This window comes from Lepidochelys kempii, chromosome 1 (genome assembly GCF_965140265.1).
Source record: "Lepidochelys kempii isolate rLepKem1 chromosome 1, rLepKem1.hap2, whole genome shotgun sequence".
NCBI classification, from domain to species: Eukaryota; Metazoa; Chordata; order Testudines; family Cheloniidae; genus Lepidochelys; species Lepidochelys kempii.
In genome coordinates this window covers 278,357,447-278,609,949 of record NC_133256.1, presented here as the reverse complement: position 1 = coordinate 278,609,949, position 252,503 = coordinate 278,357,447, and the positions used below count along the sequence as shown (strand labels likewise).

The 252,503-nt window shown below is 41.7% G+C and overlaps 2 protein-coding genes, 2 long non-coding RNA genes and 1 pseudogene across 6 annotated transcripts; 4 read left to right on the top strand and 1 right to left on the bottom strand.

Moving 5' to 3' along the window:
• The first annotated feature begins 12,243 nt into the window (after positions 1-12,243).
• Positions 12,244-12,747, top strand: LOC140906728 (small ribosomal subunit protein uS19 pseudogene; annotated as a pseudogene).
• A 46,034-nt stretch (positions 12,748-58,781) lies between these two features.
• LOC140905072 (uncharacterized) lies at positions 58,782-71,457 on the top strand. Of its 2 annotated transcripts, XR_012156735.1 has the most exons (3): positions 58,782-59,684; positions 69,165-69,428; positions 70,081-71,457. It is a non-coding gene; the product is annotated as an uncharacterized lncRNA (long non-coding RNA). The 2 variants fall into 2 exon arrangements; XR_012156734.1 differs by lacking the exon at positions 58,782-59,684 and having other exon boundaries at positions 68,772-69,428.
• A 30,819-nt stretch (positions 71,458-102,276) lies between these two features.
• LOC140905070 (uncharacterized) lies at positions 102,277-108,374 on the bottom strand. Its single transcript, XR_012156733.1, has 3 exons — positions 107,898-108,374; positions 104,094-104,183; positions 102,277-102,773 (listed from the first exon to the last, which is right to left on the bottom strand). It is a non-coding gene; the product is annotated as an uncharacterized lncRNA (long non-coding RNA).
• Positions 108,375-108,430: 56 nt separating this feature from the next.
• RPS16 (ribosomal protein S16) lies at positions 108,431-112,047 on the top strand. Of its 2 annotated transcripts, XM_073327671.1 has the most exons (6): positions 108,431-108,520; positions 108,606-108,661; positions 109,549-109,650; positions 110,765-110,861; positions 111,657-111,704; positions 111,836-112,047. In XM_073327671.1, the coding sequence occupies exons 2-6, from the start codon at positions 108,614-108,616 to the stop codon at positions 111,979-111,981; spliced, it is 441 nt and encodes a 146-aa protein (XP_073183772.1). In that variant the 5' UTR covers positions 108,431-108,520; positions 108,606-108,613; the 3' UTR covers positions 111,982-112,047. The 2 variants fall into 2 exon arrangements, with proteins under 2 accessions (XP_073183772.1, XP_073183771.1); XM_073327670.1 differs by lacking the exon at positions 108,431-108,520 and having other exon boundaries at positions 108,539-108,661.
• Positions 112,048-120,252: 8,205 nt separating this feature from the next.
• OTOGL (otogelin like) lies at positions 120,253-249,436 on the top strand. Its single transcript, XM_073338544.1, has 57 exons — positions 120,253-120,331; positions 121,460-121,499; positions 122,636-122,684; positions 123,720-123,786; positions 125,601-125,699; positions 126,999-127,153; positions 128,615-128,736; positions 130,637-130,842; positions 134,509-134,636; positions 136,595-136,701; positions 138,934-139,040; positions 141,077-141,202; positions 143,331-143,439; positions 143,706-143,752; positions 145,274-145,419; positions 146,108-146,231; positions 148,688-148,865; positions 153,078-153,202; positions 154,944-155,153; positions 155,741-155,906; positions 157,363-157,437; positions 158,508-158,557; positions 159,308-159,470; positions 163,720-163,827; positions 165,464-165,602; positions 179,820-179,968; positions 180,471-180,606; positions 183,098-183,217; positions 184,762-184,878; positions 187,201-187,357; positions 189,228-189,254; positions 194,550-194,717; positions 196,546-196,824; positions 199,083-199,200; positions 199,656-199,735; positions 201,960-204,982; positions 206,452-206,629; positions 207,934-208,076; positions 211,729-211,752; positions 211,877-211,969; positions 213,014-213,203; positions 217,662-217,876; positions 222,288-222,429; positions 222,811-222,996; positions 225,223-225,435; positions 227,384-227,488; positions 227,834-227,941; positions 228,786-228,887; positions 229,602-229,706; positions 229,793-229,833; positions 231,436-231,499; positions 233,586-233,764; positions 237,085-237,189; positions 239,442-239,561; positions 241,527-241,576; positions 245,366-245,441; positions 249,150-249,436. The coding sequence occupies exons 1-57, from the start codon at positions 120,253-120,255 to the stop codon at positions 249,348-249,350; spliced, it is 9,939 nt and encodes a 3,312-aa protein (XP_073194645.1). The 3' UTR covers positions 249,351-249,436.
• The last annotated feature ends 3,067 nt before the right edge of the window (positions 249,437-252,503 follow it).

Genomic DNA, 252,503 nt, shown 5'->3' with positions numbered 1-252,503 from the left:
TTCTGGCTCAGTACAGAGAGGTCTGGCAGCAAAAGTAGGTGTTAATTGCTACAGTGAAAGAATAACGTAAAGGGATGATTTAAACTGGTTACTAATAAAAGTGATTTTTACCACAACTACTTGACCTACACATTTGTAAATTAATTTAATTCAGATAATAGCACATGTGGAGTCTTCATATCATTTTACAAATATGAACTAAAACTAACAAGTCCCTTAACATGTGTCTATAGCAGTGGTTCCCAAACTAGGGGCACCACTTGTTCAGGGAAAGCCCCTAGCAGGCCAGCCTGTTTGTTTAGCTGCTGCATCTGCAGGTTCAGCTGATCGCAGCTCCCAGTGGCCGTGGTTTGCCGTTCTCAGCCAACGGGGGCTGCGGGAAGTGGCATGGGCCGAGGGATGTGCTGGCCGCCCTTCCTGCAGCCCCCACTGGCCTGGTGCGGCGGACCCCGGCCAGTGGGAGCCACGATCAGCCAAACCTGCAGATGTGGCAGGTAAACAAACCTGCCTGGCCCGCCAGGGGCTTTCACTGAACAAGCAGCACCCCTAGTTTGGGAACCACTGGTTTATACGGAAGCTGGGAGTGTGCTTCCCAGCCATCTAGACAGACGTGCTAGCTCTGCTTTAGCTAGTCTGCTAAAAATAGGAGTGTGGATGTTGCAGCACTGGCAGCGGCTCAGACGAGTAAACAAGCTCAGATACAGGGTGGGCTTGTTCTTGGGTGGCTAGCCTGAGCTGCCACCTATACCACAATATCTAGATTGCTGTGTTCAGTGTCCAAGCTTGAGCAGAGCTAGCACGTGTCTGTACCCGGGCTGGGAGGCATGGTCCCAGCTGCAGTGTGTGCATACCTTTATTTTCCCAGTAAGGGCCCAGCAAACTCAGCTTAGAAAGTATATTAACTTAATTGGTTGTACTTGCTTAGACAGACTCCTACAGAAGAGCACTCAAGACAAAACAAAAGCTATAATAAAATAAGAGCTAATCTTGAAATCATTTTAAATAGCAGTATGGGGCACATAAAATCCAAGAGGCCACATAAACCAGCTGGGAACCAAGCTGACCGATTCTTGGCAAAGCTCAGCTTAGTGCATAAGGACGAGGAAGGAACTGCATTTGCTTGATGGGTGAAAATAGGGCAACTGCTTGGAAGAGTGGGGAAATCCTGTAAATTAACTCTTTCCCCCCATGCCTACCTTAAATGACCCAATGCATAGCCCTGACCTCCTCTCTAAAGGTGGGGCTGCAGCATCTGTGTTAGGACTTACAACCTTAAGGTTACAGTGATTCTGGCAGGAGAGACAGACCATTTGGGCAAGTGGTTCTTGCTGTTTTATTTTACAACTGAAGTCCAAATTGCATGTGTGTGAGATAGAGATGCTTGATCACTGGAGAAATGTGTGTTTTTTCTCCCCAGGCAATTGGCAGGGTGGTATCTTTAGTACAATAGGGTCTTTCACCTCTCCAAAGATGAGCTTCATTTCCGAGCTATCAGTCAAGGAGAGGTCTGTCTGTCAGACGGTTTGTCTAGGGAAGAGACCACCACTGTAGGAAGGCTGGGAGGCAATGAACATGATACTGGTGTTATCTCCATGGACTCAACTGTCATATGGCAGCACTAGGTGTAGTCTGAGGGCAAAAGCTTAACTCCATTTAAGTCAAAGGCTAAATGTCACTGACTTCAGTGGAGTCAGGGTTTCACCTTGATTGCTCTGGGAAGGATTAGACCTTGGGTCGCCATGTAAAATTGTATGTGTTGGTCTCTGGTGAGACAGGATGGATTCATCAACCTGTCAAATTAATAACCAGCTTCAGAGCTCAGAGACACTTCTAGGCACTGAATCGAGGATAGAGTTGCGCTCAGGAGGGCCATAGTGGATTCTCTAATACTGCAAAGGAAGACAAATTCTGCAGTAACCAAATCATGGAAAAGTGGGGATTATGTCTGCAATGTCAGTTGCAGGATTAATAGTGAGATGAGGAATCAATTTTGTTCTCAAGTGGGTCTCTTTTACACGTTACCAATACAAAACTGGAGTTGTTGTTAAGAGCAGGTTCCACAGTAGCAGCCATGTTAGTCTGTATCCACAAAAAGAAAAGGAGTACTTGTGGCACCTTAGAAACTAACAAATTTATTTGAGCATAGGCATGCATCCGATGAAGTGAGCTGTAGCTCACGAAAGCTTATGCTCAAAGAAATTTGTTAGACTCTAAGGTGCCACTAGTACTCCTTTTCTTTTTATTGTTAAGAGCCTAATCTTACTCCCTTTGAAGTAAATTAAATGCCCAAAAACTTCATTAACACAGAGTAAAGGTTGCCAAATGGTGCTTCATGCTCTTTCAGAATATTGAGTTCAGTTACACTCAAACCAAGAGAAACCAGAAAATGAAGAATTAAGGTAACAGAAACTTACATTTCTGAGAGCCAGGAAATAGAGTTAAGGTACATCCCATCCCCACAACGCAACCTTCCCTCTAGCCTCTGGAGCATGCAATGGCCATTGGGAATGGTTCAGTACAGGCAGTGCCATAAGTACACAGAGAATGACTAAAAAAAAATGGGCCATTGTTTGTATTGTGTTTCATCGATTTGAATCGCAACATTTATCTGCATGCACTCCAGCTGTGTTCATTGTGTTAAGTGTAGCTGTATTGAATAAGAGGGATTAGTTGCAGAACGTTGTCACAATTGCAACTCGGCTGTGAAGAGAGGTGCCTGTAGCTGGAAGAATCAAGAATACCTCATTTCAGCACTGGATTCAGTATGTTGTGTCAGTAGCAGTGTCTGGGGATCTTCTTGTCATGGGGTGGCATACATGACTATGGTCTACAGGGCTTAGTGAGGAGTAAATGAAGGAAATGGCTCAGAGGGACTCCTCAGGATGGTAACATTTTGCATGTCTGAGATGGTTGGTGTGGTGTAGCCTCAGTGTCTGAGTGCAGGCAAATGCTGTTAGCTATTCATTCCCAAAAACTGAAATTTTCATTAGCAAAGAGAAGGTGTTAGATTGTGATGTTTTGGGCCTCAACCAGACCACTAACAGGTTTGGTCACCCCTTGCCCTGTAACTTTGGGTGCTTTTATGCTGTGCAGCTTTGGTTCAGAGCCAGTAGCCTCCCCACAAGCACAAGATCTCACCTTGGCTTTCACCATCCTAGTTACAACAACCCTTCCAGTTCTGAGTCTCCCTAAATCTGTCCTCCCCAAATTCTTAAGTACCAGACACTCAGACTGATCTCTTCTTGTTTGTCACCCCCAAAGGCATGAACCAGGCCCCCTCCCCCCAGACACAAGCTTAATCTGGCGCACACACGACACAGTTTGCAAACCGGAGCGTTACATGGGATAGAAATAAACAAAAGGTTTATTTAATAGAGAAATCCAATTGTGAGATGAAGTCATAAGGGAGATCAAATACATACCAGTTACACAGAAAACAAACAAAAATGCAACCTCAAGACTTTACACTTTCAAATGAGAGAAACTCCCTTTTCTAATACAAGTTACCTATTATCTCTGAACAGCTTCTCAGCGTACCACCTGCTGCACAGCAGTTCCAGTGTTTCATGGACAGCACTTGCCAAGTGACTGTCCCTCAGGTTTTGGTTGAAGACCAAAGGAGTCTTAAAGGGGCTTTTTCCTTCTCTCTCCTGGCGTAGTGACTCGTGGTTATTCAGGGTGTAGCCAGGATTGCTCAACATCTTCCCATTAACACTAATTGACCATCATTTTCCTGGATTGTTCAATGTTAGGTGCTTGGAGCTAGTCTCCTGCAGCTGGCAAGGCAGCCCCTCCCTTCCTGTTTGCACCCTTCCCCACTCCTGGGGAGGAAGCATGGGGAGGGTGAAGTTCCTTCCCCTGATCAGGGAGCAGTGGAGGGAAAGGGAGCCCTGAAGCGCACTCCTTTGGACTGGTTGAGCAACGAGGGGGAAGAATTGTGGGAGATGGGGGCTAGTTGTAGGGGAAAGGCCTAGAGGCACCACTTCCTTTCCCCCTTAGTATGTCACTGGAGGTGAGGTGCCCAACTTTCCCCTCTTATGGGTCAGTTGTCAGTACTTTTGAGATCCCAGAGAGCAGAAGTCTCTTTTTGAGGACAATTCCTTATTTGCTGAGGGGTCATAGAAATACTACTCTTTTGGAAACCGAGTTCTTCGTCAAATCGCTAGTCAAACTGGATTTTCAAAAACATAGTTTGAATAATCCCTTAAACAAAGGCCTGTTCTACGCTTAAAATTTAGGTTGTCATAGCTATGGTATTCAGGGGTGTGAAAAATCCAAACCCATGAGTACCACAGCTATGCTGACCTAACCACCAGTGTAGCCACAGCTAGGTTGATACTTGGGGAGGTGGAGTTCCTGCAGCAATGAAAAAACCCTTTTGTCACTGTAAACTGCATCTACACTATGAGGTTATGTCAGCATAGATATGGCACTGTAGTGTTCGTAGTGTAGATGTGACCTAAGAAGCTTCGTTGCCTAGGCTAGTGCTGGCTCCTTAGGGTGTGCTCTGGCATAGTTACGAAAGGGTATAAATTGGCCAAGGTACAGAGGCCCCCACGCTGCACTCTCCCAACCCCCACACTGCTCCGACATCCCCCAGTTCCCTCTTCCTGCTCTGACCTTCCCACCCCACATATTCCCTAGCTCTGCACCAAAAAAAGTTATCAGAATCTGAAAAATTTATGAGCAGCTCATTAGGAGGCTGTGTATCAAGAACCCCTAGACTAGGTGACTCAGTGACTTGCTTTCCTTTGGATGACATTCAGTACTGTTGTTCAGGAGCATGACTGCATTATTCTAGGTGCTTATTAGAGTCTTTTGTTTTCCCATTTAATTAATGATAATTTCCTTGACAGTACTCCTACAGTAAAATCAGAGTCTGCATGTGGATTTTAGAGTACTTTAAAATATTGCTCCTAAACCAGAAATTTTAGTCTCAGGGCAACACTCCCACAAGGAGCCCTGAAGGAAGAGACCAAGCAACATTCACAGTACATATTCTCTGAAAACGTAAGCTGAAGCTCCCAATGCATGCTTATAAGTCAGGTTCACTTGAGCCACTCAGCTTCTGTGACAACAGACTGCCTGCAAACTTTCTGGCTTCAGTAGAGCCCTAGTCATGTTACAAATGCACATTTCACTCTCTTTGGACCAGCAGTTTGGGTTGACCCATGCTGGACTAGTAAACTTTACCCTCAGTATTGCTTCCCTAAAGGAGTAATGGGTGCTATGCACTAAGTAAGATAAACCCTGAGTGACTGAGATAAGTTTGGGGAGGATTACAATTTTAGTTTGAGCCGCAGCTATGTGCAAAAAAATGTTAGAACTGGGTGATTTTGTAAATGCGTGATTTTTAAGTGTGTGGGTGTATCTTTGAAAACTTTTGCTCAAATGAATTCACATTTGGACCACTAATCCTAACCCACACCCACATGAGGCTCAGAAAATTTCAAGACAATCTGAGACAGCTTTTTAAACAGTAAGTGACTCTCAATCTTAGCCATAGCAGAATGACATCTCTGCTGTAATATTAACTCTCCCTTGACTTCAAAGGGAGCAAGATCAGGCTACAGTTGTCTTGAAGAAAACAAACTGTTGAAAAGTACCTAAATGTATCATTTACAAGTAGCAGTGAAAATATGTTAGTAATTCACCATAACCTTTGGAAAATATTAAAATACCAAAAGTATTTTATAATATTTGTTCTGAAACTAAGCAAAGTCTATTACTTTTAACTAACACCAAAAATGCCTATTTTCTGGAGAGCTGTTGACTGTAGAGACAAATATGGCAGCCATTATGCACTCAGCATTGGTCACACACTTTAATACTTGTTTTGCTAAGAGAGCAAATGCTGCCCAAGACACCAGAGTTATTCCCCTATTCATTTCAAAATATACCATGGAATCTTTAACTTCCAGAGACCTTGGGTCAACAGCTCATTTAAGGGATGTAATCACTAATTGTGTAGCTTCCCCTCTTCTCTGCAGCATCAGGGAATATAAAATCGAGTTCTGCTAAGAGATTTAAACTCATGACCTTTCAGCCCAGAGCAAGAAATCTGCCAACTCAGTCACACTGATACTTCTCATTATGTATCATGATGGTTGTTTTTCGTTTTGTTTTTTTTTACCAGCTAACATTCTTTCATTCTTTAGAGTGCAGTAGTGTGATCTTCAAAATACTGTGATGCACTAATTACCACAATCCTCTATGGGCTAGATCCCCCACTCTTTGTGTATCAGGATATGAACTGGTTTGAAGGGCTAATCGCTGTTAAGAGCCACTGAAACTAATTAATTAATAACCATATATAGTTAATCAATGCCAAGAAGTCTTTATTGTAACAGGTATAATAGCAAAATAAATTGTTGCTATTACACACAATCTGTCCCATAAACTAGAAACAGTTTTTCTTCTTTTGCTGCCTTCTCCACCCCCAACCAGTTCAAATGAAGCTTTATTAAAGTAATGACAAACTTCCAGAAATGCAGGTGTACTGCTTAATCATGCTGGGTGGGTGACTAAAGGCATTTGTCACCCACATTACATCCAGGGCACCAGAGATTTTTGGCATAACATATGTTGTAATTGGTAATTACTGCTATAGTTAAGGTTGTGAACAGTTTTCATCCTAACCCTCTGTTTTCATGTACTCATAGTTTTCCAGAACATTTACCTGTTTGGGCTGAAATCTTCCACACTTGGTTTTGGGAAATTTTTAGGAAAATCCCTGCATCTAGTTTGATACAATAAGTGTATGAAAAAATACATTTTTCCCATAAACAAATTACAATCAGCTCTTTTTTCCCCCCAGGTGGAAAACTCAAAAACAAAAGAAACTGCAAACTTAGAATGTAAATAGACCTTAGCAAGCAGCAAGTGTTTTGATAGGCTTGAAGAAAGAAAATGTGTATAAAAACAAAGTTAGGAATGTTTGAAAATGTGAGACTGAACGTCCACAGCAGAAAACCCCATTAAGCTATTAGCTTTGAATTTAGGGGCAAATGCTCGCTGCAGAGTGCAGTCTGAGTAAACTGGAGGTCTGCAGGTATCAGCATGGGGATGCAATAATCCCTCAGAGCTGTAGTGTAGCTATTCAATAGACATGGTTACACTCTCAGGACTCTCAGGGGAGGTAAAAAAAAAATTTCTGTCAAAATAGTTTTTTTAACAAACAACTTTTTGTTGAAATTTTCAAGTTTTTGTAAAAATAAAATACTGAAAGGTTTAGTGTTTTGGCAAACTCTCAAGAAGTTGAAAGCTATCCAAGATAAATATTGTTTTAATCAAAAATCATTTCCTGACCAGCTCCCCTTGGCCCTTAGTCACCTTCACATTTGCTGCACGCTGCCTACACAGGGAAGAATGATGTGTAGCTCAGCCATAGTCCTGGAACTAGTTACCTCACACTGACCCTGTTCCCAACACCCAACTCCAGCACTATCAGTGGAGCTGTGTTTCATGGTGGATTAGGCTGTGGTTCCCAATGGGAAGTCTTTTTGTCCATTTTCTGGTTGTCAGTGAGGAGCTGATTGGTCACATGATGCGGGCTCCCCCTCTTTGTTCCACCTGCAAAGTTGCATTAAATCTCTCTTCATATTTCCCTTGTATGCAAATAACAGGATTGCTACAGAGCACTGCGGTAATGGGAAGGGGGACTGAAATTGGGAAGGGGTCTGGCCCACACTATAAGGTCCTTGGTCCTCTGCTATGCATCTGACTTAGTGTGCAGCCTTCCTCTCTGGACTACAAGTGGTGCAGAGATCCCTCCTGTACATCCACTCCAGCTGTGACCCACTTTCCCCCCAAGGGTACTTGTTGGCCCTTCACCACCGGGTAAAGCCAATGTGGGGGAGAGAAGTACATTGGGGAAGCTATGTTCTTATATAAAAAGAGGTAGCCTGTAACAAATTAAAATGTTCTGAAAAGGTTTTTATGGCAGTTGCAATGCCAGATTCTGGTCTCCCTAAGATGAGCATAAATCAAGAGTAGCCCTGTTAAAGTCCAGGGAACTTCTCTGGATTTATGCTGGTGGAACGGACAGCAGTATCTGCCCCATTTTTAAAAAATTACATTTCTAACAAATATACATGCACCAAGATATTTCACCACAAAAATGAAATGCAATAATAAAATACTCCCATAGCCCTTCCTTCATGAGCCTGCACAGAAGCTTGTTACATATGCAACAAAATGTACTCTTTAGGTTTTGCCACCCTGTTCACTATATTGTAGACCATCCCGGAGCAAGGTCTGAACTACAGTTACTCATTAGTATGATTTGTTTAGAAAAGTGTCATTTAAAATATTCAAATGTACCAGGTCCTGTGTGTTTAATTTCATTGTTTAATCGGCACATAGTTTCCCAACGATGTAGGTGCTGGCACAAAGTAGTGGGCTGCAGAGTATTTATGTGCTGCTACTTTCCAGAGCATTTCAGCGCTTGCCAGGCACTTCAATTATGTGTTATTCTTTTCTTGCTGTTGAAGATGTACGTCAAAATACATAGGATACCAGAAAACCCTCCTTGTATGGCACATAGTAACAAAGAAGAACCCACTCTCCAAAGTACATGTGGTACTTCATTTCTAGGAATCACAGCTTTTACAGACAGCAACTAGGAAAATGGTTTCAACGCCCTATGTAGGGAATCAGGCATACAATATATGTATCCTACAGATAATAAGAATTGCATACCTACAGTTTCTCGGCACCTTGCTTCAAATGTTCTCTGAGGAATCTAAGTAATGTTCATCAGTTCACAGTTACTGTATAAGATATGGAGTAGGCTACAGCAAAAATTCAAAGTTGGTGCCCCAGCTGTCTCTCCATCAGACACACTAATCAATGTTTATAGCAGTGGCTCCCAAACTTTATTGGTTCATGTACCACCTTCTTTAAAAATTGCCAAGACGTGAATAGATGGAATGTCAAGCTCATGTACCGCAGTTTGGGAACCCCAGCTTTACAGCACTACATTCCTTTTTACAAAACGGGCATTCTCCGAAAAGGAATGTCGTTGTCTGATAAAGTTTCTGACCATGTTGCTGTCCAGTATAAATGCACATACTATTAACCAACTGTTATAAAAATGGAGAAAAATAGATCTGTGTACTTACTGCTAAGCACTGAGATCATAATAAAGCAATGTCACACATGTGCTTATGATATTTAGAGAATGAAAATAATTCTTTATAAAGAAATCATTAAGTTGGAGGATAGTGAGGGGAGGGCCAAAGATATGGGAGTTAAGGGGGAAAACACCACATGATAGGAGACACAGAAAGGGATGGAGAGATGGACAAAAGTCATAGGGGAAAATGCTGAAAGGCATTGAGGATAGGCACCCACTTGAAAACTTACACCCAGCAATAGGGGTTTGGGATGGTTTCCCCAATTTTGGTTGTCCCTAAAATCCAGTGAGAGACTGGTCTGCAGGCCTTCTCCCACAGAAGCTGTGGTAGATGGGTGTGGGATAAGGATGTGGTGTCAGTCAATGCGATGTGCATATTTTTGCGTGAGTCTCACCTGACCTGGTATGGCCTCTAGGCACAGCTCACTTTCCTTCAATGCAGATGGCCCTTGCTTCTCGGAGAAATAAACTCAGACTATAAGGCCAGAAGGGACCATTATGATCATCTAGTCTAACCTCCTGCACATTGCAGAACCTCACCCACCTACTCCTGGGATAGATAGACCCATAACCTCTGGCTGAGTTACTGAAGTCAGAGGGACTGTGCTTTGGATGGCTGCTGGTCAGAATACAGGTGCACACTGACTCTGCTTTTGCAGTGTTTGGATGTGCTTATTTTTCAGGTTTTTGACTAATAAAGTGGGAGGGTATCTTGGAAACTACTCAGTTAAAAATGTGTTCTCAAAAAGGTACCTACATTGATGCTGTAATTCCATCTCAGAGGTTCTTTATGTCAGTACAAGAGCCCCTAGATGGAACTGAAACCTTCTTATGTACAGTTCACATAAGGACAAGTCCTGTTCTCCCTTCCTTCCCAGAGAAGCCCCGATTGCAGTAGAACTGATGCAGTTTGCTGCACAGCTTTGCGGAACCTCCCTGGACACAAGCACAGAGTTGGGTAGGGTCAGGGCTTGCCTACATGCAACTTGTGGTTTAGCTAAATTGATAGAAGCCAGATTTCAATTGCTTTAATAGTGCCCATGGAGGAGTCATCACAGGTTTAATTAGATTGATTAAAAAACCCATTATAGTGAAACTGGTGCAAGTTTGTGTGTAGACAGGCCCTCCCCAGGCTCAAAACCCAACACTCTGCATGTGTGCAAGGAGAATCTTAGCAAAGCTGTGCAGACAGACATCTCCCCACTCATCATCTTCAACAGTGTGGACACTCTTACACTGATTTAAATGGGACTTATAGTTATTACATTGATTAATATTTGGTGTCACATGGATGCAGTGATGCGATTGTGACATGTGTCTTTCATACATGTAATTACTAACAACCTTCTACAGATTCCATTTGTAACTAATACACCTTGTGATCCAGCATTAAGCCTCTTTTCTGTCAAAGGGGAAAACATCAGAGGAAAAACAAAAGTTAAAAAGACAACAGAAGCATAAGATAAGAGAAAAAAATGCACTCCTCTCTCCTGAAGTCAGTAATGATTGTTGCATTAATATAAATGTCTTTTCCCCCCCGCTTGAAAAATTAATAAAGAAATACTTTAAAAAAACCCAAACTCAGTGGCAGCTCGTGGCATAGCAACTCCCTAGATCTTTTAAAGAATTGTCCCTTGAAACATTTTTTCAAATGCTGGCAATTCTGATTTAGGTTATATTGCCCAGACCTGGAGTCAATACAATACAAGCGGTATTGAAAACAATTAATAAAATTTGTGCTTATTAGTAACTGTGATTTTATTTAGACAACTGGCCCTCAAATACCTTATATTCACTTGAAAGAGGGAATATATTTTGCTTTCCTTAATATTATTTACTATCCTAGTGCTTTAAAAAGGATTGGAAACCAAATCAAAACTAATAAGTTGTCTAGCAACAAAGAAACAAACATTTCACTGTGTTTCTTCTGTTACAAATTTCTTCCTTCAGGTAAATGAAGCCAGACTAAAAGAACAAGCAAGATATAACCAGTTAGCTGATCAACCTCTCCACCCCAAAGCACCTACTTTATAGTTGGGTTCTGGGTCAGATCCATATAATTTAATTTTTTCTTTTCCAAAAGCATCCGAGACTCATTATATTAGATTTCTTGGAATATGTTTGACTCGGTAATTCCATCTTTTTAATGAAATAATTAACTTACAATGTAGGCTACTATTCTTATCCCCTTTGACTAATTTTTGCTGCTGAACAAACATACTTTTAGCTTTTCAATATGATGTAAACGGCAGAAGGCAGAAATGCAAATCTCATCAGTAGAGGCATCCCAGTAACTTGTTTTATTCAAGCACATAATATTTTTTGTGGGTTTTGTATTATATATATATATATCAGTGATATGCTACCTTGCATAATGAAGCAGCAAAGAAATTATTATTTTTTTATTTTTTTTTTAATGCTAGAGTAAATGTTATCTAACATAAGCAGGTGAGCTCTACTGATTTCAAAGGGGACGGATGGTTTATGGTTAGAGAAGGAAAAGAGATGATACCTTTTTTGACACGCACAAGAACCAATCCAGCTCCACTGAAGTTGATAGAAAAACGCCTATGGATTTCAGTGGGAGTGGGGCTGTGTCCATAGGTTGGAAGTGGTAGCTGTCATTCATGGTTTTCTCTATGTGGTGCCAGCAGGAATGCATACTCGGAAGGTCCTAGTACTGTAGCACATTTCCTCTTTATATATAATACAGGCACATTCAGCTTGGATTTGATGTTAGAAGTCAAAGTTGCAACCTTTTCATTTTAGTTCATCATAAATGTTCATACTTCCCCACCTCCCTTTATATATTTCCATGATGTCCATCATACCAACATACTGCCATAGCCTACAGGTCTGAAATCAAACTGAGTTTCAATCTTAAGCATAATTAAAAATATAAAATCATACAAGACCCTAATATGGGATCAATCATCACAGATTCTTCCCGTTACTAAACCCCAGTAAGAAACTCCTACTACTGGATAGTTACATCTGATGTAACTATCCATCTAAAAACTCCTGAGAAAACCAGCATAGTAACAGTATATTGGCCAAGTCTTCCAATCTGAAAAACAAACCACCACCACCAAAGTGATTCTATTAAGATGGCGGAAGTCAAACAGAAGAAGAAACAGACCTTTAGGAAATTCACCTACAGAGGTGTTGATCTGGATCAGCTCCTCGATATGTCTTACGAGCAGCTGATGCAGCTGTACAGTGCTCGCCATTGCAGGCGTCTGAACTGTATCCTGTGTCGTAAGCAGAATTCCCTCCTGAAGCGCCTTTGCAAGGCCACGATGGAGGCCCCTCCCCCATGGAGAAGCCAGAGGTAGTCAAAACTCACCTGCACGACATGATCATCCTCCCCAAGATGGTGGGCAGCCTGGTTGGCATATACAACGGCAAAACCTTCAACCAGGTGGAAATCAAGCCTGAGATGATTAGCCACTACCTGGGCAAGTTTTCCATCACTTACAAGCCAGTGAAGCATAGCGGACCTGGTATCAGTGCCACCCACTCATCTAGGTTCATTCCTCTGAAGTAAATGATGCTTCGGGAAAATGTTTTCTATATGTAAATAAAGAAAATGCTCCTGCCCACAGAAAAAACACAAATGATCTGCTTTCTCTTATTCCTCTGCTAAACAATTTGAACAATCTCAAGTCTTTCTGTAGGTATAAGAAGAATCAAGGAAGTCACAAAAGTTTTACACACAGAGAAATTTACCACAACAAGACGACTTTCTTTTGTAATCTTTGCCACAAACTTCTCTCATCCATTTCTAGAGACTCCATAAAACCCGATAATGGCTCAATGGCTGAGTTGGAAAGTTAGAGCAAGAGTACAGTTACTGAAGCTGTCAAAGATCGAGTAGCTTCATAAAGTCAGACCCAATAAGAACTCTGAGGATGTCAGTCCAATCCCCTGTTAATTAATTTTTCAGGGCTTGAGGGGCAGAAGGACCCATGGAAATTTTGACTGCATCTGGCCCACTGAGTCCAGTAAGAGAGGAAGACATAGTGAAGGAAGCACAACTTAATTTAGAACCTATGTCTGAGGAGTCTGTGGCTTTGAAGACTGGCAAGATGCAATCCATACCAAGAAGCATATGTGAAAACACACACACACACACGCACGCAGAAAGGAAAGCAAATTCATAGAAGGTGTAGCAATGGAGAAAGGCTCCGTTGTGTCATGAAGGCACCAGCCAGAACTTAGGAGTGGGCTGGAGCTCCCACAACAGGGGCACTGGGCGGCAGTCTTATTGTGTACAATGCCTTTTGGGCCTCCCGAGCACATAGCGGGAGCAAGCCTCTTGCTACATACTTCACCAGGGTGCCGAAAGTTCCCTCCTAAGTGACTGGCCAATGTCACTGGCTCCACCTCCTACTTGGTAACACAATTTCTGAAGAAGATCATATCTAATTTGAATTGCAGCGGAATGCTCTCCTAGGCTAAATGCAATTAGCCAAGTTACAGGGGCCAACCCTTCATCTTTTGCAAAAAAAAAGAGTGTCATGGGGTCTTTAATGACTTATATTAATTATTTCTATTGTAGTAGCTCTTAGGAGCCCCCATCATAGAATATCAGGGTTGGAAGGGACCTCAGGAGGTCATCTAGTCCAACCCCCTGCTCAAAGCAGGACCAACCCCCAACTAAATCATCCCAGCCAGAGCTTTGTCAAGCCTGACCTTAAAAATATCTAAGGAAGGAGATTCCACCCTAGGTAACGCATTCCAGTGTTTCACCACCCTTCTAGTGAAAAAGTTTTTCCTAATATCCAACCTAAACCTCCCCCACTGCAATTTGAGACCATTACTCTTTGTTCTGTCATCAGCTACCGCTGAGAACAGTCTAGATCCGTCCTCTTTGGAACCCCCTTTCAGGCAGTTGAAAGCAGCTATCAAATCCCTCCTCATTCTCCTCTTCTGCAGACTAAACAATCCCAGTTCCCTCAGCCTCTCCTCATAAGTCATGTGTTCCAGTCCCTCATTTTTGTTGCCCTTCGCTGGACTCTTTCCAATTTTTCATAGTCATAGGCCACCCCCCACTGTGCTGCGTGCTGAACACACACAGAACAAAGAGATGGTCCCTGCCCCAGAGAGCTTACACTGGAAAAAAATGTGGGTTTCTGAGATATCACCTTCAGCAGCACTGTACCCCTAAGAAGCAGACTTTGGTATTGGATAATTTTTTTATTCAGATTGCTGAGTACCAGCTACACCCCTTCTTGTAGTATCCTAGGTGTTCTCTGGAGGTCTCCCATCCATGTACTCACCTAGTGCAAACCTGCTTTATTTATGAGCTTTTACATTACCACAGTCCATGGTGGAATTGCTGTTGACAAACACTTCTTGTTAGGAATAGGTTATCTACACAGAACTTCATTATTTCTATAAACAAATTTTCACCCTTTGCTGTCACGCTATAGGCCTGTAGCCCAAGGCCTGGTGAAAATGTGATTCTGAATGGTATAACTGCAATTATCTATTAGTTTATAAAGTTCATTTTAAATATATTTAGGTATTTTTATGCCAGTAGATTCAGCAATTTAAGCAGGTTTTGAAAATGTATTACATACAATAATGAAGTGTCATTGGCCACAGCTCCTTTAAAATTCTGTGTCAATCAAAGGCATCTTTATCTGTTATACAGTCACCATAAGAAAAGACTAAATCCGGCAAGCCCCTACCAGATTTAAATCTATAGCAGCAATAACAGATGGTGAAAAAGGTGTTATAGTTATCAAAATGGCAGAAATTAACAGGATTTTGAAGACTTTGATTGAGTAATTCACTCAGGCTGTGAAGGAGGTTGTGCTGCATCTTCTGTTCCCTCAGGAGTGTTTCTGCACTAAGCAAGAAGACTGCATCGGGATTATTAATTACACAAAATAGCGCGTTGCATCTTTTGCATGTCCACACAGCAACGTTGAACAGCACCTTAGAAGACTGGGACTGCAGAACTACTTGCCCAGTGCATTCTGAGACTCCTGAAGTACTTATTCCATAATGCCTAGCACTGTTGCTGGGAGCAGTAATTGTTGGGTCAGATCCACTGAATTCTAGGATGGAGTTAGGAGGACTGGTTGTACCAGTTGTAGACTGCTCTAGTTCACCAGGATCTGAGCTAAAGATCTCTTCCCTAACATTGCAACCAACTGGTGTAACATTTGTAAGGTACCTGAGATAGCTATTGTGCATGGACACAAGGTGCTATATGTGTTTTGCCACACTCGTGTTACAATCAGTGCTTTTTTTACGATACCTTTTTGCTCAGAACAAACAGAATCCTAAAGCTTTAAAATAAATTAGGCCTGGTCTACACTGGCAAGTTTTTCTGCCAAAAGGCAACTTTTGGCGACGAAACAGGAGAGGTGTACACACTGCAAAGCCACTTTTTGTGCTGAAACGCCTCAGTTGCAGCGCTGTAATAAAACTACTCCGACAAGAGTCATAAGACCTTTTGTGCTGAGGCTTTAGCGCCGTAGTGCCAGTGTAGACACTGTGCTTGATTTTAGTGCTGTCATTGGCCTCCGGAAGGTTTTTTCCCCATAGATTCATAGATACTAAGGTCAGAAGGGACCATTATGATCATCTAGTCTGACCTCCTGTACAATGCAGGCCACAGAATCTCACCTACCCTTTCCTGCGAAAAACCTCTCACCTATGTCTGAGCTATTGAAGTCCTCAAATCGTAGTTTAAAAAGACTTCAAGGAGCAGAGAATCCTCCAGCAAGTGACCCATGCCCCATGCTACAGAGGAAGGCGAAAAACCTCCAGGGCCTCTTCCAATCTGCCCTGCAGGAAAATTCCTTCCCGACCGCAAATATGGCGATCAGCTAAACCCTGAGCATATGGGCAAGATTCACCAGCCAGATACCCAGGAAAGAATTTTCTGTTGTATCTCAGATCCCACCCCATCTAACATCCCATCACAGGCCATTGGGCCTATTTACCATGCATATTTAAAGATCAATTAATTACCAAAATCATGTTATCCCATCATACCATCTCCTCCATAAACTTATCCACAATTCCCATCCTGACCACTCTGGTCAGCATTTTTAACTCTGCTGCCCTGACGCCAGGTAAATCACCTTCCACACCTCCCCGTTTAAAGCCCCAGGAATTTTGAAATTTCCTTCCTGTTTGCTCGGTATGCAGAGCTCAAATCACATCTTCCCAGCAGACTATGGCTGTTTCACACAGCAAAGGATGTCCTGCTTGGACCACTGCATAGCTACTGGATCTGATAAGTGTTTGGGGAGAGGAGGCTGTCTAGTCCCAGGAATTTCAATACCTACGGCCAGATTGTGCGCAGCCTGCATGAAAAGGGATATGACCGGGACACGCTGCAGTGCAAAGCAAAGGTGAAGGAGCTGAAGAACGCCTACCACAAGGCGAGAGAGACAAACCGTCGCTCCAAGGCTGTGTCCCACACCTGCCATTTTTATAAGGAGTTGGACGCTATGCTAGGTGGTGACCCAACCTCCACTGCAAAGAGCACCGTGGATACTTCGGCAGGTCTGGAGCCACTGGAAAGTGGATCTAACCCAGAGGAGGAAGTCATTGATGAAGAGGTAGAGGCTGAAGAAGCTGTGGAGCCCTGTGATGCATCTAGTCAGGAGCTGTTCTCCACTCCAGAGGTGTCCAGCCAGTCTCTGCACTCGCTCTCTGGTGAGCCACAAGCAGGAGAGGAAACCCCTGGCAAGTGGTTTTAGTGTGTGACTTTCTGAAGCATGTTGAGGGTAGAGAAATGTAGAAGGCTGGCTTTGTTTCTGTGTGCTGGGCATTTCCTCACACAGCTAGGCAGTATGGCAGAACAGGGAGTTGATGCACTCTGAGATTTCACAGGAATCCTCCATACTGCTCTCTAGGAAACTTTCCTGAAGGTATTCAGCAATCAGCTGCCAAAGGTTCCTTGGCCGGGCTGCTTTGTTCCTTGCCCCATTGAGAGACACTTTCCCATGCCACTCTGCAATCACTTGGGCAGGGACCAAAGCTGCACACAGACGAGCAGCATAGGGACCGGGGTGGAAGCTGCAAGTGTGTAGCAGATGCACCCTTGATTCCCTCCTTACCCTCAGAAGTGAGATATCTCCCATAGTGGCCACCGCCTGTGGAAAAGGGTAGAGCAGTGGTGCCCAAACTTGTTCCACCACTTGTGCGGGGAAAGCCTCCGGTGGGCCGGTTCGTTTACCTACCGCGTCCGCAGGTTCGGCCGATCGTGGCTCCCAGTGGCCGCGGTTTGCTACTCCAGGCCAATGGGAGCTGCTGGAAGTGGTGCAAGCCGAGAGACTTACTGGCTGCCACTTCCAGTAGCTCCCATTGGCCTGGAGCCGCGATCGACCGAACCTGCGGAGGCGGCAGGTAAACAAACCAGCCTGGCCTGCCAGGGGCTTTCCCCGCACAAGTGGCGGAACAAGTTTGGGAAGCGCTGGTTTAGAGTGTTACCCCCCATAAGTGCCCCATGCCCTTTTCAGATTCCTTTTCTGCAATACACAAGGTCCCTGCCCCTGGCTTCACTCACCATTCTTGGGGTCTTTTGCCTTATGTGTGCTTTCCTAGGTTTACTGAGGAAGTGACAGGTATATTACCAGCAGTGTATTAATGTTACTGTTTCAATGCTCTGCATGTAGTTTGACAATAGCACTTCTGTTTATTGTTAATTATGTCTCTCCAGGCTTGACCTTGAGAACCAAGCCTCCAACAGCAGCAGAGTGCAAGATAAGAAAATGGCTGAGATGATAAGGGAAGATATTTTCAGGGTGGCGCTGCAGTAGTTAGATGCAGAAAGCACTGAACCTAAGAAGTGGAGGGAAAGTGAAAAGCAGGAAAAAGAATAGAACAGGGATGCTGCAGGGAGGCTGATTAAAGTTCTGGAGCATCAAACCGACATGCTCCAGACTCTCGTAGCCCTGCAGACCCATGCCGGCCCACACTCCCCTTCAGAACTCTTTCCCATGAACTCCGCAAACTCCCCCTGCACATTCCTTTCCACCTTCTTGCACTTCGTGCTTTCCACTCCACCCCCCGCAAGCAGCTTTTCAAATGAAAGCTGGACCTATACTCAGCTATGAAATTCAGCCCCCACCCGGTACCTTCTCCCCCACCAACACTGTGTGCGTGTGTGTCCATCCGTGTGGTCTATTTGTCAATAAAAGCGAACAATTTTGAATCATAAGCAGTCTTTATTTGTTTAGTCGCAAGGTATGATACCTCATGGCATCTACAATCAACAGGCATTTTATTTAGTTCCTTTCATTAGATCCTAGGCCTTATCAATCACAACTGCTTCCTAGCCTATAAAATGTAATTAACCATGGCAGTCCCAATTATAGCAGCAAATGTTACTATTTTTCCTCTTCAAAGCGTTGTCTCAAGGCATCCCTGATTCTTATAGCCCATGTTACACCCCCTCTAATAGCCTTGGTGTCTGGCTGCTCAAAATCAGCAGCCAGGCCTTGTGCCTTGGCAGTCCACCCCTGAGTAAACCTTTCGCCCTTCCCTTCACAAATATTATGCAGCGTACAATATGCGGCTATAAGCATGGGTATATTTTCCTCATTCCAGTCTAGCCTGCCATATAGACATCGCCAGCATGCCTTTAATTGGCCAAACACACATTCAACTGCCATTCTGCACTTGCTCAGCCTGTTGTTGAACTACTCCCTACTGCTGCCTAGGTTTCCTGTGTACGGCTTCATGAGCCATGGCATTAAGGGGGTACGCTGGTTCTCCCAGGATCACAATGGTCATTTTGACTTCCCCTATGGTGATCTTCTGGTCTGGAAAGAAAGTCCCTGCTTGCAGCTTTCTGTACAGGCCAGTGTTCCTAAAGATACATGTGTCATGCACCTTTCCAGATCACCCTGTGTTAATGCCAGTGAAAAGCCCGTGGTGATCCACAAGCGCCTGCAAAACCATGGAGAAGTACCCCTTCCAATTGATGTACTCGGTCGCAAGGTGATCTGGCACATGTGCCATTTAAGTAGGGCAGAGGGAGGCTGAAACCCCTCCCCCAAGTTTCATACCATGATGCTACTTCCTCCTCAGCCTCCTCCCCTCACCAGTTGGGAGCGAGAGAGTGACACAGGCTGCTTGCATTGCTTACTCCTCTCCCACCCATCCCCTCACCAGCCAGGAGCAACGTAGCTCGTTATTCTCCCATCCCTCCCCGGGATGGCTACTCTTTGCTCAGCCAGTAGGAATGCACAAGTGTATCTGGCAGATCCAATACCAGGGATGCGAGCTTCTGCAGCACTTTTTTCAAAATAATTTTCCTGAAACAAACAGCTTGTCTGAAACACGCTTAGGGAAAGGAAGCTCTGGGCTTAAGTCAGAAGATGCTTGCTGCAAATTTCATCATGATCGGCCATTCACCTTCACATGTTGACATGTTACAAAGGCAGGAACAAACCCCTTGCGACACCAGTAGACACACAACTGCTGAGGAGGGGGAGGTGGCTGCTGCCCCAGGCACAGAGGATAATTATCCCCACAGACAGCCCAGCTTTGGACATTTCAGGCTGCAAGAGCAGTGCTCAAGTATGATTACCTGGCATCTTTCCTTGCTGTCAAGAAACAAATGTGCTGATGTAACCTTTGGGTGGGCTAGAGTTCACTTCATTTCTCATCTCCAGTGCCTTAAACAAACAAACGAACAACTCCCACAGAAAGTAGCTGGAGACCCAAAGTCCAGTCTCGAAGGATTTTCAGCAAGGATTGCACAGGGTCAACCTCCCCACAACCAAATCCCAAAAGAAACTAAAGAATTTAAATTTAATTAAATACCTTTATAAAATCTTATGATACAGAAACAAATCTAATTTTATAGCATAACATGGCTATTTTATAATCCAGAGACATTACCTTCACAATAAAGCATAAATATAAATAAAGAAAACAAATTAAAATCTGAACAGTTCAGTCCCCGCAGAAATACAGTGAGACGAAACTGAAAGTTCCCAAATCTTAGGTTTTGTTCACCTAAGTCTCAGTTAGAGTCTTTGATCACCAAGTCTTATAGTCTGCTGAGTCTAAAACAACATCTTCCCTCCACTTGCTTGTAGGAATCTTCAGTTGGAATCCATGCAGACTCTTCCTTGGCTGAAATCACTGCTAGCCAGTCCGCTAACTGATTCACCAATCACTTAGTTAAGTGTATAGATTGAAAGAAAACCGCATTACAAGAAAATACAAAACCGAGAACAGCAAAATAGGAATGACTCTTTCCGCATTACTACCTTTAAAGAAAAAGTTGGTAAATCCAACTAGTTGAGATAATTTAACTAGAACAGTTTGGGTAAAATCAAAACATTCAAAGCATACAATTAAAATAGAAGTTATTTTTCCCTCCCACTTTCCCCTTACTATAATTAGTGTAACCCTTCTGCCCGTCAGAGTTGGCAGCAACAAGGGCCGGGTTCAATATCTAGGGGTTCCATTCCAATAACACAATGCAAACCGGCTCGAGCCCCCACCCAGTGACCTGGGACAAATATATACCACCCCCGCTGGGCGCCTCCAAGAGGCAATACTTCCCCTCTCGCAAGCACATAGTCTGAGTGTAGCAAAAGTCTTTTAATAACAGAGAGAAACAATGTGGCATTATGTTGGGGAAACACCACCAACCGGATTCATAACACAACCCATGAGCAAAAACAACCCCACCCCAGGCAAATTGGGGCATGCCCTTTTCCCTTTGGTTCTTGAGTCCAGCAACCCCAAAAGTCCAATGCCCCAAAAGTCTCTGTCCCTGGTCAGGGCAGCCCCAGAGTTCGAAAGTTTATCTGCGGAGCTTTACCTCCCAACCTGGGTGGAAATGGGACGGGGGTAAGAGGCACCTTACGTGATCTGAAGCTGACCGCCCCATAGCTCCATAGCGGCGCTCCGCTCCGCCAGCCGCCCCACAAAACTCCTTCGCTCAGCTGCACTCCGCTCCACCAGCCGCCCCACGAACTCCTTCGCTCAGCTGCGCTCCGCTCCACCAGCCGCCCCACGAACTCCTTCGCTCAGCTGCGCTCCGCTCCGCCAGCCGCCCCACGAACTCCTTCACTCAGCTCCACGGCCCACAAGCAGCTCCTGCCATCCACACACTGCTCCGCGTCAAACTGCTCCACAATATATCTTCAGGCTCCCCCACTACTTAACACAACACTCAGTGATTTCAGCTCTTAGGTGAATTCAGCTTGTAGTAGGGGAGCCCCAGTGCTGGTGCACTGTCAGCCCAAAGTGAGCTCAGCAGCCTATAACTAGACTTCTAATGAAATCAAAATTAGCTCTGATATTCCACAGTGGAGAGAGGAGGAAGTGCAATCAGCATGTAAGGCCCTCACCAAGGGGCCCATGCCACCAAGTACTAATACTTGTCCCCAGCCTCTCTCCATTCACACAGTTTTGGAACCCATGACCCTTGCCTAGCAAGTGCTACTTAGTTGATGGTGAATCCCTCCATCATAACAAAAGGCCACGTACAGTTCCAAGCACAGTTCCCATAATCAGGGTAATAACAATTTATTCTTCCTGCCCCAATAACAGAGACACTGGGGATCCCACAGCAGCCAAAGTGACCATTTGGGCAGCTATGGTCTCATTCTAGGCGTGGTGGATGTGCCTATGCAAATGAGATCAGCCCCTGAAGTTCTTTTCCACAACTTGCCACACCTCACCACCAGATGTCAGGGTGGAGTTCATCCTGACACTGCTTACATTAGCATTTCCCATGCTTCCTTGTTGAAGGGTTAACAAGATCACTGACCTGCTGCAAAATGCTTCAGAGTTAGGGACAACAGCCTGCTTCCTGCTCCTGGCCTCAGCTTCTCCCAACTCACACTTGACACCTGCTCTTCTGCAAAGCAGCTGTCCTAACTGCTTGTCTTCATGGAGTCTGCCTCCAGCTACAGGAAACCTACTGGAGCAGACCCAAAACTACCACACCCAATTCCAGAAGCTTCTGGATGTGGAGTGCTTAATCTGCCTAGCAACAATGACCCAGACACAACTCACTCCTACCTCCCTCCAATGTGCCTCTTAAAGAGATATCTCCCTATTAGGCACATGGGTTACACTGTCACATCACAAATATTGTTTAAATAACACTTAAAACTTTCCCTTAATGGCAATACCCCAGTGTGGCCATTTATGTGTGTGTGTGTGTCTTTCCTGTGCCTACAATGGGTTTTGGGTCAGGATACTAGGTAGGGCCATATAGGCTGTTACACACAAATGCAGATTCCTCTGTGAATGCCTTGACCTTACCAAATCTCCCCAGGGTTGCATTTTTCTAGGACCGTTTTCCCAGAACACCTTTTGAGGAGCTGCTGCTCCTTTACATGTGCAGATACAAGCAACTACTACCCTTAAGCAGCCATTTTATAGCTGAGTGTCTGCTGTGCTTTATCTCCTTCTCATCCAACTGGTAAGTAATCTTAGCTCCTGTTTACTTACTCTTTAATATTTCTGAGGGTGGCAGAGTCTCACAAAATTGAGTACTATGCATGAATTTCATTGAAGTGATGTTTAGTGTCTCAAATCCTTCCAACTTAATCCTTTGTATTTATCAAAACTATTTGTAAAAACCCTACAGTGCACATAAGCCCAAACCAATCTGAACAATTAGCAATCCAAAATTTATTATAGATCCAAGCTGCTAACATCCTTCATTGAATTACACTCTATATATTGACTTTAAGAGATTTTTTTTAAAGTTTGGTAGCTCATCTACTTTTGAGCCATCATTAATTTGATCGTCCCTTCATTTGTTAATTAATGCACATACTTTCTCTGTAATACTACTTTCCCTTTTGACAAACTTTAAATGTTCATCTTAACCCCTGCAGTTTAGCATCAGCTCATTTATGCCAATGGTGAAAGATCAAGTTACAACACAATCAGAAAATCTTTCATGATGAATTAGAAAGATCTCCAAAAACATAATGCCCAAGAATAATCTAGAGATCATGCAACCAGTGTAATGGCACTGTATTTGATGGAAACCAGTTCAAGCCAGAGGGTGCTGCACCCTCAGCACCCCTAGTTCCAGCATCTATATCTTATTATAAAAACCAGCTGTTATAAAACCCTAGACTACAAAAAAGGTTCTGTATCTGACTGAAAATAGTTCTTAGACCAAGATTACCAGGCAGTGTTTGAAACCCAAACATTGGAGCACTAGGTCATTGAATGTAAAATGAATTAAAAGTTGTAGAACTGATTTTTTTCATTGTCTACACTTAGAGAAATGGAGAAAGCAAAGCACAGCCAGGCTGCAAGAGCAGTGCTGCAGAATAGAAAAACCTTTCCCTGCTGTGAAGAAACAGGCATAAACTGCACCACCACCACAAATATTGTTTAAATTACACTTAAAACTTCCTATTTTTTCCAACTCTCTAATTTTGTAGTGAATCGCAGTATCCCAATGTGGCCATTTTTTCTGCCATTTAATCCCACTTGTCTGTGGGAGTCTTTCCTTTGCCAACAATAGACTTTGGGTCAGGTCCATAGGCTGTGACACGGAAACACCGATTCCTCTGTGAATGCCTGGATTTTACCAAATCTCCCCAGAGTGGGGCTGCACTTTTCTAGGACCTTTTTCCCAGATACCTTTTGAGGAGCGGCTGCCTCTTGACTGCTATCCTCAAGCAGCCATTTTGCAGATTTCTGCTGAATCTCCTCTTCCATCTGGAAAATATTCTTATCTCCTGTTGTACTTACTCTTTAACATTTCTGAGGGTGGCAGAGTCTCACAGTCTTGAGTACAATCAGTGAATTTCATGGACGTGATGTTTACTCTATCAGAGCCTTATAGTAACACACCAGAAACCTCCTTCCAACTTAATCCTTTGTATTTATCATAACTATATGTATAATCTCTTCAGTGAACATAAACCTAAGCCAATATGAACAATTTGTAAGATTTAGCTGCCAAAATTTGTTTGTTATAGATCTGCGCTGCTAACATCCATAATTTAATTATACTGTAGATGGTGATTCTTTTTAAAGGTATAGACAGTTAATAAAAAAAATTAAATAAATAGATTGGGCTATTTTGGGGCTAGTTTTTAAGTGACTGTGGACTATTGATTCAGTAGACAATAGCCCCGGGAATCATGGTTAAAGTTGCTCCCCCCATCAAAATCTGAAATGGTGCGCCTGTGGTCCGGTGCCAGAATTGGAATGTGTGCGCAGTTTATCGCCTCCTCCACAGTTAGGGAAACCCATTTCTGCAAAGCCATCTACAATTTCACGCACACATTGCCAAGAGTCACGGTCTTTCGCAGCAGGATGCAATTAATGGCCTTACACACTTGCGTTAACGCAGCCCCAACAATCAACTTCCCCACTGTTTGGCGATCAACCGGTAGCAGTTTGGAGTTGCCAGCTTCCATACTGCGATTGCCCTGCGCTTCTCCACTGAGAGAGCAACTCTCATTTGGGTCTCCTGGTGCTGCAGGGCTGGGGCGAGCTCAGCATACAGTTCCAGGAAGGTGGCTTTCTTCATCCAAAAGTTCTTCAGCCACTGCTTGTCATCCCAGACTTGCATAACGATGCAATCCCACCACTCTGTGTTACTTTCCCGAGCCCAAAAACAACATTCCACTGTGTTCAGCCCCTCCATGAATGCCAAAAGCAATCTAATATTACTGCTTTCCATGTTGGACATCATGTCAGGCAACTGTGCCTGCCATTGCCTTTGTAACTTCAAGAATAATTCCACTGCCACTCGTGATGTGCTACAGAGAGCTAGCAGAGCAGTGGAGAGCAGTGCAGGATCCATTCCTGCATATAGATGTGGCAGGGAAAGCAGAAAACAAGGGACTTTGAAAAATGCCATGAACTGAAGACGGAAGCATATGGAATGGTGGGACAGAAAGCAGTGCATCACAGGGCATTGAGCCCGGACCCATGATGTGCTGTGATCCCCTCCATCTTCCCACAAGTCCTAGAGGAAGAGGGGGGAGAGCTGCACTGTGGGATAGCTACCCACAGTGTACTATTCTCATTGGCGATGCAAGTGCCATAAGTGTGAACACACTATGTCGCCAATGGAAGACAATATGAACACACAACAGCGGTTTTCTTTAAGTGCTTTTTTATCAGTGACAAAGCCCTTGGCGGAAAAACTTCCAGTGTAGACATACCCTTAAAATGCTACGTTTTGCTCTATATATCAAGAAGTTAGTTGACATGATCAAAGAACTGCAAGCTGGCAAGGTGTAATAAAGCGGCCTTTGGCGGGACACTACTGAAAGTATTAATTCAGGACAAATTACTTAGAGCAGGGCTGTCACAGCCTAAGACTGGGGTTTCTTCACTACTAAGGCACACCAAACCAGCCAAACAGAGAGGACTTCAGTTTCACCCCACTGGCTAACCAGAGGTCATACAAGCAATTCCCTCAGACACTCCAGTTTCACAGTATCACCACCAGCGCCACTCCTTATGTGAATGAATGGTTATGAAAACCAATACCCCAGTAAAAGAAAAGAAGTTCTCCTGATCCCAAAGGACTGAACCCCAGACCCAGGTCAATATACCAGTTAGATCTTACCCAGAAATCACGCTGTTGCCAATCGTTTAGAACCTAAAATCTAAAGGTTTATTCGTAAAAAGAAAGAAATATAGATGAAAGTTAAAATTGGTTAAATGGGATTAATTATATACAGTAATGGCAAAGTTCTTCGTTCAGGCTTGTAGCAATGATGGAATAAACTGCTGGCTTAAGTAAGTCTCTGAAATACATCCACAGCCTGGATGCGTCATTCAGTCCATCGTTCAGAGATTTAGTTTATAGCAAAGTTCCTCCAGAGGTAAGAAGCAGGATTGAAGACAAGATGGAGAAGATGCAGCTGCCTTTTATAGTCTCTTGCCATGCGGCCTGTGCTTCCTTTGTTTCAAACACAAGCTGCACACCACATGGCTTGAAAGTCTTTAGGGTTCTCTCCATAGGCATGTCTCTGCATGCCTTGCTGAGTCATAAAGTGTATCTGCCTTCTCTTAAGGGGTCAGTTGTATAGCTGATGGTCCTTAATGGGCCATCAAGCAGGCTAGGCAGTGCTGATGCCAAACTGTCTGGGGTGTCACCCAGAAGCACAGCACAAGTTTGAAATACAGACAGTATAGAGCCAATACTTATAACTTTAAATACAAAAATGTTACACACATACAAACAGCATAATCATAACCAACAAATTACAACCTTTTCATAGACACCTTACTTGACCTCCCTTGTACAAGATTTGGTGAAACTATAGGACCTTGGGTGCAACAATGATTTATACAGTCACAGTTCATGTCAGTAATGTCATACAAGGTCCCATGCCCAGATGGCTCATGGGAAACTTCTATAAGCATTTTCTTCTTGCTTCTGTGAACTGATGCTTAGTATATGCAATGTTGCTAGAACAGTGAATTCAGCAATGTCAAATGACAGTGACAACGAACCAGTGAATTCCTCCTTCCGATAATTAACATGTAAAGGTACTGTTTATGCTGATGGCCAGTCATCTTTATTTAGGTCCCAAAACTAAACTGCATGCCATCCTTGCAAGGTAGGCAATTTAACCATGTTTCAGTTCTGTACCCCAATTGTATTAAGGTCTCAGATGTCCTATCTGAATTTAGCAATAGTTGGGGCCAGCTAGAAGTATGCATCTGTTACCTGCATTTGTGATTTTGAGCCTAGGATGTACATGATTTTAACTTTATTTCCATTGTAGTCCTAGAAGCTGAGCAATAATTATTAAAAAGGGAAAGAAGAATGTTATTTTTATCCTGATAATATTATAGAAGAATGGAGAAATTAGGGAAGTGTAAAATACTCTATATTACTATATGCCACATATCCAAAGTTGGATTTGGTTATGCCATTGAAAGGCACAACAGAATGCCCGAGTTTTGAAAAATCCAAAGCTGAGCTATCTCAGTCCATCTCTGTGTATATGCTCAGCAAGGCAAAAATACAGCCCACATGCGCTTCCTGTGTAAGAAGAACAGAACTGTTTATAGTAAGGCCTTGAATATATAGCCAAATCATCGTCAGCAGAACATGGCCAATGCTCAAATAGCGTCTGAGTTAACTACTGTAAAACTCAGCAAAGGAAGAAGAAAAGGAAATGAGATCTTCAACCATGTCAGACTTTTAAAAAAATTGTAAAGTAAAAATAGATCTGAAAAGGAAGGCTTATGTCTCTCAGCTTAAAAAGGAGGTGATCTCATTAGACGAATGAGTGACTGATCAGGAGGTGGGCCAGAATGACACTGCCATGAAGAAGGATGAGAGAAAAGAAAAAAATTAAATGGAAACTTGACAGACTCAAAAACTGGGAGAAATGTCAAGGAGACTGGAATGCTGAATGGAGCACATACATTCAAGAAACACCCTGGAAAATGAGCCGTGACTATAGTTTGTCTTCCTAGAAAATAGATTGGCCTAGTGTATACGTTCCAGTGAACATGGAATTCTTCAAAGAGATTTTAAAAAATTGAAATTGAAACTAAGCAGACTAAGGCCCCCAGATCTAGCACCAACTGAGGTCAGGCTGAGAAACTGCAGGTGCATTTATTTGTAGGAAAAAGCAGGATCTGTAGTCTTCATAGGCTGTTTTTGCATATTAAATAGGAGGGTGATTATTTTAGAATTGCTTTTGGCCCAGAAGTCACATTTTGTGCACTTCTATACTTCAGAATAGTTCCAGAGGAAGATGCCCTTGTTTGTTTAATGAAAGTCATTCTGTGATTGGACAGCGGTTAGGGGAGAAGTTGTAAATTGTTTTTAATGCATTGAATTTTCTTGGTATAAATAGCTCCAGGAAGCGTATGCAGCCAAAACTTTGCTTTGCTATTGCATATTTCTTACGTGAGATGATAACCCATCATTATGTCACATTTATCATCATTGGATTAAACAAGGAAATTAAAGTTTTATTTTCTCTCTCTGATCATGAAATCTTAGAAAACAATACAAGTCCTTACAAGCACGTTTTATTCTCCTTGTCCCCTTTTCTCTTTTTAAATGGGTTCCATAATGGCACCTGCTGGTAATTACTAGATTTCAACATTGCTTCAAACTTCACAGTAGAATCAGCCCACTCGGAGTAAGATCTCATTGTTGTAAACTGATTCCGTAGTACAAAGATCATGTCAAGTTGTGTCCTTTTGTTTTTAATTCCCCCCCCCGGGGGGGCAATTTGTTCCAATTAGTGTCTCAGAAAGCAATTATTGCTGTACACTACTCTCATTGTTATTCCAGTCTGGACTAGTTGACTCAAAATCACAGAATCCCGTGTGTAATGGAACATACATGCTAGTCCAGCGCATTTTCTGTAAAGAATATCTATTGTTAGGGTTCATTTTCCTCTGTTTTTTTAATAAAGTCTTTCTTTGCTCTCAGATTCCTCTTATCTACGGTGTAGAGGAAGTTATTTTAAAAGCTAGCCTTTCCCTGTGAAATTGTGTAGGTACCTAATGTATAGGAGCAAAAATACTCAAAATAATGTATTTGGATGATTTATCTTTCTTTGTTCTCTCTGGGCCAGATTCTACTCGCTTACTAACATTGATGAACACCTCATTCCGCAAGTGGGCCCACTGACTTCAGTTGGACTACTCTTGGAGTACTGTATTCTTTAAACATACTCCAGTTGGGTTTTGTCCCCATTTTCTTGAGTAAAGAACACTCCATCACAGGAACTGTCCATATGTCAAATTTTCTCTAGCAATGTAAAAAATGAGAGAAGAATTATGAACTTAGCTGATTCTGTGTCACAACTTTAAAAATCAAGATGTAACATTGAAGAGAGGTTAGCTACTCTGCAAAAAACAGCTTCTGAATGGAAAACCTTAATGATGTTGTTGAGAACAAAAATAATCTCTCTGGAACTTTATTTTTGACGTTTAACTTTGCTGACCATGAACAACTTCTTTCAAGACAGAGGCTGTATATTTTAATGCAGAGCTAATGATGGTTAAGAGACTTATGCCTGTTTTCCATATAAATGATTATGAAAAATATGATTGCAGAAATACAGCTGCTTATCTATTATCTGAAACTGTGTAATACTGCAGATTTTAATTGCCTGAAGTTGCATTTGCCCATAATTTCTTTGGCTGATAACAACGTTTAAAGTTATTTTGTACATATCAAGTAATGAGAATTCCACTAACTGAACTACAGTTTATTCATATTGGACCCTTTCCCATAAATACTTACCAGGAAAGATTACTAAAGAAACCACAAACGATGGCATTTCAGAGCAGTCATTTATGAAAAGGTAAACAATATGCATCTAATGTTCTGTGCATTTTATACCAGTCTGGAGGACCTGGTGTCCTTTCATCAGCAGCTGGGACAGAACCATATTCCCTTTCATTTTCTTTTTCCATTGAAGCTGGAATCTTTCTGTGGAATATTTTCCTTAAATGCAGATTTTAAGTGAGTCATCGGGTTGTCAAACATGCTGCTTCCAGCAGCTTTATTAGTGAAAGGGGTTCCAAACACAGAATGTGATCCAAAATTCATTGAGATCAATGGAAAGATTCGCCTTGACTGCAAAGGGCTTTGGATCAGGCCAATAGTGAGTTAGTAGAAAGGACAATTACATGAAACAAAGAGTGTGGTCTTCTGAACAGAGCCAGATTTTGTATATTGACTCCAGAGGAAGAGATTTGGATTCATCAGAGAAGATGTTTCACCTGAGTCATGGATCAAAAATTCATAGGTTCCAAATGTCACAAATGGCATCTGGCAACCCAAAAGTTAACCTCAACAAGGGATTTGGTGATTTATTATTAGGGGACTAATGTGCCCATTATAAGAACATAAGAATGCCCATACTGTGTCAGACCAATGGTCCAGTATCCTGTCTTCCGACAGTGGCCAATGCCAGGTGCTTCAGAGGGAATGAACAAAACAGGTAATCATCAAGTGGTCCATCCCCTTTCGCCCATTCCCAGCTTCTGGCAAACAGAGGCTAGGGACACTTCAGAGCATGGTTTTGCATCCCTGCCCATTCTGGCTAATAGCCATTGATGGACCTATCCTCCATGAACTTATCTAGTTCTTTTTTGAACCTTGTCATAGTCTTGGCCTTCACAACTTCCTCTGGCAAAGAGTTCCACAGGTCGATTGTGCATTGTGTGAAGAAATACTTCCTTTTGTTTGTTTTAAACGTGCTGCCTATCAATTTCATTTGGCGACCTCTAATTCTTGTGTTATGAGAAGGAGTAAATAACACTTCCTTATTTACTTTCTCCACACCAGTCATGATTTTATAGACCTCTATTTTATCCCCCCTTAGTCGTCTCTTTTCCAAGCTGAAAAATCCCAGTCTCATTAATCTCTCCTCATATGGCAGCCATTCTATACGCCTAATAATTTTTGTCACCCTTTTCTGAACCTTTTCCGATTCCAATATATCTTTTTTTGAGATGGGGTGACCACATCTGCATGCAGCATTCAAGATGTGGGCATACCATGGCTTTATATAAAGGCAATATGATATTTTCTATCTTATTATCTCTCTCTTTCCTAATGATTCCCAACACTGTTAGCTTTTTTGACTGCTGCTGCACATTGTGTGGATGTTTTTACAGAACTATCCACAATGATTCCAAGATCTCTTCCTTGAGTGGTAATGGCTAATTTAGACCCTATTGTTTCATATGTACAGTTGGGATTATGTTTTCCAATGTGCATTACTTTGCATTTATCTACATTTAATTTCATCTGCCATTTTGTTGCCCAGTCACCCAGTTTGTGTGTGAACTCTTCACAGTCTGTTTTTGACCTTAACTATCTTGAGAAGTTTTGTATCATCTGCAAATTTAGCTACTTCACTGTTTAACCCTTTTTCCAGATAATTTATGAATATATTGAACAGTACTGGTCCCAGTACATACCCTTGGGGGACACTACTATTTAATGTGTCTGATAATTCTGTTCTTTAGTATAGTTTCAACCAATTTACCTGGTACTAAAGTTAGGCTTACTGGCCTGTAACTGCCGGGATCGCTTCTGGAGTTTTTTTTTAAAAATCAGCATCACCATGGGTGGTGGGTATCTTGGGCAGGGAAAGTCTGAGCCTCCCCAAACAGCCTGGGGTGGCCCTGCCCACGCTCCACCACCAGACCCCCTCCTGCCGACTGCTGTTCTCTTTGTGGCTTAGAGGCTGAGGCAGGCAGGCTGGATGCCGCAGTGCGCACAAGACCCCCAGGCTGGGGCCACGCCGTGCTGCACTGCCCAACATCCTGGCACTGAGACTGCACTGGCCACCTAGTGCTCCGAGGCTGAGGGTGCTCCAGCCACGCCGCCTCCCTGCCCAGTGCTATGGTTGCGGGCTCCCTGACCATGCCGCCTGCCTGTCCACCCAGTGCTGGGGCTAGGGGCCCATGGAGGTGTGTGGGGGCAGAAGGGGTGGGGCTGGGGCCTAGCCTCTCCCAAGGGCGCATTCACCTGCTGCCCATGGGTGTCACATTAGCTATCCTCCAGTCATCTGGTACAGAAGCGGATTTAAATGATAGGTTACATACCACAGTTATCAGAGTAGCAGCCGTGTTAGTCTGTATTCTCAAAAAGAAAAGGAGTACTTGCGGCACCTTAGGGACTAACAAATTTATTTGAGCATAAGCTTTCGTAAGCTACAGCTCACTTCATCGGATGCATCTGGTCCTGGTGACTTACTGCTGTTTAATTTATCAATTTGTTTCAAAATTTCCTCTATTGACACCTCAATCTGGAACAATTCCTCAGATTTATAACTTAAAAAGAATGGCTCAGATTTGGGAATCTTACTCACACCCTCAGCTATGAAGACTCAGGCAAATAATTCATTTAGTTTCTCCACAATGGCCTTATCCTTTAGCATCTCAGTTGTCCAGTGGTCCTACTAGTTGTTTTGCAGGCTTCCTGCTTCTGATGTAGTTAACAATTTTTTTTCTGTTACTTTTTGAGTCTTTGGCTAGCTGTTCTTCTAATTCTTTTGGCCGTCCTAATTATATTTTTACACTTCACTTGCCAGAGGTTGTGCTCCTTTCTATTTTTCTTAATAGGATTGAACTTCCTTTTTAAAGGATGCCCTTTTGCCTGTACCTGCTTCTTTTACTTTGTTGTTTAGCCATAGTGGCACTTTTTTGGTTTTCTTACTATGTTTTTTAATTTGGGGTATGCAGTAACTCCTCACTTAAAGTTGTCCTGGTTAACGTTGTTATGTTGCTGATCAATTAGGGAACATGCTCGTTTAAAGTTGCAAAATGTTCCCTTATAACGTTGTTTGGCAGCCGCCTGCTTTGTGCACTGCTTGCAGAAAGAGCAGCCGGTTGGAGCTAGCTGGTAGCGAACCAGGGTGGACCGGCAGCTCCCCACTCCCCTAAGTTCCCTGTGTGGCAGCTGCCCAGCAGGTTATCAATTGCTGGCAGGTCAGCTGTCCCTCCCACCACTGCTGTTTACTGCTCCTGCCCTCTGTCTTGGAGCTGCTCCCGGGAGCCTCCTGCTTGCTGGGCGGGGGAAGAGGGGTGCTAATGTCAGGGCGTCCCCCTCCCTATCCCCCTGCACCTTATCCCCACAGAGCAGGGGGAGACATGACAGGATTCAGGACGGAGGGAGCTTGCTGGCAGCAGCTGCTGTCTCAACATGCTGCTCTACTTAAAAAGGCAATGTACTTACAGTGGGGTCAGGGTACTTAAAGGGGCAATGCTTGTCACACACAAACACACACACACACACAGTGTCTCTGTCGCTCTCTGCCATGCTGTCTCCCCTCCCTCCATTCGTGCTGCCTTATAGAGTGTGAGGCTACATTAACAATAACATGTTAACCCTTGACGAGTTACTAAACATTAAATTATGGTGTCTTTAAAAAGTTTTCATACAACTTGCAGGGATTTCATTTTTGACACTGTATCTTTTAATTTCTGTTTAACCAACTTCCTCATTTTTGTGTAGTTCCCCTTTCTGAAATTAAATGCTACCATAATGGGCTGCTTTGATGTTCTCCCCCATAGAGGGATGTTAAATTTTACTATGTTATGGTCACTATTACCAGCTATATTCACCTCTTAGACCAGATCCTGTGCTCCACTTAGGCCTAAATCAAGAATTGCCTCTCCTCTTGTGGGTTCAGGACTAGCTGCACCAAGAAGCAGTCATTTAAGGTGTCAAGAAACTTTATCTCTGCATCCCATCCTGAGGTGACTTGTCAATATGGGGGTAGTTGAAATCCCGTATTATTACTGAGTTTTTTATTTTTATAGCCTCTCTAATCTCCCTGAGCATTTCAGTCACTATCACCATCCTGGTCAGGTGGTCAGTAATGTATCCCTACTGCTATATTCTTATTATTCGAGCATGGAATTACTATCCATAGAGATTCTATGGTACAGTTTGGTTTATTTAAGATTTTTACTTCATTTGACACTATGCTTTTTCATATATAGTGCCACTCCCCCACCAGTAAGACCTATTCTGTCCTTCCAATATATTTTGTACCCTGATATTACTGTGAACTATCTAAACTGTGCAATATATCAACTATGGTAACGTATACCTTCAAGGAAGCAGAATGAAAGGTTCTGTGGGTGTCAGGCTCTGGGTTCTAGGTGGTCAGTCTGGCAGTTGGAGCGGTGGCTGAGGCCAGACAGAGTCAGGACCAAGCTGAGCACAGTGCTGAAACCAGGGTCTGGAGACAAGATGTGAGTCAGAACCCTGGTCAGAGTCCATAGACAAGCCAAATCAGGATTATAGTCAAGAGTCTGGATGCAGGCTGAAAGTTGAAGCCAGGTTGGAGTTGGTCCAAGGGTCTGGAGGGTCAAGAAAGAGGTGCAGGACTGGAACTAGTCACAAATAGGGTGGGAGTAGGGTCAGAACAGGGTACAGAGGAGGCTGAAGCAGGTTGGAACAAGACTCAGCCAGGGTTGGGGTAGAAACAGGGACAGGATCAAGGGCAGACTGGAAGTCTAGGGAATCTGGAACACCGTGAGGTAGCAGGAGGGTTCCTAGCTGAGTGGAGCTGTTTCACAGACTAACTTGTGGCTCTGGTGGTTAGAGTGAAATATCTGTGCCCTGGGTCATCTGACTCAGGCTTTGACCTGAGTAGCATGCAGCATGCCTGAGGGTTGAGTCACTGCAGGTTTTGCTGGAGGGGTGAGTCACTGTAGCTCAGTGAGCAGCCCTGGTCCATCTGCGGGCTTGCTTCACCATAGGAACCTTGTCTGAGTTTCCTTACTTTTGAGCAATTATCTCAAGTGTACTTGGAGGTAACAATTTTTGTATATAATTATTGCATTGCACACATGGGTTATGATAAGGTGCATGGGATTCATAGCAATTACAATTAGATGGGATAAGGCTGTCTAATCCAAAACATTCTCAGGGTGGTTATAGCTGTGCTTATTATCACTTAAGGATTAATTATATTTAAAGCTACAGGTTAGTTTTTTAAATTTTAAAAAGTAAATTTTCTAATGAGGAATCACCTCACCCAACACTTAAATTGAACTGTCTCTGGGGTAGAATGTGGCAGCTGTCTAACAGTGTGTACTAAGAATACACAACAGATCAGATCAAGAAATGAATACTGTATCCATTTGAAAAGACAGCATCTTGAATAGTGCAGTGCTTCCTAGCAACCTGCTGGAGGATTTGTCTGATGACTCATAGGGAAGAGTGCAACCTATTGAGTCACCAACGCCACTCTCTGCAGCCCTCTGTTTTCCTTGGAGGGTTCCCAACTAAGTACTGAGCAGGCTCAACCCCGCTTATTTTAGAAGATCTGATAAGTTCGTAGGCCAATGTGGTATGGATTTAGAATACATTTCTGAAAATATGCTATCTTTATGTCCTATTTATCCTCAGTCAAATAGCTGCACTGCAAACACTGACGTTCTTTATTATTGCCTAGACTAGAGCCAGGGATTAACAGACAGAAAATATTCTCAGCATTTTAACCTGGTACTGTGGGTGGGTTATGGGAGATGATTAAAGGGCAGTAAAAGAATTGAAACCAAATAGCAGTTTGGAAAAAACAAAGATTTCTAGAACTTGATCACTGAAAGCTGCCCAAATTTTGCTTCTGCAAATTAAAAATTTGAAAGATCTCATCAAGAAAGGAAAATTTTCAGTGATCTTAGTACACAACAGTTACAGAATTAAAGTGGTTTTGTTTTTTATTCACTTGCCCCTAGATTTCCACCAAGTGCTTGTATCGGGAATCCGATTTATGCATCACTAGAATTTTACATTATGTGTTATACTCATGACAGTGTTTTCATATGGGGTGGTTTGATTAGCAGCTTTTTCTATTATATTAATAAAGTACAGAAGTAAATATTTTCCTGTACATTGTTAAAAGTTTGGAGACATCAATCCACTGTATGGAACAGGAATTGTCTAGTGTATTGCTGTCACATTTACCTTTGTGTTTTCTCTTTAGACCTAAATCCAAACATCTTAATGGGACTACTGATGGAGTAACACACTTTTCATAGTGAAGAGAGGTGGCAGAGTCTGCTTTGTATTAACCATAAACAAGCCAACAAGTCAAAAGAAAAGGAACCTAATACAACGACCCTCCCATCTTTTTTTCCTTCCCCACAGAAATGACACAGTTACCATAGTATCGGATGCCATAAGAGGCACCAATTAAACCACTGTCTCATAAGAAGTTAAATGATTATCAGATAGCCAGTTTGTTGCAGCAAGCAAGGAGACATGTTCCCCTAGAAGAGTAATAAGGCTTTGAAATTATCTGGTATAAAATGCTGTTGACTTACATAATGCTGGGAATGTGGGAAGTCATAGATTCAGTTGGAGAAAAGTTGGTGAGATAGGAGCCGAGTTTAATTATCTGAAGATGTAATACATTAATTGGGCTCTGTGGCCTTACAATTAATTATACTTGTATAATGTGTGCTTGGAATGATTAAAAACAATGTTGTTATACACACATATACGGGGATGTTGCAGACTGCAGGGAACAACAGTGTTTGAATATTTCAATGCCTAAAAGATAATACTGTCTTTGATGCTGAAAATATTTACCAGTAAATACATTAAAAAATGTTAAGCTTTCCTGACCAACACATCACTGCGGACCTTGGACAACTCTGCCAGCGCACACCCTAGCTGCCTTGCTTTTCTGGAATGTTTCAGCTGCGTTTCTTTTAAGATATAACAATTTTTGCTTGCAAATGGTATTTTCCTAACTTGGTCAGTCTACATACACTGGCTACATCACAAGAGGAAACTTCTCTAGCTTGAATACTGACTTTCCCCTTACAGTCACTGCCATGGAGAAAAATATTTAAGCAATAGAAGGTGAGAGATGCATATGAAACAAAATATCATGCCTAGAAAGAATAAATAAAAGGAAAAGGACCAGACTTGTCAGATCCATTGCAAGATACCCCCATCTGGATACCAGGGAGAGGCAAACTAATAGAAGGTGACACTACTCACTAGTAAACAACATGCTTCATCAACCTACCTACTAGATCAGGGGTGGGCAACTTTTTTGCCCGAGGGCTACATCTGGGTATGGAAATTGTATGGGGGCCATGAATGCTCATGAAACTGGGGGTTGGGATGCAGGAGGGGGTGAGAGCTCTGGCAGGGGGTTGGGGTGTGGGTGGGTGTGTATGTGAGGTCTCCGGCTGGGGGTGCAAGCTCTGGGGTAGGGATCAGGGGTTGGGGGTGCACAAGGGTACTCCAGGCTGGGCCCAAAGGGTTCAAAGGGCAGGAGGGGGATTAGGACTGCGGCAGGGGTGCAGGAGGGGCTCAGGGGTGCAGGTTCCAGGCGGCACTTTCCACAAGCAGCTCCAGGAAGCAGCAGCATGTCCCCCCTTCATCTCCTCCATGGAGGCGTGGCCAGGCAGCTATATGCCCTGCCCCATCCGCAGGCGCCACTCCTGCAGCTCTCATTGGCCATGGTTCCTGGCCAGTGGGAGCTGCAGGGGTGGTACTTGGGGCAGGGGCAGCGTACAGCGCCCCCTGGCTGCCCCTATGTGTAGGAGCCAGAGGGAGAACATGCCGCTGCTTCCAGGAGCCATGCAGAGCCATAGCATACACAGAGCAGGTCAAGCCCCCAACCCCGCTCCCCAGCTGAAGCACTGGAGCAGGGAAAGCCCCGGATTCTGCTTCCTGGCAGGAGCTCGAGGGCCAGATTAAAACAACTGAAGGGCTGGATGCAGCCCCCAGGCTGTAGTTTGCACACCCCTGTACTAGATGGTTTAAACTTCTTGCTAAAGTCAGGCAAGTCTAAGGACAAGTAGCTATTTTTCCACTCACAGAAACAGGAGACTGAAGTCTGTGACTCTTGAGGCCCCATGCTGTGTCTGTTCAGAGAAAGGTACTACACCTGAATTGTCTGCATGAGGTTGGTAGTCATTATTTGCAGCCACCATATGTCTGACATACTTTAGAGCTTAGAAAACAGCTTCCCCTAATAGTGGTACTGTGAGCGACGAGCATTGCAGGGTGACCAGATGTCCCGTTTTTAAAAGGGACAGTCCCGTTTTTGAGGACTTTTTCTTATATAGCACCTATTACCTCTCACCCCCTGTCCCGTTTTTTCACAGTTGCTATCTGGTAATCCTAGAGCACTGTCAAGTACAGCTCAGAGCTCAAAATAAATTCAGTGAATGATCCTGATGCAGGACACCAGGCCTGGATCTACAAAAGTGTTTAGTGAAATAAATGGGTGTTAGGTACCTAATCCCTTTTGGAGATTTGGACCCAGAAGGCTAAAGAGGGGAAGCAATGCTCGGACAAGAAGTCTTTGACTTTTGTGGTCCTCTTGGCCAAGAAAAAGTTGTGTTTGGTCTGGCAATGCTCTCTAAGATTGAGACTCCGAGTCAGCGTCACAAGTCTAATTGCTGGAACAATTTGCTGGGGTTTTGCCACAGCCAGCTGCCCTTTCAGAGGAAGGAGCCCTAGTGGTTCAAGAGAGGAATTGCTGCCACTCCTCATTCCTCAAGTGGGCAGCCACCACCAACATTAATTTTGTGAAGATCCTGGTGGGGGTCAAAGTTAATCAAAGAGACGGGCACGTTACAGTAGGTGTAGATTCCTGAGGCAAAACTTGAGGAATTTTTGGTGCTGATACATTATTAAAATAGTCAGATCTGCTAAGACTAGATAAATCCCCCAGGCTGACAAAGGTGCTAATTGCATCTTGGAATGCATGAAGACAATTTACTAGTTTAACCATTTCAGGACCAGAAGGGTGGAGTATCATCCTGCCTCTTATGGTCAATGGAATAAGGGTCTGAGAATCTCTAATCGGAGAGGACATCAGTTATAGCATATTAGTGTTTCTTAGGTGACTGGCAGTCTCTGTGGGTTTTTTTTCCAGAACATCCTGAGAATGGAGAGAGGTCAATCTGAGGCAGAAAATATTCACAGAACTTGATTAAGTCTCTGGGAAATTGCTGGTTGCCTGCAGCGGCCTCCTGTGCTTTGGCTCTTCCACTCTCTGGATTGAGCAGGTCCACCTCGATAACTCCGCCCATACCCAAATCTTGTGTTAATTAGCAAAAGGACGAGCTAAAGCAAAAATGAGACCTATACGTGGAAGTAAAATGTCTAGGGATTTTTTATTTCTTTTTTTTTTTTGGAAAGCTGGTATAATTGTGTTCTCAGCTAAGGACTAGTCTGAATCAGCCCATTGGAAAGGGTTAATATAGAAAGGGACAGAAACAAAAGGTTTTTAAAGACAGTGATTGGCATTAAACCCAAGAAGGACTTTATCATTATAACAATGTATTTTAAAAATGGTTCCTTTTGGGCATTCACTAACTCTTTTAAAGCTGAAATACTACTTAAAAGCTTTTTAAAATTAAACTAAATGATATATACTCAGTTTTCTGAACACTGTTAAAAATCAAAATGCATGGCACTGTTCTTAAAATATTCAGCAAGGATTACAGCACCATTTTAGCTGTCTGTATTAAGTATGATATCAATCACTCAACTCTTTGGTCTTACTTAATTGTGTTGTGCAGCTTATGGCAGTACAGCAAAAGCACTAAATAAAAAGGGCCTTAAGTAGTCAATTATACGGAGCATTAAAATCAAATGTATACAGAACATAAAAACTTTAAACAAATATAATAATCTCTCAAATGCAACAAACAATAGCTAGGACAGGAGGTTCAGGCTACATTATTTGGCTCAATTAGATTATATACTATAGCAATTTTATATATCTTAAAATTAATTACAAAGGCAATAATATTATGTGCTGGCTTTGCTGCTATCTCGGTTTATTTTTGTAGGCTTACTTTTATTTTGCTTTATCAACACGAATTAAGCTGAAACAAGTAATTTCTGCATACAAATACAGCGTGTAGAAGAAAAAGTGATCAAAATTCAAAGTTCATGGTAAAGTTACATTAATTATTAATATTCACCAGCATTTATGTTTGTTTTCCTGGTGTCAAACTGTATGCAACAAATAAAAGATAAGTGTTATTATGAAAAGTTAGAAACCTTTTATTATTTAATAATAAACTAGATCTTAAATAGTTTTGGCAGGAGAGGTAACCTCCTGTTCAATGGAAAGGACACTATTTGTGATTATTTTCTTCTATAATACTATTATAAAATAATTTAGATTTTTGGTTTGTCAGTGTGAATAAAATACAGTGTGACAAAAATACTTGCTAAGAAAAGTGCAGACTCATCAGCAAATAACAGTTACTGTTAAAACCTGACTGCTTCATAGATACCAGTCCTTACAATGCTGGCCATCCCTTTCCAGCTTCACACTGGGCGGTACAACATGTGTTGGTAAATGCCAAAGGGTGCACGTACACTGGAGCTTCAGGTGTGATTCTCAGCTCAGGTAGACATACCTGGGGTAGCTCGGATTGAGCTTGTGTTCTAAAAATACAAGTTTTGCCATGGTGATGCTGTGGGGCTAGCAGCTCTGAGTATGATCCTGTCTAAAATCCTAGCTATGTACTAATCTAAACAGAAAAAACCCACAAAAGCCTTGAATTGTCTGGAAACAAAGGTTGTCTGTTGGAAAAGCTGCACTGGTTTAACTAAAATAATTTAAAATCAATCTTGTTAAACTGGTGCAAATGCCTAATGTAGATGCACTTAGTTATTTAAATTTTTCTTAAATTTGTTTAGCTTGCATTGGTAAATTACCATGTTAAATTAAACTGATTATGTGCAGATTAAACTGGTTTAAATGCATCTAAATTTTTTTTATTGTGCTTGTGCCTACGAGCCCCAGTCATAGAACAAGCCCCCATTGTGAAAGATGCTGTACAATCACAGACTAAAAGACGCTCCTACATTAGGAATTTGCACTGGTTTAGATCTGTTTAAATCGGTTTAGTTAAACAGTCAACTTTTCTCATGTAGACAAGGCCTAAATGGCAAAAAACTATACGTCCTAAAAAAATAATGCTAACCAGTCATGTCCCTTTCAGGAATTAAAATGTAAACAGTGTAATTCATTGGATAAACCATGGGACCAAGCTGAAAAGGTCAGATCCAGCTCCACATTCAAGTTTCTCAAGTTCAGCTGTGTTTGGATCCAGGGTTTGCTTTGGCCCTTTATAAACGTAAAGGCTGGCTGCAAAGTTCAGGTCTGGATATGTGCTTTCTAAAATTTGGGGGTGTCTTTATCTGCAATTTGGTTCAGGCCCCCACTTCTATCTAAGATCACGCAAGGAATACTCTGTTAAATGGAAAAGTGAAACACTCTTCTTAGTTGGGCAAGATACAGTTAGGAAGCAATCCAGATGCACACACATGGGGTAAACTTCTGTAAACATGATTTGCACTCCAGCAAAGAAGTAAATGTCAAGGTAAGATTGGCAAGCAACAAGTAAGGATGAGTCATATTCCTCCAATGTAATTTCAAAGATGCTACCTTTTACCCTCCTCAGTACTGTGGTCACAAGACTGACACTGCTTCTGCTCCTTTTTGGGAAACAGGATTCAAACACTCCAGAGAAATGGTTTACAGGAGCCCAAAGTCATTTTTCGCCTATACTTAGTTTTCATTACCAAAATCTGGATGGAGTAAGTTTCCATATGAAGCAATCGATGTAAAATTGTCTAGCCAAAATGTTACACATGGGTATGTGAAAAACAAACAACTTCCCTCCCACCATTCTCAGCCAATATACAGTATTTAAATTAAAATATATAAAGTTAAACAGTTTTGTAAGACACCCTCTTGTTCAGCACTTATGGGCATCTACAACAACCTAAGGGCCAAATTCAGTGCTGTTGATTTGGAGGTAGGGAAATATTATCTCCATTTTGTAAAGGGGCTGAGGCTGTAAGGCCAAGGTTTTCATAAATGACCACTGATTTTAGGTGACTTAATTTTTGGGTAGGCAAAATGAGATATCTTGAAAACTGACTTTCAGAAATACTGGGTACCTGCAGCTCTGATTGAAATTCTTGGGTGCTGTGGGTGCCCAGCACCCCTGAAAATCAAGCTGTGCACCCATTCTCAGGCAAGCGCCCAGAAATTGTCAGAAATTGACATCCCACATGATGTCTCCAACAGAGCCAAGAATAAAATCCAGGTCTTCTGGCTCCCATTCCTGTTCTTTTACTATGTAATTATCATTCCTCCCTGATGCTAGCAATTAGTGAGTATTTTCCTGCCACCTACAGGTAAAAGGTGTGTAACATATTTTTGTTGTCCAGCTCCTCCCTACTTCCTTCTTGATTGCTAATTTGACTGTAACCTTATTTTATATTTTTCAGGCATGACTAGTTGTTCTACACTGATATGAAGTCCATATATGACAGAGGTGGGCAAACTACGGCCCGCGAGACCGTCCTGCCCGGCCCCATAGCTCCTGGCCTGGGAAGCTAGCCCCCGGCCTCTCCCCCATTGTCCCCTCTCCCCCGCAGCCTCAGCACGCTGCGCCGCCAAAACTCTGGTCCGCCGCTCCTGCCAGACAGCGTGGCAGCATGGCTGGCTCCGACACGGTAAGGGGGCGGGGGTCCTGGGGGGCAATCGGAACAGGGAGCAGGGGGCGGTTGGATGGGGTGGAGATTCTATGGGGGCGGTCAGGGAACGGGGGGGCTGGATAGGTGTGGGAGTCCTGGGGGGCATGTTAGGGGGCAGGGGTGTGGATAGGGGTCAGGGCAGTCAGGGGACAGGTGGTTGGATAGGTGTGGGAGTCCCAGGGGGCCTGTCAAGGGGCAGGGGTGTGGATAGGGGTCGGGGCAGTCAGGGGACAGGGAGAAGGGGCGGTTGGGTAGGGTCCCGGGGGGCGGTTAGGAGTGGTCAGAGGACAAGGACCAGGGAGGGTTGGATGGGTCGGGGGTTCTGAGGGGGGCAGTCAGGGGGTTGGAAGTGGGAGGGGGCAGATAGGGCCAGGGGCCAGACTGTTTGGGGAGGCACAGCCTTCCCTTCCCGGCCCTCCATATAGTTTTTCAACCCCAATGTGGCCCTCGGGCCAAAAAGTTTGCCCACCCCTATTATATGATGTGCTCAAGAGGGCAGAACAATAATTCTAATAGTTTACAAATGTTTCAGATGAGTCCATCAATGGTTTATGTAACTTGAATCACCATAATTGAGAGGTAGGGTGATGGTTTCCTTTTGTCTAATTAACAGACTCTGCACTTTCTGTTTCTGAATGAAATATTAGAAAGGACCAAAGATGCAGTGCATTTAAAAGTACAAAAAGAAAAGGAGGACTTGTGGCACCTTAGAGACTAACCAATGTCTCTAAGGTGCCACAAGTCCTCCTTTTCTTTTTGCGAATACAGACTAACACGGCTGTTACTCTGAAACCTGTCATTTTAAAAGTACAGTAAGCAATTCAGTTGCAAGTTTACACTCCTAATTTATCAGGCTCGTAGAACTTTTCTACTTTTCATTTAGGATTTTTATGGAGATGGGTTTCAGTCTGGTAGATACTAAATTAATTTTATGCTCTTGGCCTGATTGTGCAACCCTTACTCATGCATCTGCAAACATCTGTGAACTCAGTGCAACCGCTTCTATGATTAAGTGCTGTCCTGAATGAGTAAGCACTGCAGAATCTCTGTGTGTGTGTTGTTGTTTTCCTTTTATGTAGAAAGTTTCTACCTATTCCACATGATATACTCTATATTATGAGACCATTTGCTGTCTGTAGGACTCATCATTAACCTGAGGATTTTTAAAGCATCCCAGCTACAGACAATAGAAGTATGAATAAAACTGATTACTTATATAAAGGGACATATTCCAGCTAGCTCTTGATTATTTATTTATATATTACCATTGTTGTGCATGGTAGTACAGATAGGTCACTTATTTCACTTATTGTCCGCAAAATACCAGGCCTGTTTTGAATAGAAAAATCACTGCCTTTTCATTCTGTTCTACAGCCTGCCATACTTAAATACAAGAAAGATTTACACAGAACACCCCCATTTTGAAACCTTACGACAACAACCTTTAAACTAGTGATGGGAACGTTTCAGATATGCATCTCAGTGTCGGCTACCTTACTGTTTTGGAAATCTCTCCAGGTCAGGTTTGTTTGTTTCTTTGTTTGTTTTGAGAGATTTCTGGTGCCTGTTGGTTTTGAAGGAACCAGAAATAATCTTAGAACATTGATTCTTGGAGGATTTCAGTTCTCCGACCTGCAGGCAAAACCAGAAGGTGCAAAGGCTGGAAAATAATATTCAAAGCAAGAGAGATTCAGGTTTGGTTATATTCTCCAATTTGGTTCACTCATCTTCACTTTAAAAACCCTAAGCCAAATTGTGCCCTCAGTTAGTCTTGTGCAATGTCACTAAAGTCACTGGGGTTCTATGGGTGTAACTCAGTAGAATATGGCTCATGGTGTGAAGAGCAACATCAGTAGATATCTTTGGTAGTAGTAGGAAAGGCTGCATTGCAGAAGATGCTCTTCAGAAAAACACGGTTGCTTTGCCAGTGTCCACTTTCCACAGACCTGTTGCCTGCACTGACTTTTCTCAGATTTTTAAAAACATAATTGTACTTTTAAGATGTATGGCTGCTCTATATCCTTCCAGCTCTTCCTGCTCTAGCACTTCCCACCAAGTCTTACTCTGAAAAGCAAGTCTCCAAGGGGCATTGGCATTTTCACCCTCCTACAGTTTTCGATACTATTGACTACAAATGGAATAGCTTGAATAGGAGAGACTGGGAGAGCGAGCCCCACATCAGAATATCTCATAGCTCAGAACACTCTCCTAAGAGGAGAGAGAAACCTGTTCAAATCCTTTCTTCCAATCAAGCAGAGGAGTGAGCGGAACCTGGCTCACCCAGCTGCCAGGAGAGAACTCTAATCACTGGACTAGAAGTTAAAAGGTCACCACTACCAATGGCTGTTTTGTGTGGAGTCAGGCAGGTGCTTCGCTCCAGGAAAAATGTTCCTGGCTCTTGATTGCCAGTAGAACTAGGTGCCAATCTCTATGGGAGAGGTGGGACTTAGGTCACACCCCACACATTGTCCTCTCCCATTGGCTAGCTTACCCAAATCCTAGCATGCTGCCTTTTGTGGATCGCATTCTTAGGCGCCTATTTCTCCCCATTCATTCTATAGGGAGTCGAAGTTCCCAGCACAGGCTTTCTTGATTGCAGTGCTGTTCCAGTGACTTGTCTATGCCCCTAAAAGTTAGATGCTGTGAAGCAGAGCACTGCAATGCTTAAATCCTATTGCAGAGCTAGGCCTCAGTGTCTGAGGAGAGTAAATATGGGAACGTGGGGTTTTCTTGACTTTTTGGCTATCTGGATTTAGCCGGTTGTTGCTGGGATACAATGGAGTTGGCAGCTGGATTTGTGTCTTATATTACAATTTGTCTTTTAAAAAAATGTCAAAGTTGTTGAGAGCCAGGACTCCACTACAGTCGCCATGGACCAAACATGAGTGTATATGTGGGGGGGAACCTCTCTACAAGCAACTTACCCTCTCAGCCAGATGTACAAGAGAGACAGAGACAGTGCCCAGGAACAGCAGGGACTTCCCCAGTAACAAAGAGCGGAGGCAACAGCAGGAGGGCAGGGGGTGAGGCCCTTCAATGTAACAGAGAAAGGTATAACGCGATCCACTGGCTGGGAGCTGAAACGAGATAAATTCAGAATGGTAATAAGGTGTAAATTTTTAACAGTGAGAGTAATTAATCATTGGAACAATTTATCAAAGGCCGTGGCGGATTCTCCATCACTGACATCTTTTAATTCAAGATTCAATGTTTTTCTAAAAGATATGAATTATTTTGGGGAATTGCAGTGGCCTGTGTTATACAGGCAGTCAGACTAGATGATCACAATGGTCCCTTCTGGCCTTGGACTCTATGAACCTGTGAGGTACCTTCAGGACCCAAGGCCATCCTGTTGTCAGAAGACTACATTCTAAAAACTGTACTGTGGACATATTTTTTCCTCTCTGCTGCTTGAACTTTGTTTAACTTTCTTCTGCCCTTTTTCCTCATGCTCCTCCTTTGCTGATCTAAACCCCCTACCCTCCATGTTCCTCTTAATCTGCAAGATAAAATCATTTACCTTCAGAATTGACTGACATAGCTATTTTAGAATACTTATCCAAAGTGGACTAAGCTAACTCAGAAGAAGGTACTCTATTCTTCTTCCTCTCAGTGCCCAACTTCTGTTTCCTTTTTGTGCTCTCATGCTATTAGCTCATTGCCTCCCTCCATTCCCCCACTTGCCATCTCTTCTCTCATTTTTAAATGTAACAGGAAAAAAGGTAGAAACACCAAGTTATGTGCATAACTACCCTCTAACCATGTGATCGGATTACTATTAACTGTGTGTGTGTGCGCGTTCGTTCGTTCATTCTTTCTTTCTCTCTCTCTCTCCACCTTGTCTCCTACTGTTTATTACTCCCATTTGTAATGTCTTGTCTTTAATTAAACTTGTCTTTAATTAAAGCAATCTGGGTGGGGGCTGTTGTTTACTCTGTGTTCACACAGCACCTGACAAAATGGGACTTCAATCCTTGGGGAACTAATGCAATATAATTAATGCTCCTTATAAAGCCAATGCAATACTTGCATAATAATCATAAATGAATAATTTACAACTTTGATTTCCTAGTTTTATAAGGGTGTTTTTTCACTCCCTGTCACAGTAGCTCCTCCCTCCTCTAATCTCTTTGTACTCTTCCTTGTCTTATTTTCTGAAATTGTTAGTTTCCCCATCCTTCCAAATGCACTAGTTCTTAGTGAGATCAGGTGGGTGCAGTAATATCTTTTATTGGACCAACTTCTGTTGGTGAAAGAGACAAGCTTTTGAGCTAATACAGAGCTCTTCTTCTGGTCTGAGAAAGGTACTCAGAGTGTCACAGCTAAATAGAAGGTGAAACAAGTTAAGCATAAAGAGTTAACACATCTTGCAAGAGACCATTCAAGGTGAAGAGGCCAGTTAACGTCTCTGCCACCATAGGACAAAGGAGCGGCGTCCACCGACTCCCTTGACGCCTTTGCGGAGCAGTGGGCGCTGTCCGGGGTTCTCTGCTCGGTGTCCCCGTCCAGTTCCCTTCGTTTGACCCTTTGACCGCACTCCCGTCCCTGTTTTTCATTAGTTGTCCCCCGTAATTAGTTGGTTCTCCAGGCCCTGTGGATCTCCCCCTTAGGCTGTGGGGGGATCCTTTTGTAGTGGACGAGCTCTGCCCGCCCACGTCCTGGATTCCCAATAGGACCATAGGACAAAGGAGGGTTAGTGGGTTACATATTGTTGTAATGAGCCATAAATCCAGTGTATCTTTTGAGTCCATGATTTTGAGTGTCTAGCAAAGTGATGAATTTAAGCATCCAGGCTTGTCTTTTGAAGGTGTTATGCATGTTTCCTTTGAAAATGAGGACTAAAAGATTAGATATGGAGTGATCATTTTGTGAAAAGTATTCACCCAGGGGTGATATACTAATTTTTGTCTTTTATCATTTTTCTGTGTGAGTTCATTTGAGAGTATAGTGATTGATTTGTTTCACCCACATAGTTGCTCTGGAGCATTTAGTGCACTGATGAAGTATACCACATATTATGATAGACATATGTAGAACCGCTGGATCTTGAAAGGTGTGTTGGGGGTGAGGTATTGATCATTGTAGCAGTAGAGATATGTCTGTAGGTTTTGCATCTATTGTAATGGTGGGTCTCATGTTGCTTTGAGTTGTTTTGAGTTTTGGTCTGTGTGGACCTTGCTTTGATGATGAGCTTGGCAAGGTTGGGGGTTATTTGAAGGCCAGAAGAGAGGGTTGGGGAAAGATTTCTTTCAGGAGGTGGTCCCCATTGAGTATGGGTTGTAATTGTTTGATGATACCATGTATGGATTCCAAGGTGGGGTGGCAGGTGACAAGAAGGGGTGTGTGGTTGGTGGGTTTTTTTCCCCTGTATTGAAGCAGGTTTTCTCAAGGTATTTGGATATCGTGTTCCATGATGCAAGCTACTTCTCTGGTGGACTCTGCTTGTTTGGTAAAGGTGGTTTTAAGAGCATATTCTGTGTTATCTGAGGGTGTGGCTGTGGTTAACAGATTTCTTGGTGTGTTTGGGATGTTTACTGTATCTGTGAATATAAGTGTGGTATTTTATTTCCTGTAAATAGTTGTCTGTAGGGTTCCATTTTTCTTAATATCACTTATCTTGTCTCATTCATTCTACAGCTCTTCATCAAGCCTGGTCTCAAACCAATTCTAGTTAATTCTAATTATTCCTGTTGTCCTGGCCAAAAAGAACTGATCTTTCTCTCTATTAAGGTGCTCACACTGCAGTTGGGATGCAGCTATTTCTTTCTGTACTCTTCTCTCTCTTTTTCTCTGGCTCTGTGCTTTTTCTTGGTTATGACAGGCATGCAGCTTTTAAAGGTATATTAGGCCCTAAGCAGCACTGTATGTCTTTGCAGCTAGAAAGAGTCATAGAAGTTAAATAATACAAGACATGCATCCGACAAAGTGAGTATTCACCCACGAAAGCTTACGCTCCAATACGTCTGTTAGTCTATAAGGTGCAACAGGACTTTTTGCCACTTTTACAGATCCAGACTAACACAGCTACCCCTCTGATACTTAATACAAGACAGATTGTCATCTAGGCCAGTCAGCTGTTAGAACAGGTTATTTCCTACAGTATATACCAAAAGGGGGGCTATTTGGCACTGGAATCCATATAAAATTCAGCTTTCTCCATCCTCTTGCTCCTAGAGGTGCCTTCCAATGACTTTTTCTACCCATCATTTACTTCAGATGAGTGATTTTTAACAGTAACCTTACCAGCTAGTAGATTGATTCATCCACAAACTACTCTACTATTGCTCTCTTCTCACAAAGACTTTAGATGGTCACTTGTAAAAGTTATTTGCACTACTGAGGGACAGGATGCCTCAGGGCATTGCTGACAGGCTACAGAGCCTTTGCCCTCTAGGTCATAAGTTTGAATACAGCCCACCTCAGCAGTGATTAAAAGTTGATCCCCCTCTATAGGATGTTTGGTAGCTTCTCTATGAGAAAACTTGTGGGGGAGGGAGTTCCATTTCTGGCTCCCACAAACTCACGACTCTGCTTTGCTGTAAGCTGTTCAGTGTAGGGACTCCCTCTGACTCTGTGTTTGTACAATGGGGCCCTGATCCTGGTTGAGTCCTCTAAAAAGAGGGACCAAAATCATGTTATGATCAATTTGAGAGAGCCAGCACCATTTAAATTGTCACATGCACAGTAGGAGTAGGCAGGTGGCAAAATTAGACGAAACCACAAACATCAAATCATCATCTTTTTAAAATACATTTTATGATTTGTCAGACAGGCTCGTGGCATTATTGAATAAGTATGTAAATACTGGAAGAATTGCTGTCTGGGCAGCTGGCCTCTAAGCCAGAGCTACACATGCTCTATATAGAACTAATCTTTATTTAAAAAAAAAAAATCAAGAACAGACATTCCCACATTAATCAGACCTAGTATGACAAACTGTTTTTACTTGAGATGTGGCTTGTAGGCTTAGCTATTACAGCTGTTCAGTTTTCATCGGGTCTCTAAACACTGTAAAGATTTGGGGCATGGTCCTGCAAGCAGCAGGTGAGTAACCTCCTTTGTGTGTGGAATCCCACTGAGATAAATGGGTAATAGTGTGCATAAGATCAAGCCCTAAATCATAATTTTCTCCATCGTGTCATTCAAGCACAATAGATTGGCATCCAGGTAATACGTTTTTGTTTCAATAGAAAAACACCTTGTATGTGTAAATCTCTGACCAGGAAACCCACAGGTTACCTTTAAATTAATAAGTGGTTCAGGTTGTTTTCTTAAGAGCTATAATATTTTCCATCATCCCTCCCTCTTTGATTAGACAATGGCAAGTAGGTATTATTCACATATTTTGTTTTTTGGCATGCAGATGAGTCATGAAGTGCACATTACCATGATAAATATTTCATCTCTGTTTCCTTTTACTGTTAACTTAGCTGTATGATTCATGCCATAACACTATTTTACTTGTTCCATTCTATGATTATGTCAAATCTTGACTTTATGAACATTAATAAGGTTGCTGCAATCACCTGTTCTTACTTAACTTCATGCTGACTTTTATCTGCTTTACATAATATTATAAATTCAACCTGGTGTAATTCTTCATGCCATGAAGTCAGTTACTCACATGTAACCAAGAATAATGTTGTATTATGAGCTGCAGAAACAAAAGGGGTTTTCTGCATGATTCTGTCATTGATCTATTGGAATATTTTAAAAGGATTTTTACCAGTCTTTTTATTTTTTTAAGGTAATGCTGTTGCAGGGCACGATTTCAGGCTCTGCAGTGGCCCCTTACAATGTCACTGTAATGGAGCCTGTTATGGCCACACTCACCATTAGAAGTGCTGCCTTATGCCTGCAGGCAGCATTGTAGGAATCTGTCTCTTGCATGTTTCTTTGGCTGCTTCATCCACTTTGTGATGGCCTGTCTCTGTCTCCCTGGGTACACCTACACTGCCATAAAAGACTGGTAGCACGGCCATGGCTTGCCTGGGTCAGCTGACTTCAGTTCATGGGGCTCAGGCTGCGGGGCTATAAAATTGCACTGTAGATGTTGAGGACCGGGCTGGAGCTCAGGATCAGAGACCCTCATCCCTCAGAGGGTCTCAGAGCCTACACTCCAGCCTGGGTGAACATCTACACTGCAATTTTATAGCCCTGCAGACCTGAGCCCTGAGCCGAATTCTGTTCAGTCAGTTTTCAGTTTAAGACTTCTATGGCAGAAGTCCACGGATCACAGGTTGAATTTCCAAAGCTCCATTCAAAAATTTTTAGGAGTCTGCAAATGGAAAAAAAAAGGTTGAAAACCACTGACTTACCTGGATAACTGCAGTCATCAGCCCAGAATCATATGGTATGTACTTTGATTCTCTGGTTTTATGTTCATAGAACATGTGCTGTCATATTTTATGCCAGCCTAATATTTGATGGTCCTGACTGAATGCATCCATACTTTTCCATATAGGGCTGGTGTGGATGTGGAGCTGCTGTGTAATAATGTAAGAATACCCAATATGAAATAATTTTATGAGTACTGTTTGTGAGCTGGTCAGTGAGGTGAAGTTACTATATATGTGTTACTAGACTTTCCTGTATGAATGAGTCGGTCTTGCTTAATGTAGAGCTGTTGGGAAAACAAGCAGGAAAACACATGGTTATAGGTTAATAGTTTCCCAATAAATATTTGTGGGGCAATTACAAGACCATGGTCTACTGTCAAGGCTGGGAGCCTAGGCATCAAAGGGATAGTAAACACTTACAAGTACTGTCTGGAGAGGGGGTGGAGTTGTTCCTGGAGAGTACAGACCCACAAGGAACCCATACACAAGTCATGTAGGAGTGTCTGAAAATACTTAGGGCATTTCCCAGCTTCCAGGGAATGGTGAGCCTTAGTGAAAGACAGGCATACACATAGACTATTTATTGTTTCATACTGTTTTCTCTGAAATCTTTTGGTTCTAAATAAAATTAATCCTTTGCTTTAAGAAGGCTGTCTGGGTTCTGGATTCCACTGTCATAGCTCATGGAGGGAACAAAACCTAAGTCAGACCTACTGAGGGAATCCCAGTGAGCACCTGGAGATTGTAGGCCAAAACCTGGTCTGAGAGTGGGCGAATCACGATTTCACTCTGACATAGATAATGGCCCAAGGCCTGAGAGCTGAGGGGGTGTCTCTGAGAGATCAGGAGGGGTCAGAGGTCCCTGATTATCAGAGGTGCTGAACGTGTACTGCTCCCATTGAAGTCAGTGGGAGCTGCAGGTGCTCAGCCCCTCTGAAAGACAGGATCAAAATCTATAGAGTAGAGTATGGATGAAATCCTAGCCCCATTGAAATCAACTGGAATTTTGCCCCTGACTTCAGCTGGGATCAGGATTTCATCCTATGCATATTGCATAAGGCAGCCTATATGAAATATCATTTATATTCATTCATGTAGCCATATATCTGAATACCCTCAATGTTCTTTTCTATCCTTATAGACCAAACCACTAAATAGGATAAAACCTCAGGTTTCTACTTTCACTCAAGGACACCACTTTCTCTTTCTGAGTAATGACTAACTCGACCAATTTATGGCATAATTCAGATTTTTTCTATGTGTAATTGTGATCAATTTTAAAAACATAAGCAAATTTCATAACACTTGAAAAGTTCCCTCTTAAAAATATAGTAGTATTTTTAAAAGGCGAATGGATTATCTAATAGCGTGCTATATTTTAGTATTGTCAATCAGCTGGGAACTAGTATAAGAGTATTGCTACATGGTTAATTGTACTAGGGTAGCTTTAATGCTGGGCCTTTGTTCCACCTTTAACCATGACCACTTAATAACCAATCTATTCACTTTTCCCTCAGCGTGGTATTGAATGTAGCATGAGTATGTGCCATGGTTACAGAGAAAATGCACATTTGACCCCTCTTCAGTCTCTCCTGAGTGCATCTTTTCCAGTGCCAGGCCCTGAGCCTTCACTCCTTTCTGGAGCAAATCCCATGTTTCTCCCACTCATAGACTAGGTCCCTGGGCTGCAGCACCTCTGATTATCATGTTTGTTCAACAGATCCAGCTGGGTTTGGCCCTTGCAAGAGACTTCCTTTCAGGAGCTGTGACCAGTAGGTTATGCAGTGACTCAGAACAGCTTCTTCAAAACAAAAGTATATATTTATCCATGGAATATAACAATCAGAGAAAAGGGGTAAAAACACAGAAACCTACACACATCTTAGTCTTACCTAAAGCTTAAATCATCCCAGATGCCATGATGTCTGGGGACTGGGAGTCAGTGATTGCCTGCAGACACTATCCCTGTGTCTTTTGTCTTCCTTGGACTTCAGGGGATGTGTCTTTTTAAAACCAGATAGGCCTGTTTGCTCGCTGTGTCCATAAGCTGGACTTTACCATACTTGGCTAGTGTTTCATGCACCACATGTTGAGTTATAACACAAGAGGATTCCAAGTTTCAGAACTAAACTGGATCTCTAGTAAGAGAACAATTTAAAGAGGTGCTGCAGCCACAGCTAGCATTCTAGCCGTGTACGCACAGACTAACTTCCTGGTGTTTTCTCTAAACTCTTCTTTCCTACATATATGGGCTACTAGGTTTATCCCAAGGACAGGAAGATGTTTACTTTAAAAGCTAGGGGGCCAAAGGACTGCTGACCGTTGAAGACTTTGTTCCCAAGACATAACACTACTGAAATTTGAACACCTCAGAATTAAATTTAATCTACCTTCTTCTTGGGATTTCTATATAAACTTATAGTTTAGAAACTACCTAGATCTGGTTACTTAAGGAGAAATTCTACAATTGTGAAATAATAGATTAGAACTAGAAGAAATGCTCATATGAAACAAAACCCAAATAAGCTCCTCCTTTTACTATACAACAAATTCATTGAGAAAACACATCTACATAAATTTAAAAATATATATGCCCACAAATTTCTAAACTGTCATACACACCCACACTTATACCCTCATACTTGATTATTTTTAAAGAAGAAAGGCCTCAACACTTCAGGTATTGCATCTCCGAAGACAAAGTTTTAGGCATAAAATTAGAACCCCTGCAATAGCTCAAAGCAAAACCGGAATTAAGAGGAAACAGGAAGCATACCAGGTCAATCAAACAACTCTAATTTAACAGTGAATGACAAAAAAAGGTTGCAGCAACACACTGAACTTTTACACTTTTATTTATTCAAATTGTTATGAGATTGTGCAGGGAAAGTCAGCTAATCTGGTACAGCTGCACTGCATGGACTGCCCATGCACGGCACAGAAACAATTCATTGGAGCCTGAATCATTCCAGGCTGGTTATAAGACTTGCTCTGAATTCATACAATCACTTAATAGTCAAAAATATTATCATCACTTTTGTGTGTGAATATGAAGTGTTTTGAAAATGTTTCCAGTGCTTGAAATGGTTCTGTAAATGCCAAAGATCTCTACTGCAGATGGGGTTTTTGAGGATTCAGGCCTGAATTCTCAATCACACTAAGAGCCTTTACACCACTCTAGCAGTGTACAGGAGTCTTAGTATAACTGAGAATTCAGGTCAGTGTCTTTGCCTCTCCCTGCTGCAGAGAACACAGAAGGATCAGGTCCAGAGGGGTGGTTCTCCTCTTGCCCCAGAAGGCCACAAGAGGAGTTAGCAGGGAGTTCTCCCCACTTCTTTATTGCTACTATGCATTTCCTTTCTTCTTGAAGTCTATTTTCCCTAACGCTATTAACAGGTAATTATGCTCTACCTCATTTCCAGTGCACATAACATATAGCAAGCTAGAATGATCTACAGAAATAAACCGTTATTTATGCATTTATTCATTCTATATGTAAGCAGACATCTAGTGATGAGCTGTGGAAGAGAACTTCAGGAGCTGATCTCATTTGCATGAGTACTCCACCCTGCCTAGGTGCTCAGCATGATGGGATTGCTCGCTCAAATGGTCACTTTTGGATGATGTGGGATCCCCAGTCACCTTGTTATTGGGGCAGGAGTAATAAAGAGTTGTTATCTTTGTTGTGTAAATCAAGGGCAGCAGAACTGTACTTGGTATTTCCCGATTGAGGGACGCACCCTCAACTAAACGGCACTCGCTAGGCAGGGGACATGGGTTCCAAATCCCAGTGAGTTGAGAGAGTGTGAGGATCGGTATGTGTATCTTGTGGTGTAGGCCCTGTGTAAGGATTTCAGACACCATTTGACTCTTCCTCTCTTCATTGTGTAATAACAGAACTAATTTGGACTCAACTGAGAGTCTTGTTACATACCGCAGTGCTAAAATCACTGATAACTAGATCTAAGTATTAGACCTGCTTTGGGACAGTGTCTCTGATGCAAGAAACTGCTCTGTGTGCACTAGCAGTGGGGCTCCCCCATTAACAGCTGAAATCACAGAGCTGTTGTCATAAATATAAAGGGAAGGGTAAACCCCTTTAAAATCCCTCCTGGCCAGAGGAAAACTTCTCTCACCTGTAAAGGGTTAAGAAGCTAAAGGTAACCTCGCTGGCACCTGACCAAAATGACCAATGAGGAGACAAGATACTTTCAAAAGCTGGGAGGAGGGAGAGAAACAAAGGGTCTGTGGGTCTGTCTATATTCTGTCTTTGCCGGGGATAGACCAGGAATGGAGTCTTAGAACTTTTAGTAAGTAATCTAGCTAGGTACGTGTTAGATTATGATTTCTTTAAATGGCTGAGAAAAGAATTGTGCTGAATAGAATAACTATTTCTGTCTGTGTATCTTTTTTGTAACTTAAGGTTTTGCCTAGAGGGATTCTCTATGTTTTGAATCTAATTACCCTGTAAGGTATCTACTATCCTGATTTTACAGAGGGGATTTCTTTACTTCTATTTACTTCTATTTCTATTAAAAGTCTTCTTGTAAGAAAACTGAATGCTTTTTCATTGTTCTCAGATCCAAGGGTTTGGGTCTGTGGTCACCTGTGCAAATTGGTGAGGCTTTTTATCCAACATGTCCCAGGAAAGGGGGGGGGTGCAAGTGTTGAGAGGATTGTTCTTAAGATCCAAGGGTCTGGGTCTGTAGTCACCTAGGCAAATTGGTGAGGCTTTTTACCAAACCTTGTCCAGGAAGTGGGGTGCAAGGTTTTGGGAAGTATTTGGGGGGAAAGACGTTTCCAAACAGCTCTTCCCCAGTAACCAGTATTTGTTTGGTGGTGGTAGCGGCCAGTCCAAGGACAAAGGGTGGAATATTTTGTACCTTGGGGAACTTTTTGACCTAAGCTGGTAAAGATAAACTTAGGAGGTTTTCATGCACGTTCCCCACATCTGTACCCTAGCGTTCAGAGTGGGGGAGGAACCTTGACAGCTGTGTTAAGTGATGGGCTCTGAGGATAGCTTGGTGAGCGGCCAGCAGGGTGGTTGGCGGAGAGGTGTGGCCAGCAGGGCAGCTGGCGGAGAGGGCCCAAGCAAAGCTACATAGAGACAGGTGGAGAGTGAGTGTCTGAGCAGTGGAGCGAGTAAGGTGCCTCCTTACCTTCCCCATCAACCCAGTGTGGGAGGTGAACTCTGTAGATGCACCTCTGAACTCTGGGTCTGCACTGTCCCAAGGACAGCAACTATGAGTGGGGTGCGGAGAAGGGACGGGCTCATTAAAGGGACCTTTGGGTTGCTGGACTTAAGAACTTGAGGGGAAAAGGACACTGCACAACTTACTTGGGAGTGGGTCTTTTGCTCATGGTTTATGTTTATGAGCCCTGTTTTCAGTGTTTCCCCAAATTAATGCCAAGTTACTTCCCTCCTTTTATTAAAAGTTTTTTGCTACACTCAGACTCTGTGCTTGCGAGAGGGGAAGTATTGCCTTTTAAAGGCCCAGGAGGTGGTGTGTAATTGTCTCCAGTCACTGGGTGGGGGCTTGAGCCAGTTTTGTGTTGTATTGTTGAAAAGGACCCCCTAGATACTGAACCCGGCCCTTGTTGCTGCCAACTCTGACTGGCAGAAGGGTTACATATATATAAATGGATATATTGATCAGACTCTAGACTTGATTTTTAGTATCCATAGAAACTGAAGAAGGCTAAAAATGACATCACATTTCCTTCCCTTTTGCTGATCTTGAGAAGGATTTCTTAAGCTGTAATGCTACTTGTAAAGCTGTAATGCTACTTGATATTTAATGAACTTTTTAATATACCTTTTATTCAAACTAGTGAATTTTCTTTTTTTAAAAAATTAGCTAATATTTTAAATTTTGCATGAGAATTTGGGAGCTGGTTACCTCTGGGACTATACCTTTTATCAGCTTTTATGAAATAAAAGCTATCTTCTCTTGGTCATTCTGTTCATCTCATGACTGGGATGCTTTCACATACTGTGCTCTGACTTTCTAGCCTTCCGGTTTCTTCACAGCTTACCACAGCTTCTCCCTTCTTGAGAGCTGCTGAAAATGTAAGTACTGATATTACAAAGCAATTTGGCACCTAGAAGTTGTTCCTATGACAACAGAGGTAGAGAGTCATGTGTGAATCCTTCCAGACTTCAGGTGCTGTAGCTTTGTAAACACAGAATAGCAATAAAAATACACTTTACCACTATTATCACTACACATATGAATATATATTCAGTGATGTTATCTGTCATGAAAAACTAAATGTTTTCCCTTTGACACTCTGACAGGATAACATCCCACTTCACTCTGTTGATACAGACTTAGAGACCTTCAGTTGTTAGACACCTTAGTGCAGTTTACTTATATTTGCTCTTCCCATCATCTTACTTTACCATATTATTTAGTTTCAGTTTCTCCTCAATTCTCTGACGAGGGGACAGGGCTCATTCTGGTCAGAAATCATTGGCTCTTTCTCCCTTCCTGCATAACTTTCCTGTGCCCCCTTAGCCTCCTGTGTTACTGGATCAGTTTGCTCATTAATGCTCACCCAACCCATTCTGAGCCACCTATTAGGCCCTATCAGGCCTACCTTGGGGGGAATTAATTGGTGTTTACCTGACCAAAGTGCTGGTTTAGCAGTTGATTCCCAGTGCTATGTCACTGATACGTTTGGCTGACTCATGACTTAGGCCTGGTTTACACTTGCAAGTTTTTTTGCCAAAAGGCAGCTTTTGATGACGAAACAGCAGAGGTGTACACACTGCAAAGCCACTTTTTGTCCCGAAACTCCTCAGTTGCAACACTGTATTAAAACCACCCTGATAAGAGTCATAAGGCTTTTTGTGCCAAGGTTTTAGCACTGTAGTACCAGTGTAGACACCGTGTTTGATTTTTAGTGCTGTTATTGGCTTCTGGATGGTGTCCCCACAATGCCCATCCTGATCACTCTGGCCAGCATTTTCAACTCTGCTGCCCTGACGCCAGGTAAACCACTTTCCACACCTCCTCCTTTAAAGCCCCAGGAATTTTGAAATCCCCCTTCCTGTTTGCTCAGTGTGCTGAGCTCACATTGCATATTCCCAGCTGACCATGGTGGCTCCATGCAGCAAATGATCTCCTGCTTGGACCACTGTGGAGCTACTGAATCTGATAAGTGTTTGGGGAGAGGAAACGCTTATCAGTCCCAGCTGCACTCCAGCCGTAGGAATTTTGATACCTATGGCCAGATTGCGTGCAGCTTGCATGAAAAGGGATATAATCAGGACATGCTGCAATACAGAGCAAAGGTGAAGGAGCTGAGGAGCGCATACCACAGTGTGAGGGAGGCAAACTGTTGCTCTACGGCTGTGCCCCACATCTGCCATTTTTATAAGGAGTTGGACACTATTCTAGGTGGTGACCCAACCTCCACTGCAAAGAGCACCGTGGATACTTCAGCAGATCTGGAGCCAGTAGAAAGTGGGCCTAACCCAGAGGAGGAAGTAATTTATGAAGAGGTGGAGGCTTAAGAAGATGTGGAGTCCCATGATGCATCTACTCAGGAGCTGTTCTCCACTCCAGAGGTGTCCAGCCAATCTCTGCAGTCACTCTCTGGCAAGCCAGAAGCAGGAGAGTAGACTCCTAGCAAGTGGTTTTGCTCTGTGAAGTTTTGAAGCAGGTTAGGGGCAGAGAAATGTAATAGGCTGGCTTTGTTCTGTGTGTTGGGCATTTTCCCGTACAGCTAGGCAGCATGGCGAAACAGGGAGTTGATGCACTCTAAGATTTCTCAGGAATCCTCCATGCTGCTCTCTAGGAAGCTTTCCTGGAGGTATTCAGCAATCCTCTGCCGAATGTTCCTTGGCAGGGCTGTTTTGTTCCTTGCCTCACTGAAGAGTGGCATAGGAAAATGTCTCTCAATCATTTGGGCAGGAACCAAAGCTGCACGCAGGCGAACAACATAGGGACCAGGGCGGAAGCTGCAAGTGTGTAGCAGATGCACCCTTGCTTCCCTGCTTATGCTCAGAAGTGAGATATCTTCCACAGTGACCACCGCCTATGGAAAAAGGTGGGAAAGTTTAGAGTGTTGCCCCCCATAAGTGCCCTGCAACTTTTTCCGATTGCTTTTCTGTAGTAAACAAGGCCCTGCCCCTGGGTTCACTCGCCATTCTTGGGATCTTCTGCCTCATGGGTGGTTGCCTAGGGTCACCAAGAAAGTGATAGGTATGTTACCAGCAGTGTATTAATGTTACTTCTTCAATGCTCTCTGTGTAGTTGGCAACAGCACTTCTGTTTATTGTTAATTATCCGTCTCCAGACTTGACCTTGAGAACCAACCCCCCAACAGCCGCAGAGTGCCTGCGCAAGATAAGAAAATGGCCGAGACAGATGAAGGAAGATATGTTCTGGGTGGTGCTGCTGCAGAGGAGAAAACACTGAACGCAAGAAGTGGAGGGAAAGCAAAAAGCAGGAAAGACAAGAGAAGGATTCTTACAACAGGGATGCCACAGGGAGGCTGATTAAAGTTCTGGAGCATCAAACCGACATGCTCCAGACTCTTGTAACACTGCAGACTGAGCAGATGCCGGCCCGCCCTCCCCTTCAGCACATTCAGAACTCTTTCCCATGCACTCCCCAAACTCCCCCTGCACTTTCCTTTCCACCTTCTGGCACTTTGTGGTTTCCTCTGCACTCCGCCCCTGCAGACAGCTTTTCAAATGAAAGCTGGACCTATACTCAGCTATGAAAATTAGTCCCCACCCGGGACCTTCTCCCCCCCCCCCCAACAGTGTGTGTGTCTGTAGAGTCTGGGCTCCACTGACTCGCAATCATTCACCCTGAAGACTAACCTCCTTCTCAGGCTGTGACAGGGGAGGCTGAACCAACAGAGCAAGGAGGTCTGAGAATCCGTGCTGCCTCGGCCATGCTGGGGTGATCAGGAGGAGTCTGGTTCAGTCTGCCTTGAGCTTGGCAATGACCTGGGGAAGGACTAGGATAGGAGGGAGTGTGTACAGAAGAGTTGACTGCCGACTGCAGTGGAAAGCATAGGAGAGGGAGCACGGCTGAGCCCACCCTGAGAGCAGAATAGGCAACACTTCCTGTTTTTCGTGGTTGCAAAGAGGTTGATCATGGGGATGCCCCATGCTATGAACACCATCTGTAGGATCTCTATCTTCAGGGACTGCTTGTGGAGAAAACCCTGCTGAAATGATCTATGAGATGGTTCTGGACCCCTGGTAAGTGGTAGGATGATATCCTCTTCAATTCTGAACTGCCACAGGTTGATTGCCTCCAGGCACAGTGATCTGAAGTGAACTCCCCCTTGTTTGTTCACATTCTACATCACGGTGGTATTGTCTGTTAGTATGTGAACCAGATACCTGATGTGGCCCTGGAAGGTGTAACATGTATTGAGGATGGCCCAAAGCTCCAGCACGTTGATGTGGAGCAGGGCCTCCTGTTCTGACCACAGGCCTACATCCTTAATGAGTCCAGATGCGCTCTCCAACCCAGAAGGGATGTGTTGGTAATCACTACTTCTTTTTGTATGGCTGGTGTAGAGCAACAACTACAATTTTAGTAACACTGACTTGGTTGGAGAGGGCAGAGTGAAGGGTACCCCTTGACACACATTGTGTGGGGACTCCCACCAGCGCAAGGACTCCAGGACTGATAGAGAAAGATGAACTAACCTGGCTAGAGAATGCAGGTCAATAAACCATCCTGAGCCACATCTGAAGAAGGCAAAGGCACAACTTGGAGAGTTGGGCCACATATCCACTTGCACCTAGGTGGTCCAATAAGCTCAGGTGCACACGAACTGTCATGGATGGTTGTGACTGCAAATGGAGGCACAGCTGTCAAATTGCTTGGAAGCAGTTGGTCTGCAAGAATGCCCTTGATTTTATGGAATCTAACAAGGCCCCAATGAACTCTGTTTGTTGAGTAGGGGCCAAGGTCGATTTCATGGTGTTTAGAATGAATCTCAAATGGTAGATTTCAGAGTAGGAGCCGTGTTAGTCTGTATCCACAAAAAGAAAAGGAGTACTTGTGGCACCTTAGAGACTAACAAATTTATTAGAGCATAAGCTTTTGAGCTACAGCTCACTTCATTGGATGCATTCAGTGGAAATGCATTTCTAATAAATCTTTTAGTCTCTAAGGTGCCACAAGTCCTCCTTTTCTTCAAATGGTAGAGTAAGCGTAGTGTGGTGTTGACATGGGCAAGAACCTCCTCTCTGGAGCCACCCTTCAGTAACCATTGAGATAGGGGAAGATATGGGTTCCCTTTCTCCTGAGATACACTATGAATCCCACCATGCATTTTGTGAAGACTTGGGGTGCAAAAGAAAGGCAGAATGAAAGTGTTGGTCTCCTACCAGGAACTGAAGATACTTCCTGTGACTTGGTAGAATGGCTACATGGAAGTAAGCGTCTTGAAGGACCAGAGCAGTGAACCAGTCATTCTGAGACAAAGCAGGGAGAATAGCTGATAAAGTGACGATGCAGAATGTCATGGATTTGATGAAAATGTTGAGTCTGTGAAGGTCAAGGATGGGCCTCATCCAGCCCTTGGCTTTTGATATCAGGAAATATTGGGAGTAGAACCTGTGACCTCCGTGTTCTCATGGAATCTCCTCCAGCACTGCTAAGTGCCAGCAGAGAGCTGACCTGCTCAAATAGCAGTGTCTCATGAGTTGGGTCCCTGAAGAGGGATGGGGGGGGTGGGTGGGAAGGGGGCGTGGAGAGGAACTAAAAGGCATAGCCCAATCTGACAGTGTCCAGGACCCACCTGTTGGATGTTATCAAGACCCAGGCATTGTAAAAGCGGGCCAGCCTGTCCCCAAAAGAATGAGGATGAAAAGGGAAGAAGAAAAACAAGTGGAACAGTGCTCTGGGCCAATGAGTCAAAATCGATGTTTAGCAGGCACTGAAGGAGGGTGCAAAGAGCAGCCGCGCCCTGAGCTCAAATGCTTCCTCTTGTGAGACCTATCCCTCTTCCTGGAGTAGTCTCATCCTCTTGGGGGAGAGCGCTGCACAAAGATGTGCTGTGACCTGTATAGCTGCTGTTGCAGTGCCCCTTACTGGCATCTCTGTGTGGGTGTGTGACGGGGTGTGCATACCCCACATCAGGCAGGAAAGGGTTAATCCCACACTATGGGCAGAGGAAGTCCCACCCCTCTCAGACCCTGCTGGGCATGCTCCAACTGCTGTCCTAGTATAAAGGAGAGCAGCTCAGCTCAGTCTGGGCTGACTGCCAAGGAGGAAGGGTGCTTGGTGGAGGCCCAAGCTCAGAAGCTGTTACAGCCCTTCCCTGTGGGAGCCAGAGATCCCAAGACTCAGACTGGAGACATGTCGCTTACAGCTGACCGGCAGGAGTTGGAGTCCCAGCGAGTTACCTGCACTGAGGAGCCTGGAGACCCCAATGTCATAGGAACTACAATGTCAGGAAGTATGGTAGGAAGTGGCCCCCGGAGGTGGCATGAGTGGTATCTCCCACCCATATAAGGTCAGCATGTTGTGACTGGATTCCCCACTGATGGACCACTCCTCCACTGTTAGGGCATTGTGTTGGGACCCTGTGGAGTCGGGTGGCCGTGGGTCCCCATACCCAGCCACCACCTCCATTTTGGTGGTGGCCCCTGGATCTGGCCACTAGGCCATGCAGCCCAGCACTGGAGGGCCACTGTCTTGACTCTGGCCACTAGGCCGTGCAGCCTGGTACAGGAGGGCCACAGTATTGACTCTGACCACTGAGCTGTACTGTCCAGAGTCCCAGGAGTCTTTGGTATTGTCTTGAGTCCCCAAAGGGTGACGAGGGTGTGTATGCACTGCCACAGGTAGCTGATGAATCCTTGAAGGAATGGAGGCAAAAGTCTCCAGCTCTAGTGCACGGGGCACGCACCCACCTACTTGGGATACACATCTGCATCTACTCGAAGAAAAAGGTACTCGGTTCTAATCCCACCAGATTCCTGGCTAGGGGAGCAAAACTTCTAGCTAAGCACTGGAATAGGCTTCCAAGGAAGGCTATGGAATCCCTGGCAGGTTCCCCCCAGTAGAGGTTCCCAAGAACAGATTAGACAAACACCTATCCAGGATGGTATAGATCAGTGGTTCTCAAACTGTGGGTTGGGACCCCCAAAGTGGGTCGTGATCCCCATTTTAATGGGGTTGCCAGTGCTGGCTTAGACTTGCTCGGGATCAGGGCTGAAGCCTGAGCCCCACAGTTCTGGGCAGTGGATCTCAGGTTACAGGCCCCCCGGCTGGGGCTGAAGCCCTTGGGCTTGGGCTTTGACCCCATCCCCGCCAGGGGCAGTGAGGCTCAGGCTTTGGCCCCCCACCCAGGGCGGTGGGACTCGGGCAGACTCAGGCTTCCCACCTCCTGGGGTCATGTAGAAATGTTTGTTGTCAGAAGGGGATTGCAGTGCAATGAAGTTTGAGAACCCCTGGTCTAGATATACTTAATCCTGCCTGAGAGTGAGGGGAATGACTAGATCTCTCAAGGTCCCTTCCAGACTTATATTTCTAGGCTAGATGAAATGTCACTTGACTACATACCGCTTCTAAAAATATTAATTGTATTGCCAAATATATGTACTGCCTGAGTGTTTCCATAGTGTGTTTTATAGTTTAATATGTGAAATATTGTACAACCATCCATTAATTTTGCTATTGACAATGATTTTTGGGATAGAACTACAATATAGTTAGAATATGTTGGGATGGCAAACCTCTAGAGGTTTGCTGTATTCCTATGCCCTACCAGTTGGGTTTGAATGGGAGAATTCCTAGAGGGCCATTGTATTGAACTGCTCGACACATATGCTATTCTTCTGTAGTTGTTAGTGAGCCGGATAGATGGAGACTTGACCTCTTTTTAAGGTAAACATATGAATCTAATCTGGGAGAACATGGGCAGGGAGGAAGGGAGGCAGAGAACGTTTCAGATATAATCAGTATCAAGGAAGCAAAACAATGCCTTTCCCAAGTACCTTATATGGCTACAGCCAGCCTTAGTTACCTCTTGGCAATTCTTGTTTCCTTTGTGTTGGTGCTACAGTAACCCCTCTCCTTTTATTTCTGGCATGGAGAGGAGATCTCCAAGAATGAACTCCTTGACCTTCCCAGGTGCCACTCGTTTGGAGTTCAGAAGATCGTTTCTTTTCATAGGTAGTAAATTAAGTTGGGATTTTCTTTTATTTAATAAATATACTGCTCAGCAGCTACTACCACCTTTCTGGCAGTTTTTAATGTTTAAGGATTTTAATATTCTATCTAAATACAGTTACGATCTTATGTAGGGTATAATTTTAATTAATAAAACTTTCAAACAATTGCTGAGGCATAGCAGCCATTTTCTCCAATTCCTGCTATCTGATGTTGTGCAGAGAGTATTACTGAGTAGAATAGCAAAATGATGTCTAAAAGTGGCAGGTTTGTTTTTCATGGAAATTAGTTTCCTACTGTAGAAATAATCTGAACATCCGTAGTGAAGTGAATCATTATATAGCCACTGAATTGCTATTGATTTAGTGTATTCGCTGATATAGCAAGTATTGTCAAGTTTAAAGCACTCAGGGAATTTACAGTGCAATCTGAGCAATTTTGCTGCTGTTAAAGAATCAACTGTCTCTCACTTCATGTATTAATATAGCACTAATTGAAGCATAACAGAGTGACAAACTCTAGGACCCTAGACAGACATGCAGGCTCCATGGTTAAGGCAAACACTCTATGAAGGTGCAGCTGAATGCGTCAAAATAGCGGGAGTGTCTACCCTAGGAAATAGCATTGATTCAGCAACTGGTTGTCAGTAATCACTTGAGCTGAACTGGTATTTGATTTAGCTGTAAGTGAAGGCAAGGAGAAACTGTGGTCAACACAATTAACCCAAGAGTCAGAGCAGCACTGACCATGGTTTGTCCTAGTTTACATTATAGTTAAACTGTGGTCAGCACTAATTCAGATGAATGGACCATATACCAGTTCAGAAATGTCCTCCAGAATCCGCAGACAACTTGAAATGCTAGCTCCTAGAGGTATGATCTGTTCCCATTCTTACAGGTGGGTATTGACTTGGAAACCTAATGACAATTTAAAAATGTGAGGATTAACTATTTTACTGCTGATCATTCAGCAGAAACATCCTTCCACGAGTGGATATTAGGCCAAAGGTTGTGGATGGATATACTCCTGGGTTTGCTGGAGTGGGGAAGTAGGAGTTCAGCAAAACGCCCAGCCTTCTAAGGCAGTAAACAATTTCAAGTCATATTTCTCCCTGTCCACAAGAGACAGAAATAACACCTCCTACGTTTTCCTGTCTATCAAAAGCTCCAGTTCTCGAGTCATCTCCTAAAACTTTGAACTGGGAAACTGTCAATACAGAACTCTGCTGCGTGATGAAATAGAATGATTTGAGGACAACATTAGATAAAGTGAATTTAATATAATAATATACTAGGAAATGTGGAATATCAAGGTGATTATTATTAATTTTTTAATTCAATAAAGTCCTCCCTTTTTTTAAAATTTACACCCAGCTGGCTGCAGGATTTCTAGTTTGCTGAGTCAGAGAAATCTGAGGTCTGATTCAGGTCCAGCTTGCAGCAGAATACACAGCACTGTGGTCACGGTAAATAAAATTCTCTCTTTAAAACTAAAACTAAATTCTGTAAACTTTGTCAAACCCCATGTTGAACTTAGATAAACAGCAGGATAACAATAAAAATGTCATGTCACCCAAGCACTATTTCAGGAAATGGTGCAAACAATGTACCCAGCAACAGCACAAGTATTTTTTCACCTAGAACATTGCAATTTCTTTTAACAAGCAATGAAGTTCTACCTAACAACTTCCAACACCAGCTAATCACACCACATGTAACTTCACTGAATACTCAAAAACCTTGCACTCAGTGGCTCGCTTATGTCAGCACAGTGAGTTTACAGTGTATGGGCCTGATCCACAGCCCACTGAAGTCAATAGAAAGGCTAACCTGTGCAAGACCTATTCATGTTATTGGATTTTATTTATTTTTACACTATCATAAGAATTTAAGAATGGCCATTCTGTGTCAGACCAAAGGTCCATTTAGCCCAGTATCTTCCGACAGTGGCCAATGCTAGGTGCCCCAGAGGGAATGAACACAACAGGTAATCATCAAGTGATCCATCCCTGTCACTGATTCCCAGCTTCTGGCAAACAGAGGCTAGGGACACCATCCCTGCCCATCCTGGCTCATAGCCATTGATGGACCTATCCTCCATGAATTTATCTAGTTCTTTTTTTAACTCTCTTATAGTCTTGGCCTTCACAACATCCTCTGGCAAAGAGTTCCACAGGTTGACTGTGCGTTGTGTGAAGAAATACTTCCTTTTGTTTGTTTTTAAGCTTGCTGCCTATTAATTTCATTTGCTGACCTCTAGTGCTTGTGTTCTGAGAAGGAGTAAATAACACTTCCTTATTTACTTTCTCCACATCAGTCATGATTTTATAGACCTTGTGATAAAAGAAGGTGAGGGGGGGCTCCTTTTTGGACACCAGGCCAGCCGGTTAGCTGTAAGCAGAAATGCTGTGTAAGGCTTAAGCCAGAAAATTCATCAGATCAGACCTAAAATTACTTATTTGAAACTCCCCAAATATGTAAGTAAATTAGGAATGTTTAACTATATGTGATCAGGTTTATTTTTTTATTTGGCTTGTGGATCTCCTCTGTTATAACCCCAGATGCTTTTGTTTGCTTGTAAGTTTTAAGCTGAACCCCCAAGAGAGCTATTTGGGTGCTTAATTTTTGTAATTGCGCTTTTAAAATCTAGCAAAAGCCTGAATTCCAGATTTATTTTTCCCTTTTTGTTTTTAATAAAATTAACCTTTTTTAAGAACAGGATTGGATTTTTGGTGTCCTAAGAGATTTGTGCATGTTGTTGGATTAGATGGTAACAGCTAATTTCCTTTGTTTTCTTTCTCAGCTATTGTGTGTGTGTGTGTGTGTAAGGGCTTGAGGGTACCCCTCAGGGAGGAATTCCCAAGTGCTCCGTCCTGGGTCCAAAGGGTTTTTTTTTGCATTTGGGTGGTGGCAGCGCCTACCAAGCCAAGGTCAGAGGAAAAGCTGTAACCTTGGGAGTTTAATAGAACCTGGAGTGGCAACTATTAATTTTTAAAATCCTTGCGGGCTCCCACCTTCTGTCCTCAAAGTGACAGAGTGGGGATTCAGCCTTGACAGAGCTCAATCATATCCCCCCCTTAATCATCTCTTTTCCAAGCTGAAAAGTCCAAGTCTTATTAATCTCTCCTCATACAGAAGCCGTTCCATACCCCTCATCATTTTTGTTGCCCTTTTCTGAACCTTTTCCAATTCCAATATATCTTTTTGGAGATGGGGCAACCACACCTGCATGCAGTATTCAAGATGTGGGCATACCATGGATTTATATAGAGGCAATATGATATTTTCTGTCTTATTATCTGTCCCTTTCTTAATGATTCCCAATATTCTGTTTGCTTTTTTGACTACCGTTGCACGTTGTGTGGATGTTTTCACAGAACTATCCACAATGATTCCAAGATCTTTCTTGAGTGGTAATGGCTAATTTAGATGCCATTATTTCATATGTACAGTTGGAATTATGTTTTCCAATATGCATTACTTTGCATTTATCAACATTTAATTTCATCTGCCATTTTGTTGCCCAATCATCCAGTTTTGAGAGATCCTTTTGTACCTCTTCGCAGTCTGCCTGGGCCTTAACTATCTTGAGTTGTTTTGTATCATCTGCAAATTTTTGCCAACTAACCGTTTACCCCCTTTTCCAGATCATTAATGAATATGTTGAATAGGACTGGGCCCAATACAGACCCCTGGGGGACACCACTATTTACCTCTCTCCATTCTGAAAACTGACCATTTATTCCTAACCTTTGTTTCTTATCTTTTAATCAGTTACCAATCCATAAGAGAACCTTCCCTCTTATTCAATGACTGCTTACTTTGCTTAAGAGCCTTTGGTGAGAGATCTTGTCAAAGGCTTTCTGAAAATCTAAGTACACTATATCCACTGGATCCCCCTTGTCCATATGCTTGTTGACACCCTCAAAGAATTCTAGCAGATTGGTGAGGCAGGATTTCCCTTTACAAAAACCATGTTGATGCTTCCCAACAAATTATGTTCATCTATGTGTCTGACAATTTTGTTCTTGACTATAGTTTCAACCAGTACTGAAGTCAGGCTTACCGGCCTGTAGTTGCCAAGATCACCTCTGGAGCCCTTTTTTTAAAATTGGTATCACGTTAGTTATCCTCCAGTTATTTGGTACAGAAGCTGATTTAAATGATAGGTTACAGACTACAGTTAATAGTTCTGCAATTTCACATTTGAGTTCTTTTAGAACTCTTTGGTGAACACCATCTGGTGCTGGTGGCTTATTACTGTTTAGTTTATCAATTTGTTCCAAAACCACCTCTGTCACCTCAATCTGGGACTGGAGGATAGATAATGTCACACCAACTTTTAAAAATGGTTCCAGAGGTGATCCTGGTAATTACAGGCCGGTAAACCTAACTTCAATACCTGGCAAACTTGTTGAAACTATAGTAAAGAACAGAATTATCAGACACATAGATGAACATGATTTGTTGGGGAAGAGTCAACATGGCTTTTGTAAAGGGACATCACGTCTCACCAATCTATTAGAATTCTTTGAGGTGGTCAACAGACGTGCACAAGAGTGATCCCGTGGATATAGTGTATTTGGACTTTCAGAAAGCCTTTGACAAGGTCCCTCACCAAAGGCTCTAAAGCAAAGTAAGCAGTGATGGGATAAGAGAGAAGGTCCTCTCATGGATTGGTAACTGGTTAAAAGATAGGAAACAAAGGGTAGGAATAAATGGTCAGTTTTTAGAATGGAGAGAGCTAAACACTGGTGTCCCAAGGGATCTTTACTGGGACCAGTGCTGTTCAACATATTTATAAATGATCTGGAAAAAGTGGTAACCAGGTGGCAAAATTTGCAGATGATACAAAATTACTCAAGATAGTTAAGTCCAAAGTAGAGTGCAAAGAGTTACAAGGGGATCTCACAGAATAGGTGATTGGACAACAAAATGGCAGATGAAATTCAGTTTTGATAAATGCAAAGTAATGCATCTTGGAAAACAATAATCCCAACTGTACATTCAAAATTATGGGATCTAGTAATTAGCTCTTACCACACCAGAAAGAAGTCTTGGAATCACTGTGCATAGTTCTCTGAAAACATCCACTCAATGTGCAGCAGCAGTCAGAAAAGCTAATAGAATTTTAGGAACTATGAGGAAAGAGATAATAAGGCAGAAAATATCATAGTGCTACTATATAAATCAATGGTATGCCCACACTTTGGATACTGCTTGCAGTTCTGATCTCCCCATGTCAAAAAAGATATTAGATTTGGAAAAGGTACAGAGATGAGCAACAAAAATAATTAAGGAGGAAAGATTCCTTTTTAATTTGATAATTACTCCAAGAAGAATGTCATAGGAAGAGTCCCATTTAACATGCTTCATAAAGTTGATACTAAATTTTCTATGCATGTTTGCATAAATATATATTATTTAACTGACCGTTTAATGGCTGCTTCAGAGCTGTTACAGTTGGCCATGTACACAGGCAAGTTGGAAACTGTTAAAAAGCAGATAGTGCCCATGATAGTTAACTATTTCTTTTCCTGCTTTCAGAATATTTGTTGGTGTTTTTCAGTTTCATTGTCCCTGAGAGACCACAGCTTCCCATCACCACTTCAGAAACAGCTCACCTGCCAATGCTTTCTGACTTGCTGACTGGAGACAGTGGCAGGAAGCCACAATTGCTCAGTAAATTGATCTCTCCACATCTCACAACTCTGACAATGCAAGACTATTTGGATAGAAGGAAGCTGCAGTGACTGCAAGCAACCACAAAATGCTAAAAGGGACCTTTCCCAGTTATTTACAATACTCAGAGTAAGAGCAAAACAAGAGCTTTTTTTTTTTTTCTTTTAAACAAAACAAGTGTTTTTTAACTCTAACATAAACACAGAAGAACAGTAGTTTGGGAGCAGGTGCCCTATTTTGCTCTAAAACAAAATCCATACATTGCAGATTCAAAAATTCACCCCTCCCTGGGGTCTGGTTTTGTTAAAGAAATTAACAAAAACATAAACTGTGTGGAGATTCTGGTTGTGCTTTTATCTTGAACCTTTTCTTCAGCGTGGTGGCTCCTACAGTGCCTACCTCAGAACTGCTCAGCCCAGAACCTAGATCCCTTCTGTCTCTAGAAAACAGCTCTCACTTCCTTTTGCAGTAAAAAACCACTCACCAGGGCAGAATCCATTTAACCCTTTCCTACTAGAATAAACACCAGCTGAAATGCATGGGGGTGTGTCAAGCAAACACTGCTACCCTGTTACACAGCATTTTTTTTAAGAGACAAGCTCCTGATTCAACCTTTGGATCTGTATCAAAACTTTCTCAAAGTTTGTAGCGTTCAGATATAAAGGGCAGCTGCAAAGTTCGGTCCCAGATCAGAATTATTCCAAAGCATGGAAGTGTTCAGATCTGTGGCTTTGGTTCTGGAACCAACTCTCTTTGGGTTTTGTTTGTTTGTTTTTTACAGACATGAAAAAATCTGACTTGGCAACAACCCCTGAATGAGACACTTAGGATCAAGATCTTCATGAAACTTCCTTTTACAGTGGGATTATTGGAAGCAAAACCAAGGCTTTTGTCAACAATGCTATTGAAGACTAAAGCCTGATCTTACAAGTAGCTCTATGCAACTGTCTATTGACCCACTGACTTCAGAGGGGCTTGTTTCAAGGTTCACTTAAGAGCCTGATTCTGATCTTACAGTAACTCCACTGAAATCAATGGAGTTGCTGTGAGATCAGAATCAGGCCCTCATGCCTCAGAGTCATTGATGTTAATGGAGTTACACTGGTATAAAACCAGACCTACACTTTAAAGAGAGAGAGACTGTGATGGGACAGAGAGGGGGAACTAGGCCTCAGTGGCCCCCTACTGATGACTCCACTGCTCTGCTGCATTCTTCAGGAAACGTATCTGTGAAGAAAAGAGCAGCCATTTTGAATATCAGCAAGATCTAGTCCTCCAGCAGCCAGAAAGGCAGGGGACCAACAACAGCCAGTCAAGGCCCATCAAGCCAAAATAAAAGGAGCTGCTTGCTGTCAGCAAGCAAGACAGTTCTGAGCTGGAGCTGTAAGAGCGAGGGGGGATTCTTCTTTGGCTGCAGCCAGAGGAACCAGGCTGGGCCAGGGCTGTTACTGACAGGGGCAATGGCTAAGAGAGAACCCTGCTGATTCAATTGGAGAGAGGGAATTTAACCCAGATAGTGTAAGATGGTATTTTGTTTATAATTGATCCTGAAGTGCAGGGAACTGTTTCTATCATTTGAGTTTGTAATACACCAGAAAAGGCTTTGGAGTGTGTGAGCTGGCCAGAAGGCCAAGTCCCAGAAGACCCATGGAGGTAGATTGATAGCCAGCAGGGGGTGATGGTAGCCCAAGAGAAAGGCAAAACTGTAACTGGATGACAAGGAATCCTCAAGAGGTGAGTACAACCCACCACAGAGGCCATAAAATACTTCAGGGAAAAAATTCAAAATTAGGCATCTACAAAAGTGGCTTGATTTCTTCCCCCCAAAACACTGAACTTCTCTAAACTTCCATCTCTAGGTTTCTCTCATGGCAGTGTTCTAACAAGTAGCTTATAGTATCAATAATTATACATATATTTAATTAAAGATAGTAAATAAAAATTCATGGATATTTGAGTATACTCAGTTTTTTCAGCTAATAAGCTAGATTCCATGGTCCATTCTGACTGCCTTTTACCACTCTAGAGCACCCAGACACCCAGTTCAGCTGGCCAATTAAACCAGGTTTACAGCTTCTTTGCATGGCTGGAGTGCCACAAAGGACTCCAGTAAACCTGGCCCAACCATTACAGTTTTACAGGAAAATATAAAATTCAGGAGCACAAGCAATATAAGCAGAGTTTAAGGTATATCAAATTTTATGTAATCTAGTAGAAAAAGTTCTGAGATTATTGAAAAGAAATAATCTACACTTCCTGTTCTAATTACACCAGGGAAGACAAACAGCAGAGAATGTGAAAGTTAACTAAAACCAATCCTAGAATTGTGCTGAATTCAGTAGTGGCAAGAACATTGTGAAGCCATATTGGCTTGTATTCTACAACAAACAAGATTTTAAAAGAGTATTACAGGAAAAATTAAAAAAAAAAAAAAGCAATATAAACTGGTCACTATTTTCAAATGTAGGTGTCTAAAGTTTGAGAGGCAATGGGGTTGTAAGGAGCACAGCTGGCTCCCAGCCAGGTCGCTAGGCAACCCAGCAAGCTCAGGTGGGTGCAATACACCTTTGTTAAATGACTGCTTCCTGATTGGGCATGGGAGCCAGCAGCCTGCTACTTGAGTAGTCCAGCGGCTGAAGCACAGCAGCTGCTCAACTCCTACCGTGCCTCAGCTGCGCTTGCCCTGCTCTTGCTTCAGCTTCCTGCTCCAGCCTCTGATTCCAGCTCCTTGCTCCAGCCTGTTTTCAGCCCTTACTCCACCCTGGTCCAGCCTTGATTCCTGCCCACTTCAGTCTACTCCTTGCCTCCAAGTCCTGGTTCTGACTCGGACTCCTACCTTTGGCTCGGCTTCTCAATCCTGATTTTTTGCTTACCCTTTGGGTTGGTGTTCTCGATCCTGTCTCCAGTTCTGACCTTTTGTCTTGGCTCCTCCACTCTGACTCCAGCTCACCCTTGGACCTGTACCTGACTCCTGAATTTACACTCGCCATTATTTCAAACTGCTGCCACAACTACCAAGCAAGGACCTGGCCCACCCATTGGGTACACCAACCATGCCCTGGCAACCTACAGTTTGAGCAACCCCAAAAGACCAGATATAGGAAAAGCATAGACCTAATGACATGGAGGTCCCTCCTGAAGTGACCTCAGCAGGAGCCCAGCTCACCCTTGTGGAGTTAGTTGGAGCCTTACAGGAAATGCAGACCCAGGTTGTTGCACTTTGAGATCAGAATGCAGTCCTGCAGGCCCAGGGGCAAGCCCATGAAATGCAGGCACAAGATGCCACAGTACAAGACTGGAATGCTACCCTCAAGATCTAGGTGCAAGCCCAGGTAGTGGCTACAGTCTCCGACCCTCACACCTTCTATCCAGAAGCCCAAGGTCTCCATACTGGACAAATTCAATGTCCATGCCATATTCTGGGGGTTCTTGAATCAGTATTGTCTGCTGTTCATTCTGTGACTGTTATCATACTCCAGGGACCAGTCCCGAGTAGGAATTGTGATTAGCCTGCTTACCGGAGATTCCCTGGCATAGGCTTCCTCACTATTGGAGGTGTCTAGCCCTCTTCTCAAATGCTTGAGGAGTTTGTTCAGGCAATGGCATGCATTTTTTGATTACCCTAATGGAGAGCGCACTGCAGAAGCTGGGCTCCAAGTCCTCTGGCAGGGATCCCAACCCATCACCAGATCTGCAGCTGAGTTTCAATGCCTGGCAGCTGATACCTGCTGGAATGAGACGGCACAAATACATTATTTCTGGCAAAGACTCAATGACGCTTTTAAGGACAAATTAGCTCAGTTGGAACCCCTGCCTAGGGGACCCTGACTGATCTGTGTATTAGGATAGATGACCAGCTAACAGAATGACAAATGCATCACTCAACCCTTGTGGAACCAGACTCCGTCCGTTGCGACTCCAGGCAATCTACTGGAGCCTGATGTGATGCAGATCGACCAAATGTGACCCCCCATGTATCCACCAATGAAAAGAGATTGTGCCAGGCTCCAGGAGTCTGCCTGTACTTTGGGGAATCTGGGGATTTTTTTAGTGGGTTGCCTGGCCAAGGACCGATGCTCCTCCATGTCGGGAAATGCCAGACATGGACGAGGCTGGGTCAGTACTCCATTCTTCTTCACAGTAAGCTGCTCTGCTGCTCCAAAAATTTGTCAAGGGTTGTTGGATTCCTATCCTCTGCAAAATCTCCCCTGTGCTCCTTTAGACCATTCATACATCATCCCTCTCTTCGGGGTCCATCACATATCACACCAGTGGTGGCCACCAGGAAAACAAGCAATTCAGGGTGATCTATGCCCTGCATTTGCAAATCATCCTTGATACCCACAACCCCCTAATCAGCTGGTAATCAAAGACATTGCTCTTCTGCTCCCTGCAGTGCCAGTGAGACTGTCTCCCAAGCCCCTGTTCATGGCTGACCGTGCTCTATGGTATGCTCCAACCTCCAAAGCTCCCAGAGAGGCAAGCAGTGGCCCAGTCACACATAAGATTCTTGTCAAATACCTGAAGTTTACCAGGGTGTTCAATAAACAGAAGGCAGATACAAGGATGAACACCATGAAGTTGAGGGGGAAGATCTTACCACCATTATCAAATCCTCTCACTTCATTGGAGGGATGGGAGAAGGCCATCTGATGACCACCATCTGCTCCCTGGTGCCTCAAACTGGTGGCTGGAAAGCAGAGAGAAATCTGGCGGTCCCTGGAAAGCTTTAGTGCCTTCTTAGGGGCCAAGTTCCCATCTACAGCAAGGCCTCCTCTTACATTCCTGAAGGAGACCCCAGAATCCAGGTATTGAGGTTCTGCCATGGGGGAGTCATGGCATGACATTTTGGCCAATTCAAGACCAGGAATCTGATTTCCAAGTATCTCTGACGGCCAACCTTATGAAAAGATGTCAAGGACTATGTTAGGATGTGTCACCTCTGCATCCACACTAAAACACCATGCACAAGACCTGTAGGCCTTCTCTAACCCCTTCCCATGCCCTCACACCCTGAGTCTACCCTCTCAGTGGACTTATTGGGAGCAGCTCTATAATGACTGTTTGGTGGTCCTGATAGTGGAGGACCTCCTGATGAAAATGGCCCATTTCATTCCCTGTTGTACCCTTCCATCAGCCTGTGAAAATGCACAGTTCTTCTTGGAACACATCTTCCGGTATCACAGCATGCCAGGTCACATCATTTCTGATCGGGGCACCCAATTTGTCTCCCAGTTTAGGCAGAAATTTCTCTGCCTTTTTGTACCAAGCGCCTCCTCTCAGTTGCCTACTACCCTCAGACTGATGGCTAGACAGAAAGGGTCGACCAGACAATGGAATGGTACCTCTGCTATTTTTTGAATTTTCACCAAATTGACTGGGTTCTCATTATTTTTGACTGAATTTACTTACAATAATGCAACTCATGCCTTTACCCAGCAAAGCCCATTTTCCAAGAACTTCATTTTTCATCGCTAGTTTTGCACTGAGCTATCAGAAGACCCTTCTGTTCTGGCAGCCACAAACTTGGTCCTTCATCTCTGACAAATTTGTCAGGAGCTCAGAGCATTTGGCCACTGCCAAAGAGTCTTATAAGAGCTATGCTGATTGACATTGGCAAGTTGCCCTGGATTTAAACATCGGAAATAAGGAATGGCTCTCCACCCAGAACTTGGAATCATCCTATCCGTCTGCTAAGCTTGATCACAAGTACCTGAGCCCCATTTAGATCACCCAGATGACAAATCCAGTGACCTTCAAACTCCAGCTCCCAGAATCCCTCCGTATCCACACTGTCTTTCAGTCGGCCCTTCCCTGCCCAGGAACAGTATGAGGTCCATCAAATCCTCGACTCCTGACAGGTCAGGGATAAGCTCCAATACCTAGTACACTGGAAGAGATATGGACCGGACAAGTGGTCCTAGGATCCCGTAGAAAACATCCATGCCCCCACCCTGTTACAGGAATTTCACCAATGATGCCCTGAGAAACCAGGATTTAGGGTGCTACCAGGAGCCCTAGGGAGGGGGGTACTGTTGGGAGCACAGCTGTCTCTCAGCCTGGTCTCTAGGCAACCCAGCAAGCTCAGCTGGGCCCGATGAGCCTTCGCCAAATGGTTGTGCTTCCTGATTGGGCTGGGGAATCAGCAGCCTGCTGCTGGAGCCTTGCAGCGGCAGCACCCCAGCAGCTGCTCAGTGTGGTACCATGCCTGCAGCTGTGCTTGCCCGGCTTTCACTTCTGCCTGCTGCTCCAGCCTTGACTCCTGCCAGCTTCACTTTAGTCATTGCCTCCCTGCCCTGATTCTGACTCATGTCCCACCTTTTAGCTTGGCTTCTCAATCCTGACTCCGGCTTCACCCTCAAACCAGTACCTGATTCCTGGATCCACACTCACTATTACTCTGAACTGCTGCCACAACCACCAGGCAAGGTTCTGCTCCAACTACTAGGTAGGCTGCCCTTGCCCCGCCAGCTTACAGTGGGCCAGGGGATACAGCCCTGAAATGGGATTTAAATTACCTGAGTTTTGTTCCCATCTCTGCTATTGACCTGCTGTGTAACCTTAGGCAAGTTATTTCACAAATCTGTGCCTTCACTTCTTCTCTTATGCCTTGACTGTCTTGTTTCTTTAGACTGTAAGATCTTTGGAGTAGGACTAAATCTTAATGTGTGTCTGCAGAGTGCCTAGCACTGTGAGGCCCTCCAATGATGGTTGGGACATCTAGACATTACTGTAATGCAAATAAATAAAAATGATGATTTTAAAACAGGCACCTAAATAGAAGTGGCTTGCTCCCCCCCCCCCCAAAAAAAGATGCCAAGCAACTACTTTTTATTTACTATTTTAAACTAACAAAACATAACTGTTGACAGTACAAACTATTTGCTAGACTAACAGTCTTGACAGAAATATAGAAGAGGAACTGCAAAGTATCTATATCTATATATAATATGTATGTATAAATTAATATGTTAACTTTCAAAGGGTATGTCTACACTGCAATGAAACCGCAGGGACTGTGGGACTTGAGCTCGCAGGCTTGGTCTTTTTAAGCTCAGACTTGAGCATCCATGCTAAATATTGACCAAAGGTTTAGAATTTCTGGATCCAGGTCTCACAGCTGTGCTCACGCATCCACATTGTGCTATACAGACCGGAGTCAAACTAGGCTATGTCTAGGGCCTTCCCCTGCTGTAGCAGCTCTAGCCCTTTGTAATGGTGCACTGTGGTAAAACTTGACTACCCATTCCACAGCACTTTACAGGAAGTTGGTGCAGCCTGCCAACATATCCGGCCAATATGTCTTTTAGGTCTGCACATTCCAGGCAATTGGAGCCAGCAACATGGAGGGGTCATCATTTTGAAGAAGTTGTCCTGCTTGGGCTTTCACTCCTGTTCCATGAATCAGGCAGAGCAGCCAGGAGATGCTGGTGGACATTTTGGTGGCATTTTCTGACCTAGCGAAGGCACCTGTCTGAGAAGGGGAATGCAGACATAGCAGACTTGAACTGGCTGATGCTACACACAATTCTCGGTATAGCTACTGTTGCCCCCTTTGTGGACCAGCATTTTTGGAGCAGGGCTACAAGTGCAAACTGGTGGGATCACATCAGCATGCGGACCTGGGGTGTCTGGCAAAGAAATTTCACATAGAGAAAAGCTCCAGAAATGTAGCTTTCTGAGCACCTTGCCCTGATCCTCTAGCACCACAGCACAAGTATGACAGTGGCCATGCCAGTCCAGAAGTGAGTGATTACAATCATCTGGCAGCTAGCTACTTCAGACCGCTACAGGTCCATTGCTAACCACTTTGGTGGTGGAACCGTTGGTAAAGTCATGGCTGAGGTTTCTGAGGCAGTAAAGCATGTGATTTTACCCAAAGGTGGTGGACATAAACAATATCCCAGAAGTAATTACTGAGTAATTTTAGAGAATGAGGTTTCCAAACTGCATCAGGACTATTGATGGGACTCATGTGCCCATAGTTTTTCTTCCTCAAGAAACACAAATACATAAACCGCAAACTACACTGTTATGCAGGTCTATTTGGACCACAGAGGCTGATTTATGGATGCCATTGTGGGCTGCACTGGAAAAGTTCATGAGGCTAGGTTTTTCTGTTGATCGGGAATCTGCCTTTAGGGACAGGCCAGGACACTATTCCCACCAAATGCCATCGTCATAAATGGATTAACTGTCCCTGCTGTTATTCTAGAGGATCCAGCATACCCCCTTCTTCTTTCACTTATGAAACCATATCCTAGTAAGAGGCCCTTGTAAAAGATTCTCGTTAAGTCTAAGATGGTGGTTTAAATGTACATTGAGATTGAAATCCTGCTGCTGTTCACATGTTTGGATTCCAGTGTCATCAATGTTGTCTGCATTATTGTGGCTTGCTGGGTTGTTTACAATCTTTGAATCCAAAAGTGAGCATTTTCCGCCCCTAAATGGACCTACCATGACAGTGTGGATTGTTGAGCCAGTACACTCGGCCAGAAAGTGCATCCGTCACAGTGGGAACAGGATGCACACTGGCAACAGAAATCAGGGATGCTTTGTGCACTCACATTGTGGACTTACATGGACCAATGGAAGAAGAAGAATGGTATATTCATGAATGTTTTTGTACAGCAGTTTTTAGAGTAAATGAAGTACTGACGCTGTATGCTATGAATGGGTGTGTGTGATTGTCATGAATTGTTAATTGTGAATGAGATGATTGCTTATCCAATGTGTACGGGGGGAGGGGGTGATTTGTTTGGCATGACCTGGGGATTTTCATTATGGATTGATCTGAAAAGATGTACTGTATTGAGAAATTGTTTGGATACACAATTCCCAGTTGTGCCTTATCATGTCTTTTTCTTTATCCTTCGAAATACTCATTACATGATGTGATCCAGTGTAGTAGTAAACTTTTAAAATAAAATTAAAGCCTTTTTACTTGTGAATATAGTTGTATTACAAAAAAAATTAAATTAGTGTCTGACAGGACAGCTGCCATTACAACCCCAAAGCATCAGCAATAAACCAAAACCAGTAATAAAATAAAGTGCATAGCACAAACATTTAACAGTCCAAACAAATAATTCCATACTTTTGTATGGTCCCTGGTCTCCTGTTTCTCTCCCCCAGCGCCTTTCTAATATGTTTAACACACACTTGGTGCCGCTGCTAGGGGTGGAGGACTGCTAGGGCTACATTTGCCCTTTCCAACTAGTCTTCAGTCCCAGTTGCATGGACTATCCAACGTGGTATTGTTCAATAAGTTTTCTTGGTACTGTGGAGCGGATTCAGCAGAGAGTGGAATAAGAGGCTGAGGCCTTGTTGCCATTAGTGAAAGCAGCCTCTCAAATATGTCAGTAGTGTAAGGCCTTGCCTCCTGACGCATCAGGCTGCCAACCCTGGGAGTATTACTTCTGGGGTCAAGGTGGACACATGACCAGAAGCAAAATGTGTCATGTGACCCCCCCTAAGAACTCCTCCCATTGCCCTCTACCAATCAGGTTGGGTTCCGGCCACAGAGGACCTCCCAGAGAGCAGATTTGACCAATTGGAGGGGGGAGTTCTGGGGCAGGGTGACCCGCTCAGAAGAGGGGTAATGTGACCCCCCCCCAAGATCTGCCCCTATTGCCCTCTGCCAATCGGAGCACAGCACTGCCCCGGGAAGTCCTAGCGCCGCATAGAAGACGCCATTTCGTTCCAAGAATGCATGTTTTAGAAATCATGGAACGGCTGAGAGGAAACATGGACTCCTTCAGCACCCCCATAAGAACTTCAGAGTTTGTTTTAGCTCCAAGAGCCTTCAACTGCCCACGGAGGAAGCAATACATCAGCGACAGTCCTGAGGAGGAGGAGGGAGCGGCCATGGGGAGCCCTTTGGCCTAGCCCTTGATGGATACGCCGGAACCCGACCCTGACACCCAAGTGCTCGTGAGGCAGACCAACGAGCGTGATGGTCTCTCATTGTCCACCCCTACGGAGGAAGGCAACCATGGTTCCTGGGGATCACCGGTGGACAAGGTGAACAGAAAAGTCGTCACTCAGGGAAATGAACAATTAAGAAGTGATGGTTGAGGATGGGATGTAATGGGGTAGGAACCGAACCGGTGGTTGCATAAATCTAAAAAACAAGCGGTGGGGGCTTACAGCTGTTTCGTTTCCAAAAATCTCTCGACAGCTCGACAATGCCTTCCTAGAGGCCCTGGAGTCCCGGACAGTGTTGCATCAGACAACGAAGATGAACCAGGCCTGCCTTGTTTTTGCTCAACTCCAGTACAAATCATTGACGAAAACGCCGAGGGTGATAGCCATGTGGAGTTTAGGAGGAGACTTGGCATGGAACTAACTGAGCCAGTGCCATGTCATGAGTGTAAAAAAGTCATGCGGTCTATTGTACATGTTGCTGTTTTTGCTGTCCTTAATCACTGTCTTAGGGAAAAGCTTTTCGAAGATTGTGAGGGCTGTGTTGTAGACGTGCGAGGCCAATGGCACCGTGACTGTGACTTCAGAGGATATAAACTGCAAGGTCCAGGACCTGTGTGCTGAACTGTGTTTGGAAAGCTTATTAAACTTTGAGTTAAACATAGGTTAACTCAAGAACATTTAGCACAAGGGGTAATGTTGGTAAATGCTGTGCAATTTGGTCGAGACCCTGACAGTGTTTTAAAGAAAATCACTAAACCCGAGGATGCCTGCTTAGAGCATTATATTGACCGTCCGGTCCACACAAAAAGTTACAGAACCCTGCTTAGGAAAAAGACTCTTTGTAAGAAATTGAAAAGGATTAAGTTAGAGAATGGTGAGGGGACAAATATGCGATATAAAACTTGGCAGCTTGTAAATAAAAATATCTATTCAAAAGGGCTTTGTGACTATCTGTGCTTCTGTTAGAAGGTCTGTGTGGCCCTTAAGTAAGATAAAAGTTTTGATGGAGCATCTCGGTTTGTTTTCAAGGGCCGTATGTCTTTTAAATAAAAAAAATAGTTTGTGAGAACCTAGCTATTGTGTCTTTGTTTAAAGAGACCGATTTACAGCAAAAAGATTAAATGTGTGTAATAGAATCCTGAGGAAAAATAAAAAATGTGTTTAAAATAAAGCAAAAAACCCTCCTATATTAGGTATAAAACAGGGATGTTTGAGAGGTGTTTGAATACAATAAAGCTGACTCACCCTGTTGAACTGATGGTTTAACCACACCCCCACTGAATAGCCAGGGTGACTCTATTGAGTCTTTTGAGTCTGTAGGTCTAGATGGGAGGGAGGGATAGCTCAGTGGTTTGAGCATTGGCCTGCTAAACCCAGGGTTGTGAGTTCAATCCTTAAGGGGGCCACTTAGGGATCTGGGGCAAAAATTGGGGATTGGTCCTGCTTTGAACAGGGGCTTGGACTAGATGATCTCCTCAGGTCCCTTCCAACCCTGATATTCTATGTGATTACCCACCCTTGTTTCCATCGGAGTTAAATGTATTAGTGATCAGTAATTAAGTTTGATGGGTATACACCCACAGTAAGGGAGGGGGTGGGGATGGTGAGCTCTGATTAATATTAAATGAAATAAAAGCTCAGGAGTTTGTAGAATGCTTTCAAACAGTTTAAATATAACCTCAGGAGTGTGTAGAACTATTGGACAATTTAAACATAACCTCAGGAGTTCACAGACGCTATTGAACAGTTTAAATAAAACCTCAGGAGTTCATTGACTGCTATGGGTCAGTCTTTCTAGCAACTCAAAGTCATTGAAAGTTTATATTACTATATTTATATAAATAAACAAGGGTCTAACCCAAAACTGAAATGTTTCAAGGGTTCACAAACCTCCACCATACTTTGTTCTTGCAGCAAATGCTTAGTTTATAAATCAAACATTTAAAAGCTATGAAAAACCCCTAAGAATCAAATATTTAAAAGCTATGGGTATTCGTAGAGTGTTTACTATGGTTGTGCTACATCCATTTTATTTCAAAACAAACCTAAACTTTAAGCATGAAAGAAACGTTTAAAAAAAAATCTTAAGACATTCATTGATACCTGAAAGGTCCCCCCAGTCAGAAGAGGGTACAGTAGCATTAAGGATTGCTGTGTATGGTGATTTACTTTTAACACTGTAAGAAGGCCCTAGAGTACTCCGATTTACATTGAAACAGGAAAAAGTATTGTAACTTAAAAAAAGAAATCCCAGTTGTGCAGATCACAAAAGGGGGATGTTTGGGGATTGCTGTCTAAAATCCTTAAGTATCTATTAATTAAGAGTTGTAGTGATCAAATCAACGTGCTAACTACAGTCTTTGAAGTTTGTTTTGAAACAAAGAGAATGGTATAAAAAAACCTCAGCTTTTTGGAGATTGTCCTTTTTTATCTTGAACAAAACAGCTGCTGGACTGCAAGACTAGATATGTTGCTTGTTTTTTAATTCTAAAAATATATAATATTCTTTGTTCATGCTGTCCTTACTAATAATGATACATATCTTTATTGCAGTGTGATCTGTTTAGCAACTTCAAGCTGTATTTCACCAGGGTAAGGTAAAACCCTATGTTTAACTACAGTTGTGCTTAATACTGTTTAATAAAAAAACCCAGGTATTAAACAGGGTGTATAGGGGTTTGATGCATCTGGGGAATAATACTGACTAAAATTTTGCTTGTTCTTTAACCCAAAGCCCCAAATATACATGGGGGAAAGCAGAATAACTGTTGGTTGGGTGTGTTTAAAACTACTGGGTTTTTTTATTCTGTGCAAGACAGCAGTATGGGTTTCTTGAAAAGGATTTTGTTGCAAACTGTTGGTTTGGTGTATTTAAAACTACTGGTTTTTTTATTAAACAGTATTAAGCACGAACCCATCCTGATTGGTAGAGGGCGATAGGAGGGGTCACATGACCCACTTACGGGTGGGTGACCCCCATCCTGGAACTCCTCCCTGATTGGTCAAATCCACTCTCCAGGAGGTCCTCTGCAGCCGGAACCCATCCTGATTGATAGAGGGCAGTGGGAGGAGTTCTTAGAGGGGGTCACATGGTACCTTTTGCTTCTAGTCATGTGTCTGCCTTGACCTCGGATGTAATACCCCTAAGGGCAGGGGCCTGAGGGGTGAGGGAGTGGGGCCTGAAGGGTCGGGGAGGGGCCTACGTTTTTTGGTTGATGGTAGGCCCCTTATACTACTCATGTCTTTCTGCTGCATTCTGTCTTCCTTCCTCAAGCAATGTTCCAGCTCCAGAAACTGTGCTGCACATCTCTCCTCACATGTTGCAATCCTCTCCTTGCACTCTGCTGCCTCTGCACTTTTCCACTTGGCGTGAATCCTTGTCCCTTAGGTACTGTACGTGCTTGTTGGCCCTGTCCAGCATGTCCACCATAGAAATGCTTCCTCCTTGACAGCTCTGTAACAGTTTGAAATCCCAGGCTCCTGCTGAACTGTGGCTAGGCTTCAGATGTGGAAGGGCCTACAGAGATGGAAGGGATTGAAAGCATGCAACAAACAGTACATTATTGTCTTAGCATTTCAAAAAATAGGTTTTGTGCATCCTCAAGGCCAAAAAATAATACTTTGTAAAACTCAGCTCCATTATATCCCCAGAGGAACATTCCGGACACAAATGAGTAAAGCAGAATTAAAAGACTGAGGCAGGCATGGTTTACTACTTAAGGTTTCCCAGTCCCTTCAGGCATTCCACATTCTGGAGGACATAAAAATCCTGGAGTTTCACGAATGACAAAGGGACATTCTGTTCCAGGCTACTGGTGGCAAGTCAGCAATATGCCTATAGCACAATGTGGTCTGCTCCACCATCTAGCCCTACAGAAACTGGCTCAGGCTCCACTGGCTGTATATCCACTGTGCAGTTTATTTGAGATCCCTCCACCAACGCTTTCACAGTCTCATGCAACAGTACTATTTACAATATCCGCTCTGCTATTGGCCCTCCTCTCAGCACCTGAGAGCAACAGAGGTCTCCCTTCCCTGAGGCCTCTGTGAGACTGTGCTCCGCTAGGCCTGTTCCTCTTTCTCTCTCCCCTTGTACTTGCTTCCTGCACCTCTTTATCAGTCTTGAGCTGATGGGCTAATTGGCTCATTAGCTCACCTAGCATAATCAGCTAATCACCTTTAATTACCCAATCAGCTTTCTGCAGGGTCACCAATGAGTGTCAGAGTGCAGGCTCACCTGTTAACTTTGTGCACTCTGTTACAATATCACAAAGGTATTCAAGCTTATGGTGACTGAGCAACACATCTACAAGTGCAGCGGGCTGGTGTCCTATAGAGGAGGGCCTTGAAAAAACACCCTTCCCTGACTTGTGACTACCTATCTGATATTCCTACATTGGGAGAAGGTTGAAGCTATCAGCACCCAGGACTGAGTCAAAATTCATGGGGAATCAACAGGATGCTGCATTAATGTCTACATGGATTACTGCCTCCCAACAGCTTACCATAAAGTCTGCTCTGACTACATCTCCCCGTGGATGACATGCAAAGACATATGATAATACAAACTCTCAAAGAACTGCACCCTCAGCCCCTGCTCATGCAGCATATTTCTAGACTGTAAACAACCCCCCTGCCATATTTTTGACATTGACTTTTTTTTCACCCATGCACTATATTTCCCCCCGACTTACAGTTTCCTGTTTACAGGCAGTTCATAACGCTGTGGCTTTGCTGATTTATACGGTGTGGCTTACTAAAAGGGACGGCAGTATAAGGTTCTTAGTTTCTTACGTTTAACACCCCAGCACATCTTTGTAAGAATGTGTGAGTATCTAGTAAAAATGTAATGTTAAATAGTTGTTTAGCTGTTGTTCATGCTTCCTGGTCTCCATTTGGAATTCCACAGGCTGTGTGTGTGGGCATAATGCCAACACGCTGGTGTACGTTCCACCATTAGCAGATACGTGCTGCTATCTCCGGCTTGTAGTTAAAATTGAGTTGGGCTATAAACAGGAAATCCCGCCCCTCTGTAGATTAATAACAACAAACATGGAGCAAAACACTGCCCAGGCTCCAGCACTATTTCTGCCTCTTCTGTTTCTGATGCTGATTCCGTGGCAGGGCTGCTCTTGTGGGGAGTCATCAAACAGCTCTTCCAAGTATGGACTCAGAGCATGCTGCAGCTGCTCTGGTGGTAAAGCCTCCTTGGGCACTGCTGTGAGCACCAGAGTCACTTCACTAGCCTAATCCAGCACCTGCTGGTCAGAAGGTCACCCCCCTGGTTGACCAGGCTACCGTGAATCACTTGGGGAATCAGTGCTTGGCGCAGTACCCAGCACCCAGTCAAAGTCCTTGCACAAGAGGCAGGATGATGGCACGTTCCCAGGGGTGTGGTTCTATTCCCTGGTTTTCAAGTAATCACTGTTGAGCCACTTAATCTGCTCCCTGCACTGGTCCCCGGTCTGTTGAATCCCCCAGTGCTTCCAGCTTATCTGCTATTTCTTGGTACATGTCGTCATTTCTGTGCTCAAGCTTGAGCCCAGCAGCTGCTCCCTGTCATGTTCCTCTGCATGACATATGGACTGGCTACAGAACTTGCTTATACACACCAGATGTGTTCATCATAGATCCTGTAATGCTCTGCCAGGTAGGGTGAGGTTTGTTTATATAAGGTATTTTACACATAGTTTCACCTAGTGGCTGAATAGTATAATAAGTTTGGCATTCCATTGCAGACCCTAAAGGGGGTGTTGCAGTATCTGGACCACTCATTGGTCCACTCCATGTTATACTCTGCCCTCTTCTCCTCCCACCCCCATCACATCCTACAGTGCTGTGGCACCTCCAGTTGGGGTGCGGTCACACTCTTAGGAGTATCAGCCAGGGTAACAATGTCCCATGCTTCAGGGCCTCTCATGGGTTCCCAAATCCAAAAAGGGTGCATGAGTGTGGAAACATGGATCATCGCACTTGGAGTGGCCTATCAATGCTGCAGTCACTCTTCTCACAGCTCCAAACATCAGCCTTTCTTCCTGAAACCTGAAACTCCTTTCCCAGACTACCAATGTCCTTTTAAACTGTCTCTGCATCTGGTGCATGCCCTGCAGCTGCTGAGGGGCAGGACTTCCCTAGCCCAGTACTATCCCATGCCTTGCTCTGGTTTAGCATGCGGTCTGTAAAGCCCATCACACCATTCAAATTGCTCAGGGAGGCAGATTTTGTAAAGGTATTCAGCCACTTAAGATCCTATTAAAATCAGTGGGACTTAACAGAGCCCAGGACCACATCTGAGTCCTATGGAAGGGAAGCCAAATGCAACACCCCCCTGCCCCCCACAGCATGCTGGATCGATCACATTTTGAGTATATGCACATTTCAGTACAGACAGTCCCAAAATGAAGAAAAGGGGCACTTGTGGCACCTTAGAGACTATCAAATTTATTTGAGCATGCAGCTCACTTCATCGGATGCTGTAGCTCACGAAAGCTTAAGCTCAAATAAATTTGATAATCTCTAAGGTGCCACAAGTGCCCCTTTTCTTTTTGTGGATACAGACTAACAGGGCTGCTACTCTGAGTCCCATAATGGCATCTCATGTAGGCTGAGCTTGGGAGAGTACTACTACTCCCCACCCCACCAGTTCAATCGTATATGTAGCTATGTCACTGAAAGGAAATGTCTTTCTATTTCTGTTGCACCTTCAAATGTAGCCAAATCTCCCAGTCTGCAGGGGAAGCTGTCATTTGGCGTTTCTGTCCTTTTTTGTAGCAGATTTTTTTCAGTGATTGTATTTTCTCTCATGGAGATTTTACATTTGTTCATTGTTGTTGTTCTTGTTCAATTGAAATAACTCATTGTGACCTAAAAATGCATGTTTACTCTTTATCATGTTTTCTAAGACACCATAATGATTCCATAATTTCTTAACTATTTATTTTGCAGGTATAATAGTTTCCAGGGAAAAAAATGAGACTGCTTCTTCAAGGTTATTGCTAGCTTGTCACTGTTGCTGCCACTAAGACAGAAGAGATTTTTGAGGGTTGTGGTTCTGGCTGCTTTAAATTTTTTTATCCCTATTCTCTGATGAGGAGTCATGATCCTTAAGGAACGGAATGAATGAATGAAATGAATAATATGAATAACAGGACAACTAGAAAATGGATGAGATGCAATTTCAGCAAAACTAGAATTCTACTGGGGTCTGAAGAGGAGGGCTCTGCACTAGACTGGTTTTTCAACTCACTTTGAAGAGGAAGAGAGCTTAATTGCTAACCTATGGAAACAAGGCTCATTACTGTTACCCTCATCCTCTCTTCTCTTACGTTATTTGTTAAACTTGCTTGTTAGATGTTGTTTTCCTGATTGTACACTCTTCAGAACAAGGACTGTATCTTCCTATACAATTTTATAGCAAGCAACAAAATGGCACCACAGTCTTGACTGGAGCCTCTGGGTGTCACTGTAATATAAATACTTTTTAAAAAAACCCAACCATGTGAAGAACAGCCTAGGGTAATATGATGATAGTTCATTACAATCTCCCCAAAGTAGTGGACTAGTTGATATGGGTTTAAAAATGTACGAATGTTCTAGGTCATCTCATGTAATTATTTTTACTTTAATTTGCGTGTGTGAAACCTGTTTTTAAAAAAAGCAAACCAGCTCACTTAATGTGAACTTTGCCTGCATAAATAAAACCATCTGGTTTGCTGGCTAACCATCTGGTTTATCTAAAGATTACCGTCTCCTGAGTATTATTCACAAGCTGACATGTGATCAGCCCTCCACAGTCCCTTGGGGTTTGTACGAGCTTTCCCACGGCATTGTGGTTTTAATTGCTTTATCTGTTTTTCTTTTTGTAAAAAATCGTTATTTTAATCTGCATCTTGTAATGCTGTGTGTGTTTGTGTTTTTGTGCAGTGCCTATGATGCCATGAGCAGATAGATACTATTACCGAGATTCTGTTGGGGGCAGGTGAAGAGAGGGCTGCAAAAGAACCCTTTGGAGTGCCTTGATTCTGGGGCCCATTCAATGCTGGCCCTTGTCACAGTGCACTCCAAGGTGGCCCTGAGACTGCTCTAAACTATACCAGATATTAATGACTAACAGAATGGACTGCCTGTCTGTTAGGGACTGCAGTGGCCCCAACCCTTCCCCACCTCTCAACCCAAGGGCTTCAGTGAGTGGATGGTGTAGGAGCCACCTATGGCAGCTGGGGACGCCCCAGCTAGGGGTGTTCACACTGTCAGTGGATAGGGGCCCAATCACCTCCTAGAATCTGGCCCTGTGTTATAAGATTTATTATTAGTGTGCTGAGTATTAAAGGCTGAAGAGTGGGACTAAGTTTCTGCTGTCCCTCTGCTTCATAGACACAATGTTTTCCACTGGGAGCCCTAGTAATGCCTTGCCAAAAGGGTTCCTCCTCCTCCAGAGTTCAACTACTCCTGTTTCTGGAGAAAATGTCTCAGTTCTCTTCTAGGTCAGACAGTATACGACAGTTCACCTGCCTTGATACTTCTGCCTGATCTGCCATCCTACCACAGGCTGCAGAAAATGTTTTAGTCAAACAACAGATTCAAACTCAGAAATGGAAATGACCTGATTAGAGACTAATATAACTAGAATTCTCCTGTTCTAAACATAACTAACGTGTTGGAATAGACTTGTTGTGTGCACAATCATACTCTAGCATAACTTTTCACCTGCCTAACCATTAGAAGATAGCACTTTTCTGTGTGCATTACAGTGAGATGAGTTTTAAGGAGGGACATGGAGAAAAGGTGGTGTTTTTACAGATCATTGTGTGCCAAACCAGATTTGCAATCTTGACATTACTGAGCCATCTGGGACGCTGTGACAAATACTACATACTCTACAGATCCCCAAAATGGGCTGCCTTGTTCATGTACACTTTCCTAAATTTCTCTAATATAGGTGTGATGGGTTATCCCCCACTCTGGGGTGCCACCTGATGTACTGGGGTACCACTGAGCCTACCCGTTCCGCCAGCCTGGGTTCCCTCACCCTGTCCTGGTGAGTCAGGCCCTCAAGCTGCGTCTAGCACACAGCCAGATAGGGACACACCCAGCTGCAGAAAGACACAGACACTGAAATCAGCTCTGCATGGGAAGAATCAGCTAGGGAATTTCCCAGCATTCAAATGCACACCCCCTCGGGGGTGCAAACCCAAAATTGTATAGTCTTGCACTGCACAGAAAACTGTACAGCGTAAGCTCATTAAGTTCACTCCCTCCCTCAATATGGAAGAAGATATGCACAGCTTTTTGCCCCAGTTATGAATTTCACAAGCTGGTTTAGAAAAACAAAACAAGGATAGATTTTAAGTGATTACTGGGGCTAGCAAACAGATCAAAGCATATTACCTTCGTATAGGGTTTCTCAAACTGTGGGTCAGGATCCCAAAGTGGGTCACGACCTCATTTTAATGGGGTTGCCAGGGTGGGTGTTGGCCCTGGGCCCCAGCAAGTCTGAAGCCAAAGCCTGAGCCCCACCGCCCAGGGCTAAGGTTACATGCCCCCCACCCAAGGCAGAAGCCCTTGGGCTTCAGCTTTGGCCCCACCGCCTGGCATGGCGGGGCTCGGCTGGCCGGGCTTGGGTGGGCATGGTCTTCAGTCCCCCCTCCTGGGGTCATGTAGTAATTTTTGTTGTCAGAAGGGGGTCATGGTGCAATGAAGTTTAAGAACTGCTGCCTTAGTAAATAAACAAAAACCACAAGCTGATCTTAACACACTAGATAGGTAGGATATAAATGAGCAAATTCTGACCCTGAGTGATAAATAGGCTGGCAGTTGCCTTGGCTTTCCCAAGTTTTCGTACGCAGGCTAAAGATCCTTCTAGCCTGAGACTATCACTTCCCACAGTTTAGTCCTTGCCCCATATTTGTTTCCAGATGTGTTCTTGCAGGGAGAGTGAGGTACCCTGTCATTATCACCCTTTTATATTTTCTTCCCACTTGCTTAAAAGCTCTTTTGCTGTGACCTTGGTCAAACAGTTCCCATTGTGTAGAGCTATCTTGGAGAGGTTTCTATTTTACACAGTTCCTGGGGTAATCCTTGTGCTTGTGTGCATTTCCTCAATAAGCCATCAACATTGGCCTTTTTACTGTTGTACCTGAAAGGCTGCTTTTGGGTGTTTTCAACCTCACAACATGTTTGTCAGTAACACATACATAGCCAAACTTCATAACTTCATATATGACACGAACCCATACAATCCAATGAGATAGTAATGTCTAGCAGATCAAGACTTTTATAACGATACCTCTCAAGACATACTTTGTACAAAACATATCCTAATTACATGACAGTGGTGAATATTGGGGTGTCAGGGTGTCACAATAGGGAAGTAGTATTGACATACCTAGTGAACCAGAGGAGAGGAAGCTAGGACCTCGGACAGTGCATCTCTCTGCTGAGGAAAGTTGAGAGAGAGCAACAGGTCTCAGTGTGCTTAGGTGCTAATAAAAGGAAGGAGACCTCTAGGGGAAGCAGAGGAATTGCAGTTTTAGAAAATCAATCCTATACGCTGTATGCAATATTGTTTACTCTTTGGTTTATGTGAGTACCTAACTCAGATATAGTGGGGTGACCTTCAGGTCAAATTTTTACTACTTTTTTGATCTTTAAAACCAAAATAGAGACTTCTGTAAGGAGGGGTTTTGTGTGGGTATGCACATGTGTGCTTCAGAGGAGAGTCTGAGCTGTGGTAGAAGCCTAACCACAAACTAATTCTACTTCACTATAAACCAAATTAAACTATACCCTTGTACACCAGAAGGGAATTCAAATGCACAGTGTTGCACCATTTCCAGTCAGAGGGCTTGACTTAAGTTTCTATTTACTGATGGACAAAGATTTTAATACAGGCTTATACATTTAATACTTTTTCAAATTCTATCATAAAAATTGGCATTTGTGACTTCCATCCAATGCGATCTAAACCTTTCCACAAGGTCAACCCCATCTGTGAGCAGCTACCAGAATTCACAACAGTCAGGATAATATTTATCTTTACGTGCAAATATTTTAAATAGCCTTTTGGAGAAGAGCAATTAACCCAATAGATGTGCATTACACCAAGTAATAAGTAATATTTTCTAAAGGAATAATACAGAAATCTTGTGCAATCCCAAATTGTTTTGACAGCAATGTTTTTAAAAGCTGGAAAGATTCATTTTCCTGGATGCATCAAACATTTTTCCATTGGTCACAGCATTCTTGCACTAATTCAGTTTAGAAGACTTTTCAGCTGTTGTCTGGATGACTATAATCCGTGAAAAGCAAACATTGGAAATAATGTGATCCGTTAGTTAATTATCATTTTATCAAACAAGTACAAAATGTAACATTAGACTATACACTAATATCCTGATGACTAAGCCCTGGTCTACACTAGGACTTTAGGTCGAATTTAGCAACGTTAAATCGATTTAAACCTGCACCCGTCCACACAGTGAAGCCCTTTATTTCGACTTAAAGGGCTCTTAAAATCGATTTCCTTACTCCACCCCTGACAAGTGGATTAGCGCTTAAATCGACGTTCCCGGCTCGAATTTGGGGTACTGTGGACACAATTCGATGGTATTGGCCTCCGGGAGCTATCCCAGAGTGCTCCATTCTGACCGCTCTGGACAGCACTCTCAACTCAGATGCACTGGCCAGGTAGACAGGAAAAGAACCGCAAACTTTTGAATCTCATTTCCTGTTTGGCCAGCGTGGCAAGCTGCAGGTGACCATGCAGAGCTCATCAGCACAGGTGACCATGATGGAGTCCCAGAATCGCAAAAGAGCTCCAGCATGGACCGAACGGGAGGTACGGGATCTGATCGCTGTTTGGGGAGAGGAATCCGTGCTATCAGAACTCCGTTCCAGTTTTCGAAATGCCAAAACCTTTGTGAAAATCTCCCAGGGCATGAAGGACAGAGGCCATAACAGGGACCCAAAGCAGTGCCGCGTGAAACTGAAGGAGCTGAGGCAAGCCTACCAGAAAACCAGAGAGGCGAACAGCCGCTCTGGGTCAGAGCCCCAAACATGCCGCTTCTATGATGAGCTGCATGCCATTTTAGGGGGTTCAGCCACCACTACCCCAGCCGTGTTGTTTGACTCCTTCAATGGAGATGGAGGCAATACGGAAGCAGGTTTTGGGGACGAAGAAGATGATGATGATGAGGAGGTTGTAGATAGCTCACAGCAAGCAAGCGGAGAAACCGGTTTTCCCGACAGCCAGGAACTGTTTCTCACCCTGGACCTGGAGCCAGTACCCCCCGAACCCACCCAAGGCTGCCTCCTGGACCCAGCAGGCGGAGAAGGGACCTCTGGTGAGTGTACCTTTTAAAATGCTATACATGGTTTAAAAGCAAGCATGTGAAAGGATTACTTTGCCCTGGCATTTGCGGTTCTCCTAGATGTAGTCCTAAAGCCTTTGCAAAAGGTTTCTGGGGAGGGCAGCCTTATTTCGTCCTTCATGGTAGGACACTTTACCACTCCAGGCCAGTAACACGTACTCGGGAATCACTGTAGAACAAAGCATTGCAGTGTATGTTTGCTGGCATTCAACCAAAATCCGTTCTTTATCTCTCTGTGTTATCCTCAGGAGAGTGAGATATAATTCATGGTCACCTGGTTGAAATAGAGTGCTTTTCTTCAGGGACACTCAGAGGTGCCCGTTCCTGCTGGGCTGTTTGCCTGTGGCTGAACAGAAATGTTCCCCGCTGTTAGCCACAGGGAGGGGGGAAGGTTGAGGGGGTAGTCACGCGGTGGGAGGAGGCAAAATGCGACCTTGTAACGAAAGCACATGTGCTATGTATGTAATGTTAACAGCAAGGTTTACCCTGAAAGAGTGTAGCGACTGTTTTATAAAATGTGTCTTTTTAAATACCGCTGTCCCTTTTTTTTTCTCCACCAGCTGCATGTGTTTCAATGATCACAGGATCTTCTCCTTCCCAGAGGCTAGTGAAGCTTAGAAAGAAAAAAAAACGCACTCGCGATGAAATGTTCTCCGAGCTCATGCTGTCCTCCCACACTGACAGAGCACAGACGAATGCGTGGAGGCAAATAATGTCAGAGTGCAGGAAAGCACAAAATGACCGGGAGGAGAGGTGGAGGGCTGAAGAGAGTAAGTGGCGGGCTGAAGAGAGTAAGTGGCGGGCTGAAGACAGGGCTGAAGCTCAAATGTGGCGGCAGCGTGATGAGAGGAGGCAGGATTCAATGCTGAGGCTGCTGCAGGACCAAACCAGAATGCTCCAGTGTATGGTTGAGCTGCAGCAAAGGCAGCTGGAGCACAGACTGCCACTGCTGCCCCTCTGTAACCAACCGCCCTCCTCCCCAAGTTCCATAGCCTCCACACCCAGACGCCCAAGAACGCGGTGGGGGGGCCTCCGGCCAACCAGCCACTCCACCACAGAGGATTGCCCCAAAAAAAGAAGGCTGTCATTCAATAAATTTTAAAGTTGTAAACTTTTAAAGTGCTGTGCTTAAAGTGCTGTGTGGCATTTTCCTTCCCTCCTCCACCACCCCTCCTGGGATACCTTGGTAGTCATCTCCCTATTTGTGTGATGAATGAATAACGAATGCATGACTGTGAAGCAGCAATGACTTTATTGCCTCTGCAAGCGGTGATTAAAGGGAGGAGGGAAGGGTGGTTAGCTTACAGGGAAGTAGAGTGAACCAAGGGGCGGGGGGTTTCATCAAGGAGAAACAAACAGAACTTTCACACCGTAGCCTGGCCAGTCATGAAACTGGTTTTCAAAGCTTCTCTGATGCGTACCGCACCCTCCTGTGCTCTTCTAACCGCCCTGGTGTCTGGCTGCGCGTAACCAGCAGCTAGGCAATTTGCCTCAGCCTCCCACCCCGCCATAAACGTCTCCCCCTTACTCTCACAGATATTGTGGAGCACACAGCAAGCAGTAATAACAGTGGGAATATTGGTTTCGCTGAGGTCTAAGCGAGTCAGTAAACTGCGCCAGCGCGCCTTTAAACGTCCAAATGCACATTCTACCACCATTCTGCACTTGCTCAGCCTGTAGTTGAACAGCTCCTGACTACTGTCCAGGCTGCCTGTGTACAGCTTCATGAGCCATGGCATTAAGGGGTAGGCTGGGTCCCCAAGAATACATATAGGCATTTCAACATCCCCAACAGTTATTTTCTGGTCTGGGAAGAAAGTCCCTTCCTGCAGCTTTTGAAACAGACCAGAGTTCCTGAAGATGCGAGCGTCATGCACCTTTCCCGGCCATCCCACGTTGATGTTGGTGAAACGTCCCTTGTGATCCACCAGAGCTTGCAGCACTATCGAAAAGTACCCCTTGCGGTTTATGTACTCGGCGGCTTGGTGCTCCGGTGCCAAGATAGGGATATGGGTTCCGTCTATAGCCCCACCACAGTTAGGGAATCCCATTGCAGCAAAGCCATCCACTATGACCTGCACATTTCCCAGGGTCACTACCCTTGATATCAGCAGATCTTTGATTGCGTGGGCTACTTGCATCACAGCAGCCCCCACAGTAGATTTGCCCACTCCAAATTGATTCCCGACTGACTGGTAGCTGTCTGGCGTTGCAAGCTTCCACAGGGCTATCGCCACTCGCTTCTCAACTGTGAGGGCTGCTCTCATCCTGGTATTCCTGCGCTTCAGGGCAGGGGAAAGCAAGTCACAAAGTTCCATGAAAGTGCCCTTACGCATGCGAAAGTTTCGCAGCCACTGGGAATCGTCCCAGACCTGCAACACTATGCGGTCCCACCAGTCTGTGCTTGTTTCCCGAGCCCGGAATCGGCGTTCCACAGCATGAACCTGCCCCATTAGCACCATGATGCATGCATTGTCAGGGCCCATGCTTTCAGAGAAATCTGTGTCCATGTCCTGATCACTCACGGGACCGCGCTGACGTCGCCTCCTCGCCCGGTATCGCGTTGCCATGTTCTGGTGCTGCATATACTGCTGGATAATGCGTGTGGTGGTTGATGTGCTCCTAATTGCCAAAATGAGCTCAGCGGCCTCCATGCTTGCCTTGGTATGGCGTCCGCACAGAAAAAAGGCGCGGAACGATTGTCTGCCGTTGCTCTGACGGAGGGAGGGGCGACTGACGACACGGCTTACAGGGTTGGCTTCAGGGAGCTAAAATCAACAAAGGGTGTGCCTGTACATCAAGGAGTATTTCAGGCAGGACTGCACGGAGGGTTCCAATAAGAAATGGTGCACCTAAGTTATCGTTGTTATTGGAACAAGGAGGTTAGCCTGGCCTCTGATTGATACATGGCTAGATTTACCTCGCTGCACCTTCTCTGTGAGTGACTGCAGTGTGATCTAGACAGGGGAGGAGGAAAATGAGTACAAAACAAATCTGGTCTATTTCTTGTTCTGACCCACTCCATCTATCTTTTACATCTTTGGCTGGCAGCAGACGGTGCAGAAGGACTGCATGCCATCCACATCTCATGGCTGCTTGGCAGAAGATGGTACAGTACGACTGCTAGCCATCTTCATCTCTTGCCTGCCTGGCATAAGATGGTACAATACGACTGCTAGCAATCCTCATCTCTTGCCTGCCTGGCAGAAGATGGTACAGTACGACTGCTAGCAGTCCGTATCGCCTGCCCGCTCACCATAAGACGGTTCAATAGGACTGCAGGACTAAAGAGAATGACCTGGTCAAGTCACTCCAAATTTAGTCCCTGCGCCCATGTCTGCCCAGGCGCTCCCAGCCGACGTGGCCAGGAGCACCTCGGACACGACGAGGACGACTACCAATCATATTGCACCGTCTGCTGCCAGAAGGCAATGGGTTGCTGCTACTGTGCAGCAAAGCCATACCGCCTCTGCCAGCACCCAGGAGACATAGGGTGACGGTTACCTGAGCTGGCTCCATGCTTGCCGTGGTATGGTGTCTGCACAGGTAACTCATGAAAAAAGGCGCGAAATGATTGTCTGCCCTTGCTTTCACGGAGGGAGGGAGGGAACGGGGGCCTGACGACACGTACCCAGAACCACCCGCGACAATGTTTTAGCCCCATCAGAGTGCTCCATTGTGAGTGCTCTGGACAGCACTCTCAGATGCCCGATTGTTTGCCATTGCTCTGACGCTGGGAGGGGCGCTTACAGGGTTGGCTTCAGGGAGCTAAAATCAACAAAGGGGGTGGCTTTACATCAAGGAGTATTTCAGGCAGGACTTCACGGAGGGTTCCAATAAGAAATGGTGCACCTAAGTTATTGTCGTTATTGGAACAAGAAGTTTAGCCTGGCCTCTGATTGATACATGGCTAGATTTACCTCGCTGCACCTTCTCTGTAAGTGACTGCAGTGTGATCTAGAAGAATGAGTCCCCTAGACAGGGGAGGGGGGGAAGCAAATCTGGTCTATTTCTTGTTTTGATCCACTCCATCTATCTTTTACATCTTTGGCTGGCAGCAGACGGTGCAGAAGGACTGCATGCCATCCACATCTCATGGCTGCTCGGCAGAAGATGGTACAGTACGACTGCTAGCAGTCCGTATCGCCTGCCCGCTCACCATAAGACGGTTCAATAGGACTGACTGCAGGACTAAAGAGAATGACCTGCTCAAGTCACTCCAAATTTAGTCCCTGCGCCCATGTCTGCCCAGGCGCTCCTGATCGACCTCACAGAGGCGACCAGGAGCACCTCAGACATGACGATGACGGCTACCAGTCGTACTGTACCGTCTGCTGCCACAAGGCAAGGGGTTGCTGCTCCTGTGTAGCAATGCCGTACCGCGTCTGCCAGCAGCCAGGAGACATAGGGTGACGGTTACCTGAGCGGGCTCCATGCTTGCCGTGGTATGGCGTCTGCACAGGTAACTCAGGAAAAAAGGCGCGAAATGATTGTCTGCCCTTGCTTTCACGGGGGGAGGGAGGGAACGGGGGCCTGACGATATGTACCCAGAACCACCCACGACAATGTTTTAGCCCCATCAGGCATTGGGATATCAACCCAGAATTCCAATGGGCAGCGGAGACTGCGGGAACTGTGGGATAGCTACCCACAGTGCAACGCTCCGGAAGTCGACGCTTGCCTCGGTACTGTGGAAGCGCTCCGCCGAGTTAATGCACTTAATGCACTTAGAGCATTTTCTGTGGGGACACACACACTCGAATATATAAAAGCGATTTCTAAAAAACCGACTTCTATAAATTCGACCTAATTTCGTAGTGTAGACATACCCTAAGGATCATAAGATTTGCTATAGCAGATAAGGCCAATGGTAGACCAAGTTAGATATCTTCCCTCTGGCACGTCTGAGAGGGGAAACTTCCTGAGCCCTGCAGTGATCATTTTTTGCCCTAAATAAAGAATAAGGTTTTTTTTCACTCATCTGTATCCTAGCATGTATGAAGGAGCATGAAGTCTTTTTACTGGTCAAAATTATCCACCCCTTTAAAAAAAAATACAGCTATGCACCATAGTAGATTATGACCTACTGGTATGTGGCAGCAATTTCCACATGCTGAATACACAGTGTATAAGAAAAGTCTTTCTTTTATTTATTTTAAATGCACCTTTAAATTTAGGATGACTCTGTTTTCACATTATGAGACAGCACAAAAGGAGTGATTGATCAGTTTTTGTGACACCTCTCAATGTTAAATATTTCATTCTCCCCATTCTCTTTTCCCTTTTCCAGCAATTGTACTAAAGGTATGTGGATTTCCCCTTACTGTAGTGAGTGTTTCCTCTCTCCTTTCCATAAAGATTCATACTGAAAGCTCACCTTACTGACATACCTTTGCCTTGATACTTCACTGCCTTGTACCTTGTGTAGTTAATTATTTCTACGTACAGTCTGTATAAAATACTATTGTTCTGACCTGGGTATGTTTTACACTCATTTTGCACATGCTGCAAGTGAAGAATCAGGTCTTTCGTTTCACGTTCAGGTCCACTGTGTTTAACTTCCAAATGTTTAACCTGAATATAAGTAAAGGGCCTGATAGAAAGGAATCTCCCGGAGGTTTCCCTCACAGCAATCTTGCAAGGTTTCCCTTCAAGGAGACACAGTTTAGGTAATGTAGACTTTGCACTGAGTGAGGATTCTCAGTGCTATGTATCCTAGGGACAGAAGCCACAAATCCACAGAAGCAAAAGCTGTTTGCATGGATAGGCTCCAGTGAAAGCTGTGTTGCAACAGATTGGATTCCCTGTGGCTGGTTAGTAGTAGCCATGGAGAAGATCCAGAGGGAGTTAAAATTGCATTAACTTAATTTTATGTAATTACTCACAGAATTCAGTGCAGTAATATGAAGAAAGAGAGGCACAGGAAAGACATCATTCAAGTGCCTATTGCTATTAACTCTTAACTGTAAAGATTCAAGCCAAAATTTTCAAAAATGACTAGTGATTTTGGATGCTCAATTTGAAACATATTATCAGGAAGTATTGAGTACCCATTCTTTGAAAGTCAGGCTCATGTAGGATGTCCCAAGTTGGGCACCCAAAATCACTAATCCCTTTTGAAAATTTGGCTTCAGATCCTAGATTTCTCAGAACTCATTAAAACTCCTTTCCCACCAAACTCATATTTACAATAACCCAATGCAATGTTAATTCATGAGAATTTACTTCCCAGCATACACAAACATAGACATCTACAGATACTGTAGGCATAAATGTCTCTCTAAATACCTTTTGCTGTTAGGCTCTAATCCTGCAAGAAATTCCATGCAGGTGGACTCCTGCACCCTCACAGAGTTTTCTATGGAATCAGGACCGTGCAGTTAAGATCAAAAGTTTTTCTTTTCCTCCAGATAGAGTTATAAAACAACTTCTTATAATTCTGAATGTAAAATCTCTTTCAGATCTAAGAATTTAAATGGTGGTTGTTAGCTATATAACAAGTTTCAGAGTAACAGCCGTGTTAGTCTGTATTCGCAAAAAGAAAAGGAGTACTTGTGGCACCTTAGAGACTAACCAACTTACTTGAGCATAAGCTTTCGTGAGCTACAGCTCACTTCATCGGATGCATACTGTGGAAAATACAGAAGATGTTCTTATACATACAAACCATGAAAAAATGGGTGTTTACCACTACAAAAGGTTTTCTCTCCCCCCACCCCACTCTCCTGCTGGTAATAGCTTATCTAAAGTGGTCACTCTCCTTACAATATGTATGATAATCAAGGTGGGCCATTTCCAGCACAAATCCAGGGTTTAACAAGAATGTCTGAGGAAGGGGGGGGGGGTTGGAAAAAACAAGGGGAAATAGGTTACCTTCTGGGGACACCATCACAGGGCCTAATAACATCAGCCACACTATCAGAGGCTCGTTCACCTGCACATCCACCAATGTGATATATGCCATCATGTGCCAGCAATGCCCCTCTGCCATGTACATTGGTCAAACTGGGCAGTCTCTACGTAAAAGAATAAATGGACACAAATCAGATGTCAAGAATTATAACATTCATAAACCAGTCGGAGAACACTTCAATCTCTCTGGTCACGCGATTACAGACATGAAAGTTGCGATATTACAACAGAAAAACTTCAAAACCAGACTCCAGCGAGAGACTGTTGAATTGGAATTCATTTGCAAATTGGATACAATTAACTTAGGCTTGAATACAGACTGGGAGTGGCTAAGTCATTATGCAAGGTAACCTATTTCTCAGATGTTCTTGTTAAACCCTGGATTTGTGCTGGAAATGGCCCACCTTGATTATCATACACATTGTAAGGAGAGTGACCACTTTAGATAAGCTATTACTAGCAGGAGAGTGGGGTGGGGGGAGAGAAAACCTTCTGTAGTGGTAAACACCCATTTTTTCATGGTTTGTATGTATAAGAACATCTTCTGTATTTTCCACAGTATGCATCCGATGAAGTGAGCTGTAGCTCACGCAAGCTTATGCTCAAATAACTTGGTTAGTCTCTAAGGTGCCACAAGCTATATAACAAATGTCCTATAAAATAACTTTCCCAGTTGGGTCAGGAAAATCCTACCTGTTCCAGGAGTGATATTTCTAGTAAGGACAGATGAACAACACGTAAATCTTCCATTTAGTAGAAATGAGTCGTTTATGTTGTCATTTACACATGTGCAAAGCAGATACTGACTAGGTAGCATTTTCTATGTTATAATGCACAAATGCAAATGAGTATATAAAGCACAAGGAAGTGGAGAATATGGTACGGTGAGTTCTTCTGGAGATTCTTGTTGTCTTTTCCTTCCTAATATTAGTTTTATTGCTGCTTTAGGGTGTGTAATGTTCTGAAGAAGGGGTTTTCTAAGGGTATGTCTACACTACGAAATTAGGTCGAGTTTATAGAAGTCGGTTTTTTAGAAATCGTTTTTATATATTCGAGTGTGTGTGTCCCCACAGAAAATGCTCTAAGTGCATTAAGTGCATTAACTCGGCGGAGTGCTTCCATAGTACCGAGGCTAGAGTCGACTTCCGGAGCGTTGCACTGTGGGTAGCTATCCCACAGTTCCCGCAGTCTCCGCTGCCAATTGGAATTCTGGGTTGAGATCCCAATGCCTGATGGGGCTAAAACATTGTCGCGGGTGGTTCTGGGTACATATCGTCAGGCATGGTCCCTCCCTCCCTCCGTGAAAGCAGCAGCAGACAATCATTTTGCGCCTTTTTTCTTGAGTTACCTGTGCAGACGCCATACCACGGCAAGCATGGAGCCCGCTCAGGTAACCGTCACCGTATGTCTCCTGGGTGCTGGCAGACGTGGTACTGCATTGCTACACAGCAGCAGCAACCCCTTGCCTTGTGGCAGCAGACGGTACAATAGGACTGGTAGCCGTCATCGTCATGTCCGAGGTACTCCTGGCCACATCGGCCAGGAGCACCTGGGCAGACGTGGGTGCAAGGACTACATTAGAAGTGACTTGACCAGGTCATTCTCTTTAGTCCTGCAGTCAGTCCTATTGAACCATCTTATGGTGAGCAGGCAGGTGATACGGATTGCTAGCAGTCCTATTGTACCATCTTCTGCCGGGCAGGCAAGAGATGAGGATGGCTAGCAGTCCTATTGTACCATCTTCTGCCGAGCAGCCATGAGATGTGGATGGCCTGCAGTCCTTCTGCACTGTCTGCTGCCAAACAAAGATGTAAAAGATAGATGGAGTGGATCAAAACAAGAAATAGACCAATTTTGTTTTGTACTCATTTGCTCCCCCCGCCCGTCAAGGGGACTCATTCCTCTAGGTTACACTGCAGTCACTCACAGAGAAGGTGCAGCGAGGTAAATCTAGCCTTGTATCAATCAGTGGCCAGACCAACCTGCTTGTTCCAATAAGAACAATTACTTAGGTGCACCATTTCTTATTGGAACCCTGCGTGAAGTCCTGCCTGAAATACTCCTTGATGTAAAGCCACCCCCTTTGTTGATTTTAATTCCCTGTAAGCCAACCCTGTAAGCCATGTCGTCAGTCGCCCCTCCCTCCATCAGAGCAACGGCAGACAATCATTCTGCGCCTTTTTTCTGTGCGGACGCCATACCATGGCAAGCATGGAGTCCGCTCAGCTCACTTTGGCAATTAGGAGCACATTAAACACCACACGCATTATCCAGCAGTATATGCAGCACCAGAACCTGGCAGAACGATACCGGGCGAGGAGACGACATCAGCGCGGTCACGTGAGTGATCAGAACATGGACACAGATTTCTCTGAAAGCATGGGCCCTGCCAATGCATGCATCATGGTGCTAATGGGGCAGGTTCATGCTGTGGAATGCCGATTCTGGGCTCTGGAAACAAGCACAGACTGGTGGGACCGCATAGTGTTGCAGGTCTGGGACGATTCCCAGTGGCTGTGAAACTTTCGCATGCGTAAGGGCACTTTCATGGAACTTTGTGACTTGCTTTCCCCTGCCCTGAAGCGCCAGAATACCAAGATGAGAGCATCCCTCACAGTTGAGAAGCGAGTGGCAATAGCCCTATGGAAGCTTGCAACGCCAGACAGCTACCAGTCAGTCGGGAATCAATTTGGAGTGGGCAAATCTACTGTGGGGGCTGCTGTGATGCAAGTAGCCCACGCAATCAAAGATCTGCTGATATCAAGGGTAGTGACCCTGGGAAATGTGCAGGTCATAGTGGATGGCTTTGCTGCAATGGGATTCCCTAACTGTGGTGGGGCCATAGACTGAACCCATATCCCTATCTTTGCACCGGAGCACCAAGCCGGCAAGTACATAAACCGCAAGGGGTACTTTTCAATAGTGCTGCAAGTTCTGGTGGATCACAAGGGATGTTTCACCAACATCAACATGGGATGGCCGGGAAAGGTACATGACGCTCGCATCTTCAGGAACTCTGGTCTGTTTCAAAAGCTGCGGGAAGGGACTTTATTCCCAGACCAGAAAATAACTGTTGGGGATGTTGAAATGCCTATTGTTATCCTTGGGGACCCAGGCTACCCCTTAATGCCATGGCTCATGAAGCCATACACAAGCAGCCTGGACAATAGTCAGGAGCTGTTCAACTACAGGCTGAGCAAGTGCAGAATGGTGGTAGAATGTGCATTTGGACGTTTAAAGGTGTGCTGGCGCAGTTTACTGACTCGCTTAGACCTCAGCGAAACCAATATTCCCACTGTTATTACTGCTTGCTGTGCGCTCCACAATATCTGTGAGAGTAAGGGGGAGACGTTTATGGCGGGGTGGGAGGTTGAGGCAAATCGCCTGGCTGCTGGTTACACGCAGCCAGACACCAGGGCGGTTAGAAGAGCACAGGAGGGTGCGGTACGCATCAGAGAAGCTTTGAAAACCAGTTTCATGACTGGACAGGCTACGGTGTGAAAGTTCTATTTGTTTCTCCTTGATGAAACCCCCCGACCCTTGGTTCACTCTACTTCCCTGTAAGCTAACCACCCTCCCCTCCTCCCTTCGATCACCGCTTGCGGAGGCAATAAAGTCATTGTTGCTTCACATTCATGCATTCTTTATTCATTCATCACACAAATAGGGGGATGACTACCAAGCTTGCCCAGGAGGGGTGGTGGAGGACGGAAGGAAAATGCCACACAGCACTTTAAAAGTTTACAACTTTAAAATTTATTGAATGCCAGCCTTCTGTTTTTTGGGCAATCCTCTGTGGTGGAGTGGCTGGTTGGCCGGAGGCCCCCCCACCGCATTCTTAGGCATCTGGGTGAGGAGGCTATGAAACTTGGGGAGGAGGGTGGTTGGTTACACAGGGGCTGTAGTGGCAGTCTGTGCTCCAGCTGCCTTTGCTGCAGCTCAGCCATACACTGGAGCATACTGGTTTGGTCCTGCAGCAGCCTCAGCATTGAATCCTGCCTCCTCTCATCACGCTGCCGCCACATTTGAGCTTCAGCCCTGTCTTCAGCCCGCCACTTACTCTCTTCAGCCCGCCACTTACTCTCTTCAGCCCTCCACCTCTCCTCCCGGTCATTTTGTGCTTTCCTGCACTCTGACATTATTTGCCTCCACCCAGTCATCTGTGTTCTGTCAGTGTGGGAGGACAGCATGAGCTCAGAGAACATTTCATCGCGAGTGCGTTTTTTTTTCTTTCTAATCTTCACTAGCCTCTGGGAAGGAGAAGATCCTGTGATCATTGAAACACATGCAGTTGGTGGAGAAAAAAAAAGGGACAGCGGTATTTAAAAAGACATATTTTATAAAACAATGGCTACACTCTTTCAGGGTAAACCTTGCTGTTAACATTACATACATAGCACATGTGCTTTCGTTACAAGGTTGCATTTTGCCTCCCCCCACCGCGTGGCAAACAGCGGGGAACATTTCTGTTCAGCCACAGGCAAACAGCCCAGCAGGAACGGGCACCTCTGAGTGTCCCCTGAAGAAAAGCACCCTATTTCAACCGGGTGACCATGAATGATATCTCACTCTCCTGAGGATAACGCAGAGAGATAAAGAATGGATGTTGTTTAAACGCCAGCAAACATACACTGCAATGCTTTGTTGTACAATGATTCCCGAGTACGTGCTACTGGCCTGGAGTGGTAAAGTGTCCTACCATGGAGGAGGCAATAAGGCTGCCCTCCCCAGAAACCTTTTGCAAAGGCTTTGGGAGTACAGCCAGGAGAGCCGCGAATGCCAGGGCATGCTTGCATGGTCACCTCTGCTGATGAGCTCTGCATGGTCACCTGCAGCTTGCCATGCTGGTCAAACAGGAAATGAGATTCAAAAGTACGCGGTTCTTTTCCTGTCTACCTGGCCAGTGCATCTGAGTTGAGAGTGCTGTCCAGAGCGGTCACAATGGAGCACTCTGGGATAGCTCCCGGAGGCCAATACCATCGAATTGTGTCCACAGTACCCCAAATTCGACCCGGCAAGGCTGATTTAAGCGCTAATCCACTTGTCAGGGGTGGAGTAAGGAAATCAATTTTAAGAGCCCTTTAAGTCGAAAAAAAGGGCTTCATCGTGTGGACGGGTGCAGGTTTACATCGATTTAACGCTGCTAAATTTGACCTAAAGTTCTAGTGTAGACCAGGGCTAAATGGGTGATCAGAAAAGATTTTGCATGCGTTGATTTCCTGAACTGCAACACCTTCCCTAGTCTGGAACCTTTTCCTCCATCTTGCCATTCATCTGTAATTTCTCCTCTGCTTCTCACTGGGAACTTTTTTTCCCCATGATCTCTGTGAACATGGTTATTTGTGACATAATTTTCTCTCTCATGTTACATACTCTACTCCCTGAAGCATGAGCTTCTAAACTGGAATAGAAGCTAGAAGCTATTTAAGATTTGTATGGGCCAGAAATGGGGAAAAAAAGAAACAAAAGAAAACCCTAAACCCAGTTCTTTCCAGATTCACTATTAAATGTCCAACTGTGTGCTAATTACCACTTTACTTTTCTAACAGAATATGGAAAGGCATATGGTCAACTTTACAAACCCTACCTGTAGCATGAATGTTAACGGCATTTCTAGACTGTTGGCAGAAATTGCAGCAGAAGATGACTATCTGAGTGGGAATGAATGTCACAGGATCTGCAAAAGCAAAATAAAAGTAAGTCTTATGCTAATAATGCACTTGAATGTCTCTATTTAACTGATTATTTAATACTTAAGCCCTGATCTGCACTGAGAATTGCATTGGCGTAGAGAAGAATCCACTCAATACAGGTTGGGAATTTATTTATAAAGTTGCTGGGCATCTAAAGGAAATCCTTTTGCAGGTCATATTTCAGGCCCCAATTATGCAAAGACTTAAACTCTATGCACTATGAGTAGCGCCTTTTACCTGAATAGAACTATGTAATGTGCATAAAATTAGGCACATGTGGAAATCCTCAAATGTTTGGGGCCTAAGAGGGATTACAACTATTCAATTATACTAGTTTAGGACTATTCAATATATTTATTTACAGGCAGAAGGATTGGTTGTTTAATGACAAATTAAATGTATAAATAAAAGTATCAACTATCAACAAAAATCTTTTTCAGAAATATGTATTCATTCAATCTGCAGTTTTATACACATGGATTCCATATAGCAGAAATGTCTTCATACTCATTATTATTGGCATGAGGGTTTTAGTGAAATATTAGATCTTACATTTCAAAAACACCAAGCTCCACAAAAGACACAATATTCCATATTGTCTGAGATGCTATTATATGTGAAAGATAGAGGCAAAAACCTAGATCCTGCAAAGAGCTCAGTGCAGACAGATGGATTCTGTACCTGTGCAGAGTCCACTGTCTTTAATGGGACTTCATGTGGGCACACGGATTTGCACACATGGAGTTTACTGCAGGTTGTACATATCGAAGACACTATTTTGATATTTCTTAGCATATGAAAAATTTAAATGGCAAAAAATACAGCTTTTTCACTACTATTTATTATCTGTGTTATCAAAGCACCAAGAAGCTCTACTCATGGACCCAAACCCCACCATGCTAGGTTCTTTGGGGCAGGGACCATCTTTTTGTGCAACACTTAGACATGGATCAGGGCCCCATTGTGCTGGGGCTTCTAGGTGATACAATATAAATAATAATTTGGATATCTCAGAACAAACCCAAGGAAGCATTATCATTTCCCAACAACTCTTCAGAACATCACTTTTGAGTTGATACCAAACATAATAAAATTCAGACAGCTGTGGAGTTTTTCCATGATTTGGTGTGAAGCATTTGAACACAGGTCATAACAGGTTCACTAGTGCAGTGCCATGCCCACCTGAGTAGCATTCCTTTATAATGACAGCTTTCAGAGTAGCAGCTGTGTTAGTCTGTATTCGCAAAAAGAAAAGGAGTACTTGTGGCACCTTAGAGACTAACAAATTTATTTGAGCATAAGCTTTCATGAACTACAGCTCACTTCATCGGATGCTTATGCTCAAATAAATTTGTTAGTCTCTAAGGTGCCACAAGTACTCTTCTTATTCCGTTATAAGACGTGCACTAAATAGCCTCTAGGTGGCACATGGATTCTTTTGTTTGTCAGATGTCTTTTTGTTCCATTTAGCAAAATGAACTCATACAAGGGAGAGTTTCAAAGTTAGGAGAAAATCTCTCACACTGTGCACAAACTTTAAAGAACTTGGGACTTCCTCTATTTCCAGACGATGCAATGTCTATCAAGCTTATATTTACGGAAACATTATTTCCTTTGTGGCTAAGGATAAGGCAGGCCTGTTTCAAAGTTAAAGTAGTAAACAAAATAAATTAATAGAAACAATTACAAAACATTATCCTGCAAAATCAGTGGAAAAATGTAAACTTAAAAGAACCATGTGCCACTGCACCAAGAGCCAAGATCAGAAGGAGTGGTTCTAAGTGTCTGGGATGCTTTACAACTCACATTGTCTTAGGTTAACTATCTCCTGAAATACTTTGGGTTATAGTGCCATTTGTTTTAGATTAAGCATTTAATTCTACTTTGCACCAAGTTTTTGTGTTAATATAGGACACAATCTTGAAAGCTGTTCCATACAGATAAACCTTTTTTACTCAGAGACTGGGCCAGTTTTATATTTTATTCACCACCTCGGTGGTGGTTACTCCTTATATGCTCAGATACTGTGGTATAGATACCTGAAAACAGCACCTACAAATAGACTGGGGAACATGAAAAAATGTATCCAGATGGGAGAGATCCCACTGATTCCAGTGAAATTCCCTCTCTTTGTAATGTGGAAACCATGCTGGAAATGAAAGACTCCTTCTAACCAACAACTTAAAAAAAAAAAAAATTTAGAACAGGACCCATTGTGTGAAAGGGCCCAGGCAGAGAAAACCTCAGATGGGTGTGAGGAGCTGCTGTTGCCGTGTAACACTAGTCAGTACTATTTAGTGGATTATTTGGATTAGTTTAAGGATAATAACGTAGGTGAAAGCCTGTGCTGTTGTACAGGAGTAATTCATAAAGTTTAAAATAATAAAAGAGCACAGAGAACTTAAAAACTGGATGGTAACAGACCACGAATCCCAGTGAAGATTGAACCTGGTGATAAACTCAACAGAAAGAGATCTCAACCATGCTTGTAGTGGTTTCCATCATTTCACAGTGACTCAACAGTCGTCCAAGGCTTCAGGATGACATGCAGTGACAATCCTAGAACCTTATTGTATAGTAATACCCAGTTACCATATAGATTTATCTTATAGCCTTTATCTTTATTATGGCGCTGAACATTGGACGACTGGGATTGACTGAGAGACATTTGGTAGGTCAGGGGGCTAGGACTGTGGGACGTGAGAGAGCTGGTGCTGGAGAGAAAGGACCAGGGGCAGCGAGTTATATGTGCCTGTGGTGCTCATGCTTCAGGAATATTCAGGGCCCAGCTCTACCAATGTTTGTGGCCCATTCTCTCCTGCAGCCCTGCCTGCCGCCCCCGCGCACCTCCCACGGAGCATCTACCGGCCCTGCCTTCCACCCCCGGGTAATTTAAAAGGGCCTGGGGGCCCCCAGCCACCACTGCCAGCAGCGCAGCAGGGCTAAGGCAGCTTCCTACCCTCCCTTGCTCCATGCCACTCCTGGAAGCGGCCAGCATGTCCCTGCAGCCCCAGTGTGTGTGTGTGTGTGTCTCTGTGCGCTGCCCCGCCCTGAGCGCTGACTCCGCAGCTCCCATTGGCCGGGACCTGTGACCTATGTGAGCTGTGGGGGCGGTGCCTGCGGGCAGTGGCGCACAGAGACTCCCAACCCCCTCGCCTAGGAGCTGCTGCCAGAGTGGTGTGCAGGTTGCTTTTGGGAGCTGCCTGAGGTAAGCGCCGTACTCCTCACCCTCTCCTGCACCCCAACCCCATGCTCCAGCCCAGAGCCCACCCTCGCGCTCCTTCCTGTACCCAAACTCCTTCCTAGAGCCCGCACCCCCTCCTGGACCCCACCCCAGCACCCTCTCTCCACCCAAACTCCTTCCTAGAGCCCGCACCCCCTCCTGCACCCCTGCCCCAGCCCAGAGCCTGACCCTTCACCCCTCCCGCACCCAAACTCCCTCCCAGAGCCATGGGGGGTGGGTGTGTGTTGGAGTTGGGGGTTACTTGGACCTGTTCTGGGCACCACCCAAAATTATACAAACCTGCCGCCCCTGGAAAGGACGGGAGCCCTGGGACGGGGGGACGCTGCCAGGCTGATGCTGGGAATGGAAGACACCGGCCCTGGGGAAGATGGTGGGATTGAATGATGCTGAGGGGGCTGGTGATGGGACTGGGGGTAGGGATGTAAAATGTTAACCCGTTAACCATTAGTCTTACCGGTGAACCGCCTCAACCGGTCGCCCTCGGACCGGCCGGCCGGCCGCAGCCCCGGCCCCAGCTGTGCGGGCGGGATTGGCCCCAGCTCTGAATCGGTTAACCGTTTAAATGAAATATTTTTAATCGTTTAAACGGTTAACTGTGAAAACGGCGTTTACATCCCGAATTGGCGGACACTGAGAGGAAGGCGGGGGGCGCGGGGGATTGTGAGACGCCGGGGAGCTGATGCGGTGGGTGGGGGGGAGCGGGGAGGGCGGGGAGCCGCTGGGGACCGGTGCTGGGACTGGGGGCGCCGCTGAGGCGCGCGGGGCTGAGCGGTGAGGCGGGACACTGTGGGACGCGGCTGCCGCAGGGTGCGTGTGCGCGTGCGCGGCAGGCGGTGGAGGAGCCTCGGGTGGGGGTCGCGCCCGGCGCCGGCCTCTTCCCCGGCCGCTCTCTCAGCCCCGCCCCGCAGGTTCCGAGGCGCCTTTCCCCCCCCTCCCTTCGGGCAGCCGTAAAGCGCGGCGGGAAGGGGGCCGTGTCACGCGGCCGGAAGTCAGGCTGCGCTTTGCGGCCGGGCTGCCCCTGAGAAGCGGCTCCGGAGGCCCCGCTCTCTCTTTTGCTGCTGCTGTCTCTGGCGGAAGGTGAGTGTTCGGCAGCTCCGCGCTCCCTCCCCCCCCCCCCGCCGCCGGGCCGCGCGCCGCTCAGCGCCGTGTCTGTCTGTTGCAGGAGGAGCCATGCCGGCCAAGGGGCCCCTGCAGAGCGTCCAGGTCTTCGGGCGGAAGGTGAGTGAGTGAGCGGGCGGGCGGCAGCGCCCCCGGGACTAGGCTGCGCTCCCCGGCCCGGCAGCTGCGGCCCCCGCCTGGTGATCGTGGCGTCGTTTCCCCGGCTAGGCCGCGGGGGGGGGGGGCGCCGCGCGGGGGGGGGGGCGCGACGGGCCTGTGCGGCCCGGGAGCCGCAGGGGCCTCCACGTGTCTCGCCCGAGCCCAGCCACGCGGGGCGGAGCCTAGGGCTCCCGCATCCCGCCGCCGAGCTGCCCGGGATGGAGCCGTAGGCCGTCATCGCGATCGGAGCCAGGCCGCTGCGATAGGAGTGAGCAGCCGCACCCCTGTGGCGTGCGCCGGCACGTGTGTGTTCGTCCACACTCTCCCTGCCCCCCCACACGCTCTCTGACACCCACCCACCGCGCCCCCATCCCCATAGGTGTTAGAAGTTTCCATCACGTACAGGGTTTACCGTGTGGGTCAACGGCTCTCAGCGCCCCCACTGTGCAAATTGTTCCCGCACCCCTGTTCTCCCCGCCCCCTATCACGCACGGGTGTCACTGTAAAAAGCCGCCTCCACAGAGGAGATGGCAGAAGGTTAAGGTAAGGGCTTCTGCGTCTTTATGATCTGGGCGGCCTGGCTGCTGCTAGTAAATTATGTCATCACACTTCCCATGTGAAGATCAAATTTTATGTTTTCAGCAAGGCTGACTTGCCTATATTAAGTCCCCATCTGACCTAGTACATTTCAGTGGTTTGCAGCAGTGGCTTTGCTTTAAATGAAAAATACTTTTTGAAATTTTGAGTGTCATAATCTAGACTGAAAGCACTGTATGCTAGTCTTTAAAGCAGTGGGTGCACAGCTGGTATTGTAGGAATGCTATACTCACATATGCTTGCTCTTTTAGAAAACAGCAACTGCTGTTGCTCACTGTAAAAGAGGAAATGGTCTCATTAAAGTGAATGGAAGACCCCTGGAAATGATTGAGCCTAGAACCCTACAGTACAAAGTAAGTACTTTATTGGTTTTCTTTAGACTTTAGTATATTTTTATGCGTGTGTATTCGTTCTCTCTCTCTAAATAAATAAATAAAATTTGGAAGAGCAGAAGAGTTTCTTGTCATAAAGACATACACTAGATGATACATCTCATTTTTAGTGGTCATGTAGGCTGTTAGCTGTAGCTTGACTATTTGTAAGTTTGTATACAATTTTGGGAGTTGAGTACTCAGGTTAAATAATAAAAGCATAGAAGTGTATCCTCACTCAAGTCACTTTGCAAAATGGGACTTAAGCTTCTGTATCAGTTAGGTGCTTGTCTCAATTTTACTCTGAGGTATTTTCTCAATTCACAAAAAGAAAAGGAGTACTTGTGGCACCTTAGAGACGAACCAGTTATTCTCATTAGTGTTGATGGGAGCAAAGCATATATATTGATAGGAGTTAATCTTCCTTAGATCTAGCTTCATAAAGTTTACTATTATCTAGTTTGACTCCTCAGTTAACGTCAAAGCACTTTACAAAGTATCATTACTCCCATTTACAAATGGGGAAACTGAGGCACAGGAAGGCAAAGTGACTTGCCTAAGGTCACCCAGTTGGCCAGCAGCAGAGTTGTGACAAGAATCCAGGTCTCCTGGGCAGTGCTCCCCTCTTATCCACTAGCGACTAGGCCACATTACCTCAGTGGTTTTTATTTAATTACCTTAGTGTGTGCACTGTAAATGCAAGGCTCATAGCACCAAACATTTTATAAATCCATACTTAGAAACCTTGCTCAAAACACTGATTGCTTCCTCTTGATCATAAATATGTTCTCATAATATGTGTAATACCCATCCTTGTACTTATTCACTACACCAGTGCTGACTTGGACTCTAAATACATTCTATGGGTGGTGTACCTGAGATCACTTATCCACTGACATTTTAAAAGCTCCCGTACCCCAGTCTGGGTCTATGCTGGTTATGTACTGTGTATATATCTTATGAACCTTGTAACCGACACTTGTAATCCCTCATAATCCAAGCCTGACCCCAGATGTACAGTACCTTTCTTCTTAACTTGTTTAAATTTGATTTTAAAAATTAACTTTAATAAAATTTTTATATCTGTATTTCGTAGCTGCTTGAACCTGTTCTCCTCCTGGGCAAGGAACGCTTTGCTGGTGTTGACATCAGAGTCCGTGTCAAGGGTGGCGGCCATGTAGCGCAAATCTACGGTACGACTCCTGTACAAGGTCCTTAGTGTGGGCTGGAAGAGATTAAACTACTTTATTAATCTACTTTGAACTACTTATAAAATATTTATAATTTATTAATATCTTGGGGAATAAACACCGTCTACAGTTTAAAGCTTTGGCTATTACAAATGCCAGTTTAATGGGTGTATATTGAACTATATCTGCGTCACCTGCTCTCATTTACACACACGAATGATCTGTATGAAACTGGCATTAGCATTTTCCTCTTCCAGTGCAGTATAAGTGATTACATGTGGTTGGCCATAAATTAGATTTTGGGATGAGGTTAAACAGCATTTTCTAACCACACTGCAAAGTCAAGCAGTTACTTGTCTCAGATAAAATTGCTCAAATAAAAATCCTAGAATCAGAACTCAACTTGTAACTTATTCACGTTGGGCAAAATAGAACATAAATTGCTTTTTCAGAAGTGTTAACGTTGCGCGGCTGCTAGTTAAGGCCTGTATACATTCATTAAAATGATCTAGCTCAGAAGACGCACAGGAAGCGAGTAGACGTATTAACCCAAATCTTCGTCTGTTTTAGTTAACCATCCTGATGTTATTTTAAAGTCAATCTTTGATTAAAGGGGGTAGCTTGAGGTGGAAGGTGTAAGACACAAAATGGTTTGATGTGGTTTTATCATTACATTTATAACTATTTTTCATTTGTCAAATTCCTTTCTGCCAACCCCTCCCCAAACCCTTTGCTATGTTTTCTATGTAAACCTGAATTTACTGGATATTATTGTTAACTTGTCTCTTTCCTCAACAGCAATTCGTCAATCTATTTCCAAAGCATTGGTGGCTTATTATCAGAAGTGTAAGTTGGCTGTTTTGATTTTGTTTTGCTAGCCTTTTTGAAGTGTTTAGCTTCAGACATTAAGTGCTATACGTAGAACAGTAATAGATGGAAGTTATAGAATGTTAGTCACAAATATGATCTTTTTTCAGATGTTGATGAAGCTTCCAAGAAGGAAATCAAGGACATCTTAATCCAGTATGATAGGACCTTACTGGTTGCAGATCCTCGTCGCTGCGAGTCCAAGAAGTTTGGTGGACCTGGTGCCCGTGCACGCTACCAGAAGTCTTACCGTTAAAATTGTTCATCCTTGTATCTTGCAATAAATATGAGGAAAAGTTAATAAATGTTTCAAGTTTCTAAATCTAGTATTTGTTTATATTGGATAACTGTTTTTTTCAGGGTTGGGAGCTGGCCTAAAAAAACCCCAACAGGTTAAGTGCTGGTGCGTAGGAATAAAGAAAAGCACTTTGTTGCTGTCAGATACTCATTTTTTTTCTTTGTTTCAAACAATAAAGTCTCCATCCTGTGCTCCATGCATCCTTGACAAACCACTAACAAATCTAGCAGTAGAGCTTCTATAATTGTTAACCCAGGGAAATTAAAAGATATTCTCTCAACCCTCCCCAAAACCCTGACCAAATGCTACAAAGCTGTATTAGTGCTGTTTCGGAGCAAGAGGAGTATGTTTCCTTCTTTGTTGAAAAATCTACAGTGTATGCGTGTTTAAGTGCAGTAGCAAACTTCATAAAATAACCTTTGCTATGTGAATTTTTACATTTGTATTCAAGACTAGAAAACTGATTTTTTCCCCAAAAATCATGAAAGCTTTCATATGTTCATCATTCAAGCTAATAAATTCTTAAATATAATTTCTTATAATGCTTCAGAAATATTGAACATTGAAAGGGTTGCACAGTGCTCTGAAAATGAGAGAAAGGTCCTTACTCTGAGATGCTTTGATACTAATTTGGGCACATGTAATGCACCCTGTAACAGTTCAGACACACAGGGGTGCAGGTAAGAATGATAAACTGATATGTGATTTACAAAAAACCCGTGTTATCCGTTTGAAGGACAGACATGTTTGCCTCCCTAATCTACACATGGGGAGTAATTTGGAAGGTGATCTAGATCAGTGGTTTTCAACCAGGGGTAAGTGTACCCCTGTGGGTACTCAGAGGTCTTCCAGGGGGTACATCAACTCATCTAGATATTTGCCTAGTTTTACCACAGGCAACATAAAAAGCCCTTGCGAAGTCAGTACTAACTAAAATTTCATAAAATGATTTGTTTATACTGCTCTGTACACTATATCCTGAAATGTAAGTACAATATTTATATTCCAATTAATTTATTTTATAATTACATGGTAGACATGAGAAAGCAATTTTTCAGTAATAGCGTGCTGTGATACTTGTATTTTTGTCTGATTTTGTAAGCATGTAGCTTTAAGTGAGGTGAAACTTAGGGTTATGCAAGACCAATCAGACTCTTGAAAGGGGCACAGTAGTCTGGAAAGTTTAAGAGCCACTGTGGAGGTGTGGTGGAGGTGTGTGCAGTGCATGAGAGGAGGAAATAGTGGAGATGCTAGTGAGAATTTGCATCTATTTAAGGTTTTTGTGGATACGGACTAACACGGCTACCCCCTGATACTTGACTTCTATTTAAGTAGATATTGAGAGGATAAAGAGGGTGAGTGGATGATGAGAGGAAGCCTCATATGAAAATGAACTAGCTGCTCCCAACAAAAGGTTGGAGAGCTGGGACATCAGTCACAAGTGACCAGCAAAAATCATTCAAATTTGACAAACAGGTGGTTAAATACTGAGTAGAGGCCTGATGCATGGAAGCAGCTCTGGATCATGATGAGAATAACTGTTTTGTATCCCATTGTATGCTCAGCAGGAAACCATTTTGGACAGGAATGGAAAAGACGATAGGCTGACCAATAGAGAGTCTAGATTCTTGACCATATCACACTTTAAGCAAGATACTATTTTTCTCTCCTTTCCCCATTAGACAGCAGTGGTACTTTGGGGGCTCTTTTGAGGGGTATCTTCCAAAATTTCTTCTTTGTACTGTAGCCTCTGTGATTATTATTATTTTTTTTTTTTAGAAACATTGGACTTTTGCCCTTTCTTGTATTGAAGAGCGCTTGCAGGGGTTTTTTTAAACCTTAAAAATATATGCAGTCTGGTCTTCCTTACTGCTGCTGGAAGAGCTTGTGGGTGGCTGAGAATGAGGTAAAATACTTTAGGGGAAGGGAGTGAAATTCTTAATTAAAAAGAACAGGAGTATACAGATTAACACAGCTGCTACTCTGAAACCATTGTTAAGATTTCCTTTTTCATAAGCTTAGTCATTAATATTAAATAGTATTAGCATAAATTGAACAAAACTTCTAAACAGGATTGATAAGTCCCACTCTCACTTGCTTAGCTTTCAGTCTCTGTTGATAACATGACTAATTTTTCAGTCACATTTGTGTGTTCCAGAGTGGATTTCAAAAACGCCTGAATTTCAAATTAAATGCAATTGAAAAATCAAACTTATTCTTTCAGAAAGAAAGGAAGAGGAATGCAGGAAAGCAACAAGCCCATTTTTGTTTCCTTTTTGCAGATCTACTGTGAGCCACTTGCAACTTGTTTGCTAGACTTTTTTTGTTTTTGTCCTGCAGTAAATGAAGAATATGCCTAATTTCACTTTAGAAGTTTTATTCTGATTTATTATTGTTCTGACTGATCTCTTGTGGGATGTTCTCTGGCTTTTCTTTCCTCTGTCTCCTTTGACCTGCAAAACTTCTCATCACCCCATCTAGGGATGCAGTATTGGCTGGTTAGAACACTGGAGCTCATCCAGGTTTCTTCTTGTGATGAGGCTGTTGATGAATGATGAGCTATTCTAGCTCCTGGACCATAAAAACTCTGCCTCCTCCTTTCTAGGCCTGACTTTTTTTTTTTTTTTTTCTGAAGGCAGAGATGGGGAATGAAACTTGGATATATTATATGGCAGTGCAGAGCATACTGTCTCCATGGCATTTCTTCAAACCAAGAAGCCCTTAACCCTAATCAAAATGTTTTCTAAAGTGGATTTTGATCTCATGAAAATGTCCTGTTGATCTCTGCAATGATGTCACATCAAACTATTTGATTTTGTTAATAAGATGTAAAATGTAAATGTTACTTGATGTGTACTGGGAGCTGCTAGATGCCAGTTTTATTTTCTGAAATACTACAAGTAAATTGGTGTGAGCTAATTGCATGAGAGCATGGTGGAAATAGGATGTAGTAGTGAGAACTCGGTTTTCCTATTTACTCTATCCTGCCACTTACCTTCACTAGGGGGGTGAGCGGTGAAAAGGATTCTTCTACCATCGATAGTGGAGGTAGAAATGGCATAGGAGCAGCTTTACCAACTCAGCTCTGGCATTAGCCTGCCCCTCCTCAACTAGTCCTTATCAGCAACAAGATGTGTAAGACCAGAAAGGGGTCCCCCAGCAGCAGTGAGGCTGAATTGGAGATGGGCTGGTTCCAGCGTGTCCCTAACCCCATCCCAGAGCTCACTAGCTGCAGGAGCATTAAGCTTAGGAGGCAGAGTAGGGACTGGAAGCTGCTGTGAAAATGTGGATCCTGCCTAGTCTGTGCACCTGGCACTGGGACTTACCAACTGTGGGTGTGGTGCAAGCTCTGAAAAGTTCCATGTGCCACTGGCATCAACAACGTAGGGAGAGCCAAAATTGGGAGTAGCTGTACCAGTGTGGCTCTGGCCTGGTGTATCCTCACTGACCAGATTGCCCTCATATGCTGCATGGTCCTTACAGAAGCTGAAGATGCTCCTTACTGCTATGGTTTTGCAGTTATTGAGATAAATTATGCTTGACTGTGATACCCACATAGATTGTAAGTGGTTATTGAAAAGTTTATTATTAAATGAGGCTGTTAATTTTGTATATTTGAAGTCAACCAACAAACTTTTAAATACAGAATTTATATGTTAAATTAACTTTATCATTTCTAATTGTAGAAAGTCTAGATAGAGAACACCTATAAATTCTTTCAGTTTGTCTCCCTGCCAATGCAGGATGGTTACCTAAAGTGTACTCGTGGGCTCTTTTTTTCTTTTCCTCCTTGGTTTTTCAAAGGTCCCAAGCAGTGGGGCATCTACTTATTCCCTTATGCAGGCAAATGCATTTCATTCCTCCTATTCAAGTTAATTTCTCTCTCTCTCCCCCACACTTTCCCATTTCTTAATTTTAACCCCATGACTCTTGTACCACAGTGTACCTTGCTGAATAATTCCTTTCCCTCCTCGGATACTTGTTGGACTGTTACGACCTCACCTTATCTGTCATTCCTCTGTTTCCCTAGTGACTTTTGTTGCTCTTTGCTCAAATTTCTCTGTCTTTCTGGTATAGTCGCCAGATGTGAATGCAGTTTTACAGGTGCAGTTGTATTAGAATTGTAGAGAGGAGAATTATTGCTTTGCTGCTATATGCCTTGTCGTGTCTGTGTTTTGAAAGCCTAGCCTTCATAGGCCTTTTTGCAGCTATAGCACATTGCAAACTAATGTCTAACATGTTTTCCAGTATGATCTCCTATGTCTCTTTAGCATTATTGCTTTCCAGGTTTCTCAGTCCGAATAAATGTGTGTTCTGGAATATTTCTCTCACTTTGCATTATTTCAAGATTAATCTAATTTTGTTGTGTTCTTCCCGTATTTCTAATATTTCTAAGTTCTTTTATGTTATTCGCCCGTCTTCACTGCTTTTGCAAGGACAAAGAAATAATACAAAGGAAACTAGATACACTATACTGTAAAGTATGGTATTAACATGTCTTTTTCCAACACTAAATGTCAGACACATTAAACAGCGTCTAAACAACAGTAAGAATAACGTCATACATTGGTTATCAATCAGTTGTTGGTTACCCGGTGGATGTTCCATGAGACTTTCAGGACAGAGTCACTGGTGTGTACACAACACAAAATGAAGTTATGTCTAGGCCCTCTTCTTTTCCAAATGAGAGTGTTAGAACTCAGTAAGTGAAAGCTTCAAATTAGAGAAGTCTCCTCCATGTTTTCAGGGTTGTAGTGGTGGGGAAAAATATTCCTTGGGTAAGAGTGTACAGAATTAAAAGAATGCGAGAGCAAGGCTATGGTGGGGTCAAGGGATGATGAAAGAGAATCAATACCAAAACACCTAGCTCTCAAGTCATGGCAAAAAGGAATTGCCAACATAGGAACAGTGACGTGAGAAGAGGCAAATAGATATGAAAGTGGAGAGAGGCAGAGGAGTGAAAGACTGATACTGTCCATGATCCCCTCCCCCCACTTTCAACCTGAAAATAGGTATATTTTATAATATACAGTGGTATGTTTCATTACAGAGATACCTTATATTCATAAGAATTGGCCCATCTTTCAGCAAATACTTTTCTGAAGATACTGTGAAATTACCAAATCATGAAGGTATTGATATGCACCAAATACTTTGGTCATCTCACTTACACGTAGAGTAATTGTCAAGTAGCTGATTAAATTGTGTCTGTTTAGGATTGAACCTACTGTGATACTTTATATTTAAAAAGAGTAATAGAAATATTTCTATGTCTGTGAAGCTGTGCAAGTATGATGCATTTATATATAATTTAAAGTATGGGCTTGGGAATGGCAGAATCTGAGGTCAGATTATCTTTACATCTCTGCTTTTGTAAGAGATGAAGAAAGGAAAGATGAATATATTTACAAGACCAAAATAACGGATGTAGAGAACTAGATGGCTCGGGTATTGGTAATAGAATTTGGAGCCTGTCATCTCCGCATTGTTGGCTTGGGTCCATCTCAGACTGGTAATGATCAAAGGTCATTAATTGCCAACTATTAACTCCTTTTGGTGATCTGTGAAATTAATGGGAGGTCTTAGTCCACCTCTTAAGAGACAGGAGTCCATTCTTCATTCACACTAAATGGCTCCCTTCCTGGCAGTGAGCAGAGGTGTAAAGGCACAGATGATTCTTCCAGGTCAATGTTGGGAGCTTATGTTACTCAAAAATTATCCCTTTGATCAATCGTAATATACCACTGTTGTGCCCTAGAAAACATAATGTGAAGTTCTTGCCTGCAAAGTCAGAAATACCAAGGCAAGGTCTTCATTTGGCAGGGGATGAGGTGGGGGAAGGGTTTCACACTGGGGAAATATCTTCATTGATTCCTCTAGAAGATAAGAAGTAAATGGGATAAATGAAACAAAACTGACAGATAAGCAGAACGCTTAAAATGACTTTTTACTATACATTTTATAAAATACTAAAATGTGGGTGAATACAGCAAGGAGTTTGTTTTTCAAAAGTTATATTCATTGCTAAGAGTCATCTATAGAGTTTAGATTACTGCAATGCACTCTCTATGGGGCTACAGCTTCAATCAACCTGGAAAGAGAAGCAGGTGTAGAATGTGGCAGCACGTTTAGTAAGTGATACATCTTGCCAGCCATACATAACACCAGTACTCCAGCTCCTGCACTGGCTTCCTGTTTGTTTCTGTGTGGAGTTTAAGGTACTGAATTTGAACTATAAAGCTTTAAGCAGCTTGAGGCCTGACTTTTTGAAATACTGCCTCTCTCTCAGTCAGTGAAGGCACTCAAGCTGAAGGGATAAACAGCTGGTAGGACAACTTCCATTCAAGGCCCTTAACTTCTGAAGTCACTAAAATAGCCTTCCAGTATGAGATTAGAGACATGCTGCATGTTGTTACTTTTGGGGAGGGGACATGTAATGGGGCCTGCATTGGTGGGCTCAGTACAGCATTGGTTGGGGTGGAAATCTGATAGGAGAATAACCAATCTGTTTGTTTTGAGGAAGCTGTTGGCTTTATCTTTTAAACATGTCAAAGGCACAAAGAGACCACCCTATTTTGTGCGTAAACAATGAGTTAAAGGTAGTTTCGAGTAGTACACCTGCCCCAGGGTCCTAGTGCCAATTCTTATGGTTTTACTATAACTTTTTCTTTATTTTTAAATCTGTCCCGTGTGTGAAAGAGCCACAAGGGGAAACGGGCTAATCATGGTATTGTCAAAAGCACAACGTAATTTTTTTAAAGGAAAATATGTTTCTCTAATCTCTGTCTATTGGTGTACTTAAATGCACTATTACTGTACAATACATACCATTCAGTTACAACAATCTTTTGTGTGTTGCTTGTAATCAATAAAAAACAAAACTCCAAATAGCAAATTGTTTTTTTAGGTCCCTATAAGTATACTTTTTAAACAATTTCTCAGTAAATATCTTATTTTCTTGATGTATATGAACAGAAATCATCAGTATTCTTTATTATTATGTACACACCATAAACATAGATGATGCTTTACATAAAAATAAAAGGTAATTGGTGAAATCCTGTCCCCACTGAAGTCAATGGCAAAACTCCTATTGATTTCATTGGGACAAGATTTCACCCCTTGTCTTTTACACTGAGGAATTTTCAATCAGTAAGAATGGTATGCCAGTGAATACTACACACAGTTTGACCCTGGGTTAAATTAAGACATAATGACAAACACTAAATGGGCTATGGAAAGGCTAGGAGGAAGGGAAGGTACATTACTAATCCAAGCAACCACCCGATCATAGTAATGTACATGTTTTGATATACAGATTTATTTATTTTTTAAATCTGCAGTTCATTTGAAGGGAAGGTTAGGTAGTTCTAGGGGTAGGCTAGATGAGGTAGTGTCTTTCCTTTGTTTACATTAGATTTTGATGAAGCATATAGTTTTCCCTTTCAGTTATCTGTGAGATTTTTAAAACACATTTTATTTAAAAAAACAAAACAAAAACAAATTACCAACTGCTGTGCAGTTTTCTTTTGTGACACTATCAGAATGTTAGAAGGAAAAAACTTATTTGCTTCCATTAGGTAGTTAAAATCCAGGTAATTTCTTTAATGGAAATTAATTTCTCATTTAAAATGTATGTTGAATTTTTTAATATATTTGTCAAACTACTTAATGGTATGTTTTACACGAACATTATTGTAAGTTTGAACTTAAAAGTTTTTTTTCATTTTAATAAATAGAAGGTAGAAAGGGAAGCAATTTTAATTAGCACAAGTTTCAAAACACACAAACTTGAAATGACAACTGTTTGAAAAAATCTTTCAAAGCATCATGACATGGCAAAATTTCTTTCCATGTCACTATCCATGAATGTTATAAAGGGTTGATTCAGTCCAAAAGTGGAATAAGCCTTGCAGGTCTAGTGTAAGTGTAACTAATACAGGCTCTGGTAAGGAGTTACCATGCATTACTAATGAGAGAAGCACAGCCAAAAAGGTGTATGCAACATTTCCAGAGCTCCAGAAGCTGGATGTGGTGGGAAGCTTGATATTTCTTTTTTTTCTCCTGTCCCCTATTTTTTATTTCCCCCCCCCACCCCACCTTATTTAAATTTCTCTGCTATCTAAATTTATAAAAGATTTAAACACCCCAGAGATACATACTTCTAAGATGCCATAATACTCCAGGCCACCAATTTGGATACATTTCATACTGAGAAGCTACACTGAAATGAATATTGTGGGAAAACTCAATTTAATGATACCTTGGAGTGTATTCTTGGTTCATTCTCTGCTGTTCTCTTTGCAAGGTAAGAACTTTTATGCTCAATTTTTACACTAAAAACGTTTTAGAAAGAATTCTCTTAACAATTTAGTAATACGGTTACTTATTTTTCTTTCACTGTAAAGCAAATAGTTCTTATCCTATGGCCTAATTAAACAAACAAACAAACAAACCAGTAATACAGACTTAATATCTTTACATCACACACTTTTACTGCTTTTGAAACTAAAAATGACTTTTTTTTTTTTTTAAATTCAGACTACCTGAATAAAATGCTTGAATTTTATACAGCATGATTAGTAAAGAACAGAATTATTTTTCTTGGCTTTCTTGCTTCTCATTATTGTCAAATGTGTTATCAGATTGATGTAGGCTTAATTGTTATGAACAGGAAATGGGTTTGCTCAAGATTTGGACTGCACCTGCAGTGTGTCTGAACATTTTTTATAATTCTAGAGTAAATATTTGGCAAACTGATTATAGAAACTCCCAGCTGCTGTCATCACACATGCTAATAATAGATACCATAGACAGCTTAGAAAAATGATTTCTGAGGATAACAGAAGTTTTTCAAGCATTGTGACTTTCACATAGCTTGAAAGTAAAAATATTCTTAAAATGAAAGTAAATCTGCATGAAATCTAGAGAGATTTAAACATATTGGACTAAAGGTTTAGAAGTATTATGTTCAGAAAAGCATTACAGGGAGCTTCATTGAATCCTGATCCTGAGAGGTTCTTAGCACCCTGAGCTTTAGTCTGATAAGCATTAGTCTGATCCTGCAAGGTGCTGAGCATTCACGACTTCCACTGTCGATGATGGGAGTCAAGGGTGCTTAGCACTTTGCAGGATCAGGCCCATTGGGAATTGTGGGTTCTCAGCACTTCTCACAATCAATTTCTGAAGACGAAAAACATCAATCACTCAGAAGAAAAGTGTTTCTATCTTTGCTGGCAGGGAGTAACTTTGCTGGCAGGGAGATAGGCTGCATAAATGCTTTCTGGAAAACTTACTGTAATTTGTCCTCTTCTAAAGAACAAAACTCACTCTTGTTTCTTAAAACCAAAGTCAGGTCAACATTTGTCTGCATGCAAAATGCGCAGAAGGAAATAGAGAAAAAAATGGTTTAATTCCATTACTTTTTATCCAACAGAATCCTATTGCGAGTTTTCTCTTTTGAGAAGAACACCAAGGTGAGTGTGCGTTCCTCATTTGCAGGGTTTTAAAAAGCAAATATTGGTGAAATCAATAAGGCTTGTCTGATAGGATGGAAGTATAGGAAATACAATATAGCCCAATGCGGAACACCTCTAACTTTTAGTAACTTAGACATAAAGTATTTCTTCTGTTTAATAACTCTTCCCAAAGAGCTGGTGATTAAACATGCAAATCGTTTTTTGAAAAACAAGTGCACCTCTTTAGCAATCACAAAAAGATGGTGTTCCTCAGGGGCTCAAGTAAGTTCACAGGATGAGTATCTTATGTGACTATTCTCATATCTGATAAAATGTACATTAATTAAATACCAGTAGATCATTTTAGTTTCAGGATAAAAATAATAGAATTCTAGTGACACACAGAAAGGAATTTCCCACAAATAAAACATGTTATACAATAAATATTGTCTCAATGATAATTCATTTTCTCAGTCTGAAAAAAGCACTTGCAAGGCAAGTTATATGTAATAATTCAAACCAAACCAAAACTAGGGTATCCTCCTGATCCCATTGAAGTCAATGGAAACTTTGCCATTCAGTAGAAGCAGGATTAGGGCTCAGCTCTGTACATCTAATGACTTGTAGTACATCTAGTGATCACACACTATATTGTACAAAATCTGGCCTATTAAATAAAACAAAGTGCATTTTGTAGATTGAGGCCATTATTTCTGAAATTAATTTAATTATTGCCTATTGTAATTTAGTTACCGCTGGAAGGTAACCTTACACTTTTAACACCACGACCACTGCACATACAAATAGCACTGGTGCACCTCAACAACACGTGTACTATTCAGGCACCTAATGAAAGAGCTACACTATTTTGTGTCCCATATTATAAGCCCAATTTGCTTATCTCCCTTCCCCCATAAATACCAGGTACCCTCTTGAACAAGTAGCCTGTGTTTAAGAGCAGAGGTCTAAGCACTCTTGAATTTTGTAAAATGAGACTATGAAAAGAAAAAAGTCACTTTTTTAAATGTTAACCCAAGAAAGACCTCTTTGATAATGTGCTGGAAATCAGAGAGAAACACCTCTCCCTAGGGAACCACTTATTCAGGTTGCTCAGGGACCTTTGATTATACAAGATCCTTTTTGTTTTCTTCCAGAAACCAGTTTAATGCAACTCGACAGAAAAGAGATCTCTTAGCAGCTGAGGTAGGTTATACCACAGAAAGAAAGAGGGTCAAAAATCCCCCTCCTTTCTGCAATGGGGCTTTGCTGTTGTCACAATGAGGTCTTTGTAAAGGAGAATGGAAATGGTAATAACAAGACAGGGATGAGGAGGAGAAGCTTTTCCATACCTGCTTTCGTCAAACTTAAATCCACAGCCTCATTCATTCTTTGCAAAATGCTTCATGAATTGCCCAGCCTAACACACCAGGGGTCGGGGGAGGAAGGGTCTTTGTTAAATCTTTTGTGAGAGCAAACAGAAACTTGGGAGTGGCTGTTTGGTGAAAAGCACAATAATGAAACCATAGCCGAACAATTTTGCAAATAGTGTTGTTATTGCGACAACGCTCCTGAGCTGTGCAGCAGGTTCCCAGGGCAGAGCCTGTGCCTCCGAAGACCATTCTCCAGTTCCATTGCTGTTAAGATAACTCAGGGAGGTAGGAGGTCAGGGAGCAGACCTAACAATTATTCCATCTGGGATGAGTTTAAGGTTAGTTTTAAAGTCTCTCACTCTTCTATGCACTAGGATTTTGTTGTGCGTCAGTGAGAGACACAAACCCCTACAAATTACCACCATTTGCCAGTCCTGGAGGAAGCAACTTGTTCACGGGCAGAAGGGCACCCTCCCCTTCCCCCCGGAGTGTGGAGGTTAGAATCTGGGATGCTAGGAAACCACATAAAGTGCTGAGTGCCTGCTTGGGACAGATGGCTTGTCTTGTGCTAGTATCTCAGTGAGCTATACTCCTTGTCCTTCTTCTGATATCTCTGTTGCTGTGTTCCACCCCAGGGATCGCTGTGATGGAGAAAGTAATTCCTTACATGTGGTTTACAATTTTACCGAGTGTTTACAAAGTGCTTTGGGATTCTCTTGAATCAAAAGCTCTGTGTACATGCAAGATCATTTTATGTATTAAAGTAATTGTCCTATCCTAATTGTCCTGCAAAATCCCTAGAATTGAATTAGTCAGACCGTTTATGAAGTATTAACACTCTGGTTTTGCTTTTTTGTTTCTCGGATAGACTGGAACAGATTCTGCTGGGCCTCACCTTCATGGGGACCTTACTCAGGGTCAAAGTCCATCAGAAGGTCAGTACCATGTTAGTAATTCACTACCTGTTTGAAAGGATTTCAGTAAAATGCCATCTACCCATCAACTATGCCTTGTTACCAGAGATTGTATAACTTTTGATAGTATTTACCTCCCATGCAAAACCCAGTGCTATCTAATTTTGTTATGGAAACTTGTACTTCTGACTTGCTAAATCACAGAAAATGGTTATTAAAAACAACCAGTTTCTAATGTACCTGTTAATGTGGCACCCAAGCACCTAATGAAACAAATCCTTCATTGCTTTACAGTTATTTCCACTCCCAGTTTTCTTGTGTGTCACTTTTGGGCCTTGTCAGGTTGAGTAGGTATGCTGAGCGGGATTGATAATAGCAGTTGTCCATGGAAGACCAACCTAAAGCCTCTTTTAGAAGATTCTAAGTGTCAACCAAACTCTTCAGTTTGTTCAGAGTGAATTGAGGGGTTTCACAGATGATCCATTCCCATCACTGTTATCTAGCATCCAGCATGCAAAAATGATCAAATGGACTGAACACTGACACTTTCTTAAGACAAGATGGAGTTTTTGGTTTCTTTCATATCAATGAATACAAATCATTGTGCATCTAGTGTTGTTAGTTTTAAAAGCATTTCCTTGCAAGTCAAATGGGGGAATGAGATAGTATTCTCTGCCTGGTCTATATTTTCAAATGGTATTTGTATTCATAAGTATTTGAAAAATAACTTTAATATGGAAAAAATACAAAGATAAAGTCTATGTGCTGCCTTAAAAAGGACATTTTACAATTAAGATTAAAATTGAGGGGCAAGGCTGACTACTTTGTATGGTTTTACTTCAATGGTTCAATTCAGTTCCCGTTTTGGTCATTAGGAGCTTTACCATGGATTCTCTGAGGCTGGGTATATGATGTTTTTTAGCCCTGTTTGTGTTGCTTTTTGCAGTAGCAAAAAACTTAAGTAAAGATGTTCCCCAGCTGCAAAATCCAGAGGAGGATTTTTAACCCTGCCAGCTTCAAAGATATTTGGATCCAGGGTTTTAGTTTGGCTCATTATACGGAAAGCAGCTACCTGCAAAATTCTGATTTCCTCTCGCCCCCCCTCCCACCCTGCGCCATCTTCCAAATTTGGGACACTCACATGTGGCGTTTTGTTTTCGATGCATCTCTCTTAATAAGACCAATGGGAAAAGTATCAGGTCTAGGTTTTTTGAACGGTTGCATATTATACACTTACTTTCATTAAAAAGTTTATCATTTTAGAAAATTGCTAAATTAACTGGAATAGAAAACAACTAATTCTCATGCAATTTTAAGTTCATGACAAATTTCAACTGTTCAAACAGAAATAATAATTTTAACTGATCTTTTTTAGCATAAGGGGATGGTTGGTAGTGGTTGTTTTTGGCTATGTAAAATTTTATATTCATAGGGATTTATAGCCTCAATATACCTTTCACTCGAACCTTTATAAATAAGGAGGAGCTAAGCAGATGTACAGTTTGTGCTGAACTCAGTCAATGAGTATAATATGCCCCTTGTATATTTCTATTGCAAGACTACTGGGATTTTGTTTCTTTATGTGGGAACTTGATCTTTTAGTTACTCGGAGGAGGCTGACCTTTGCTCTCTTGTTAGTTTACAAATCTTCAAACTATCTTCTTACCAAACAATAAAAATATGAAATGAAATAAACATTGAAACTAAGAATGCTGTTGGTTAACTTTTTAGGTAATAACTGGTTCTATTTTAGTTAATAGAAAGATTTCATCCAAATTATTCAGCATGTTGATAAAATTCAGTGCATACTAGAAGGCTGCTATGTTTTCTTTCAGGCTTTTGTCCTCAAGAATGCCTTAATGGAGCAGTTTGTACAGAGGCGGGTGTATGTGACTGTCAGATGTTTCAGGCTCATGGTGAAAGGTGCCAAATTGGTAAGTTTCAGGAATCGGCAACGGAATTGAGTTTCAGATTAGAGTGAGATTTAGGGATGAATTTGTTCAAATAATACCTGTTCAGAGCACTTTTGCAATTGCCTTATAATCAAGCTGTAATTCTAAAAGGAGGCTGGCTCAAATGCTATATTTCAGAGTGAGATATGGGAGTACAGAAGAGGATCAGATGTTCCTGAATTTTATTAATACCTGTAATAGTATCCCAGTGCATCATAATGTACCATATCTGCTTTTACTTACTTAAATGTGTCACCAAAAGTATCATTGCACTTCCACTTACAATGCCCTATTGCCCATTTTGAAGACAGGATGTTCAGATATTTTAATGGGAAAAGTTTTGGCAGGTTCAATCTATTGGTAGTAGAATTGGGGTAGAAGTTGTTAGTCCCTATCTTGATTCCTCAGACTCTGTAGAATATATGCAACAGCAGCCATGGAGGGACTTTCTAAGGTCAGGACTAGAACCTCAGCTGGTGTCAACCAATGTAGCTCCATTGAATTCAGTGGAGCTGCACTGACTTTCGTCAGCTGAGACTGTAGGCCAAAGCAGCTGTTGAAACTGAACCAAAGTCTTAGCCTTGGTTCACCCTGAGCCCATACACCAAACACTGACCTAAACCTAATATGATATGATCATCCTCTCCTTTGTAGAGTTTGTGGATAATGGATTTTTTTTGGTTCACTGGCAATTTCAACAAGTTGAGAACAAAACTCATTTTGTGTTAAACAAAATGTTTTATTTGAAATAAAACGTTTCAATTTCAACCATTTTCAGATCTATTTAAATTTTAAAACCAAAATTAAAGAAAATTTCAAAACAAAATGTTTCAAAATGAAAAAATCATACTGTTTAGTTTAAAAATATCAAAATAAAAAGTTTTGATTCCCCCTGCCCCCCAACAAATTGGTGACATCAACATGAATTCATGAAATGATTGATTGAATCTGCCTTTTTACATTAAAAAAAAGTTTGGGTCCAAAATTTTTGCCCAGCTCTACTCATTGGTCCATTCCTAGTTATAATTTAAAGGTGAAATCCAGGCTCCATTGACATCAATGGCAACATTTCCATTGGCTTTGTTGGTCCACAGTTCCCCCCTAAGAGTTTTAAAACTTGTCTTAATCTCATTTCTTGAATGATAAATAAAACTAGCTTCTGTGCTGATGTATGCTTATCTACTATGCATGTAATATCTTACTTTTGTACATGTCCCTGACACTTGTGTACTTTTTTTGTTATTTTGCTTTTTATAAGCTCATCTTATTTATTCTCCCCAGTACCTAATGATGGTAAGGATCGAGATGGAATTTGCAAATCATGGGGGCAGTATCACTTTGAAACATTTGATGGCATCTACTATTATTTTCCGGGAAATTGTTCCTACATTTTTGCAAAAGATTGTAGTGCTCCGGAACCTCAGTACACTGTATGGGTAAGTGTGTGAATATGGATTTTGAAATGAAATGCAAAATATTGATATAACATAGAACTTGTGTTATAGCATAACAAAAAGAACAGAGACAGTAAATGGATCAAAAGGTAGTTTATTTCCTTTTTAGATTTATAGAATGTGCTGATCAAAAATTCTGTAAGTACACATGCAATAACAAATCTCTGAAACATAAAGTAAACTGTATTATAAAATGATCTCTTTAGGCAAACATGGAGAAATTTACTCCTGACTTCAAAACAGTTTACTGTCTCTTTCATTAGCCCCAGATTGAATCATTTAATGTTAGTGATCAGTGCTCTAATGTCAAACGTTGAATAGCATCATTTGTTACATACAAATGAGGTTAAGACTGGTATTATTCCAAAGATAGTAACTCTGATAACTGTGATAAAGAAATTGTTTCCACGACACATTAGTAAAACTGCAAGTAGTAGTTATAGAGACAAATGTGAATTGAGGAGGTTTTGTGAAATATAGAGATTCCACTTACGTTAAATGTGGTTTGACCAGGACAGGTGGACTGGACTAGTTTTAGGCATAGATGACCACATAAGATTTCATATCAAAGAGGCTGCCAGATATCCCTGGTGTAAAGATTTGAAAAGAGGTTAGGAGAAATTGATTAGGAGAGGAGATGTTCACTGAGCTAAACTTTTATGCTAGAGAATATGTTAGGGTTTTTTGGGTCTGCATATTTACCTTGGGCAGGACTACATGAAAAAACTTGTGTTGGTACAGTAATGTCAGTTAGAGGGGTGATTATTATTTTTTGATGGCATTTCTGTGCTGGCAAAAGCATTTTGTTGCTGGTATAAGTTGTTGACACTGTCCTGCCAGAACTCTCAAACCAAGAGGGACCAAGCAGAATCAATACTTGGATGGAACACCTCCAAAAAACCCCCTACTTTCTGCAGGAAGGCATGCTGATGATTCAATAGATGCTAGTGTTTTTTCTAGGTCAATATTGAGAGTGGCCATATGGTGCTGGGGCTATTGTGTTGCTGGAGGTCCCATCTCCCAGAGGATATGTACCTTTGGGCAGTAAAGGCCCACTTGCACTTTTCATAAGATATGTACCAAACCCATAACTAGGTAATTATATTCTTCCTAAATTAAATTCTCTGCAGTTTCAACTGGACAAAATATTCCAGTTCCTTTTTCTGTCTTAAGCTACTGTGCAATGATGCCAGGTGCTGTTAAAAAGTTACTGGGTTTCATAGCAGTGGAGGGCAAAGTGGTCTTCTAACCATGTATATACCTGTATTAGTAAGCCCTTGTATTGTTTAAATATTTATTTCTAAAGTTCTTTGGGGTCCTTCAGTGAGAGGTGTGTAGATATGTAAAAGATTATATGTGTAAATTTATTAAGAGTTGTATGTAAATATTGAGCAGAAAACCACATTTGGTGTTACTGCATCTGTGTGTTTTTCTCCTTTCAAGGTCCATAACAGTCCCCAGTGTGATGGTTCGGTGTATTCTTGTCTGCGGTCAATCAGCTTATTTTTTGCAAGCCAGGAAGAAATAGTTATTGTGGGACAAGAAGTAAAAAAAGAATCAATCAGGTAAATGAACTGACTGTTTCTGGAACATCTTATCACAGAAATGAAGTATTGGCATTAGGAAGTTATGATTCTTTCACCAAATCTAGCTGTGCTACATAGTTAGCCCCAGTGATCTACACCTGGTTCTGAGTGCCCCGGTTAGCCTAGCCAAGACGTGAGCAGCCACACTGCAAAGGTTCTGCTTGAGGTATTGTGTCCTCATTGGTGCTACATTCACCATTGTATGTCACTATGACTTCTGGGAGGCATATCCCATGGTTCTTTGTGCTGCAGCTACACTCTGAATTTTTCCCTATTGAATTGTGGGAGAACTTTGTCTGTCCTTCTGAGTGCAGAGGGAGGAATTGTGGGAAGGCACTTGAGTGATTTATCCTGCATCCTCACTGCAAAGTGGGCTAGTTACCAGCCCGAGTGAAAGTGGAGCCTACGCTCTAATCTACACCCATAGCCACGCCAGCTAGCCTGGGTTGAAAGTACCACTAAACTCAGGGGAGAGGTTTTTGTGTGTGGATGGGATAGGGACTAGGGGCAATACCAGGTAAGAGTTTGGAATAACTCTGCAGTGAAGACATACCCTCAGAGGTCATACGGCAAGACACAGAGGTTAATAATTATAAGTCAAATTCAGATTTGATTAAAGGAACTTAACTCTATTGAAATGTTTAGCAAGTTGTTCACTCACACCTGTCTGAGTTAGCCTGTTACCTTTGCTATTTTCAGTGGTCGGCCTCTACAAGGCATCTGATTTCTGATTCTTCACATGTCTGTCCCTTGACTGAAAGAGTTTTTCTACACTGGGAAAATGCGTGGTGTTATTAGTTAACTATTGGATTTCTTTTTTAAAATGGTGTTAGCTAGTCTTGGTTAAACCTTGGTCAACCCTGATATTATTTAAAACATGAGAGTCAGTCACTGTCCAGGCTGAGTGCATTGCCCCATTGTAGAGAAGTCCAAATTGAGTTCATCAGGGTCCTTAAGTTCCTTATGCATTACCATTTTGAGACCCAAAATAGTGTTTGAGATACGCCAACCCCTGAACTCTATCTGGTATACCCTTCTTTGTATCAGATATAAGTGTGAGTAGATCTGGTGTTCTCACATCTGAGTTGCTACACCTGGTAGCTACAAGGATATTGCCATTAATCCCAAAAGCAGCAACCTTTGAAGACAGTGATTCTGCAATACTAGAGTCTGATGGAAATCCAAACATAGCTGTCCCCATTTACTGGACAGAGCTACAGCCATGTTGGAGGATATACTGTAAATGGCTAATAATATTTTCTGTGCTATTTAATCTTTGGTTTGAATAGCAAGGGTCTTATTCTACACATGTTCAATGCACAGAATGTTATTGGCTTCAAAGGGAGTTGTTTGTATTGAAAACTTGAAGGATATGGCTCCAAATTACCCTGTCATTTACTGATATTTTAAAAAGTTTTTGGGCACATCTACCTGTTGCTTCTTCTGTTTACAAATGAATTAAAAGTGTAGTTAGACTCTAAAAAGGAACTGTATAAATGACTTAATGGGTCCCATGCTTAATGTCTCTGTCAATGACTCCATGTCAAAACTATTCAGTTTACAAGTAAAAACATGTCTTTCCTAACACAGCAGTGCTGCAAATGCACTGTGGGATTTGAAAGTCAAGATGGGTTCTTTCTGGTTTACACATCAATTCTATATTGATTGTTTATGTGCCAGAAAATAATCCATTTCACTGAATTGATTGCGCAAAGTAAGAGGAGTGACAGATACTGAAAATGTATTTTTGACAGAAAAGTAAACAGACCTTCAGGTCACACGGGGAAGAGATCTGATGAGTTAGGTGACATTTTATGTAGTCTTCTTCTAGTTCTAGCCTCACTTGTCATGTTTAAAATGGGTTATTCTGTTTTTCCAGATTGACATTGCCTCAGACAATTGGAAATGTTTTCATTGAGAGGCTGGCCGACTATATTCTGGTGAAAACTACCTTTGGTTTTTCTCTTGCTTGGGATGGAAGCACTGGTATTTATATTAAACTGACAGAAGAACATAAAGGGAAACCTTGTGGCCTGTGTGGAAATTATAATGGCAATAAATCTGATGATCTGATAATACAAAATAGTAAGTGAAGAGATCCTTTGTAAAAAAACAGATTCTGTGGTCCTTTTGTCTTATAAATATGAGGATGTGCTCTAAAAGGTTGTGTCTATTATCCATTTTAATTTATTTTCAGGCCATTTGAGTAGACTATATAGGGTCTGCTCCACTTTCCCCAGTCATAAATTTTAAGGAGTAGGGCTAGTTCAACAAAACATTTAAGTATATGCTTAAGTCCTTTCCTGTTCAGCAAAACACTTAAGCATGTGCTTAATTTAATTGATAAACATACTTTTAATGATCAAAATACTATTGTTTTTGTGAAAACAAAATGATGTAAAAAAACCCCACCCAAATTAATATTTGGAAAGGGCAGTAGCTCAGCACATGGATCTACATAGTTATTTTAAATAATATGTTGCTGTTTTATTGGTTGGTAAAATACAGAAAGTTGAAAAACCTTGTTGAGGAAGTTTATTTTTTTCCCATTGTTACACCTTTATTAATATACTTTGCTGTGGGGGCAGATGGTACATTTTAAGAAGATGAATAATCCAATGGCATCACTGTAGTCCATCTGAGAGAGCGAGGTTGTGCTGTTGATTTCAGCAATGGTGCCAGAGCTGGAGAAAGTTAAAAGAGCTTTTCTCCTCAACTGAATAGTATTTTCTCTAGGCAACACTTTATATTGGCCATTGTCTACTGTAGATAATATTTTACACACACCCAAGTGAAAAGAGTTCTATGCTGCCTTTGTTTAGAGCAGACACCAGCTCGCAGCTGGTGAAACAAGAGGAGGAAGGTTGGGAACACGAGAGGAGCAGTTTCTCCCAAACAATCCCGGATATAAGTAAAAGTAATAATGGTATTTAACCACTGCAACAAACTACAGGGAGAGTTTAGTTTCTCACATTGGCTATTTTTTTAAATCACAAGTTTTATCTCAATATTACCCTGATTTTTCTCCCTGTTTCCACATCTCTCTTGGGTGATAGCCGGGTACTATTTATTGTGCCAGGAGAGTGAGAAGCAGTTTGCTGTGTTTATGTGTGTGCGCATAGCCTTATTTTCTGCCCAGTAGAAACTGATTGTATCCCCTCCTCAGTGCATGTATCAGCCTCCAGTTATTCAGTGACATGGTACTGTTTGTTCTGTTCCAGACATTTGACGTCCGCGTACCAAAGCATCGTACATTATCTGGCCAGTTAAAACTAATGATTATTTTAAAAAATCATTGATTCACACAGAGTTAAAAACGTAGTTTCAATGTCTCTCTAGTTTACTGTTTATCATAAAACACTGCTTTTTGTCTCCACTTTCAACATTACACATTACTAATGGCACTATAATCTGGCATCTGTAATGGCAGAATTCCTGTCTTTTAGAAGTCAGAGAGTTATGGATCACATTAAAAATTAAACCTGAACTGAGTTTATAACACTGCACTCTGACACTGTGTGTGCAAATGAGAAGCAATCTGTTGTGATACTTTTCACAAGAATAAGATGTGGTGGGTTTATAATACTTATAAATTGCAACTCTGTCTAAATGTTTCCAACTCTCATCAATCCTTTATGGTATTTCCATACACCAGCAATGTAAGGTGAACTGTTCTTTGTAGTCTGCAGACTGATTACTCTCATTGGCCCCAGCTACACTACAGCTAGAACCAGATCTGGGGATCTGTTGTCAACATGACTGTCTTCCAATATGGCAATGCAGTTCAGAATTGTAGGGTCTCTGAAAGTGGACTAAAGTCTTGGACACAGTTGCAATGAGGTCCCTGACTTGGTTATGGCTGTAGTGTTGCTGGGGCATTAGACATACCTCACAATCTACCAAAGTAGTAGAAAGTAAATTTAAGAATTCAACATTTCTAATGATAGTAATGATAAACTGCTAAATACAGTGGGACAAGTGGAAAAATAGGACAATGCTACAATCCTAAAACTATTCAAGATACAAAAATGAATCCAGATGGGGATTCCCCAAACAAAAAAATGAGAGAAATTGAAAGGCATGCTACAGATTCTGAATACTCAAAAAATAGTAGCAGAATCTTATTCTGTTTTTTGTTTCTTTTTCTTAATGGCCACTTTAAACACCATCTCTTTGTTGTTACTGGGGTTTTTTTTGTTTGTTTTTTGTTTTTGTTTTGCTTTATATGACACCTTACTCATTTTGATAGATCTGCCCAGAGGAGGACAATTCTATTTAACAGCAACTTTTGAGGTTTCAAAATTTGGTTTTGTTCATCACTGGAACAAAAGCAAAGCTTTTAGAATGTTGAAGATAAAACAGAATTTGTCAGAATGTCTTTTTTTGGAGTATAACCCTGGGCTGTTTGATTCAGGAAGGTTTTCTAGGTACAGAGCTTGTGCGCGAGGTGGAAGTGGGAGAGGAAGTAAAGAGATTGAGACTCAGAGACTGGATCTCTTCTGACCAGAGAGCTAGAGACTCATTCTATAGCCTGAGTCAGAGGGCACTGGCCTGGCATGTAGGAGAACTATGTTTATGTCCCTGCTTTACCTCCATCAGATTCTCCCACATCCCAGGCCATTGTCGAGACCCCAGGCTATATAAATTGTGAGCGTCTCTCTCTCTGGTTGGAAGTGACCAGAGAGCCTCAGTGATCAAAGAAACCTTGGTGAAGAAAACTTTGTCAAAATCAATATGTCTCCACAAAACATTTCTGCTTTGCTCAAACAGCATATTTTGACACAATTTAATTTTGTCAGAAATGTTCTGACCTGCTCTAAATTTTGATTTAGGGACTTTAATCCAATATCTTCTGTGTCCTGAGCTGGTTTAATCTGGAGACAATGTACGCAGACTTTGATAAAGGGAATTGTAGATGCATCTCATTTTAGTATCCCTGGCTTCTGACCTATTGATTGGTATTGGTATCAACTGCTGCTGTGTCCCACAAAGTAGAGGAAATGCACCTGTTTCAGTCTTTTTGCACATTTAAGAACTTGAAGTAAATGTGGTATGCAGTGCTTAGAGCAGGACAACGGGAATCAGAAAACCTGGGGTCTCTTCCCTCTGACCTTGATTTGTTGCTTGGCCTTGAGCATCTGTTTCCTTAGCTGTGGAATGCTGTTCTATTATATACTGGTTCTTATGTCTCCCTCTTCACCATAGTCTCTGGTACCTTCCAGCAGTGCTTTAAGTGATGTGACTAGCTTCTGTCACATGTGGTTTGTTCTTTCTCTCATCTTCTCTCAAAGGGGGAGTTGTGTATGTAGTGCAGTGTTTTGTTTTGGTAGGATTTTTTTTTGAGGGGGCGGGTGAGGGACAGGAGAGATTATTATACCCACTTTCCCCAAAATATATATATAGATCCTTAAATAAAATGTATTAAAGAAGTGCCAAAAACAAACAAATCCTCATAGTAAGAAATCTGCCTTTGACTCCTTATGAAGTTACCACAACCATATTTCCTGAAAAACTAGACATTTCCTGTTAATTCATTTTAGAATTTAAATATGGCATAAAAGGTGAACTGAAATTTAAAATAATTTTGTAAAGATCCCAAACTAATAATTGAATATATCTTATAGTAAGTACATTTAAATTGTTCGGAAAATAATTCTAATGTTTCATTCGAGAGGTTCCTCGGCTTTTGTGTTGACAGAAAAACCTTTGTTCTTGTGGAAAATGATTCTGTTCAATGTTTTTCTGAAGTAGGTGAATATACAGAAGACATTGCTGTATTTGCAAACAGTTGGTCTGTACAAACCCCAGATGATGCAATTTGTGTGACTACTGCCTCAGATTTTTCTAGTCCATGCTCGACTGACACAGAGTCCTCTGAGGTAAGTTGGTCAGTGTACATTTTCATATTGGATGTGGTTATAGTGATTCACCTTCTCTAGCCTGTTTTATGTATTTCCAATCATTTTATAGTAAAGTGCCCAGCCCTTCCCAAACCAAAATACTTATGGCTCTGCACAGACCTGAAATTCAACACAAATGAAAAAATCATGAATGATTGACTTAAAATTAGACAAAATATTTTAAAAGGCAAACGTTGTGGCACCCATTTAATAAATCATATTTTCTAACCAGTTATATAGGTGCATAAGAAATGAAATATAGTCATCTGCATGTTCTTTATTGATAATACATGAAAATAAAAGGTGTACTTGTGGCACCTTAGAGAATAACAAATTTATTATAGCATAAGTTTTCGTGAGCTACAGCTCACTTCATCGGATGCATCCAGTGGAAAATATAGTGGGGAGATTTTATATACACCGAGAACATGAAACAATGGGTGTTACCATACAGACTGTAACAAGAGTGACCATGAAAGGTGAGCTATTACCAGCAGGAGAGCGCGCGGGGGGGGGGTGGGCGGGACACACACGACGGGACCTTTTGTAGTGATAATCAAGGTGGGCCATTCCAGCACTTTACAAGAACAGTAGGAGGGGAAATAAACATGGGGAAATAGTTTTACTTTGTGTACTGACACATCCACTCCCAGTCTTTATTCAAGACGAAGTTAATTAGCAACACTAATTAGCAAATTAATTCCAATTCAGCAGTCTCTCGTTGGAGTCTGTTTTTGAAGTTTTTTTGTTGAAGAATTGCCACTTTTAGGTCTGTAATCGAGTGACCAAAGAGATTGAGGTATTCTCCGACTGGTTTTTGAATGTTATAATTCTTGACGTCTGATTTGTGTCCATTTATTCTTTTATGTAAAGTGCTGGAAATGGCCCACCTTGATTATCACTACAAAAGCCTCTCCCACCCTTGCCCCCCCGCTCTCCTGCTGGTAATAGCTCACCTTTCATGGTCAATTTTGTTACAGTCTGTATGGTAACACCCATTGTTTCATGTTCTCTGTGTATATAAAATCTCCCCACTATATTTTCCACTGTATGCATCCGATGAAGTGAGCTGCAGCTCACGAAACCTTATGCTCTAATAAATTTGTTAGTCTCTAAGGTGCCACAAGTACTCCTTTTCTTTTTACGGATACAGACTAACACGGCTGCTACTCTGAAACTTGATAATATATGAGACTCTTTAGACTCCTGAAGGACTTTCACACAAAGTGCCTGATACTGATCTCACACTAGTGAAGATCAGGATTGACTCCGCTGCTATCAATGGAACTACAGCAGTGTTAGAGAACATGAGGGAGAACAACATAAATAAGATCAGAATCAGAAAAAATATAGTGAGTATATCAAGCATGTAGAGAAGAGATTGGCTCTAAACAAAACACTGGCTCTAAACACTGAAACATTGGGAATGAGAAGATTTAGATCAGGCCTGTCATTAATGTAGCAACCTTTCATAAGAATTTTTGAAGAGCTGTATAGGATGAAATTAAAAGAACAATGGATTAAATGGATCTGCCACTGGCCTACTTACAGGGTTATTCACTGCCACATTGCAGTATGGGTTTAATTCCCAGCCCTAATGCCTTACCCCTTTATTATCTGAGGAGTTTAAAGTACTGCAGGGGAAACATGCTCAGCTTGTGGGTGGAAGAGGATGCTTTTTGTCACTTTGGCCAGGTTAGCTGTAGCGTTGAGGGGCTATAGAAGAAATTCAGTCCAACCAAAACTGGTCTGGGAAGAATAGGGACTGTGATATAATGGGCAAAAGAGTGGAGATAGGAGAAAATGGGGGAATCTTCTCATTCTAAAAGGGATGTAATGGATACCCAATTGGGGAAACAAAAGTAAAAAGAATAATATTTGTATCATGAAGTATATGATCGCTGTTATTTAACTGATTTGTTTTAAAAAATGCACAGGCCATATTCTTCAAATGCCAAATACTCCTACAGTTTCCTTTTCTCAGCTGTCATGAAAGCATAGACCCTTATTCATATATTTCTAGCTGCATGAATGACCTTTGCAGGTAAGAAAGATGGTGTTCTTTAAACATTTATTTTCATTCTTTGGAATACTAAACAATAGCCAGACTGGTTTTAAATAGTGGAGTTTTTCAGTACAATTTTATTTCAGTAAAGTAATTTCCTCTCCACATTCCCCCAATCTCACCTCCCAGTGTCTCTCTGTTTAATCCCAATAGTGGCTATAATCTTAATAAACAGTGAGTCAAATTCAAACCTGGCATAAGATGTTGCTACTCTCATAGACAACAATGAGTGTTGCACCCTCTAATGCTAGGGATAAATTCAATCAATTATTTCTCCCTTAATTTCAGAGTCTCAACCCTGGAACATCTCCTTCACTTTTTTTTTTTTTTTAAGTCTTGTTTGCTAATACCATCTGCATTTCCAACAGTGCTGGTTTCTGTTAGACCTTGTGAGATCATTTACATTAGAAGTGATTCTCCCCTCATGTGTACGGAAATGGAATAACTGACAAAGCAATATACCTCAGCTTTTTCAATAACAATGATATTACTAACAAATAATCTTAGTGACATCACTATCCATGTTATTTGCTGATATCTTTTACTACTTTGCCAAAGTGCATGTCATCAGTTATTTACTTTCTGCTTTCCTATTTATTTATTTAAATGGGGTACAGAAGGAGATCAGTGCAATGAATTGAAGGAACTCTTGCTTCCATTATACTTCAATATGTAACAAATGACGGGTATTTGATTTTCTCTTTTGCTTTACAATGGAGATAGCAAGATACAGGTTTACTAGAGTCATAGAGTTTAAAACCAGAAAGGACCACTCAATCATCTAATCTAACCTCCTGTAAACCACTGGCCACCAAAACACCTGCACACTAAACCCAACAACTGAAATTAGACTGAAGTAGACGCAGGAGACTAGACTATTCTGTGTTACACACAGACAATAGGAAGTAGCAAGGTGAACCAGTGCCTGGGGCCCCCCTGCAATGGCAGGGAAATGATTAGGCAAGAGAGACCTTGGATCTAAAAATGTTTTCACTAAAGCCAGTGGAAAAACTCCCATTGACTTCAGTGGGAGCAGAAGCCAGGCAGGATCTGAATTTTATTTGTAATGCCTATTTACATTTCAGTGACTTATTGCACCTTCTCTTTTGCAATGGAGAACAATGGAAAGCAAGCTTTCAGGATGGCATTGAGTTAATAAGGCAATGTGCAGGAGGCTTTGATTAAAAAGAAAACATTCACACGTGTGATGTGAATGGTGTGAATATTCAAAACTTTGAGTAAAGTTTCTGTGTCTCAGGATCTCATTAATTTAGGCTTATGTTGTTTATAAACTCTCATCTTGTAGGTTAGTGTCAATTTAAGAAGTTCCTTCTGGTGCCGTAGTTTATATGCCAAGTCACTCTATTAAGACTCATTTAATTGGATTAGATGAGGCAAACTGGAGAGAGACCAATCACTGTGGAGTTTTGAAATGGTGACTTTGTAACAGGTATCTTGAAAGCACCAAAACACATACACAATGCAATATAGTCTTAAAACAACTAATTTTGTAAGCTTAATCTTGTTGTGCTGAAAGACAAATAACCCCCCAGACTATATATTATAACCTTGCCTATCCCATAGATGTCTTGTTATGACAAGTCTATTTTGTTACAAAGTCCTTCACAGTGAACATCTGTTACTGTTTTTTTTAAAGTGAGAAGTTGACTGTCTAATCTATTTCTGACTCCTATCCCTGGAATATCTGAGCAAAACCCAAATATTAATGAATGTGTCCTTTGAGCAACCTGATGAGGGAGGGAATATTATCCCCATTTTGCAGATAGGGAAGTGAGGTACAGAGAGTGACTTTGACCAAGGTCACACAAAAGTCTGTGACAAAGCCAGGAGTAAGACCCAGATATCCAGAATTGCAGGCCATTGCCTTCATCACAAGACCACCCTTCCTCTCCCAAATTGTTTCTGTTAATGAGCATTGCTAATCTTTTGTAATAAATGTTACTCATTCTTTGTTGTAACATTAAAATAAAGCAAAAATCTTTTGTCGGGTCAAACGATAAAAAATGCAAAAGCATAATCAGTATCTCTAGTTTCTTTTTTAAGTGATGCTATTTAAAGTCTCAAAAATCGTAACCCCTTTAAACTGTGCAAGGCCAACTCTGTGGAGAGTTCTGCAATGTCGCATAGCAAATATTTATATGAGTATTAAATTTAGGATTTAGTGATCACAGGATTATTTTACTGCTTCAGAGCGGATGATGATGAAACTTACTGCCGAGCAGTGACAGAGTATGCTAGAGCATGCTCACATGCAGGCTACCCCGTGCGGGAATGGAGGGAGGATTTTCCTGCCTGTAGTAAGTATCAACTTTTTTTATATTTATAATGTTTTATTAATTTTTCCAAATACACCAAAATAGCAGATTCAACATAATATACAAAGTAAGCAAAGAGAATTAAGATAAAAAGGAGGGATGGGGAAGGTATCTATCTATCTTCAGGGTCAACCTTAATCAGGGACCTCTAACATGCCCAAATTGCTTTGAATTTTTCAGAATGCCAGTTATTCGTTAGCTGCGAGGTCAGCCTTATCACTGAGCCAGGCATCGATATTTGGTAGGGACAGACTGTTCCATTTTTGCAGGATTAATTATTTTAGTGACCAAAGCTGCATATTGGAGCCATGCCACTAGGTAACCTTCAGGTATCAGGAATATATCCAAGTCCAAAACATGAGGAGGGCTCCAACTTAGCATCCAATATAAAATTGGTCCTTCAACCCACCTCATACCAGAGATTTTGGTAAAGGAGCACCCCCAAAACATGAAGTAATGCTGTGGATTTCGAACAGCAGTCAGTATATTTCTGAGACCCATTACCATTAGTCTGTGTCATAGGTGTAGTTTGACTGCTATGTTTGGGGGAAGCGGGGCAAAGCCAGACACACATGTGCACACTAAAGCCAGTTCCCTTGGCTCACTGGATCTATCTCCCTGCCTGGAGTGGTACCTGGCCTGCCGGTGGTGGTGGGGATGGGACGAGACGGGCTGGCTTAATGGAGGAGCCCCAGATGCTGCTGTCTGCTGTGGGGACCTGAGCATGGGAGCTACGGCCACGGCTGCTGCAGTGATGTGGCAACTCTGGTGCCTCCCTGCTGGGGCTGCTGTTGCTACTGAGGGGACACCACATGCTGGCTCCTGCTCCCCCCCACCATTCCCATATCCCCTTCTATTCCACATCACACCCCACTTCCCTGCCCTATTCCCCCCCTTCCCCACTGTCTCTTCTCCCCACTGCCTTCCCCTAAGCCCCACCCTACCCTCCTTGCACTGCTCCATTTAGGCACTCACTCTTGTACAGGAAACAGATGGGCACTATGACCCAGGAGGGCAACATCCAGCTGCCGAGGTAGCAACCGCTCCCCACCCTGGTCCAGCTGCCTGGATTGCTCTGCTTGGCCTACCATTCTGGGAGGCTCAGTGTGGGAAGGACAGAGCCCCGTCCCCCTGTAGGCCGAGTAGAGCAAGCCCTGCAGGGCAGCTTGGCACTTGCGGATATTGCGGGGGGGGGGGGGAATGGCACATGATTCCATGTGACCCCCCCCCACCTCACCTTTGTTTGGGGGCGCAGTGCCCCTCCTGCACCCCTCCAAACTACACCCATGGTCTGTGAGGGGACCACTATATTTGGAAATGTGTCTTTTGGTGAATAAGCTGTAGTTTCAAGTCTGTAGTTGCTTTTTTAATGTTAGGTACAATTGTATTCCATTGAGTTGGAGATAGGTTTGTTTCCAATTATTACTAAAGCAGATTTAATATTTTAAAAAATGTTATATTCTAACATATGCAGTGTTGCTTTGGCCATGATGGTCCCAGTATATTAGAGAGACAAGGTGGGTGAGGTAATATTTTTTACTGGACCAACTTCTGTTGGTCAGAGAGACAAGCTTTCGAGCTACACAGAGCTCTGCTTCAGGTCTGGGAAATGTACCCAGAGTATAATAGCTAAGTACAAGGTGGAACAGATTGTGTAGCATAAGTAGTAAAGACATATTTCAGGGGACCATTGAAAGTGAAGTGGCCCATTAAGCACTCTCCAGTCAAAGGGGAAAATAGAATAGAGACACTGGATTTATGGTTTATTACAGCATTCTATAAGCCCCCACTTAATTTCCCTCCCCCCATCATTCCCCTCCCCCCTTATGACTGGAGAGGTGTTAAGGGACTTTTAAAAGTAGATTTATGTAACAATAATTATACCAGGAAAATTGCATAACTGTTTATTTGGTGAGATGTATTGGGTTTCAAAAAAACCCAAATTACTGATGAAGGTTTTCTAACTTATAAAGGAAGCATAATGCACTAATGTCCCGCGTAACTTGTACATGTTTTAGCTGAAAAGTGTGAAGACAGTTTTGTCCATCGGGATTGCATTAGTTGCTGCCCCCCAACCTGCACATTTGAAAAGGATTGTCTTGGCAGCAACCTCCATTGCTTAGATGGCTGTTACTGTCCAGATGGTAAGTATCTAATATTGTCACACGGCATATTAACATTAAACTAATGCCTGATAACACAACTATAGTGTCATAGACTGCATGCTTAAAATTAAAAATCAGAAAAAAATTATATTTTACAAACATAAGCTTCTATTTTAGTTTTTAATATATCCATACTTTCTTTCCTCCTGCTAATGTTTTATGCATTGGTTGAATTATTATATTTTTCAAAATACAGTGCAACTATGAATCAGACCATATCAGTTAAAACTTGGGTGATCTCTTGGGTGAGCTATGCAAATATAAAAGTTACATGAGTTTTAACTATCGTATCTGAATTTTTCCTAATTGTTTTGAGTTTTCTAAATAGTACAGATATTTTATGCTGTGTTCAGGAAGATTATCCTCCTTAAAGCTAGACTCAACAAAAGACACGATGTTGGACTGTTGGGAACAGCCCTGCCATGGCAAGGCTGTGGACTATGTGACCCCCCACTAGTCTTCCATTTCAAACTTGTATGGTTCTATGGGATCATTGCGGGTATTGTACATGCACATTCAGGGTGAAATTCAAGCTGCTTCAAAAGACCTGTTCAAAGCCCTCAACCACAAAGCCCCCCTGGTAAGTCCCTTTAAACCAGTAAGTGGTGCATCTTGAGTGGGCACCTTGCTTTGGGATGAATTTAATTCAGTGCTTAATTTATAATGAAAGAGGTGCTGGGGCTCAAGCAATTAGGTGCCAGGGCTCAAACAATTTTTTTACATTCCTAACTGATGCAGCAAGCCCTGAGGTGCCAGAGCTTTGAACTGCCAAGCTTAGAAGTGTCAGGACTCATCCCTGGCACAAATTAAACACTGATTTCACCCTTTCACTGAATTGAACTTTTATGCTGCAGAGTGATCAGTGAAGCACAAGATTGGCCCAGCATTGAGGCACTGGTCTGGGATGTGGGAGATTAAGGTTCAATTCCCTGCTGTACAGTGGACATCCTGTGTGACCTTGGGCGAGTCACTTAGGGCAGGTCTACACTACAGGGTTAAGTTGACCTAAGTTACGCAACTCCAGCTATGTGAATAACATAGCTGGAGTCAATTTAGCTTAGGTTGACTTATTGCAGTGTCTATACCATGCTGGGTCGATGGGAGAAACTCTCCTGTCGACTTACCTTATGCTTCTTGTTCTGGTGGAGTACTGGAGTTGCCGGGAGAGTGATCGGCAGTCGATTTAGCGGGTCTTCACTTGGTGACCCCCTGGGTAACCCAGCATCGATCCATGGTAAGTGTAGACATGCCCTTAGTCTCTCTGTAGCTCAGTTAGGGTGGCAACTCACGCATTCCAGCACATCCAGGAACAGCATGGTCCTGCCACCTTTTTGATTCTGTCCCCACTGGTATGCTGTGCATGTGAGGTCACACCATGTAGAGCAGTGATTCTCAACATTTTTCTTTCTGAGTCTGTTTTTCTGCATATCCAGTAGATTAAAAGACAGGGCTGGTTCTGGGGGATAGCAAGCGGGACAATTGCCCAGGGTCCCAGGGGGCCCTGCAAAGTTAAGTTGCTCAGGCTTGGGCTTCAGCCCCAGGCAGCAGGGCTTGGCTTCAGCTTTCTGCCCTGAGCACCTGTGAGTCTAATGCCAGCCCTGCTCTCTGATTTATTTTGACGGACCCCTTGAAATCTGCTCGCGGCCCCCTAGGGGGCCCTGAACCTCTGGTTGAGAACCACTGATGTAGAGGACACCATTTTAAAGGGTGAGCCACCCTGCCCCCACTGGCACAACTGTGCATGCATGGTCATGGTGGGATGGGGGTAGGGATGGTGTGGCACACTCTTCAAAATGACACCCTGCATCCATGATACCAGATAAAATCATGTCTGGTTTTGTCTCAGTACTGGATAGGGGACAAACCATTTAGAATCTGGACTGTCTGACTTAAAACTGGGTGAATGGCCTGCTTTGCCTCAGTTCCCCATCTGTACAATGGGGGTCATGGAGAGGAGACGGGCACTGCTGGGATAAAATCACCCACTGAAATATCATGAAAATGGTGTCCCTGTGACCAAGTGAACATACGGAGTGAGCAGCAGAGCCCCAATATTCCTATCTTGTTTTCAGTCTTTTATTTTATTATTTTTTTTAAACAAAAATAGGTCTCGTTATGAACAATGGAACTTGTATCTCTGTGTCAAATTGTCCTTGTATTTATCACGGGAAAGCCTTCTCTGTAGGCTCAAAAATTGAACAAGAATGCAGTCACTGGTATGTAACCTCTAATCCACAATTTCCACTTTCATGTATCCGCTTGCCTATATTTAATTCATTGTATGATGTTTACCAAGTTACACTACATTTTTCAAGGCTATTCTATATCTGTATCTACAATCCGTGTTCTGTATCTAACTAGAATACAGAGAAAATGTATCCTAAATGAAGTATGAATTTGTGACATGTCTTAAGACTTAGAAAATCAATATTTTTAAAAAACCTGAACAAAAAGCATGTTCTGTGTTTTGTGCTTTATTTAGTACTTGTACTGGTGGCGTTTGGAACTGCACTGAACATGACTGTCCAGGTAACTGCATTTTAATGATTCCTATCACCAGTATAAGGATCACCAGCAATCTGAGGCTCATAGTGGATCACAAGCTAAATATGAATCAACAGTGTTACACTTGCAAAAAAAGCAAACAGCATTCTGGGTTGTAGGAGTGTTGTAATCAAGACATGAGAAGTAATTCTTCCACTTTACTCCGCACTGATTAGGCTTCAACTGGAGTCCTGTGTCCAGTTTTGGGTGCCACATTTCAGGAAAGATGTGGACAAATTGGAGAGAGTCCAGAGAAGAGCAACAAAAATGATTAAAGGTCTAGAAAACATGACCTATGCGGGAAGATTGAAATAATTGGGTTTGTTTAGTCTGGAGAAGAGAAAACTGAGAGGGGACATAACAGTTTTCAAGTACATAAAAGGTTGTTACAAGGAGGAGCGAGAAAAATTGTTCTCCTTAACCTCTGAGGATAGGACAAGAAGCAATGGGCTTAAATTGCAGCGAGGGCGGTTTAGGTTGGAAATTGGAAAAACTTCCCAACTGTCAGGGTGGTTAAGCACTGGAATAAATTGCGTAGAAAGGTTGTGGAATCTCCATCATTGGGGATTTTTAAGAGCAGGTTAGACAAACACCTGCCAGGGATGGTCTAGATAATACTTAGTAATGCTATGAGTGCAGAGGACTGTATTAGATGACCTCTTGAGGTCCCTTCCAGTCCTATGATTCTGTACCAAATAAGTGGCCCAGAAGCCGCAAAAGATAACAGAAACAGATATGCTTTAGGAGTTTGGGATGATAATAAGCAAACAGGAGAGATTAAAGAAATGGATGCAGAGAGCAGTGATTAGACCGCTGGTGTACTGATTATCTGACCATATCATTCTACTGTTACCTTATGCTTCCCCCAATCTTTTTGATGTATCCAACTGTTGTCTCTTGTCTTAGACTTCATGTTCTTTAGGGCAGGCACCATCTCTCTATTGTGCTTGTACAGTGCCTAGCACAATGGGTCCCTGATTGCAGCGTCTAGATATTATCATAATACAAACAGTGATAAGAGCACATCATAGTGGTGCTCAGCTTAATCTGCATAGAACAACAGGTTAATTTTAAGATAGGCCTCATTTCTAAGGCCTCCATTGCTTTGGACAAAGTTATTCAACACCTATTCAATAACTCCTGTACCTCAGGGACCAAGATCTCCCTTGACAGTTACATTTCATAGAAATGATAAGACTCAAAATCAAGAGGTCAAATTCATGAAAGTGGGACAGAGCTTTCCAGGCAACTGTCTCTAGACTATGGAGCTCCCGGTGGAAGGATAAGATGTAAGATGTGATACTTCACATGCATTAAATGTGGCACCAAACATCATGATGGCTAGATAGATTTAAACTAGGCTGGATAATGTGCTTGAGAATATATGGTAGGGAAATGTTCCTGCATTGCCTCTTTTCCATCTCTGACTCTATGATATGGCTATGATATGATATGATATGTGCAAATGAACATTCCTATTTATTGAATGTTATTCTTTCTCTCAAGCTGAGTGCGCCATCGTAGGTGATTCTCACTTCACAACGTTTGATGGTCGTCATTATACCTTTCTTGGGATTTGTCAGTACGTTCTGGTAAAAGGCACTGGGAAAGACAAATTCACAATCACTTTACAGAAAGCTCCATGTGGTCAGGTAAGGTCACACTTGAATTTGAGATGATAAATGGGTACATACAAATTTCAGGTAATCTTAAGTAGCCAGCCAAAGTAAATTAACCAGGCATGCTTAGTAGTAATAATGTCAGAAATAAAATTGAAACAGTTTTTCTGCTTTTTACATTGAGGAGCTAAATATAGTTTGATCATGATCTGTGTTTTATTTCAATTACTGCTGTTGGCCTTTGTAAAATTAATTGCTGCTTTTCTGGGATTAAGTCAACAGACCTTTTCATTCATGCATGATTACACAGGTATCTACATATTTGGTTACAGCCTGAGCAGGTGTCTTAGACAGAAAAACAGTTTTACTGACAGGACTGATAGGTTTAATATACTGCCAGACAGGTAAAAGAGATTTCTTAGCAGCCTGAGACACTTAGTGGTTATTTTATAGGATATCACATTCCTTGGAACAGTATGTTTAAAAAATCCACAAAAATATTAAAACACCCATCAATATCAGTTTGTGGCTGAAGAGTTCAGGATATGTTATTGGTCTGAGTTAAGAGCAACCTCAACTTTTCATTTCATTCTTTTTGAAAAAGTCAAATACTTGACAGTATTTTAACATACTTTTGGATGAACAAACTGATATTTAATTCAGTGTTAGTAAAACACTCTTTGTATCTTTCTGTCTGTTGATAAAATTCATTTTCACTCAGAATCTCGACCATGCCTGCATCCAGTCTGTAACACTAGTTCTTGAAGATGATAGGAGTAAACAAGTGACTCTTACCAGGGATGGTGAAATCCAGTTTGGCCCTAGCCAGGGTTTTAACTTCAATGGTAAGAAAAACATGGATTAGAGTTCACATTCTTGCCTTCATATTTTCTAATGCTTTTTATTATACTTTTGTACAAGTAAATAATTCCTTGGGAGACCCAAACCATGAAAGGTGCTAACTACTGTTAAAAGACTTAACCTTCTTAATTTTAATAACCTATGGAATGCTGTGTATACTTTAGAAATACTTTATGTAGGGGTGGAGAATCCCTGGGTTATACTCCCAAGGACACCTACAGAAGTCAGCCATTCTGATTTTTTTGCAGGATCGTCTTGATGCTGAAGGGATGGTCCTTCTTAATTAAAGTTTCTTGGAACATGTTGCAAGCCAAAATGCAAATGAGGCACAATTTGGTTTAATGGCATCTGCATCGGTTTGAGAGCTAAGAATGCTCTGATACTCTGTTGACTCTGATACTAATTTGCTGTGTGACATTGGGAAAGTTAGTTCACCTTTCTGTCTCAATTTCCCCACTTTTAAAACTGTGAAATAATATTTACCTGCCTCGGAGAGTTGTTCTGAGGATTAACTAGTGAGATTCTAGTGTCTCGGAAGTTAAGGTTGAAGCTAGCATCTGATTATGTCCACTTCTCAGACAAACTTGTTAAGATGTTTGTGAATATGTATAAGTAAGTTAGTTGGTTCGGGAGGAAACCCCTCAGCAGAATATTTTAATTATCAAAGACAAATATATGAGGCAAGGAATTCAAAAGTCAAGATGATGCTTAAAAAAAATCCACCCCGAAACATTAAAGCTTAAGCACAGGAAAGTTTGGCAATGTAGTTAAGAAGCTCTACCTTTTTAGCCTCACTACCTTGTGGAACATCCTTGTAAGGTACATATTTGTCTATGACAAATATCTTGGTATTACAGCCAGGATATATTATTAAACCCTGGATAGCTGGGTGTTTTGGCTATCAGCTAGGAACATTTTAAAGTCTTATACACTGAAGTGTTTTGTCTGAAGCTGTAGGCATCTTAAATCATTTTCACTGCAGTTATGCAAAATAATGTTATGTAAATTAGCTGCAAAGGTATACTGCGTTTAAGATGTCTGCAACTGCAGGGAGCCCAACCACTATGGATAATAATTGGATACAATGATTGTAAAATTTCCATTGCCCACTATAGGGGTTTTATTAGGAAGGTGGACTGGGTCTTGGATCGGGCTTTTGGATCAGTCTTCCTTCTTCCCAGTGCTGGCTGACTTTCCCCCAAGTCATGATCTTCCACAGAAGTACAAGATGCTGACTTTCTATGTCTTCTTAGTTGAAAGATCTCTGCCTAAGCAGATGTCTCACCTATATTCAGATCCCAGAGACTTTAACCCTCCCTCCTTTGGTTGAAGGACCCATCTCTATCAACTTTCAAGAGCTCTGTTCCCTTGTCTGTCTAGTGGTGGATGCCAGAGATGGCGCCTGTCTTTGCTTATATCTTCCAAAATTCAATGACCTTATTTCAAGAGGCAGGGTGACCTCATGCTATTCTTCCCTTCTTGTGGTCTTCCCCTCCCCCGTAAGTAAATGGGGTTTCAATTGTTTTGAGTCCACCATGCTTGATTTATATAGGAGACAAGTGAATAGCTGCGACCTCCCCTCCTGTCTGGGAGAGGCATGTTTCTCCTTTTGTTTGGACATAGGCTGTAAAGCTTAATACCAATGAGTATCCATAATTCCTTATATGGTGTTAATACATACATTTTACAATGCTATTAATCACTGGTGTGTCATAGGCTTTCATAAAACACCTCACTCGATACACTTATAATACTGTAATATTGTATACAATCTGTTGATTCAGTTGCTTATCACTTAAGGTTCAGGCCCCCTGTCTTTATATCCCAGATAAAGTTTTTCTTTTCTGCTGGAAGCTATCTCCTCCCTCCACTTAATAGTTTAGTTTAACTAATATGTAAATGGGCCTTCCTTGTCTCTGCCTGACAACAGGGCTGGTCAGAGAAGCAAATACATATTCATTTGTCTAGGGAAGACCTGTTTGCCCACTCCACCTGACATGCAGGGTTTAAACAGCATATATCCATAACTCTTAATGCACACCACGTACATATATTGCACAAGAATATTAATGATTAGTGAGTTATTAATTTTCCAATGGAAAATTACATGACACCTTATAGATACCGATTATAACCATAGTCAGTTGGGCGTAGTGAGTATGTCAGGCCTGAGAAGAGTTGCTGACACAGAGTAGTGAACCACAGTTGGGCCCGTCATAGTGTGGTACACAGTTGTCTCCATTAGTTTTGGTGCAGGGTGGGCAGGGATATTTGGAGTGTTCTGAGGTTGTGTACAGTCCATTAATTGCATTTCTATACTTTTTCAAAGTTTTTTGTTTGTTTTTAAAGTTGAAACATTTAAAACCATAGGGCTGGTTTCTGTATGGAAATATTTCAACCAAGGAAAAATGACTTACATTTTTTTTTCTGTTATGTGCAGGGGACATTGAAATTCGGAACCTGTCTTCTTTGTTTGTGCAGCTGAAAACTAGATTTGGTTTAAAGATTCAATTTGCTAAAGATGGGGAGAGACTATATATACAAGTCAATACCAGCTGGAAAAGAAGAACACTAGGTCTATGTGGAACTTTTAATGGGAACTTAAGAGATGATTTTCTGTAAGTTTGTTTTATATATGTCTAGATTGAATTTAATAACAGGTGAAATATTCAGATAAATTTAACCAGTTGACACGATCATTTCACTAACACTTTCATATTCTGGTAAACCAATCAGTCAAAAACACTTGAGTTTAATTACAAGAATCTCAGCTACTTTCTTTTTTAACATTGGTTCACTCAATACCCTATGCGGTGGTTATTTTTCTGTCAAGTTCTTAAGAATCAAGGTGTTTGTGATCCCCCGCCCATGAGATGCATCAGTTTTACAGAGACACAATGTTATCTGGTGATTAGAGAAGGAGCCTGGAAGTCAGGATCCCTAATATGAAATTCTGCCCTATTGAAGTGAATGGAAAAACTCCCTTTGACTTCAGTGGGATGAGGATTTTACCTCTGGACTGTATTATGTGTAAAATAGTGATTATAACTTATCTACTTCACAGTGAAATTGCTTAACTCACTAATGTCTGCAAAGTGTTTTGCGATGCTTGGATGCAAGACAATATATAAATGTAAATGATTATTTATGACAGTGCAATCATAGAAAAAGAACTAGAGATTTATGTAATATACAGAATACATTTAATATATAGAATATAGCTGTATTGTGTTTCTCTAGTTTGTATTTAAAATGTAGGCTCTGAACTGATCAAGGGATTGTTTTAGTCTGTGACATCTTGTCTGTGATTTGAATGGGCAGAGGTCAGATCTGTGTCTGCCAAGATCATGATCGCGCTGTTATGTTTGCCAGAGAGCATATTAGTTAACATACTTATCATTAGTCAAACAGAAAAAATCCATTGAGCAGCTTGGTTGAGTTTAGCAGCATCTTTATCCTCTCTGCTAGATTTAGTGACAGCACTCTACAGGAATTACTACAGGGGTTTCAGAGGACACAGAGATGATTCATTCCCAAACTGAGTAAAGCAAATATTTAACAGAAGTCAGGTTTTGTATCGTTGTTTAACTCCTTGGCGCCGGAGGTCAGATTTCCTTGCATGAAGTCCAGTGCTGGCAACGGATTTACTGGGAAACACCAGCACAAAAGGATTAACAATTTCTTTATTTCTTGGTTGTATTGGGGTTGCAGCATCAGGAAGGTAGTGAGAAGTCCAGGTGATGGGATCTTGACTCATTTAATGGCTCTCTGTTGGTGGGATGAAGTTGGCATACTCTTACCAATAAATAAGATTCCCTCTATTCGACATTGGTGAGGCCTCATCTGGAGTACTGTGTCCAGTTTTGGGCCCCACACTACAAGAAGGATGTGGATAAATTGGAGAGAGTCCAGCGAAGGGCAACAAAAATGATTAGGGGTCTAGAACACATGACTTATGAGGAGAGGCTGAGGGAGCTGGGATTGTTTAGCCTGCAGAAGAGAAGAATGAGGGGGGATTTGATAGCTGCTTTCAACTACCTGAAAGGGGGTTCCAAAGAGGATGGCTCTAGACTGTTCTCAATGGTAGCAGATGACAGAACGAGGAGTAATGGTCTCAAGTTGCAGTGGGGGAGGTTTAGATTGGATATTCGGAAAAACTTTTTCACTAAGAGGGTGGTGAAACACTGGAATGCGTTACCTAGGGAGGTGGTAGAATCTCCTTCCTTAGAAGTTTTTAAGGTCAGGCTTGACAAAGCCCTGGCTGGGATGATTTAACTGGGAATTGGTCCTGCTTCGAGCAGGGGGTTGGACTAGATGACCTTCTGGGGTCCCTTCCAACCCTGATATTCTATGATTCTATGATTCTTTTGCACATTCATTTTTTTTTTGTAAAACATTTTGTTCTCATTTGATTTATGGATTAAATAGGATTTTTTTTTTAACAAAGGAAAACAGCCTTTCTGTGACCATACTGACTTATTTCTTGACCATGGCATGGCAAGAAACTACTCTGTAAATCACTGTATGCCGTCCTCCTTTTTAAGAAGATTAACATGTCATCTGTGTATTGAATCATGTTATTCCTGGTATTTCCTGGTAGCTCCTTTGCATCCAAACCATCAGCACAGGGCATCAGAGCCAGGAAAAATGCAGTATCCAATACTGCTACCATTCTCCCTTGATTTCCAAACACTTTATTGCTTGATTTCTTTCCTTAAATGTTATTAGGATTGGCACAACTTTAAACAAGAAGAATCCTTAATCACAAAGGTTATCCTTTCCTCTTTCCTTTAGTCCTACTTCTATACCTGGGATCAGCAACCTTTGGCCCGTGGCCCACCAGAGTAAGCTCCCTGGCGGGCCGGGCCGGTTTGTTTACCTGCCGCATCTGCAGGTTCGGCTGATCGCGGCTCCCATTGGTCGTGGTTTGCTGTTCCAGGCCAATGCGCGCTGTGGGAAGCGGCACAGGCCGAGGGATATGCTGGCTGCTGCTTCCTGCAGCCCCCATTGGCCTGGACCGGCGAACTGCGGCCTGTGGGAGCTGCGATCAGCAGAACCTGCTGACGCGGCAGGTAAACAAACTGGCCCGCCCCGCCAGGGGGCTTACCCTAGCAGGCCACTTGCCAAAGGTTGCTGATCCCTGTTCTATACCTTCCTGAAAATCCTTCAAACTCTATCACAATTCTTTATAGAAAGTAGATTTGTTTGACATATTGAATACGAAATTAAAACATCATTGAGAACTGGCTATTTGTCAGCCTTTTTGATACTTCACTAAACACGTGAGTTGTAGCAGTGGCCAAATTCTGCTCTCACTCATGGCTCACCAAATGAATGCAGTTGCTTCGGGTTGAAGTGAGGTTAGACATTTCTGCATCAGTAAAATATTAGCTGAAGCTGAACCTGACTTTTATTATACCTTTATGAAGGCTAAAAAATGTGGAGACTGCTTGTTTGAATGGTGAATTTGCTTACATGTTTGAGGTTCTTTGACTTGCTGAGCCAGTAGAGACAGCAGGACTCATTTTGATTCATTTTCTCAGAGGAAGCAGCTTAAGTTTATATGCATGTCCACAACAACAGTTAGTGTCTGTTACTTAGGTTGGGGCTTGGGCCCTGGGGTTACCTTGGCTATCACAGGCTAGAGTTTATGGGTCATGTGATTGCTCCAGCAGCTGAGGAGCTAATGAGAGAAACTTTTATTTTAAAAAGTTAATGCCTTTGAATATGTTGTGAAAAAGAATATTACACATTTTATACTTAGACCTGGACTTTGTCCTTCCTTTTAAGATCATTTTTTTACAAAGTGATTTGATTTGCATTTAATAATAAAATTGGTCAGTTATGCAACGTTTTTCTTTTTAAAGACAGGCATAAACATAAACAAATTCCCGTTGAAATCCACAAAAGTGTACTTTAAGGGTAGATTTTTTTAACAGCTCTCCACTTTGTCAAAACTTGTCTCCCTTGATGTCAGTAATAAAGCTGACTTCAAAGGGAATCAGGCCAACACTGAATGCTTTTGAAAATCCCTCCCTAAATTTATATTCCATATTCTCAAATTGTCATTCTTTTTGTACTGTGTTGGATTTTTCTGGTTCAAAATCCATACATTGGATTTTTTCTGGTTCAAAATCCATGCAAGTGGCCCAGTGGTAGAGCAGGTCTTAGGAGACTTTGGTTCTATTCCCAGGTCTTCTACTGGCCTGTGAGGTGATCTTGGGCAAGTCACTTCACCTCTCTGTGACTCAGTTTCACTATTTGTAAAGTGGGGATAATGCTACTGCCCTCCTTTTGTAATGTACTTAGAGATCTACTGATGAAAAGTGCTAAATAAGAGTTAGTGGTTGTTATTATTTGCTGGAGCAAGCCTGACAAATGGAGGCAGGAAACCCGAAAGAGGATTCATCTCTCATATTTGTTTTCTTGGTTTTAATGTTATAAAGAATTTATAAGACAGAGTTGGCAAAGATGTTATAAATGTTTGTAATAATGCAAAGAACACTGGACAGGCCTTGATTAAGTATACTTAACTTTCCAAAATGTTTATGTACCTATACCAGGCACACTGAATAGACATTATACTTTCAAAGGTAGTATTTGCCAGTTGTAAAGGAAAATGTTTTCATGAGAGTTCTGTTCATTTCATTCCTTTACAAAGATTCTGAAACAAAGTGCAGAGACAGGGTAATTCCACTGTGGTGTGGAATCAATGGATGTGCAAGAGAGATCTGAACAAATGCAAAGACAATATTAATAACTAGTCTATGTGAGAAGCCCTTCTACCAGGCAGTGCTGACCTTTTGCTTTATCTTTCCTTCTCCCTTCAGTTCTCCAGCAGGGATGATTGAAGGAACCCCTCAGCTTCATGCCAATGCATGGAAGGTTTCCTCAGCTTGTTTTGCGCCTGTCAACGTTCCTGTGGTTGATCCTTGCAACGTTAATCAACAAAACGGTATGGTCCACTTTTGGAATTTTGATTTAGATTTATCTTAACCACATTACTAGAGCAGGATTTTGTTCTCTCTATGCTGCCTGAACGTCATTGTTCCTTACAGATTATCTGTGGGTATTAGTGTAACTTCAGTTTTAGACACACACTGATTTTTTTTTTTTTTTGCAAACCCTTTCCTTTGGTGTGTTTAATGTCCTTAATATACAAACTGAAATAACTATTGGCATATGCAAAGGTGATTACTTAATTTTGGATGTGCTTATGTTTCCTTTTAAGAAATATAAGCATGTTTTGCAAATTTGAAGGCTGTTAGGTCTCCTCTCTGATACGCATGTGTAGCTCACAGGGGTTGTGCCTTATCCCCAGATATAATTTGGATTTAGTATTTTTAATGTTTTTGGGTATAATCTTCAAGTCCTTAATCAGGCCTTACCTCCACTGAAACCAGTGGAATTGAGCCCTGAGTAAAGACTACAGGACTGATCCCAGAATAATCTTCAACTTTTAGGAAGCTAGTGAATCCTAAGGCGTTTTACATCTTCAGGGCTGGGCAGTTTTCTAGAGTGCTGTGGTTATCTGTGGCCAATGCAAGGGGGCCACTTTAGGACTTTTGTTTAGAGTCATCTCCCCAATTCCCCCCAAGATACCCTCTCCCTTCCTCTGGCCTGCCTGAAAGATTGCCCTGCCTCCCTCTGCTGTCAAGTTCCACCCCCTGTTTCATACAGGAAAGCGGTATGGGTGGATGATGCAGAGCAGCGGTGGTGGTTGGCGATGGATGCCATCTAGTATAGCACACAGAAGGACAGTGGTGTTGATGTGGCTGGCTGGGGAGGTGGTAGCTGGAAAACAGGAAGCTTGTTATCAGAGAGCTGAGCCTTCCTGGCAGCTCCAGGACAGACTACAGGAGGGTTTAAGAGGTGGGAAGGCTCAGGGAGAGGTGTGGTTGGTGGCAAGAGACAACAAAGATCTGAGTTTGATTTGCTCTTAGCCTTCATATTTGAGTTCAAAGGACAAGTATCGTCATCTTTAGGAATCCAAGGATCAAAGTACTGTAGAAGAGGTCCAAGTGCAGCAATAAGCCACATGTGGTGGGCTGGCATAGGTCTCAGCCATGCAGTTGGAATGGTCATCTGTGGTCTTTTCTGTGGCAGCTATTCCACCATGTAACAGCCAAGCATCCAGTCACCTGCTTCTCCCTGTTTCTGTTAATGCCATGAGATAAAATGAATGAAAGCATGAGACAGGCTCAGCATCAAAGCAGAAATAATGGAGCATTTTGTGCCACATAAGAATTTCAATGGGAAGGCCAGCAAAAAGTCAGTAACGCCAGGAAGCACTTTGTGGCATATGGAGAGAGCAGTAGTCTTGGAACGTTTGTGTCCCGAAGCTCCAATTTGTAATAACTGCCCAGCCTGCATGTCAAGAAAAGTTTGGCCATTGCAACCCCCCAAAACTCTCAATGACTTTCTTTACGCTTTTGAAATGTGTTCTGTTTCCATTTACATGTTTCCTTCAGCTCAATATAGATTTTTATTTAGTTAGGTATTTTTATTGAAGCAAAGTTCATTGCTGAAATATTTACGTCAGTTACAAATAACAGTATTTTATGGAACTACTTTATGTAGAAGCTTTTATTGCACAGTTGTATGAATTGGTGTGTTGTTGATACTCTTTGCTATTTATTTTTGATTGCTATATTATCATGAGTACTGCCAAAAAAGAAAATGTTGCCTTCCCTTAGTTGGCTATGCATCCCACTGTGATATCATCAATCAAGAACTTTTTGCTCCATGTCACCCATACGTCAGTCCAGGATTATACTACCAGCTGTGCCGTTTTGATGCCTGTAAATGTGGAAGCAGCTGTTTGTGTAATGCACTTGCACACTATGCCTATATCTGTGGCAAGCATGGAATTGCTATTGATTTCAGAGCTCATGTTTCATACTGCGGTGAGTAACATTTGCAAAAGAAGAATAGTTTTAGAAATGGGGAATGATGAGAAATTCTTTGAAATAGAACAAATCTTTGCTTTGCATCAGAAGCTAGAATCCTGCTTTGGGATGTTGAAACGCAAACATAATGCACAGCAGCTGCAGCTGCAGTGCCTAGGGTGTCACTTTTTGGAAGAAGGGGAAAGTGGTCACAGTGTGATATGGAAGGTAGAGCAGGGACTTGAATCCAGATGTTTCAAATCATTGGCTAATACCCTAACCACTGCATCATTCTTCCTCTCCCCTAGAAACTGAAATATATTTAATATACTTTGAAACACACAGACTTTTTCAAGGGTTTTTCTTAACAAAAAGGCGTCCTGAGTTTAATCATTTAAAGCCTCAAAATGAGTGAAGTCAAGAAATTTCTAACACACTTGAAATCAGAGTTGGGCTGAGGTTTAGCTGAGAATCACGTGACTAAACCCCAGCACATCTCTGTGGCAATTTGGGACAGTACATCTTACTGTGTTATCTCACACTGTCATAAATGTATCTCAGTGTATTTATTGCAACCTCATAAGATGATGATGTTTCCCCCTTAGCTCTAGTGTGCCGAAGTGGTATGCTGTATCATCGGTGCTCTTCTTTTTGCGGACACTCCTGTTCTTCCCTTTCTGCCCCGCATGTCTGTAATGACGACTGTGCTGAAGGATGCAATTGCCCTGATGGAAAATACTTTGAAGAATCAATCAACTTTTGTGTGCCAGTGTAAGTCATATTACATTGTTTTGAATATACCGTGTTTGTCGCTTTGCAGCAAGACTTAAAAACAGAACTCTTTCTTGCATCTCATTTTGTGTTCCCCTTTCTCCACCACTATTACTGAACCAGTTATTGGCTGCTGATAGTGTAATTGGTGATGGATGGCCAACAAGACAAGTGATTTACTGGTTCAGTGTCAGAAAATTTAAAGTAATGCACATTGGAGGGAAACATTTAAACTACACGTACACCTTACAAGGTTCTAAATTAACTATATCAGCTCAAGAAAGAGACCTCAGTGTCACTGTATACAGCTCATTGAAGACCTCTGTTCAATGCACAGCAGCAGTCAAAAAAAGCTACAGAATGTTAGAATACATAAGGAAAGAGATAGCAAATAATATAAAACTATCATAATGCCCTTATATAAATCAATGGTGTAGCCTCTCCTGGAATACTGTTTGCAGTACTGGTCACCCAGTTTTAAAAAAAGATTTTGCAGATCTGTAAGTGGTTCAGAGAAGAGCGATGAGAATGTTCAAGGTCATGGAAAAATTCTCATATGAAGAGAGATTGAAAAGATTGGGATTGTTTACAGTAGAAAGGAGACAAATGAGAGGCGATGTGATAGAGGTGTATCAAATAATAGAGAAGGTGGATCTTTAACGTCTGTTCTCCATTACACATAACAGAAGCCCAAGGAGACATTCAATTAAATTAAAAGGTGGGAAGTTCACAATCAATAAAAAGAAGTACCTTCACACACAGAATGTAATTAACTGTGGAACTCATTACCACAGGAAGTCATTGAGGCCAAGAACTTAATAAGATTCCAAAAAAAGGACTGGAAGTTTATATGGTTATCAAGAATATCCAGAGTTGTTACAATTAATGACAATAACAGTTTTGGAAAGGACAGCAAACCTTTTGGTTTTAGCCAATCTCTACCTATTAGAAATCAATGTGGGAAGCTGATTACCCCACAGCTGCTTTCTGAGTGGCTCTTATACTGTCTTCTGAAGTGTCTGGTTCTGGCCACTGTCTGACAGGATACTACACCAGATGAAACTTGAGTCTCTGATTCAGTATGGCAATTCCTATGTTCCTAAGTCAGGCTGCATCCTGCCTTACTCATCCTGTAACCAGGAAGAAAAGCTACTTTCTGTGAGGCTGCAACACACAGAAACAGCAAATAAGTAATTTGAAGATCATTACAGGATATGAGTGAAATCCTGGCCCAATTGAAGTCAATGGCAAAATACCCATTGACTTCAATAGGGCCAATATTTCACCCCTTAATTCTTGCCTTAGGTTAAGCTTGCACTGTAAATATAAATAAGCAGGTCAGTTAGAGAATTAAACTGCGTGTTTATCCAACTTAGTTAGGATCTGAAGAGTAAATATCCTTATATCCTATTTCATATAGTTTTCATACCCATATGCATAAGCTTTGTTTTCACAGATCTAGCTGTCGTTGTTATTACAAAGGCAGAACCTTCCAGCCTGGGGAAATCCTGCCCACGCAGTCAGGCTCCTGGTAGGTTTTGGTATTAAGTGTTTAATCTTTGACTCACTCAGGCCCTGATCCTGCTAGTAGAATTGTATGAACAGACCCCTATGCCTGTGTGGTTCTTAATTCAGAATCAGGGCCTAACTGCTTCAAGATCCGTGTTTATTTCAATGTTGGAAAAGGAAATCTTGAAAGAAACTGGATTTAATATATTCTTAATAAAGAACTCATAAACCCAAAGAAACAATTCATCCCACCACCACTCAATATTCGCCACTCGCCCCAACTTCACCGTGCCCCATTGCCCCCTACTTGCCACAACCCATCTCACCCTGCAGCCCCTCCCAACACTCCTCAGTCACCCCACAGCCAGCCAACAACTCAACCTCACCCATCTCCTCTGGGATTTTCTTAGCCACTCAAAGTTGCCCTTTCTTCCCTGTGTCCCCCCGGCTCAGCCCTCCACTCCCATTCTGAGCTCAGGTGGCTCCTCCTGATCCTGGCTGTCCAGCTCCACTTGCTTCACACTCACTTGGCCCCATTCTGCTCAGGTTTGGTGTGGCTGCCAAACTTCAATAAGTGGTGTTGAGAGACCCAGGGTTTAGGCTGATCAGTTGGGTGTGGCCGCCCCCCTATTATGACAGAGAGGTGGCCACGCCAAACTTCAGTGAATGGGGTGTGACCCAGCGCACTAGGCCGCAATGCTGCTGAGGTTTGGCTCCGTCATGACAGGGGGGTGGCTAGGCCAAATTTAAGCGAGTGGTGTTGCACTGTTGTGCTGATTAGTCCCCCCCACCCCAGTTGTCTCCTGTTATTTCTCAAAAATGGGGGCCTATGCACATGCACAGTAGGCCTGTATCACATTACCAATACCCTGAGACACCCAGTTCCTGAATCAATATAAATAAGTTACACACAGAATTGTGGACAGATTTAGATTCCTAAAGTTTAATGATCATTTCCCTCTTGATTTAGATTGTTTAAATTAGGTAGTGTTTTTGAGTGCTATATAATTGCTAAGTTGTTTTCTCACGTACACAGCAGTTGTGTGATTTATTTTTTCCTGGAATAAAGATGGTTTGTTTTCTTTACACCAGCCAGTGTTTGAATGGAACCATGAAATGCACTGAAACTGCTACAACTGCAGGTGATTTATATTCTTGTCTTATTTTACAGTTTCACAGGAAAAATATTTGCTGTCAAGTATTCATTCATTTGCTTTTTTATATTCATATACATCTCATCAGATGCTAAATATCACCACTATTTATGACAATTATTTTTTCAGTCTAGAGTTACTTATCTTGATCTAACTGACTTTCAATACAACTTGTATTCCTAAGTCACTTAAGCAGAATTTTTAAAGGCACCTCTTGTAAGACATAGGCCACAATTTTCAAACATGGGTGCCTAAAATTAACCCCCCAAATTCCATATTAAAACATCTAAAGGGAAGAAACCTGATTTTCAGAGGTGCAGAGCAGGTGAAATTTCAGTTGGATTTCTGCTGGAATTTGTGAGTGTTCAACACCTCTGAAAATCAAGCTACTTTATTAAGGGCTGATTCAAAGCACACTGAAGTGATTGGTAATTGACTATAATAGGCTGTGGAGCAGGTCCTTGGTGCCTTGCTTTAGATGCCTAACTTTAGGCACTGAAGTTTTCAATTTTGGACCTTAGTTAATAGATATTCTTAATGAAATAATTACATAGAATATAAACAAAAATGCAAATTTTCACTTTAACTGCAGTTGAACACATACAAAACGCATTTAGTTTAAATAGTATATTTTATTAATTACAATATTTTTAAAAATAAATTGTGAACTAAAAAAATTAGAAACTTTCAGTGCAAAGGAGAAGCTGATCTCATTCAATTTGCATTTTACATTTGAAGTTCACACGTGCCCTGAAGGAAAAATATACTATGACTGCAGATATTCAGTGCCTGGCTTACCAGCAGCTGGTGTGAACTGTGAGATCTCCTGTGCAAACCTTGCCATGAACTTCACCTGTGTGCCATCACCTCCATGTGCAAGTGGTTGTATCTGCCCCCCAGGGTAAGTGTAAGTCAGAGTGTTTAGTAGAGCCAGAGGGACAGGAATACTTTTCCTCCACAGGGACCCCCTGCATACTATCTTCTTTTTTTTCTTCAGATAGTTCAATTCGTAAATTGCCTTCTTCTGTTTTGCTTGCAAACATTTGAATCTATCATGCTGTCTTTTTCCTGGGATGTAAAATAGTGATTGTCATGCTTACCTGAATAGCTGTATCACTGACCCTTTCTGTTATCTCTGTGAGTGCACCCCCCCACAGGTGCTAGGCCTCATGCCTTACCTTTTCTTCACAGAATCCTGCTGCTCTCCCAATCTTAGATCAGGTCCCAGGCTACAGGACCCTGTGCATCAGCTGTGTGTACCCTAACTAGTCTGACTGGGAAGCTAATATAATAAATATATTTATTTAGCAATAGGAACAAAGCATAACATAAGAGTAAAGGATTTTAAAACAACAAAAGGTCTCCATTTATTTCTGCCTCCCCTAGAGCCCTAGGCAGGCCAGTCTTACCCTCTGGGGGATCTGTCTGGTGATCTCCGCAAGAGGTTGAGCCAGAGCATCAAAGAAAATGGTTCTTGCGTTGTCTCTCAAGTGTTTGGTGCAAAATGTATATCCAGATCCACTCCTGCCCCCCTTCTTGGATGCATTTCTTGAAAATCATGCTATTGAATTAACTCAACATACGGATGCAATACACATCACAATATGCTGGTCACAATACAGTATTAATTGTACAGGCAGTTCCAAATCTGCCACACTGACATACAGTTGATATATGTGTACTACAGATAGAAAATGATGTGACTCTGTTTACCTGTTTTAACCACCATAATCCATCTCAGATTGTGTTGGATGAAACTGTGATGATAAACATTAAAATCTTGGTTGATTTAGTTAAAGATTAAGCATTCACTTTGTTGCATGGAAAATAAATTCATATTTAGTGCATAATTAGTGGGAAATTATGTTTCTGTATTTCCTTGTACTGTTCAGGCATGCAGGGGTCAATTTGCTTTTCTAGTCCAAAGTCAGATAGAATAGAATAGTGTTATCTCCAAAATATGAGGGTTAGAAATTATTTCTGTTTTTACAGAAAAAAATGTTATTGATATCCAGTTTAGATGGAGTGGGACTTAAAGAAAGTCCTGGGAAGGTAACAGACTTATTATAGATTTGCAATTGTAAGGCACTAGTACTAGCCTCAGTTGATATAGTCAGGTGTTAGGAAGAGATGTTGAGGAACAAGAAATAATAATGAACAGAGGCTAATCTTTACCCCTCCTTCTAATTGTGAACAATTCTGTTTAATTTTTAAAAAGAAAACCCCATTATTAAAGACTTTCTCCCTGCCATTGAGTTAAAGAAAACAATAGACTAGTTTTATATCTTATGTGACTGAAGAACCTCTTAATGTCAACTGGCAAATGGGTACAAGAATATCCTGATTCTGGTATGTATGTTCTGGTCTCAAAGGAAAGCCCATGTCACACTGGTTATTAATATTTTTGTGAAATATAAGTGCAAGTAGTATGAAAGCAGTAATGTGTGTGTGTGTGTGTATACATACATACTGAAAAGTTTTAAAATCTTTTCTAAGGTACTGGTCACCATCAGATGTGCAAAATAGCTTTTCTATCAGATAAGAGATATGTGTCCATCTGTCTGGTTGTTTAAATGTAAATTTAAGTATTGTCTCATTCACAATACCTGTCTGAGCTGAATGCAGAATTTCAGATAGGAACTAACAGGTAGAGGAACATAGCTGGGGAAGAGAACCTTATCTTGAGATGCACTTCAAAGGTTTGCTGGGCTGTATTTGGGGAATAAAGAAGATACTCTGTCATCCTGCTGCTGTTTACATTTAGGAAAATGGGATCTCAGCCAGCTGAAAATGCTGAAAAGGACTTTGGGTGAGATACACTTCTTTAGACAGGAGGTTAACCTATTAATTAAGTTTAGTCTCTTGCAAGTGTGTTATGATTTTGTCTTATATGTACCTGAGGACTGGAAAAGGGAAAATATAGTACCTATCTATAAAAGGGGGAATAAGGACAACACAGGGAACTATAAACCAGTCAGCATAACTTCATTACCAGGAAAGATAATGGAGCAAATAATCAAGCAATCAATTTGCAAACACCTAGAAGAACAAAAGGTGATAAGTAACAGTCAACATGGAATTGTCAAGAACAAATCATGTCAACCAACCTAATATCCTTCTTTGACAGGATAATAAGCCTTGTGGATAGAGGGGAAGCAGTAGATGTGATATATCTCTACTTTAAGGCTTTTGATACTGTCTCACATGACCTTTTCATAAACAAATTAGAGAAATATAGCTTAGATGAACCTTCTGTAAGGCAAGTGCACAACTGGTTGGAAAAACATACTTAGAGAGTACTTATCAATAGTTAACAATCAAGCTGGAAGGGCATATAGAGTGGGGTCCTGTAGGGCTCTGCCCTGGGTCTGGTTCTATTCAATAGCTTCATAAATGATTTTGATAATGGCAAAGAGTACATTTAAAGTTTGTGGACGATACCAAGCTGGGAGGGTTTGCAAGTACTTTGGAGGGTAGGATTAAAATTCAAAATGAGCTGGATAAACTGGAGACATGATCTGAAATAAATAGGATGAAATTCAATAAGGACAAGAGCAAAGTATTACACATAGGAAGGAATAATCAACTGCACAAATACAAAATGGAAATTGCCTAGGAAGGAGTACTGCAGAAAAGGATCTGGAGGTTGTAGTGGATCACACACTAAATATGAGTCAATAATGTAATACTGTTGCCAAGAAAGTGCACATCCTTCTGGGATGTATTAGCAGGAGTGTTGTAAGCAGGATGCAATTCTTCCACTCTACTTGGCATTGATAAGGCCTCAGTTGGAGTATTGTTTCCAGTTCTGGTCATCACACTTTAGGAAAGATGTGGACATCTTGGAGAAAGTCTAGAGGAGAGCAACAAAACTGATTTAAAGTCTAGAAAACATGACCTATAAGGGAAGATTGAGGAAATTGAGTTTGTTTAGTCTGGAGAAGAGAAGGCAGAGTGGGGACTTGATAAGTCTTCAGGTACATAAAAGGTTGTAAAAAAGATGAGGGTGATAAGTTGTTCTCCTTAACCACTGGGCAAGGTCAGGGCAAGAAGTAATGGGCTTAAATTGCAGCAAGTGAGATTTAGTTTAGACAGTAGGAAACACTTCCTAACTGTAAGGGTAGTTATGCACTGGAACAAATTACCAAGGGAGGTTGTGGAATTTCCATCATTGGAGATTTTTAAGAACAAATTAGAAAAACACCTGTCAGGGATGGTCTAGATAATATTTAGTCCTGCCTAAGTGCAGAGCACTGTACTAGATGACCTGCTTAGGTCTCTTCTAGTCTTATATTTCTATGATTCTATGATTTGTTTCCAATATCCTTACTACGATCTGCTTAATCTCTAATCTTTGATGATGATCTTATTCTTGTTTTCACTATAAATATATCTCAGTGCTGTGGTGTTAAGCAAAGGGATGGTTCTGAGCTGAATCTTACAAGCTGTGTGTGTATAATGTTCCCTTAGGCTCAGCAAACCTGATATTTCTGTGAGTAGCCAGGGTCGGGTTGGCTATCGCAGGGGATTGCTTCAAAGGGACTCAGGGACTGGGATGCACCTGTTGTTAACCTGCAAGGCAAAGTAAAGGCTGGCATAGCCCAGAGAAGAATGCTTGAGTGGCTAACAGGCTGCTGGTGTTAGGGAGCTAAGTACAAACAAGACTCCCTCTTCTTGGAAGCAGAGGGTAACAGGGTGACTCATCACATCTTATTAATTCATTTGAAAAAAAAAAACAACCAAACTCATCCTTAATGCTGGTGATAATACTGGGAAAACATTACTGTGAACTTTGTTTAAATTTTTAAGTGAGGGATCCTCAAACTGATTTGTAGTGTGGATGGCATCTATTTTCATTTGCATGAACCACTTCCCCACTCAGCCACAACAGCAGCTACAGCAATTGCTTTCCTAGAGCATAATATCAGGAAAGCATGTAGTATATTTTAGCTGTTCTTTTATGTAGCTGAGCAGCTGGAGGTAAGAAGGCAGCACAATGTGATCAGCCAGCTCTCTGGACCACCAGAAAGTTCTCCAGTGACCGGCAATGTTCTATTGACCAGAGCTGAAAAACTGTGCTTTCGGTGGTTAGTTTAAGCTCACGTACTTGGATTTTCACTTTAAACAATGATTTGTTTTCTATTTTGAAGGATGGCAGAGCATAAAGGGAAATGTTATGTTCCTGATAGTTGTCCATGTACCTGGAAAGATTGGGAGTATCTGTCTGGAGAAGTGATAGCTACACCTTGCTATACCTGGTAAGTGACTATTATGTTTTACATATTTCCAAAATATCATTTCCTGATAATAAAGTGAACTTTATACTTAATACAGAAATTTTGTAACTACATTGAAAAACAAGGTGGTACAGGAAGGGAAATATCAAGAAAGAGAAACTGTGAAGAAGAATACTGGAGAAATGTTGAATCTAAAATCAGGGGTGAGGAAGCTGGTCGTTTGGTAGCTCAGGATACAGTTAGGATGAGCTTATATTGCTATCCTCCAATAAGGCTTGGGGCTATGTGCAGGGCAAGGTACTACATAGTATGAGTGAGGATACCAGAATCTGTCTATTAGTCAAGACCATGAAAGAAAAAAAATGGTTCACAAAATATTAAAGGAAATAGAACAGCTAAACAGCTTTAAAATATTTTTAAAATTGGAAATATAGCACGTGGATTCCTTTCACAGATCTCCCACCTGGCCTGCATTGGCACACACATAACTTTGTATGCCCTAACTCACATGTGGAAAAAAATATAACTGAGGAACACAACCTGTTTGCACTTGCTTTGTAGTCAGCTTGCATACACATAGGATGTCAGGGTTGGAAGGGACCTCAGGAGGTCTTCTAGTCCAACCCCCTGCTCAAAGCAGGACCAATCCCCAACTAAACCATCCCAGCCAGGGCTTTGTCAAGCCTGACCTTAAAAACTTCTAAGGAAGGAGATTCCACCACCTCCCTAGGTAACGCATTCCAGTGTTTCACCACCCTCCTAGTGAAAAAGTTTTTCCTAATATCCAACCTAAACCTCCCGCATTGCAACTTGAGACCATTACTCCCCGTTCTGTCATCTGCTACCACTGAGAACAGTCTAGATCCATCCTCTTTGGAACCCCCTTTCAGGTAGTTGAAAGCAGCTATCAAATCCCCCCTCATTTTTCTCTTCCACAGACTAAACAATCCCAGTTCCCTCAGCCTCTCCTCATAAGTCATGTGTTCCAGTCCCATCAAAAATTAGTGACTGTGTGAAAATATTACTAGCAAATTGTATGAGCGCAGAAAATTAATTACACATGCAGAAGCAGAGGCTCTGGATTTTTTTGCTGTCATTTACAACTTCATGTAACTGACAGCAAAATTTGGCCCTCCAAATGTGAGCAACTTTGGGGCTCGTTTGACACAAGGAAATCCATTGATAGTAATAGGAGAGTTCCGTGTATTGAACAAATGTAGATCCTGTCTCAAAAATGTATCAAAATGAATCATGAACAGAAAGTCCTTAGTGTTCTAAGGACCTGGCTTAGGCATTGTAGAGTGGTATCACGGTGCTGGAGTTATCCATGCTGCCGGTGCACCCTGAGGAGGAGGTAGGAATGCTCTTACATGCCATGGAATCGGTAGGGTGTTCATGTTCATTTTCTGCACATCTTTATCAAATATGTGGGTTTAAGGCCACCCTTTTGCCACTTCTGCAACACTGGCAAGCCTACAGTTCTGGGGCAGCATGCAGCACAACTCTGGGCTAACATGGCCATGCAAGTTTCCCCCTTCCTTGTTTTTTTTCAAAGTCAAAATAAGGAGACTAAGAAAACTTCTTTGAAAAATAAGGGTTTGAAAGGAAAATAGCCTTTCTGTGAGACATTATGGACTATATTATCTTTTCCTCATAGTGTTTGTCGACGAGGGATATTCACATGCACCAGTTATCCTTGTCCTGCTGTGTGTACGGTTTACGGGGATCGACATTATTATACTTTTGATGGGTTGGAATATGATTACGTCAGTGACTGCCAAGCTTATTTAGTGAAGGTAGGAGAATTTGTTCACACATTGTTTTTATATTCCATATATTCCACTGTGTTTTTTAAAAAAAAAAGAATAAAAAATAGAGAACTGGACTTGCAAAGGGAGCCTCTACATTTTTTCAATACCAATAGTTGTTATTTAGAAAGAGCCTTTAATAAATAGCATGCAACAGAGATGTAAGGGAACTTTGGGGGGAAATCTATAAAGAACTATCCTATAAATGGCTTTTTGTGCTAACATTATTTTGAATATGATGATGGTGATTTTTTTTTATATAGTGGCCAAAGTGTACATAGGTGCTCTAAGGACAAATAAAAGACAGGACCTGTCTCTGCCCTTCCATGATAAGGGAAAACAAATCAAGGAGATGTGTAGACTCCACCCTCATCAAGCCATCCCCACAACTGGAGTTCCCATTGTGCTCCTCCATCTATATCTTTCAGATTTAAGCTCTTTGTAGCAAAGGTGGTCTTTATTTTCTGTACTCAACCTTGCTGAGTAAGTTGTCAGCCTTAAAACAAATAGCAGGGCATAGGAACAGGTTAAGATTGGCTAACCATTATTTGCATCCAGCTAGAACTGCATCTAGCTAGCTTGTTCTAAACCAGTGGTTCTCAACCTATTTATCATTGTGGGCTGCAGGTTGAGAACCACAGCACCCCCATAAAAGCGCCCCACAGTCCCCTATGCCCAGCGCCCCCCGCTCAGAGACCCCTCCACAGAGTGGGGCCAGGAGCGGAGCCCTGGGCACAGGGCCGGGCAGCCGGACGCCACACCCTCACAGCGTGGGTCTGGGCAGCCAGACCCCATACTTCACTGTGTGGGACCTGTCAGCCTAAAACCTGGGGGTGTTGTAGTACCCCCACAAACCTCCAGTTCCCAGTGCCCCATCCCCCCTCACTACCCAGAGTACTCTCTCTCCCCACACACCTGCCCAGAGACCCCACTCTCCCGCACCCTGCCCCTCTGCAGCACTCACCAGCTTCCCTGCTGGCAGGAACACTCCAGCAGGCTGCAAGACACTGTCTTCCCCTTAGCCAGCCCTGCCCCCTTTCAGATCAGAGTGGCAAATTTTGAATTTTTTTTAGCACACAGCTGGGCCCCGGATTGAGAGAACCACTGTTCTAAACTAACTATATAGGTAATTGCTTTGCACTATATCCTCTGTGACTCAGAAAACAATAAAAAGTGACAATGTAATTTCAAAATGACAGCTGTATTGCTCTCCCAGGGTATGTCTGCATTGCAATTAGACACCTGCAGCTGGCCCATGCTAGCTGACTCGGGCTTGGGCTGAAGGGCTGTTTCATTGTGGTGTAGATGTTCAGGTTTGGGGTGGACCCCTGGCTTTAGGACCCTGGGAGATGGGAGAGTCCCAGAGCGTGGGCTGCAGCCTGAGCTTGAATGTCTACTCTGCAGCCTCTTAGCCTGAGCTCCCAGAGCCCAAGCCTGAGTCAGCTGGCACGGGCTAGCCATGGGTGTCTAATTGCAGTGTAATCATACCCAGAGACTGTTTTCTTGTTAGAGCAGCTAGCATGGAAACTACTGTGCAGCTAGATACAGCTTTTGCATTTGTTTGTTTGTTTTATTTGTTTTATATCACATGTTCATTTCATAAAATACACTTGGTTGGCATAGTTTCTAGGGGCCTGATCCACAATGCCCAAATCAGTTGAAGTCTTTCCATTGACTCCAATAGGATCTGGATTAGACCCTGAATGCATGTGTCTAATTAAACTCAAGTGTGCTGATTTAACAAAAACACCACAAATTCCTTTATTATGATTGGCTGGCAACTATATACTAATGTTCCTAATAGCAAATATTTATGTTACTTGCCTATTTTGTGTAAAAATACCATTACTGACATTTCTAAATGTATCCTCCTGTTATTAAAAAACCACTAATTATTTCTTCTTCTTGGTTGGTGCTGATGGTGGTGGTTAGAAGTGAGAATCTGTTTTTGGAATTCCAGTAATGTCCTATAAAAGAATATTCTTACTATGCCAGTATGTGACCTAGTTCTTCTAACTCTCTGATAAAAAGCCCAGCTTCTCAGTCATTATTATTCAAAATAACATTTCATAGAAACTTTACAAAATTGCCATAACTGTGTGAAATAAAACAAAATTATCAAAGTAAGAACAATGTGAACTTACATTTTGGGGATCTATGGCCTGAAGTTTTTATGTCTGTTTGCAACGTACGATTCAAAATAATGATTTACAATCCTCTTTTCCCAAAAGTCAAAACAAAATCACTCTCAGCTAAACTCCTGATATGCATCAGGGCATCTTCTAACTAGAAATAGTAGTTAACTTATTTGTAATACCATCTTGGCATGCGTGAGTTGGAAAACTAATAGCCATCTCTTAATCTGTAAATCATCCAGCCAGATAGGTGTATAGCCTAATCTTTACTAGCCTCTTTACCTTCAGGGGGCTGTGACTATCTTGCTGATCCCTCACATTGTCCAGTCCAGTTTCACCTGCCATTCTTCTTCATATTAAATATATATAAAATTTGGAAATGAACCACTGGGAGCATATGGAGTTCTAAAGTTCAAGAATGAAGTTGGCAGTCACATAATCAAGGCATATGGCACATTGCCTGCAGTCCTTTCATCCAGTGAACAAGATGACACAAGTGATGAAAATGCTGCCTATGTAGATTTGTGATATCAGTACTATCCTTGTTGTGTTGGAGACAGGTGCAATGGTAGGCCTACCTAGAAGCCTTTCAAACTCTGTTTTTTTAAAAAATTAAGATATGCCTGGTTCACAATAGCTAATTTGTTCATGGTCCTTGGGTTGCACTGAAGTGCTGAAGGATTTCACCACCCCTGCAGAAGGATTGTTTACTACAAGCCAGGCGCTATATGATGATTGCTAGAATCAATAACATTGCTATTTGTTCAATTCTGTCTATAAAATATTTAGAGGCAGTGAAGAACTGATTTGTTCCATAATTATGATGATGATGGTGATTTATCAGATAGTTTCCGTGTGTCTCCTACTGAAAGGATGGGTGGTTTCTGCTTTAAATATGTGTCCTGGGGATTAGGTTAAACTGTTTTATTTCCTATTCATTAAATCCAGTTGATTTAGCTGGAACTCTGAAGTATATGTGCTATAGATACTCCAACTGAATATTAAAGTATATACTTTGTCTATCATATTTAATAAACATCGCTTGTAATGTATATCGGTGTGGTTGGCATATTACCTGTGGGAGCATGAACATGTGGTCCACATGCTTATCCAGCCAGGACCCAGTCTCCTCCCTCTCAGTTCCCAGACACAGTTCGCCAGAAAATAACAGTCCAGAGTCCAGTCTGCAGGCAATTCAATGGGTATATTGGGGCGAAACAAGCAAGCATATTCCAAAGCCCTTGATACCCATTTGGCTATCTCTATACGCTGATAAAGTTTTCCACTTCCCCTCCCCCAACTATATTTCTATATGCCAATAGAACCGTCTTCTTCTCCTAACCCCTAGCTCTGCACGCCTATGGAGCTCCCTCTTCTTTTTTCCCTCTTCTAGGCAAACTTAATTATACTTGTAGTGTCCCTCCCCTGGTACCACCCCTTCCAATATGTGGTCATGTTCCGTTCTGGGGAGTCTTAAGTCTGGGATCTAGAAGACCACCTCTTTTGTACCTGATGGAAGGGCTAAAAAGCAGTGTTACTTTTGGCCATGGTTCCTCTTTTGCAGACTTTGTCTCCTCCTTACACCCTCCTCTCCCCTCCCCGCCAGCTGCTTGGTTACCATAGCAACCCCTTGTTCTATTAGCCACTTATCTTCAAGGCTACCGGCTTGGGGGTGGGGGGGAAGAAGAGAGGGTGCAGCCTTGTGCTTTCACGTACATACTCTTACTTGCTTATTTAGCCTATTTAAACTAAAAGCAAGGCCAGAAGCAAAATTATTATTATTTAATCTTTACCCTATTTACTTCACATTCTCCTAATACCCAGCCTCTAATTCTGCACGTTCATTCATTTGCACACATATAATTGCCATATTACAGACTGGTAGGTCTGTGCTTTGTCCACTTGTCCACACTACCTCCACTACAGAGTAGTTCCCTAAAAAGTAACATTATGCTTATTCAGCAGCATATTTGATATAATAATTTCAAATGATAATTCTAACTTGTTGCTCTTGGGGAAGAAGTGAATGGAAACTATTTACAGTAGAACCTCAGAGTTATGAACACCTTGGGAATGGAGATTGTTTGTAACTCAGAAATGTTTGTAACACTTAACGAAACAGTATGGTTGTTCTTTCAAAAGTTTGCAACTGAACATTGACTTAATACAACTTTGAAACTTTATTATGCTAAAGAAAAATGTTGCTTTAACCGTTTGAATTTAAATAAAAAAAGCACAGGGTTTCCTTACCTTGTCAAATCTTTTTTTTTTAAACTTTCTCTTTATTTTTTTTTTAGTAGTTTACGTTTAACCATACTGTACTGCATTTTGTTTTATTCTCTCTGCTGCTACCTGATTGAGTACTTCTGGTCAGTTCATAACTCTGGTGTTCATAACTTTGAGGTTATACTGTACTTTTTTATTGTATTACGGTAGGCTTCCAAAATATCATTTCCCATTTTCTGCAAGGAAAAAAAAATCACCACTTTAAAATGTACACATTAATTTGACTGGTTAAACAGCCTATTCTGAACCAGAATTTCAAATAGGTTAGCTGTACACTTGCACAGCTGATCTGCACATGCATTTAACATGAGTACACATTATGGGCAACCAATGGCAAGACTGACTTATTAGAAAATCTGGCGCTGTGTTTGTCATTCCAAGAGCAACATGTGCTCTGTAAAAGGGAAAGAAGGATAGTCTGATATTTAAAAACTATGTAATCATTTTGTCCCTTCTCTTAATACAACTCTTTTTTTTTTCTGCTGAGAAATAGGTCACTTTGCTCCTGCTAGTTTATAAACTGGCATTAGAATACAATACTGGGAACTGTTGCTATCAAATACTTATTGCTGTGTTCTTTACTGACACAAGGCTGAGTTCTTGAGTTTTATCCTGAATCTACTGTAGCTGTTTTCTCAGTTGATAGGAGAGTGAGTTGTGCCAGTCCACTTAAATGGCTGATGCTGTTTGACTTGGCATTTAGCCTTTCTGAATCTGATGCACTGTGTTTAAACTATACACATTATCAATATATCCTGCTGTTAAAGTTTAATAAGATGCACCTGCTTGTGTTGTGAGGGGGGAAAAGGAAACACATGTAATCTTTCAGCAACTTATGACATTTTAAACCACAGACTCAGTGTAATTATTATCAGCACTTTTTGTTTAAGATGACACCAGGCAAATGAAAAGGCTTTCTATAAAAGTTTCAAAAACATATTCTCTGTTGGGTAAGAAAAACATGTGAAAGAATTGAATGGAGCAATTTTTTATTTTAAAATCAAGGAGGTCATTATTTCTCATTAATTAGTAACATCTTTCAAGACATTTTGTTTCATGTAGTATATAACATTATGAATTTAGTGCACGTAAAGGTTACTGCACTTGTGTATGACTTCTTAAAGAACGTGTCTATTTTAAGCCCTAACAATTTAAAATCTTCCTTAATTAACAAATCCTTTCAAAGCAGAAAATCTCTAGTCTGTGCAGATCGACTAATCTTTTTCACTTCATCGTAAATCAAGTAAATTGCTCATTTTTTTGCAGATCTGAATCTTGATGAATTCATGCCAGCCGAGTGTTATAGCGAAATAGAAGATCTTTCCCTAAAAGCATAGGAAAGTAAACCCAGTGCTATTTTTCTACTGTAAAATAACTGAGGTTGTCTAGACTATGTGTTCCTCAGTTGTTTCATTCCTGGTTGTTTCCTGGTACTTTTGTATTTATGTTAAAATGGCCACTTGTGTGGTATATATGTAGGGCCTAATCTAATTAGTGCATAACTGCCTCTATAGCTGCTTTCACTCCTGAAATTCAATCTCATCTTCAATAGTGGTTGCACAATGCCAGTGTGTTGGCATTTTGCAGCCCTTCAAGGCTGTCCTCTTTGGAGAAACAGAGTTCCACATTCAGTGATGTAGGAGAGGTCATGTGCCCCGCTGATGAATATCAGCCAAGGAAGAATTTTGAAGGGTCTGTGTAGCCTGAAGATCAGCCTGTCCTTGAATGAAAGCTCTGTGTTAATACTCAGAGCCTGCTTCAAAGCCCAATAAAGTCAGTGGGAGTCAAGCTCCTCTTTTATATCAATTTTTGGAAGTCCTGCAAGGTTCTTATTAACCAAGCCTATAGAGATGTCCCTCTCTTTTTTAGTCTTCACTTGGGAAGCTCAATACCCAGATAACTTTGGCTTGTACCTGTTTTTCCACTTGTTCCATCCTCTTGGTGAGCAGAAGATTCAATTACAGCTGGCAATAGGTTTATGCTCTTGTTCCATTTTCTCCAGATCAATGATTTCAGACTCAATTACCTCTACGTGCCTTTCTGTCTCCACCATCTGGCTTTCCAGACTATTACATTATGCTGTGAATGAATCACTTTTGTTCTCCAACAAAGGAAGGATTGCTTTCAATTTGTGCAGATTAGCATGGAGGGTTTCCAGCAATGGCTGGAGCAACATTTCTTGCCATGAGACTGGAGTTATTGAGGAGGTGTGGTGTGATCGACAGGTTGGGACCAAATGATGGGTCCTTGCTATTCAGCAGTGACCACACAGCTTGAAGAAAGTTAACTTTTTCACCATTGGTTTTTGCTTTTGGTGTTATAATTGGGCATGCAGGTGTACTTTGGCAATCCTTAATCTACATGTTAATTTGTTCCCTGTCTGAAGAGCAAGACCACCATAAAAATGGCTAGTTGGAGTTCTGATAATACTGCTCGCTTCTGGTGTGTCAGGTTCCATAGACCATTAATATAGCACTCCCAGCCATAAATAAAAATAACCTTGTACACATCTGTCTTAGAGTGATCACTGTGTGTGTTGTCATTTCACTGCTGAGAGCCCTTTACCATATGTGAACTCAAAGCATGTGAGTCAGGTTAATGATGTTAGTGTGGGCCACATTTTATGGGCCACCTGGAGATGCTGCTTTAGGGTTGACCGTGTGGGTGAGACTCTAAGAATGAGTAATGTAGGAGCAATATAGGAAAATGTTTAATTCTGAATTAAATTTGTTATGGGCTGAGTCAGAAAAACTCCTCAGATCCTACCTTTCTGAATCCATAGAAACTAGACGTTACAGTATAGCAGTCTGAATGATCCAATTTTAACTTTTTTTGTTATAAAAGTTGTAATGAAGTCTAGGACTTGTAGTCATTGACAATGTTTTGTGGTACTTAGAAATACCTTATATGTTACTTCAGAAAAGTAACTTGCTGTCATAATTTCATTTCTACATTTTTACCTTACATTTTGCTTTACTAAGGAACAAAGCAAAATCTTCACAGTGGCAAGAAAATTAGCTACCTCTAAAAAGTAGCTGTTAATACTAAAACCACATTTATGGTCCATTAACAAAAATAATATATCACATACACTTTATAATACTGCATGCTTCCATATAAATGAAAATTTAAATATTTAAACATGCAATAAATCAGTACATCTGTAACTGTGCTGTTTAAATACCTTCTGTATCTCAAAATAATTTATACTGCTGGGGATCGTATCACTTGGTAACAGATACCCACACATTCCCAAAACCTTAATCTAGGGAATATCACATTTTTAATTAGAAAAGGATTGTTGTAATGTAACCTAAGCAAATGCCAAATCTGATACACAAGCAGGGCAAAATTAAATAACGAAACAAAGGAGAATCTGTTTAAATGATTTTATGCATACTTTTTCTTAAAATATGAAAAAAAGAAGAAAAAAAATCCCTGCTATATTTCTTTTAACCTGATTGCATCATTTTGGTTTTGAATTTTTGATTTAATTAAAATAGAGCATTCTTTTAGAAATAAACTTTGGAACGTATTAACTGGAAAGATTCCCTTGTCATAGTACCACTCTGAACTGTCAATAGAGTCAGATTCGCTAACCAGTTGTTAGACTTTACACATACTTATGCTAAAATAAAAACCCTGCACTACAAGAAAAAGCTCCCAGAATAGGAAATCAGATGAAGGTCGTAAAATGGTATATTTTGGAAGTCACTTCTGGGGAGGGTATCCTGAGTGCATTATCAGACATCTGAAAATGGTCAGAGGGTGAGTTAGAAACTGCAATAATAATCCTCTCCATATAGTATTGCCACAGCCTTCCCACCCACCGCAGTTGCTCCCTGCTCCTGCCCTTCTACTCAATAATGTTATCATTCATTATTCTGCCAGTGCCAAAGAGATTTATCAGATAAACTCCAGAAAGCACTGATTTAACAAACAAAATTAGACTTAATATAGACATAGAAAATGGCGAGGAAAAGGCATGTGTGGGAAGCGAGAAATGTAACAAAAGTGTCATATTGTTTGGTTGATATTTAGCTTGCATGTTAGTAGTTCCAAATGTTATTTATTTTTAAAATGTTTTTTTATTGAAGTGAGTTAATTTTTGTAGAAATGTGAGCAATATCACTGCTCTGTTCTCCATTTTCCTTTTCTGGTGCTCTCCTCCATGATGAGAACCCCCTTTTCTTCCCTATATGCATCCCATCTCCAGTTCTGAGCTCTTCTTAACCATTTCTCAGAACTTGTGAGGCTGTGTATATCAGTGCCATCTGGTGACTCCCAATAACAACGCACACAACTCCTGCAAAGCCTTTTGGGGGCCATTAGCATTGTGCTTCAGGTAGGCAAGAAGTTAAAATTAAACAACAGTAAACAATGTGTGTGTGTATTTATAGAAAACACAAAGGTATATAGGCCTTAATGCTTAAGTGCTTTGCTGGACTGGGGACAGAATGCTCTGCATCTTGCAGGATTGAGGTCTTTCCGAATAATAGATTAGCAACAGTGCTTCAGGAGTTAAACATTAGGTGCCTTGCAGAGGGGTTTTAGAGCACCGCATCACAATAAATAACAAATAGTAAGCCTGGGCTTTCATGAAGTATAAAAAGGGGAAACGGCTAAGTTTGTCCATACTATGCTTGTGGCATCCCCCTGGAGATAGCTGATAAGAGTAAAACAAGTTCTACTTTTTTGCAGAAAAGTGCAGTTTTCAACATTTTCAAATCTCCATATTTTGTCTTTCAAGTATCATTATTAAAAAAGTAGTAAACTCAGACAAAAATAAGTAAAATGGGACTTGATTTACTATGTGCCATCTCCAGTCTGTCCCCAGATTCTGTAGGGAGTCCAGTGCTACTACCAGAGGGCATGCTGGTGCATCATACAGAGTGTAAGCCTAGATATTAGGACCTGGAAAAGATGGAGAGACGGTATGCCTTTAAATCAGTTAATTACTGAGTGTCCCACTAATCCTGGTTATCTGAGCATGTAGCTCTAAAGCAGATGGATTTCAATGATTTCCTCACCCCCCCCCCCCCAAAAAAAAAAAAAAAAAAGACAAACCAAACCAAAACAAAACCAACCTTCACTTCAAGTCATCATTTATTGGGCTGGATTTTCTGAGATGAGCGTCGTGTTCTCGTTAGCTGGCACTGATAGCAGCTGAAGATTTGTGACAGAAATAATATGTAACATTCCCAAGCATTATTACAAATTTGGGAAGTGGTAGCAGTTTATTTTTCTTATCTCAAAGGCATGGAATACAGTACAGTTGAGAAGTCTAGCAAAAGAACATTCTGAGAAGTTAGGACTGACAATGAGTTTTTGACTGAGTGCCCAGGTCCGTGACACTCTGCCTTCCATGTTGCTTAGCAACTCCATGTTATCACAAAGAAACTGATATTAAGTTGGAACAGGCTGGATATGGTAGTTTACGTGGGAAGATCCTAGTTTCTCTTGAAGTGGGAAAAGCATTTTATTTCTAGTTTCTATCTATCTGGTTTCATATGACAGATTGTAGCACATCCCTCTTTGTGGACATTTTACCTAATAAGGTAAAGAGTAGCTGTGCTTTGGAAAGTGACTATGTAAAAATGACACCTTGTTATTCACTAGATCTGCTCTCTGTGTATACTCAGACGTATCGACCAACATCAGTGACAAAAGTAGTTTTTTATAGCAGGTTACTGAGAGTGAGTCTGATTATTAATAATTGTTGATTATTTGTATTACCGTAGCACCTAAGAGCCCCAGTCATAGACTAGGACCCCATTGTGCTAAACACTAAACAAAAAGACGGTTCGTGTGCTGAAGAGGTTATCGTCTAAGTTGGACCCCTTTCTTTTTTTTGCACCATCCATGGAATTATTTACTAAATTGCAGTTGCGCCTGGGCTTTACCCCCTGAAAGTAATAGGGTGGCACATGAGCCACTGGTTGCTGACTTTGCAGATCATGGGACTACACAGGTGTAACTCAAGGTGCTGTGTGAGAAGGAAAGAACCCAGCTACTTTCAGATCTGTGGAGGAGTGGCAGGGCTGGCAATTAGAGGAAAAAAGTCTTTATTTGTTAACTGAGCAAATCTGATACTGAAAGTTTTGTGACACAGTAAACATGGAGCCCCACAAGGGGCATTTTTATAGTGGGGGCCAGGGTCAGTGTTTGAGTGGCTGGAGAGGTGCATAAAAGGCTTAGGTTTAAACACAGAATGTTCTTTCTGAGGTTTCTGGTTTATTTCAGTTTGTTTTAACCGAAACAATACAAACTGGCCACTTCTGGCTGCATTTCTGCCATGCAGCTTTCCATAAATGATCTCTAATATATAAACCAGCAAACAGGAAAGTACTTATGAGTCCTTAAGGCTCCCTGTCCTGGCTTTTGGTCAGCAAATTTGCTGTCTCTTTCATGGGAGTAATCCAGTTCCTCACTGGGCTTGTTGTCATTACAGGGTTAACTTGTTTTATAACTTGTGTCCCTCCTAACTCAAGTCCTGTTCATATGCAAAAACCCTTTAGAGTGGTGGTGCCTTTGACTCGAGGTGGCTGGCCTCTCAGGGTATGTCTACACTGAACACTGCAGCAAGGAACGTACCTCCTAGCCCAGATAGACTGGTGCTAGCTGGGCTTGAGCTAGCATGCTAAAAATAACAGGGTGGATATTGCAGCTCGGGTGGCAGCCTGACCCTCTGGGTCTGAGCTCTGGTAGCTAGCTTGTCTCCACCAAAGCCACAACACCCACACAGCTATTTTTAGTGCACTAGTGGGAATCCAGCTAGCACAGATTTGTCTACCCATACTGGGAAGTTTGTGCACCTGCCTCCTCGCGCGCGTGTGTACACACACACACACACACACACACACACACACACACATGCTGTTTTCAGTGAAAACATCACCTGAGTGTTAACTTGCAGTGTGGTTCCTCTCACTCAAGCCAGGTTAACATGAGAGGGGTTACCTCGAGTTTTGATAATTTGAGTTAATTCTGTATTGATGATAAAGCCTTTAAGATCCCGAACCTAATTAGAGCCCATTGCCCCTAGGTACCAATAAGCTAGCAGTGCTTCCCTGAGCAGACTCTTGCTAGAAGTTAACCCCAAAACCACACAAGCTGTGAGCTGGCTCAGTGGAGTCTCTTCTTAAGGGCACCACGGGACTGGGTGTTATGTGGGGCTGTGAAGTGTCTTCCAGTGAGCAGCAAAAACCTGTATCCCCCCACCACACAGTCACTTTTCAGATCAGAATGATACTTTGAGTTGTGCCACTTGTTATTTTTATTGATTACAAGACTGCTTCCCATAGCTGCCAAGTTCTCTGCAGTCCTGCAGGCAACATTTCTCGCTGGTGAGAAAAAGCAACTACTGATTCACCCTTAAGATTTCCTGAGCAGGGTGAGCAAGCGTGTGTGGGGAAAACAGAATCTATCCCCTGCACGTCTCAGAAACCAGAGGGACCTGGGGGGAGCTAGAGGACACCAGGGTATTAGAGGGAGTTGGGTTGTTGGGACAGCTTGCTGTGAAAGAGTGTGTGGAAGGGGGACGGTGTGCATGGCTGTTGGGAGGAGAGAGCCTGGAGAATTATTGGGCTGAGAAAAACCAGAGCAGCCTGAGGAGGTGGTTGTCAGTGGATGAGATGGAAAGAGAAGCTTGGGGAGGGAGTTGTTGGGGCCAGTGGTAGGGACTGGAGGATTGTTAGGGGTATGGGGGCCCTGGGTCAGTTACCCTCACTCTGCCCTAGACTCTCCCCATTAGCCTCCTCAGTTCTGTCCCCTTCCTGTTCCTGGCCCCAACTGTCCCATCAGCCCCCTATTCTGTCCCATTTCCCTCCCTTTCAGATGCTGTCTCTGCTTCCCAAGGGCTCCATGCTGGCACACCAGCAAGGGGGATCAAAAACAAAGCAGAGGCAGAAAGGCTACCTGAAAAAAGCACCAGAATCCCCTCTCCCACCTCCCCCAGTGCCTGGGAGGAGGAATTGTAGGTGTTTATGTGACAGATCTGAATGTGTGAGATCTCAGCAGGGATGTGGGTTTGTGGGATAGGGCTTTCAGATGCAAAACTCCTTAATGTCTTGAAAGGGTAAAGAATCCATACTTTGTTTGCTTACTTACTAATTTACATAATTCAGTAATTTCCCCATCCTTAGTACACATTAGTAATGTTTTACTTGAGTCCCATGTCTTTTATCTAGTCTGAACTCAAGTAGCTAACGCAGTAAAATACGTCAATGAAAGCAGATGAGTTTTCTGAGATTTTGCTGCATCACAACATATTAAGTTAGTCATATTTTCTGAGAATGTTCAAGGGAGCAAAAATTAGCGTAGTTGTATGTACAAAAGAGGCCTCAAGAAGTTGTAATAGACAGTGTCCAAATGGAGGATGTATGACTGGGTGACTCAGTCAGGGGTGGGATATAGAGCTTGTCATCTCCAGGTTACTGTTTCATATCTAACACGGGCTTGTAATGAGCATATGCCTAGAAGTGATCTCACACCAGTTTGACTTTACAGGAGTTTCTCCTGAATTACACTGATGTAAGCAAGATCAGAATCAGGTGTCTCAAGCCTTCACTGTTTGAAGGCTGTTTGGTGGCCTCTACATAACTTATGGATAAGGCTCAGTTTATGTCATGGAGGTCATGAAAGTTACGGAATTTGTGACTTCCAGAGACCTCCATGACACTTTCTGCTTCAGCCCCTGGGTCCATGGGACTGGAGCAGGCAGCCAGCGGGCCCTGCAGGGTTCAAGCCATGGGCAACAGCCTCCTCAGGGTTTCCCTGCAGGGTTCCAGCGACAGGCGACAGCATCCTCAGGGTTCCAGCAACGGGCGACAGCCTCGTGTGTGTGTGGGGGGACCCCCGCAGCTCCCAGCCACCACGGTGGCAGGAGAAACCGTGGAGTTGCAGCAGCAAAAGTCACAGGTCATGGCTTTCGTGAATTTTTGTTTATTGCCCATGACCTGTCTGTGACTTTTACTAAAAATAACCATGAGAAAATCTGAGCCTTACTTATGGGCCTCAAGTCATATGGACAACAGACAAACAAAAACAGTGGCTCTTATCAGCACACTTGTTAGCAGTTTCAGTAGTGGGGGATTGAATCACCATGGAGGCTGAATAACCCTCTCTCATCACCTCTAGACCTAGTTTCTTTACTGCCACATACCCTGGGTGTGGGCAAAGGGAGTTCTAAAATCAAAAGATGGACAAAAACACATACGATAATTTAAAAAACTTACGATTTTTCAGCTAGTCTCATGATTTTTTGGGATGTGAGTCATAATTTTGAACGTTTGTGGTGGGCAATAATGAGATTATCTACCAATCCGTGACAAATGGTTGGTAGACTTCTTGTTTTTGAAAATGCAATAGCAACACGTTCTCAGACTGCATACTTTTAAAAAATTCGTTTTCATTGCTGTTTATAACATAGCTAGACTTTGATTACCATATTGTGCTAAAATACATTTTTTTCTGTGTACAATCAATTTTTAAAATATAAACCAAACTCTTATTTAATTAAAAATCTAATTTTAGGCTAGGCTAATCCTCAAATTGTGAATAAAATCCTCAATAATATAAAATGACTGGAAGATGCATTTAATAGTTCTTTGTGTTTAACTCTAAGCTAATCAAAAGAAGGTACGGTACTGGATTTAAAATCCCTTTCTTTGATTGATACCTCTTTACATGGCTTTTCAGTTTAAGATGTTTAAGCTTGAATTTATCTGCTGAAGTGAAATGTAATTGTATTTGTAAATAAAATGATTTTTTCTTCATGTTGCAGAGTACAGACAACTCAAATGTATCTGTAATCGCCCAAAACAAGAAGTGCTTTGACAATGACATTGTTTGCTCAAAGAGCGTTTTGATCTCTGTTGGAGACACTGAGATTTATTTTAGTGAACCTTCCGACAAACAGGTTAGTTATTCTCTGTCCTTGTTTGGATGACCCTTTCACGTACATATCTGAAACATGCAAATTTAATTTATTAAACTGAGTCTCATTCAATCTAAAGTATCAAAAACTTCCAAGTTTGATGTAGCTTGGGTTCCCATGAAAATTCTATTTCTTCACTGCTTTTTCCAGCCCCCTTTCCCTTTCTCCTTCCACACCCATATTGGTCCCACTGGGAAGAATGCTTCGCTGCTGCTCCTCCAATGGAGCCAAGGAGTTTTTGAATTAGTTTGTTTCTGTCGATGTGCTTTTGTGACGGAAGGCAGCATCTGAGCCAAAATAACTACAAATAAAATAAAAATTCTTAAAACAAAACAGCTGAGGCAATACTCTCTAGTTGCTCGATAACATGTTAGGGTTAAGCTATAGTTTAAAATACTCTTTGGGCTAGTTATTAGGCTGTATGTCTTGGTTGTATGCGTTATAGAATTGTTGTTGTAGATCTTTCACAAATATCCATTTCTGACAGAGGACCGCAAGGGGACAGGAAAAAAACCCAACATATCAGCTTTGGAAGGCTGGATATTATACAGTGGTACATTTTCCAGAACAGGAAATTACAATCCTGTGGGACAAGAAGACAACGATACATGTCAAAGTTGGACCTCGATGGAAGGTGAACCAAATTGTAAACTTGATATTGTATACAGTGTATTTTATATTACAAAGAGGTTCATTCATACTGAAAGAAATACAGTGTGGGGTGGAAATATGGGGAAGACCTTGGAATTCAGGGCCTTGAATTAACATTTTATCTTTGGGCACTTTTGAAACCTGTTTTAGATCACAGAGCAAAGATGGATCCAAAGCAGAATATTGGATATAAACTCCTTGAATTTGGATTTCCCCCCTCACTCCCCCAGATATGAACCTCATGGCTGAGGCCATTATGTGGTCACAAGTTCTATGACTTTGGTGGTCTCACTCTTGGTGTATATTTATCAATAATCTAAAACCTTGACACAATTTAGCAGAATTCAGCCCAAAACATTCTGCTAAGAATCTCAGCTGGTGTGTTGGAGGTCAAGTAACAGCAACATTTACAGCAACAAATAAAAAATTGAATGCTGGCTGCTTACACTATTCCTGGATCAAACTAGCACCGTCATTCTTTAACTCTCATAAGCAATAATATAATGAAATGATCTCAAATTGAGAAAAATAAATACAGGCCAAATTGTGATTTCATTAGGAGTTCTTGTGGAATAAATTACTATTTGGCATAAGCAAGTGTGTCAGAATCTGGGTTGAAATGAATAACAAGTACTCATACAGTGTGAGGGTTACACTAGATATTGACAGGTTTCAGAGTAGCAGCCATGTTAGTCTGTATTCGCAAAAAGAAAAGGAGTACTTGTGGCACCTTAGAGACTAACAAATTTATTTGAGCATAAGCTTTCGTGAGCTACAGCTCACTTCATCGGATGCATTCAGTGGAAAATACAGTGGGGAGATTTTATATACACCGAGAACATGAAACAATGGGTGTTACCATACACACTGTAATGAGAGTGATCACTTAAGGTGAGCTATTACCAGCAGGGGGGGAGGGGGGAAGAACTTTTGTCGTGATAATATCAATATCTTTGCTTGTCTTCTAATCATAGGAGTGTTACATTGGTAAAGCTGTTTTCAGTCAGGTTATTTTAGTAATTCAAAGATGTTTCAGGTAGTAGCATGAAGCACACTGTCAAGCATACTATCACAGATGGTTTCAGTGCTCCAATTGCAACTGCTGACTTCTGTGGAATAATCAGTATTGTCTTTGTTTTTAATTGACATCCCAGGCAATACATTCAACTGCTCTCCTGTGACATTCGGGAGTTAGTGTGCCCCAAATTAAGGCAAGAAGAGACTGAGATTATACAGTTGTAGAAGAGTCAGCTCAGTATATTACATACTCACATTTTGGGATTAAAATAAACACGGGCAAACAACCCAGCCAGGGAAAAGGATCTAGAAAAGAAATAGGAGACACTCTCTGAGCGCCTACCAAGCTGTTCTCTCAGGGTATGTTTAAATTGCGGTCAGAGGTGTGACTTCTGCACACGTAGACCAATCAGATAGAGCGTTGATCTAGCTATCGCCAGTAACGATAGCAGTGAATTTGCAGCAGGACAGGCTGTACCAGCCCACCCAGTTTCCTGGGTGTATACTTAAGCAGCTAGCCCGTTGCTGCCAGTGCTGTTCTATTCTGCTCTTGTTGTTCAAGCTGGCTAGATCAAAACTAGCTCAGCTTTGTCTACACATGCTGCAGTCAAATCCCCGACTGCAGTGTAGACATACCCTCAGTTTCAACCGTGAATGCACACGCTCAGAAAGGGGTTCTGAAGGGCTCCCTCAGCGAGAGGAGTTATAGTGCTGATACAAGGACACCAATACATCACACGCTTCTCCCCCTCACACACACCTTTCTCAGAGACTTCCGCTCAAGCAAGAAAAGGCCTGCAACCGTAGGACCTAAAGAAACAACAATTTATTAGAATGAACCCAAAGCACTCTGGAGTCTGAACGTCCATCATCTTGATTGTATTACTGAACAGAAAAAATAAGTCCTCTTCTTTATATATTCATTACTAGCGCATGCCCCAATATTAAGAGTGCTACAGGTGACTGGCTTGCACATAACTGTAAATATGAATGCCCTTGCTATTCTAACTTGGATATAGGCAGAAGGTCTTAATGATCATTATTTAGTCAGGCTCCAATGGTATGAGGTAATGTATCGGAACTTTTGGTTTTTGACTTGGATCGTACAAATGTCAGCTTTTAGAGGGCGTTTTGAAGAGACCCCAGTCCCTTTATTCAGTCAGAAAGTAAAGATACGTTCTGGGAAGCAGAAAATAGAATAAAAAATAAATATAATTTTCTGCTTTTAAAACCTTTAGTTTGGAGGTCTAAATATATTGGCACTTCAAGTATCATCAAAGTGTGGGTCAGGGTTATAATCACCCTGTAAACTTGATATTAAGGCAACATTAATTTAGTTTCTTCTCCCTTAAAACTATTTAAGAAGTAAAACCAAAAATGTTTGACCACTGTCAATAACCAAACTGTAACTACAAACCAATCAGAAGATGTTTAAAAAATTTCAATTTATGTTTTAGGGTAAATTAGCAGGTTTGTGTGGAAATTTTGATAAATACACTTCAAATGATCTGACTACATCAAACAACATGGAAGTGAGAAATGCTCAGGTTTTTGGAGAGAGCTGGGCAATAGGACAGGTAAGTAACATATCTGTTCACCAACTTAGAAATAAACAGTATGAAAAGTTAATTACTGTATACACTCACTTAGAGTGCTGACATTTTCCAAATTGCCAGTCAAATCAATGCATGGGAGGGACATTTGGATACTTATGGAAGAATCTTTGTCTATAAACTTTACATGTGGTATAAAGATACCCCTGTATCTCAATAAGTAGATGATGTTGAGTTTAAGTGAAAAACCAAACCAAGTCCATTTGGTTGTCTGCAATTTAGTACATAACCAGCATTGCCTGGTAAAGTTAGGAAAACCTTATTAAAAGGTCATCTCCCAGCTAAAGCAGAATTGTTCCTGATAGTAATTTTCTAGTATTTTGTCCAGACTAGTTTTAAAATTCTCAAATGATGGAACTTCTATCGTTATTTCACAGCCTAATATATCGCCCCAAAGGGAAATTTTCCTAAATTTTCCCTTTCTTAATTTTCTTCAATTACTACTTTGTTATAAACCTGTGTGTCACTGAAATAATTTCTTTCCCTCCTTTGTGTTAATGCCCCCAACATTTGTAGACGGATATCATGTCTCTGCTTAGCCAGCCTGTACATGCTTTACTCTCTTTAATCTTTCCTCACAAGGAAATCACTCTAGTCCCCCTCATTATCCTTTCACTTTGTCAATATCTTTCTGGTAATGTGGTGGCCATAACTGAACATAGTATTCTCTGTGCAGCTGCATCAGATGATCAGAAAAAGAGATCATAACGTTCTGCTCCATGACATACTGCCTTTGCTTACACAGCCCAGCTTGCTCTGGCTATTTTTGGAGCTGCATACTGTTGCAAAGTCATGTCTAATTTCCTGTCTGTGATCAGCACTAGGTGTCTGTCACCATTGCTGCTTCCCAGATTTTTCTTTCCCACCATGTGTACACGCTTTGGATGAACTTGCCTTCAGCAAGTTGCATGTCCTTTTGTTAAACTTTCCTGCCCGTTTGTTTTTCATTTTGAAGGAGGAGATTCAGAAAGGGAGTTGAGTATCTCAGTCATTTTTGAGTTATCATGATGATCTCTGGCTCTTTGTTTTTTATGAGTTAATCTGTTCCTACTGCTGCTGCTTCTTCATTTGAATTTATAGGGCTAAATCATCCCTAGTGTGATGCCATTTAAAGTCAATGGCAAAACACCAGGGATGGATTTGCCACATGATGTTCTGTTTGTAATATTACAATTGGTTGCCCTGGAAACGATTACACTGTGTCACAAATAACAAAAATTGTCTTCATGTATGGAACATGAACATATGAGTTCTTAAAAACAAAAAGCAAAGGTTCTTTTTATGCAAATGTTTTCAATTATAAAACACAGGAAAGGAGGGGGCAAACATATTTGCTGTTTAACATTGTTTTCTCTGCTCCCTGGCAATGGGAGTTTTGCTATATCCCAAAAGTAAGTCTCTTGTAAAACAAACAAACAAAAACAACAACAAAAAAAAAAACCAAAAAAACAAGAACAAAAACATAGTTCATATAAATAGTTTAAACTCATTTTGTGTTTTTTTTAAAGTGTAAAAGCCCAAATGAAACCATAAAGCCATGTGAAGTGCATCAGAGCAAGTTCCCCTATGCCAAAAGGGAATGCTCAATTTTGTACAGTGATGTTTTTGCCCCTTGTCGAAATGTGGTAAGTTAATACTTTATTAACTATTCAAAAATGAACATATTGTTTCTGAATCTCTGGCAGCAAAATATTCAAGAGTAAGTAATGAATTCCTTGTTACACTACAACTCAATCTGAATACTGTGGAAGACATTGACTCAGGCCCTAGTGCTGCAAAGATATCTGTGTGGGTGGACTCCTGTGCTTGTACAGAGCTCCTTGCAAGATTGGAGCCAACGTCTGGATCCTAAAGCTATAGGACAGTTGGTGGGATTTTCAATATTATTAGATGTCATGGACATGACCCTCTTTCAGACAACGGAAAGTTTTGGGTTACCGGTTTGGAAAATCAAGTTTCTACTGTATTAGTGTATTTGTATGTGATACCTACAAATTTCTGTGTTGTTAACTAAGTTTAAGACTATTCACATGCATCAACGGATTCTGAAAATTTGAAAACCACAAGCGTTAAATGCACATGATAGGAGAAGTTGAAGACACATGGATAGCTTTATCTCAGGTAGTCATTTGTCCTGCTCAATCTTTATATGAGGATGCTGGGGGAGAGAGTGAGAAGATTTGGACGTCAGAGCCATGACAAAGTAATTGACTGGCAATTAATCTTTTTATCAAATGTGTGGTGTCTTGGCTTTGCTGGTACCTGGCTGATAGGGGCTTGGATTACTGCAAGTTGTCTAAGGCTCTGTCCAGACAAGGGGGAGATGATGCAGATAGCTTGAGGAAAGTGTGGCAAGGGAAGTCTCTGATCCCATTAATAAGGGTGTTTGCTGAGCCTTTATCAAATAGTTTGTAATCTGCATGTTTGTCCGGATTTCTGATTGTATCTGCCTTCTCAGGTGCCTTCAGTTACCAAAAGGACCTTTTTACAGCTAGTTTGTGCTGCTGCGGTTTACTGCTATTGGTAGCTGAACTACATAGATTAAAGCCAGTTCGAGTATGTCTACACGTGCAGAAGCTGGAACAATTTGTGGGGGTGCTGAGATCCATTGAACCAAACTGTAAATCCTGTAAATGATGGAAATCGCTTCAAGCCAATGGGGTGTGCGCCTAGTTCCAGCACCTATGTACACATGCTGCAATTACGCCCCTCCGCTGCAGTGTAGGCATTGGTGCTTGCCACAGACATAATGAATGGTATCCCTATCAGAAACTGAATCTCTTGACTTTCAGGGCCTGGTGTAAAGGACTACCAGTTTCGGTAAAGCAGGCATTCTAAGTTATTGATTGTGATACAATTTCTGTAGACCTAAAATGTGCCACCAATGATTGATTTAAAACTACTAAACTAATCTCCCCACTGTTTAATATTTCCATCTTTTAGAACTGCAGTAAGAATTTTTTATGATGTTTAAGGTTGCCTCAGCCCGACAGAAAGGCAAGAAATTATTTTACAATTCAAGTTGCAGAAATAATGCAACAGTTTCTTTCTTTTTAAGTTTTAGAGTTCTGAATGGCATGGGGAAGCAAAGGGATGTGTGGGCTAATGCAAATCTGGGGAGATATAAGACAAATGAGAGAGAAAATCTTGAAAACACAGAAATATTTTACTTTTGTTTAAATAACAACAGCTCCAAAAATGCAGTCACATTTTCTCAGACGTTCTATTTCTTGCCAGCAAACTACGCTGATTTTTTTTTTAAAGTAAAATAAATCAACTTGTAAAGTCACTCAGCAAGCTCTTCTTCTCACGTTGTTATCACAGCCATGGTCTTGATATTGTTAACGTAAAACTACAGATATTACACTAGATGGCAGTATTTGCCTTATAAAAATAGAAAATCACGAACTTTGGCTAAATGTTATAGCCATTGCAAATGTTCATAATCATTAAATAGCAAGAGTGTAGGCAGGCGTACCGCATGAACTTTGATATACACTTTTAGTTTTCTAGACAAGCAACATTGTTTCAGGCAACTTGAAAGTTGTTCAGTGTTCTTCATCAAGACTTCAACACCGTATTGGGGGCCTGCAGCTGTACAGTACTGCTACTGTTGGGAATCACACCGGGTGCAATGGCAGGCCTCCCTATGAAGACAATGGTGTTACTGTGTGTGTGTGATTGTGCACAGGGGATGTGGGGACACTACTGCAAGATCAGTCAGTGCTAGTCTGTGTGGACAAATCTAATTATACCTATGTTAAAAGACAAAGTAATTTACCCAAGCATTAGAAAATGTTCAGATTTCTATGACAGACTTTGAGGGTTGAATTCTGCTTTCTTTCTAGACACAAAATTCCATTAGAAACTGGTGGGAGTTTTGGTGCAAAGTGATGGCAAGGTGGGACCCAGACATTCAATTGCTTTTTTTCCCCTTCACTTTTCAGATTGATGTGACTTCATTTGTCAAAAATTGCCATACAGACACATGTAATTGTAATCTTGGTGGGGACTGTGAGTGTTTGTGTACAAGCATTGCAGCTTATGCTTACAAATGCTGCCAGCAAGGTGCAGCAATTCATTGGAGATCTCCCTCTGTCTGTCGTAAGTACATGATTGATCAAGTCCCCAGAAACCACAATAAAGAAACACTGGATTATCTGACCTTTTAATGATCGATTTTTCTGTTGACACATAAGGAACAAGAAAAGATTAAAGTTCTCATTGACAATACAAATGATCTGAAGTGGGATAGGAGAAGCTACAATATATATGTGCTTCTGCTCTAAATTTTTCATGCAGTCCATGCATTAACAAGTTAGTCTTTTAGAACTGGATTTACAGCCCTCTATAATGAAACTGGCTATGATCACAATATTTTTGTATAATCAATCAATGGCTATTAGCCAGGATGGGCAGGGATGGTTTTCCTAGCTTCTGTTTGCCAGAAGCTGGGAATGGGTGACAGGCAGCGATGGATTAACTCTCCTGTGGGCCCGCGACTAACAGATTTGTGGGGCCCCCCCATACAAGTCTTTTTCCTAATTTAAAACAAAATGATCACAATTATGGCATCGAGGCTATTAATGCTATACTAAACTTGCCTTTTAATTAACATAAAGCCATTTTGTGGTTACATTTCAGTCTTAAAACATATAGAATATAGTTAAGTTAATTCAAAATAGCCTACTTCTTACCTTACAACAGCTGTTATTTTGGTTTCTTTATGGGAGGCAGTTTGGTTACAGGAGGGGGCTCCAGCCTGGGGCAGAGTGTTGGGGTGCAGGAGAGGGTGAGGAGTGTGGACTCTGGGAGGGAGTTTGGTGTAGGAGGGGATTCTGACCTGGGGCAAGGGGTTGGGGTCCAGGAGCGGGTGCGGGGCCTGGGAGAGAGTTTGGGTGCAGGAGGGGATTCTGACCTGGGGTTGGGGTGCGAGATGTAGGCTCCAGCTGGGAGGTGCTTACCACAGGCAGCTCCCAGCCGATGGTGCAGCAGGGCTCAGGCGGGCTGCCTGCATGCCATGGTCCCACACAGTTCCCGGAAGTGGCCGGTTGCTGGCATGTCTCTGCGGGGACAGTGTCTCTCTGCGCACTGCCCACAAGCGCTGCCCCCACAGTTCGGCCAATGGGAACTGCAGGGATGGTGCTGGGTTCCGCCTCTCTACCATGCCCCCCCGCCCCCGTAGGGGCTGCAGAGACATGCCAGCAGCTGGCTGCTTCCGGGAGCAGCGTGGGGCCACTGCATGCAGGCAGTCTGCCTGAGCCCTGCTGCACCGCTGGATTTTTAGCGGCCTGAAGATCGCAATCGACCGGCAGAGGTGCCAGGATCGACCAGTCGATAGTGATTGATGGGCTGGTGACCACTGAATTGCATGTAATTACGGATTTATTTTTGCGGGGCTCCCCTTAGCCCGAGGCTCCAGGCTGCAGCCCCTAAAGCCCCTGTGTTAATCCGGCCCTGGTGACAGAGGATGAATCACTTGATGATTACCTGTTCTGTTCATTCCCTCTGGGGCACCTGGTATTGGCCATTGTCGGAAGACAGGCTACTGGGCTAGATGGAACTTTGGTCTGACCCAGTATGGCTGTTCTTACTTATACCTTTCTCCTTAAAGTAGCCTCCATGTTAGACTATGCTATTTTTAAACTCGCATTGTGAGTTTGCCATCAGACTCGACATATTTTACATCTAACTTCGCTATGAAAAAAGAGTTCTTCAATGGACGACTCAGCAACGGGTAGGTGGCGCTTTAAAACAGCAGTGCTGACACTTCTAATTGAACATAGGTGTGTGTCTATTAATGAAATCCTGTGGAAATGGAGCCACCAATTGAAACACATTCAGGAACACAAAAATTTCTTTGATTAAAGTGAATTACCATGCTGTGACCTTGACTTATGGTGTCTCAGCGTTGTTGACAGATGCGAATTTTGTTGATGGTGTTTAGTGATGTATCTATTTTGTTCTCTTTCAGCTTATAATTGTGAATATTACAACCAAGGTACGTAGTATTTATGTAAAGAAAAATATTTCTCTATTGGATGCATCCTCATCTCTCAAAATAGCTTGATGAATGTATTTATTATTATAAACCACACTGTTTCTTGCCATACCATATGACCCTCTATATGCTAGAAGGAACCGTATTTTGAAACAATAGTTTAAATATGGTTATCCTCTGAATTAGTTCTGTGCAGGATTTAGCTGCTGTTATGGCCAGTGCTAGAACTTAGGCTTGGGCATGACTTTTGAAAACAAATTTAAAAAATGTTTTTCAAACCTTGCTTTCTCTAGTATAGCCAAGATCTCTGTGTTCTGTGCCAGAGAAAAAACACACAAGCCTTATTTACAAAGACATGTTTCAGAGTAGCAGCCATGTTAGTCTGTATCCGCAAAAAGAAAAGGAGGACTTGTAGCACCTTAGAGATTAACAAATTTATTTGAGCATAAGCTTTTACTCAAATAAATGTGTTAATCTCTAAGGTGCCACAAGTCCTCCTTTTCTTTTTTACAAAGACTTGTTACCTACAATCAATCTCTCTCTCTCTCTCGACCTCCTACATACATATACTATGTATATAATATATGTATGTAGGAGGTCAAATTCTTCCCAAGTCAGTATGGCTTGATATTTCTCTGGTTAGTGGAAGTTAATGGTTTCTCCATACTTCTGTTCCATTAATATGTAAGGTGTCTTGAACTATGCACCAGCAGCTCAGCTAGTTATCAAACTGACACCTGTGGGACTTCCAAGGGTACTGAGACAATGGTTACAGGGATACAGGCCTCACAGTGATTAGCCAAACCACTTGTGTCTGTCATCTGGGATGTAACTTGAGACATCCTGCTGTAAAAACACAGCTCTCAACCATCTAAGCAAAGAAAAATCTCTGTTAGCTGTAGTACAGTGGTGCTAGAGGTTGTCTCCTTTCTGGGCCTCCAGCCCCTGCAGTTGGATTGCATAGTAACAAACTCTTGAGTACATTAGACATTCTCAACCATTAGAAGGCAGCAGTGACATATGTTATCCAGAAATATTGCATGTCCTTTGCAATATTTGCCCTTCCATGCTAATATCATGATGTAATTGTACTGCTCTCTTGTAATCTGATCCTTTATTCAGAGGCAGGCTTTTTCCCTGCTTCACCCAGCCTGGACTAGAGGCAGACTAACATTTCACTGGAAACAAGTGTGTGTGTGTGTGTGTGTGTGAGAGAGAGAGAGTGTGTGCACGCGTGCAGCCTTTGCCTTGTCTGCTTGCCATGGTCTTTTAATCAGAAAAGTCTGGGTCAGGCTGAATTCAAAGTAGCTTTTGCCTATTTAGTATTTGCCAGGGCTCACACTACATTTATACATAAACCTAAAAAATCTTCCCCTCCTCTACGCCTTACTTCATTATGGAAGATATCTAACAATATTTTCTCTCTACATGTCCCATCTATTTCATGGGACTTCTCCTATATGAAAGCCATGAAAGCTTTTTTGACGTAAACAGACAAGCATATTATTAAGGGATTCAAACTACTGACACATTAGTGTACAAGCTATGTGGTTTCATGTTGTTATATATGCTTATTACCATTTTAACCTTCACTGCAATGAACTGCCTTTGTAGACAGTGAAATTATAATTGTGTTTCTTACAAAATGAATAATATCAATATATACTGATCTCTAATGATACTGTATTAAAATGAATCTAAAAAGATAATTCATTCAGCGTGAATTATAGCAAAACTGGAGATCTGAGCTTGTTATAAGCTTTATGAATAGTTCTCACTCTTGGTAATTTATTTCCTCATTATAAAAGCTTTTGTGCATGGGTGCATCCAGACAGGGATTGCTCTGACTCATCAAGAGGTTCTACTAAATCCTCTGCTTGCACTATTTTAACTTGCACTATTTATGTCCTGTTTATTTTATTGCTAGTGTTTCTACTGGGTGATATTCTTATGTATATATGTTATGCTGGATGATAATACTGTTCCTTTCTGGTTTAAAAATCTAATAGCCCTGATCCTGCAATTTGCAATGTATAGGTGGACTGCTGCACCCATGCAGAGCCATGTTAACATCAGTGGAGCTCTGTTCATGAATTGTAAAATGCAAGATTGGGGCTTCTCAATTTACTTCATATTAATAGGATAACAAATATTTTCTGTGAAAACATCATAGTCCTGGTACTTTCAAGAATGGTTGCTTAAAATGACAGATATATTCATAACAAACTTCACCTTCATGACTTCATCTCTTAGAACTGCATGGCATGCTTCTTGGATCCTGGAACCAAGACATTACACAAGAATTGAAATCTTGGCTAGATTCAATGGTATCATTGCATAATGGTGTGACATTACCCAGGGTACCATCTGGACTGTTGAACAGCTGTTTCACTTCAACCCTTCAACCTGGGGTGGCTTTTACACTGGTTCACTGTGAGAGCAGCCACTCTTGGTCTGCTCACAGACAGCCTCCAGCATGTAAATTACTCCCAGTTATACTGTATGAGTGCTATAGCCAGCCACTCTGCAGAGCAACTCCAGCAAATTCCCAGTCCCAGATTCCTCCCCCCAAAATGTGCATCTGAACTGCCCAGCCCTCTCTTAGACAACACAAGCTCATATTAAAGTCCGTCATTTTATTAATAGAAAATGATATGCACAAATCCTGTTATCTCCAATGGAGTTTCCCAAACGCACTGGTCTACGTAAAACAATAAAACAAGTTTATTAACTACACAAAGATAGATTTTAAGTGTTTAGAAGTAACGAGACACAAAAGTCAGAATTGATTACAAGAAAAAGTAAACGCACAGTGACTCACTGAGGGGAGTGGGCAGCTCATGCCTGTTTTGGCAGCAGGACCCAGCTGGCTCTATCCTCTAAAGGGGCCCATAGAGCACAGTGCCAACTGGAGCTCCTCCCGCTCCGTCCCCCTGGCCAGGGCCTCTTGCTCCCACAGGCTTCAAGTATTTAAATACCCGCAAGTGTGGCCAGCCAGGTGTTCAGGCCAGCGCAGGGCAGCAGCGGGGAGAGCATGCAGGGTGTCTCCAGTGGTCAGGGAGGGGAGGAGGTGGAGAGCAGCAGGCTGCTGCTGTGGCAGGGTGAAGCTGTGCCCCGGCGAAGCTGTGCCCCCCTTTCCACTCCAACCACTGAGGAATCCCTGTGCTTGCCCAGACACGCATTGCATCCACCCCAGTGCCCTAGGTACAGAGGCATGAACAGTTACAGCTCAAATGAGCAATATCGGCTCCTGTTTGGGTCCCTGGAGCAGTCCAACTGAGAGTCGAGGTTCTTCAGCCCTAGTGCCTGGCATGACCTCTACAGTTCTGTCTTTTCAAGCAGTTAGGCACTTGCAGGTTTCCAGGCCAGGTTCAGTTAGTGTGTCTCATGGAGGCTTCTCCTACAATATCCTTGTGATCCCCTTTTTGGGTCAGGACCACCAGTTTGAGAAATGCTGAGTCTTAAGGGCTTTACATGTTTATATTTTGCCATTTTAAAATCCATATTCATGGTTGTTACAACACCATGACATTTAAGATTTAAATATCTGAAACCGTGAAATTCAAGATTTAAAAAATGCTATGACCATGAAATTTACAAAAATGGACCTTGAATTTGGTAGGGCCCTACCCACAGGACAGGGCCTGGCTCCTTGCTCCTGCAAACAATGCACACAATCTCAGAACAGCTCAGGTTTGGAATGGCTGCCCTTCCCTTCTGATGGAAGATGGTGCACAGGCAGGCCAAGTTTGAGTGAGTGATGTTGTGACCTGGTGGATCATAGTGTTACTACTTTTTGGCCTGAGTGGCTAGCCAAAAATTCAGGGTCTTGCAGGCTGTTCCAGTTATGAGGAGAAATGGATGATGCAGTCTGGTACCTTTGAGGCAATCTTGTTTGTTTTCAAAAAATGTAGAAAGTCCTGTTTCCTTGATCATAGGAGGAACCAAAAGCAAAAGGAGATAATTTCTTTGCTTACAGTCCCAAACCTGCTAGCCAGCACCAAAACCAGATGCCACCTCTGTAGACTTCTCTCAATGTCATGCACCATGTCCAGGCTGTGTCTGGTTTACTGCCTCTTATCTCTCTGTTTTTTGTCTTGTCTCTTTCCGAGTCTGTTCCTGTGTGTTCCTTCCCTCACATCCTTACCCAGAACAATACCCACTGAACCTTCCACCCATGTAGTTCTAATTCCTGGGCAGATTCACATCTGCCTTTATTTTAGATGGTGCTGCTACGAAGGAGCGTTACCGGTTTTTACAGCTATCTTAAATGGAGGGCGGTGGTTATGCCCAGCAGCGTCAATTACATTTTGTGCAACCCACAGCAATAGCAAGAAGTGAAACCTTGTTAAAAATGGTACATGTTTGTGAACTTTTCCACCAGAGCAACATCAGCATCAAATGTTCGCCTCATCAGTGTTCCTGTAGTTGACAGCTGTAGGTCAGCAACTTGAAACTTCATGTCTACTTCCATCTGGCCTTACTGGATAGATGCAGAGGTCAAATTCAATGCCCATTGGGGAATAGTAGTATTACAGTTCTTTAATTATTTTATTCCATATTTCATCATCTGTGTGTAAATATGATACCTTCAGTTCACCACCAAGAATGGGGATATATAGAAGAGGAAATTTCATGAAGAACAAACCTGGGTTACTAACTAGTAAGTGCAGTTATTGAATATATCCATACTTTCCTTTCTTGCATCTCACTTGTTTAGAGTGTTTGTATTCTGGACAGGAAGTGAACTGGAGCAAGGGAATGTTGTACCTCTTGCATAGGGTATGTCTACACTGCAGCAGGGAACATGTTTCCAAGATTGAGTAGACAGACACGTGCTAAAGCTCTGCTGAAAACAATGGTGTTGCTGGGGATAGCACACAGCACAGGCTAGCTGTCTCAGTACAAACCCATCCAGTCCCAGGTACATACATGGCCAGCTAGCTCAAATTGCCACTTGTGCTATGCACAACTACACTGCTGTTTTTAGTGTGCTAGCTATATCTATTTACTTGAGCTAGGAAGCACACTCCCAGCTTCAATGTAGACATACTGGCTTTAGATGCTGTCTTGGACTGAGATCACGTTGAGGCACATGGCCCCGTTCTAAGTAAACTGCTTTTAATAGTTCCTGGGTTTCCTTACCTTTGTGAACAATTCCAAGTGTGGGAAAATAATCATGGCAATATATGCCACCAGTCGTTGGTGGTAAGTACCTGAGGTTTTGCTCTTTTATATAAGTAAATCAATAGATTTTTCAATTTGATTTTGTTTGTTTGGTGTTTGTTTCACTAGGCCTTGGAGAAGGACCATATATTTTGGCAAGTTATGGACAGAATGATACTGTCATAGGAGCTAACATTACCAGCAGAAAGCTATTTCCTTTGCCTAGAATCAGTACATATGAAAATGTGGGATTTAGTTTTATGATAACTCCCGGCCTTTTCAAAGATAAAGACTTATGTAAGTATACTCAATATTACAGTAATGACAAAGACTAGTTTTAGAACTATATGTATCAGTTACTCTGTTACTTATTTCTAAGTTTATTAGTTGTCTAAAGTAAGCTACAATGATTTTTTTTTCAGTTTGTCCTTCATGGAAAGGAAGAAATGAGAATGGAGTAGTCAGTTGCAAAACTGATTTTTCCGTACAGTTTCAAGAAGAAATATAGTGCATTTAAAATACATTATTGGAAAAATTAACTTAAGGCTTTAATGCTAAATTTTGCAAGAATATATTTTAGAAATGCAGCAAGGTCCAAATGAATAGAACAGTTTTTGTAAGGGAAATTTAAGTATCTTGTGCAACTCGAAATAGTGGTTTGCATGGGTAAATATGAAACATTAGATATTAAAAATGTTTACCAAAAGTGTTTGTGTCCCCAGTTATAAACAAACCACCTATGCTATGCTTATTAATTTCTGTTTGTTCACGCTGTGTAAATAATTTTTAACACTTTCTCTGTCATTCAAACCTACATAGTGACCTATGTCACTAAAAATGTTAATATATAAAAGTATTTTTCCTTGTCTCAATCCCTTATATATCCTGCACCACTGAACTCAATGGGAGATTTGCCATTAACATCAGTGGATGCAGGCTCCTATCTATCACAGTTTGTGAAACCAGTATCTGCAAAAGGGCCATCTCTGTCCTGAGATTTCAAATAATGTTTAAGAGAAATTGAGATATATTGGCAAGGGAGAAAATAAGTTTTTTGGATGATATTTGAAAATAAATGGAAAGGTGATGAAGTAGAAGGATGAATGAAGTCTAATGAAATTCTCCAGCAGATATAAAATAGTACAGGTAAAATGTTGAGGTGACTGAAAGCTGAATTAAATCCATGTAATATGTGGACATTTTAAAAATTACTGTTAGGGATGAGATAATATTTCAATGAAGTAAGGAAGCTGCATATTTTTACGTATGTTATTTGAACCAAGCCTTTTTTGAGCTTCTCAAATGTTCAGAGAAGTGATTTCTTCACTTTTGATCTGTCCAGGACCAGAACAAGAAGTGATTAAATACAACTTTCCTGATGGCACTTCTGGCTGTGACTGGATGTAAAAGTGCCTGAAATCTAAGGAGAGAAGACTTTGTTCTCACAAAATGTGTACCCTGATTTTGCAGCCAAAAGCAGTTTGGACAAATTATGCTTACATAATTAGAGCTAGTGGGAAAATTTCTGGTAAAACTAAGAAAATTCCAATTTGGTAGAGTGAAAGATTTAACTGAATATAGCACGGATTTGAAGAAACTTGTGTCAAAACACAGCAGAGCACTAGGACTGTCTGTCTCCCTGCCTCTCCCCTAGCTCCAGGGATGGGCAGCACCTCTCAGGCGCCCAGAGTTGGTAGCTAGGTAGAGGGAGGCAGAGTGACCAGGCTCTCAGCCTTTCTGGCAGCTGGCCAGAAGGCTCTTGTCCTGGAGGGCAGAAAAATCCTGTTTTGGTTTTCCCAAAATGAAATTTTTATTGAAATCCCATTTTGTGAAAACTAGCATGTTTTTTAATGTCTCATCTCACTTTGTGACAAAAAATCTTCTCAAAAAGGAATTTCCTTTTTTCAGTCAGCTCTATATGTAGCTGAATTTTCAGATTTTTATATGAACTGAATCAAACTGAATTATGGGTCAGTATTGCTATTTTCTACAGAAAAATGGGAGAATTTTTGTGAAGAACAATAGTTTAGACATAAACTTCTCAATAGCTAATGTGTAGTCCGTTGCCTCTGGTTTTCTGGTGTGATAACCTTCTCCTGATTTCTTTGTATTTTTTTTGTGACAGCTCTGTCTCTTGTTTCCCTTGAGTCTGCTGAAAGACCAAACTACTTCCTGTATGTCCATGACAATGAAACTGTTACTTTGGAACAGTGGTCGGCAAATTCTTCATTTCGTAGAAGAGCTACATTCTTCCATCACCAGGGCCTCTGGATTCCAGATTATAGTGCATTTGAACTTCACAACAAGAAAGGCTTTTTCATTATATTGACAGCTTCTGGGATTAAAGTGTCAAAGTATGATGATTCAGAAGAATTCAAACATACAAGTAGCTTTAGCATTGAAGGTAAGTTGTACATGATCCCAAAGAATACTGTACAGTTTTGTTCAAGTTGTCTTAAGAGGAGTACACATGAGTGCATCATCTTCATCAATAGTAGCAAATATTGGTACTGATTTCCCCTATTTGTTTTTGAGTTTTTTCCCCTCTGAGTCAAGATGTTATTGATTTCCTGTTTTTGTGGTCACGAATATTGCCTTGACAGCATAATTCAGTCATTGATAATTGATTGATAATTAGATTGATAATTATTTTTATAGGGCTGTCGATTAATCGCAGTTAACTCATGTGGTTAACTCAAAAAAAATTAATCGCGATTAATCTCACTGTTAAACAATAGAATCCCAATTGAAATTTATTAAATATTTGTGGATTTTTTCTACATTTTAAAATATATTGACTTCAGTTATAACACAGAAGACAAAGTGTTCAGTGCTCACTTTATATTATTATTTTTGATTCCAAATATTTGCACTGTAAAATGATAAACAAAAGAAATAGTATTTTTCAGTTCACCTTGCACAAGTATTGTAGTGCAATCTCTTTATCATGAAAGTGCAATTTACAAATGTAGGGTTTTTTTTGTTACATAACTGCATTCAAAAAACAAAACAATTTAAAACTTTAGAGCCTACAGGTCCGCTCAGTCTTCTTGTTCAGCCAATCGCTAAGATAAACAAGTTTGTTTACATTTATAGCAGATAATACTGCCCGCTTCTTATTTACAATATCACCAGAAAGTGAGAACAGGTATTCGCATGGCACTTTTGTAGCTGCCATTACAAGGTATTTACGTTTAGCCAGATATGCTAAACATTCATCTGCCCCCTTCATGCTTCGGACACCATTCCGGAGGACATGCTTCCATGCTGATGATGCTTGTCAAAAAATAATGCATTAATTAAATTTGTGATGAACTCTTTGGGGGGAGAATTGTATGCATCCTGCTCTGTTTTACCTGCATCCTGCCATATATTTCATGTTATAGCAGTCTCAGATGATGACCCAGCACATGTTGTTCATATTAAGATCACTTTCACTGTAGATTTCACAAAATGCAAAGAAGGCACCAATGTGAGATTTCTAAAGATAGTTACAGCACTCAACCCAAGATTTAAGAATCTGAAGTGCCTTCCAAAATCTGAGAGGGACAAGGCATGGAGCATGCTTTCAGATGTGTTAAAAGAGTAACACTCTGATGCAGAAGCTGCAGAACCCAAATCGCCAAAAAAGAAAATTAATCTTCTGTTGGTGGCATCTGACTCAGATGATGAAAATGAACTTGCATTGGTCCACACTGTTTTGAATTGTTATTGAGCAGAACCTGTCATCAGCATCGATGCATGTCCTCTGGAGTGGTGGCTGAAGTATGAAGGGACATACGAATATTTAGCATATCTGGCATGTAAATACCTTGCAACACCAGCTACAACAGTGCCATGCTAACGCCTGGTCTCACTTTTTGGCGACATTGTAAACAAGAAGCGGACAGCATTATCTCCTGCAAATGTAAACAAACTTGTTTGTCTGAGTGATTGGCTGAACAAGAAGTAAGATTAGAGCCTACAAGTCCACTCAAAGTTTTACATTGTGTTTTATTTTTGAATGCAGTTATTTTTTGTACATAATACTACATTTCTAAGTTCAACTTTCACGATAAAGAGATTGAACTACAGTATTTGTAATGGGGAAACTGAAAAATACTATTTCTTGGTTTTTTACAGTGCAAATATTTGTAATAAAAATAATATAAAGTGAGCACTGTACATTTTGTATTCTGTGTTGTAACTGAAATCAATATATTTTAAAATGTAGAAAACTTCCAAAATATTTAAATAAATGGTATTTTATTATTGTTTAAAAGCGCGCTTAATCGCAGAATTAATCATGATTATTTTTTTTATCGCTTGACAGCCCTATTTTTTTAATTTGGAAATGAATTTGATGTGTTATAACAAGCAAAAAAAAGTTCGCATATTGTTTAGTGAGCTATAGATATTTTTTCTGTTTGCTGGGTGAGGCAGTAGTATTGTTCCTGAAATCAACAGCACATTTGAGTATATGTACTTTTTCCTTTAATACTCCAGTATTTTTGAACTTTCTAGAACTCCTTGGTTTAAATACTCACTTATAAGAACACTATCATTCATTTGGAAGTTTTTGGGAGTCCATACTTCATTTCTACTATCGACTTGCTATTACTGTAATATATATCCTAGAAAAGACTATCAATCTATAAATACCATGCTTTCCTTCTTTCTCAGATCTCCATGCATCAGTGCCTTATAGGAGGATGTGTGAATGGAGATATGAACCTTGTGCTAGCCCCTGTTTTAAAACATGTAGTGATCCTGAAGGAGTAGCATGTAAATTTCTTCCACCGTAAGTCTGATTGAACTATATATCTCCAATATAATACTATTATATAGAATGCATATGCTATCATTTTTAATAATATATTATAATATATACTAATCTTTACTAACCAAAGGTTCACTTCAGTGGAGTTATAAGAGGGTTGAATTGGCCTCTTGTGCCTTGTAAAAGCAGGTGTGCACATGCCCATTAGATGATTTTACTTGATACATGTTCATGTTTATCTGTGGGTAATGGTCCATCAGAATGAATGTGGAATGACTCCTTGTCAATCTCCTACTGGCTGCATTAGGACTTCAGAAGTGTGTGTGTGTGTAAGCTATACAATGGAGGGGTCTCAGAATTCTCTGTGTGGCAGGGGCAAAAAAAGGAACCTTAAAAACTGTCATTTTGTCAAACTGAACTAAGATATTGTAGATTTGCCACTTTTTCTAATGTGATTTTTTTGGGTTTTCTTAAAGGGTTGAAGGATGCTTACCATATTGTCCTAAAAATATGATCGTTGATGAGGTGACACTTAAATGTGTTTATCCAGAAGACTGTAAGTACTTTCTGTAGTTACCAGTAAAGTTTTTTATTATATAATTTATTTAGTGCTCATGACCAGTGCGATGGGTTGGACCCCCCCGCCCCTCCCATCTGGGATGCCACCTGATGTACTGTGGTTTCACTGAGCCTCTCCTGCTCCACCAGCCTGGATTCCCTCTCCCTGTTTTGCTGAATTATGCTCTCCGGCCTTTTACAGCACACACACACACACACAGTTAGGGCCACACCCAGCTGCAGACACAGACTGAAGTCAGCTCTGTGTGAGAGGACTCACCCAGCACTAACATGCACACCTCTTTTGGGAGATAAACCCAAAATAATGCTGTCTTGCACTGTATAGAAAGAGCTGCACAGCGCAAGCTCATAAAAATTCACCCTCTCCCTCAATGTGGAGAGAGATGTGCACAGCTTCTCCTCCCCCCCCCCAGCCCCCGATATCAATTGCACAAACTGGGTTATGTTATAAACAAGAAATAAGTTTATTAACTACAAAAGGTAAATTTTAGGTGGTTATAAGGGATACCAAACAGATCAAAGCAGACTGCCTTAGTAAACAATCAAAAACCGCAAACTGAGCTTAACACACCAGACAGGTAAAATATTAATTAGCAGATTCTCACCCTGAGTAACAAACAGGCTGGCAGATTCTTAAGGCACAAGTTGCCTTGGCTTTCCCAGGTTTTCATTAACAGGCTAAAAATCCTTCTAGCCTGGGACCATCAGTTCCCACAGTTCAGTCTTTGTTCCTCAGATGTTTCCAGGTGTGTTGTTGCAGGGAGAGTAAGGTCCCCCCATAATGTCATTTTCTCCCTTTTATATCTTCTCCCAACTTGCTGGAAAGCTCTTTTGCTGTGATCTGGGTCACACAGTTCCCATTGTGTAGTGCTATCTCTGAAAGGTTTCTGTTGTACCCAGTTCCTGGGGTAATCCTTGTGCTTGTGTGCATTTCCTCAATAAGTCATCAACATTGTCTGGCCTTTTTACTGTTGTACCTGAAATGCTGCTTGTGGGCATTTTAAACCTCACAACATGTTTCAGCAACACATGCATAGCCAAACTTCACACACGACAATAGCACATACAATCCTATGAGATATTATGGTCTAGGAGATCAAGACTTTTAGAATGACACCTCACAAGGCATACTTTGTATAAGTCATATCCTAATGACATATACAGTGGTGAATCCTGAGGTGTCAGGGTGTAACAATCAGATTGAAAGTTCTAGAAAATAAAGCCCATATACAGAGAGAGGGAGAAGAAGAGGGATATGCATGCTGTACAGGCAGTGGCTGCACAAGCTTTTTTATGCTTCCTGCAATAGTGCTACCTCCTTCGCTCTGGCCTCCCTGATATGTGCATCACTCCACTCCAGTCCATCCAGAATACAGCTGCTAAAATCATCCTCCGCATCTGACCGTGTTGAACACAAATTCAGTTCCTCTTCTGTCACTTCCATTGTGTTAAATTGAAACGTCTTGTCCTTGTTAAAGGCCCAGCACAACTCTGCCCCAGTTATACATCGATCCTGTGTTTTTACCATGACCTCTTGTTACCTCACTGCCAACCTCCCTGCATCATTTGCTATATTTTTTGAGTGGTGGTGGGGGGTATTTAAATAGCCCAGTGTCCTGGATGCTTAACTGCTGGCGTGTGGCTATCACATCATTCCTCTATTTGTGGATAATGCAGTGATTAAACATTATAGTCCTTTTTCTTCCATTTTAAAATAAAGTCTTTGTATTTTGTATTTTTAAACTAGTTATGTGATGTCTAATAATTACTAATACAAAGTAATCTATTATAGTGCATTACTGTCCAAAAACAGAAAAGAAAACTGTATATTTTTAATCCAAGGTCCCAAATATTCTGCTATTCTGTGTTTGCAGAATTTGCTACAGAATTCACTCCTTGCTGCATAATTGTGCTCCAGAATAAAAGCTTTCAATTAGCATATAATAAAAAACCTTGCTTTTGGGTTTGTGAAGAAAACCTTACAAATGTGAGTTGTGTCTAATGTCGAGTTGTCCTCCAGAGTCTGCAGATATCCTCAAACAATGCCTTTGGGGGCATACTGTGGTTATCTTTTCAGGGAATTTAAACTGTCTAAGAATAGACTGGTTTATATTTAGATTGGTACCCAGTGACTGATAGATGTTGCTGTTTTGCTCTTTCTTTAATACAGAATAACAGTGAAACATATGTTTTCTTTCCAGGCATACCTGTGACACCTACAGAGCTGACAGCTGGAACAAAAACCCAGAGGACAAGGCCCACTGCATTAATCTTTCCTACAATTGTTACTACAGAGAGATTTCCTCAGATGCCCCCTATATTTGTTACTGCAGAAGCTGAAGCTGAGCCAACTCATACAATTGTAACTACCAAAATAACCACAAAGATAGACACAACTTTAAGAGGAGCAAACACTACGGCAGAAACTCTGTCAGACTTTCATTCACTGGCATCACCTCATACAACTACTTATTTAACTGATTCATTACCCATTTCAAGTACAATACAGTCTTCCAAAGTAACCCACAGCACAGCAAGCCTGTCTGTACTGCCCAAGCTTGTATCTTCAACAGACTTTCCAGCTACTCTTCAGACGTCAGCAGTCACATTAAAAACATCCCTTACTGCAAGTCCGACAGTGTTTATAACCTCACCCATTACAACTGTGGCAGTTCCATCAACACCTGCTTTTACTCTGCTAACTGCAAGTCCTCGTTCTAGACATTCTACATTACCAATGCCCACTTCTTTAGTGGTAACACCATTTTCACTTGAAGCAGGAACTGCATCCCCATCTACAGCATTAGCAAGTTTATCCCCTGGACCAGCCTTTGTCACTACTGAAATACCTACAAGGATCTGGGGAACCAGAAGACCTTCCACAAGTCATTCACAACTGCCAAAAACATCCACAGTATTTCCTTCATCTGCTTCATTAACTGGAAGAACATCTTTTTCAAGTCCCACATTCTTTACAAGCTCACAAATAATATTAACTGCATCTACTTCACCACTATCTACTATGACTGAAAGAACCAGGTCGACTGTGGGTCAACCTATAGTTCACCCAGCTTCTGTTTATGCCCCAACTTCAACTGTTTTTCAAACTCCCATGGCTATTTCTAGATTTACTAGCTTTGAAACTAGTCCTCCTCAGTTAATCACAGCTTCATACTTGGTAACAACTCAAGCCACCTCCCAAACTACTTCTTCATCTTTAAGAACAGCTAGTTCTTTAACTAGAACTTCAGTACCTACATTTTTATCTTCAATGGACATTTCAGTGACTCCCTCCAAACATATAGTTCCATTAAGCACAGACACTGTTTCTACTATCCCACCTCTGACTGAAACTTCATCTCCAGTTGCTTCTCAAATCCCTACAACCATGAGAACAATGTGGTCGTCTTTGAGTCCCCTTGTAACACACACAATGTCTACATTAATGCTTCCTCCAATTACATCCCCCAAACCTAAAGCAACAGGAGAAGTCACAGTTGTCTCAAAGAGTCTTTTCTTTGGACCTTCTACTACTTCAGCATCTCTTCTAGCCACTCCTCAAATCTCTGAGATGTCTGTAACAAGTAAAATCTCAACAGAAAGTAAAGATGCACTACCCACTGATGCATTTCCAATATCAACTATTTCTAAAAGGTTGACTGCATCCATTAGTTCTACAGCCTTCCCTTTCAGTACACCTGTATTACCCATAAATGCCACATTAGCTACTTATCAAACGGCAAGAACCACTTCAAAAATAACAGAGTACCCTATCAGTCCACATTCAGATTTCAAAACTGCCTCTGTGGTAAGAAGTACAGACACTTCTTTAACTTCCAGAGAACTATCAGGAGCTAAACTGTCTTTTACCAGTCCATCCACATTACTTACAATGTTGTCATCATCAAGACCATCTGTTTCACAAGCCTCTGCCATGACATCCCATACAACAAGATCTTCAGTGATTCCCACAGTAAATAGGACATCTGCTTTGATATCAAATATAACTCTTACCCAATCACCCATTGTATCCATGGGTACACAAGAAACCTCAAGAAGCCCACATACAGAACTGGCAACCTCTCCCGTGGGTATTTCTACATTAACTTTAGGCACAAACATTTACATAAGTCCTTCAGCAGTGCCTAAAACTTCATTTGCAGTACCACATTTATTAACTTCTAAAACCCCTAAAGTCACTTTGGAAAGCTATTCCAGTATATTCACATCTTCACCCCCTTCTGAGACCTCCCATGTATCTACTGTATCATTAGGAACAAATATATCATTGAGTCCTTCCACAGAATATGAAACAAGAACTTTTGTACCCACTGAAATAGTCACTCACTCCACAGTGCCATCTGTAGCACTGACCATGAGCACAGCTTTGAGTACTACATCTTTAGTGCCAACTTATGTCACTATGAAAACATCAGTTAGTCCTTCAAGAAGTTTATTAGTTACTCCTGCCACCACCATAACCCCTAGTGCTCCTGCAAAATCCACTGAATCTTCTGTTACTCATATTGAACTTTACAAAGCCTCTAGTTCAGTGCCAATTCCTGCTACCTCTCAAACACATATGTATCCTTCACCTGAGACTTTACTGGCATCTGCACATTCCCTGGTTTCACTGAGTACTAAAGAAATGCTAAAACCTATAGTTATGAAAACAACTGGTGCCGTGACTGCATTCTCAGATCTGAAGATTACACCTTCTGCAGCTTCAGACCTTAAATATGCAACCTCCATTGGGAGAACTGCAGACACTATAGAAAGTAGTCAGACTTCACATGTACAAAAAAATATTACTAAGACAAAATCTACAACTACTGAGAAGTCTTCACTGCTACACTCAACATTCTCTTCTGTTCAGACTACTTCCTTGCCCAGTCAAAGCAGCATAACTTCAGGAAAATCTGTCTCTATTTCTGAAGTCTCAGATGTAACGCTGTCAGATTGGTCCAGAATTCCACCACAAAGAACAATCAAACCTTCCTATAATCTAACAGAACCAGAGCAAGTGGGGATTGGAGAATCACAGAGCACCACTCTAACAGATTCATCTCATTTCAGTTATGCAAAGGTACTGTCTTCTACCACAGAACCTGTGGAAACACAAACTTCACTGACAGACACAGACATGATGATGAGAGTTACAGCTGACAATGCTTCATATGGCACAATGATACATACACTGATGTCATCTTCCTCAGATTGTATGGTATGATCAATTTTATCTACCCACGGTATACTCTAGGTATATTGCTTTTTAATCTGTTTTTCTCTACCACTGGGATGGGAGAGGTTTTAAATTGGATAAAATATTTTTCATTTTTCTCTCTCTGTTTTACCTTCATATGGTCTCTTTATTTTTCTTTGAAGATTGCCTGCACATCCATGCTCTTGGGTGCACTTAGTGTACTCCACACATTGGCTGTTACTGAGGAACAAAGCAGGGTTATGTCTCCTTATATGCTTGTGGGCATGAACACTGGTTACTGTGAGCAAGTGTGCATCTGGACTCAATAGCCAATGCTTTCTACAGGGCTCCAGTGCAGTGGTGCTGGAACAATTTTTATAGTGGGGATGCTGAGAGCCATTGAACCAAACTCTAAACCCTATATATAATGGAAACCGCTTCGAGTCGGGGGCTCTGCAGCACCTCCTCACCCCTAATTCCAGCACCTATGCTCCAGTGAGGGGTGTGGGTGTGTGTATGTATATATGTACCCAATGCTGTCGGTGTATGAAAGCAGACCCCTGGAAATACACTGATAGGCGAATAACCTCTTTTTCTGAGGTTATTGGAACAAATACAAGGAGCCACAAAAGAATAAAGTGCCTCCAACATCTTCAGTTACTCTGTCTTCAAATGATAGAGCTCTTTTCCCAGTTTCAGCAAAAGATCCGTGACCATGTCACAATTTCAAGGATTAATTGGAATTCTGTGTTTTTGTTGATTTTATTGTTGTTTGTTCTTTTTTATTGTCTTTAATTTATTTTTGTATGTATTTGGGCACCATGGCAAATTTCTGCCTTGTCCTGCTCAGTGTCCTCAGAGGCAGATTAGGGGTTTGTGGGGCCCTGGGCCAGAGCAAGTGGGGGCCCCTCCCTACCCCTTCTGCGTGCAGTCCCCCCGCACGCTCCCCAGCGCTCCCACTGGGGAAATGGGGTCAGGGCATGGGGGCTTGCCCCACTCCTCCCCCCCCGCCCAGCACTCCTGCCGGGGAACTGGGTCAGGGTTCAGGGGCTTCCTGCTCCCTGGCAGGAGCGCTGGGTGGGCGGGCGGAGCAGAGCAAGCCCCCGTGCCCCAACCCTGCACCCCAGCAGGAGCACTGGGTGGGCAGAGCGGGCTGGGGGCTAATCTGCCACTGAGTGTCCTGGGGGATGTGGGAGAAGAGTATTGGGAGTCTCTTTCCTTTCTAGCCTAGGAGCATGCAGAGTATTAACTTGGTGGATTCTTGGGTGATAGATGGAGACCCATCTAGTGCATCCAGTTGACCTCTTTAACCTTAAATGGGCATGGATAGGTCTCTGTGTGCTTTCGGATGTTCAAAAGCAAAAGCTGTAGGAGCTCATGTTGTAGCTAAACTCGTGTGGTGTAAGAATATTCTTGTCCATGTCTCTGAATTTAATTTTTGAATATACAGAATGCAATGCTCATTCCTATTTTTCCTTTTTACATAACAGCCAAGATACATTGAACCTGTAGACAGATGTAGCCAGTATGTATGCATTAATATGGGATGGATGTTGTATAACGTTTCAAGGAACTGCCATAAGAACGTGGAGAAACCTGACTGTGGTTTTCGAGGAATGCCAGTTCAAGTTAACAGTGATAGTTGTTGTCCAGAATGGGAGTGTCCCTGTAAGTCATTGTATTGTTTATGTTACATTCTCAAATGTGAAAGATTAAAACTTGATTATGTAAACATCAAAATTATAAATTAAGGATTATAAATTCAAGAGGAAGGATTGTTTTGTGGTTATGGCACTGGCCTGAGACTCAGAATACATGGTTTCTATTCCTAGTTTAGCTACAGATTTTCTGTGTGAATTTAGGGCAAAATACTTAATCTCTCTCCATCTAAAAATTGGGAATTCAGTACCTCTCAGGAATGCAATACCACAGTAAAAATGCAACAGAAAAGCCTTTTCTTAAAATAAAATACATACATTGGAGAGAGAGAAATATTTTGTGGGAAAGCATAAATCAGCATTATTTTTATAGATTACTTTGCTTAATTTGGTGATTTTTTTTTCCTTTTGGAGTTTAACATACAGATTTTTAACTGTACTGTGTTGTAAATCAGGCTCCAGAACTACAACTCCAATGAGGCAATGTGCCATAGTGGGAAAATACAGTTTAATATTGAACTGTCTTGAAATGAAATGTCTCAGGTTAGTTCAACCAACAAATCAGAATGAAGCATTTTGATTTTGGGAATGTCAGACCATTCTGACTGAAAATATTGAGATGAAGCATTTTAACATTTCTATACTGAAATTTCCCTTCCATGAAAAATGTTAGAATATCAGCTTTTTTTCCCCAAAAGAAAAATGTTGAAATATCAGAATTTCCTGAGGGATGGAAATTCCGAATTTCACTCAACTCTAACTGGAACTCTAGGCTTTGACCTCAATAGATGTCTGTCATTTAATTAAAAGAGTGTTGCATCAGGCCCGAATTCTGATAATAGATGCTCCAATTTTATTTTATTTTTTTTAGGGTATACCAAAGTTGAGCATTAAAATATAGGTAGTCATATAGATGTGTATCTATATGACATTCTTGAGACCTCCATGTTGCAGCCACTGACTTTTCAGCCATAGAAGAATCATCGAGTCTCCCTTTTGACCCATGGAACAGACCCTCATTTCATGTAAATTGTCATAGCTCCATTCACTTCAACAGAGCGATGGCAATTTGCAACTGCAGAGGTTCTGTCCCTGTATACAGCGTACTCTTTAACTGGACAGAGTTGTTGCTATTGAACAACATAAGGTTCTTCTCCTCTTGGCTCAGTGTGCTGTGTGCACAGCAATTCCAGCTAACAGTGGTGGGTTTTTGTTTTTACAAAAGAGGCAACTATTGCCAAAAATAGAAGATTTTTAAGACATTTGTAGAGTTCAGTTTTGTGGTACCCTCATTAAATGTCAGTTCTTTTTTAGGTCAATGCTCTGTACTGTCTGAACTGAGCATTATTACATTTGATGGAAATAACATAGCCCTCTATAATATGGCTTCCTACATTTTAGTCAAGCTCCCAGGAGAAATAATTGTTGCTCATATTGAAAAGTGTCCCACTAATCGGGTAAGATGTTTGCATGCTATCACTTCCTCAATAACCTTAGTAATGTTGAATTCTTTTGGTACGTGTGTGTAAAGGCAGAACATAAATTAATATCCAGTTCACAGTGATAGCCAATTTAAAAATTGTAAGTTATTTATATTTCAGAGCACATGTTTTATTGTACCTCTTGGGAAATGAAACAGACCTCAGGGTAACTAGTAATTGTTGTATTTGTTATAAGGAAATGAAACTGTAGTTTTCTTTCTTATTGTCAGATATTCAACTCAGTAGGCTAGATCCTCAAAGGGTAAATCAGCATAGTTCCATTGAGGTGGTGAAGGGAAGTGCAAATTATATATCCCCTTCCGCGAGACTGTAGCAGTTGCAGAATTCAGTCCCATGAGAGGAAGGCAAGAGATGCCCATATCACTGTCTTCCTCCAGGGATTTTGCTTGTGATGCTAGGTTCAAGTTGCAGCAGGATCTCCACAACAGTTCTTCTGGGGCAGCAGATGCCCGAGTGATATGGTTAAAGCCTCCACCTCCCCTAACACTTCTAGAACTGCACTGGCTGGATGCGGGTGTTGGGGGGAACTTGCACCAACGCTACCTCTCTCTGGGTTGACTTTTTGCAAAACCCCAGCCAGGGCTACCTTTCCCAATGGCCCTTTCCAAGAAGATTGGCACCAGCTGCCTGGGGCTCGAGAGGAAAGGGAGTCCTGGCCCCTGGATAGCAGCAGCTCCTTACCCTGGAGCTGCTCAGCTCATCCACAGCAGGATTTGGGCACCAGCAGGGGGCATCTCCCTGTCTGTAGGACTCCAGTGAATGGGCAGTGTAGACTCCTTGTCACCCAGCCTGTGGGTGCTGATCCCCCTCACATAATGGGTGGTGGGTTTTTTCCCACTGGACAGAGTAGGATTCTCTTCATCTGGGCCCCTGCTTGTCCAGCCAGTCCCACACCTCAGTCCTTACACTTCCAGTCTGTTGCCCAGTCTCCTGCACTCTGCACACACACCCAGCAACCTGTAGCCTTCAGCCCCCTGAGACTCCCAACAATCCCCACACCCCCTAGTTCTCCTCCCTGAGCCTTTCTGGGTGAGCTCATTGCTGTTGGGCTTCTAGCTCTTTGGTGGCAACTCCTCCACCAGAACCTGGACACAGTGGAGTTGAAGCATGGCTGCAGAGTGAGTCCAGTGCAGCAGTGGTGGGTGGGGCACAGCCAGTCTCAGAGTGGTAGGCGAAGGCTGGGCACTAATATGGAGCCAGGCAGGTCACTGTGCTTGTGGCTGTGACCTTACCTGCGCTGAGCAGCTGGGTAGGTGGCGAGAGCACTTCCCTGGCATTCTGGCTGGGTGCCACTTCCTGCTTCTTGTAGCCCTGGTTGGGGGCCTCCCCTGCCCACTGGCAGCACTGCCAGATTCACCCACCATTACTGTTCCCTGTGGAGGGTACTGGGGCAAGTCTACAGAAATCTTGCTCTCAGAAATCTGTTGCTCTCATCAGTTGCCTAATCTGCCTATAGCTAGAGCAGCCTCTAGGTTAAAAAAAAATGTGAAATAGTTGTGGGTGAGGACAAAGTCACAAAGTTCAGCCACCAGGTTTGCTGTGACATTATCGGGGATACTGTTCCTGACGGCTTGTAGTCCATCTTTGTGTGGAATATTGGTGTAGAGGGCTTCTACATCCATAGTGGTCAGGATGGTGTTTTCTCCCTGGTCACTCATTTTCAGACCTAAAAGTCGCAATTCTCCAAAAAAAAAAACCCTTCAAAAACAGACTCCAATGAGAATCTGCAGAATTGGAATTAATCTGCAAACTGGACATCATTAAATTAGGCTTGAATAAAGACTGGGAGTGGATGGGTCATTTCACAAAGTAAAAACTAGTTCCGCATGCTAATTTTTTCCCCCTACTGTTACTCACACCTTCTTGTCAACTGTTTGAAATGGGCCATCCTGATCATCACTACAAAAGGTTTTTTTTCCCCTGCTGATAATAGCCCACCTTAATTGATTGGTCTCATTACAGTGGGTATGGCACACCCATTTTTTCATGTTCTCTGTGTATATATCTCTTCCTGCTGTATTTTCCACTGCATGCATCTGATGAAGTGGGTTTTAGCCCACAAAAGCTTATGCCCAAATAAATTTGTTAGTCTCTAAGGTGCCACAAGGACTCCTCTTTTTTTTTTGCCGATACAGACTAACACGGCTGCCACTCTGAAACCTCTAGGTTAAAGTGACTCAAAAATAGCTTCTTCAAAACAAAGCATTATTGATCATTCACCCAAAGGTACAAAGCAAGTAGAGGGAAGGATAAAAACAATAAAGGCCTACGTACATATTTCCTTTTACCTTACTCTTAATCTTTCCTTGCGGGCCTTGTGTGTTTCAGCTAGCCCAGTTACCTCCATCTTTGGGCTGTGCAAAGGAGATGGCCCTTGCTGCAGCTTCGGCTTCACCCTCTGGCCATTTCTACACCACAGCCACTGCAGTGGTACAGCTACAGCGTGATAGCTGTGCCAGGGTGGTGCTGTAGCATAGAGGCTTTTTACATTGATGGAAGGGTATTTTCCACCGATGTAGGTAATCCTTCTTTCCAAGAGGCATTGACGTAGCCGCATGTACACCAGGGTTTAGGCTGACCTAACTACAATGCCCAGAATATGAAATTTTTCGCAGCCCTGAGTGATGGAGCTAGGTTGGTCTAAATTTTTAAGTGTAGACCGTGTCTCTCTCTGTCTCTTTGCCAGTTTGTCCGATCTCATGGACACACCCTGGACAGCTTCTGGCCGCTTACTCAACCTCCCACCCCTTTTCTAGGCCTGGGGTCAGGGCTGTCCCTAGCTATACTGGGGCCCTACGCAGCCCTCCTGCAGGGGGGAGGGGGTTGTGGGGCCCCAGGCCTCCATGTGGGGGGCTGGTCCCAGGCCTCCGTGGGGGTGGCGGGACTGGCTTGGGGGGCAGGAAGGAACCGCCCCCCAGCACTTACCTGCGGCATGGCTGGGGCCCGGTCGCTGCGCTTCCCGCCGCCGGTGAGTGCAGAGTCCGGCCCTGCTGCAGTCCTCAGGGGCAGGAAAAGGCGGGGCAGGGGCAGGGTGGGGGTGGAGGCTTTGGGGAAGGGGTAGGGTAGGGGCTGGAGCAGCATGCAGCTGCGCAGGGCACCAGGAAACTTGGTGCCCCAAATTTCCTGGTGCCCTATGTAGCTGCGTACTTTGCCTATGGGTAAGGATGGCCCTGTCTGGGGTCTGTAATGGTTAAGTGTTCCCATTGAGATATCTCTTCTCAGCCTTGGCAAAATGGCTGTGTCCTAGGGTTGGGAAGGGGGAGTAATCTCTTCACTACTGTGAAGTTGGCCATTGTGTTTGAGTGTTGGAATGCTCTTTATCTAGGTCGAGGTGTTGGCTTTCCTGCTTGATTCCCCAATAGGACCTTTGGCTCTAACTCCAGAGCAAATAAACAAACAACACAGAGGCATGCACCATATTAATAAACATATGCTTTGGGACGAACAGGAAGTATATGTTCCCATGTATAGTGAAAGTTTAGCTAGCATTAAGATTTCAGGAGAAGGACCCTTGGTGTTGAAAATGACTAATAATTTGTCATAGGAAAACAGGAGGAACGTTACTAATATCCCTGCATTTCTAATCTACTTTTTAAATGTTTTTCAGAGTGCAAATTCAATAAGAAAACTAGTGAGTATTTTGTTAATTTTTAAGTATACTACTTGTTATTTATTTACTTGTACATGCTAAAATAAATACTATCCGTAATATTCCCCCTTCCTCCAAACTCTTATTTTGGCATTTTTCTTACAAGGTTTCACCTGGAGGCACTTCAGGGCTCTGTTTTAAGAAATTAAATGTAACAACACCTACAAATAAAGTACTCATCAACCGCTTGGCAAGAAAGGTGAGAATAATTGTTAATATTCAGCATGTGTATATTTAAAGGGTAATTTGCACAGCGTTACTCGGTTCTAGAATGCCGTAAACCAGTCTTTACAGTTTTAAGAAGTGTAGGAGCAGGGTTACTCCTGTGGTACAGCTCCATTCTTTCCTTGTTGTACTACAAGAGGAACAACAGTATTATTTTATAATATTTTTTGTATAAATACGCTGTTGGCCTTCCCAGTTATCCCTCTTTCATGAATGATTTAGAAAAAAAATTCATAAATATTAAATCTACCAAAGTCTTCCTGCTCTTCCTTCATTCTTGATCTCCTATAGCACTGAGGTCAGCTGCCTCTCCTCTTTATTGCTGGAAGTGGTGTTTGTCATTCTGTAGGTAGCATAGTTCCTCAGCATGATTTTAGGGGACACTCTGATGATGGAATTACTATCTTTCAGGTAGATATTGAACTAAGATCCTAAGCAAAGCTGTGGGAATCTTTTGTGATGAAATCCCAAACCAAGAAAAATGTATTAGTTTTTGGTTGGTTTACAAAACCAACATTTGGCCCAGTTTCACAGACTTTTGAAGAAGCACCAGGGATTTGATCATGTTGGTGGAAACTCTGAAAAACATGTTCATAATAGATGTTCAAAATGGAACCAGAATAAAAACTGTTCCTAGACTTGTTGGGTTCCTGATTTCCAGTTCTATGTTTAGTCCATTATATCTCCCTGCTAGTCAATAATAGGTAGGAAGAGAGAAAAAATGAAGAAAGCAGGATGAGTTTCTTATTTGGGCAGTTGAGTGTGGGAACAAGCAAGATTTCCTGTTTTCATAATTACAAAAGATTCTTCCTTCATCATTTTCTCTCATTGCCTACTTCCTTTGTGATTATAGGAGATGGAGGTTGACTAGAAATGCCATGATTTGCACACCCTGATTACCTCTGACAAATGTGATGGAAACAATCTAAAACAATAAAATATAAATGCTATTTGCTATTTCATTAAATGTGTTTCTGGAATTCTGCTGTTCATTTTAAAATATATTTGGTTTATTTAGGTAGTAGTGGATTCTGTAATTCAACCTTTACCTTTCTCAAAACATGGACTGTGTATTCAGGATACTGGTGCCATGTACGTCATTAATACACCTGCTGGCATTAGCATTAAGTGGGCTCATGTTACAGGCATTATAGATATACAATATGGCTTACATTCTAACACATCTACCAAGACAGAAGGACTTTGTGGTAAGATTATCTTCTCTATTTATCTTTGTTTGTATTATATTTTTTTCACTAAAGTTTTTTATTTTTTTAGTCTTCTCTCACTTAAAAGTTGTACAATACCCCACTTCTTAATGTCGCTGCCAATCAAGATCTATCAGCCATTATCTGTTGTCGTCTTAAAGTCCTTCAGATATGAAACTCTCATTAATTTTAATGAAAATTCTACCTGATCTGGGTTCCCAGGATTGGATCCATAATCTATCAATGAATGTTACTTCTGTTTCAAAGCACCTGTTTAAATAATATCAGGATAAATAATTATCACTACATTTTATGTATTTATCTCTATTTGAAGTGCACCCCTCAAAAGCTCTGGCTGCATGTAAAAATACTAATGAAATCCACTGAGCAAAAAGAACCAAATTTTGTGCTCAGAAGAAACCACCAAGGAATGAGTTGAGGTGGAGGCATTGCATTCAATGGGCTTTGCAAAGGGATGCTAATGCCTGAAGGGCTTTCTCCCCCATCCATTGTAAAGGAAGGAATGGCCTAGCCCTGGGATGATGGGAGCAATTACCAAATCTATGGGTTTGGCTAAGGAGCTGATTCCCTTGTAGACGCAGGAGCCAGATCCAGGCCTGCTATGGTTCCTTAATCCACAAGGGTAACTGCTTATGGACAGGGCTTTTTGGTTTTCAGTCTTCAGAAAGACAAGCCATAGGAAAAAAGAGCAATGCAAAATAAAACATGGTAAAACTATCTGTGGCATGGTGTTGGTGCCTCATGAAGTACTGAGTGCATCCCTAAATTGATGTCTTTCCAGGCTCTTCGACATAAGAGGCACATGACAGATTTAATAGGGAAGAGAACAAAAAGTAAAGATTCATAACTAATGTGACCTATAAATTTGTTATTGACTTGATACAGCAACTCGACCATATAACACATTTAATTTGGATATAACTTCTGCAGAGTGTAATGAATATTGATGTGGAAGCACATAAACACAACAGCTGCAGGAGAAATATTTGTTAAAACTGGGATCTTGTGGTTACAGCAAAAGTGTTCTAAGAGTGAGGACACTCTGTTCCTCAATTTCTGAAGAACTGATAATTAACAGTTGCTAGTGCAGAAAATCACAGGAACAGTTTTGAATAATATATCTCTTTTCCCCCCCAGTTCTTATTTTCCTATCTGGAGTCACAGATCACAGTTTTAAAAGCTTTCCTCTTCCCTTTAGCTCTTTGTAGTCAAATTCAAACTGACAAGATAATATTATAATCCTAAGTGTAAAGAGGTATTTTAATTTTTAATTTAATTTGTATAAATACTGCTCAATACCAGTCACAATGTAATTTAACAATTACTGCTCTATATAACTCATGAATTTTATTTGAACTTCAAATTATTTTATTCTTTTTAAAAGAATTAATTTCAAAATAACAGGCCAATGTTAATTCCACCAGATAAAATATATAGACTAAGCCAGTGGTGGTGAGTTATATGGACCTATGGTGCCCAAGCTCCAGGAATATTCAGGGCCACCATGCACCTTCCCCAGAGCGTCTCCCAGCACTGGGGGTCCCCGCCTGGCGCTGCCACCACTGGCAGCATAGCGGGGCTAAGGCGGCTTCCTGCCTGCCCTCGCTCCACGCCACTCCCAAAAGCGGCTGGCACGTCCCTGTGGCCCTGGAGGAGAGGGTGTGTGTCTCCGTGCACTGCCCCACCCCAAGTGCCGACTCCGCAGCTCCCATTGGCCTGGAACTACGGCCAATGGGAGCTGCAGGGGCGATGCCTGCGGGCAGTGGCGTGCAGAGAGCCCCCCCCCAGGTCTCCCTACCTAGGAGCCTCTGCCAGAGAGGTGTGCGTGTCACTTTTGGGAGCTGCGCAAGGCTATACCCCTCACCCTCTCCCGCGCCCCAACCCCATGCCCCAGTCCAGAGTCTGTACCCAAACTCCCTCCCAGAGCTCTCCCCCGCACCCACTTCTGCACCCCACCCCGCTGCCCCAGCCCAGAGCCCGTGCCCCACACCGAACTTCCTCCCAGAACCCAACCTCTGCACCCTCTCCTGCACCCAAACTCCTTCCCAGAGCCCGCCCCCCTCCTGCATCCCAACCCCCTGCCCCAGCCCGTACGCATACCCCATATCCAAACTCCCTCCCAGAGCTCTGCCCCGCACCCACTTCTGCACCCCACCCCGCTGCTCCAGCCCAGAGCCCGCAACCCACACCAAACTTCCTCCCAGAGCCCAACCCCTCCACCCTCTCCTGCACCCAAACTCCTTCCCAGAGCCCGCCCCCCTCCTGCATCCCAACCTCCTGCCCCAGCCCGCTCCCCATACCCCGTACCCAAACTCCCTCCCAGAGCCTGACCCCTCACCTTTCCCGCACCCAAACTCCCTCCCAGAGCCCAAACCCTATCCTGCACCCAAACTCCCTCCCAGACTCTTAGGCAGGTGTGTGTGTGTGTGGGGGGGGGGACTTGGACCCGGACCCGGACCCGGACCTGGACCTGGACCTGTTCATGCATGTTAAATCACATTTTAAATGAGACTTTGGTGTTTAAATTGTATGAAGCAAAATTTGTAGAGTTTGATAATGAAATCATCCAGCTACTGTAATTGCACCAGAATAACAAATTTGTTTTACATCCAGACATATCAGGAAGATCTCAAGACACAAATCATGCCTACCAGGACTTTAAAAACACGTAAACACCAATTAAAAATCCATTATGACTCAAGAGGAAATTAAAAAGTGCTCTATGGCCTGGGAAGAAAAGGAAACAACCAAACAAATTAGATAATAATAAAAAGACATAGGAACCCCAGCTGCCCATTCCCCAATCAAAAATATTCAGTGTCACCTTGGGTGTAGAGAACTCTGCTACTTATTTGCTAAATCAAACTCCATCCATAAAGATTCAAATTCTACCATTTTATTGTTGACTTTGTATAATATATATTTATAGGAAGGTATTTTAGTGATTTCAAAATACCCGTCTTTGAGTATGGAAATTGCATCTGTTGTCTCTCCGTACAATATCAAATTCATAAGAGAATAGTGAACATTAATTTTTAAAATATGTTAGATGCATCTTTCTGCACTGAGAAATCAAGTAACACAAGTATTTGTGGTAAAGAAGGCAATTTATTCAATTTTTTTAAAATGACTTTTAATAACTTCTAGCGTTTAGAAATGTTGAGATAAATCCAAATAATGTGCCAGATTATGAGCTCTTTCCTGCCCACGGTGAGTTCCACAGTTCAGGGCACCTGTTTCCCCTTAGTGGTTCAGCAAGAGCTCCCATTCTCAGGCTTTTGGACTACCTGGCCATTGCCTCTCTTTGATGGAGACACCCATCTGTCTCCCTTCTGACTGGGGTATCTTCAGGCTGGACAGTACCCTTCATTATTCCGAGCAAGAGACACTGCCTAAGCAAGCCTGCTTACTTTCTATTCATAGGGTTAACAGTGTAACTGTCCACAGTTATAAGTTACCACACAGCACTTCCTATGCAAGCCTAGTTTATTCTTAGTGTAAAAGCACTACAGAAAAACATATTAAAACAATAAAAGAACCTATACAGATGTTAATAATCTTACCAGAGATTCTATTCCCACCACCTTCAATATGGGTTCTGGCAAGTGAGTCTTGAAACCTTCCCAAAGGGGTCTCTTGTGGTGACAAGGTCATAAGAGCCTCATTTCAGAACTAGCACACTCGTGATATGTTTAGTTCACCCTTATACAGTTTAAGGGTCTTTCACCTGGGATTGCCAGGAGCAGGTAATTAGCAACAAATCTGAAGTGGGTATTTGCATTCCCCTCACCCGCAACTATTTCCTAGGAAATCCACTTTATATGCATTGTCCTAAACTGTGCTTTGAAGTTCCTCATATCTCCCAGAGATTGCATTAATCTTATCTTCCTGCTAAAAAAAAATTCCATACAATCCCACAATAGTACATATTTGCATTTTTAATACAATGAACTCCAAAGATGTTAAACTTAATTCAAGAAGGTTTGTCCAGGATATTGCAGTCTGTCACAGTGAGCTGTTATTTGCATAAGCACTCTTATTTAAATTTATAATAGAACTTGTGGAATTAGGTCCTACTCAATGTGAGTAAGAGTGTCAGAATTTGGTACAATCTGAGTGAGTTTGCCATTCTGCCTGTGACATATTGTAGTATCCGTTTGGTTAATCCATGTCTGAGAAAGTTTTTAATTGAACTGTATGATCCGTCTGTCTAACTAAAATATTATTGATAATAAATACCCAATAAATAGTACCCAATAAAAATTAAAACCATATTTAGGAAATTCTAACTTTTGCAAATGCAATAGACTATTGCAAATAAACTTGTTTACAAACTGATTTGATCCAAAGTTAACATTACCTTATCATTTGCACTTTTCTTTAATTGAAGAACAAATGTTCTATATTTATTCACTATATATGATGCACTGTTTTAAGGTGTGTGCAATGGAGACCCAGTTGATGACCTCAAGATGCAAAATAGGACTATAATTACAAATATGGAAGAAATTGAAGCATTTATTAAAAGTTGGGAAATTGAGAAATCAGTTGATGTAGCAACCAGGAGGCCAGTAAGAAATTGTACTGAAGATAACTGCACTTACTGTATGGAGCTGTTAAACAGAAGAGTTTTTGTCCCATGTCACAAAAAAGTAAGTACAAAGAAATAAGCAGTTCCAAGTCTAAAATAATTAAATTGATAATAATAATATAATGTATAATATTTATTTTTATGTTTCACTTGCTTCCAGAGTTTTGCCAAGATACTGACTGAATTAATTCCTCCTCCATGTGCTCATGAGTAACCTCAGATGGTCTCCTGGTCCGCAGATCTCTGAGAGCTTGTCTTCACTGCATTGTTAGCTTGAGCTGTACCTCAGGTTTTGCCCCTAATCCAGCTCCTGTCCATCCGCACACATCTCTAGCTTGAGCTAATTGGTGGTGCTTTAAACTCTAGCTAACCAGCCTCGGGGGCGGGGGGTAGATGAGGATGTGCTGAAGCTTGAGCTAGTAATGCAGTGGGGGTATTGCAGCTCAAGTTACAGCAACTCACCAAAAACAACGAGGAGTCCTTGTGGCACCTTGGAGACTAACAAATTTGTTTGGGCATGAGCTTTCGTGGGCTAGAACCCACTTCATCAAATGAATGGAGTGAAAAATTCAGTTGGCAGGTATAAATGTACAGCACATGAAAAGATGGGAGTTGCCTTACTAAGAATAAATGGACACAAATCAGACATCAAGAATTGTAACATTCAAAAACCGATAGGAGAACACTTCAATCTCCCTGGACACTCAATAACAGACTTAAAAGTGGCCATTCTTCAACAGAAAAACTTCAAAAATAGACTTCAACGAGAAACTGCAGAACTGGAATTAATTTGTAAACTTGACACCATCAAATTAGACCTGAATAAAGGCTGGTAGTGGCTGAGTCATTACAAAATATAATTTTCCCTCTGTTGATATTCACCCCTTCTTGTCAACTGTTGGAAATGGGCCACATCCACCCGATTGAATTGGCCTCATTAGCACTGATCCCCCACTTGGTAATGAAACTCCCACCTTTTCATGTGCTGTATATTTATACCTGCCTACTGAATTTTTCACTCCATGCATCTGATGAAGTGGGTTATAGCCCACGAAAGCTTATGCCCAAATAAATTTGTTAGTCTCTAAGGTGCCACAAGGACTCCTCGTTGCTTCTGCTGATACAGACTAACACGGCTGCCACTCTGAAACCCAACAACTCATGAGCAGCCTGTGTTGCTTCAGCATGACTACTCTCACTGGAAGTAGCCTGGCTCGAATGGAGTAACTTGAGTGTACTAATGTGAGCTAACAATAACAGTGAAGACAAGCTGTGAATGTGTGGACCACCATGTCACTCCTGAAAGTACCATGCCATACTTGAAAAGAACATATAGGATGCAGAGATTCCACAGCATCAGCCTAACACTGAAGTATTGTTCAGAAAGGGTAATGTTTAGTACATGATCAAGAAGCATGTTGCTCAGAGTGAGGGCCTGATGGTTCTATTGAAAGTAATAGCATCCAGTTCTGACTTACAGAAGCATCTGAGTCACATAGACATTAGCCTAGTCACTCCTATACTTGTAGGTAATTCTCAAAATGAATTTGTTAGTCTCTAAGGTGCCACAAGTACCCCTCATTCTTTTTGCTGATACAGACTAACATGGCTACCACTCTGAATCCTATACTTGTGATATCCTTACAGACAGTGTTTATTTTCAGTACTTCTAGTAATGACATAGTTCAATACATCAGCTGCCACTAGAGGTAGCTGGTGTAATGCAGGCAGGTTAGGCATGGTTTGCAGGGGAAGAGAAATAAGAAGTTTTGAGGAGAGGAAATATGACCGTACAACCTTGCCCACTCCCAAGGGCTTGCCGACATGGTGCACCAGAGGGATGTAAATTGTAGAGCACTCTGAAGTGCTGTTCTCTAACTGCTCCATGCAGAGGTGACTGGTAACTGCTGATGGTGGGGAGGCAGGACTTACCGGTATGCAGGACTGTGGTCCTGAGCAGGCAGGGGTTCCTCGGGCAGAAGGGCTGGGGCCTTTAAATCCCCAAGCCTTTAAATCACTGCTGCTACCCTGGGGCTCCAGCGGTGATTTAAAGGGCCCTGGGCTCTGGCTTCAGTAGCAGCGGCTGGGAGCCCCGGGCCCTTTAAATCACCACCAGAGCCACATGGTAGCGGTAGCTGCGGTGGTGGCCGGGAGCCCCAAGTCCTTTAAATCACCACTGGAGCCCCATTGTAGTTGTAGCTGTGGCAGCGGCCGGGAGCCCTGGGGCTCTGGCGGCGATTTAAAGGGCCTGGGGCTCTGGCTGCTGCTGGGAGCCCCGTGCCCTTTAAATCATCGCCGGAGCCCCGGGGCTCCCAGCCTCCACTTCCCCAGGGCTCCGGCAGTGGGGCTCTGGCGGCGATTTAAAGGACCAGGGGCTTCAGCCGCTGCTTGGAACCCAGGGCCCTTTTAAATTGCCTGCTTGGGAAAGCTGCCCCCTGCCAGTACGGTTGTCTGTGTACCGGCTCTTGCTGGTATACCGGACCGGACTGTCTTACTTTCACCTCTGGGGGGAGGAGGGAAGGCACAATTTAAAGGTTCTGGTGGTATGCAGCAGTTCAGAGCAGGCATTCAAGAGACAAATGAGTTTTGATTTCTAGAGCTACTTTTGATGTCATGTTTTACAATAATATGTAATAGCAGATGGAGATTGTTCTAAAAGAGAGCTACACATGAAGAAGCTCTGGATTGCTCTGGCATATTCTATCAATTTGAGGAACAGAGATATTTTCAAACCAATCCCTTGATATGATCTTTTAGAGCTCTTGTGGTAATATCAGCACCCAGTAATTATGTCAGGAATCTGTTCTAATTTAACCCACTCTCCTGCTGGTAATAGCTTATCTAAAATAATAGCTTATCTAAAGTCACTTTAGATAAGCTATTACCAGCAGGAGAGTGGGTTTGTGTGGGGGTGTGTGTGTGTGTGAGAAAACCTGGATTTGTGCTGGAAATGGCCCAACTTGATTATCATACACATTGTAAGGAGAGTGATCACTTTAGATAAGCTATTACCAGCAGGAGAGTGGGGTGGGGGGGTATTTTTTCATGCTTTGTGTGTATAAAAAGATCTTCTACACTTTCCACAGTATGCATCCAATGAAGTGAGCTGTAGCTCACGAAAGCTTATGCTCAAATAAATTGGTTAGTCTCTAAGGTGCCACAAGTACTCCTTTTCTTTTTGCGAATACAGACTAACACGGCTGTTACTCTGAAACCTGTTGAACTGTAGTAACTGCAGCTGCTACCAGCTGGGTCTCAAATCACTGCTCTGGGCGCCACCTAGTCGGGCTCAGTGGGAGAGCTCAATGCTGGTGCCTTTTCCAGGCACATCACCCTCAACCGTGCTTGGAAGAAATCTGGGGGGCACGTAACGCTGCATTTCCCCCCACCCCATGTGTCACTTATGGCCCCATGTAGACTCCATGAAACAGGAATACGTTAATGCATACTTTTAGAGAACATCAGTGGGGTCTATACTTTAGAGCACTTTACAACTCACTCCCCTCTGGTGCGCATTGCTGGACTGTGCTGACAAGCCTCAAGACTTCTTTTACATCTGGTGCTTTCTCACAGTAGGAGCAAAGGTCCAGATTCCAATTCCTAATTTTATTTTTGTTCTTTCCTACCTCTCCTCCTCTGTGGTTTGTTCTGCCCTGCTCTGCCCTTCCCTGTAAATCTCCTTGACTGTAGACCAGCCAACTGTGAGCAGCATCATGGGCAGCTCAACTTCTTCCTTCAAGCTCCAGAGACATTTCCTGTCTTTTCCCCTGCTCCTATCTGAAGGGAGAAAATGGAGGGAACTCTGATTGAAGGAGTGGGCTGAGGAGAAAAATTGAGTGACATTTTAGTAAGTGTCATTTGAAGAAACCTGACAGGGGCAAGAGAGGAGGGAGCTGTGGAAAGCAATTTGGCAGCAGGAGGGAAAAGGTGGGGATAGTCTTTGCTTCGTACACTTTGATGTCTTCAGCTTCTAGTAGTTGAGAGGTAGGTCGGGTAGTCAAAATATATGACAAAACCATTGGGTTCTGAACACCACTCCTCACAGAGCTGTCAGGAGCGCCGATACATTGAATCTGTGTGGTCCATTTCTGAGCTGCATCAATGTTTGACATTGTGTCAAAGCCATGAATGCTTGGCCAGCCAGAATGAAGTTTATTCTCTCATGTGCACATGAAAGTGGCAGAGCCAGAGAGGATAGAATATACTGTGTGCTTCATAGAAGTTAAATGAAACAAAATTCAAAAAGTCAAGAAGGATCGGTAACAAAACTGCCCAGTAGTGAACACACTAATGTGGGGAGAGTGCAGAATCATAGAAATAGTCATCAGAAACAGAAAAGGTATTGACTTCCTGTCAGTCAGGGATTCCTGATGATTCTTTTCCCTTACAGTGGTAATATTTCTTGTAATTAATTAGCAACTTTGATTACACAAAGCTGTTCTCATTAAATCTCAATTAAAATGTAATTCTAGGTTTCACCACAAGACTTTTGTGAGAAGATGTGGATCAACAATACCTACTTTTGGAATTATGAATGTGATGCACTTTCTGCATATGTGGCTTTGTGCAACAAACATAATATCTGCATTAAGTGGAGGACACCAGATTACTGTTGTAAGTAAATAACACCTACTCTATCTCCAGACATAATTTCCTATCACTGCAACATTTCTGTGTCTTGTATACTAGCCAGCAATTTTTTTTTAACATTATTGCTAGAAGATTTACCCTTTCAGTCACAGTCTTGTTAAATCATGGTAAAATTTCTTAAAACTCTAAAGTTATGCCTTTCATTAAATATGTTATAACTTAATTCTAATCTTGACTGAATTAGTCATGTGTATTCCTGAAGCATAATTTTGTAATTTATGTTGCTAAAAATGTAAAAAATATGCTTTTTATTATATAAACATTTTGCTCTTACTACATATTTTCTCCTTTGAAAATAAGAAAATGAAAGCAATACTTTGGTTCCTCTTTGTGTGTGACTTGTAGCTCTGGGTTGTCCTGATGGCAAGGAATACCAGCCTTGTGTGCAACCCTGTGCAGCCAAAACATGCCTAAATAAATGGTTCTATGAAGAATCCCTGTGCTCCTATTTAAGAGAAGATTGTGTATGTAAAAATGGAACTATTCTCCATAGAACAGACTCTGACCTCTGCATACCTGAAGAAAAATGTGGTAAGTAAAGCTGAGCAGAGTGGCTGAGTAGGTATGTTACTATAACCCACTGACTGGTGGGTTATATTGACATCTCATAGTAAGTTATGTACCCTATCTTTGCCCAGTCACCAGAGAATGTGAATCTGTTACAGCCCCAGGTATGGAGCTTGGCTCAAGCTTTAGCTCAAGCTGTAGAAATTCATGCTTTCAGCTGTGGAGGTCCTTGGTGCAATTGCTATTGTTGGTCGAAGGACCATTACAGTAGGATGTTCTTTCTGTGTTTCTACAACTTGTTCCCTCTCTTAGCACACCCAGGAAGGAAAACAAGGAATAGTTCCTGTCCTCTATATTGAGTGGCTTTGTGTCCACCCTTTGTTCAAGAAGTTTGTAATTTGCGGGTGCTTTTGGGCCAGCAGCTGTTCCTGCCAGCTTGTTCTGGGGGGACTAGGCTTCTAGGCTAATGGCTTTTTGGGAGTCCCGGTTCCTGGGGTCTGCAGCTCCAGGGCACTCCACCAAGCAGACTGTACCAGAGTCGAAGAATTTAAAAATGTTTGGCTTTTGTTCTGAGTTGAAACAAAACTAAATTTAGAAATACTGGAATCCTCCTTGACAGTTTTAGTTATAATCCTGTGTTAACATTCAGACTAATTACCACTGAGTCATACTGGAAAATGGATATAATTAGCTCCATTACCTGGGGTTTTTAGAACTCAAAACTGTGGTAACTTAACCTGTTTTTTTAGGCAGTGTCAGGAACAAATCAATGGGGACACAGCTCCTCTGTCTGATAAATGATTGGTACAAACAAGAGTGATTTCACTGAAAGCTCCTTCTTTACTGAGTCTCACGCACATATACAGATACATATACAGGTTTAGAGCATCCCAGATTATAGTTACCCAAAGTTTGAGATGGTTTCCAGTGATCAACAGCCAGGCTTTCAGGGGCTCTCCTTTTGTCCACCTGCTTGGGGAGATGTCAGTCTTTGCTCAAAGAAAAGCTTCCTTGAACTGTTCCAAAGTGTATTTTTGTACTTAAATTTTATAGCTAATTTAAATAGTGCACATAACTTATAGGCACTCCGAGTGGGTCACCAATTTTTTTAGCTTTAGCAAATTCCTCATTTTTTATTAGCAAAACATTTTTAGTATTTGTAGCTATAACAACAACAAAACATATGTTAGGGGCACTTAAAATCAAGGTTGGCTATTTACATACGCCTCTCCATTTTCATGGTCGGTTAACTTTCTGTCTCATCCTCCCATTCTAATTAGCAAAACTGCAATCATGCAGCTATTTGGCCTTGCCTTTCAAAGTCCTAACAATTATTTTTAATGATATGGTATTTGGTTTTCAGCTAATAGTGTCTGGATACACAAAATGACTGCATTTATGTTAAATTTAATTCTCCCACAAAACAGCCAATGTGTAAAGGGAATGGTAGTGTCTATTTGGATCAAATGGTTTTGAATGCCAGTCACGGGTAGGAAGCTTAGGCTGAAGTTTATTTTGTGGTATTGTTTTTGAGTTATAAATAGATTCAAGGAAGGAAGTGAGGTTGGGCACTTACTCAGGGTTTGTGGCTCTGTGAGCATGAGGTAGAAAGATTCAGGCCATTCAAATCTAGGTTATGACAGCAAATGCTTCTTAGAGGACCTAAATGACACGAAGAGGTATCAGAGAGACAAGCTGAGTGAGGTAATGTCTTTCATTGCACCAACTTCTGTTGGTGAGAGGAGACAAGCTTTAGAGTCACAAATAAAAGATATTACCTCACCCACCTTGTCTTTCTAGTGTCCTGGGACCGACACAGCTATAACTACACTGCATACAAGGACGTATCATTAGAGAGGTAACTTCTGATGTAACTGGGACCCAGACAATTCAAGGCTGTAAAGTTAGTCACTGACTCCTTGAATTTATCCCAGAAGGAAAGAGGAAGTATGTGCAGAAACTTGAACTCTGGTGTTATGCACATCAGCTATCATACCATTCAGTGGAGCTGGCATTCTATACCATCTAGAGTTTCTGTTAATAGAATAGATCAATTAAATTAGTAATTTTCAATGTATCAGACTCAATCATGTTTTAGAAAACAATGCAGACCTTTCAATTAAATACTTGATAAAATATTGCATATCCTTTCATGCCATGAGGCTTTCCAGCTGACACGTTATTTGTACTAGTCTGGAATAAAACTGTTCTAAATACATGTCTCAAGGATGTAATATTTTTCTTCCTTAGCATGTACAGATAATGAAGGACAGCCTCGTTCTGCTGGAGAGGTTTGGAATGGGTCCATTAAAGGGTGTTGTATGTATAACTGTTTGGAGAATGGAAGTGTTATTGCTATAGAACCTGAATGCAGTGAAGACCCACTACCAGTCTGTGAGCGGGAAGGTGAAGTTATCATTAATGTCATTGAAGAGCGGGCTTGCTGTCCAAAGAAAGTTTGCGGTATGTATGCAGCCAAACATATTTTCCATAACAAGAGTGCTAAGGAGGTGTTTAAACATTTATTGACATGGATTGATTTGCAGGCAGGGTTCAGGGTAAAACTTTAAAAAATGCCTAATTGACTTAAGAGTGAAAACCCTATTTTAAAAAGTGACTTAGGGTATGTCTACACTGCAACTAAACATCAGTGGCTGGCCTGCATCAGCTGGCTTGGGCTCATGGGGCTGAGGCTGTGGGATTGTAAAATTGCAGTATAGACATTTGGGCTCAGGCTGGACCCTGACCTATGGGGCCCTCCCCCCTCGTGGGGTCCCAGTGCTTGGTCTCTAGCGCAAGCCCAAACATGTTTAGTTGTAGGCACACCTGTAGGCACGTAGGACTGAAGTCTCTCAGAAAATCAATGGGATTTAAGCTCCGAATTGTCTTAGTCGCTTTTGAAAATGGGACTCAGGTTTCTAAGGCTATGTCTACACTAGAGACCTTACACCAGCCCAGCTGTACCACTGCAGCTGCACTGCTGTAAGGTCTCCTTTGTAGCCATTCTCTGCTGATGGGCAAGAGCTCTCCTGTCGGCATAATTAAACCACCTCCAAAGAGCGATGGTAGCTATGTCGGTGTGAGAGCATCCCCCACTGACAAAGCGCTGTCCACACCAGCACTTCTGTCGGTGTAACTTATGTCAGTCAGGGGTGTGTTTTTTCATACCCCTGACTGACAAAAGTTTTAATGACAAAAGTGCTAGTGTAGACATAGTGTAGGCTAATTTTACATAGGCCAAACTCTCCTAAACAGTTTGCAGATTATTCCTATCTTGGAAGGGATATGATAGAACAGGCCTCACACTTAGGGTCAATGCTGAGCTTTTAAATAGAAGAGTGTGGACATGTCTGCACGAACAATTAACCACAGCAAGCTGGAGTGTGAATCTACTCTGCATTAGCCTGCCGCAGGGTAACTACCCGTGTGGACCCTTTTGATGCACGTTAACAGTTTGTTAATGCTCTTTGAGCGAGTCCAAAGAGGACTAGAGCAAAGTGCTCTACAAGCTGTTAACATGCATCAGCAGAGTGCACATGGACAGTTAGACTGCAGCAGGCTAGTGCGGGGTCGATTCACACCCCAGCTTGCCATGGTATAAATGTCCATGTAGACAAACCCTAAGGTAATTCTCCCTAGTTGTTGCACATTACGTATTCTATTGTGCAAATAATAAATAATGGTATTATTGATAACAGTACTGGCGATAGGCCGAAACACAGATTGCTGTCCGCTAGTGCTAGGTTTATTATGTACACAGAGTAGTCCCACAGTCCCTGCCCTGAAGAGTTTAAAATCTAAATAGATAAGTCATAGGGTGAGACAAAGGAAATGTTATGACTGACCACAGTTTTGCATGTGGGAGCTGAGATAGAGAGACTTGGCCAAGGAAACACAAGAAGACTTTGGCAGAGCCAGGAACTGAATCCAAATGTCCTTGATCCCATGTCCTCTGCCTTAATGACAATACTGTTCTTCATCTTATGTAGTTAACTATTTTATTTTCTATTTCCATCAGTGAGCTGCCAGCACAGTGGAATGCCTTGTTAGAATCTTCATGATTCTACATGTTTGCACCACTGCTTCTTCTAAGTGAATCATGCATTGGCATGTTACTGTTTTCCCAGAAAGCAGCTTAGTGTCAGTTGATGGCCAGATGCTAGCTTTCTGTCTGTCCATGTTTCTTACCAAAAGAAGCATGGGTCTAGTATTTGATACATTAGTCATAAGATGCTTTTTTTAATGTCTTAATGAAATATTTTTGTGGAAATAGAGGGCAAATGGGATAGCTGAACTGGTATTTTCACTCTCTAGATAGCTACCTGTAACCACTTGCCAGTTATCAACCAATGTAATCTCTATTCACATTCATACACATGTGAATATTTGCATATGCCATATTTTTTTTCAGAATGTAACATGACTTTGTGTGAGGCTATTATTCCAACATGCAAAAATGGTGAAAAATTGATGGTAGGCTATAGCACCCTTTCCTGCTGTCCACAATACCAATGTGGTAAGTGATATATGGAGACAAGATTAAAAGCATATTTCCCATCCCTACATTACCTGGGGTAATTGTACCAAACGACAATTCTGCCTGTATTAACAGATCACCATAAATAACTTCTGAGAAATGTTTCTACTCTCTTCCTCAGGTTGTTTCTGCTCTGTTCCTTAGGGTTTATACTTTTTTTTTGTATTTCTTCTGTCTGTCAGTTTTGATTTACAATCAATTTAGTTTTGTTTAGATAAGAGAAGAGAAAATGAAAAAAAAAAGTAATTAAGGAAAATACCTTTTTCTATTGTAGGATTATTCATGTGACTTTTTATTAGAGATACTGACTTGTCTTTTATGTAGAATGTGATCCCTTAGCATGTCCCAATGCTCCCCGTCCAGAGTGCAGAGAGGACCAATTTATTGTTGAAGCAAAACAGGAAGATCCTTGTTGTTTCTCTTATCTGTGTGGTAAGAAGCCTTTACTATTCTAGCTTTCTTGTTGGTAGACAGGATATTATAGCGCAGTGGTTCTCAACCTTTTCTCATTTGAGGACCCCCTAGAAAATTTTGAATAGTGGTGCCAGACCCCTTTGGAAATCTATTGTCTGTGTATATATAGGTGAATTCTGTTCAGTCAGTTTTCAGTCTGTCTTTTATGGACTCCTTAGACGTATCTGCAGACCCCCCGGGGATACTTGGACCACAGGTTGAGAACCACTGTTATTAGGTTATCTACAAATAAGAAAAGACAGGTCTCTAGTTGCATACTTGATAAGGTTGCCTGAGAATGCTGTCACAGGATTGGCCTGGGCAGACACTTGGCTATAAATTCCACTTGCATGTATTGTTTTGCAATTTAGGACCTTTATTCCTAGGTTACTTTTTTAAATATTACTGCTGAACTGCACACTAAAGAATGATGCCATTTTATACACAAGTACAGAAATTGGGCTTGTCTGAAAATATTTGGACATATTTCATTTATAGAATTATGTGACCTTTGCCTTCAATCTGCAGCTTCGTTATTATTGCCCACTGACAGTCATTTTTTCAGTCCATGTAGCAACAGTCTGAGCATAAATCTCAACACTAGACAAAGTAATAGGTACATCCATTACTGTATCATTACTTTCAATTATCTATTTTGTTTGAATGTGTTAGTCAATAAAAGTTTCTTAGATACCCAGATGGCTGGCTAGCTTGCAGGCAGGCAGGCACAGTAGAAGAACATGGGTAGAATAAAGCTCCTATGTAACAACTTTCTGATGATATATTTTAAACTTTGTATTTGGTTTATTCTTTTTAACTTTAGTTTGTGAATCTTGCATTGAGCCTGTTCCTTTATGTAATGAGGGGGAAATTCTCACAGTAGATCTTGGCACCATGCATTCCTGTTGTCCTCGTTACCACTGTGGTAAGTTTAGCTGTTTTTAATTTAAAGGTTTTCCTATATCTGGTAAACATTATATGCTGTGTATTTTTTTTCAGCTGATTCAACACTTTCCATCTAAAGTTGAATTTATCCAAATGTTAAAAATATAGTTTTATAAAATGTTCAGTATTGTATAATGTCCTACGTTATTACAGTATTCTGGCATCCCTTTCACAGGTTGTCCTTAATAGACTCTGAAGAAGTTTCAGTTTTCACAGATATCCCCATGCATTAGCATTGCAACAAGGAGTGAAATGTTGTTCACTACCATTGCTGAAGTGACTCGGTGCCTCTGGTCAGCCAGCGTCTACTGACACCTTATCTAGCAACTGTTTACAGATATACAGCTAGAGCACTCCTGTAACTACTAGTGATTTTGGGTGCCCAACTTGAGTCACTTTCATGGAGCAAGATTTTCAGATGATTTGCGTTCAGCAGACTTTGAAAATGTAAAACCCTTTAAGGAGATTCAAGTTGGGCATCAAAAATTGAGATAACCAAAATCGCTAACTTTTGGAAATCTTGGCCTGTCTCTCTATTTATCCCTTGTACAGTGTCAAGAACGCTGTTGGACCTTAACAAATATTAAATCATAATAACAAAATTCTATGAAAAACCTTCAATGTTGTTAGAATAGTTTATCTAAGGAAATATGAGCTGAAAACATGTTGAGCCATGTCATTTCCCCCCATTTAGTTTGTGATGAGAACCGTTGTTCAGTGCCTCTTCTGAACTGCACAGCTGACATGCAACTTGTGAAAGAGAAAGTACCTGGACAGTGTTGTCCAGGCTGGCACTGTGGTAACTATTTTTCATTCTTCTACTAGTTACTTATTAATAAAAGTTAATGTCTTTTGACTGATACATTTTTGTTGCTCTCTTCTCAGAATGTAGCTGTGAAAATTTTACTATACCAACCTGTAAAGTGGTAAGAAAATTTTCTTTAGATGTTACTTAATAACATCCAGTATTCCACCCCTCCTTTCTTTTTATGCGCTATTGTTTCTATCCCTTCCTTGAATTTGTCATCACAGGCTATGGGATTGGGGCTATCAATACTGCCTGTCATATATTTGCCAGTACATGGATTATAAAATGGGGAGGTGTTGAAACACTGTCTCCTATCTTCCAAATCCAGCTTGTAACCCCCTATTTTAGATCCTGTGTTGCGACCATCAATCCACTGGAGAAGCTTCATTTTGTGTTTTTTAAGCAGACCTAACTGAAGGGAAGAAAATGTAATCTTACTTTGTTCAATACTGACTAGGATCAACATGCTTAAAATTTTACCAGTTACAAAATTAATTTTTGTTATTGAAAGAAATCAACTTTATGAACATGCTTTGTTTCTAGAGGAATGTTGGCTTGTTTTGTTAATTATATATGCTTCCTATGAAAGTTATTAAATATCTTTGACCTTTGTAACGTATGAGAGTTTAGATATACTGTCCTCTTCTCTCATTTTCTATTTTGTTTTAAACAAAATAGTTGCTATAACCTGGAAAATGCGTGATAACGAATGATGTAACTCTGAACTATCACTGTGATGAAAGGCATACTTTCCCATCACATGCCCTCCCCCAGATGAGTAGAGCCCTGCATGGATACCAAATTTATATCCACAGATGCAGATATCTATGGCAGCCATCCCTGGTCGTGAGTGTGTCCAGGAGCATGCGAGCCGCTTGCACACACTAGTGTGACCAGTGACAGCTGCTAATGAGCCTGGTGCCTGCCCCAGTGGGCAGGGCTGGCCAGTACAGCCATGCTGATGGAGCTGCCCAGGCAGGGCACTGGTTCCTGGAAGTGGATGCCAAACATGCTGCAACCTTTGCTGCTGCCATTCCTGGAAGAACCCTGCAGCTCTGTGGATATCTGCTTTATATCCACAGATACGATATAAATTTTGTATCGTGCAGGGCTCTACATATAAGGAACATGTAATGTGGATATAATGCAAGAAATGTAATATAGGTCATAACAGGCCAAATTCTGAATCATTTGCAAGAGATGTACGGTGGTACAGAATTTTGACAATACGCTAAAGTCATGGAGGAGGTTTCAGAGCTGTCAAAGTGGTATTTTATGACCAGATATACCTTTATTATTAAAATAACCAGGATTTATCACTTGAAAATATATCCAAAATAAAAGAGAGAGAGATTTTTAAAAAAATAAACTAATTAAAACTGAGACAAGGTGGGTAAGGTAATATTATTTTTTCAAACCAACTTCTGTGGGTGAAAGAGGCAAGTTTCATCTCAAAACAAAGGTCTTCTTCAGGTCAGTATTAATTCAAACTGACATTAAGCTACACTGTCATTATCTTCAGACCAAAAGGAAGTGTACCACTTAGCTGTTGTTAATATGGCAACCATACTGTCTATTGTAATGGATTGTGATTTTCTCTTTCTCAAAGCTTAGGCTGGAGTGGCAGTAGTTTTGTATGTTTTAAGAGAAGGGTGTCTCTTGTAAGCTTTATAAGTTGTGTTTGATGTATTTGACTCTGAAACTGTTTCTTGCTACACAGGGAGAGGTTCAAAAAATAGACGACAGCATTTACAGTGCTTGTGGATGCATGCAGTACATCTGTGGTAATTTTTTTTTCTTTTTAACCTTATTAATTTTTGTTTTACTAAACAAAAGCACACAAGTAATGCAGCAATGGGCCAACACTGGCCTTCTAAAGTGGAAACGCTAAAGTGACTTTATATCTACAGTGTATAATGTCTCAATGTTAATTCTAAAGATAGACATTTAATTGGCGAAAGGCTACATTTTTGTGATTTGCAGACTAAATATATGTATCATTAGATTAGCACAGTGTTAAATATTAGAGAAATGCAGAAAATATGAAGACTTACTTCAGCCCCAGCCCAGGAATATAATTGACATTATGTAGTGCATTTTATAGCTTTTCAAGGGTTGTTTTTTTTAAGCGGTGTTATGTTGCAGGGTTTCTTTTCCTTCCAAATACTAGGAAAGTCCCCATCCTATCCAGTTTAACAATTAAATTCCAAATCAAGTGTAAAACATGGACACAAATCTTTCATGTATGTGCTGATACTGAGCTACCAGCCCCAAATATGGGATTGATGAGTGGGAAAAATCTCCCCCCTACCCCCCTGTCTTGGGGCAGAGGGACTTGGGGGAGAAATGTTTGGTTAGACTGCCGGCAGAATACATTATTCCCAGAAGGGAGATTAAGGGGGGAGAGCCCACGCCTGAGAAATGCCCCCTCACCCATCTCAATGGGTTAGGAGGGACATAATTGGTTGGACCAGAAAAAGGACTGCATTGCTCCTGGAAGAGAGGGGGAAGGTGGGGAGCACATGCCCCAAAATGCCAGACCTGGGCGCCAGTTTGTTGTATCCCATTGGTTAGCCAGGAGGGAAGAGTGAGAGCTGATTGGCTCCTGTGCCCCTCCCTAAAATAATTTAAACTTTTCCTTAGCCTTCAGGAGCCCCCTTGGCTCTTCAGCTGCTCTGCCCTTCCTCCCTGTCATGTAGATAGGGAGCTGTGTTTCCAGGCTGCTACGGGTGTGACTGATCGCCTGGCTATGGGATACGGGAGGAATTTTTTTCCTGATGAGCCAAAGTGGCAGAGATCTGGTGTGTTTTTTGCCTTCCTCAAAGCATTATGGACCTGCAGTTGGGATGAAGAAGAATGGCATTTGGAAGTCTGATATTAAAGGATAATATAGGAATTTTCAGTTTGTTTCAGCTTGCAGCTAGTATCCAGTATGGATAAAAGCTAAAAGGGCTACGTCCCAGAGGCAAATGAGACCTGGGATTTTTGCTGGTGGACCTTGTGCCTGTAAGAAGGGGAGGCCTGAAATCTTTGCAGACCAAGGTCCCTGTGTTGGTACTCTGCTCAGTTTGTAAGGTAGGAGGTGAGGATGAGAGGAGGTAGACTGAAGGGTCTACCCTGGGTTCTTGGTTATCTGGTGGGAGCCCTGTAATCTTGCACTGGACCCAGCTAAATGGCTGATGTGGGAGATGGATGGGTGTATACTACCCCTATCCAGCTGTAAGTGAATACAGTTGCAGGCTGTTGCTTAAAATCCATCCCAGTAACTTTTTCTTTTCCCTGTATGTCCTGAGCAGTGCCCCACATGCTTGGGAAGAGCACATTGCCTCCTGCCTAGGAAGCTCTCCCACAACTAAATACACCTCTACCCTGATATAACGCGACCTGATATAACACAAATTCAGATATAACGCTGTAAAGCAGTGCTCGGGGGGGGGGGGGGGGGAGGGGGGGGCTGGCTGCACGCTCAGGTGGATCAAAGCAAGTCTGATATAACGCGGTTTCACCTATAACGCGGTAAGATTTTTTGGCTCCCGAGGACAGCGTTATATCGGGGTAGAAGTGTATACACATCTGAATGTGGCATATTTAAAGTGCAGAGGGTAAATTCAGCACTGACTTTTGTCTCCATAGAACTCTATCAAAGTAAGTGGGATTGCACTGGATGTAAAGGAACATAGAATTTGTCCCCAGGATGGGAAGTCAAGGGTCTTGCTTTGAACGATGCCTACTTGCAGCAGTAAACTTCAAAATTGTCACAAAGTGCTGGATCTTGTCCTAGTTGTTTGAATGAGATTCTGATAATTTGCTTAATTGAAAACATTATCCTAATGACCCACTTTTTTTTATCATTATTATTATTATTATCAGAAAAGGATGATGTATGTGTATTCCAAGAAGTAACTGTGCTGAATCCTGGACAATCTATGATTCAGTATTTGGATGAAAATCTTTGTTACACAGTACAGTGTTTACAAGAAAAAGATCACAGCACAGGATATCATGCCATGGATTTTACAGTTGTGAACTGTTCCCAACAATGTGATGCTGTGAGTGTTTTTAAATGCCATTCTGATGTAACTTGTGAACAAAACTGTCCTAATTACAGATTATGACAATTGAATAGAGGAAGCTTAACAATACATCTATCCAGCAAATGGAATAATAAGAACTTGGCTTAACGGCAGTACCCTTGTGTTTGTTGGGTGGTGGCCTATGACAAATATTGCTTTAGTGAGGTTTTTTTTATTTAAGTTTTATAAACACATTTTTCATTTTGACATTCAGAAGTTGCCAGGAACAAAGAGAGTTTTTTTCAAATTGCAAGTCTGTTATTTAAAAATAATAGTTGCATGGCAAAAAGCTATAAGCAGCAGGTAAGAAATCTGTGCATATTTTAGCAGGCTGTGTGTGAAGACAGCACAAGAAACTAGAGAAGTAGTAACTTTGATACAGTATTCGCCACTTGGGTTCCAGTTCAGTGGGAATATTTACATTCAATTCAAGTCTTCACTCCAAAGTATATGACAAACAAGACAGATAAGAAATTTCATTGCCTACTGTACAGCACACAGCACATATACTTTGCCTGCTCTAGTGTTCAGGAAATTGAAGAGTAAATGAAAGTGCAGGCCTGAGGAAAAATATAGATTAATATTGGGGAATCTGGCTAACAGTTAGGCTGCAAATGGCTTGCAAGTTGTAAGTAGAAATGGACCTGAACTGCAAAATTTCAGAAATGGATATTGATCCCTATCCGCTTTCTGAAAGTTCATGGAGCATTCAGATCTGGGGTTTTGGTTAGGGGTCTTCTCTTAGGGCTTGTCTACATGGTGCTGCAGTCTGGACTATGGGGCTGTGATTTGCAGAGCCTTCTAAACTGCCCCATGTCGACTGCTGACATGAACTAAAAGGTCAGGGACTACATTAAAGTGAACTCTGTACCTTTTAGTCCATGACAGTAGGGTCTACATGGGGCACTTAGAGTGCTCTACAAATCACACCCTGTGGTCTGGACCGTGGTGCTGCATAGACAGCCCTTAGTTGTGAAGTATTTAACCTTTAAAATGTAGACACTAGCTTATTTCTGCTAAAGAATTTTAAACCATTCCTCTGACTACATTTTCTCATATTTGAACATTATGTCATTTGGGACATAAGACAGACTTTTCCAGTGCACTCTGCATGGGGCTATTCTTGAAGCCCACTCAGAAACTTCAGCTTATATAGGAAGGAAACTGTAGCCCAATTATTTAGTGATGCTTCTCTAGTAAAGCATATGTGTATCCTATGGCGTACATATAGATAGCCAGTTTGCTTCTTGTGGAAATTATAGATGTTGAGCTATTGTAATTGCCAATAAAAAGTCAACAATTAATACTGCCACGATATGAAGAACTTTTAAAGTTTGAGTCTTAGGCCTTGTCTACACTACTGTGGTAAGTCAACCTAAGTTACGCTGCTCCAGCTACATGAATAAAGTAGCTGATGTCGACGTAGCTTAGGTCAACTTCCTGTGGTGTCTAGACTGCGCTGCGTCAATGGGATACGCTTTCCCATCAACTTACCTTAATCTTCTCATTCCGGTGGAGTACCGGAGTTGATCGGAGAGCACTCTGCGGTCAATTTAGTGACTAAATCAACCTCCACTGCATCGATCGCAGCAGCGTCAATCCCCGGTAAGTGCAGACATGGCCTTAGCTATCTTAGAAACAAAGGGTAAGATTCTCACCCCTGTTCCAGCCCCTTTAGGCCAGATAAAGGGGCTGGAAAAGTGTAAAAGGGTCCTAAAAAGCCAAGTATCCAGTTAGGAAGAATTCCCTTGTAAAGCTGCCTTCCAGGGACCCCTTCATAAGCCTGGGTGTGTAGCGGGTGTGCCAGGAGGCAGGCTAGGAGCAAGAGGAGTGTGTCAAGTGCAGGGCCACAGCACATAGGACTGTGGAGATTTTGGGCAGTTCTGAAAACCATAGAATGTCCCTTGGAGGAAGCCGTAACTTAAACTGGCCTCCAGGACTGCATAAATTATGCTGGGGTCTCAGAGCAGCTCAGGATTGGAAGGATGCAAAGGTGGCTTAATACCACCTTAATCCACCTTCTCAATGGGCTGTGAGTTCTGTGCTACTCCTCTTGGAACAGAGGATATTCTCGATGAAGAGATGTCCGCTTTGGGTTCACTTTTCTTGCTGTTTTGACAACCCCCCCAGGGCACATTGTAAAGCTTCCTGAGTTGCTTAGGCTTTTCCTTGAGGGAGGTTGCTTGAGTGGGTTGAATTTCTTTTGTGGTTTCTTTTGTAGGAAGTGGAAGAAGATGATTTTTGTAAATATTAAAATTCTCTAAGTTTGATGCTTTTGAATTATTATTCATACTTCCAGAGGCTTCAGTGGTCACATATTGCACAAATTTAAGTAAAAATGACAATATGCCATGGGGACACTTTCCCTTTTCCTTGTGGGATGGGATTCCTATCCCATGGTGTCACTTCTTTACTCTTTTAATAAATGACACATTTTCTCTTAGATTTGATTCCCAGCTTTCTTTCTTAGCCACTTGTCTTCATTCTTGCGATCTTATGTTTTAAATGTGTATCATAAAAAGTAAATATATCTCACCAAAATAGATCTCCTATATTGTTTGTTCATTTTGGTATGCCATGTTTTAATGGTCAAAATGGACTTCATTCATTTAACTAAGAATATAGAAAGATTTGAAAAAAGAAAAGGAGTACTTGTGGCATCTTAGAGACTAACCAATTTATTTGAGCATAAGCTTTCGTGAGCTACAGCTCACTTCATCGGATGCATACTGTGGAAACTGCAGAAGACATTATATACACAGAGACCATGAAACAATACCTCCTCCCACCCCACTCTCCTGCTGGTAATAGCTTATCTAAAGTGATCACTCTCCTTACAATGTGTATGATAATCAAGTTGGGCCATTTCCAGCACAAATCCAGGTTTTCTCACCCCCCGCCCCCCCCCTCATGAAAGCTTATGCTCAAATAAATTGGTTAGTCTCTAAGGTGCCACAAGTACTCCTTTTCTTTTTGCGAATACAGACTAACACGGCTGTTACTCAGAAAGATTTGAGGAACAGGCAAAGACCATATGGTTCATCAGAAAATAAAGTTCTAAGTTTATGTAACCTCTCAGAAATAGAGATGGGCCTAAATCAAAACACCAGATCATATCCCTGCCTAACATTTCGGAGAATTTGGATGTCGATACACATCCAAACTTTGTGACTTGGGACCGTCTCTATTGAGAGAGAACACAGACAAGGAAACCCCCACACTCACTTATAATTAATGACCTATGTGTAAAAAAAAAAAAAAAAAGGGTTCATTTAATTTTTTTTTCTTTTTAACAGCATCAAATATACATTCCTTCTCCCAGTCATCATGTTTGTTGTGGAACCTGCCAAAATGTGTCTTGTGCTTTCTATACTGAAAATGGAACACTATCTGTGCATGAAGTAAGTGCCTCTGGACGCTGGAGGAAATAACAGTATCAGTAGCACATATGACTTTATTCAAGTATCTAACTGACATCTTCTGGCTGGTTCTTGTATTATCATTTCTCACATTCCTACTTTTGGTCTGTCAGTAGGGACAGTTGTGGTGTTCAATATAGCTATATCCACATGGCTGGCTGGCTGTCTTCAGCCAGCAAATATAGGGGAGCAGAGAAGTTGAACTAACCACCTGGGGCTAAATGCATAAATTGCCTAAATTGGCAGATAGGCATATAAGTCCAACATTTAAGCATCAGTGAGTCCTCAGAATCCCTGCTTGCCTGCTGCCTAATGCTGTAGGCACCTAAGTTCCCTAGGCACCTGACATTTTCCAGTAAAGTCCCCTAGGTGCCTAACTTATCACCATTGTGCATGCACCTATGCCCTGCCACTGCTGAACAGCTTGACAATATAGCTCGTGGCTAAGCCCTGGTGAGATTCTCAAACGAGGCTTTCCCCCCTCTTGTCTGTGGGTCCCGATCAAGTAGGCATTCTGAGAATGCAAAGATTCCTTTGGCCAGAGAAACAAAAAGTGAGAGTGACTCTGAAGCCTAGTGGTTTGGCCACTTTTCTGGGATGTGGGAGCCCTAAGTTCAGATGCCTCCTCCCATGAATCTTTAGTGTTTTATACAAAGTGGAACAATTTGAACAGGAGATCGTGCAAGCCCTGCCGCCAAGAATGCCCAGGTGCTTGGTGGCTAGGGCACATACCTCCGATATAGAAGACTCAAAATTCAAGTTCTGCTCTGCAGCAGGGGATTGCAAATAGGTCTCCCACATCCATGCAAGTGCCCTAATCACTGGGCTATTGGCTATCATGGGGTCATTCTCTTTGGTTTTTCATGAGAAAAGGCTGACCTGGCCTAGTCACTTAATTCCAGGAGAGGGTTCACAGCTGTGAATCCCAGGTTTAGATAGGTGCCTCCCTCAAACCTGGACTTAGGCACTTGACTACACTGGGTGGCAGTGTGCCTAAAAGTTAGCATTGCAAAGCCCAAGTGCCTTTGTGGAGCTAGCCGTTGGCACCCAATTTTCAGGAGTGCAGAGCACCCACAACGTCAGCTAAAGTCAATGGGAATTGTGGGTGCTCAGCACACCTGAAAATCAGGCTCCCTAAGAGATACTGGACATATTATTGATGTCAGGGAAGCTCTTGTTCAAACACTTAAGCAAACTTGCCAACTTGAGATGTAAAGAGAGGATTGGGTCAATGGCTACTATTATGGTTTTTGGTAGAGGCTCAGAACACAAAACAGTGGCTGCCTTCCAGTGATTGGTGTTAGTGATTCCTGTACTATATACTTTTTGGAGAGGTTGTAAAGCATTTTGGGATCACAGGTGTGATATAAATGAAAGATTAATAATATTAAGAAGATTAATATTCATATGTTCCTACAGCTCATCCTTCATGGTCACCTGCAGGATATCAGGAAGGGATTTCACCTTTTCCCAGTGTATTCTGGGTTTGGGTTTTTTGTTTTGTTTTTGTTTTTAGTCTCCTTCCTCTGAAGCATCAGAAATGGTTGGAGATGGGACACTGGACAGGGGGGCCAATGCTCTGAAATGGCACTGAACAGTCTGTCTCTCACATGCTTAGCTGGCTGGTTCATGCTCACGTGCTCAAGGTCGAACTGATGGCCATATGTGGGATTGGGATGGAATTTTCCCACAGGTCAGATAGTCAGTGACCTTGAGGTATTTTCATTTTCCTCTGCGGTTTGGAGTGTGAATCACTTACTGGGATTATCTATGTATATCTGGCATAATCAATTCCCTGCCGTTGCAGGAGCCTCAGGCACTGAAGCATCTTGGTCCCTCCTATTCTCTTCCTGTGGACGATAATGCATTGATCTAATTTTGGTGGCTGGGTTTAATGTGCAGGTGCTAGGTGATTTTGGTGGCCTGTGATCTACAGGTCATCAGCGTAGATGATCTGGTGATTCCTTCTGGCCTTAAACTCTATGACTCTTACTGATTCTGAGTCGTAATTCAGTTTCCACTCTGATTCACAGGGAAGTAAGTTGCACCAGCCCTTTTTCTGGTGCAGGCTCTTTTCCTTCCGGCTGGTGCATTGGCGAGGAATAGAGTGCAGGGTCTGTCCACTATCTTAGTGGCTACATGTGGAAATAACACCTTTATAACTAAGCAATATTCTAGTGTCAGTGCCGCTGTAACTTGCTGTCTGTTCTGGTATTTTTGTTTTGTATTTGTAGGAGGGAAGCACCTGGGCCTCCAATTGCACCAAATATGAGTGTGCAAAGACTGCTGTAGGTGCTATGATACTGGGATCTAGTGTTGTCTGCCCCCCTTTTAATGAGACTGAATGCACAAAGGTTTGTACTTTGTGATTTTAAATCGTAATAACTAATCTTTTGTTTTGGAGCTTGGCATTCATTTCAGAACCATTATGGATCTGACAACCATATTATACTTTCCATAGAATGATTAATCTAAAAAAAATTTGGTAAGTAACAACTTTAAAATGAGCAATTAATGTTCTTATGTACTATTCTTCTGTTTGTTTTTAGGGTTATATCATACATCCCAAACAATGTGCACTTTCAAAATTTTGTTTGATTGGTATTAAGCTGCACTCTTATAGGGTTCTTACTACCTTTCCTTTTGTCTGAGCAGAGAGTTCTGAATAGGACCTATAATTCACAGAGTTTATAAACACATAAATGAAATAAGCTGTTTCATGCCACTTAGCAAGTTTGCAGATAAATGTGCAGCAGCACAGTTTCAAAATGCCATAAATTGAACAAAGATTAGAAACACTTCAAGAGGCTTGCTGACTTTGTGCTCTGCGTGAAACAAATAGCTCTGGTTCATGAAGATTACAAATTACTTAGTGTACCTACCTAAAAATTAACATATATAAACCAAATAACTATAGTTCAAAGATACTTCACACACACACACACACTTTTGTTGTTGTTGTTTAGGGAATATAGGTTTCTTGCTTTTATCCTAATTAATTATTCTGTTTTTTGTACATTCTAGTTCTTGCACTTGTGGCTGTTCAAGCAATGCTCCTAAAAATACATTGCAGTATCTGTCCTGAGTACTGATTTCAAATTCTGCACAAGATCTATAAATGTGTTACATGCTATTTAGAAAGGGCACAGAGCTACTCTCCTGTCTATCCCAAATAAAGCACCTTATCATAAAGTAACGTTGACACCGTTAAAAACATTTTCTTATTTCCGGAGCTTTTTCATCACATTCTGTTAGGGTCTTTCTTTAATAATAATGGCCAAGATTTTCCAGAATGTGTTCCTAAAATTATCCTTCTGAATCAGTTCAACCTGATTTTCAGAAGTGCTCAGCACTGATCTCAAGTGAGAGTTGAGGTTGGTCAGCAGTTTTGAAAATCAGGTTAGGTTAATTTAGGAGCTAATATGGATTTCGGAAGGTAACCTGAAGTGCTCATTTTTGAAAAATTGATCAACATATTCAGTGATTTCTCTATAACAATATAGAAAACCAATACTGTAAGTTAAAAAAAATATTTTGTACGGTATTAGTACAAGACTGCTATCCCATCCACTCTCCTGCTTTATCTGCAATTTTTGTAAATGTATTAAAAGTGGACAGTTTAGCTCTTATTTATGCCAGTTCCACATGAGAGAGATCCTTTCTTTTTTTAATTTAAAGAGGAATATCTCCTCTTTTTGATATGTTTTCTGCATTTCCGCTTCAGTCCTACCTACAATACATTTGAGAAGAAAACCATAAGAAAAGTTAATTATAAAATGTGAAAGGAAAACCAAAAAACTAGAATGAAGGGATGAATTAGAGCTCTGAAAATATATTACATGAGGCAAAATTATAGGTATTCAGTAGTAAATAGCTATCTAATTGGAATCTTCACTGTGCTCATTTCTGTGGTACATGAGCAATGTAAATTCTTTTGAATCTTGAACAAAATTACATTTTACTCATATATGGAATTTTTTAACTATCCAAGTGACTCCCAATGTTAATTGAGCCATCAGTGGGAGAATGGATGGTAATGTCTGAAGATGACTGCTCTCTTGAGTTAAAAGAGACCAGCTCAGATATGCTCAATCATAATGGCAAGTTCATTTTCAAATATTATATTTCAAAACAGCTTGGAGATTTTGACCCAGAGCCTTTGCTGATGTGAATTTTTGTAACTTCATTGACATCGGTGATAGTGCACCAATTTACACCAACTGAAGATTTGGCCCATTATGTTCTAAATGTAATTGGATACAGCAGGGCATTGCATTGGGCACAGTCTTTTTTGATATATTTCCCCTTTCTTTTCCTAGAATGGAGGCACTGTGCAGACTTATAATGATGGCTGCTGCAAGACGTGTAAGTGAAGAAAGCTACTGCAATACATGCTAGTTTGGCTTTGGTTTTGGAGAGCAGTGTTTTTTTAACTCAGTTGCTGGGACATAAGGAAGGAAAAAGCATGCAGTCCCCAAATCAAACAAAATTGTTATAGTTCTTTAACAACTGTTTATTGAAAAGCCTTGCTTCATATGGCTGCTGATATGGTGATATTTAACCTTATCCTTCTGGAGTATAACCAAATCTCTCCAAAGACAGCCTGAGGAAGATGAAAAGTGATCCCAATTTAAATAATGAAAAGATTGGTTTGTTGTTAAGATTACTCCAAAACTATACATATACATATTTATAGTGTTCTCTATAAAAGCTCAGAACAAATTTTCTAAAATTGATACCTATTTTGATCATATTGAAACAAATTGTATAATTATGGGTTTATTCTGTTTTGTTCTTTTATGTTTTCTAGGGTCAGAGTGCTGGAATACAATATTTTTTAAATTGAAAAGTTAACTCTTTCCATCTTGGGAAATGCATTTAAATCCAAAATATGAAAAAATTGTAGGGTGTAGAGCAAATTATTATTGATGGTGATAAAAGGCACAAATCTAAACCAAATGAACACTTGTGCTATGTAGCTATATATTCACATTCTATGAATGTGCATGTTTAAAACATACAGGTTCTTAATTATGGTGTAGTTATGTGACAGATTCTGATTTCTTTTTACTCCAGTGTAAAAACAGACTGAGAACAGAATCTGGTCCTGTGTAGTTCTGAAGAACAAAAAGCTTTGTTATTTAGGCTGTGATTTCTAAACTACATAAAATAAAACCCTTGATTCTGTATAAATAGCGAATAAAAGTAAAAAATAGAGCTGCTTGGAAAACACCATTTTTTTTTCTTCAGAATTAAAATTTTGGGGCATAAAATGCCTTTGAAATCCTGAATTTCATTTTTTAAAATGAGCTGTAATCAATAATATCGCATAAGAACACACAAGTATAGTTTCATATTGCACTGTGTCATATTTGTGACAGTCAAAAGTACAATATGTAGCTGCATATGTATACCTGTATCTCTCTTAAAAGAGCGGCTGCATAAAGGCATATATTTATTCATAGTTATCAAATAAAATTATATTTAGCATCCATGGCATACAAGGCCCTGAAAATCAATTTTTAGGAATGTGGATGGAATGTTGTTCCTTCATATACACAGCAAAGAAGCCAGAAATGATTGTAGCTTAATCTAGTACTTTTTTCAGACTGAAAACCAATAATAATATTAATAAAAAAAAACCTGCACAAGGATTATGCTAGCGTCTTTCAAAGGGATTATTCCTTTACTGGTTGGAGTAAAGTTGCAAAATATTTCACTGAAGCCATACAAGTTGGGTGGGTTTCATTTAGAGAATGAGACTAAAGTATTAATGGCTACAAATATTTTCTGCCTTTTGCAGTAATCAGGAAAGATTTAGCTTTCACAATATTCTGTGGCCTCAGGAAAGGCATTGTTATACTTCAGAAATATTTGCTGAGGTGGCTGCTAAGAACAAAAATACAATACATACAATTACATGCTATTTTATTTTTTATTTGTTTTTGTGTTTTCAAACTAAAAGCATGTGCCCTGGGGTAAAGCCATTAAAAAGACAAATTAAAAATAGAGCTTGCAACACCTGGGGGTTGTAATGGGAACAAGTAATCCTTTTGAAAAGAGCTTGATTAAGTGCATGCAAAGTGAGTTCATATACTTAATTCTTACCTTGCCATAGTCATGAAATACCCATTGCAAAAATGTGGTATGCCTGGAAACACTGTTGAAGTTTTCTCTTAACCAGGAAAGTACTATGTGTAGGGTGTTATCCGTGAGATTTTCAGCAACTACAGTATTCCTAAATTTGAAGGCAAACAGAGAAGTTCATTACTTTTTTACCAAAAGAAAAATGGTAATTGGCAGTGTAAGAATTAATGAAATGTCATTTGTGTAAAAATGTTTTTATTTTACAAGAAACTTATATTCCTAATAATTCTGCCAGGTTCTGGAATGGGTGTATTACCCTTTGCCATTAGCCCTGTAGTCTCTACTGATAGTATAAATTGTGAACCAGGTATTATTATTTTTAATAATGTATTTTCTTTTTTATATAACATAATCTTTTTTACGTAACATAATTGTTTGTAGGGATATATTTATACATTACTATCAATGTAATATAACCAATACCATACTGGTATTAGGCCTGATCCTGAGAGGTACTGATCCCCTGGAATCTTCCATAGAGCAGAGATCCTCTGTAGGATCCTATTGCTCAGTGCTCAGGATTAAGCCTATTAACGGCTGGAATGTGCTGTCAGTAGTAGATCAAAATGCACTATGTAACTTTTAGTGTGCAGTAGCACAGTTCACATGGCTACTTAGTGCACAATGAGTGACGCACTGTAGATTTACACCGCTTGCTTGCTGCACACTAAATCACTGTTTAGACAAGTCCTTGCACAGCAATTTTGGTAAGAGAGTACAGTGTTTAGTATACCAACCAACATGATCTTGATTCTGCATAGTATTTGTCAGAGGATAGCATGGCATCTGTCCCCTGAAGCCAGAAGAGTCGTGCTTTACTCCTGACATACATACAAGATACCCACTGGTCCGGTAGCTACTCCACGTGTGTCACTGGATTGCTCAGAGCTTGCTGATCTTACAAAACATATGTTCTTCCTTTCCTGTGGAGCAGGAATGGGATTGTGCTGAAAGTGAAGAGGGACTTTGTTGGTTAGTCCCACTTAATTTAGATGCTGAAGATGAAAAATGATTATGTGGCAACACAGTTATACAGTGACTTCTGATTTGGTTGTGAGATCGGTGTAGTAGAAGTATATTGTATAATAGATACAGCTAGCACAACTTGTCTTGTGTCCTGTGGTATGGGGGTTTTGTGTAACCTTTGCATTTGTTTCAGTATCATGGTTTTAGTTGTTTTGTGTCACAAGTATCCTCCTTAATATTTGGATAGCTTCATTATCCAAAGGCTAGAAGAAAAATCCACAAAAATACATAACCGCAAAAAATGTAATATTTTCATAAACCTCTCTGCGCATTTGCTATCCCGAGTACTACTAGCTCCAGCTGCGGGAGTAGTTTTTAGTACAAAATACCCCCCATACGTAGAGGAGATGTGCATATCTCCTACTAAGATTTCCCAAAGCCCTGTCAAATCTCTCCCATAATCAGTAAACCTGGACCCTAGTCTGTGTGCTGCATATTTAAAGCTGGCTTATCTTCTAATGATGGCCAGTTCCAGAAGTGTTCTAAGGAGCAAGAGCAAGGATATAATTATTTAAAATATGTCTTTTAAATAAATATAATTAACACTAATTTCAAGTTAGTGTCTGTTATTTTCATAAGTTCAGCCTTAGTATTGATAGGGTTTGAAAAACAGCATTTTGCCCTTTTCTATTCACTGGGTTTGTCTTTGCTATGTGGGTTCAATCTTCAAAAGCTTTACAACATAACTATTAAATCACATTTCACATAACTATTAAATCTAACATTTCAACAGTTGTAGCCTCTTTATATGTGCTATGACTATGCTGATTAATGTCTTCATATATGATAATTAGAAAGTATGGTATTTTTTTCCAGGTAACGTTTATTAATATATTCCTGGTTTGTCACTGCCTAATGATTTAGATATGGACATAATATTTTACCATCTTATTAATTTAAAATGTAACAATTCATTTTAAAGAATGAATAAACAGAGCACAATGTATATTTAATGAATAAACATTTTCTATATGTTATCAGGTAGAAAGGAAGAAAGGATTTGCCAGAAAGTGACGGTCAGAACAACCATAAGAAAAAGTGACTGTATAAGTCAGAGGCCTGTAAGTATAGAAAACTGCTGCCTTTGTGTTTCATAATGAGCATGAGTCATACTAATAAAACAAGTATGAAAAAGGATTGCAGACATCAATATACAACAAAAAAATGCTGTTATCATCTCATCAAGCAGACCTCTCACCCTGGAAATGTTATTCTACTCATAAGTGTGGGTAAAAATTAATTACTTTTGCCCATACATGGTCAGAAGTGCTGACCCCTTCTACCTGGAATAACAGCTGACTTCAAATGAAAAGTACACAGTATAATTGCGTATCACTGACAAAGTCACTGACCTCTCCATCATGAAATAACATCCCTAAAGAGGAGTTACACAAAAAAGGGAGTATAAATGCTTCCACTTATAAATGATCATAGAATATCAGGGTTGGAAGGGACCTCAGGAGGTCATCTAGTCCAACCCCCTGCTCAATGATGGAAACATATTCCTCCTTAAAGAGCTCTCTGACGTAAATGTTCTTCTCTCTTCCACGTGACAAGTCTCTCTATATCATACATTGATGATAGCCTTTATGGAGATCATTTAATAAGACATCATACCTCTCTGCTTTGGTGAGGTCTCGGGTATAAAACCTGTTACGTGCATGTGTGAATGTGGAAAAAGGAGAACCAGTTGACATAATTTATTTAGCCTTCCAAAAGGCCTTTAACAAGGTCCTAGACAAGAGGCTATTAAAAAAACCAAATAGTTGTGGGGTGAAAAGCAAAGTATTGTTATGGATCAAAAGTTGGCTAGTACGTAGAATGCAAAGAGTAGGTTTAAGTGGTCCATTTTCATTATTGCAAAAGGTTAACAGCAGGTGTCCCACACTTCCATACTAGGTCCTGTGGTGTTTAATATATTTATTAATGATCTGGAAAGGACTGTGAATAAGGGCGTAGCAAAGTTTGCAGCTGACAAAGTTATTTACGTTAGTCAGGGTCAGAGAAGACTGAGAATTTCAGAGAGATCTACACAAATTATGTAAATGGACAACATGACGGCAAATGAAATTTAATGTAGGCAAATATAAAAGTAATGCACACTGAGAGGAAAAATTTAAGCTACTCTTATAAGGTTCTAAATTAACTGTATCAATCCAAAATAGCTCATTGAAAACCTTTACTCAATGCACAGCTGCAATCAAAAAAAGCTAACAAGGTATTAGGATGCATAAGGAACGGGAGGGAGAATAATCCCCCAAAATATGTCTTTAAATCAGTGATGTGGCCTATCCTGGAATACTGTGTACAGTATAGATCACCCCATCTCAAAAATTGTATTGCAAAACTAGAGGTGGTTCAGAGAACAGGGACGGGAATATTCAAGGTCATGGAAAAACTTGCAGATGAAGAGAGATTGAAAAGAATGGGATTGTGTACATTAGGAAGAAGACAAATAAGACAGACATGATAGACGTATATACAATAATGAATGGCGTAGAGATGATGGATTGGGAGCAACTGTTCTCCCTGTCTCATATTACAAGAACTAGGGGACTATCAATGAAGTGAAAAAGTAGGATATTCACAATCAATAAAAGAAATACTTTTTCATACAATGTGTAATTAAGCTGTGGAACTCATTGCCACAAGAAGTTGTTGAGACCAAGAACTTAACAAGATTCAAAAAGGGATTAGACATTTATATGCATATCAAGAAGATACAGAGTTATCATTCAAAACCTAATCTTTGGAAGCGATATTAAAGCTTGTGCTGGAATAAATTGCCTATGGAGGTTGTGGAATATCCATCACTGGAGATTTTTAAGAGTAGGTTAGGCAAACACCTGTCAGGAATGGTCTAGATAATACTTAGTCCTGCCATGAGTGCAGAGGACTGGACTAGATGACCTCTCGAGGTTCCTTCCAGTCCTGTGATTCTATGATTTAGGGTTTAAGCCGATCTCTAACTATTAAAGCTTGGGATGAAACCTATGTGCAGGCAACTGTGGAACAAATTGCCTACTGCAAAGTTCTAATACCATCCTCTGAAGTATCTGGTTCTGTCAACTGTCAGAGACAGGATACTGGACTGGATGGACTACTACTCTGAATCACTATGGCAATTTGTATGTAACGTATCTATGGATGTTATTTCATGATTCTGTGTATTCTACAACTGTGTATCAGCATTCTAATCTGCCCCAGCACAATAGCAGATCAGAAAACTCTTTATATGCTGTAAGTATTGGATGAAATCCAGGTCCCATTGAAGTTGGTAAGGTCAGGATACCACTCATGGTAATAGAGACCTTGTCTACACTTGCAATGGCATATAGGTTATGTGTAGCTACATGCTGCAGTGAAAAGTAGGCTGTGTCCTCATTGTGATGTGTAGTTATGTGCGGCAGTGAAAGGTTCTGTCGGGGGAAGACAGCGGGGAAAGTCTCCAGCAGCTGGGAGGCAGTGGGACACATATGGGAGGCACTGCTTGTGTGTGTAGAGAGCCATGTTGGGTATACACCCTAAGGCTCTAGCGTGTCTTCACTCGGTTAGGAAGTGTTTCATGGTCTACAATGCTATTTATACCTGTGCCAGGGGAGTGTGCAGTGTATGTACTATGTATGCTGCCATAAGTGTAGTCATAGCCAAAGTTCAAGTCCCAAACAAATAATACAAAAAATGGCAATTTGATTCTGTGGCACAAGTACTTTTATGCAACCTCCACTACCCCATCCACCCACCTTGTTTCTTGCTGACCTAACCTCTGCTCTCATACTTTCAGATATATCTATCAGAGTGATAGTGTGGCTAAGGACAGTTCTCTAGCTGCCAGCCATATTGAAAGAGGAAGGAGAAAGCTATCACACTAGTGTGCTTCCGCTCTTGATCCCGCAGAGGGATACTTAAGATTGACTTTTCCACAGGTTGCTTAGATTAATCCACCAACAGTAAAGGACGCAGCTTTAGCTGCACAGTTTAAGAGTTATAAATATATCCATCTATTTTAGGAGTTTAGTGATGGCAGGACAAGTTTTTGAGCTTAAACAGTTTCTCAATCAGGTTTAAATTCTCAGAACTAGAGAAGGGAGAAGAAAATCTGAAGATTCTCTTCTTAGGTTATAGGAAACTCTGTGTGGGGTAGGGTTTTGCTCTCACAGGAATAATATCCCTCTTTAAGGGCCTGCTATCCAGAGCCCAATGGAATCTTTCCGTTGACTTCAGTGGGCTTTGGATCAGGCCTTGATTGATGATTACCATGTAGATCCACCTGGATATAACTTAAGTCATCTCTTATATATTATCTCTGTATCTGTCTCATTACCTTCAAAAGCCTAGATGCTCTTCCACAACAGTGCTAGGCCAGGAACAGGGAGTGGATTGCTTGGAGAAGAAGGTAGTATAAGGTAAAAGTTAGTGGTAAACAGCTTTACAGTAAAGCACCACATTTTGTTCAGGCTCAGCCAACATATGTGGTCACGAGTACAAAACAATTCCACATTTAGAAGCTGACTTCATTTAAAAAAGAAAAGGCAAGAACAAAGAGGCTCACCTCAACTTAGAATTGACATAACCATGTAACATAGTTTTGTATGTGATAACTTTCAAATGATTTTTAATAGGGAAAATAATTATTACGTATCAGAATCCTTTACAAAATCCTGGATATTTTTAGGTGTAAAAACAGATTCTGATTGCAGTTAATTTTAAAATGTTTTGTTTCATCTTGTTAATGAAATTGATAATTTCTCTTTCTCTGTCACTAATAGATAAATGTGGCTTCCTGTGAAGGGAAATGCCCCTCAGCTACAATTTTTAATGTCAATATCAATAGCCATTTAAGATTCTGTAAATGTTGTCGTGAAAATGGAGTACAGAACCTGACTGTGCCACTATACTGCTCAGGAAATGGCACTGAAGTGATGTACATCATCCAAGAGCCTACAGACTGTTCGTGCCAATGGAATTGAACATCTGATGGATTCCTTGTATCTGATTTCACAGTGAGAATTGAAGTTGGCTTCCTATCGTTGAATTATATTTTTTTGGCATTGGACAGACTGAATAAATACTATATAGAAAAATATATTTTATCCGTAATGTTTCAGACAGCTTGGTTTCTTAGCAAATTTAGTAGAAATTGCATAGAAATATTACAGCAAAAACATTTTCAGACATTGGCAAATATACATATATAATTTCTTTTATATCAGATTATTAATTTGACAATTATTTACTTCTCTCCAATATGCTGCTGAAAACTAATTTGATTTTTAAAATTTAAACTTGATTGAATTGGGCCATCTGTATCCAAAAGTTAATTTTTGTGAAAACTTTTGCTTTTATCTTATTAGCAGTTCCATTAGGCATTACTCAGTGACTGAAATCCGCTTAAACTTGAACCCACTGAGCAACATGATGAATGTAGTCTTTTTAATTTTGTATTTTTAAAAAACCTGTGGTCTAAATCCTAGTATAATGTTACATTCCTTAAATCTATGGCATTTTGCTTTTTTAATATCATATATACATTTTAAATATTATGATTGGATAGAAGGGGCCAAGTATGGAGGGTGGTTCAGACTTCTGTTAAAAATATGTAAAAACTGTGCCGTTCACTGTAGACTTATACTTTAAATCAATGTTTAACTTTTTAAAACCAATCAGAGGAGAAATTGCTGTTTATTTTATGAGGATGTTGGAGTGAGATTCTGTGAATGTATTCTGTTTTGAAAGTGGACCAGTGCACCTTCTGCTTTGGTTTTACCCTTTGTTTCATGGGTTTAAATGCTCATGTTCAGTACTTTTTATTTAAATTAACTAAATTTAAAGATTGTTTTAAAAGGAATATTAAGATTGGAAACACTTGCTGAATCTAAGTCTCAAATCATTTGGAGTCAAGAAGAAACATGCTCCCTCTGAAAAGGATATAACATTGATTGTAAGGAGATAAGTGAAATTCATATATAATTAGTCTGTGGATGCACATGGTCTGTATATTTGCTGCCAGAAGTGCTCTCCATTTTCTTAGCCATCAACTATTTATTGTAATTCTTACGAATTGAGAATCTAGCTTTATGCCCATTTTCAGAAGTATTGCTTACCCTAGAAACTCAGTGGTGAATTCCTAACCTGGTTGAAGTCATTGGTAGTTAAGCCATTGACTTCAGTGCGGCCAGGCGTTCACTCATGTTGTATATTATTTTGAAACTAAAATTCTTGGCTAAGAATCTCAAAATTTCTTGGGCAAGCAATTCTCATACAATAGATATTTAAACTGTCAGAATTTAATAAAATAATAATGAGGCTGTATTATTATATTGTTTTTATAATGAGAAATAGTCAATATAAAAACACAAAATAAATATATTTAAAAGTTAAGGCTGTTTTGTATCATTCATCACTTCATATGTGAAACCTAACTTTCCATCTTCTGTGAACTAAATTTGGCTGATTATGGAGAAAAATAGTATATAAATTTAAATCAATCACAGTTATTCATGACACCCTTCCTATGGATTCAAAGAAGGGACGATTGTGATCAACTAGTTTGACCATCTGTATAACACAGGTCATAGAACTTCTCCAGAATAATTTCTAGATCTTATCTTTTAGAAAAACATCTGTTCTTGATTTTAAAATGGCCGGTGATGGAGAATACACCACAATGCTTTGTAACTTGTTCCTATGTATTTCCAAACAATTTGTTTAGCTTCACTTTCCAACTATTGGATCATATTATACCTTTGTATGCTAGATAGAAGAATCCATTATCAAATATTTGTTCCCCATGTATAATAAAAAATTGTGAGTTGGGTTAATACTTTAAAATATCTTATCATAAATAAGGCTACAATTTAGTCATTGGCATTTTTAGTCAAAAGTCAAGGACAGGTCATGGGCAATAAACAAAAATTCACGGGCCCATGACCTGTCCATGATCTTTACTATAAATACCACTGACTAAATCATAGCGTCCCTGGGGCACTGCAGCTCTGGAGGAGCCCTGGGGCACTGCAGCTCTGGGGAGCCGCCCACCGGCCGCTACTTCAGCTGCCCCCAAGACTGCTGCTCAGGTGGTCCCCGAGGCCAGCTGCACCTGACGCTGCTTGGGTGGTCACCAGGACCAGCTGCCCGGGGCTGTCCAAGCAGCGGCTGATGCGGCTGTCCCTGGGGCCGCTCCAGCAACAGCCGGTGCAACTGGCTGTGGGGCCGTTCCAGCAGCGGCCAGTGCGGCTGTTTCTGGGGCCACCTCAGGGGTTGGCCCTGAGATCAGCTGCTTGGATGGGCCTTGGGTCAGCCACACTGGCCGCTGCAGCTGTGGAAGTCACAGAAATCGTGGAAAGTCACAGAATCCATGACTTCCATGACAGACACGCAACCTTAATTATAAAAATTTAATCATTATAAAGAAATAATATTCATCTAATGGTCATAATAGAGTTGCTACCGTAGCAACACGGATATATCTTTGGAATACTGCTTGTCTATTTTATTCTGTGTAGGGAAGGCAGATACAATAAATAGTCAGAAACAGGAACCAATCACTTTAGCCAGTTGAGACAATGACTGTGGCAGCAACATATAAAATATTATGGGTGAAATCCTGACCCCAGTGAATTCAGTGATAAAATTTATGTTGACATCAGTGGGGCCAGGTTTTCACCTAGAGTTTTAATGAGTACATAGACCATGCTAAACATTCCATAAACTTTGAGCACAGAATCATAGAATAAAATATCAGGGTTGGAAGGGACCTCAGGAGGTCATCTAGTCCAACCCCCTGCTCAAAGCAGGACCGATCCCCAATTAAAATCATCCCAGTCAGGGCTTTGTCAAGCCTGACCTTAAAAACTTCTAAGGAAGGAGATTCCACCACCTCCCTAGGTAACGCATTCCAGTGTTTCACCATCCTCCTAGTGAAAAAGTTTTTCCTAATATCCAACCTAAATCTCCCCCACTGCAACTTGAGACCATTACTCCTCGTTCTGTCATCTGCTACCACTGAGAACAGTCTAGAGCCATCCTCTTTGGAACCCCCTTTCAGGTAGTTGAAAGCAGCTATCAAATCCCCCCTCATTCTTCTCTTCCGTAGACTAAACATCCCCAGTTACCTCAGCCTC

What these genes read in the sequence shown, in the direction of transcription:
- RPS16 (XM_073327671.1), top strand. Translation starts at nt 108,614, where the DNA reads ATGCCGGCCAAGGGGCCCCTGCAGAGCGTCCAGGTCTTCGGGCGGAAG. An exon ending in CCATGTAGCGCAAATCTACG is followed by an intron (nt 110,862 to 111,656) that starts GTACGACTCCTG and finishes TTTCCTCAACAG; the next exon opens with CAATTCGTCAATCTATTTCC. An exon ending in GGTGGCTTATTATCAGAAGT is followed by an intron (nt 111,705 to 111,835) that starts GTAAGTTGGCTG and finishes ATCTTTTTTCAG; the next exon opens with ATGTTGATGAAGCTTCCAAG.
- OTOGL (XM_073338544.1), top strand. Translation starts at nt 120,253, where the DNA reads ATGAATATTGTGGGAAAACTCAATTTAATGATACCTTGGAGTGTATTC. An exon ending in AGCTCATGTTTCATACTGCG is followed by an intron (nt 155,154 to 155,740) that starts GTGAGTAACATT and finishes TTTCCCCCTTAG; the next exon opens with CTCTAGTGTGCCGAAGTGGT. An exon ending in TCCAGAATGGGAGTGTCCCT is followed by an intron (nt 206,630 to 207,933) that starts GTAAGTCATTGT and finishes GTTCTTTTTTAG; the next exon opens with GTCAATGCTCTGTACTGTCT.